General features: G+C 45.2%; 3 protein-coding genes, 2 long non-coding RNA genes and 1 other non-coding gene across 12 annotated transcripts; 2 read left to right on the forward strand and 4 right to left on the reverse strand.

The window, feature by feature from the left end:
• Positions 1-10,710: 10,710 nt before the first annotated feature.
• Positions 10,711-84,322, reverse strand: LOC133259836 (uncharacterized). 2 transcript variants are annotated; one of them, XR_009740529.1, is made up of 4 exons: positions 83,766-84,322; positions 81,064-81,150; positions 41,435-41,534; positions 10,711-11,701 (listed from the first exon to the last, which is right to left on the reverse strand). It is a non-coding gene; the product is annotated as an uncharacterized LOC133259836 (long non-coding RNA). The 2 variants fall into 2 exon arrangements; XR_009740528.1 differs by lacking the exon at positions 10,711-11,701 and adding an exon at positions 36,516-39,743.
• Positions 84,323-87,197: 2,875 nt separating this feature from the next.
• Positions 87,198-94,158, reverse strand: LOC133259840 (thyrotropin-releasing hormone receptor-like). The gene is made up of 2 exons (XM_061437827.1): positions 92,654-94,158; positions 87,198-89,457 (listed from the first exon to the last, which is right to left on the reverse strand). Exons 1-2 carry the CDS (start codon positions 93,437-93,439, stop codon positions 89,143-89,145), a joined length of 1,101 nt encoding a protein of 366 aa, XP_061293811.1. The 5' UTR covers positions 93,440-94,158; the 3' UTR covers positions 87,198-89,142.
• Positions 94,159-94,797: 639 nt separating this feature from the next.
• On the forward strand, positions 94,798-100,142 carry LOC133259841 (uncharacterized). 2 transcript variants are annotated; one of them, XR_009740532.1, is made up of 5 exons: positions 94,798-96,028; positions 96,778-96,895; positions 97,522-97,601; positions 97,843-97,958; positions 99,865-100,131. It is a non-coding gene; the product is annotated as an uncharacterized LOC133259841 (long non-coding RNA). The 2 variants fall into 2 exon arrangements; XR_009740531.1 differs by having other exon boundaries at positions 96,778-97,601; positions 99,865-100,142.
• Positions 100,143-105,029: 4,887 nt separating this feature from the next.
• OCSTAMP (osteoclast stimulatory transmembrane protein) lies at positions 105,030-111,250 on the reverse strand. 2 transcript variants are annotated; one of them, XM_061437826.1, is made up of 4 exons: positions 111,093-111,235; positions 109,123-109,226; positions 107,276-108,281; positions 105,030-105,480 (listed from the first exon to the last, which is right to left on the reverse strand). In XM_061437826.1, the coding sequence occupies exons 2-4, from the start codon at positions 109,125-109,127 to the stop codon at positions 105,115-105,117; spliced, it is 1,377 nt and encodes a 458-aa protein (XP_061293810.1). In that variant the 5' UTR covers positions 109,128-109,226; positions 111,093-111,235; the 3' UTR covers positions 105,030-105,114. The 2 variants fall into 2 exon arrangements, with proteins under 2 accessions (XP_061293810.1, XP_061293809.1); XM_061437825.1 differs by lacking the exon at positions 109,123-109,226 and having other exon boundaries at positions 111,093-111,250.
• Positions 111,251-117,244: 5,994 nt separating this feature from the next.
• On the reverse strand, positions 117,245-200,864 carry SLC13A3 (solute carrier family 13 member 3). Of its 4 annotated transcripts, none has more exons than XM_061437824.1 (13): positions 200,771-200,864; positions 172,234-172,499; positions 169,141-169,304; positions 151,333-151,399; positions 145,619-145,804; positions 142,251-142,376; positions 138,241-138,336; positions 137,187-137,291; positions 135,408-135,505; positions 131,268-131,380; positions 121,403-121,564; positions 120,136-120,273; positions 117,245-118,906 (listed from the first exon to the last, which is right to left on the reverse strand). In XM_061437824.1, the coding sequence occupies exons 2-13, from the start codon at positions 172,467-172,469 to the stop codon at positions 118,730-118,732; spliced, it is 1,668 nt and encodes a 555-aa protein (XP_061293808.1). In that variant the 5' UTR covers positions 172,470-172,499; positions 200,771-200,864; the 3' UTR covers positions 117,245-118,729. The 4 variants fall into 4 exon arrangements, with proteins under 4 accessions (XP_061293808.1, XP_061293805.1, XP_061293807.1 ...); XM_061437821.1 differs by lacking the exon at positions 200,771-200,864 and adding an exon at positions 200,311-200,746; XM_061437823.1 differs by lacking the exon at positions 200,771-200,864 and adding an exon at positions 200,311-200,392 and having other exon boundaries at positions 172,234-172,326.
• Positions 124,022-124,094, forward strand: TRNAR-CCU (transfer RNA arginine (anticodon CCU)). Its single transcript has one exon. It is a non-coding gene; the product is annotated as a tRNA-Arg (tRNA).
• Positions 200,865-213,699: the final 12,835 nt, after the last annotated feature.

The following is a 213,699-nucleotide window of genomic DNA, read 5'->3' on the forward strand; positions in this document are numbered from 1 at the left end:
CTCCAATCTCTTGTATAGCACTTGATGTCACATTGCTGTTTTGTTTATGACTTTCAGTTTGGTTGTAGACTCCATGATAGCAGGGATATTGACAAGCTTGTTCCTGGCCGTCTCCCCAGGACCTAGAGCGTGTGTGTGCATGCTAAGTCGCTCAGTCGTGTCTGACTCTTTGTGACCCTATGGACTGTAGCTGGCCAGCCTCTTCTGTTCACGGGATTCTCCAGGCAAGAATATTGGAGTGGTGTGCCGTGCCTTTCTCCAGGGAATCTTCCCGACCCAGGGGTTGAACCCATATCTCTTATGTCTCCTACGTTGGCAGACGAGTTCTTTATCACTAGCGCCACCTGAGAAGCCCACCTAGAGCATGTCTAGTACATAATACTCGGGCAATATCTTACGTATTGCATCATCGAATAAACAAAAAGAAATCATGGTTAACCGGTCTCTATGAACTTGACTCATGCTATGTTTGAATCTTCCCAAACACTCGAAAATTAAGCATGTTCCTTCCTTCTGACAACAATAATTGTTGAAATACGATTCCTGACACCATATCAGAAGGGTTTCTGACATGGCGGCTCATAATTGAAAACAATGTGTATCTGCTAGAAGAAATAGAATTCGTATTTATTATGGATCTACTATGTGCCAAGACTTATGTTGGGGGCTGTTATGCATACGATCTCATCTAAAATGGCTAACTTTCTATGAAGCACTGATGCTGCTGCTAAGTCTCTTCAGTCGTGTCCGACTCTGTGCAACCCCATAGATGGCGGCCCACCAGGCTCCCCGGTCCCTGGGATTCTCCAGGCAAGAACACTGGAGTGGGTTGCCATTTCCTTCTCCAATGCATGAAAGTGAAAAGTGAAAGTGAAGTCATTCAGTCATGTCCGACTCTCAGCGACCCCATGGACTGCAGCCTACCAGGCTCCTCCGTCCATGTGACTTTTCAGGCAAGAGTACTGGAGTGGGTTGCCATTGCCTTCGCCAATGAAGCACTAGGGTGCCCATTTTACAGATAAGGAAGACTGAGGTTTAGAGATGCAAAGAAACTTGCCATGCAGCTTGTTTGGTACCCAAGTCAGTCTGACATCAAAGTACATGACCTTCTCTTTATACTCATCACTGAAAACAGTACATCTGGGCATTTCACTCTTTGTCAAACACTTGTTAGGCTTGGATAGAAAAGAGATTTTGTGCCAAGGTCTTTACATGATTTATCTCACTTGATCCTCATGTTCCCATGAGGTGCAGACTCATTACCTTTATTAGACAAATGACGAAACTGAGGTACGAGAGGTTCAGACATTTGTCTGGGGTTAATTGGTGGAGTGGTGAAGCCAGTCTTCAAATACAGGTCGAATTTCAAGGCCTGGATCTCTTCTGCAATATTGTACCGTTTCCCTTAAGACATCTCTCTGCCTCAGAAAGAGGAGAAAAATGACTAAAACAGGCGAATAAAGCATCATTAAGAAAATTCATGGTGACTTGGTTTTTAAGTGGGAAGCAAAGGGCAGGAGGCAGACAGCCAGTCTAGCCTCAGCTCTTGCAGGTTAGGGGTTCACATAACTCACGATAACTTCATTTGCGAAGATCGCTCTTCCAGGAACTGGGGCTTATCTTGTATTTGTGTGAGTGGAAGCGGAGCCTGGGGTGGGAGGTGAAGACCCTGGTGAGCAGTCAGCGGTCAGCCCCGGCCAGGGACCGACTCCAGCCGGTTGTGTGAGACTAGCGCCCTCTGCTGGCCCAGGAAATCATCTACCAACATCTACAGCTCTGTGGGTGGGTGGGCGTGTGTGTGTGTGTGTGTGTGTGTGTGTGTGTGTGTGTTGGGGCAGGAGGACATCAGGGGAATGAGATAGTCAATGAGATTTGCAAAACGACTAGCACACCTACTAGATAAAAATAATAGTTACCACTTACAGTGTGACAGGGTAGGGACAGGGACTGTTTTAAGGATTTGGGGCTGTGCTTAGTCGTTCTGACTCTTTGCAACCTGTAGCCCTACAGGCTCCTCAGTCCATGGGGATTCTCCAGGCAAGGACACTGAAGTGGGTTGCCATGCCCTCCGCCAGGGGATCTTTACAACCCAGGGATCGAACCCAGATCTCCCGCATTGCAGGCGATTCTTTACCGTCTGAGCCACCAGGGAAGCTACATTAATTTTATTTGCTCCTAGGGACTTTCACATACTGTATCTAATTGAACCTTCACCCCGACCTGCTGAAGTCAGAATTCTGATTATTATTGCTCCCATTTTTCACAAGCGGAAACTGAAGCACAGAGAGGTTAAGTCATGCGCTGTATGGCTATTAAGTGGCGAATCTGGGGCTTGAACAAGCGGACTCTCAGCCTTGGCGTCCGTGCTCTGGGAACCACTACATGGCCGCCATTCTTTGTGCCCCGAGCGCCCCCTGGCAAATCCCCTGTAAACAGCTTCACCGAGGGCGGACACACAGTAATGGCTCAACAATTTCTTGGAAAATGGTGAGCCTGCTAGGATTTGCTGCTTTCTGGACCCGAGCGGGGGCAGGGGAGGTTGCAGGTTCTTTCTGAGGACTAGTCTTACAACCCACTGCATCCCTCTGAACCGGAGATAAGCCCCTGGCCAGCGCTAAGCTTGGCCCCATGGATCCACTTCTCCTTCAGGAAGATTTTACTTACAAGAGAAGCCGAGAATCCTAAATAATAATGTGAAATATTTAACAACCAGTGAGGCATGAAGACTGACAGATGAGAACCGACAGCTCCTGGAGAAGATTCCTAGGAGCTCTGTCCCTCCCCCTTCCCGTGTGGCCAGCGCTGCTTTAACCCTTTAGTTACTGGACTGTGAGGAGGTGGAGGGGTCAGAGGTGGAGCGAGAGCTCAGAAACGCTGGGGCTGTGGAGGAAACGCTGAGGGGTTTCAGACATCTACTATTTATCAGCTAATGTGGGGGAATTTTTCTACTTTAATGGTTGCTATGGCTATGCAGGCTGTGATGCCGTCTTTACTGTGGGTCCTCAGGCTGGTTGCTTGACCTCTCTGAAATGTATTATCCTCATCTTTAAAATAGGGATAGGAGTGGAAACTGACTCATGGGGCTGGTAAGGGAGTTATATGAAGTGAAACCAAGTAAAGGTCCTGCTTGTAGCTCTGAGTAGGTGTTCAGTCGATGGGGGTTGTTATTCATGGCTAAACAGATGAGTGTGTGTGTGTGTGGCTGTTAGGTGTGAGAGGAGAGTGAGGTAGCCTTGTTGACCCACGGCCCCTTTGTCTCACCATCTCTTGCCTTCATCACTTTAAGTGTAAGCCCAGCCCTGGAAATCAGAGCTTGGGTGTGAGGCGTGGGCTCCTTTATTGGCTGACGCTTCTTTTGCTCCTGGAGACACCTCCGTGAGTGTTCCTGAACTGGCTTGGTTTGTCTGGAGCAGCTCCTTGGTTGTTGAGAAGCTGGAGTGGCCATGATAGAAGTGAAGACCCACTCTCAGGACTTCCCTGGCAGTCCAGTGGTTAAGGCTCTGTGCTTCCACGGCAAGGGTCATGGGTTCAATCTCTGACCCCGGTCAGGGAGCGACAGCATCCAGTAGCCTGTATGCCTCCTGGCATGCCCAAAAGACTTAAAAAACAAAGCAAAACCCACCCTTGCCAGAGAACCTGGCCTTAGAGGTTTGGCTGGAGGAGGAGCCCAGCTGGAGGGGCTCTTGTTTATTGTAGAGTTTATCTGTTCCTTTCGCAAATATTTGTCAAGTGCTCAGTATATGCCATTCACGGGTTATATAGAGTGAGCAAGACTAACGTGGTCCCTGCCCTCAGAGCGTTCACAGCCTGCAGTGGAGATAGACAGCAACCAATAAGCAACTAACTTAATTAATTAATTAAAAACATTATTATAAACAGGGATAAATGTGCTAGGAGAATGATTAGGCTCAGTTCAGTTCAGTCGCTCAGTCGTGTCTGACTCTTTGCAACCCCATGGACTGCAGCATGCCAGGCCTCCCTGTCCATCACCAACTCCCGGAGCTTGCTGAAACTCATATCCATCGAGTCGGTGATGTCATCCAACTATCTTATCCTCTGTCGTCCCCTTCTCCTCCTGCCTTCTATTTTTTCTAGCATCAGGGTCTTTTCCAATGAGTCAGTTCTTTGCATCATTTGGCCAAAGTATTGGAGTTTAAGCTTCAGCATCAGTCCTTCTAATGACTATTTAGGACCGATTTCCTTTAGAATGGACTGGTTGGCTCTCCTTGCAGTCCAAGGGACTCTCAAGGGTCTTCTCCAATACCACAGTTCAAAAGCATCAATTCTTCAGCACTCAGCTTTCTTTGTAGTCCAACTCTCACATCCATACATGATGACTGGAAAAACCATAGCTTTACTAGATGGACCTTTGTTGGTAAAGTAATGTCTCTGCTTTTTAATATGCTGTCTATGTTGGTCATAGCTTTTCTTCCAAGGAGCAAGCGTCCTTTAATTTCACGGCTGTAGTCACCATCTGCAGTGAGTTTGGAGCCCAAGAAAATAAATCTCACTGTTTCCATTGTTTCTTCATCTATTTGCCATGAAGTGATGGGACTGGATGCCATGATCTTAGTTTTCTGAATGTTGAGCTTTAAGCCAACTTTTTCACTCTCCTCTTTCACTTTCATCAAGAGGCTCTTTAGTTCTTCTCTTTCTGCCATAAGGGTGGTGTCATCTACATGTCTGAGGTTATTGATATTTCTCCCGGCAATCTTGATTCCAGCTTGTGCTTCTTCCAGCCCAGCGTTTCTCATGATGTACTCTGCATATAAGTTAAATAAGCAGGCTGACAGTACACAGCCTTGACGTACTCCTTTCCCAATTTGGAACCAGTCTGTTGTTCCATGTCCAGTTTTAACTGTTGCTTCTTGACCCGCACACAGGTTTCTCAGGAGGCAGGTAAGGTGGTCTGGTATTCCCATCTCTTGAAGAATTTTCCACAGTTTGTTGTGATCCACACAGTCAAAGGCTTTGGTGTAGTCGATAAAGCAGAAGTAGATGTTTTTCTGGAACTCTCTTGCTTTTTTGATGATACAGCAGATGTTGACAATTTGATCTCTGGTTCCTCTGCCTTTTCTAAAACCAGTTTGAACATCTGGAAGTTCACAGATCACATACTGTTGAAGCCTGACTTGGAGAATTTTGAGCATTACTTTGCTAGTGTGTGAGATGAGTGCAATTGTGTGGTAGTTTGAGCATTCTTTGGCATTGCCTTTCTTTGGGATTGGAATGAAAACTGACCTTTTCCAGTCCTGTGGCCACTGCTGAGTTTTCCAAATTTGCTGGCATATTGAGTGTAACACTTTCACAGCATCATCTTTCAGGATTTGAGATAGCTCAACTGGAATTCCATCACCTCCACTAGCTTTGTTCATAGTGATGCTTCGTAAGGCCCACTTGACTTCACATTCCAGGATGTCTGGCTCTAGGTGAGTGATTACACCATCATGGTTATCTGGGTCATGAAGATCTTTTTTGTATAGTTTTTCTGTGTATTCTTGCCACCTCTTGTTAATATCTTCTGCTTCTGTTAGATCCATACCATTTCTGTCCTTTATTGAGCCCATCTTTGCATGAAATATTCCCTTGGTATCTCTAATTTTCTTGAAGCGATCTCTAGTCTTTCCCATTCTATTGTTTTTCTCTATTTCTTTGCATTGATCACTCATTTTCCCACATTTTAGCAATGGAAGGAGGAGGGTTGCACAGTCTTGGAGGTCCTCTCTGAGGAGGTGATGATTATACTGAGACTTGATGGCTGAATAGCAGTTTTCCAGGTGAAGGGGGAGGGTTCCTAGTAGAAGAGCCAGCAATGCGGGAAGACCTGGAGGCAGGAGAGATCTGACTTGAACTGGGTCATTAGACTGTAAAGGAAGGAGGAGAGGTGGGCAGGGAGAAGCCAGTTAATGCAGGTCTTGTCAGCTCTGAAGTAAATAGTTTCAGTTTTGCTCTATGTGCAATGGAAATCCACAAGAGGGTTGGAAGCAGGGGAATGACAAGATCTTTGACAATTTTGCAAAAAGATCTCTTGGGTGCTGTGATCCGATTGTGTTGAGAATGGCTGGTAGGGTTCAAAGATGGAAGCAGGAGGACTAAATGTGATGTGAATATTAAAAGCTTGCAGACTCCTAGGAAAAGACTGATTTTTCTATAGCCCTAGGGATAAATAACCACCAGAACTGGTCTTCAACCTGTCTAACAGGTCAAGGGCAACTCACCTCACTGATCCTGCCTCTGAAACCAGCCAATCAGTGACAGTCTGTGCTTTGAAAACCAGCCAACCTGCAGAGCTTCACTGAAATGAACATGCTTGTAAGGCTGGCATCACCCTACTCCCACTTTTGGAAACAATGCAATCCCAAAACAATCTTTTCCCAAAACCTATGTATGATTAACCATTTGCTTTGCTCATGAGACTATGCTGAGCAACCGAGTGCTCCTACATGCGAGGAAGCAATAAGTTCAGCTGGTTGCAATACAGAGAGGTGGTCTGATCCTCCATCAGAGCTCTTTACAGTCATCCTGGCTACAGATGACGATGGTGTGTCCTCTTGGGACTGCTGAGACTGTCCTCCTGGGCTTTTTGCTGCTGGCTCTCGCTGGTCCAGGCTTCAGTGGCTGACCAATCCTCTTTTGACGTTCACTCTCTCCCTTGGGAGGTTTTAGGCCTTCATCTTGGCATTCACCTCTTGGCCTTGGGGGATGCTACCCCCTCTTCGAGGGGGAGGTGTGGGTCATGGTCTAATCAGGAGTTGGAAACCACACCAGTTATTTAAGAGAGATATATTGATATAAAGAATTGTTAACGAGGTATCAAGTTATTAAGTAGGCATCTAAAAAAGGATCAAAAGAACTCTTAAGTTCTCATGGAGGCAGTGACCACAGGAAACGTCTATTACCTCTAAGGCTCAAGGAACAAAGGAAAGACACTGACATTATTAAAACCTAGAGGTGGTTTCAGCAGCCTATGAGGACAGTCCCTGGCCAGCTTGTGCTGGTGTCTGAGCTCAGAGGAGGGACCTTGAGGGTGGGATGCTGACCTTTGAGGGGGAGCCGCTCCCCCGGGGCTGGATGTCCCTTGTGGTTCAGTGGTTAAGATTTGTGCTCCCAATGCAGGGGGCCTAGGTTCCATCTCTCGTCAGGGAACTAGACCCTGTATGCTGCAAGTAAAGATCCTGCATGTTGCAACTAAGACCCAGCACAGCAAAAACAATAATAATAGGCTTCCCTGGTGGCTTAGACAGTAAGGAATCCACCTGCAATGCAGGAGACCCGGGTTCCATTCCTGAGTCAGGAAGATCCCCTGTAGAAGGGAATGGCTACCCTCTCCAGTATATCCTTGCCTGGAGAATCCCAGGGACAGAGGAGCCTGGTGGGCTACAGTCCATGGGATTGCAAAGAGTCGGACACAACTGAGCAACTAGCACTAACTAAAAATACGTTTTTTTTAAAAAAAAGTTTTCTGCAAGTGTTAAAAAAAAAAACACCTTGCAAACTGGAATCAACTGGTGTTACAGGAAGAAATGTAGGTGTGTGTGTTACTTAGTCTGACTCTTTGGACCCCATGGGCTGTAACCAGCAAGGCTCCTCTGTCCATGGAATTCTCCAGGCAAGAATACTGGAGTGGGTTGTCATTTCCTTCTGCAGAGGATCTTCCCAACCTAGGGACTGAACCCACGCCTTTTAAGTCTCCTGCATTGGTGGGCAGGTTTTTTTTTTACCACCAGCGTCACCTGGTAAGCCCCAGGTGATGAGAGGAAGAAACAGGCATGCCCAAGGTGAACACGGGATGCTGGGGTGATGCTCTCAGGAATCACACAAAAGGACACGGGAAGAGCAGTTCCTTTTCCTCTTCCAGGCTTGCAGCTCCCGCCAGGACACTCTCCCAACTTAGCAGAGACTAGAAGGGGGCTGCTGGCAAAGCTGCAGAGTGTTTCCAGAATCCCAGCGCCAGTATCACAGAGCAGAGCATGGAAAGGTGGGTCTGGAGCTGAGAGGCAGTAGCTTGATAGCTGAACAGGTGACATTCTGCATCTGTCTCTAGACCGTGTTTTGGCTTGTCTTATCATTTCCTTATCAGCGGGCAGCCTTGTTTCTAAGATTTTGGAAGTCACCTCAGATTTCTCTTGGTTGCCCCCTCTCCAGTGGTGGGCACAGTCGCACACACAGATTAGTTGATGCCCAGCAAAGAAGGGTGATGCCTCCAGTGAACAGAGGAACAGAGGAAGTGGGCAGTGGTGAGAGTTCAGCCCGAACGGTTCACATCCCTAGAAGTGGCTGCTGTGCCTTTGCATTCACGTTGAAGGATGGGTGATAGGTGGCATTCCAACAGCTTAGACACACGCCCTGTAAGGCCTGTGTTATAAACGAAGAAACCACCCACTTCTTGGTCAGAACAAACTTCATCTGTCTGACTGCTGACCCGAGATGCCTAACCTTCTGCCTGGCAACTAGAGCTTGTAATTTCTTCGGGTTTCTCATCCTATAAAATGGGGATAATGACATCTGCCTTTTGGGTGGTGATGAGGATTAACTGGCTTCATATATTAAATAAAAACATAAAGCCATTTTGGGAGACAGATGCTGGACAGATTCCCACTTTCCACTCACCAGCCTGCCAATTTGTAGTTCAAGTTCGTGCCTCGGCAAAGGGATAAAGCAGTCCCTGTCACGGATCTGGGGGTGGGAGGGGTGGTGGTGTTCTCACTTGGTTGAGAACAACCAAGAATGTAAAATCCTTGAATGTCTCTGTCTTAGCGAATACTAATAATAGGGGTAATAATAATAATGATAATATGCTCCCATTTAACGAGTACCTACTATATATGTGTCAGGCATTTGACATTATTATTCTGCTCTGTGTATTCATCCAACAGGTATTTAGCTCACTACGTGCCAGGCATCATGTTATATTAACTCTAATCATCACAGTGAAACCGAGTGGTAGGTATTATTATTCTTGTTTAATAAATGGTAAAACTGAGTTGACAGAGCACACAGAACCAGGCTGTGGAATAAGTATCACGAATATCTAGCATGAAAGAGCCTAGCACATTAAATTTTTTAAAAGCTCCCCAAAGCTTTGTAAATGAAAATGTTTCATTTTTTTAAAAAAAAATAATAACTCTTTAAAAAGTAAACATCTCAATAGATAGGTTGAAGAGCAAAATGGGTAGAAGAGTTAGTGAGCCAGAAGATCAAGCCAAGGAATTCTCCCAGAATGCAGTGCAAAAGAAGAAATGGATGAGAAGTGTGAACAAAGTGTTAAGAGACAGATACGCAAGTTCACTGTCTGCTTAATGTGAGCTACAGAATGAAAGCAGAAGACGAAGGAGAGAATCCCCAAGGCAAGGCAATAATTCAAGGCATTTTCTCAGGATTTAAATACATGTGCTCTTACATCGAGAAAACCTAGTTACAGGTCCTGTACAGCTCACAGGAATTACTTCCTGCAATTTACAAGAAGACTGTCAAAAGACCTACATCTAAGCATATCGCAGTGGAATTTCAGGACCCTGAGCATGAAAAGAAAGTGGAAAAAATTAGGCTGGAATGAGAATACAGTGGACATCAAGCTTCTCATTTGCAACTCTGTAAGCAAGAAAACACCAGAATGATGTCTTCAAAGTTCCCTGGTGAAAGACTTGTGAATTTAGGATTCTTTATCCAACAAAGCTACCAAGCGCATGTGAGGGCACCACAGACACTTTAAGACGCAGATGGACTAAAGCTGTTTGTAACTCCGAGTCCAGGCAGAACAGCACTTCTCACCAGGGTCCTGCTGGCATTTGGGTGGAGCCATTGATCACTGTGTGCACACACTTAGCGTTCTTCACTGCCACCCACTAACTGCCAGTGGCATTCCTCCTTAGTCGCTGTGACAGTACAAAACACCCCTACACTGGAAGAGGGTGCGTACAGCCTCTGGTTGAGAACCCACTGGTGTAGACGGTAAACTTCAACAAAGAGAAAATGAATCCAGGAAGAAACCACGTGACATAAGAAGCACAGGTAAGCAAGGAAACCCAAAGAATTTATGTTTAAGTCTAAATAAATTTATTTACGACAATTAATCAAAAGCTAAGATGATAACCCATGGGGTTGCAAAGAGTTGGACACGACTGAGCGACTTCACTAACCTAAGATGATAACATGGGGTGGAGATACATAAAATCTGGGAAAGAGGTAGGAGATTCTCATTTTATTTAGTTGGAAGACATAGATATTAATTAACTCTAGATGTTGATTAAGAATATGTTAAGCTATGGGACTTCCCTGGTGGTCCGGTGGCTAGGACACTGTGCTTCCAATGCAGGGGGCCTGAGTTCCATCCCTGGTCAGGGAACTAGATCCCACGTGCCACATGCCACAACTCAGACCCAGCATGGCCAAAAAATTAAACAAGGATGCGTTTAACGATGTGTGTCAAAGATATAAAGATAATAGGAACAGAATATATATTTTCCAAGCCACTAGAAGGAAAATTAATTGAGAGCAAATAAAATGTTATCAACTAACCAAAAAGCAGGGATGAAAGAGAAGCATGAAAACAGCATATGCAATAGAAAATCCATGGTAAACTGGTAGAACTTGTGCAAATATATCCGTAGCCAGAATAAATGCATTAAATTATATAAACTATATTAACACATTAAATCCAATATTAAAAGACAAAGACTCTTAAATTGAGTTTAAAGTCAAACTGCATGATGTTTTATAAGAGACAGCAAAAACAGGGTAATATAGAAAAGATGGAAAATACTGAGATGGGAAAAGTATTCCAGGAAAATGGCAGCAAAGGGAGAACATCAATGTTAGCATTAGGCAAAATGGATTCCAAGGCAAAAATAATCAGTATGATTGAAAAGGCAAAAATAGATATTGGGACTACCTGCCGGTTCAGGGGACACGGGTTCAATCTCTGGTCTGGGAAGATCCTGCATGCCACAGAGCATGCATCACAACTCCTGAGCCCGCACTCGTGCCCAGGAGCCACAGCTACAGAGGACTGCATGCCTGGCCTGTGCTCCGCAGCAAGGGATGCCATGCACTGCAACGCAGGCCAGCCGCTCTCGCTGCAAATAGAGAAAGCCCTCACAGAAGCTGCAGAGACCCAGGGCAGCCAAAACTAAATAAGTAAATAAAATTTAAAAATAGATATTGAGGAAATAGTCAATCTGCCAATAAGTTTAATCTTTGTGCCTATATGTACCTAGTAACATAGAGTTGAGATGTGTAATACTAAACCTGATAGAATTAAAAAGAAAAAACAAATCTACAGTTTTGTCAGAAACTTTAACTTACGCAGAAGAATTGATGCTTTTGAACTGTGGTGTTGGAGAAGACTCTTGAGAGTCCCTTGGACTGCAAGGAGATCCCACCAGTCCATTCTGAAGGAGATCAGCCCTGGGATTTCTTTGGAAGGAATGATGCTGAAGCTGAAACTTCAGTACTTTGGCCACCTCATGCAAAGAGTTGACTCGTTGGGAAAGACTCTGATGCTGGGAGGGATTGGGGGCAGGAGGAGAAGGGGACGACAGAGGATGAGATGGCTGGATGGCATCACTGACTCGATGGACGTGAGTCTGAGTGAACTCCGGGAGTTGGTGATGGACAGAGAGGCCTGGTGTGCTGCGATTCATGGGGTCGCAAAGAGTAGGACACGACCGAGTGACTGATCTGATCTGGTCTGATTAGAAATCTGTAGAAACAAGTAGTCAAGAAATCAAGAAAGGCATTAGCATGATTAATAAGCTTTACAGAATAAAGTTATAAATATAAGTCTGTTATATGGAAATATGTGTTTTCCCTTTGCAAACACATGTGATAACTCTGACAAACATTGTACCTGTTTGAAATAATAGTTCTTTCTTTTAACCCCTCTTCTCACTTTTCTTCTATATTTTTCTATATTTTTTCCAATTTCTGCTATATTTTCTTTCCTCCCTTCCCGTTTTTCTCTCTCTCTGTACCACCTGCTTTTCTTCCTCCCAGGTAACCTTGCTAGCAGATGGATTATATCCTCCTGTATTTTTTTTGTGTTCGTAAAGTCAGATGCAAATGTATATATCTATGTAGATTTCTCTCCCTATCTCTTACAAAAATAGAACCTCAGTTTATAATACATTTCTCTGGATCTTGTAGAGATGAAAGATGGAAATACCTTCAAGTCAGCAGACAGAGGCTTTAAGACATTCTTCTTTAGTGGCTGTGTGACGTCATGATAGAAACGTACCATGATGTATTCAACTATTTGAGCATACACTTTATTTTTAGAGTTTCATTGCAATCATGTTCATTGTTGATGTGAATAACCACAGCCACATATATTCTGATGCTTTTATTTCAATGGGATGGATTCCCAGGCATGAGATTGCTGGGTCAGAGAATGTGTGGAACTGTTTATACATTGCCAGATTGCTCTCCAACAAGGTCATCGCTACTGGAATGTGGTGAAGAGAGTCCCTTCCGAGCCTAGAGTAGGTGTTATCATGCTCTCAGTTTGCTAGTCTGATGTGAGTAAAGTGATATCTCACTGTTATTTAATTTGCATTTCCCTGATTCCTAGGGAAGATGAACATCTTTTTTGGTTTGTTCACCATTTGGATTTGTTCTTCTATACATAGTCTAGTGATAGCATCTGACCATTTAATTCTGGTACTAATTTGCAAATGCTCTGTGTATATATAGATATTAACCCTTTATCTGCCATCTGCATTGCAGATAGTCCCAAGATCTGATTGAGGGCTGAAAGGTAAAGTGTTATAGGTATTCTTCTAAGATTTCAATGGTTTGATTTTTTTTTTCAGACTTGTCTTTAATTCATTTGAATTTTTGTTTGTTTAAATGATGTGAGATAGGGTTATTATTTTATTTCTTCAATCTCTCCATTCTCTACTATAGTCCTCAGTAACCACATGTGGCAATGATTTTATTTGAAATGTGACTGGTCTGACTTGAAATGGGCTGTAAGTGTAAAATATATACCAGATTTCCAAGACTTGATACGAAGAAAAGAATGTACAATGTCTCATTAATAACTTTTATCTCGATTACATGTTTAAATAATAATATTTTGGATATATTGATTACATAAAATATTAAAATTACTTCATATATTTTCTTTTTATTCTTTTTAATGTGGCTCAGAGAAAAATTTTAATTACATACACAGCCTACATTATATTCCCATTGCACAGACTGTTCCTGATCATTGGTAGTGCCAGAACTATTTTTTAAACATTTTTATTCTCTTTCATTTATCTTTTATCTGCCTCTTGACAGGTGTATCTGTTTTATTGCTTATAAAAGACATCTGTCTGATTCATCACTTCCCATCGTCTTTTAAACAGTCTTTTTATATTTGGAGAAATAATTCATCAAATCTCAAATTCCCAGCCTCCCTCACCATTAGGCTGTGTGTACTTGACTTTCACAGGATGAATGGGAAGTGAGCTACATGGGGAACCAGGCTCTAGGAGTTTCCATTTCCATAGGTCCAGGTGACACAGGCAATGAGCTTTGAGGATAGCAGCCCCAAGAATGGTTTTAAGGTCAAGGTCGTGGCTTTGGGCAGGTAGTAACAGCACAGCCATTTCCTCATCGGGCAGGACTGGGTATGGTTTGGGGTCATTGCTTAACCTTGAATCTGACTTTTCAGCCCTCACAATGACTCTCTTTAAAAAAAAAACTTGCTTGCTCTTTAATCATCAGAATCAGCTTCCATTGCAACATAGGACTCACTATAGAGTGGGATGGGCTTCAAGAAGAGGATTTGGGACATTTTTCTTACTGTTTAAAAAATATCTTCCATCTTTTTTAATTTTTATTTTTTAAAGTTATGAAAATGATAACACATTTACAGGAGACTTGGAAACTACAGAACAAGGTTACATATAGTTCCACTATAATTACAATTATTTTTAACGTAGATAAAGTAAGATTTTTAGTTGGAGTTTCAACATCAAGCTCTCAAAAATTAATAGAATGAATATACAGAGACGTAGAAGGAGATAGTAAACCTGAAAAGCACTATGAACCAATTCAGTGTGATTAAGATTTATACAATTTTCACACAGCAGTAGGATACAAATTCTATCCAAGTTCCCATAGACTGTAAACTAGGAGACACTGGAGCTATCCAGGGACACAAAACAAGGTGCAAAAATTTCATGGCCTAAAGGCACTGAAATCGTACAGAGTCTGTTCCCTTATCACCGTGAAATAAAAAATGTCTTCCACCCTAATGAGTTCTCTCTTCTTACTTTTTATCCCCAGCTTATTTTCTTGTTCTTTTTCTACTTCTCAAGGAGACTATCGTCTTACCCTGGCTTCCCCAGAAAATAGAGGCCTGTGTCAAAAGTTTACCTGCTAACACTTCATTGGGTTTGTGCAACAGACCAGTTGCAGGAAACCTGGTTGAAGGAGAAAGTGAGGCAGGGAGGGAGCAGAGCCGACTAAGAGGCGGCATTTCTGAGAGGCTCACTGTTTAACCAGTGGAGCTAGCTGCTCGGGCTCACGGTACCTCTTCAGAGAGGCTGGATGAACTACTCTGGCTTGGAGCATCCTTTAGCAAGAGAAGGTGAGATGAATTTATCCACTGGGTCCTTCTTTGTCCCCCAACTCCTATGGCTCAAAGTCTGCCTCAGAGGGCACTAACTCAACATATCCAAGGCAGTGTTTTGTGGCCTCTGGAGAAGCCAGAACCTCCTGGACCAATCTGGCTGCTGCAGAGTGGGCTGTCTCTCCCTTTCTGTCTGTGCTACCATGGGACTCCTCAATCTGTAGTGCAGACGATGGCAGGGACCCTGACCTGGCTTAACGACCAGGGAATAGCTTGCCGTTCCCTGCAGAGCCTCTCCATCCAGGAATCGAGACAAATGATTTAGGGGTGAGGTGGGTGAGTCGTGGGCTTGAGGGGGGCACAGCACAGAGGCTGTGGAGGTGCATAACCTCAGTCTAACATCCTGCCCCTTGCACCCCTGGCTTTCGCCCTCTTGTAATATGTGGAGCACACACAAGGACAAGGTGTCCTCATTTCTTCCCTCAGAGGGGAGATATAAGTCAGTTTTTCAAGGCAGTAGCTGTTCAGTGAAGCAGAGAAATGCCTGGGGACTGAGGGACTAAAGGGGAGACAGGCAGGGAAAAAGAGTGGAGAGCAGGGTATGGTATGGATCTGAAGTAGTGCTTAAACTGAAGCATACACAAGCATTACACTCTTTCCATTTATAGATGAAGTTACTTAAGGTAAAAAACTTCCCTTGAGGGTAGCCTTTTCTACCTCCCATAAGCTTTCCAATAAAAAAAATCTCCATTTCTTTGTTTTCTGGATAATCTGTAATTTCATTTTTCACTTTCCTTCAATTCAGGTGTTCCCAAACAGACTTAATTTCCATGTAGTTCGCATATTCTGGTGACTTTAAAAATGATTTGCTTTTCATTTCTTGAATGATGAGCAGAGATGATAGCCCATGAAACATCAAATTTATTGAATTTTTCAAGATTTTCCTTCTAGCCCAGGGGATGATACATTTTAGTAAATGCTCGTGTATTGATGTATTGAATATGTATAAAAAGTACGTTCTGTATTTGAAGAAACATTTATTTGAATTTGTAGATTATATTTTTAATTCTTCCATATCTCTACTTTTCCCTATCAGATCTACTGATTTTGAAAGAAATATATTGAAGCCTCCTGCCGAAATTATGTTTTCATGAGACTCTCTTTGTATTTCTAATAAATTTTGCTTTCTAAATTTACCTGCTACAGTTTTAAGTCCATTGCATCCTCCTCACAAATTATGCAGTAGTAGTGTCCTTCTTTGCAAACACAAAATTAAAATACGCTTGCTCCTTGGAAGAAAAACTGTGACAAACCTAGACAGTGTATTAAAAAGCAGAGGCATCACTTTGCCGACAAAGACCTAGATAGTCAAAGCTATGGTTTTTCCAGTAGTCATGTATGGATGTGAGAGGTGAACCAGAAAGAAGGTTGCGCGCTGACGAATTGATGCTTTTGAAATGTGATGCTAGAGAAGACTCTTGAGAGTCCCTTGGACTGCAAAGAGATCAGTCAAACCAGTCAGTCTTAAAGGAAATCAACCCTGAATATTCATTGGAAGGACTGATGCTGAAGCTGAAGCTCTAATACTTTGGAGATGCTTTCACTGAATTGGTATCACAGCCTGCTGCTGCTGCTGCTAAGTCACTTCAGTCGTGTCCAACTCTGTGCGACCCCGTAGACGGCAGCCCACTAGGCTCCTCTGTCCCTGGGATTCTCCAGGCAAGAACACTGGAGTGGGTTGCCATGGAGTTCTGCCTAAACCTTCCTTCCTTTTGGAGATGTTGATCCCAAGAGCACTCCTTAATAAACCTTCTTCCTGGGCTTCCCTGGTGGCTCAGGGGTAAAGAATCTGCTTGCCAATGCAGGAGACACGGGTTAGATCCCTGACCTGGGAAGATGCCACGTGCTGCAGGGCAACTAAGCCTGTTCCTCACAACTATTGAGCTTGTGTTCTAGAACCCGGAACCCCCGACTACTGAGCCCATGTGCTGCAACCATGAAGGCCCTGCACCCTAGGGCCCGTGCTTCGCTCCAAGAGAAGCCACTACAATGAGAAGCCCTCGCACCACAACTAGAGAAAAGCCACGCAGCAGTGAAGGCCCAGCACAGCCAGGAACAATAAATAAAATTATTAAAAGAAACCTTCTTCCTTCCTCTTCACAAATGTTGATCCCAAGAGCACTTCACACGCAAATCTCTGTTGCAGTCTTTTTTCTAGGAAAGTCAGCTCTGACAATAGGAGATTGCCCTGATTCTTAAGGGACGCATGCTTCAGAGTGAAGTGTCATAATATTGGTAACTTATTTTCAAAGATTCAGACAAAATGCGTATGTATGTATAAAACAAAAGACACAGAGATAAAGCAAATAGGGCACAATAACAGCTGGTGAATCTAAATGGTTCATATGGAGATGTTTATTGTAGCGTTCGTCTGCCTTTTCTGGGGATTGGAGATTTTACAAAATACACCAGTGAAAATAAAATCCCTTTAAACTCTTTTTAATAGATGTCTCAGTGGGACCAAATTTACAGTTGAACATTCAATCCTCTATCTTTCCCTGGGACCTCTTCATTATTTTAAATCTTTTGTTTGCTTTTCTAATAAACTTATTTAAATCCGTAATTCTTCCTTTGAATTTTTCTTTAGTCACCCTTCAAAGATTTTTATATTTTGTGCTCTCATTGTCATTCAGCAAAATAATTGATCATTTCTATTCTAATTTTCTCTTTAATCCAACAGATAGCTAAAAAGTGAATTTTGGATGTTCATGTTTGGGGGGTTTTGGTGGTGGTGAAGTTTTTATTTTTGTTTGGCTGTCCTGGGCGGCGTTTTCTAGTTTTACTGCGTTGGAGTCTGTGAGAGAGCCTGTAGTAGTTCTGCTTTTGGGCTACAATAAGTCCCCTGCATACGAACCTTCACGTTGAGAACTTTCAAAGATGTGAACATGAGTTCCATCAGCATCAGGCCTGAGTGAAATTGCAGCTTGCCCTCATCTCCTACTGTTGACGATCCTTCAGCTCTGCCATCTCCCAACACCTCGCCCTTCTCCAGTTAGTAACCCTTCTTGCCCGTTTATTCAGTACCTGCCCCTGAGTGCCAGCTGTTGTACAATTCTACTATACTTTTCAAGGCACTGTACTGTAAGACTAAACACGTTTATTTTTTGTGTTTGTTTTTTACATATCATTTGTGTGAAAAGTATTATAAACCTATTACAGTACAGTCCTACCTAGCCAATTTGTTAGGTGGGTACCTAGGCTAATTTTGTTGAACTTATGAACAAATTGGACACAGAACCCACTCGCAGAACAGAACTCACTTGCATGCAGGGGACTTACTGTACAGGGAAACTTCCTCTGCGAATTCTGGGGAGATGGTTACTTGAATACATCCTTGCTACTCTAATCTTTCAAATTAAAACCAGCTACAGAATGCTTTTTGAGGACAGCAGCTTCTGAGGTCTAGAGTAGAGGTAAGATCAAGTGCATCTCTGGGGTCTAGTCTGGGTCCAGTGAGAGCGGGGCCCAGGGCCTGGGAGTGATGGTCAGAAGGAAAGAGGGAACAGCTGAGAACATCTGACTTATGCGAATCCAGGCTTCACCCATCCACAGGAGCGTTCTCAGCCTCACTGCTCCAGAGCTCAGAAGGCTGAGCAGGGAGAAAGTAAGTATGCTGGGCCCTTTCTTTCCTGGGGAAATGCCAGCTGAGGAGATGAGAGAGCAGAGGGGTCCTTCTGGGACCAGCACCCCACCAGCTGGAGCACTGCTGACCCAGGAGACCTAAGACTGCTGAGCCATCCTGGGCTCGAAGGCCTGACTGGCTGCAGGGCTCCAGCAGGGAGTCCTGAACACGCACCTCGGGGAGCCAGCAAAGGGAAACACCAGTACACCCGAGGGGTCCTTGAAACGAGAAAGGGGGAGAACTGGCATGTCACAGAGGACAGTTAGTACTAACCTGCTGGAGGAGAGAGAAGGTAATGTGGACAGAAATCTAGCATGAAAACAACCCCTGAGGCAGGAGCTAGATGGGCCCCAGGCTGAACAGTTCTCTCCCCTGTGGCCAGAAACTCCACGAAAGCGGAAGGACAGAGGAGGCTGGGCCCTGCCCAGATAGGAGCTAAAAGACCACATATTCCTCCTTCTCGAAGTCAAGGAGACCTCCCTGACTACACAGGCGCATAAAGGCTCCTTGCAGGTCAGAAAGGGAGGGGGTGTCCCCTTGTAGTAGGTGACGTCAACTACCCATAGGCCTCTTCACTAGAATCCATCTTGGCTGAGAGACGCCCACGTGCACAAGGGAGGATCCTGAAATACACCAAACACACTCAGAATCCAGCAAGTCAAAAGGACCGATCACAGGAGACTGAGAAGAAACGTCCCACAAAACTGATTCAAACCACCGTGAGGGCGTGACTCTGAGCCGGGCCATGTGTCTGTCCGCATATGCTGTTTTTTCCTCCTAATAAATACTTGTTTCACTACTTTTGGTCTCTGCAGGAATTCTTTTCCCGCAAATCCAGAGGACCAGGGCCTTGCCTGACCACTGGTCTAGTGTCTGGGATTCGGGGCTCTCGGCACCACGACCCGACCTCAGTCTCTGGCGAGGACCTGAAGCCCTGCTTCAAGTTGCTGCAGACTGAGGCCCCCTGAGATCAGATCCATAACACTGTGTGATGTGTGTGTGTTTACACACACACTCATGCTTTGCATCAAAGGAAAATCTTGTATTCAGACTAAAACATCTCAGGAGATGAATCCAAGGAGAGTGTGGTTGCTGTTGAAACCTAACGTGGATTAACAGAGAAATAAAAAAAAGTTCAAAGAGATGGTGATAATGAGGTGAAATCAAAGAGGTTGGGGGACTGATGGGATCAACCCAATGAATGCTTGTCTGTTTGAATTATTCAATATTGGGATTATGACTATTGGAAAAAACAGAAATTCATAAAATGGAGGTACTGGAAGGCAGGCAATAATGAAACAAAACAATGGAGGAAATTTTCCCTAAAATTTTCCCAACAAAGACCTGATTGGAAGACATGAAGCATTCACCGAATTCCAAACAGATCTTCCAAAAGAGAGTACTCACCTGTGTGCTGGGAAAATGAACTCCAAGAATGCATATAAAGCTTACCAGCCTCCAGAGAGGGGAAGTAAGTAACTTACCAAGAAAATCAATGAGGCTTGAATTGGACTTCTCATCTGCAATATAGGAAGCAAATGATGATGTAATACTGTCTAGGGACTCTTTTGGCAGAAAAAGGAATCCTAAAGGAAAGATTAATAATAATATGGGACTATAAATACTGAAGGATCTCAGTTTGGCTTTTGGGGAGGGGCAGGTGGAGATGAAAATAAAAGTTTTTGAATCTCTTTGAGAGTTACAGAGCACGGAGATGTAAAATATTACAAAGGATTGTCTTTTTTAAAAAATTTATTTATTTTTGATTGAAGCATAATTGTTTTACAGAATTTTGTTTTTTTCCTGTCAAATTTCAATATGAATCAGCCATAAGTTCAGTTCAGTTTAGTTCAGTCACTCAGTCGTGTCCGACTCTTCGTGACCCCATGAATCGCAGCACGCCAGGCCTCCCTGTCCATCACCAACTCCCGGAATTCACCCAAACACATGTCCATTGAGTTGGTGATGCCATCCAGCCATCTCATTCTCTGTTGTCCCCTTCTCCTCCTGCCCCCAATCCCTCCCAGCATCAGAGTCTTTTCCAATGAGTCAACTCTTCACATGAGGTGGCCAAAGTACTGGAGTTTCAGCTTTAGCATCATTCCTTCCAAAGAAATCCCAGGGCTGATCTCCTTTAGAATGAACTGGTTGGATCTCCTTGCAGTCCAAGGGATTCTCAAGAGTCTTCTCCAACACCATAGTTCAAAAGCATCAATTCTTTGGCACTCAGCTTTCTTCACAGTCCAACTCTCACATCCATACATGACTGCTGGAAAAACCATAGCCTTGACTAGACGGACCTTGGTTGGCAAAGTAATGTCTCTGCTTTTGAATATGCTATCTAGGTTGGTCATAACTTTCCTTTCAAGGATTAAGCGTCTTTTTATTTCATGGCTGCAAACACCATCTGCAGTGATTTTGGAGCCCCCCAAAATAAAGTCTGACATTGTTTCCACTGTTTCCCCATCTATTTCCCATGAAGTGATGGAACCAGATGCCATGATCTTTGTTTTCTGAATATTGAGCTTTAAGCCAACTTTTTCACTCTCCTCTTTCACTTTCATCAAGAGGCTTTTTAGTTCCTCTTCACTTTCTGCCATAAGGGTGGTGTCATCTGCATATCTGAGGTTATTGATATTTCTCCCGGCAATCTTGATGCCAGCTTGTGCTTCTTCCAGCCCAGCGTTACTCATGATGTACTCTGCATAGAAGTTAAATAAGCAGGGTGACAATATACAGCCTTGACGTACTCCTTTTCCTATTTGGAACCAGTCTGTTGTTCCACGTCCAGTTCTAACTGTTGCTTCCTGACCTGCATATAGATTTCTCAAGAGGCAGATCAGGTGGTCTGGTATTCCCATCTCTTTCAGAATTTTCCACAGTTTATTGTGATCCACACAGTCAAAGGCTTTGGCATAGTCAATAAAGCAGAAATAGATGTTTTTCTGGAACTTCTGCCATAGGTATACATATATCCCCTCCAAAGGGTTGTCTTAATGTGGAGAAATAGATGGTGTTTTTCATATAATGGAAGATTATATAATTGTGATCATATATTTTGTTTTTTGATAATTTATATTTATTAATTTTTTTTTTTTTTTGCTGCACTGCATGGCATGGAGCAATCTTAGTTTCCTGACCAGGGATTGAACCCATGTGCCCTATGTTGGAAGCTTGGAGTCTTATCCACTGGATGACCAGGGAAGTCCCCATGATCATGGTTTTTTTTTTTAATATAAAAAATAAAAGGTAACCATTAACTCTTACCGAACACCAAAACCAGATAATAAATGAGCGTGTGATCAAGCCAGTAAAAAACAAGAAAAAGGAAGAGAGAAATAACAAAGTAAAATAAGTAGTAAGCCTAATTGAAGTGGAAGGAATAAAATGAAGCATTTCCATTTTTACGGTAATCTCAAATGGGCTGAATTGTTCTATGAAAACTCCAAGAGTGCTAAATAGGATTAGTGAACAAGACCCAGGCATGGGCTATTGTTAGGAATACGGTATCGGCCAGAATTGTGTGTAACAGAAACCTGAATCACAGCGGTTTAGACACAGGAGAAACTTGGTTTTCCTCGTGTAACAAGAGGTAGGTAAGTGGGTGGTGCAGGGAACACCTCCCCTGTGAGTTCTGGATTTCCCTCCCTGTTGGCCCCTCTGCTGGATGAGTGGCTTACCTGGTGGCGTGGCCGTTCACCCTCACTCCTAAGGGACCTGGGCCCGTCCTAGTCACTATGCCGTTCTCAGGATGAGGCCACGACGGATGCACATGTCCATTTACCATCCAAAGTGGACCCCTCCTCCATACAGCAAGCTTAGGCTTCTTCCTTCTCTCTGCTGGTCATGAGGGACCCACCTCCCAATGCATTCAGCCATAGGTTGAAGCCAAGGGGCAGGCAACAGGTGGATGAAATGGGGGTCTGGGCTGCTTACTCATGCAGCTGGCTTCTGCCATCTGGCCCTCCTCTGCTCAATCTTGGCCACTCCCGAGGTGGGTGAGGGCATGTTGGCATGTTTGGAGCAGTCTTCCCAGGAAAGACTCCTTTTGAATCACTGAAGGTGGCCTCTCCCAGAGGAGTGGGAAAGGGGACCCATTGCCTGGGGAAAGAGACTTTAACCAGCTCCTTTGTTATAAAGGGGAACAGATACTTCCCATACAATACAGTGATTTTACTCCTATGTATTTAAGAAGAGAAATGAAAACCTAAGTCCATACAGAGACTTGTACACAAATCCTCACAGCAGCTTTATTCACTGTTGCCTCAAACTGGACAGAACCCAAATATCCATTAATGAGTGACTAAATCAACAAATTGTGTTATATCCTCACAATGGGATACTACTCAGCTCTAAAAAATAATGGACCATTAATACACCCAACAACATGGATGAATCTCAAAATGATGCTAAGTGAAAGAACTGAGAAAAGAGAGTAGTTCACAGTGTTTGACACCATTTATGTAATACTCTAAAAATGCAAACTAACCTATGGTGACATAGTCAATCGGAGATTGTTCAGGGACGGAGGGTGGGGGACAGTGGTGGGGAGGGAGCACAGAGGTGCACGGAAAGCTTGTGGAGATAATTTGAATGGAACTGAAGTTTCATAGGGCAGGGGGACATCCTGAGCCATGACAAGACCTTCAGTTAGGGACTGTTGAGGTTGGGCGGTGCTCAATTTGTGGCACTCCCCAAATTATGGGAGAAAGAATTATGCTACATTATATGTGGAATCTAGAAAAATGGTGCTGATGAACCAGTCTGTAGGGCAGGAACAGAGATTCAGACGTAGAGAACAAAACTATGGACACAGGGAGGGAAGGAGAGGAGAGGAGCGAATTGAAAGAGTAGCATTGACATATATATGTATATATTGTGTGTATGTATGTATGTATATATATGTATATTGACATATACAAACATATACATATATAATATCATGTGTAACCCAGGTGGTGCTAGTGGTAAAGAACCTGCCTGCCAATGCAGGAGATATAAGAGACGTGGGTTTGATCCCTGGGTCTGGAAGATCCCCAGGACATGGCAACTCACTGCAGTATTCTTGCCTGGAGAATCCCATGGACAGAGGAACCTGGTGGACTACAGTTCACAGGGTTGCAAAGAGTCGGACACGACTGAAGCTTCTTAGCATGCATGCATGTGTAAAATAGATAGCTAGCAGAAAGCTGCTGTATAGCTCAGGGATCTCAGCTTGGTGCTCTGTGATGACCTAGAGGGGTGGGAGGGAGGTTCAAGAGGGAAGGGATATATGTATGTGCTTAGTTGTTCAGTCGTGTCTGACTCGACCCCATGGACTGTAGCCCGCCAGGCTCCTCTGTCCAGGGGATTCTCCAGGCAAGAATACTGGCATGGGTTGCCATGCGTTCCTTCAGGGGATCTTCCTAACCCAGGGATTGAACCCAGGTCTCCCACACTGCAGGTGGATTCTTTACTGTCTGATCCACCAGGGAAGCCTGAATGTATGTATACATACGACTGATTCATGATGTTGTACAGCAGAAACCGATACAACATTGTAAGCAATTATATTCCAATTAAAAAAAGAAAGAACTGTGCTATGTATTCCTAACTTCATGTGTGGTACAAAGATGACATCTTTTGATTCATCTCCCGTTATTCCAGTGTTTCTCAACTTTTTTTTTAAGTTATAGCTCCTCCAAGGGGACTTTTTAGATATTTTTTTTCCCTGTAATAATTGTCCTCCCCATAAAAATTTAATACCACAGATATACTGCATATCTCTTTATGTACTATGGTCCTCTGAGGGCCACAAACCACTGTAATATCTAAAGATTTTTTAAGGCTCTAAGAACCAATTTTCACCCCCTTGGGGGCAATAGTGCCCCTGTTGAGAATGCATGTCTATTCTTTTAAGAAAAAAATTAAAGCAGGCAGGAAAAGGGCAGTCTTATAATTTAAATGATCTGATTTGTTTCTTTGACAGAAATGCGGTGACACACATAACTGTGAAAAATGCCTCCCCAGCACCGTGCATTAATGTGGGTTAATGAAAATGGGTGGCTGAAATGAGGAGAGGAGGGTTTGCAAAGTGGACGGCTTTCAGCCAGGGCAGAGACGTGCTGGAGCCATTCATGTGCGCATAGAGCCCTCTGCTGGCCATTTTGGGAACATGCTGCTGCTGCTGCTGCTGCTGCTAACTCGCTTCAGTCGTGTCGGACTCTGTGCGACCCCATAGACTGCAGCCCACCAGGCTCCCCCGTCCCTGGGATTCTCCAGGCAAGAATATTGGAGTGGGTTGCCATTTCCTTCTCCAATGCATGAAAGTGAAAAGTGAAAGTGAAGTCGCTCAGTCGTGTCCGACTCTTCACGACCCCATGGACTGCAGCACGCCAGGCCTCCCTGTTCATCACCAACTCCCGGAGTTCACTCAAACTCACGTCCATCGAGTCGGTGATGCCATCCAGCCATCTCATCCTCTGTCGTCCCCTTTTCCGCCTGCCCCCAATCCCTCCCAGCATCAGAGTCTTTTCCAATGAGTCAACTCTTCACATGAGGTGGCCAAAGTACTGGAGTTTCAGCTTTAGCATCATTCCTTCCAAAGAAAACCCAGGTCTGATCTCCTTTAGAATGGACTGGTTGGATCTCCTTGCAGTCCAAGGGACTCTCAAGAGTCTTCTCCAACACCACAGTTCAAAAGCATCAATTCTTCGGCGCTCAGCTTTCTTCACAGTCCAATTCTCACATCCATACATGACCATTGGAAAAACCATAGCCTTGACTAGACAGACCTTTGTTGGCAAAGTAATGTCTCTGATTTTGAATATGCTATCTAGGTTGGTCATAACTTTTCTTCCAAGGAGTAAGTGTCTTTTAATTTCATGGCTGCAAACACAATCTGCAGTGATTTTGGAGACCCCCAAAATAAAGTCTGACACTGTTTCCACTGTTTCCCCATCTATTTCTCATGAAGTGATGGGACCAGATACCATGATCTTTGTTTTCTGAATGTTGAGCTTTAAGCCAACTTTTTCACTCTCCTCGTTCATTTTCATCAAGAGGCTTTTTAATTCCTCTTCACTTTCTGCCATAAGGGTGGTGTCATCAGAGGAACCAGAGATCAAATTGCCAACATTCGCTGGATCATTGAAAAAGCAAGAGAGTTCCAGAAAAACATCTACTTCTGCTTTATTGACTATGCCAAAGCCTTTGACTGTGTGGATCACAATAAACTGTGGGAAATTCTGAAAGAAATGGGAATACCAGACCACCTGACCTGCCCCTTGAGAAACCTGTATGCAAGTTAGGAAGCAACAGTTAGAACTGGACATGGAACAACAGACTGGTTCCAAATAGGAAAAGGAGTACGTCAAGGTTGTACATTAGTCACCCTGTTTATTTAACTTATATGCAGAGTACATTATGAGAAACGCTGGGCTGGAAGAAGCACAAGCTGGAATCAAGATTTGGGAACATAACCCCCCAAATTAAATGCTGCTTATTTCTTGCCCCAGCATCCCTAACACGTCATTGATGAGCTCCAGGCTTGGGCCTGAGGCTCAGCAAAGTTTAATAATCAAATCAGAACCACAAAGTAGTAATTGGGAAAACTGGCAGCCAAAGCCAGTTCTGTCTGAATCCAAAGTCCACACTTTCCTCCTCAGGAGGCTGAGGTTCATTTATTCACCTACAGTTTGTCCAGCTGCTCCAGCATTGTTTGTTGAAAAGCCTATTCTTCCTCCATTGAATTGCTTCTGCACCTTTGTTAATAAAAAACCAGTGTGTATATTTGTGTGAGTCTGTTTCTGATTTCTCTGTTATATCCATTGATCTACATGTCTATCCATCCACCAAAGCCACAGTCTTGATTACTGTAGCTATATAATAAATCTAGTGAGTAGACTGATCTTTCCATTTATTCTTATTTTTCAAAATTGTTTTAGCTAGTGTAGTTTCTTTTTATTTCCACATACATAAACTTTAGAATAATCTTTCTTATATCTACAAAAAGATTCCTGCTGGGATTTTAATAGAAATTCCCTTAAACCTAAATATCAATACAGGGAGAACTGGAATCTTTACTGTGTTGAATTTTCCAATCCACGAATCAGGTACGTTTATCCACTTTTTAAGATGTTCTTAGACCAGCATTTTGTAGTTTTCAAAATGCAGGTTTGGACATGTTTGGTTAAGCTTACATCTAACTATATTTGAGCAATTAAAAGAGGATATCATATTTAAAACTTTGCTACCCATGTGTTCATTGCTGGCATAGAGAAATACAGTTGGGTTTTATGTGTTTCTCTTGCATCCTTTGACCTTGTTGAACGCATTTATTAGTTCTAGGAGGTTTTCCTGTTTTGTTGCTGTTGTTTGTAGCTGCTTTGGGATTTTCTACTTAGACAATCATTTATCTGTAAATAGAACAGTTTTATTCTCTCTTTTCTGATCAGTATGCTTTTGTTTCCTTTTCTTGTCTTGTTGCAGTGGCTAGAACTTCCAGCACAATGCTGAGTAAAACTTGTGAGAGCAGATAACCTTGCCTTGTTCCCAATCTTAGAGGGGAAGCATCCAGTCTTTCACCATTAAGGATATTGTTAGCTGTAGGTTTTTATAGATGCTCTTTATCAATTCCCCCCACTTGTATTTTTATGAGAGTTTTGTCATAAATTTCACGTACATTTTGTCAAATACTTTTTCTTCATTGGCGGAAATTGTGTGATATTTCTTCTTTGTTTGGTAATATGGTGAATTACATGTATTGATTTTGAATATTTAATCAGCCTTGCATCCTTACAATAAACCCCATGGTATAAAATTATTTTCATATACTCATGTCTTTGCATACAATTAATAAATAATTCTATTTGCTAATACTTTGCTAATGATTTGTGTGTCTAATTCATGAGGAATATTGGTTTTTATTTATCCTTTTTTGTACTGTATTTAACATTTTTTTCTTGGTTTTGGTATCAGTGAATCTAGCTTCATAAACTGAACAGGGAAGTGTTTTTTATTCTTGAATTTTTGGAACAAAGTGTGTAGAACTGGGGTTATTTCTGCTTTTAAACATTTGGTAGAATTCTCTAGTGAAACCATCTGGACCTAGAGATTTCCTTTTTGGGAGTTTTAAAATTACAAATTAAATTTCCTTAATTCTATTTCATATTCAGTGAGTTGTGATAGTTTATATTTCTGGAGGAATTGGTCTGTTTAATCTAAGTTGTCAAGTTTATGCATATAAAGTTGTTCGTAGATTGCCCTATTATCATTTTGACGTCTTCAGGGTCTGTCATGATATCCCATTTCATTACTGATATTGGTAATTTATGCCTTATCTTTTTGTCAGTCTTTCTAGAGGCTTCTGCAATATACCACGTCGCCTAAAACCCAGACATGTATTTTAATAACTATCTTTGAATTCTTCAGAGCACTCAGCCTGATGAAATGCCCTTCAGTGACCTCAGGAAATCAATGGTGAATTAAAATTGACTCCTGCCTTGTACTCCTGGGATATCTTGGTGTTTCTGTGGAGTCTGAAGCCAAACTGCATCCTGTAGCTTAAGGATAGCTCAGGGGCCCTCCAGCCTGTTTTGTTGTTGTTGTTGTTCAAGGTGGCTCTAGTTTGAGCCTGCCAGAAGCTAGATTTGAGATTCCAGAGGCCAGTGGGTGCCATTGGGGACCGACATTGGTTCCCAGGGCGGAGGTTCCATCTAAAGTGAATTTGTCGTTGGGGCTCTGATAGAGTCCACATGGATATATCATCTGTTGTGTGTTAGGAGTCTCCAGAAACAAAAATACAAGGGGACACACACAGAAGAAGTAAGACTTCTTACTGAGACTTCCCTGGTGGTCCAGTGGTTAAGAATCTGTCAATGCAGGGGACACAGGTGCGATCCCTGGTTTGGGAAGATCCCACATGCCATGGGGCAGCTAAGTCCGTGAGCTGCGTCTGCTGAAGCCCTCACGCCCTAGAGACCAGGGAGCGAGTTGCACCGCAACCAGAAGGTGCGCCTGCTCGCTGAAACTAGAGAAAGCCGGCGCAAGCGACCGAAGACCCATCACAGCCAAAAATAAAGACACAAAGACATCTTTAAAAAAAAAAAAAAGACTTCTTTACCAGTACTCTGGAAAGAGGTAGAAGGGCCTCAGTCAGGGAGTTGGGCCAGAAACAGGACAACTCTTGGTCCTTCTGTTCAGAGTGTGCAAAATTTGCATGGTGTTCTCCTTCGTGAGGGAGTATCAGGACTGGGTGATGAAGGTTTAGGACAGCTTTCAGAGGAGTCAGCTGAGCTCAGAGGATGGGCAGGAGACAGACTCCACAATACAGGCCCTATTTCGGGGTGTCTGTGAGAGGACAGTCTAGGCAGGAGGCTAGACCCAGCTAAGGAAATTTAATCTCCAGTCCTCTCCAAAGACACTGTGCTTGCTTTATTCTCTACTTCTCTCCAGGTTGTCACTCTTGGCCTCTAAAGATGTGCTGATTGCCCCATAAATCGACAATCACAGTTTAGAATGATAATACTGGTTAATAATAATATAGTTCTTATGGACTGTTTGTATTCCTCCAAAATTTCTATGTTGAAATTCAAACTCCCCAATATTATGATGGTATTAGAAGGTGGGGCCCTTGGGAGATGCGTAGGTCATAAGCGAGGAGCCCTCTAATAAAAGAGACCCCAGGGAGCCCCTCACCCTCTCTGCCATGTATGAACAGGGAGGAAATGGCCAACTCTACACCAGGAAGCAAGTCCTCACCAGACACTGAATCTGCTGGTGCTATGATCTTGGTCTTCCAGCCTCCATCACTGTGAGAAATAAATTTGTTGTTTATTAGCCCCCTGGGTCTATGGTATTGTTACAGCAGTCTGAAAAGATGAAGACAATAGTATGACCTGAATCTGCCTCTTCCTTTTAAAGATGAATAACGTTAGGCAAGGTCAAGATTAGAAGTCAAGTTGCCCACTCTCAGTGCCCTGTGGTCATTCCAAATAGTCAAAACAAGTTGCCTATTTAAAGTTTCTTCCTAGAAATGTCAACCAAGGGAATGCCATCAATCAAAAAGACACACATGCCTGAGAGCCTCTTCCCCCAACGGTGGATTTTCTGACCGCAAAGAGTTGAAAATATTAAGACAGAAGAGCAGCATAACCTAAACATATTTACCTGTTGATGGATTATTTCCCTATAAGGTCATTTTGACGAGAGGCTAAAGAATCAAACAGTTAAAAACACAGTTGGGTTAAATGATATAATCACAGGACTTGCAATTAAGTGCTTACATTTTAGTGGAATATATATATATATGTGTGTGTGTGTGTGTGTGTGTGTATACACATATACATGCTTCCCTGGTGGCTCAGATGGTAAAGAATCTGCCTGCAATGCAGGAGATTCAGGTTCGATCCCTGGATTGGGAAGATCCCCTGGAGAAGGGAATGGCAATCCACTCCAGTATTCTTGCCTGGAGAATTCCAAGGTCAGAGGAGCCTGGTGGGCTACAGTCCATGGGGTCACAAAAAGTCGGACACAACTGAGTGATTAAAACTTTCACACTTTCATATATCTACATACATACTTTTGCCCAATCCTTTAACTTTCAAATTTCCTCTGTCACCTGGTTTTACTATTTTTTGGTAAACTACACATACTTGGATTTAGTTTTTTAACTGAGCATTAATCTGCCTCTGCCTTTGATATATAAATTCAATGTGTTCACATTGTCTGCGATTACTTTTATTTTTCATTTGTATTTAGTTTACTGTACTTTTTGTTTCTTTTTCACTTTCTTTACTTTTATACTTTGTCAATGTTCATTTTATTATTTTTTTTAATTAGAATTTTTTTTTACTAGGAAATAAAGGAAAAATACAATCAAGAAACTCAGTCATACCAGGCCCAAATGAATAGTGGTACAAATACTTGAAAAAGTCATCATAGAGGTTCTGGATACAGAAAAATAGATGAAAGAGAAAAACCTTGATTTTTACACCAAACACACTTTTGCTAACATTATAATACAATTATTTCTATCTGTTTCTTGAAAATTAAATAGCAAATACACACAAACACACACAGAGACAAAATATAAAGAAATAAGAAATACTCATGACCCATTTAATAACACGAAGCTTCCTCTCTCTCTCCCTGAATGTAAGCCCCTCCTTCCCCCACAGATGTAACTGCTATACTAGATCTTGTGTTCACCATCCACGGGTTTTCCTTTGTAGTTTTACTGCTTATTATATATGTGTTCCTAAACAATATACTGCTGAATTCTTTTTGAACTTTATATAAATGCAATAACATGGTATTTATAGTTTCCTTTTTATTAAACATTACTGTTTTAAGATAACAATCTTGATATGTATAACTGAGGTTTATTTTTATTGGTGTATAGTATTTCCAGTGCTTTGACAAACCTAGATAGTGTGCTGAGAAGCAGAGACATTACTCTGCCAATAAAGCTCCGTATAGTCAAGGCTATGGTCTTCCCAGTGGTGACATATGGTTGTGAGAGCTGGACCAGAAAGAAGGAGGAGTGCCGAAGAATTGATGCTGGAAAAGACTCCCGAGAGCCCCTTGGACAGCAAGGAGGTCAAACCAGTCAATCTTAAGGGAAATCAACCCTAAATACTCATTGGAAGGGCTAATGCTGAAGTTGAAACTCCAGTATTTTGCTCATCTGATGCAAACAGCTGACTCATTGGAAAAGCCCTTGATGCTGGGAAAGATTGAGGGCAGGAGAAGAGGGTGTCAGAGGATGAGAAAAGCCCTTGATGCTGGGAAAGATTGAGGGCAGGAGAAGAGGGCGTCAGAGGATGAGATGGTTGGATGGCATCACTGATGCAACAGACATGAACTTGGGAAAACTTCGGGAGATGGTGAGGGACAGAGAGGCCTGGCATGCTACAGTCCAAGGGGTCACAAAGAGTTGGACATGACTGGGTGACTGAACAATAACAATTCCCGCTGTATAACCGTACCAACATTTATTTATCTAGTCTATTGTCAGTGGACATTACTACTTTCTTTTTTTCAACTGTCATTACAAAACTTGCAACATGGCAATACACCTTCTCTTACTTGTCTACGGGTGTAGATGTCCAAGAGTTTCTCAAGGGGAGGGTTTTCCTGTGATGGGGGTATTGGTATCCTGGCTGAGTCCTTTCCTCCTGTCCTCTCACTGACAGTGTGGGGTGTTGGGTATCTTTGGTCCTCTCACATACTAAATGCCTGTAGCACACTTAATTATTTTTGGCATTGCCTTTCTTTGGGATTGGAATGAAAACGGACCTTTTCCAGTCCTGTGGCCACTGTTGAGTTTTCCAAATTTGCTGGCGTATTGAGTACAGCACTTTCACAGCATCATCTTTTAGGATTTGAAATAGCTCAACTGGAATTCCATCACCTCCACTAGCTTTGTTCATAGTGATGCTTCCTAAGGCCCACTTGACATCGCATTTCAAGATGTCTGGCTCTAGGTGAGTGATCACACCACTATGATTATCTGGGTCTGGAAAAGGTCAGCTTTCATTCCAATCCCAAAGAAAGGCAATGCCGAAGAATGCTCAAACTACTGCACAGTTGCACTCATCTCACATGCTAGCAAAGTAATGCTCAAAATTCTCCAAGCCAGGTTTCAACAATACATGAATCGTGAGCTTCCAGATGTTCAAGCTGGATTTAGGAAAGCAGAGGAGTAATAAATGCTGGAGAGGGTGTGGAGAAAAGGGAACCCTCTTACACTGTTGGTGGGAATGCAAACTAGTACAGCCACTATGGAGAACAGTGTGGAGATTCCTTAAAAAACTGGAAATAGAACTGCCATATGACCCAGAAATCCCACTGCTGGGCATACACACGAAGGAAACCAGAATTGAAAGAGACACGTGTACCCCAATGTTCATCATCAGATCAGATCAGAGCAGTCGCTCAGCCGTGTCTGACTCTTTGCGACCCCATGAATCGCAGCACGCCAGGCTTCCCTGTCCATCACTAACTCCCAGAGTTCACTCAGACTCACGTCCATCGAGTCAGTGACGCTATCCAGCCATCTCATCCTCTGTCGTCCCCTTCTCCTCCTGCCCCCAATCCCTCCCAGCATCAGAGTCTTCCAATGAGTCAACTCTTCACATGAGGTGGCCAAAGTACTGGAGTTTCAGCTTTAGCATCATTCCTTCCAAAGAAATCCCAGGGCTGATCTCCTTCAGAATGGACTGGTTGGATCTCCTTGCAGTCCAAGACTCTCAAGAATCTTCTCCAGCACCACAGTTCAAAAGCATCAATTCTTCGGCGCTCAGCCTTCTTCACAGTCCAACTCTCACATCCATATATGACCACAGGAAAAACCATAGCCTTGACTAGATGAACCTTTGTTGGCAAAGTAATGTCTCTGCTTTTGAATATGCTACCTAGGTTGGTCATAACTTTCCTTCCAAGGAGTAAGCATCTTTTAATTTCATGGCTGCAGTCACCATCTGCAGTCATTTTGGAGCCCAGAAAAATAAAGTCGGACACTGTTTCCACTGTTTCCCCATCCATTTCCCATGAAGTGGTGGGACTGGATGCCATGATCTTTGTTTTCTGAATGTTGAGCTTTAAGCCAACTTTTTCACTCTCCACTTTCACTTTCATCAAGAGGCTTTTGAGTTCCTCTTCCCTTTCTGCCATAAGGGTGGTGTCATCTGCATTTCTGAGGTTATTGATATTTCTCCCAGCAATCTTGATTCCAGCTTGTGTTTCTTCCAGTCCAGCGTTTCTCATGATGTACTCTGTATAGAAGTTAAATAAGCAGGTTGACAATATACAGCCTTGACGTACTCCTTTTCCTATTTGGAACCAGTCTGTTGTTCCATGTCCAGTTCTAACTGTTGCTTCCTGACCTGCATACAAATTTCTCAAGAGGCAGGTCAGGTGGTCTGGTATTCCCATCTCTTTCAGAATTTTCCACAGTTTATTGTGATCCACACAGTCAAAGGCTTTGGCATAGTCAATAAAGCAGAAATAGATGTTTTTCTGGAACTCTCTTGCTTTTTCCATGATCCAGCAGATGTTGGCAATTTGATCTCTTGTTCCTCTGCCTTTTCTAAAACCAGCTTGAACGTCAGGAAGTTCACAGTTCACATACTGCTGAAGCTTGGCTTGGAGAATTTTGAGCATTACTTTACTATCATGTGAGATGAGTGCAATTGTGTGGTAGTTTGAGCATTCTTTGGCATTGCCTTTCTTTGGGATTGGAATGAAAACTGACCTTTTCCAGTCCTGTGGCCACTGCTGAGTTTTCCAAATTTGCTGGCATATTGAGTGTAACACTTTCACAGCATCATCTTTCAGGATTTGGAATAGCTCAACTGGAATTCCATCACCTCCACTAGCTTTGTTTGTAGTGATGCTTTCTAAGGCCCACTTGACTTCACATTCCAGGATGTCTGGCTCTAGGTCAGTGATCACACCATCGTGATTATCTGGGTCGTGAAGATCTTTTTTGTACAGTTCCTCTGTGTATTCTTGCCATCTCTTCTTAATATCTTCTGCTTCTGTTAGGTTCATACCATTTCTGTCCTTTATCGAGCCCATCTTTGCATGAAATGTTCCTTTGGTATCTCTGATTTTCTTGAAGAGATCCCTAGTCTTTCCCATTCTGTTGTTTTCCTCTATTTCTTTGCGTTGATCACTGACGAAGGCTTTCTTATCTCTTCTTGCTATTCTTTGGAACTCTGCATTCAGATGTTTATATCTTTCATTTTCTCCTTTGCTTTTCACTTCTCTTCTTTTCACAGCTATTTGTAAGGCCTCCCCAGAGAGCCATTTTGCTTTTTGCATTTCTTTTCTATGGGAATGGTCTTGATCCCTGTCTCCTGTACAATGTCACGAACCTCATTCCATAGTTCATCAGTCACTCTATCTATCAGATCTAGGCCCTTAAATCTATTTCTCACTTCCACTGTATAAGCATAAGGGATTTGATTTAGATCCCTACTTTCTTCAATTTAAGTCTGAATTTGGCAATAAGGAGTTCATGGTCTGAGCCACAGTCAGCTCCTGGTCTTGTTTTTGCTGACTGTATAGAGCTTCTCCATCTTTGGCTGCAAAGAATATAATCAATCTGATTTTGGTGTTGACCATCTGGTGATGTCCATGTATAGAGTCTTCTCTTGTGTTGTTGGAAGAGGGTGTTTGTTATGACCAGTGCATTTTCTTGGCAAAACTCTATTAGTCTTTGCCCTGCTTCATTCCATATTCCAAGGCCAAATTTGCCTGTTACTCCAGGTGTTTCTTGACTTCCTACTTTTGCATTCCAGTCCCCTATAATGAAAAGGACATCTGTTTTGGGTGTTAGTTCTAAAAGGTCTTGTAGGTCTTCATAGAACCGTTCAACTTCAGTTTCTTCAGCATTACTGGTTGGGGCATAGACTTGGATTACTGTGATATTGAATGGTTTGCCTTGGAAACAAACAGAGATCATTCTGTTGTTTTTGAGATTGCATCCAAGTACTGCATTTCGGACTCTTTTGTTGACCATGATGGCCACTCCATTTCTTCTGAGGGATTCCTGCCTGCAGTAGTAGATATAATGGTCATCTGAGTTAAATTCACCCATTCAGATGTTCATCATAGCACTGTTTATAATAGCCAGGACATGGAAGCAACCTAGATGTCCATCAGCAGATGAATGGATAAGAAAGCTGTGGTACATATACACAATGGAATATTACTCAGCCATTAAAATGAATACATCTGAATCAGCTCTAATGAGGTGGAGGAAACTGGAGCCTATTATACAGAGTGAAGTAAGCCGGAAAGAAAAACACCAATACAGTATACTAACACATATATATGGAATTTAGAGAGATGGTAATGATAACCCTGTATGTGAGACAGCAAGAGACACAGATGTATAGAACAGTCTTTTGGACTCTGTGGGAGAGGGCAAGGGTGGGATGATCTGGGAGAATGGCATTGAAACATGTATAATATCATATGTGAAACGAATCACCAGTCCAGGTTCGATGCATGATACAGGATGCTTGGGGCTGGTGTACTGGGATGACCCAGAGGGATGGTATGGGGAAGGAGGTGGGAGGGGGTTCAGAATGGGGAACATGTGTGCACCCGAGGCAGATTTATGTTGATGTATGGCAAAGCCAATACATTATTGTAAAGTAATTAGCCTCCAATTAAAATAAATAAATTTTATTAAAAAAAAAAAGAAAGAAAAGCAGAGGAACCAGAAATCAAATTGCCAACATCCACTGGATCATCGAAAAAGCAAGAGAGTTCCAGAAAAACATTTACTTCTGCTTTATCAGCTACACCAAAGCCTTGACTGTGTGGATCACAACAAACTGTGGGAAATTCTTCAAGAGATGGGAATACCAGACCACGTGACCTGCCTCCTGAGAAATCTATATGCAGGTCAGGAAGCAACAGTTAGAACTGGTTCCAAACCAGCAACAGACTGGTTCCAAATAGGGAAAGGTGTATGTCAGGGCTGTATAGTGTCACCCTGCTTATTTAAATTATATGCAGAGTACATTATGAGAAATGCTGAACTGGATGAAGCACAAGCTGGAATCAAGATTGCCAGGAGAAATATCAATAAATATCAATAACCTCAGATATGCAGATGACACCACCCTTATGGCAGAAAGTGAAGAAGAACTAAAGAGCCTCTTGACGAAAGTGAAAGAGGAGAGTGAAAAAGTTGGCTTAAAACTCAACATTCAGAAAGCTAAGATCACGGCATCCAGTCCCATTTGCTGCTGCTACATTTGCTAAGTCTCTTCAATCGTGTCCAACTCTGTGCAACCCCATAGATGGCAGCCCAGCAGGCTCCCCCATCCCTGGGACTCTCCAGGCAAGAACACTGGAGTGGGTTGCCATTTCCTTCTCCAATGCATGAAAGTGAAAAGTGAAAGTGAAGTCACTCATTTGTGTCTAACTCTTTGCGACTCCATGGACTGCAGCCTACCAGGCTCCTCCGTCCATGGGATTTTCCAGGCAAGAGTACTGGAGTGGGGTGCCATTGCCTTCTCATCACTTCATGAGAATAGATGGGAAACAATGGAAACAGTGACAGACTATTTTGGGGGACTCCAAAATCATGGCAGATGGTGACTACAGCCATGAAATTAAAGGACGCTTGCTCCTTGGAAGAAAAGTTATGACCAACCTAGACAGCATATTAAAAAGCAGAGCCAAAAAAATAAATAAATAAAAATAAATAAATAAATAAAAAGCAGAGCCATTATTTTACCAACAAAGGTCTGTCTAGTCAAAGCTATGGTTTTTCCAGTAGTCATGTATGGATGTGAGAGTTGGACTATAAAGAAAGCTGAGCACTGAAGGATTGATGCTTTTGAACTGCGGTGTTGGAGAAGACTTTTGAGAGTCCCTTGAACAGCAAGGAGATCCAACCAGTCCATCCTAAAGGAAATCAGTCCTGAATATTCATTGGAAGGACTGATGCTGAAGCAGAAACTCCAATACTTTGGCCAACTGATGTGAAGAACTGACTCATTTGAAAAGACCCTGATGCTGGGAAAGATTGAAGGCAGGAGGAGAAGGGGACGACAGAGGATGAGATGATTGAATGGCATCACCAGTTCAGTGGACATGAGTTTGAGTAAACTCTGGGAGTTGGTATCGGACAGGGGGGCCTGGTGTGCTTCAGTCCATGGGGTCATAAAGAGTCAGACACGACTGAGTGACTAAACTGACTGACCCTTAGTCATAGTGACAACAAATTATCCCAGCATTTCCAATCACCCCTCAGAATGCCCAGCAGTTTTAGGGTATGTGTCCAGAAATGCAACTGTTGAGGCATGGTTTGTGTGACTGCTCAGTTTTCACTTATTACAAATACTGGATTGTTGAGATTCAGAGACAGAAGTGGGTTCCCTATATAAATCCAACATACACACAATTCATGTTATACAGTACACTTATGTACTATATAACATATTCATATACTTCAGAAAGTCCTCCCATATATATTCTATGCTGTTGTGCCAATAACTTATTCCTGCTTTGACAAAAGCTGCACATTTCACATTCTATTAAGAACTGAATATTTTATCATCTTTTTTTGTAACAAGTTTGGCATCACATCTAAAATACAACTTCTATTTTCACAAGAACATTTTCCCACAAGAACATTTTTATCCACATTCTTAGAACAATACATATCTCCTCATATCTTTGAATACTTTTTGAAAGTTTTAACACAATCAAAGCCTTCCTGTGTGTGCTCAGTCGCTCAGTCATGTCCAACTCCATGTGGCCCCATGGACTGCAGTCCTCCCCAGGCCCCTCTGTCCATGGGATTTTCCAGGCAGAATACTGGAGTGGGTTGCCATTTCCTCCTCCAGGAGATCTTCTCGACTCGGGGATTAAACCTGTATCTCCTGCATCTCCTATATTGGCAGGTGGATTCTTTACCACTGAGCCACCTAGGAAGCCCCAAAGCATTCACAGAGCACTCCTATTTCATTCTTATATTACTTCTCTAATTACAATTAGCTATGACCTACTGAACTTCCCTGGTGCCTCAGATGGTAAAACCATCTGCCTACAATGCGGGAGACCCAGGTTTGATCCCTGGGTCGGGAAGATTCCCCCTGGAGAAGGAAATGGCAACCCACTCCAGTACTCTTGCCTGGAAAATCCCATGGACAGAGGAGCCTGGTAGGCTACAGTCCATGGGGTCACAAAGAGTCGGACACAAATGAGCAACTTCACTCTCACTTTTACTTTCATGACCCTTTGATAAAGACTTTCCTGCATGTTGACATCATTGCGGTTCTGCCCTGTGATTTTGCTGGTGTTCAGTGAGCATGACCTGCAGTGGAAAGTGTTTGTGGGAGTTTTCTCCTCGCCTGTTTTTCTTTGATGTTTGGTGAGTGCTGACCTCTGGCTGGAGCTTTTTCTACATTCATTACATTCATAGAGTTTTTTCCCCTGTGTGAATTTTCTGATGTTTTGTGAGGGGTGACTTTTCATAGAAGGTTTTCCCACATTCAGGACATTTGTAGGGTCTGTCTCCAGTATGAGTTCTCTGATGTACAACAAGGTTGGATTTCACGCAGAAAGATCTCCAGCATTCATTACATTTATAGGGTTTCTCTCCTATGTGCATCCTTTGATGCTGAGCAAGGTTTGACTTCACACGGGAGGTTTTCTCACCTTCATTACATATACGGGGTTTCTCTCCTGCGTGAATTCTCTGATGGATGATGAGGGCTGACTTCAGGCAGGATTTTCCACATTCATGACACACATAGAGTTTCCTTCGTTCTCTGATGCTCAGTAAGATTGAACTTCACAAAGAAGGACTTTCCACATTCACTACATTTGTAGGGCTTTTTCCCTGGGTACATGCTCTGATGGTGAGTAAAGTCTGTTTTCTTAGGGAAGCTGTTTCCACATCCACATTTATTACAGTCATAGGTTTTCTTCTCTCTGTGAGCCCTCTGATTTCGAGTGAGGTGTGACTTCTCATTTAAAACCCTCCTACTTTCACCACACTCATTTTTTGGTTCTCCCAAGCAAGCTTTCTGATGTTGACTTAGTTTCAACAGCTTATGGAAGGATTTCTCACACTTACTCCCTTTCAAGTTTTTTCACTTGTGTTAATTCTCTGATTTAGAGCAATGTAGGAATCCTTTTTTTATGGCTCTTTCACCGTCATTACACTCACTGGGTTTTTCTGTTGTGTGAGTTCTCTGATGTTGAGTCAGGCATGGCTTTTCATGGAAGGATTTCCCACACTGGTTACAGGCATCAATTTTCTCTCCTGTGTGAGTTCACTCATTTTGAGGGTGGATGACTTCTACAAGACTTCCTTATTTCTGTTACATTCACCAAGTTTTCCTCTTGTGTGTATTCTCTGATGTTGAATAAGGTTTGACTTCTCACAAAAGGATTTCCCCAACTTATTACATTTACAATGAGCTCTCCGAGGTGTATGTTTTGACCTCGCATATGAAAATTTCCAATTTTTACTGGACTCATGTAGATTCCTTTCCCCAGGGGTTCTTGGACAAGCACTGAGCTTTAACTTTTGGATAAAGGCTGTTTTTCTGTGAAAGGCTTTCTCATAATGATTATATTCAAGAAGATGCTCCAAAGCTGAAATCTTCTGATGTTCAATAAAGGCCTCAATTTGCCTGTGGGATTTCTTCTTTTGATCATTTTCACAGGATTTATTTTCTGTATGAGTTTTTTTCATGCACAGTATCAAAGAACATACATCCACTGAAATCATCAGATTTTTTCTCATATTACTTCTATTACTAATCATTAATTGAGAAACACTTTTCAAGTTTGTTACAAATGGGTCACCCTGCTGGGATATTTTTCTTGAGGGCACTGGATCTGTGGCCATATTAAGTGTTTCTTTGAAGGTCTTATTCCTCTCCTTAGTCAGCGTTCTGTTGTTGATGAATAAATCTTACCTCAAATATCTGTCATTTTCTTGGCTTATCTCTTTCATGTTATTGGTTCTTTGGACTTCTAGAAATATGAAAAATTAACATACATTATACATCTTAACACATTTCTTAAGGAACAGGTTTGTACATAAATGACCTAGGTTGAGGTGATTCTTAGATTTTAGACATAGACTCCTGGGGTGAAAGAACTCCTAAGCACATATTTATCTTACTCTTTTAGTTGGTACATGAAAACAAAAACATATATGGTAGTAGAAAAAGGGAGAGGAAGAGTAGCTTTGGCTTGTTACAAAAATGACCTCAAAATGGGTACAGAGTTTGAAATAAAACACAAGGAATGGTGGAATGAGTACACTTCTCTAATCAGAACCTGTACATCCTTCAGGGTAATGCTATGATCCCATTGTTTAAAAATGAATCTCCTCAATACTTTAAGTTCCATTTGTGGTTAAAGTTGGCAAGTTAATACTGTCTGTGTGATATATTCCAACACTATTTACACAGCTATGTCACTTTCTATTTCTACTTCCATGAACAAGCCTGATTTTCATTGCTTTTGGCAATTTTTCCACTGTTTTTTTAAGTTTGGGGTTTCAGTTGCCTCCAATCTGTAATAAAAATGGAATTGACATTAAATATTTTTCCTGTGGCCTTTGGATAATTTGGAAAGGAAAAAAGGAAATGGAAAGGAAAAAGGGAAATGTTGACCACATTTACATTTGCATCTTGGAATTCACTCCACCCTTCTAGAAAACACTTTGTTCACATGCTCCTGGGACACCACTGTATCCTGATTCTCCCTCTACCATGGTAGGTGCTCTCTCTTGGTCTCTCTTGTTAGAGCCCTACATCTCTCTGACTTCCAAATGCAGTGCTCAAGGATGTACCCCTTGATCTCTTCCCTCACTGAACCCTCTCTGGTCCCACCAACTTCCTTGCTGTTCCCTGATTACACCAGGCACGCTCCTGTCCAGAGGTTTGGCCCCTGATGTTCTCTCAATCTGGAATCTCTCAGATAACCCACGGCTCACTCCATTCCTTCATTTAAGACTCCATTCCTGAATAAAGTCCTCTTCAAACATCCACCTCCACTGAGAGGCCTTCTCTGACTTTCTTCTGAAACAAGATTCCCTGTCAGTCTCCCTCCCCTTCATCTGACTTTAATTTTTCAGAATTAAAGCAATCAGAATTCAGATTGCTACCAGAATCTTACATATGCATTTGCTATTTGGATCTATTGACAAGAGTAGAGATTTCACTTTTGTATCTCCTGTGACTTAAATAGAAAGTGACTGGTGTATAACAGGTCTTAGTAAGTACTTACTGAATAAAATGATGCATCAATAAATGCACAATTACAGGATGTTTGGCACGGGAGGGAAGGCAAAGGATCCAATCATTGAACAGAGAAAAACAGAGAAATAAGGGCCTAGGATGAGAAAGAAAGCAATTGGATTCTACAAAACCCAAGCAAATCTCTTTCTCCAAAGGACAGAAAACAAAGAACATTTATATATGAGAGTGACATTTGGTGGCTTGATATCTAAGAGGTGGTAGTCATCTACCTTTCAGTCAGTTCAGTCGCTCAGTTGTGTCCGACTCTTCGCAACCTCATTTGCCTTTAGTCACTTCTAAAAGGCTAGAGTCACTAAAAGAGATCCTTAAAACCCATTTCAAAGATACCACCCCCTGAACTGGCCAGTTTGGATCCAGTTTTCCCCAGTTGTCTTCTATCTGACTTCGTTAACTCACCCGGGTGGCTCTGACTTGGGAGTTGTCCCTTTAATATCCGCAGTTCTTCTTGCTCCAACTCCTTGCTCCAATATCAGCTCAGGTTAGATAACACAGTGACCTGTTATGGGAAAGGACACGGGACTTGGCAAAGTTGCTTAGGGGTCAAGCCCTTTGAAGAATCAGAAGGTAGAAACTTTAAGAGCCATACAATGCTGAGGATCCTTTCACTAGGGAGGTGAGAATACACTATCCTCTCAAGTTCCCTTAAAGGTCTTTGAATCCAAAATCTCAAGCCCAAAACTCATGACAGGCTATAGTGGTTTGGTCCCTAAGACAGAAAATGCATGCTGTCAGGAGTGGCATGGGGGGGGGGGACCAGGCTTAACCAGGGACACCATAGTTCTCCAGCATCACATCCTTGTGCAGGAGCCTCTGACCATGGTTCAGCAGCTGCCACTCATCCTGGGTGAAGTCCACCAATGCATCATTGAAAAACATGGATCCCTGTAATAGCCCAAGGCTGCTCAATCTGCAATGCTCAAGACCAGATGGCATGGAAAATACTTATGGATTCTGATCTTACTGTATTCACTGTGAAGAGTTTACCAGAAAATGTTATAAAGGCTGTCTACCACATACCTTCTGTCATGCTATACAGGTACCTTGGAGATATTGTGGGTTTGGTTCCATACTACTGCAGTTAAGCCACATGAACTTGGGAGGGAATTCCCAGTGCATATAAAAGTTCTGTTTATGCTATTTATTGGGTGTGCAATAGCATTACATCTAAGAGAACAATGCACATGCCTTAATTTATAAAACACATTATTGGTGAAAAAAAAGCCAACCATTTTGGTCTTCAATAAGTTGTGATCTTTTCACTGGTGGAGGGTCTAGCTCTGATGTTGATGGCTGATCAGGGTGATGGTTGCTGAAGATTGGGGTGGCACTGGCAATTTCTAAAAATAAGAAAACAACAAGTCTTGCAATATGATTGAGTCTTCCTTTCACTAATGATTTCTATATAACATGCAGTGCTATTTGATAGCAATTTATCCACAACAGAACTTCTTTCAAAATTTGAGTCAGTCCTCTCAGATCCTGCCACTGCTTTGTCACCTAAGTGTATGCATTCTGAATCTTTTGTCTTTTCAACAATCTTCACAGCATCTTCACCAAGAGTAGATTCCATTTCAAGGAACCACTTTCTTTGTTCATCCATAAAAAGCAACTCCTCGTCTGTTTAAGTTTTATTATGAGATTGCAGCAATTCAGCCATATCTTCAGTCTCCCCCTCTAATTTTAGATCTCTGGCTATTTCCACCATGTCTGAAGTTACTTCCTCCATGGAAGTCTTGAACCTCTCAAAGTCATTCATGAAGGTTGGGATCAATTTATTTCAAACTCCTGTTAATATCGATAGCTTGACTTCTCCCTATGAATCACAAATGTTCTTAAAGTCATCTAACATGGTGAATGCTTTCCAAGAAGTTTTCAGTTTGTTTTGGCCAGATCCATAAGAGGAATACTTGTCTATAGCAGCGACTGCCCTATAAAATGTATTTCTTAAAGAAATTACTCCTTGATCCATGGGCTGAACAATGCATGCTGTGTGAGCAGGCATCACAACAACATTAATCTCACTGTCCATCTCCATCATAGTTCCTGGATTAGCAGGTGCATTGCCAATGAGCAATAATATTTTGAAAGGAATCTTTTTTTCCCCCTGAGCAATGGGTCTCAATAGTGGACTTAAACTTTTCAGGAGACCATGTTGTAAACAGATGTTCTGTCATCCAGGCTTTGTTGTTCTGTTTATGGAGCATAGGTAGAGTACATTTAGTTTCATTCTTAAGGATCCTAAGATTTTCAGAACGGTAGATGAGCAGTGGCTTCAACTTCAAGTCATGAGCTGCATTAGCTCCTAACAAGAGAGTCAGCTTGTCCTTTGAAACTCTGAAGCTAGGCATTAACTTCTCCTCTCTAACTATGAAAGTCCTAGCTGGTAGCTTCCTGACCTCTTTCAACCTTCACAGAACTGAAGAGAGTTAGGGCCTTTCTCTATATTAGCTTTTGGTTTAAGGAAGTGTTGTGGCTGCCTTGCTCTTCTATCCAGGCCACTAAACTTTCTTCATATCAGCAATAAGGCTTTCTTATCATTTGTGTGTTCACTGAAACAGCACTTTTAATTTCCTTTAAGGACTTCTCCTTTGCATTTACAACTTGGCTAACTGTTTGGCACAAAAGGCCTAACTTTCAGCCTATCTCAGCTTTCAACATTTCTTCCTCACTAAGCTTATTCACGTCTAATTTTAGATTTAAAATGAGAAATGTGCAGCTCTTCTTTTCACTTGAACACTTACAAGTAACTGTTGATCATTAAGTAACCTCATTTCAATACTGCTGTGTCTCAGGGAATGGGGGAGAGGGTCCAAGGAGATGAAGAGAGATAGCACAACAGCTGGTCAGGGAGCAGTTGAAACACATACAACATGGACAGATTAAGCTTGCCATCTTATATGGGCAATGTTTGTGGCGCCCCAAAACAATTATAATAGGGACATCACTGATCACAGATCACTGCAACAAATACAACAATGAAAAAGTTTGAAAAATTGTGAGAATTGCCAAAATGTGACACAGAGACACAAAGTGAGCAAATGTCATTGGACAAAAGGCACCGACAGACTTGCTCCACACAGGGCTGCCACAAACCTTCAATTTGTTAAAAAAAAAAAAAAATGCAGTACCTGCACTTCAGTAAAGTGAAGCACAATAAAATGAGGTCTGTCTGTACTTTATTGGAGAAACAAAAACCAGACCAGAATACTCTGCCTCTGCCTTCAGCTGGTGATTCATAAAACAATTTGAGTTCCTCTACATGCTTATACCAGTACTCTTGCCTGGAAAATCCCATGGATGGAGGAGCCTGGTAGGCTGCAGTCCATGGGGTCGCTGAGAGTCAGACACAAATGAGCGACTTCACTTTCACTTTTCACTTTCACGCATTGGAGAAGGAAATGGCAACCCACTCCAGTGTTCTTGCCTGGAGAATCCCAGGGGCGGCGGAGCCTGGTGGGCTGCCGTCTAAGGGGTCGCACAGAGTCGGACACGACTGTAGCAACTTAGCAGCAGCAGCAGCAGCAGCACATGCTTATATTTCAAATCCTGGAAGATGCTGTGAAAGTGCTGCACTCAGTATGCCAGCAAATTTGGAAAACTCAATAGTGGCCACAGGACTAGAAAAGGTCAGTTTTCATTCCAATCCCAAAGAAAGGCAATGCCAAAGAATGCTCAAACTATCGCACAATTGCACTCATCTCACACGCTAGTTAAGTAATGCTCAAAATTCTCCAAGCCAGGCTTCAGCAATACATGAACCGTGAACTTCCAGATGTTTTAGAAAAGGCAGAGGAACCAGAGATCAAATTGCCAACATCTGCTGGATCATGGAAAAAGCAAGAGAGTTCCAGAAAAACATCTATTTCTGCTTTATTGACTATGCCAAAGCCTTTGACTGTGTGGATCACAATAAACTGTGGAAATTCTGAAAGAGATGGGAATACCAGACCACATGACCTGCCTCTTGAGAAATTTGTATGCAGGTCAGGAAGCAACAGTTAGAACTGGACATGGAACAACAGACTGGTTCCAAATAGGAAAAGGAGTACGTCCAGGCTGTATATTGTCACCCTGCTTATTTAACTTATATGCAGAGTACATCATGAGAAACACTGGGCTGGAAGAAGCACAAACTGGATCAAGAGTGCCAGGAGAAATATCAATAACCTCAGATATGCAGATGATATCACCCTTGTGGCAGAAAGTAAAGAGAAACTCAAAAGCCTCTTGATGAAAGTGAAAGAGGAGAGTGAAAAAGTTGGCTTAAAACTCAACATTCAGAAAACGAAGATTATGGCATCTGGTCCCATCACTTCATGGGAAATAGATGGGGAAACAGTGGAAACAGTGTCAGACTTAATTTTGGGGGGCTCCAAAATCATTGCAGATGGTGACGCAGCCATGAAATTAAAAGATGCTTACTCCTTAGAAAGAAAGTTATGACCAACCTAGATAGCATATTCAAAAGCAGAGTCATTACTTTGTCAACAAAGGTCCGTCTAGTCAAGGCTATGGTTTTTCCAGTGGTCATGTATGGATGTGAGAGTTGGACTTTGAAGAAAGCTGAGCACCGAAGAATTAATGCCTTTGAACTGTAGTGTTGGAGAAGTCTCTTGCGAGTCCCTTGGACTAGAAGGAGATCCAACCAGTCCATTCTAAAGGAGATCAGTCCTGGGTGTTCTTTGGAAGGAATGATGCTAATGCTGAAACTCCAGTACTTTGGCCACCTCATGCAAAGAGTTGACTCATTGGAAAAGACTCTGATGCTGGGAGGGATTGGGGTCAGGAGGAGAAGGGGACGACAGAGGATGAGATGGCTGGATGGCATCACCAACTCAATGAACATGAGTTTGAGTGAACTCCGGGAGTTGGTGATGGACAGGGAGGCCTCGAGTGCTGCAATTCATGGGGTCGAAAAGAGTCGGACATGACTGAGAGACTGAACTGAACTGAACTGACATGCTCATAACTTTCCTAGTCAGAACCTGGAAAGACCTCCCAGCGCAGCAGCAGCTGTGGCTAAAAGCCAAGGCCTTTGGGCTTGGGCTTAGGGAACATGAGTCATAGAAGGGCCACCACACTCCTGATCCCAAGGATTAACCCTGATCCTGAGGGTTAATGCTCAGGAGGACATTCCCTGTAAAAAGCTAGGAACTTCAACAAAGACCTACTGTAAAGCACAGGGAACCCTACTTAGTACTTTGTAATATCCTACATGGGAGAAGAATCTGGAAAAGAGTAGCTATGTGTATATATATATATAGATATAACTGAATCACTTTGCTGTATCCCTGAAACTAACACACTGTAAATCAACTATGTGTGTGTGTGTGTCCAGTTGCTCAGTCATATCTGACTCTTAGTGACCCCATATTCTAATATAAAATAAAAAATTTAAAAAAGCAAGGAACTGCCTCCAGATATCTGCATGGACCTTGAAACCAAAAGGGGAGCAAGGTACAGCGCTTAGTCCTCTGATTCGGGCACAGCGTTTGTTTCAAGGCAGCTCTGGGGAAACAGACTAGCATGCCATTAGGTAAGAGGCTGCCCCCTTTAGCAGGGGGAAGGGGGTCCCATCAAGTTTTGTTCCCCTCTGTAGAGCCTAAGAGAAGCCAGTCTGTACACATAACCCAGTAATCCATGTAAGAGGCCCCAAGTCAGTCCTTTCATTCAGGGGAAAATCTTGCCCAGGAAACAGACCTCTGCACTGCTGAGTATCACACATCAGCTGCCTCCGTTGATCTAACGAGGTCTTTACTTTTCTCTTCACCCAGAAAACAACAAAGGGCCCAGATGCTAGAGGGAAAACAATGATCTGAGAAAGAAGCATCAGGAAGAGCAGACTTGAAGACTGCCAAACAAATAGAATGCCAATAAAAAGCAGCAGCCTGAAAGATAAGTATCAAAACCAACAGATTGAAGACTATGAAAACAAATGTAAGTAAGATACTGCAGAGAATAAATTTTAAGTATTCCCACTGGTGTCTGCAAATCACTTAAGAGAGTCTTATTTACCTAAAAGGAGAAAGTTGGCTATGAAAACAGAAAAATGAAACACGAGTTTTGTTGCTGACTCAGCACACCAACAAAAAACCAAAACTCTTAAGGGAAGGCTTGAAAACAAAATGATTCCAATAGCAAAAATGTAGAGACCTCTTAATGCATAAAACATAAAAACACAGGAGAATAGAAATGATGAAAGAAACACAGAGGAGCACATTTGGAGAGAAGCACTGATTATCTCATGGGATTTGGGGGCTACAGAAACAAAGAGGATGGAGGGAAGGAAATAAACACAGAAAGATCCAAAAATGTCCCAGAGCAAGTGGGTTTTCATCTCCACAGGATGCATCCTATTACCAGGCAGGAATTCTGAAACAAGACAGGTAGCCAGACACACTGCCTAGGAAAATAGCTGAAACCCAAGGGTAAAGAAAAAACTTACAAGAAGAAAAAATAAAACCGGCTACAACAAAGGATTGAGAATCAAGCTGTCACATGACTTCTCTCTGTCTCCCCAAATGCTAGGAGATAATACAGATCATCTATGATCTTCTGAAGGAAAGGGATTTCAAACTAAAATTCTATAACCAGCCAGTCAGTCATGGAGTGGGGCAGAAAAAAGACCCTTTCAGATTCCCAGACTCAGAGGGCATGTAACCCATAGGGAGTCTGCAGAATACTCCAGAGGCCTCTATTAAAATTCACCAGAATCTGGGAAAGTAACACATCAAAAGCAATCAATAACACAATAAAAATAAGCTGTGGGCCTTCAAAACCAGAAGAAGAAAAAAAGAGGAAAGTAAAAGAATAACACAGGAAAACACTGGCAAATGAAAAAGATGAACAATTGACAAAAAACCATAGTTATTAAAAATGCAAAATAACTTTAAGATGTCACTGAAAAAACCTGAGTAATAAACAATTCACCTGGACTGTGTTCATTTTCTCCCACTCCTGGAAAAGTTTAGAGAACTGGGAAGGCAGAGCTGGAGGAAAGGGATAGAGCAAAGAAGTTGGGAGACTATGATCTACCCTGAAGGTCCCCACAGCCCTTGCCTAGAAATCCACACATATTAGCTAACAAACAGTAAAACGGAGGAAGACTGTCTCTGACCCTTTGGAGGGACAGGCAGGCCGAGGGGACTCTGGCAACCCTGGTGTAACAAGCAGAGCTAAGAGAAGCAGGCTTTTCACTGGTCAGAGTATTTTTTTTTTCCTTATTAGTTCTTACCAAAGAATCTGTGTGTAATGCAGGAGACCTGGGTTTGATCCCTGGGTTGGGAAGATCCCCTGGAGAAGGGAATGGCTACCCACTCCAGTGTTCTTGCCTGGAGAATCCTATGGACAAAGGAGCCTGGGAGAGCTATAGTCTATGGGGTCCCAAAGAGTCAGACACGACTGAGCAACCAACACTTTGATTTAATAGCGACAAGTATAAAACAAAAAGTCCAACGAAGAAAGACCTGGTTTAATGCTTCACAGCATCGCAAGGATGCCATGCCGTGCTTTTGACTGTTATTAAACCTGTTACATTCTGAAGGTTTAAAAATAATTTTTTTTTCTTTAATTTGGCTGCTGGGTGGCTTGCGGGATCTTAATTTCCCCGACCAGGGACTGAACCCACACCCTTGGCAGTAAAAGTGCAGAGTCCTAACCCTGGGACCACCTGGGAATTCCCACATTCTGAAGGTTTTGATGTCTGGGATCTATATTAAAATAATCCAGTAGAGGAAGGCAGAAGAGGAAGAGTGTACGTGCGTGTTGGTGGTGCGGCAGATGTATATGTTGATAACTGCGGAAGCTGTGATAAGTATACAGGATTTCTCTTCCCAGGAAGCCTGCCTCCTGCTACCACCCTCAGCCCAACTCCCTCTCTCTCTTGAAAGCTGGCCCACACCCCCACTGACCAACGGTTCTCCACAACCTCTGGTGTGATGTTACTCAGGTTGGAAGGATCAGGAATTGCTTGTTTCTGTGCTCTCTGTCCTGCAGCGACAGTGAGGTATGTCTGCGTAACGTGGAGATCTCCAGGAGAGAGTCCTACTCCTGGTGGCCTGCCTTTTTTCCTCACAAGAACTGTAAGAGCCAGGGAAAATTTGTTCCTGGATGGGGCAGATCAGATCAGATCAGATCAGTCACTCAGTCGTGTCCAACTCTTTGAGACCCCATGAATTGCAGCACACCAGGCCTCCCTGTCCATCACCAACTCCCGGAGTTCACTGAGACTCACGTCCATCGAGTCAGTGATGCCATCCAGCCATCTCATCCTCTGTCGTCCCCTTCTCCTCCTGACCCCAATCCCTCCCAGCATCAGAGTCTTTTCCAATGAGTCAGCTCTTTGCATGAGGTGGCCAAAGAACTGGAGTTTCAGCTTCAGCATCATTCCTTCCAAAGAAATTCCAGGGCTGATCTCCTTCAGAATGGACTGGTTGGATCTCCTTGCAGTCCATGGGACTCTCAAGAGTCTTCTCCAACACCACAGTTCAAAAGCATCAATTCTTCGGTGCTCAGCCTTCTTCACAGTCCAACTCTCACATCCATACATGACCACTGGAAAAACCATAGCCTTGACTAGACGAAACTTTGTTGGCAAAGTAATGTCTCTGCTTTAGAATATGCTATCTAGGTTGGTCATAACTTTCCTTCCAAGGAGTAAGCATCTTTTAATTTCATGGCTGCAGTCACCATCTGCAGTCATTTTGGAGCCCAGAAAAATAAAGTCGGACACTGTTTCCACTGTTTCCCCATCTATTTCCCATGAAGTGATGGGACCAGATGCCATGATCTTCATTTTCTGAATGTTGAGCTTTAAGCCAACTTTTTCACTCTCCTCTTTCACTTTCATCAAGAGGCTTTTGAGTTCCTCTTCACTTTCTGCCATAAGGGTGGTGTCATCTGCATATCTGAGGTTATTGATATTTCTCCCGGAAATCTTGATGCCAGCTTGTGCTTCTTCCAGCCCAGCGTTTCTCATGATGTACTCTGCATATAAGTTAAATAAACAGGGTGACAATATACAGCCTTGACGTACTCCTTTTCCTATTTGGAACCAGTCTGTTGTTCCATGTCCAGTTCTAACTGTGGCTTCCTGACCTGCATACAAATTTCTCAAGAGGCAGGTCAGGTGGTCTGGTATTCCCATTTCTTGAAGAATTTTCCACAGTTTATTGTGATCCACACAGTCAAAGGCTTTGGCATAGTCAATAAAACAGAAATAGATGTTTTTCTGGAACTCTCTTGCTTTTTCCATGATCCAGTGGATGTTGGCAATTTGATCTCTGGTTCCTCTGCCTTTTCTAAAACCAGCTTGAACATCAGGAAGTTCACGGTTCACATATTGCTGAAGCTTGGCTTGGAGAATTTTGAGCATTACTTTACTAGCATGTGAGATGAGTGCAATTGTGCGATAGTTTGAGCATTCTTTGGCATTGCCTTTCTTTGGGATTGGAATGAAAACTGGCTGGGGCAGGGAGGGGTAAATTCAAACAACCACAATCTTCAGCCCGGGTTCCAGCAACTCTACCTTGGAGTCAGTTCACCATCTTCTACAGTGGAGGTTCTCAATGAGTGGTCCCCAACCAGCAGCATCAGGGACATGTGGGAACTTGATAGAAAAGCAAATTCTTGGGCCCCTCCCCGGACTTCCTGAACCAGAGACTCTGGGGTGGAGCCCAGCAGAGTCACGGGTTTTAACAAGCCCTCCAGGTGTTTCTGATGCCAGCTCCTTTGAGAACCACGGCCAGAAAAATCTGACTTGGGAGTCTGTAAACTGCTGCAGGCACAGGACAGATGGGCAATGAAAGAAGAGTCTAGAAGCTTCAGTTATGCAGTAACCTGAGGACTCTGAACAGATATTAAGGGATCTCCAAGAGCTTCTGGAGAAGACCCAGTCCCCATATAGTCCAGGTCCTTCCCTGTGGCTCTTAGGGGCATGCCACTCTGCTTAGCACCCCATGGACTGTGGCCCACCAGGCTCCTTTGTCCATGGGATTCTCCAGGCAAGAATACTGGAGTGGGTAGCCGTTCCCTTCTCCAGGGGAATCTTCCCCACCCAGGGATCAAACCCAGGTCTCCCGCGTTGCAGGCAGATTCTTTACCGACTGAGCCACCAGGGAAGCCTGTGAAGGGTGTGCTACTGCATAAAGCCCAGTATGGGATCTGGAAATAAAACTGTGGTTTGTAATCCCAGCTTCTTCAATTACTGGCCTTGAGTATTCACCCCCAGAATCTTGGTTTTCTTGTCAGTTGGAATGGGTAATACCAGCTTGCCAGGGGGTCTTTGAGAACCAGTATCTTCGTGAAAAGAACAGTGATAAGGGCAATGAACACTTCCTGAGTGCTTAGTGAACACGGAGACCACAGCTGAGAATTTGCAGGTTATCTTAAGTCAATCCTCAAAGCAACTTTGAGACAGGCTTTTGGAATAACCTCCTTTGACAGATGGGGAAACAGACTCAGAGGTGCATCCTTTTGTCCAGGGACTCTCAGGGGCCAGGCTAGAATCTGAACTTGTCTTAGTTCAAATAGAGGCTCTTAAATCATCCTGTTATACTGCAGACCCTTCACCTGCCACTAGCCTGCAGGCATATAATAAATGTTATCAGAATTAATTCTTGTCCCGCTGGTGTCCTGCTGGATGTGGTTCGATAATGAATGATTGGCCAGGTCACTTGCAAACTCGAGGAGCTTCTGGAACAGCTTGTTAACCTTTGGATGCTTTCAGCGCATTTATTTTGACCTAGTAACCTGTGCTTCTCCCTTAGTCCCTTCATGGAAGCCGAGCTGCTCTATCACTTGGCTTTCTTTAGGCTCAAATGCAGACCAGACTCAGGAACAAGTGCTATACAGCGTCTCAGCCTACATGGGATTCGCGCAAGCTTTTGCTTTTACCAGGTGTGGGCACAGAACCTATCCTAAGCTCAGCAAAAACAAAACAAAACCCCTCCAAACTAGGTTCTTACCTGTAGCGCATACGGCTTGTGCAGGACCCAGTCACTGAACAATGCACGAATCTGGTGGCTCCAGGATTATCTGCAGCGCAAAGCTGGTGACTAGCGAGCGAACAAGAAGGACGAACTACGCATGCGCAGAGGGGGCTGTGCGGGACCAGTTCCCTGCCCTCTCCTCCTTGTAATCCATCTGTTTCCCATTAGTTTCCATGTCCCCTTCCTTACAGTATGTCAGAAGAGCTCCTGCCTTATTTGGTGAGTTGGATCATTTGTCCACCTATACTCAAAACGGATTTCGAAAGTAACGAACCACAACTGTGGATAAAATGGCAGATACACATAAATGAAGTGAAGTGAATGAAAGTCACTCAGTCGGGTCCGATTCTTTGCGACCCCATGGACTATACAGTCCATGAAATTCTTCAGGCCAGAATACTTCCTTTTTCCAGGGAATCTTCCCGACCCGGGGATCTTCCCGACCCAGGGATCAAACCCAGGTCTCCCGCATTGAGGGCGGATTCTTTACCAGCTGAGCCACCAGGGAAGCCCAAATCAAATGAAGATTTGACCAGAAGGGAGCCCTCATAACTTCCTCTCCCCGAAATGCCCATGTTAGATGATATCTTTATTAAAATAGGACCCTAAAAGTTCAGTGTGTTATTTTGATATTGTCATTAAACAATAGGTTAGTAATTTTCTTATTGTTTTTACCTTCTTCTTTTGAAAATTTTCAAACACACAGGAAAGTTGCAAGAATGATTCCTTATGAATGAACACCTGTAAAATGTTTACTGAGACTCTTCAAGTATTATTTTGCCACATTTGCATTCACTCAATTTCTCTCATCTTCCTCACCATTTGAGAGTAAGTTCAAACAGGAACTGTCACCCATAAAATTTGCATATATTTTAAGTAACAGGAACATCCTTTTACATAATCACCACTAATCAAATTCAAGAAAGTGAACATTGATATGTTATCATACAATATGCAGACCATATTCAAATTTCACTCATTGTCCCAATAAGGTCCTTTGTAACACTTTTTTTTCTGATCCAGCATCCGATTCAGCCAATTCCTTACATCCTGTTGTCATATAATTTAGACTTCTTTCATCTAGTTCCTCAGCCTTTTTTGTCTTTTATGACATTGGTAACTTGAAGAGGACAGACACTGTTTTGAAGAGTGTTCCTTCATCTGGGTTTGTCTGACTGTTTTGTCACAATTAAACTCAGGTTATACATTTCTTGGCATACATAATAGATATTAAATTCTTCTCAGTAAACTGTACCAGATCAATTTCATACACACGATGTCAGTTTGTCCCACTTTTGGTAATATTAACTGATTCCATAATTAAGATGATGTGCAGGTCAACGTACTTTTACATCAATTGTTTCTCATGCCAATAGTAGTTAACAGAAAATAAGTCCCAATTTCAGTAGCATTTGGTATCTAGAACTAGGTTAATAATAATTGGGCAGAATTTACACAAAAGACACTATTATACTCTACTGTGTGACATGAAAGATGTGAACAGAGACACACACTGTCTTTCTAGATAGGAAGACAACATTTTTTAACAAAATCCCAATTAAATCTCAGTAGGTTGAATGATGTGGTTTCTTTAATTTTTATTTTACTTTATAAAACACATCTAAATTTCATCTGGAAGAACAAAAAAGCCTAGGGAAATGGCCAGGACTTAAAAAAAGAAACAAACAAAGAGTTACCTGTATTTCCTATCAGACATGAATATGAATAACGTTAACATAATATTCAAGAAGTTTCCTCTGGCTCATTAAAGAACAGATACAAGAACAACAAGAGTTCATAAGAATTTACAGTATGATTAAGGTGGAATTTCGAAGTAGGCCATCGTGTGGGGAGGGGAGAAAATGAAGTAGTCAAGACAACATGTTAGAAGACTGGAGGCAGTGTGGGAAGATGACCTCTCTCACCCTTCCTAGACATAAATTTCACATGGATTCTTGATTTAACATTTTAATAGTTAAGCACCTGGAGAAAATAGAAAAGAATGTTCTCATTTAATCTCTGAGTAGGGATGGCAGGCTGTCAAGCCATAAACAAAATGACTACTGAATTTTACTCTAGAAAAATTTATAATTTTATTTTATTTAGTCATTATTTATTTTTTGCTGTGATGGGTGTTCATTGCTGCCTGGGCTTTTCTCTAGTTGTGGCAAGCGGGGGCTACTCTTCACTGCGGCGCGAGGGCTCCTCATTGCACCGGCTTCTCTTGTTTCGGGGCACGGGCTCTGGGGCACGCAGGCCTCAGTAGCTGCAGCACGCGGCAGTTTCGGCTTCCCAGCTCCAGGGCACAGGTTCAGTAGTTGTGGCACATGGGCTCAGCTGCTCCACAGCATGTGGGATCAAGAATCTGAGACCCGTGTCTCCTGCATTGGCAGGTGGCTTCTTTATCACTGAGCCACCAGGGAAGCCCTACTCTAGAAAAATTTAAAACCTTACTTTCAGAAAAAAAAAAAAAAAAAAAACCCAGGTGAAAATACATTTGTTAACTATATGAAAGAAATGGTTTACTGACTTTATTTCTTACACATTTATAAGAAGATCACCCTACCATAAAAATCATCTATGGATATGAAGGAAAAATAATAAAAGGGAAAATGCAAATGAGGGATAAATATGTGAAAGCAGCCTATGGACTGCAAATAAAAAATGCAACGGTTTGAATACATTTTTTTGCCTTTACAGTTGGCAAAGATGATAAAGAAAAATGATATCCAGGGGAGCATACATTTGGGGAAATGTTTATTCTCATAAATTTCTCTTTGGAATGTAATTTATAAAACCATTTGGAGGCTACTCTGTACCAAGATTTAAAAATAGCCTGCACTTTAATGGAACAATTCTATTATTAGAAATATGACCTAAGAAAATAATTGTCCAAAGATACACGTATAAATACATTTCTTAAAGTTCATGTTAACAAAAACACACTGTGAGAAGTCTAATGTAGGAAAAAAAAAAAAGAGAGAGAGAGAAAAGAAATGAGCTTGTAGGAACCTATAAGGTGGGGTATTAGGTAACCATTAAAAATCTTAACAATGAGATATATTAGTTGACATGGGGGAGTTTATATCTTTATTGTATTTTTAAATAAAATGCTCTTTACACAAGAATTTAAGGCATCGATCTTTTTTGTAAAAATCATCGATGTCTCCTAAGAGTATAAAAGCAAATGTAAAAATCAAATGCAGGAACAAAACTGAACCAAAAAAAAATTGGAAATTACCTATATACATGAGAATGGAGCAGTCTAATATCCCCATAGGAATAGATGGAAGATAGGAAGAATGCATTCTCAGGGAGCATAAATTTACATCCATTGTGGAGTGTTTCTGCTCTAATGCTGTCTTTTTTAATTCTCTCAGCATTAGCTCTGATGTTGTATTGACTGTTCACCACTGAATTAACTGCAGAGAGTGATACGGTGTTTGTTTAAGTGTCTTTGTAGTATAACATCTAATTTCCACTTCAAAGTAATTGGTCTTCATGAATTTTTAAGCCCCCTAAGGGCCCTACCATTTAATGAATATTCGGATGAGACTGGAGTAGTAGTTGAAAGATTTAAAAATTTTCATAACAATGAATGTCAAAATTATAAAATCATCAAAATATTCTACAGCATTAGTCAGTGTGCTCACTAGCCAGGACATCAGCAACTCTGACTTGATTATGAGACAGGTATGTTTCAGTTCATGTGCTAGAGTGATACAGCCAAATCTCAACAATTTAAACACAGCTCACAATTAGTGCTCTTTACTGTTTATAAATTTTGCGGTTCCTTACAGTCTGTGGAAACTTTGGAAGACTTGTATTATATTGAAATTTGTACCTAATTTGTACAAACTTTGAAAGTTATGTGGTTATACTGAAATTTGTACTTAATTTGTACAAACTTGGGCTTCCCTGGTGGCTCAGATGGTAAAGAATCTGCCTGCAATACAGGAGACCTGGGTTCGATCCCTGGGTTGGGAAGTTCCCCTGGAGAAGGGAATGGCTACCCACTCCAATATTCTTGCCTGGAGAATTCCATGGACAGAGGAGCCTGGCAGGCTACAGTCCATGGGGTCGCAAAGAGTCAGACACGACTGAGCAACTAACTTTGTATAATCTTATAAGTTATATGGTTTCTTAGAATCTGTGAAAACTTTGGAAGACTTATATTGAAATTTGTACCTATGAGATATTAGTATACTGGCTGTAGGTTTCTTATTATCAATCACAGGGAATTCTTTCTGTTCCTAGTTTGCTAAGGATTTTGAAAATCATATATTTAAAATAATGAGTAGATTTTGAGTTTTAACAGATGCATTTTCTATATTATTTTCTATATTATTGATAGAACTTTATCTTGCTAATATAACTCATCTCTTAACTCTTGTTTAAGAGTGAAACAAATATTGCATTCCTAGACTAAATCCAACTTGGTTAAGATATTTTACCTTGTAAAAATACTGCTTTTTTTGCTACTTATATGAGATGATGGATAAATTTGTGTGGTAATCGTTTCACGTTATATGTAAGTCAGGTCCTATGCTGTACACCTTAAGCTTACACAGTGCTGTGTCAGTTTCCATCTCAATAAAACTGGAAAACTATTGCCCAATTTTATTTGCTAATATTTTGTTTATAACTCTTATTCAAGAATGAGACTTATTTTTAATTTCATACTTTTTTTTTTTTTTTTAAGATTTATCTGTTTAGGGCTGTGCTGGGTCTTCATCGCTGCCCAGGCTTTTCTTGAGTTGTGGAGAGTGGGGGCTACTCTCTAGTTTTGGTGCACAGGCTTCTCATGACCATGGTTTCTGCTGTTGAGAAGCATGGCCTCTAGGTGCATGGGCTTCAGTAGTTGTGGTTCGTGGGTGCAGAAGTTGTGGGCTCTGGAGCACTGGCTCAGCAGTTGCGGTGCAGGGGTTTAGTTGTTCCAAGGTATGTGGGATCTTCCCAGACCAGGGATTGAACCCATGTCCCCTGCATTGGCAGGCAGATTCCTTACCACTGAGCCATCAGGGAAGCCCCTTCTTTGGTTTTGATATCAAGGTTATGCTAGCAAATAGAATAAGTTGGGGAATGTCTTCTCTTTTACTAGTCTCTAAAACAATTTCAGAAAGATTGGGTTACTTCTTCTTTATGTATTTGGTAGAATTAATCAGTGATGACATCTGGACCCCTAAATTTTCAATTATGGATTCAATCTCAAAAAATAATTTAATATAGTTCAAAATTACATAGATTTTCCATTTCTTCTGTTGTCAGTTTTGGTAACTGATGTTTGTCTACAAATTCATTTATTTCACCTAAAAGCACTGGCAGGGGCTTCCTCTCAATTTCTAGTTTTAATTCTGTCACTAACATTATGCATGGTCCTAGACCTACTGATTCGGAAAGTCTGGTGAGGGAACTAGCAATTGATGTTTTTTTAACAAGCCCTTCAAGGGAGGCTGGTGCAAGCTCAAGTTTGAGAATCACAGCTTTCATTCTCCTCTCCTCACCACACTCTAAGCCAGAAGGCTGGGAGCTATGCAGGCAGGTGACTGGCTCTGATTGAGGAACCAGAAGATCCCGGGTGGGTTTATCGGAGCTCCATATAAGCAGGTGGGGTGGGGTGCGTAGTTTGCCACAGAAGCTGGATTTCCAGTTCTAAGAAAGGGTGATCATTCCCTCCCTCTCTGTTGGGAATAGCAGCTTGGTTTTTTCAAGGCAGATTTGGTGAGGATGGTTCTAGACCTACCCTAACTCCTGGCTTCCAAGGCAGCCTTGTGGGGCATCCCTGAGGGCTGATGAAGAGGGGGTGAGGGTCAGAGCTGGGGAGGCTGTTGCAGTTTCCCCTCTGTGTGCTGTGCCGGGGAAAGGGTCGTGGACTCTCATGATTCTGTTTTTGGTTCCAAGGTGTGGTTTCTCAGAGTTCTGCTCTTTGCCAGTGAGAAAACTATAAGAGAAGGGGGAGGATAAAATGACGCTTTCATTTTTAAAAATCACGTCCCAAATGATGACTCAGGTGAGTTCACTTCCTGTCTCCTTTTCTGAAATGCTGATATTCAGCTCCTAACACATTAGCTTTACACATTAGGTTTTCTAGAATTTCATACTAAGAGGCCACATCTAGTGGTATGATTTCCACATCTGAAACTAGTCAGAAAGCAGAGGGTTTCTTCCCTTGCCTTCTCCTCTAGTCCAATATTCACATATTTATTCAACAAAGTACTCAAGGAGATACTAACCAAGGGGTCTCAGAAGACGTACTTTAACCATTTAAAAATTTTATAAATTATTTATTATCTCAAAATCTTAATTATGAATTCAGTTTCCTTGCTGTTGTTGTTCAGTCGCTCAGTCATGTCCGACTCTGCAAACCCATAGACTGCAGCACCCGGGCTTCCCTGTCCTTCACTATCTCCTGGAGTTTGCTCAAACTCATGTCCATTGAGTTGATGATGCCATCCAACCATCTCATCCTCTGTCACCCTCTTCTCCTCCTGCCCTGTTCAAATGATCTATTTCATATTGGGTGGGCTATAAAAGTTTGTGCTTTTTGAAGCACTGAACCATTAAAGTTGTCTAATGTATGTATGTAGAATTGTTCATACTATTCCCTTATGATTCCTTTGATCTCTGGAGGGTCTGCAGGGATGGCCACTCTTTTGTTCCTGATGTTGACAATATCCTTTACCCCCTGAATCCACCATGGTATCAAGTTTAGACTTACATACAACCTCCTACTTTTTATATCTCAAATATTAAGACTAGTATTTCTATAGGACTACTCAGCTATATGGGCAGTTGGAGAATCAAAGTACTTGTTTTTTTTATTTTATTTTATTTTTTAACTTTACAATATTATATTGGTTTTGCCATATATCAAAATGAATCCACCACAGGTATACATGTGTTCCCCATCCTGAACCCTCCTCCCTCCTCCCTCCCCATACCATCCCTCTGGGTCGTCCCAGTGCACCAGCCCCAAGCATCCAGTATCGTGCATTGAACCTGGACTGGTGACTCGTTTCATATATGATATTATACATGTTTCAAAAAGTACTTGGTTTTTCATAAGTCAGTAAAATTTAAAGATGTGTTTGTTGACTTCTCTTGGGAGCAGTGGGAATGCTTAAACGCTGATCAAAAAAAACCTGTACAAGAAGGTGATGTTGGACAACTATGAACATATGATGACTTTGAGTAAGAATACATTTTCTCAGTTGATATGCTGCCTATTTTGAGGCTTTTTCTTGCTATTTTACTGATATCTATGGAACTCGAAGTGCTGACCTAAGTTCCCTAAATTAAGAGCTTTCTGAAGGGAGAAATGAGCACATTCATGCTTCAAACACCCAAGCTTCGTGCACCCAATTTCCTCAAATCTTCATACATTTCTCAAAGACAACTGTCCTAAGGCTCTTGTGGACCCCAGGTCACCGGTAGAGCTACTTTTAAAACACAGGTAAAAAAAAAAAAAAAAAAACCACAGGTGGTTTATGGACTGAACTGTGAAAGAATGCTGCTTCCAGGCTTCCTTGGAGATCTCTTTCCTTACCAGGTATCAATATATAACTTCTCTTCCAACCTAAGTGGTGTTGCAAGTGAAAGAGAATGTTACAAATTATGCTGGGATAACTAAAGCAAACTGAGACCTGTAGACATCTCGCTTATGGCCAAAAGATTGGGTTTAAATTCTCTGACAGTTAAAGCACTGAAAAGATCATTTTGCTTCCCTATATGCAGGGCAATGGGCTTTTAAAGCAAGAGCAATGTCATCTTTGAAGCAAGAAAGTGATCCCTGTTTGCTGAAAAGAGAGGCAACAGATGATCCATGCTCAGGTAATTGACATGCAATGAGCAAGGTGAAAGTCATCACGATTCCCACCCCAACTGGTCAGAGTAACCTGGGTCCCTGAGGTGATGACAGATGAACTCTGTGCACGGGTTTCCATATAGGACAGAGAAGAATAATCTAGTGGATCTTTTTATCCCATCACTATTTTTCTAGAGCCCTTCTTGTCATCTCTCTCTTTTAAAGAGGCAGATACTCTTACCTGTCTATGTGTATATATATATATATTTAAAATTAATTTATTTTAATTGGAGGCTAATTACTTTACAATATGTAGTGGTTTTTGCCATACATTGACACGAATCAGCCATGGATGTACATGTGTTCCCCATCCTGAACCCCCTCCCTCCTCCCTCCCCATCCCATCCCTCAGACCTTTGACATAGGTCAGGATCTGGGAAAAATAGACTCTGATATCTGAGATTTGCATGCAGGAGGTTTTGGAGTTCTTTTGGGAACAACATCTGTGAAGAGGGGAAACTAGATTGAGCCAAGGGAGAAACTGAACTACTGAGCTATTGCAACTCAGGCTTCATATCCAATCCTACAGGGACTTTTGAACCTCAGATGGCCCTTCAGAGTGGTTCTGAATTGAGGCAGAGAAGGTGGACTTTTGCACCCCTGCCCTTTTGCACCCCTTACACTTACAGGAGGAGTGTAACTCCGGGTGAGGCAGCCATCTTCATTAAAGCACAGTGGCCCAAAAGTTTGCTCAGCTGTGAGCCACAGGCAGCCAATCTCTCAACAGGAGGAAGGAGCAGTGACTTAATCGTGAAAGAGCATTAGGACTCAGGACTAAGTGATGGGTGATGGACCATCATATCCATGACCTCCTTAGACATTGATTTTTTTTTTCATTTTTAACATTTTTATTTGACTGAAAGAACAGAGACATGAATTGCTCAACCAGATAACAGTTTCAGTGGGCAAAAATGAAGGAGAGAATGATAATCCAAAATCCACCAAATCACAAGTATCACAAATATTTTAACAAATGGTTGTGGAGGAGTTTTTAAAAAAAATGTTTGTGGTAAAGCAATAAGAAAACTGGAGACTAAAACTTCATAAATTAACAAGAAGTTTATGTCAAATGGAGGAGACAAGCTATGATCATAAATATCAATGTGGAGGACTTCCCTGGGAGTCCAGTGGTTAAGCATCCACCTGCCAATAAGGGGAACATGGGTTTGATCCCTGGTCCGGGAAGATCCCACAGGCATCGGGGTAATTAAGCTCCTGCACCACAGCTTCTGGAGCCATGGTCTGAAACAGGAGAAGCCACTCCAATGAGAAGCCCTTGCTCGCTGCAACTAGAGAGAGCCCATGTGCAGCAACAAAGATGCAGCACAGCCAAAATTAAAATAAAGAAAAAAAACAACGTAGAAACAAGCAGGATTTCTAATCAGATAGAATGTAGGTCCAATACAGAGTTCAGAGATAGTAAAATATAATTTCCTCTTAAAGTTTAAAGAATTTTGGAAGAAATAACTGTCCATTAATTCCAAAAAATTAAGGGGAAAATATGGCAGGGGGATATTTTTATTTTGTATCTTAACTAGGTTCAAAGAATAGGAAAGAAATGATCAAATGTAGATAAGCTGTGATCAGTCTGTAATGTGGGCTGGGAACCTAGAAGTAAGTTAAACATAAGAGAATCAGATATAGTAAAAATGTTGAAAAAAATTTTAATGATCTGAGAATCATTCATTGAATTCTAAATAATACCTAGGTATTTATTTCCTGGGTTAAAAACTGCTCCCTCAAGGTGACCTTAATAACCTTCCCATCAACAGTCAAAGTATAAACCTGATTGCAAGATAGCAAAATCTGAGTTGGGATCATTTATGTAAAATATGAGAAAATACTCTTTTCCTGAAATATATTTTCAAAAGGTTCAACCTACAAAGTTTCAAAAAAGAAAATGTAAGAAATGACTCTAATCTCACCACTCATTTGGAACTGAAGTATTGGGTTGGTCAAAACATTCTTTCATTTTTTAAGTACGAGTCTTGACTATACCATGTCCCTGCCCTTCCTACCCATTTAGTTGTGGCTCCTTCTTGAAATCTTTTAGAAGATCTTTTCTGCTAGTCTTCTGATCTTTCTCATCAATAGTTGCTCTTTAAACAATTGTAATTTTGGTGTGCTCATGGGAGGAAGTGAACTCAGGGTCCTCCTACTCTGCCATCTGGGCCATGCCTCGGTGGTAGAGAGTCTTATATTTACTTTATACTTTTGTAATTTGTTTTATCTCATAAAGCAAAACCCAGATATCTAAGGTTATCTAATAAATAATAACCTTCAAAATGAACCTTAGTTCAGTCACTAAGTCGTGTCCGACTCTTTGTGACCCCATGGACTGCAGCACACCAGGCTTCCCTGTCCTTCACTATCTCCTGGAAATAAAAAGATCAGTGATAAAACTAAGTATCTGATTAGCAAAAATATAAAATACCGGTAGAACCCAGGGCTATAGAAAGTGATAGCAATGATTCATACATGTACTAGAGTTCAGAATTCGAACTGGCAACTTACTTGAGTTTTATGCTTTAACATGTGGAACATACATAATTGAGATTCCTCTTTGAAAGAGTAATTCTGTGACTTTAAACATAGTATGCAGGAGACCTGGGCTTGATCCCTGCGTTGGCAAGATCCCCTAGATGAGGCCATCATAACCCACTCCAGTATTCTTGCCTGGAGAATCCCCATGGACAGAGGAGCCTGGAGGGCTACAGTCCATGGGGTTGCAAAGAGTTGGACATGACTGAGCAGCTAAGCACAGACACACGTACTGGTGATTAAATTCACAGAGGTCTAGACACAAGTTAATGGACCACTTTTTACATTATCAAATGGATACAATGCAAATTCCTTGTAATAAAATCGATGGATAAATCTAGTATGGCACTCTTAGTATTCAAGAAGCATTCAAATTAGTGTACTACTTATATTGAGCCACATATTAACTCGGGCTTTTCAGGTGGCTCAATGGTAAAGAATCTGCCTGCTAATGCAAGAGACTCAAGTTCAATCCCAGGGTCTGGATGATCCCCTGGAGGAGGAAGTGGCAACCCACTCTAGTATTCTTGCCTAGGAAATTCCATGGACAGAGGAGCCTGCTGGGCTACAGTCCATGGGGTCACAAAGAGTTGGACACGACTGAGTGGTGGAACATGTGCGCACATATTAACTCATCAAAATCTATGGCTAAAAGAAAAACGTAGGTGTAAAACCCTTTGTCTATTGAGTGTAACTTCTTAGTGTACCATTTAATAGGCAATTCTTAGAGAAATTATTCAGTTCAAACAATGTCAGTGCCTTATTTTTAAAAATACTGATGTTGCTTTTATTTTTTTAAACTTTATTCATTTGGCCACGCCAAATAAGAGATCTTAGTTCCCCGACTGGGGATTGAACCTGTACCCCCCCAGCATTGGAAGCGCAGAGTCTTAACCCACTGGACCATTAGGGAAGTCTCCCGGTACTGCTTTTAAATAATAACCTTCGAAATGCACAGCTGCACTTACTCTTCACCACTTCCCAATCTGCCACCTTCCAATCACATATTGCCACTGTATCTTCCTATTCCCTGACACATACACAAACAGCTTGTGATTTATATTGTGTTGTGAGAGTCTAATTTCATTTTCTTTTTGTCTTCCCATTAGCCTGCCAACCAACTTTTGCTCCTGAACTTCATAAATCCATGGGTGCCTTCCGACAGAGCTCACACTCGAGTGCACAGCAAAGATTTTACACACTAAGGCAAAGCCATGAGTGTGATAACTGGGGAACAGCATTCAGTCATCTCTGACTCTTAATTCAACATAAGAAAATTCATACAGTAGAGAAATCATACCAATATGACAGGTATGCAAAGACCTTTAGACAACCATTTACTATTCACCAAAGCATTCATGCTTTACAGCAACTCTTTGAATGTCATAACTGTGGCAATACTTCTACTAGAGCTTTAAGGTTTATGCAGCATCAGAAAAAGCATATGGGATCGAAACGATACAAATGTGATGCATGTTACAAGGCCTTTAATTTTTATTCACTCCTTATTCAGCATCAGAGTTCACACTGGAGAGAAACCCTTTCAGTGTGATACGTGTGGAAAGGCCTTTAGCCAAAAGTCAACCATGCAATGACATAAAGAAACTCATACTCTAGGGCAAAGCTTTGAATGTAGCAGATGTGAAGACATCTTTGACAGTCATTCAAAGCTTATGGAACACCGGGCAACTCCCCAGGCAACGAGTACTGATCAGGCTACGCATATTCAATCAACGGCATACAAATGTGACAACTGTGAAAAGTCCTTAAAGTTCTACTCATAGGAGACATCAGAGAACTCATAGTGGAGAGAAATCCTTCAAATGTGATGTATGTGAAAAGACCTTTAGCCAAGAAGAGGTCTTGAAACGGCATAAAAAAATTCACACTGGAGAGAAGCCTTTTCATTGTCAAGTGTGTGGATGGAATTTTATCAGTAACTTTGAGCTTATCCAGCATGCAAGAATTCATACTGGAAAAAAGCCACATAGATGTGACCAGCGTGGCAAGGCCTTCAGAGTTGCATCTGTTCTTAGAATTCATAAAGTAACTCACTTAGAAGTGAAACCTTTTGCTTGTGATCAGTGTGAAAAAACTTTTACAAGGAAAGTTTCAACATACCTTGTTCAACATCAGAAAATTCATAGGAAATAGAATTTCTAAAATCATGGGAATACCGAAAAGGCCTTTGGGTATCACATGGTCTTTATTAAATGTCTGAGAATTTATCCCGAGAAACCCTATTTATAGCTAAGTAACTTTCCATGTTGATTATAAGAGTCCATACTTGTTCCTCAGAATGCACACTGTGTGAAAAATCTTACAATAAAACTAGTATATGAAATTTAACATGTTTTTTTAACATGCAAGGAAACAGCATCATAGGATGACAGATTTAATATTTTCTCTTACTTTGACCATGATTCTTGGAAATATCCACTAGAAAAATGACTGAGAAGGTTCAGCCCAGGATTTGAAATAAGCCAAGGCATTGCTTTCATCATAGTCCCTACATTGAAAGTAGAAAGGGAAGAAGACTAATGTAATTAGAAAAAATAAATTTAGCTCATAATCTTATTTCAATGGATGAATAAATTAGGTCAGGAAAAAATCTTTAAAAATAGAGACAACATGGTCAATGATAAAAAGACTTGTGAGAGAAAACTGTATATAGGATCCAAGTGGGCATAAGTGACGTGAACTCTCTTCCTAGGATTAAAACCAAAGAAAATTCCTATCTACAGAGACTAACAGCCTTAACTGACTTGCTCCTTAATTCTGAAACTAAAGTAGGGGTTGGTGATGGGTGTTGACATCTGTAATAAAAATTAAAATACTGAAAGTGACAAAATGTTTCTGCTGTCTTGTCTGAATGGATGTAATGCCTGTGATATCTGGCCTTGTGCAGTTATTTAGAGAAAAATGAAGTATTGCAACAGAAGGCTGTTGGACTTCCATTATGAATGTGGAGAATCTATGGTCATATTTTACTTGGAAGGAACTATATTTCTTAATGGATTAATAAGTAAACACAAAGCTTTTGAGCATCTGCTGTGTAGTGGATTTCTGACACAAAGTCAGAATCCATCTCACATTTCTCGATGAATTCCTTCAACCATTAATGACAAAGTTCCCCTGTCCAGCTTAAGGCAGAGGGTATGGTTTAATAAGTTTCCCAGGCCTGTTTGTATTGCATAGACAACAGGGGAATATGAGCCTAAGTTATTGTTTCTTCCCTGTCACTCCTCTCTCTGATATTATGATGGCTTTTCCAAAGAAAGGGCTTGCCAGGTGGCACTAGTGGTAAAGAATCCGCCTGCCAGTGCAGGAGACACAAGAGATTTGAGTTCGATCCCTGGGTCAAGAAGAACCCCTGGAGAAAGAAACGGCAACCCACTCCAGTATTCTTGCCTGGAGAATCCCATGGACAGAGAAGCCTGGTGGGCTACAGTTGATGCAGCTGCAAAGAGTCGGACATGACTGAGTACCCAAACAAAACATAATCTCCAAAATTTGGCTTTGGGTTTCCAGATGAGCCTTGCATGCCCAATTCACTGATAGCCTAAAGAGTAACATGCATGATTCTCCAAGTCACAGTTGAAACAGATCCTCAATTCTCTTGCCTCTGCAGGACCCATTCCACTTTGAATTCAACTTAGAGGAGCTGAAACTAATTGCACTTGGCTAAAAAATATTTGAGAAATAGCTAAGAACGCAGAAATGAGATTATAAACATGGTCATGAAGATAGATACATTACTGGCCTAGGTAACTCATGACTTCCTGAGTTAACGAGACAAAGGAGAGACTTAAGACTAATGCGTATCACAACAGCTTCCCGTCTTTGTTTCCTTTGCTGTTGTTAGTCAGTTAGTCGTGTCTGACTCTTTGTGACCCCATGGACTGTATAGCCCGCCAGGCTCCTCTCCATGAGATTTCCCAGGCAAGACTACTGGAGTGGGTTACCATTTCCTTCTTCAGGGGATCTTCCCAACCCAGAGATCGAAGCTGTGTCTCCTGCATTGGCAGGTGGGTTCTTTTACTGCTGAGCCACCAGCGAAGCCCCATCTTTGATCCCTAAAATCCTGCAAATTAAATGGCATATGTATAGTGATGACCCAAGAAAACTCCCATTGGTCCACCACTCCAACACCTGAATCCAAATGACAGGAAAGAAAACAAAAGAAACTGAATATAACACTAAAGAAACTTGTTCTGAAAAGCTGGCATTCACAAGTAGGCTATCAGTACACGAGCAATAGGCCCATCATTTAAAAAAAGTCAAAACTCATATTTTCCTCCTGTCCCCACTTTGCCATGTTGGTTTGGGGTTTTTACTGACTGTAAGCCAGTCTCAGCCTCTGAATTAACTGTTTGAACTTAATTGTTTAAGAGGTAAAGAAAAAGGCACTCATGAAATTTTGGTCATCCAAAGACATCATGATTGAGAAAATCCAGGTAAAAATCACTTTATGCTTTTAACTTTTAACATACCCTTTATGTTAACTTATCCTTTATGTTTAACCTATGCTATTAATTTCATGTATGTAAACTTTTTAACATATCCATTTATAAATAATGGGTTTATTATTTATTATACATATGGATATGTTTGATACATTTAACACAATGTTTTAAATACAAAAATGATAGTCATGAATGACATATTTATCTTGGAATATCTGATTATAACAGTATTATACACACATCCACTTTTCTTTAATTTTGTCATTTAATCTTTTATATTGGACACTTATGGTCACCCTTTTGAGGAGCTATGAAACTCCAACAAAGTTGCTCTAGTCAGAGTGGCCCTGGCCTGTAGGAAGAATGGATTCAGATTCTAATTCCATCACAAAGAGTTGGGAGTCTTGATGGTACAGAGGTGAACACAGCTACCTTCTATCACAAAGAGTTGGGGACCTATACTATCTCGTCTAACCTATATGTTCTCAACATCTCATTTAAAAAGTTGACTAGTCTTGCTCTTGCTTCCAAGCAACAGGACCAAGATGATGAGATACAAAAGAACTACAGAGAGATATCTTTGCAGGATGGTGGGCAGAATTCTGAGAATCAACTTCAATTTTCCAGCATTCTCCTACTCTAGCATCTGGAATGTCTTTGCAACTCAAGTCTGATTTTACAGTATATGTTTGATTGTGTCTATTCCTGCGCCTCTGCCCTAGTCCCTGCTGCATTATCTGTGGCTTGGACATCTGTAAGAATCACAGACTTCAAACTTGATCTGAGCAGTCTCTTTACGCACTCTCTCTAGGAACGGCATAACCATCACCTAAACCGCAAACCCTTAGGCAACACTGAAGTCAAGTCAGAAAGAGAAAAACTAACATTAATGCACATATGTGGAATCTAGAAAAAATGGCAAAGATGAGCTTATTTGCAAAGTAAAAACAGAGATACAGATGTAGAGAACAAACATATGGACACCGAGGGGAGGGGGGATGGATTAGGAGATTGGGATTGACACATGCACACTACTATGTATAAAGTAGCTCGCTAAGCAGAACACCCTGCATCGCAGGGAACTCTACCTACCGATGCACTGCGGTGACCAAAATGGGAAGGAAGTCCAAAAGGGAAGGGACATAAGCATATGTGTGGCTGCTTCATTTCACTGTAGAAACACAGTCGAAACTAATATAACATTGTAAAGCAACTGCATTCCAATAAAAATTAATTAAAAAATAAAGAGAAAACAGAGGTGAAAGCACCTAAGCCCTTAAGGATTGTGAATATTAAGGAGATGATCATGATTTCTGCCTCTATAATTACAATGACAGAGTGTCTGGTGGCAACTGTCAAGATATCCAGCCCTGGGTTCAAAGAAATTTGGGACTAGACTGTCTGGCTGTGTGATAGAAAAATAACCAGCTTGGATTTCCTCTCACTAAAATGAGTTAACAACTGTATCTACACCAGTAGGATTTCAAGATGCTGAAATAATTCATGCTAGTACAATGGACAGGTGATAGGATACTCTCAAAATAATGTCCATTGAAGGCATATTAAGCACTGTTCACTGGAATGAAAGGTTTTGTATAGAAAGAGAAAAGGCACAGTCTCTAGTCCATAAATGAAGGCTTGGAAGAGAAAATAATATATTTTTAAAAAACTGTGCAGCACGAAGAATGAAAAATAAGTGGGTGTCTAGGATTGGTGGTTGATGAGCCAGGCTAAGGAACAAACGTGTCCAGGTGAGGAAGGCACAGGCTCAGAAAAGCGAACTTGGCCCAGGATTAGGCACTTAAGGGTGTGCCAAAGAGCCCAGTCTTCCAAAGTTGGCCAGATCGGGAAGCCCTGTGCTGCCCCCCAGCGCTGTGTGACCTTATAAGAAATAGCTTATTTCTTGAATCCTCCCATTTGTCTCCAAAATAAGAATAGTGATTTCTTTAGAAGGTGACTGTGTCAGGGAATGCGATCATGAGTATAGAGTGACTTAGCATGGGCTATGTTCTCAGTATCTTTCCGTAGCTGGCTAAAATGGCCACAGGCTACATAAAAGGTTCACCATCTTTACTTGCAAGCACAAGCTGGAATCAAGACTACCGGGAGAAATATCAATAACCCCACATATGCAGATGACACCATCCTTACAGCAGAAAGCAAAGAGGAACTGAAGAGTCTCTTGATAAAAGTGAAAGAGGAGAGTGAAAAAGCTGGCTTAAAACTCAACATTCAAAAAACTAAGATCATGGCATCTGGTCCCATCACTTCATGGCAAATAGATGGGGGGGAAAATGGAAACAGTGAGAGACTTTATTTTCATAGGCTCCAAAATCACTGCAGATGGTGACTGAAGCCATGAAAATAAAAGATGCTTGCTCCTTGGAAGAAAAGCTATGACCAACCTAGACAGCATATTAAAAAGCAGAGATGGTACTTTGCCAACAAAGATCTGTCTGGTCAAAGCTATGGTTTTTCCAGTAGTCATATATGGATGTGAGAGTCGGACTATAAAGAAAGCTGAATGCTGAAGAATTGATGGTTTTGAATTGTGTTGGAGAAGACTCTTGAGAGTCCCTTTGTCTGCAGAAGATCAAACCAGTCAATCCTAAGGGAAATCAGTCCTGAATATTCACTGGAAGGACTGATGCTGAAGCTGAAGCTCCAACACTTTGGCCACCTGATGTGAAGAACTGACTCATTGGAAAACACCCTGATGTTGGGAAAGATTGAAGGGAGGAGGAGAAGGGGACAACAGAAGATGAGATGGTTGGATGGCATCACCAACTCAATGGACATGAGTTTGAGTTGGCGATGGACAGGGAAGCCTGGTGTGCTGCAGTCCATGGGGTCACAAAGAGCTGGACATGACTAAGTGACTGAACTGAACTGATGAAAGTGTTAGTTGCTCAGTTGTGTGACTCTTTGTGACCCCATGGACTGTAGCCCATCAGGCTCTTTTGGAGTGGGCAGAATAACAGGCAAGAATATTGGAGTGGGCAGCCATTTCCCTTCTCCAGGGGATCTTCCCAACTCAGGGATCGAACCTGGGTCTCCTGCATTGCAGGCAGATTCTTTATTGTCTGAGTAAGAGAAGCCCTTACTTTCTGTCTAACCAACTGTATTTGCTCAGCCACAAATAACGGCAGGAAACATATTCATATCACTCCAAGGTAGTTTCACATTTTGGTTCTTTTTTTTTAATGAGCAAATTTTTATTGTACTTTTGTTTTCATTGTTAAGTCTTTTGGCCTTGCCTCGAAGCATGTGGGATCTTAGTTCCCCAGCCCGGGACAGAACCTGCACTCTCTGCATTGGCAGAGTGGAGTCTTAACCGCTGGACCATCAGGGAAGTCCCCACACTCATTCTTAAAACAGACTAGTCCCCACATCCTCATTCTTAAAACAGACTCTTGTGAGATTATCAGTTGATTGAGAAACAAGGTTCTGATCTCAAAGATGCTCTCAGACACATCCTCTCCCCATGTGTTCTTCCTCTTCCCTCCTCTTGTGCCTGTGAATCAAGCGTTCCCTGCATGAGGGCCAGATAAGAAGTGAAGGAGCAGGGAAGCACCTCAGGGCTGGGTGCAGTCCTTGTGCTTAATCACACCCGCAAAGTCCCTTTTGCCACATTAGGTAATATAGGTTCTGGGAATCAGGATGTGGTCCTCTTGCCACAGTGGTGGTGATGGTCATTATCCTGTGGACCACACCCTGCATCATTCCCAGCCCCTGTCTGGGGCAAGTGGCACATGGGATTCTCCCGTGCCTGCTACCGATGATGGGCCATGGGGAAGAAGAGGTGCTATCAGATACCTTCTTCCTACCGAAAGCAGGTAACTGTCTCTCCTCCTCCATGCAGCTACCTCATGTGGGGCAGGGGCACCAGGTGAGATGCCCCCCTCATCTCAGAGATTCAAGCAGAAAGAGAATCAACCAGAGGGTATGTTACATGACACAGTGGGGGAACATGGTAGGGGGGTGAATAAGACCAGTAGGGAATTTCCAGCCTAAATCTTGACCTACACACCACATCCCCTAATCCTTCCTGTGTCTAATATACTCAAGATCAGAAGGGCTGAGAGTCCTGCAGGCGATGACGGGCCTTGATTGGGAAATGAGAAGGTTCTGGGTGTGATGAGCTGGGCTCTATATAAGCAGGCCCTAGGTGCATGACGGGCTTGCTGGCTGTGCTGGAGCTGGTCTGTCTGGGATGGTGAGTTCGTGCTCTGTCCCACTGGGAAGCAGAGAACGTTTTGTGCACTGCACACCTGGGAAACAGCAGCATGCTCTGGCACATGGGCACAGACCCCATACAGCTGCAGTTCCAGCTGCCACAGGCTCACATGTGGGCTCCTTGTGGAGCCCAGGAGAGGAGGCGATGTGTCAGGCTGAGGCTGGGAGGCTGTCCTGCATTCCTGGCTTCCTCTGTGTATGTGGTTGAGGTGGTTGGGATTTGGGGTGGAGATGGGGGTTTGGACCTTCAGTCTCACGTACTTCTGCTCTCAGTTTTAAGGTGTGACCTCTCTGGAGTGTTTTGCCCTGAGAATGGAAGGAGGAGGAGGAGGAAACATGGTTCTTTCATTTCTAAAGGCGATATCACAGGTGAATCAATCGCTTACTTCTGAATTCCTTCCTAAATACCAATTTACCGGCCTAATAACCCTTGTTTGTTTGGAGCCATAATGGAGTCTGTTGCAGGTCTCTCCCCTGGCTTCTGGTGGATGCTGGCTGTCCTGGGCATTCCTTGGCTTGTGGGTGCCTCACTGCGGTCTCTGCCTTTATCCTCTAATTGTCTTCTCCCTGGGTCTCCTCACACAGTGGTCCCTCAGCACATGTCTGCCACTGTATCCAGATTTCCCCTTCCTAAACCATTGGATTAAGGCCCACCTGAAGCTCGTTTTAACCTGATGACTTCGGCAAAAACCCTATTTTCAAGTAAGGTCACATTCTGAGGTCTTGGGGGTCAGGACTTCCATGTATCGTTTTCGGTGGTGGTTTAGTCACTAAGTCGTGTCTGACTCTTCGTGACCCCATTGACTGTAGCCCGCCCAGCTCCTCTGTCCATAGGATTGTCCAGGCAAGAATACTGGAGTGGGTTGCCATTTCCTTCTCCAGGATCTTCCCGACCCAGAGATCAAACCCAGGTCTCCTGCAGTGCACAGATTCTTTACCATCTGAGATACGAGGGAAGCCTATCGTTTTGTGTGCACTATAAATGCACAAGTGGCTCAGTGGTAAAGAACCGCCTGTCAATGCAGAGCTGCAGGAGATGCGAGTTTGATTCCTGGGTCAGGAAGATCCCCTGGAGGAGGAAATGGCAACCCACTCCAGTATTCTTGCCTGCAGAATCCCATGGATGGAGAACCTGGCAGGTTATAGTCCATGGCGTCGCAAAAGAGTTGGACATGACTGGGAGACTGAGCATGCACACATGAATGCATAACAGCCCGACACAAAAAACTAACAAGGATTCTTCTGGGAGAGAATTTCTTTCTGTTATGGTCATTCATTGTTCAATTTCCTTTTTGCTTTTTAAAAAGCATTCATGTATTTGGCTGTGCTGGGTCTTAGTCGTGGCATGCAGGGTCTTTTTTAGCTGCAGCGTGTGAATTCTTAGTTGCAGCATACGGGGTCAAGTACCCTGACCAGGGATGGATCCCGGGCACCTTGCATTGGAACCTGGGAGTTTCAGCCACTGTACCACCAGGGAAGTCCCTGGTTATTCAATTTTCAAGTCCAAATTGATGTGTTTATATCTGCCTTCATTTTCAAAGGATATCTTCATTGGGTATAGAACACGGCCTCAACCAAATGCCCCGTTACTCCACTTTCCACTCTGGCTGGAATCCCACATTCTTACCAGCACCACGTGACCTTCAAAACTTCTGTTTGACTCAGTATCCCAGCAGCTGTTCTCACAAGTTTGGCTCTGTGGTCAGCTATGGACCCAAGGGAAATTTTCATATTAGTGTTTAAGGCTCCCTGTCTAGCACCCTGCCCTCCAAGCCCAGTTGTGTTGAAAGGTCCAAACTCTGGTATCCAATCCCTCCATCCAGCAAGGTCACTGCTCTCTACTTGGGTTCTATGTCCTTGCCCTGTGGCTCTAGAAACGCCATCAAAGAGAATGTCAGGATGATACGTGCTTTTCCTCTGTCAAGGATCACAGCCCTTGAATACGTTGCTTTCCAGTATGTAAAAGTAAGGTACGTTTATTTATCTAGCTTCTCCTGCTCTTTCACAGTAAGAGGGTAACTAAAGCAACTACTCTATCATTGTTGCTGTTGTCCAGTCACTAAAGTCTTGTCTGACTCTGCAACCCCGTGGACTACAGCACGCCAGGCTTCCCTGTCCTTCACCATCTCCTGGAGTTTGCTCAAACTCATGTCCATTGAATCAGTGATGCCATCCAACCATCTTGTCCCCTGTCATCCCCTTCTCCTCCTGCCTTCAATCTTTCCCAGCATCAGGGTCTTTTCTAATGAGCTGGTTCTTCACATCAGGTGGCCAAAGTATTGGAGCCTCAGCATTAGTCCTTCCAATGAAAATTCAGGATTGATTTCCTTTAGGATGGACTGGTTTGATCTTCTTGCTGTCCAAGGGACTCTCAAGAGTCTTCTAGTCTTCTCTAACACCACAATTTGAAAGCATCAATTCTTCAGTGCTCAGTCTTCTTTATGGTCCAACTCTCACATCTGTACTCTCACATCCAATTCTCACATCACTCCATCATGGGTATAACCAAAGGTGTCGGTTCTTTCATGTAAAGTACAGGTCAAGCTGACTTCCGGAGAAGGCAATGGCACCCCACTCCAGTACTCTTGCCTGGAGAATCCCATGGACGGAGGAGCCTGGTGGGCTGCTGTCCATGTGGTCACAAAGAGTCAGACACAACTGAGCGACTTCCCTTTCACTTTTCACTTTCATGCATTGGAGAAGGAAATGGCAACCCACTCCAGTGTTCTTACTTGGAGAATCCCAGGGACGGCAGAGCCTGGTAGGCTGCCGTCTATGGGGTCGCACAGAGTCAGACACAACTGACATGACTTAGCAGCAGGAGCAGCAAGCTGACTTCATTTTTGAAGGTCTGCCTTGATGCTTTGGCCCATATAATCTCAGTCCTTATCAGTCCACACTCTCTGACACTGATCAAGTGATTGTATTAATCAGGGTCCTCTGGAGAAACAGAACCATCAGGATCTCCAAATTGTCTATCTAAATAAATATAATGATTTATGATAAGGCTGAGAATAATGTGATTACAAAGGCAGAGGAGTCCCAAGATCTGCAGTCAACCGGAGATGGGGAAAGCTGATGGTGTAAGTTCCAGGTCTGAAGTCTGGCAGGCTTGAAACTCAAATAGAGTGGTGTTTCAGGAACAGACTGATGTCCTAGTCCAACAGTCAGGACATTGTCCTTATCATCCCACCTGCCTGGGACTCTGACTTGGAGGCCTGCAGTCATAATCCCACAGATGGTAGCTTCACACCACTGACTCCTCAGCCAAACACATACACCAAAGGCATGTTTCTTTAGCTGTTACTTTTCCACGAGGATAGATAATTTTGCCCTCCAAACTCTCTAAGGACAAAGTTTATTTCTTACAGTTTCTGTTGTGTGTGTTCATTCCTTGTTCTGCCTACCTCCCTGTTATGGAAAACTTGAAAGTTGTCTACCAAGGGCCACACAGAAGCATGTATACTTATATAGTATCAACTGTTATTTCAGGAGTCAGTGAAGTTTAGAGACGTGGCTGTGGTCTTTTCTCCGGACCAGTGGGCTCATCTGAGCCCTGAAAAGAGAGAACTGTATCGGGATGTGATGCTGGATACCTGTGATCACCTTGTGTCATTGGGTAAGAAGATCTTTCCTAGTTAGTTTACAATTGCCCAAGGTGGAATTTTTCCTTCCATGGGAATATCTGCAAAGGCCCTAGAAACACTTGGTTGAATTCAACTCGATGTTCCTCAGTAAAGTACTGGTGCTGTGTGACGATAGGAGAGGGCATTATCATTTGGTGATGATGGATTCTTCATATTCTCCATCGTCTTCCAAACCATCACACTTTTTAAAAAAACATCATGTCTCTTAGGCTAGTGTCTGCCTAAGAAATACCTAAAAAAAAAAAAAAAAGGAAAAAAGAAAAAACCTAAAAAAAAAAAAACCAGCTCCTGAAAGAGTTTTGAGGTGATAATGAATCTCATTAGAAGTCTAGGTCGGACTTCTGTAATTACTTCAGCATGGTGAAGATCATTTATTTTTCTTAGGACGCTGGGCTTACAAAGCAGAAGTGATGTCCTCTTTGAGGCAAGGGAAGGAGCCCCGGATGCTGGAGAAAGAGGTGACGAGTGCTCCATGCCCAGGTAATTGACAAGGAACAAACATGTGGAGGCTGTCCCCACTCATACCCCAACTGGTCAGAGTGATCTGGATCCCCAAGGTGACGAGAAGCGAGCTCCCCAAAGAAATCCTATTTTACCCCACATTCGTTCCTCTCCCTGTACCTGCCTTGTTGTATCTCTAGTCTTAGGATACTAAATGGTGTGCTGGTAAAATTTTGAAACTTAAATGACCCCACGAAGGGACAGAAGTATGAATAGCTGAACTGGTCAAATAATTTATCAGTGATTAGAATGGATGGGCTCAGAAGAGTGTCCTGAAAAGCTCCCCCACTTTTTTTCCTAAGAAAGAGTTAGGGAGATTGTCTTCTCTCTATATTCAGATAAAAAGTTAATTAGACACTGAATAACCCATGAAAAAAGTAATCAAGTTTACCATCTAATTGGAGAGAAATGACAAGCCCATCACAAATAGAAAGTAGAAATTGCCAGAATGCAAGATGACCCAGAAATTTCAGAGAAACTCTAAATTTCAGTGTATAATAGAGAGCATAGCTCACTAACAGACCTCTGAAAGTCAAGGGACAAAAAGTTAAGTTTGCCCAGATGGTGATCTGGGCTTTGGACATCCTTAGAGCTGAGTAAGTTACTGCTGCTGCTGCTGCTAAGTCACTTCAGTCATGTCCAACTCTGTGTGACCCCATAGATGGCAGCCCACTAGGCTCCTCTGTCCCTGGGATTCTCCAGGCAAGAATATTGGAGTGGGTTGCCATTTCCTTCTCCAATGCATGAAAGTGAAAAGTGAAGTCGCTCAGTCGTGCCCAACTCTTAGCGACCCCATGGACCGGAGTCTACCAGGCTCCTCCGTCCATGGGATTTTCCAGGCAAGAGTACTGGAGTGGGTGCCATTGCCTTCTCTGGAGTAAGTTACTAAATGCTTCAAAAAATACTAAATGCTTATAAGCTGTAGGCATTTTGGAAAGTGAGCCTGTAATCCAGGAAGAAATTAAAAGGTTTTTATAAGAACTGTTCACTAGAATTCCAAGTAATCCTGGGCTCTCTTTGTTTTTAAAAACTTAGTAGGCTGACCCCCAACTTCTCTCCTACCCCCAGATTATCTGTGCAGATGAGTCATCTTTTGAACTTTCACCTCCATTCCATTAACATGTTGGTCTTTATCCTTTGTCTGGCAAAGTGACAGGAGGGCTAGAAGTTTCAGGTACAGAGAACGGAGCCAATCATATTGTTCAGTTTATAGTCAATAATCACTGTTGATTACTGAGAATTATATTATATGAGAATCCATTCTTTTGTGTTCCCTTCATCTGTAGCCTATGATTTCATTAATCTTCCTGTCCCATGACAACCAGTTTAATATCTTTTCTATGTTGTTTTCTATGCATATTTTATAAAAAATATGCACACCTTTTTAATAAAATACACATCACTGTTTTATATATGGCATTTTAATTTAAATGGCATGCTGTAAAACTTATCATTCCAGTTATCTTTGAGATCTTTACATGTTCAATACACACGTTTAACAGTGTTAAGTTTTCCTTAACAGTGGCTAAATCTCTCCAACTCATTCTGATCAAAATCTCATATGTTCCTTTAAGAACCTGTGTAATAATTTCTCTGGGTCACAGGGCATCTCTAAACAATTTCACAAATATTCTCAGATTTTTTTCTGGACATCTGTTAATTGTACAAGCATTAACATCTGTTAATTGTACAAGGTCCTCTTCCTGCATCTTACCAATGCCTGGTAATAATCTGCATTTTAATTGTTCTATTTTGATAGTAAAGTTACCTCCTTTCTTTAATTCTACTTTCTCTAATAGTAAGATGAAACTCCCATGATATTCTTGCTATCCACTCAGTATTCAGCTTTTCTGAATTGCCTCTTTGCCCATTTCTAATGGTTTTCTCTTTTCTTTGTTGGAAATTGAATTTTCTTTTATGTTCTAGATAATTTTTGCTTGGTTTAAGACATATGAAAACTTCCACCAATCTGTCATTTGCCTCTTGATTCTGAAGCTTTTCTTGACCAGAAATCCTTCATTTTGATGTAATCGCATCTTTCACATTTTTGAGGTAGCTTTTACTTAATATCTTTTTGTCGTTGTTTAAGAAGCCCATTCCATCCTAGGTAACTCACATAGTTTCGTGTTAGCTTTGCGTGCGTGCTCAGTGGCTTCAGTCATGTCTGACTCTTTGTGACCCCGTGGACTATAGCCTGCCAGTCTCCTCTGTCCACAGGATTCTCCAGGCAAGAATACCGGAGTGGGTTGTCATGCCCTCCTCCAGGGGATCTTCCCAAACCAAGGATCGAACCTGCAACTCCTACATTGCAGGCAGATTCTTTTACCACTGAGCCACTGGAGAAGCCCCTTGTTAACTTTTGAGGCTTAAAATTCATACTTACATCTTTAACCTCTCTGGTTTTGAGAGAGAGATTTTTGTACACAGTGTAAGAAATCAATCAGCCCCATTTTTTTCCTGGATAGTGAGCCAGTTTTTATGACACTATCTACCAGGTCATCTATCCTGTCCTCACTGACTTGTGATGCCATCCTTATCACATATAAGGCTGCTGCTAACCTGCTCAGTCGTGTCCAACTCTTTGCAACTCCATGGACTGTTGTTCGCCAGGCACCTCTGTCCATGGGATTTTTCAGGCAGAAATACTGGAGTGGGCTGCCTTTTCCTTCTCCAGGGACATATAAGATATCTATACAGATAAGTCATCTTCTGAACTTGTTCTTTTATTCCATTAATGTATGTGTCTGTTCTGTGTTAGTACCATACTCTTCCTATTAGTTTCCTAGGGAGTATTCATTCATACTTAGGAGGTATTCCCATTGGTTCTTTTGTCTAAAATCAGTTACCTATCCATGGAATGGATTCTTCCACTGATATTTGTACTGTGTTTTAAGACTTTTACTTTTTACTTTAAAACTGAGCCTCCTCCTGCTTTGGTTCTTTTATTAAAACTATTCAACATAACACAGCAAAGGCCAATATTCAAAGTCTCATAAATAACAATTATGACCATAACAAATATACATGACCTAATAGATGTGCGCAAAAGTGAATTGTTTTATGAACTAAATTAAGTGGCTATAATAGTTTAAATTGTGTGCAGTGTTTTATAATGATTACTTATTTATGAATGATATGGGAAAAGACCATGTTTTTAAAAGAACTGCTTGAAACACAACTAAGTTTATACAAGTGTTATTAATTCAGTCAAATAAACTTTCTCAATAAGGAAAAAAACTCAATAGAATACAAATACCAAGTCTGTAAGTGCATAAACATTTAAGATTGCTATGCTTCAGATTAACTGACCTCTTTATCATTATTAAACAACCTTACATATTTAGCATATAGGTATGGTCTCTGATTTTTTTTCATTCCTTTGGTTAAATCCAAATTTCATATGAGAGAAAATGTCTTTTTTTTTTTTTTTTTGCTTTCATTTTTGAAAGGGTTTTGCTGGGCATGAACTCTGGTCAACAGATTTTTTTTTTCTTTTAATACATTAAAGATTCTCCTTTTTTTTTTTTTTTTGTTTGCAGTGTTCCAGTGAAGAATCTGATGTACATGTACAGCATCTTTTTCCCCCTCTGGCTGATTCTACAGTTTTCTCTGCATCACTGACTTTGAGCAGTTTGACAATGATGTCTTGGTGTGATTCTCCTTATGTTTGCTATGCTTGACTTCACTGGACTTCTTGGATCTGTGGGTTTATAAGTGTTCACTGGGCTTGGAAATTTTTTGGCCATTATTTCTTTAAGTATTTTTCTCTCTGGTCCTTCTTTCTCCATTTCTCATCTCTTTTCAGAGATTCTAGTTGCCCGTATATTAAGCCATTTGAAGTTGGCAAATCTTCTAACATTTTTATCCCTCTTTGGGGACTTATATTAATGGATGGTAATACTTTTCTTTGAATCCTGACTGTTCTAACTTTTGCGTTACATACTCTATTTCTTCAGTCCTTTTCCCTCCGGGTTCTCCAACAAGGTTTCCAACAATGTTGGAAGATGTTCTCACAGAGAGACCCTCCCCCAGTTTGTTGCTCAAAGGAAAGTATTTAAAGTCTAATTACTTTCACAAATTGCTGTATCTCTAGAGAGAAATTTTAAAGGACCTTAATGAAAGTAAAACTTTAATCCTTGCTTAGAATCTCCTGTGGCTGCTTTTAGAGTCTTTAAACGTTGCTGGTTTGGTGATTACAGTGGCAACAAATCATTTTTCAGTTACAAAAAGAAGTATTTCTTTTTTTTTTTTAAAGAAGTATTTAAAGTTTAAAGAAACTTTTCATTGGATATATGTTGATCACTTAAACTATCTTGTACTTGGAGAACACTTCTCTCTCATTCCTCTCCTGGTAAACTCCAGCCTCTCGTCCCTCTCCTCTCGAGTCCCCAGTTACTGAACCCTTCTGTCCCCGCTCCACCACTAGCAGTCTCGTTTGCTGTGATGCCTGGCTTTAATTTTATTTTTCTCCCGCTGTCTTCCCACTAGCATGTCAACCAGCATTGGTGGATTATCATGCCCTTTATGAATCTGTGAGTACCTTCAGGCAGAACCCTCACCAAGCAAAATATCGAGAACTTTCTGTTTTTGTCCAGTGTTATGAATGTGACGACTGCAGCATGGCGTTTAGTTGTAGCTCGCAACTTGCTGAACACCAGCGAATTCACCAGGTAGAGAAAGCCCCCGGAGATGATGAAGAGACAAAGGCCTTCAGGCATCGAGCATCGTTTCCAAGGTGCCAAAGAATCGATACTCTGGATACACACCTTGAATGTGACCAGTGTGGCAAAACCTTTAACAGAGCTTCAAAGTTCATTCAACATCAGAGCACACACAGCGGACTGAAACCACACAAGTGTGACGTGTGTCAGAGGGCCTTCCGGTTTCTTTCATCCCTGATTACTCATCAGAAATTTCATGCTGGCCAGAGACCACAGCTGACTCAGCATCAAAGAACTCCCACACAAAAGAAACTCTTTGTCTGTAGGTTTTGTGGAAGGGCCTTTCACAGTTTCTCAGAAAAAATTCAACACCAAAAAACTCATACTAGAAAGAAATATTACACATGTAATCACTGCAAAAAGGACTTCAACCCATATTCACAGTTTCTCTTACATCAAAGAGTTCACTCTGGAGAGAGACCCTACAAATGTAATGATTGTGAAAAATCCTTTAAAAGCCAATCGAATCTTAACAAACATCAGAAAATTCATACTGGAGAGAAGCCCTTTTCATGTAATGAATGTGAGAAGACCTTTACCCAGCTCGTAGATCTTAAGCGTCATAAACAAATCCACACTGGGGAGAAACTTTACAGCTGTGATAATTGTAAAAAGACCTTTGTCCGTTTTTCAGATCTAACGCGACATCTAAGAACCCATACTGGAGAGAGACCCTACAAGTGTAATGTTTGTGAAAAAACCTTTAAACATCAGTCAAATGTTATTAGACACCAGAAAAGTCATTCTGAAGAGAGGCCAGAGACGCCCTTTTCATGCGACGGATGTGAAAAGACCTTTCGCTATTACTCTGACCTTAACCGACATAAAAAAATTCATACTGAAGAGAAACCTTATAAATGTAGTGAATGTCAAAAGGCTTTTAACCATAGTTCAAATCTTAGTAAGCACATGAAAATCCATACTGGAGAGAAGCCCTTTGTATGTGATCAATGTGGAAAAGCGTTCAGTCTAAATTCGAAACTGTCTCGTCATCTGCAAACTCATGATAAAAAGAAACCCTGACTGTAGAAGAGGCAGGGAGGCATTTAGAAATCACTTACCTTTTACTAGAAATCGAAAATCTAAACCAAAGAGATCAACGTGGAAAGGGTGTTAGCCAAAGTCCAATTCTTCTGCATGAATTCATCCTGTGTGGAATATTTTAGAAATTTAAATACAAGTTGAAGAAACGGGGAGATGCGATCAGAGACATATTTTCTGTATTTCACTGACTCAGTTCTTTGAGCAAAAGCAGCTAAACGTGCCCAAGCAAAATTTGAACCTGAAAACGGCAGTTCCTATGATGGGAAGTAGACTCACAGGCAGCTTGAGGGTGGAGTAAAAAGAACAGACTCACTTTGCTGACTGTTCATTATGTATTTTCACTGGATGAGTAAAATCCTAGTTTTAACAGAGGTGGCTCTCTATTTTGTGTGGAGGGGATACAACTCTGATCTAGGCGTAAGTCAGGACCACAAAAGCCATTTCTTTGGAATTAAAACTTCAGAGAAGAAGAAACGTTGCCAGTGGACAATGAAAACAAAAGGTGGGTCAAGTTAAAAGGGAAGACACGAGAAATTTAAAGGTGGTGGGTCACTGGGCTACAAGACAATGTTTCTGCTCCTTGTCTAGACGGATAGAATTCATAGACATCCAGCTTCCTGGAGCAGTTGGCACCATTATTGAATGTATCCAGAGAACCAAGAGGAGACGGAGAGATGGCAACAATTCTATGACTTAGATTCAGGACTTAGAGAATCCATAGTAGTGTTATTCAAAATAAGTTGATTTCCTGTGTTCCCTGATAAATAAGTCACAAGTTTTCTAGGGCCTGCTAACACTGGTGGGAAATGTTGTATACATTCAAGTCTTGTGTCAGAAATCTACACTTTTCTGAATCAGTTCCCATAATCATTGGTGGCAGCTTAGCCCTGTTCAGTCAAGTGGGGTTGGGCGTAGTTGAACACGTCTCTTTAGGACTGGTCTCAAGCCATAGAAATTGATGGAAAACATTCAGTTTCTTCTTTGTGGGTCGTTCTCTCATCTTTCTGACCTCTGCTTTCCCAGATATTAGAGTATTATAGTGGCTGCCACATGGCTAAATTGTTGTGTAATCATTGGAGGCAGCTCCTCATCCCATGTTCATTCCTTATGTGCTTTTTTTTAAATCTCTAAGAAAGGTTATGGACATAAGCTCACTTTTTGCAAATAACCTATAAAATTATGTGTCTGTTGAGTTATATATACAATGAAAATGCAACTGAATAAGTTTAAAAGATGAGTATAAAATAAATGTGATCAATGCAATTATGAAAATGTAAAATGGTTACTGGGGTAAGGAGGGAAAAATGGGGCAGTTACTCCTTTGGTCTTTAAAATTCTGGTTTAGAGTCAAACTAAATGGAAACTATTCTATGTGTTTAAAATATATTAAGAATTTCCAACATGGCTCTTAACTCTGGAGTCTATATTATAAGGAAGAAAGAAAAAAGCTTAACAGAACAGCTTGTTCTAAAAAGTCTAGTATTCCAAATTTGCTAACAGACTCAATAGAAACCTAGATTCCAATAAATGTCTTTTTGTTGAGGGGGCAGGGCTTTCCTGGTGGCTCAGAGGTTAAAGCATCTGCCTGCAATGTGGGAGACCCTGGTTCGATCCCTGGAGAGGGAAATGGCAACTTTTTTTTTATATCTGTTGCCATGATTCCTGGGAATAACCACTATAAATCCTAAGTCTCTAATTACATGAAAAAGGAAAAAGTTAGAAAATAAAAACAGGAAATAGCCATTATGCAAAAGTTAGGCCATTCAAGACATTCCCATTGGAAAGTTTCAGCTGAAAAAATTTCCTATTGGATTTTAACATTAAAACCACATAAGATATTTCTGTTTAAGAAAATAATAAGAGTTGTTGGTATGATAAATGGAGAGAGAGCTAGAAATGCTTGTATGGAGATTTAAAATGTCATCTAAACACTAACTTAGTGTGTACAACTTTTTCTTTTTGCTTTTAATAGTGAATTCCTTATTTAAATTGAGTTTTCACGGTCACACATTTGAGGACAGAATCCAACAGGGTGTTGACGTGAGCTACCCCCTGGCCCCCGACGAAAGATACACTAAGTCTTAACCCCCGCGTGCAGGAAAAACTCAGTTCTCCTGTGTTCTCCTTTACTCTTACACTACCACCACACTGACACTCCTTGCACCAGATATGTGGGGGGGTTTCCCACACCAAGCCATTCTGTGATATTGCTTGGGGGTCATAATTCAACCCAATTCTGACTACCTGAGGATTGTGTCAGACTAAGGTTAAGGGCCCAAGTCCCAAAAGACTGCCCCTCATCCCTAACTTCAAATCCCAAGTTTAGGTGGTCACCTGCTTTGGTAGGTTGGCTCTAAATCAGAAGTTCCTCTGACCGTACCCCACTCCCTGCTAGAGTTTGAGCAATTCACAGAACTTGCTTGAGCAAGTTGCTAGAGCAACTCAGGTGAACAGCTTATTGTAAAAGGAAATTAGGGATACGGACAAACATTCAGATGGAAGAGATGTGTAGGGCAAGGTACGTGGGAAGGGGCCTGGGGTTTCTGGGCCTGTCATTCACCCAGCAACTCCACTTGGAAGCTCTCCAAACCCCATTCTGTTGGGATTTTTATGGAGGCAGCATCATCAAGCAGGCATGATCTATCCATGACCAACTCCATTCCTCAAACCTCTTGAGGTCCACTCCAAAATGTGGGAAGTAAATCCCTAAACAACTTACCTGGGATTTGTTCATCTTCGAAGAAGAGAACCAAGAATGATGACATCAAAGCTGATAAGAAAGAATGAAGAATGGAATCATGAGACAGCTAACACAGCAGCTCTTACTATTATTTACCAAGAAAATGGCCCTTTGATCCACCTGGTCCAAGAAGCACAGGAAATAACACAGTGAGGGAATATCCACTTGTCAGAATTCTGAAATGATCATGTAGAACTTTTTATACTGAGAAAATGTAAGTAGTGGGCTTGCTTCCCTGGTGGCTTGGCGGTAAAGAATCTGCCTGCCAATGCAGGAGACTCAAGTTTGATCCCTGGGTCAGGAAGATCCCCTGGAGAAGGAAATGGCAACCCACTCCAGTATTCTTGCCTGGGAAATCCCATGGACAGAGGAGTCTGGCGGGCTACAGTCCACGGGTAGAAAAAGAGTCAGAGGCGACTTAGCAACCAAAGAACAAATGTAAGCGATGGTTTTCTATGGAATGAATCCTCACGAAGTGTCTTTTTCTCTTTAACACATCTGCACCCTTCCTTTCCCCTACCATTGCAATGCACATTTTTTCTTCTGAAAGCTGAACTGAGGCTTTCATGAATCACAATGATCATTCAATGGTCTTCGAATATGGTGTGATCACCCAGGTTTTGCTCACCCTGGAGAGGAAAATTCTGGCCCCCAAACTCTTCTTTCAGGGATTCTTCTGTTTCTGCCTTAAAATCCTAGGGAGAGGTTTCAGTTTAGAAATATGCTTTTCCGGGTGTGATTTCTGTCCTTGGGGCCTCCTGCTTTTTCCTTCACTGGGATGGTTTTGTTTCTACGTGGGCATAGCAGCCGCATTTCTGTCAGCTGGACTCTGCATTTGGACTCCCAGTGTTGAAGTGCCTGGTGAGCTGGAACTTTTCTAAAGTCCAATTAAGACTGCAGAGTGAAAAAAGCTGCAGGAGGCAGAACGAGCCTATAAGCCTCAATTATACCTTGTTACCTAAGGAAAATAGGTCCAATGCTGTGATTATCAAAATACATAGTATAATTGCTTCCTAGGGCACACAGAAGGCAAGTCATCATGCCAGAAAAAAAAAACCAATGAGGGTAGGCAGGGGGGAATATATATTACAGAGATCATGCATGTGTGCTAGGTTGCTTCAGTCATGTCCGACTCTTTACCACCCCATGGACTCCTGCCAGGCTCCTCTGTCCACGGGATTCTCTAGGCAAGAATACTGGAGTGGGTTGCCATGCCCTCCTGCAGGGGATCTTCCTGACCCAGGGATTGAGCCTGCATCTCCTGCATTGGCAGGTGCGTTCTTTACCACCAGTGCCACCTGGAAAGCCCCACAAAGAAAGCCCCACAATGAGACTGGGAGTAAAACAGACTTCACTAAAACAGATTTTTAAACAGTTTTAAAATTTACTCATTTACCAGGGAATAAATCCCTTTAGCTCTCTGTAAACGAAGTTATAAAATGTGCTCCTAAAGGTGCGGTAATGCCAACTTCATAGCCTGGTTGGGTGGACTGAATGAGACATCTAAAAATCTTTGTAACGTTGATTGCAAGGGATACAAGTCCGGAGTGTATTGTATTCTGGCTTGCTCCCTGCAACGTACTTTTTTTTTTTTTACTGCACCAGGAGGCATGTGGGCTCTTAAGTTCCCTGACCACAGATCCAACTCAAGCCCCCTGTGGTGGAAGTGTGGAGTCTTAACTCCTGGACTGCCAGGGAAGTCCCATGGGCTTGCTTTTTACAAATGCTATCTCGTTTTACCTCAGAACAACCCAATGAGGCAAATATTATTCCTAGGCTCACTTTTCAGATGAGAAAACATGATGAATGTGAATAAGATGCCCTGGGAAGCAGTGCTGTACTGTGACAGGACCTGGTCTAAACACAAACACCGTGCTCTTAAAACCTCATGCGGCACAGCAGACATCAGCCCGGCCTCCCAGCCCCCTGAAATCTTTTCCGGTCAAATCTGCTCCCTGGCCATTCCCGCCAACTGAAGCTCACAATTTTTCTTCCAATATATGCACAGTATAAAATAACTAATACAATGATTCTAACATTTGTTTCTATAATAAATATTCCTTCCCTTCCCTGCTGTTCTCCACTACTCTTCAACCCAGCCCAACAGGCTGCAGATCTAAGTTGCATCAGTGGAACTTTGGGGACAAGATTTTAGCTATTTGTTGTTTAGTGGTTCAGTTGTGTCGGACTCCCTGCGACCCCATGGACTGCAGCACATAGGGCTTCCTTGTCCATCATCAGCTCCTGGAGTTTGCTCAAACGTATGTCCATTGAGTCGGTGATGCCATCCAACCATCTCATCCTCTGTCACTGCCCCCTTCTCCTCTTGCCCTCTTTAGCCATGTACAAACCTTGCACCTTCACAAAGCACCTTCTTTTTTAAAAGGGGGGCTGCAGGGAGCGCCCGTCATGAGGCCTGCAAGTCAGGAGCTCTGCCCTCTGTCGCCTTGCCCTCGACCATCCGGGAACCCACCTCAGGGAAGGGATGCGGGCAGAGAGTGCGTCCACTCTCCGCGGGCCAAGGCCAGCTCCGCCCAGCCCTTCGCCCCCGGCCCCGAGGGCTCGGAGCTCCCTGCCAACCCTTTAACTTGCGGGTGCACCCGCTTCGCCCAGGTGACCGCGGAAGGGAGGGTTCCGGACGCTGCAGGACTCTTTCCCCGGAACAGCCTACAGAATTGGAACGCGGACTCGGCAGAAAACTGGAAAGCACGGTAGATAGCGCACTGGCAATGGCACATGCGCAGAAGAGGCCGCCGGGCCGTCCTCCCCAGGGTTCCCCAAGGGACCATCCACGCTTTTCCGGACTACATTCTCCATAAGGCGCCGCGGCCGCCGCCCACAGCGGGGCTCCTTAGAGGAGCTTCTGCTGTCATTACCCGGCTTGGGTGATTGCCTGGAACCATTAATACAAAAAGAGTGCATATGAACTTCATCGAAGACTACAGATGAGAAGTGAAGATGACAGACTATGAAATGTCCCCCCAAATGCAAATGATTCCCCAGGCCTTATCTTTCTCTTAAACTTGTAGGAACACCAGAAGGGCTTCCCAGGTGGCGCTACTGGTAAAGAATGCGGGTTCAATTCCTCTATCCGGAAGATCCCCCGGAGGAGGGCATGGCAACGCACTCCTGTATTCTTTTCTGGAGAATCCAATGGACAGAGGAGCCTGGTGGGCTAGCTCAATAGGGTCGCACAGTCAGACACGGCTGAAACGACTTAGCATTAGCAGAATCACTAATCCGTTATTCTTCCTGCTGTTGTCCCCATTCAACATCAGAAAATGCACTGGGGAATATGCCCAGTGAGCATTTCACATGTGAGAAAGCCTTCTACCTTAGCCTGGATCTCAAAGGGGAGCAATCAGAAAAATGTGTGTTGCATGGTTGCCTGGCTTAGTGGTTTGGAAAGAGTAGGATTGAAGGAGTGAGTGCAGATAAGAATATTAGAGGAAAAAGAAGGAATTTATGGCGCTGGGCAGAAACTGTGAAGATCTTTGTGTTTGTATTAGTTTTCTATGACTATGTAACAAAGTGTTAACGACCAGGGTTCTTGGTCTCCTTAATCAATAGGAATTGATAAGAAGCCAGACAAGAAATTCAGGCAAGGCTTTATTGGGGCCTCTGCTGCAGCAGTGGGGAGTGAAGGCAGAGGGCACAGGTTAGATTCCTAGTTGGGGAGCTAGAAGTCCACATTCCTCTCAGCCAAAAAGCCAGACTGTAACAGCAAGAGAAATATTGTAACAAATTCAATAAAGACTTTTAAAATTGTCCACACATAATATTTTTTAAAGAAATAAAGCATAAGACAAATCTATTAAGCATAATTCTGGTTTTTTTTTACATATACACGTTTAGATAAAGTTATGTACATTAAATACATATGATTGTGTAAATTTAGATAAAATTTAGGAAGATATTGCAAGAATGAGGGGGAAACAGGGAAAGGGGCTGGGGTCTTGAGTTCTACAGCTTCCTAGGTCTCCAACTCCAAGCCTCAGTCCTGTCATCACAGAGCTCAGGGACTGGTCCTCGGAAGTGATGATTAGTCAGGGAGTCTAGCGGGAGGGGAGGGGAGAAGTAGGGGAAGCGTGGGAGAGGAGGGTAGATGGCCGGAGGGAAGACAGGAAAGAGAAGAAACCAATAAAAAGGCAGACGCGCAAGCAGATATTGGATAATGCAGTTTCCACTGTGGCCACTAGGTGGAGGTATCATCACAGATCAGTGGCCATTGAGGGCAGGTGAACTTCGTTGCCCGGGTAGGCTCCCGCTGCTGTTAATCTGCGTCGACTCCTCTGTGGTTGATATCCATTATTGTTAGTTGTTTCGCTTTTGTTTGGTCCTCCTGACATCTATACCACTTTTTCCTGATAACAAGCACTTCCATTTTTCTTTGGGGAACAACCCTATTCCCATTAAGGTCTACCATACACACTCACATAGGCTGTACACTGAACAACCTCATGGGATCTGTCCATTTTAGACTGCTGGGTGGTGCCCACTGGAACCGAGCAGTGCTCAGCCTGCACAACTGTCAGTGTCAGCCATTGAATGATGGTCCAGTAAGCTACCCATCCTACTTCTGGTCTAGGTGGAGTGGATTCATTCTGATATGGATGCCATGAAGTCACTGCCCAATTAATTCCTGCCATGTGGATCCCTGGAGTTATCCTGGTTACGATTCTTTCCAGCTCCAACCAATTCCTTTCTGATTTCATTAGGCAGAGATACTTTCTGTTGCCAACAAAGAACAACAAGTCACAATCTGGACCTCAAATCTTCCTCAAACTGGAAGCCAGATCTCAGCAATGGGTCTTGAGTATTAGGATTAAAACTTGTTTTTATTCATTACTATTCATTTTTTGCTCAGCTGGTAAAGAATCCACCCGCAATGGGGGAGACCTGGGTTCGATCCCTGGGTTGCAAGGATCCCCTGGAGAAAGGAAAAGGCTACCCACTCCAGTATTCTGGCCTGGAGAATTCCATGGACTGTATAGTCCATGGGGTCATAAAGAGTCAGACATGATTGAGCAACTTTCATTTTCATTCATTCATTTATTCATGTAATAAATATTTGGGAGCACCTCTTAGATTTGTATATTTATTGAACTGGGAAACTGTTTTACTAAATACACAAATCTAGGCTGTCTGTGATATAAATAGTGATCCCTAGGGTGGTGCAGTGCACAGCTTGTGCACCTCTCCCGAACAGCCCTGGACACCACTCTCTCCTCCAATACCCATGTCTCCTCAAATGCATGGAGACCCCTTCACCTCAATAGGGGTAAATGGGGGGGGGTTCTCGACGTGAAGTGGCAGGATCCCCTTCCTGTCTGGACATCACGTCCCCTGGTTTCTTCTAAGAGCCCAGTCTGCCCTGGGAACAGTCTCTGATGACCCTGTTGTAAACAGGGCTGGCCTCCTGGGGCGGGGGCTTGGGCCGGGCCATGTGGCACTGAAACAGTCCATGGAAGGCCTCCCGGAAACGCTGGGACATGAGGGCATAGACGATGGGGTTGATGGCGATGTTCACGTAGATGCAAAGGCGGCAGAAGAGAAGGAAGCCGAGGTTGAGGTAGGACGGGCTCAGGAAGGAATTCACCACCACCAGGGCGCGGTAGGGCAGCCACAGCAGAGCGAAAAGGACCACCAGCACAGCCAGCATCTTGGTGATCTGCCGAGTGAGACAGGAAAACAAGAAATTCAAGGGTGCCCAGGGAGAATCCTGGCTTCCAGGGTGCTCTGTAACACAAGAGTGTCCGTCCGGGCCTGGCCAATCTGTGATTGCACGCATGTCCTCACTTCAACTCCATCCTCACCGAGAAAACTGCTCTGCATCCTTCTCTGCTCTGCTCAAGGCTTCAGAAACCTCCCAGCTCCAATCCACCTCCAAAGCCTTTGAATGGGCGGCTCCCACATACTGGAAGCAAATTCACTCATCCACTGAGCTTCAGGACACGGTATTGCTGCCATCATAGGTGGACACCAGAACTGAAGGCGTTCATGCCAGTAAAGAATGTACAATAGTGCCAGGCACATGAGAGATGCTTTTGTGGGTTTATTGTGGGTTTACTGCTGCTGCTGCTGCTACTAACATAACCTCTATACCACTATTGCAACTGTGTGAGGTTCAGAGCGGGCACAGCTGGGTTAGAATCCTTGCTCCACCGCAAACCAGTTGTTTGGCCTCGGACTGTCCCTCTCTCCAGTGGCTTCTCCCCAACAGACCCAGCCACACGCTTCCTTCCGGCTCTTTCACTCACCCTGCCCCCTCCCTTCTGACTCTTCTTCCTGCCTTTGCTCTTGGCCACCTGTTTGCCTCTCCCTGCTCCCTCCTCTTCTCTTCCTGAATCTTCAGATCTCCGCAGCACTTCCCTCAAAGCACAGACTAAATGAAGCCTCCAAGAGGAGTGCACGCTGGAAGGTGTTTCAAAAGATGCAGTTTCTAAATTCTGGAATGAAATCGCCACAAGGGGGCGTCTGTCGAGAGAGCTAACACTTCGGAGGCTAACAGCGCACACGAGCCCCGGACCCTGGAGTCCTCAGTGATCTCTCCAGAGACCAAAACACGGCGGCAAACGTTATGAGCTTCAACCGCTCAAATTAGTCTTTAATGAGCTTAATGAGCTGCAACTGCTCAAATAGTCCTGTCACCGGTTCTGCGACCAGCAAACCCTGGACACATTCAATCAGCTCTGGGGAACAGGGGAGAGACAACTTTCTCATCAAGCTACCCTGGTTTTCCAGCGTAGGATTACTTCTTAGAGTCTGTGAGTTTAGTTCCTCTCCTAAGAGGCTTGGCTCTGGCTGAGTCAATAAATTCATGTTATATAATATTCTCCAGGAACCATGAAAAATCACACAAATTCCCTAGAAGGTCTTGACTTCTGACTGTACCAAATTCAGATCCTGTTCCATTCTATTTTATGTTCACTTGGGTGAGAAATACCAGCAGGGTGGTGGGCTCTGGAGCCAGGTTTCAAATCTTGGTTCTGTCATTTACCAACTCTGTGACCTTGGGCAACCCTTCTGTGACCCAGTTTCCTCTGAGATGATGACATATGATAGATACATCATGGAGTTGGTGTAAAAACTCAACATTATAAAAATAAAACATAAATGCCCCAACAAAACAATAGCAATAGGTACCATATATTGAACACTTTACTATATGTCAGATTTATATTTACTACCATCCATTGAGGTAGATAGACACTATAATTATTTTTTATTTTCCAGTGGAGGAAATCAAGTCTCAGCAAGGTGAAGTGACTTACCCAAAGCCACACAGCAAGACATTAGCAAAGCCAGGAGCCAGAACCTAGGTCTAGAATACTCTTTTCGCTTCTAGAAGTTTCACCTACAGCATAGATAAGGCAGGATTTTGATCCCAGTCCTTCCAGGTTGAGCCTGAGAGCAGTAACAGTAGTAAATAAGTGGGAGGGCAGGAGTTGCATTTGTCTGGAACCTAAACTTTCTATTTCAGACCTGCTCAGCCCGTGTCCTGCCACCTTCTCTCTAAAAACTACTTTGATCTAAGTTGTCTGCAAGCAGGATGGGTCAAAGGGGCTTTTGGAGGCAGCTGGAAGAGCCCCCCAACAGTGTGCCCATCCCAAGAGGCAGGGAGATGGCACAGATGGTTCTTGCCTGGCTCAGGAGTGATTCAGCCAGGACGAGGTGCCTCTGCCTCCCACATGAGCTGTGGGTCAGGGTGGAAGGCTGAAGATAAAGACCAGCTGGACCCAGAGAGCGCTCCTCCCACCTCCATTCCTGGAAACCCCGTGGTATGGTGAAACTGCTGGAACAGGGGTGAGGATACAGGGATGGGCAGTTGGGTTCCTGCTCCCAGGTCCCCTGCTGTGTCACCTTGGTCACTCCCTTGTCCCCTCTGCCTGTTGCCTTGTCTGTAAATTCAGGTAGTAAACCTCCCAAACAGGAGTGATTTCAGGAACCATCAGATAATCAGGCACACAGCAAGCGCTCAGTAAATGCTGGATTCCTCCCCAGGATCCTTTCTCCTCTTGTGCTTTCAGACTGTCCACTGAAGCAGCTTTAGCACCAGAGGGTGTGGAATTGCCTTGGAAAGTCACTTCACCTCTTTGAGCCTCACTTTCCTCATCAGTAGAAGAAGGGGAATAATGGGTATGGTGGAGGGACTCACTGAGGAAGTATAATAATAAACCAACGTGAATTTAGCCTTTAGTGTCCGACTCTTCATGACCCCATGGACTGTAGCCTGCCAGGCTCTCCTGTCCATGGGATTTTCCAGGCAAGAATACTGGACTGGGTTGCCATTTCCTTCTCTAGGGGATCTTCCCGACCCAGGGATTGAACCTGGGTCTCCTGCACTGCAGGCAGACTCTTTACCATCTGAGCCACGAGGAAAGCCCAAATTTGTGACATCAACTCTAAATGAATTATTCTATTTCTGTGGGCACTCCAAAGTGCTCCACATTGCCCTTATCTCATAGAACAGGAGAGGAAACAGGCTCAGAAAGGCAGAAGTGATCTCTCCCAAAACAAGCCCAATAAGTGTCACGACCTGGATTTGAGCTTGACTCCAGAGGGCTTCCCTGGTGGCTCAGACGGTAAAGAATCTGCCTGCAACGCAGGAAACCTGGATTCCATCCCTGGGCGGGAAAGACCCCCGCCCTGGAGAAGGGAGTGGCTACCCACTCCAGTCTTCTTGCCTAAAGAATTTGGACAGAGGCGCCTGGTGGGTTACAGTCCACGGGGTCGCAAAATCAGACACGACTGAGCCACTAATCCGTTCACTACATTTTTGACTCCAGAAGGGGCCAAGGTGCCATCCACCAATCTGCTGCAGGCTCATTACAGGGGTCTGAAAGAGCGGGGGAGGAGGGCCCTACCTGCTTCCGGGAATGGAAGGCACCCCTCCTGCCGTTGGAAGACAAGCGCCCTTGGCCAGCGGGGCCGCCCTGGTGCACAGAGCCCGACCGTCCGGGGTCTCCAGGAGGCAGCGGCCCCGCGAAGAGGACGCGCGCTATTAGCGCGTAGCACACGGTGGCCAAGCCGAGGGGCAGCGCGTAGAAGAGCGTGAAGTCCAGGAAGTAGACAGGCAGGTAAAGGGAGCGCGACACGCGGTAGCCGCACTGCACCTGCACACCGTCGGCGTACGCGGTCTCGCGCGTGTCCACCAGCAAGAGCCAGAGCACACAGTAGGCGCAGGTGCCCAGCCACACCAGCGCCGCGATGCGCTTGGCGCGCGCCGCCGTACACAGAGCCTGGGCGCTCAGAGGGCGGCAGATGGCGAGGTAGCGCTCCATTGTGAACGCGGTGATGGAGCCCGTGGACGCGTTGATGCCCACGTACTGCAGATAGGTGATGCCCAGGCAGCCGGCGTGGCCGAAGATCCAAACCCGGGCGGAGGCCGCCTCGGTCACAGCGGGCACTCCAGCCGCCAGGAGCACCAGCAGGTCCGCGGTGGCCAGGCTCACCAGGTAACAGTTGGTGGACGTGACCATGTGGCGGCTCCGGACCACCACCAGGACCACCATGGCGTTGCCCACCACACCCACGGCGCACACGAGGGGCACCAGGGTCAAGGTCACTGCCTGGACAGTCAGTGGGGGGCGGGGCATGAAGCCCGGTCCCGAGGAGTTAGCGCTCTCAGAGTGCTCGGCGGGCTTCTCCATGTGCCTCGGTCCGCGCTGCCCCGCGAAGGCAGCAGCGAGTTGGGAACGACTCCCAGGTGCAAAGGTGTCCTGGGAGAATCTCCCTGAAGGAAGCTGCGCGTCCCGGGGAGGAGGGGCGGGTCTCGGTGCTGTCTCCAGCTTAACAGGTTTTTCCAACTCCAGGCAGGGTCTCACTGCCACTGTGACGCTGGAAACTCGGAGGCATCAGGAATTAGGCTTGTGCTGCCCAGTTGGCGCGATCGCTCCCGGGGTGGGGTTGACTGCAGCAGAGCATTCTGGATTGTAGGGTCGCGCTCTAGCAGGGGACCGGGCACCCGAATGCCGCTTCCTTCAGGACCAGCTGCTGGAGCGCTCGGTTCCTACCTTTCCACTCCAGTTCTGGAGGCTCAGGACTCTAGACTCGGGGATCCAGTCGATGAAGCTCGGTGCGCGGACTGACCGACCCTTTGCCTTTCTAACCTCTTCTCTCGGCTCTGCACGACCCCCGCAGGCAGGCTCCTCTACTGTTCCCTTGTCCTCTCCACTGATGCCACTTGGCTCATTCCGGTTGCCCCAGCCCGGCACCAGTTCTTTCCTGGCACCGCACGAGGTCAGATGGAGGACGCAGGGTGCGGTGGGGAACGGAAGTTGAAAAAGGAGCGGTGCGCCCTGCTCGCGCGCCCCTACCCTGGGCTTTGCTTCCTCCCTTCTTTCTCTTCGGGAGCATCTCCTCTGGACCTGGAGGTGGGCGGCGGGGTAGGGGAGGAGTCGGAGACCCGCTGGCTTCCCAACACAGTTCCGGGATCCTATCCTGCTCTCCCTGGCAGAAACTTCAGCCCTAATCCTAACAAATGGGGATCAGAGACCCAGAGCTGCGGGAAAGGAAAGCTACTTGCTCCTCTGGGCTTGGGCTGCTCCTGTCTCCTCCTAAACGTCTCATCTCCTTGTCACCTTTTCACTTTCTCTTGCTTGTGAACCAGTGAAGTTGCTCAGTCGTGTCCAACTCTTTGCGATCCCATGGACTGTAGCCTACCAGGCTCCTGCATTCATGGAATTTTCCAGGCAAGAGTACTGGAGTAGGTTGCCATTTCATTCTCTTGCTTACTTTTCCCAATTTTCTTTCCTTCCTCCTGAAGCTGACCTGTACATTCTTGGAGGGTGCCCCGCCCCACAAGAATCTCTCCCATCTAGACTCTAGACGGTACCACTCACAGGGCACAAACCTGTTAGGAATCTTAAGCTCTGTTCCTGCTGCTGAAAAAATGCTTAAGGGTAGTTGAATGAATGAAAGGACTTGCCTCTTCATTAGAGGAAGCTCCTTGAAGGTGGGACCACACTAAGCTTCATAAGAGGCATAGAGGCTGCTTCCAGGGAACCTAGCTTCCTGCCTGCACCTCGAAGATGCTGAGAGTTGTTGCCCTGATGATCCGTAGATTATGGGCTCTAAAAAGTATTTGTTCATCTGTGAAATGGAACAATAATGATAGAACCCATTTTGGAGTGTCTTTGGGAAGCTCACATGATTGATGTGGGGAAAATCCATGTGAAACATTTAGCTGTGCTTGACTGTGGCAAGGGGCGAATATATGGGTAGTTACAGTTCTCTCTCTGTCTATCCATCTATCTATCATCCATCTATCTATCGCTCTATCCCTCTCCTCCCCCTTCTTCCTCCCCTTCTTCTCTGAAGAGCTTGCTCTGTCTACAAATCTGATAAATGGACAAAGAAAGAATGAGAGGGAACTTGCCAGGGGAGTATTCTGGGAGCACCAGCCAAGATTGCAGTGTCCCCATTTTCAGTCTTTATCACAAATGATGACTAATGTGTATGAAACACTGGGTATTGCCTGGCGATGCTCTGTGTGCTTTACAAATATGTAATTCTATACTCTCTGTGTCCTATGGGACAAGTATTATTAGATCTCCACTCTGCCCTGTTCAAATTTCTGACACAATCCATGAGCTTTATAACATGGGTGGTTGTTAGATAATGGTAACAGAACACAAGTGAATCAAACTGTCCTCAATTATCAGAAAGCAAAGACTATCAAAGTGGGAAGGGAAACCCATTCAGTAATTTTACACATGTGCACCGATGGTCTTCTGTTGTGTTAGGGATTAAGCTGGGTTCTTGTTATGAATAGTCAACTTAGAATTAGGCAAAGTGGCTTGATTGCTCCCATTTAACAGATGTGGAAACAGGGTTTTAGAGAGATAAAGTGGTCTACTTGGTGTTAATTGCCAGTAGAGATAAAGTAGGTGTTGGAACCAGATCTATCTGGTTCTAAACCTTCCATCAGACCCTGCCCTTTTGAAGGCATTTCAGTTAGGGGGCCACTGTGAACACAGAAGACTCAGTCCCTGGCTCCCTAGCGCTTATAGTGTAGTAAGGGAGGAAGACAGTAAGCAAACAGATAATTACACTTGTCAGAAGAGTTTTGAAGATACTACAGCAGTGTGAGTTGGAGAGCCATAGTTTTTTTCTTTTTATTTTAGGTTGTGACCACACCATGTACAAGTGGGATCTCAGTTCCACAACCAGTGACTGAACCCTCACCCCCTGCATTGGAAGCACAGAGTCCTGGTCACTAGACCATCAGGGAAGTCACGGTAATGCATGCCCAAGAAAGTGACATTTAAGCAGAGTTCCTGGTCATTCTATTTGTCCATCATCAATTCTATCCCAAACAATTCTAAGTTACTAGTTTTCTTTTCACTCAGTATCCACAGAAAATAAATTTTGTATAGTATCTCAGTATACCTTACACTCACACACACACGAGCTGAAACGATTTTTACAAAATTATGCTTGGGCTTACTATGAGTAACATGTGCTGGTATTTTCTATTCTATTTTATTTTTTAGAAAGACTGGTTGCCATCTGTTAATTTGGTTCCTGATCCACGTTTTGTGACTCATCTTTTTGAAAAACATTTCAGCCAGTTTTGCTAGTCCCATCTCCCTTCCCAGTGCTCAGGGTGGAAAGAAGCAAGAGACTAATTCTAGTTAATGAATCATGAAGAAATCTTGCTGGTGGGGGGAGCTCTGGGGAGGTTATATTCTTATATAACCAGCTCTAGTGGAAGGGAGGGGTCGGGCAGAGAAAGAGAGAGGGAGAGACAGGGAGAGAGTGGAGGGGAGAGAGACAGGGAAGGGGGGAGGGAAGACTCTAGGAGAGTCATGGGAGGGACACACCAGGGCATCTGCGGTCCGATGGTGGTGATGGTGTTACAAGAGGGAGCCTTCTTCCTCTCGCTCCTGTTTATTGCTGCATGAAGAACCTCTGATCTGAGACCTGAGCACAGGTAGGTGGTCTTGGTGTTTCACAGACTGCTCCCACCCTCCTTGGCTTCCTTCAGATCAACAGGGAAGAGACAAGAGCCCCTGAGAGCTGATGCTGCAGAGTCGCCCAGTCCTTGACCCGAGATTGGAACCCAGTACTTGAACTCATGTCTAGGATCACCTTGGCATTTCCAGGTGGGCACGGAGAAGGCAATGGCACCCCACTCCAGTACTCTTGCCTGGAAAATCCCATGGACGGAGGAGCCTGGTGGGCTGCAGCCCGTGGGGTCGCAAAGAGTCGGACACGACTGAGTGACTTCACTTTCACTTTTCACTTTCATGCATTGGAGAAGGAAATGGCAACCCACTCCAGTGTTCTTGCCTGGAGAATCCCAGGGATGGGGGAGCCTGGTGGGCTGCCGTCTATGGGGTCGCACAGAGTTGGACATGACTGAAGCGATTTAGCAGCAGCAGTAGTGAGGTAGGGCAGCAGAGTCGTTGGCCTTACCTGGTACCTTTTCCTCCTGGCGCTAATCCCGAGGATGGTCCTGGGGCAGCCAGCAGAGGGCGTCGGCTGCTGCCAGCTTTCCAAGTCCCTGGACCATTCAGCATCTCCGGCTGGAGACCCCAGGGCTCTCTCCACCACCTCAGTCAAGGGAAATTAGCACTGCCTCCCCCATCTGACTTGCTTTGAAGTCAGGGTAGGAGAAAGGTCAACATTCACATTTGTGACTCTGGGAAAAATCACATAATCCTCTCTGAACCTCAGGCTTCTCATCTGTAGACTGAGGATGACAATGGTCCCTTTGCTCATGTCACAGGGCTCTTGGGATAGAAGACAGAAAGAGGTTCCGTCCCTGTGTTTTCCAGTCTCTAGGCCAAAGAGGAAGGGGCTCCCGAGGTAAAGTGTGGGAGTGTCAGGAGGGCTGGAACTGGCCTTCACTCTGCTCCATCCTTTTGGGCTGGGCACCCAGCAGGGAGCCCGGTGGGTGTCCTGAAAGGAGCTGAGCCTCAGACAAGTGATCTGACAACCTCCTCCTCATCATTTCTGTCCTTCAGAAACATCAAACTTGTCCCCACTTCACGGCCTTTGCACTTGCAGCTTTTCCTGTCTGGAATGTCCTTTCCCTTTCTCTTTGCAGGTCTGGCTCCTGCTTATCCTTCAGGCCTCAACTCAAAAGCTATCTCCTTAGAGAGGCTCTCCCTGGCCACCCCATCTAAGATTGCTCACCACCGTCTTTGTGACCCGAGTCTCCAGGTGAAATTATCATGCTAATTTATTTCCTTGTTTGTTGCCAGTCTCTCATCTAGGATGTAAGTTCCATAAGGAGCTTCGTGCGTCCCTTTTACCACTGACCTCAGCACAGGGCTTAATGTACAGAGTTGTCCAATAAATATTTGTTGAGTAAATGGAAGAAATGTTGGGCATCTCAGGTGGTGCTAGTGGTAAAGAACTTGCTGGCCAGTGCAGGTGATGTAAATGATATGATTGTGATTTGATCCCTGGGTTGGGCAGATCCCCTGGAGGAGGGCAGGGCAACCCTCTCCAGTATTCTTGCCTGGAGGATCCCATGAACAGAGGAGCCTGGTGGGCTACAGTCCATAGGGTCACAAAGAGTCAGACAGGACAGAAGCAACTTATCACAGTACAGCACACAGCACATGAAATGTTGGTGAATTCCGTCTATTCAACTGGGCCAGACGCTTCTTTCCATGTGTGTCTCACATGGATAGGAGGAAAGTTCTGTTAGCCCCACTGAAAGAGAGGGAAAACGGCATACAGAGAGATAGTGATTTGTTCAGTGTCATGCAGCTACTAACTAAGTGGTTGAATCTGGACTCTGCTGTTTGTTAGATGTGTGACTTTGGGGAAAACAGTTAACCTCTCTGAATCTCAATTTCTTTGCCTCTAAAAAAAGTTAACAATACCATTGATCTCATACACTTCTGTGAGGTTTAATCCAGATGATGTACATGGGCGTTTTTATAGAGTTTGGGGCACATCTGATGGCGTGCTGGAGCCAGCTCATGAGAGCTAGTTGCAGTCATCTCTTCCTAAGTCCTCTTCGAGGAGGAGTATTTACACCATGGAAATCAGCAAACACTGTATATGAGGGCTTTTTTTTTTTTTTTCTTAAAGAACCAGTTGTTAAGCATTTACTAGCAAACTCCCCACACATTGCAAGCACCCAGCAAATGGAGCTATTATTATCTGTAATGCACTCATTTTTATAGGGGCAAAAGTTCATGTAACACTTGGGAAATTTTAAAAAAATGTGTGGGTGAGTCACTGCCCACGCAAATGACAAGGCAGCTTTGTGAGAACGGATGTGATGGGGGCTGGCTGTTGTGGGAGACCAGTGTGCTTCTCGGGGATGAGGACAAACACCTTTGGGGAGTGGGTGGAAGAGTGGCTGGAGCATGGCCAGCTCAGTGCAATTGCTGACTCACAGCCGAAAAATACCCCAGAGCTGAGGGCGTGGGGGTGGAAGGGGCGGATGGCAGGATTTCTGTTCTCCATCCTTGTGAAAACCCAACCACCGGGATGTGCTTTTGCATGTCAGTTCCGTTAAAGGACGGATCAGAGGCGCTGGCTTGTAGCTCCACCTGTGTGTCCTCCTCCTGTAATGACATGTGACTGCAGGGAACCCGGCTCACTGGGCTCGCCTTGAGTCCTGGCATTCAGATAAACACTTTGGTAGCAACGTAGAGTGAAAGGGAAAGTAAGTTTATTTTTAGTGGCATTTCTGGAGAAAACCCCAAGGCGGGTAATACACCACAAAACCCCCTTTTCTCATCTCTGTGTCTCAGTATTTCATCCTCCAGGCAGCAACGTTATTAATATTTTCTCTTTCCCTCTTATTTCTAACCTGCCTGCCTCCCATCTCAAAAGTATCCATCTCTAGGGCAAATATGATACCCAATCCACTCTTCTTCCTAATATCCAATCAACCCTCCTTTTCAACGGGTTTTCAATTGGGTAAAACCTTAACCCGTAGCATTCAGTGGAGTAGAGGAGACCAGAATGGAATAGATAGACTGCGCTAGAATAGAACAGAATCAGACATGATTACATGGACTGGGACAGACTAGGACAGGATAGAGAACATCAAAGTGCATTGCACAAACTAAGACTAAACGTGGGGTCTTCCCTGGGGGTCCAGGTTTGATCCCTGGTCAGGAAACTAAGATCCCACGTGCTGGGGAGCCACCATGCCTACGTGGGGTAAGTACTGAGGCTGCGCGCTCTGGAGCCTGTGAGAGATGAATGAGTCCACGTGCCACAACCAAAGACCCCGAATAACACAAGGAAGATCCCACACGCCGCAACTCAGGCCCGACACAGACAGACAAATGAATAAATAATTAAAAAACTGTTTTTCATTAAACTTTTATTTCAGTTTGTGTGTGTGTGTGTGCACATTGCACTCGTGCATGCTCAGTTGCTTCAGTCATGTTCAACCCTTTGTGACCCCATGGACTGTAGCCCGCCAGGCTCCTCTGTGCATGGGATTCTCCAGGCAAGAGTACTGGAGTGGGTTGCCATTCCCTTCTCCAGGGGATCTTCCCCATCCAGGGATCTGAACCCGGGTCTCCTGCATTGCAGGTGGTTTCTTTACCACTGAGCCACTGGGGAAGCCAGTGTGTGTGTGTGTGTGTGTGTGTGCGTGCATGCGTGTGTAGTTGCAAAGAAACAGGTATTTCCTGTGTGGGCTGAGGTCAAAAAAGTTTCAAAGTCATTATTTTGGCATGTCTTCTCGAAGTATAATTTTTCAGTCCTTGGAAAACTGAAATCTGTTCCCCAGCCTCCCTTGATTCAAGTGTGATTGGGGTTCTCTCGCTAGCGGTAAAGAACCCACCTGCCAATGCAGGAGATGTAAGAGACACGGGTTTGATCCTTGAGTCAGGAAGATCCTCTGGAGGAGGGCATGGCAACCCACTCCAGTATTCTTGCCTGGAGAATCCCATGGACAGAGGAGCCTGCTGGGTCAGAGTCCATGTGGTTGCACAGAATCAGACACCGCTCAGGCGATATAGCATACACGTGCAATTTGTGAAGTAAAAGTAGAGTTGCAGTTTCGTTGCTTCTATTTCTGTTGGTAAGCAGTGTCCTGAAAGCCCGATCACTGTGTACAGCCATGCAAGGTAGGGATGCTCAGCCCTTCACCTGGGGATGCATTATTCATGTGGCCCGTGCTATGGACAACTTGCCCTAGAGGTGCTCCTGTGGTAGCCCTGCTGGAGGTGCAGGGATCTCAGTATCAGGGGACTAGTATTTTGGGAGTTGAAAGGCCAAGCTTAGGCATCCATGTTTTTGAGGGGCAAGTCTCCCACATGCAGCCTGGCTCTGGTTACAGAGGCATCTTTCTCATCCGTGGACACAGCTAAGAGAGTGCATCCTGAGAGCCAGCAGTTTGAACTGTGCTTCCTGATTTCTTACCTTACTGATTATCCCAGAGCCAAGTTCCCTGATTAAGGCAGCCCTGGACCCTCATTCCTGGAAGTCCTTTCCTCTAGTACTTCCAACCTTTTGCAAGGACTCATTCCCTGTGTTAAATATCTCCTGGCTTAAAATATCTAAGGAATTTTCTTTAATCTGTAATCAAACCCTAACTGAGAGGGCACCCAGTTCAGGTCACATTAGTTCTTTTCAAATTAGATCAAATTAGTTTCGTATTTCTTCTTTTTTTTCCAAACTTCAAACTTTTAATTTTGTATTAGGGAATCAGTTCAATTCATGTCTGACTCTTTGCAACCCCACGGACTGCAGCACACCAGGCCTCCCTGTCCATCACCAACTCCCAGAGTACACTCAAACTCATGTCCATCAAGTTGGTGATGCCATCCAACCATCTCATCCTCTGTGGTCCCCTTCTCCTCCTGCCTTCACTCTTTCCTAGCATCAGGGTCTTTTCCAATGATTCAGTTCTTCACATCAGGTGGCCAAAGTATTGGAGTTTCAGCCTCAGCATCAGTCCTTCCGATGAATATTCAGGACTGATTTCCTTTACGACTGACTGGTTTGATCTCCTTGCAGTCCAAGAAACACTCAAGAGTCTTCTCCAACACCACAGTTCAAAAACATCAATTCTTCAGTGCTCAGCTTTGTTTATGGTCCAACTCTCACATCCATACATGACTACTGGAAAAACCATAGCTTTGATGAGACAGACCTTTGTTCACAAAGTAATGTCTCTGTTTTTTAATATGCTGTCTAGGTTGGTCATGGTTTTTCTTCGAAGGAGCAAGCATCTTTTAATTTCATGGCTGCAGTCATCATCTGCAGTGATTTGGAGCCCAAGAAAATAAAGTCTCTCACTGTTTCCATTGTTTTTCCATCTATTTGCTATGAGGGGATGCCATGATCTTAGTTTTTGGAATGTTGAGTTTTAAGCCAGCTTTGAAGTCAGACATATACATGTAACCACACCCAACTCCCATCCAGATTGGCACATAACACTGAATAGAGTTCCACGTGCTATACAATAGGTTCTGGTTGGTTATCCACTTTGAATACAGGAGTGTGTATGTGACCTTATCTACCCATTACTCAGATTGCACACAAAGGAAGACCTAGAAACTGACTCAGAAAACTTTTTTTCGATGTTTAGGAGTGATGATGAAAAGATTGCAAACTCCTATTTTGTTTTTTAAATTGCTATTGTTATAAACAACAACAAAAGACAACTCACGGCTTTATGATACTTAATCAGGATTTATGTGCCCCCCAGATCCACTCTAGCCAGAATTTGGAGGGGAGCAGAGGGCATCAGGGGAGAGAGGAGTGCTTGGCCCTGGGGACCCCACAGCCCTGCTTTCTCCTACTCTGCCAGCTTGGGACCAGAGGCTGCCCACACTCCTTGGTTCACGGCTCCTTCCTCACAACAAAATCACCCAAACCTCTGCTCTGGTCATCATGTCCCCTCTTTTCGACTCTCTCCTTCCTTCTCCCTCTTACGAGGACATTGTGATGACATTGCCTTCCCCCGCACACGATATTTCAGGATAATCTCCCCATTTCAAGACCCTTGACAGTCACATCTGCAAAACCCCTTTGGCCATGTCAGGTAACATACTCACAAGTTTTGAGGATTAGGGCATGGACCGCTTTGGGGGGCGTTATTCTGTCTACCACATGCTTGGTCCTGAGGGAGCTGGCCTTGGCATGCAAAGCTGATGGCTGGAGTCTGAGGTGATTCTCCCAAACATACTGGCTGTTCAAGTAGAAACACTTGGCTTGGGATGTGCTCTTACTGCTTAGCATCTTCCCCTTTGGCCACAAACTCAGCCTGCTTCCAGAGCCTGACCATCCCCTCCTGCAAGCCCCAGATCTTCAGGAAGGAGCTGAGACCAGAGAGAATGCAATTCTACCTCCTGGGACTTCCCTGGTGGTCCAGTGGCTAAGACTCCGAGCTCCCAAGGCGGGTGGCCCAGCTTCGATCGCTGCAGGGAACTAGCTCCCACATACCTCAACTAAAGATCCCGCATGCACCTAAGACCCAGTGCAGCCAAATAAGTGAATAAGCAAGTATTTTAAAACATTCTACCACCAGATATCTGGCTGTTTAGGTAATCATTACTGAGCCCTTGCTCAGCTTCTGCTTGAGATGCTAGGAAAACTGTGGAAGACCAGACAGATAGCATGGAGTTTGCATGCCTGTGCGCATGTCATGAAACACACCAGAAAGTAAACAAACAAAGGAGAGAGCTAAATATACAAATGCATATGTAAGACAATAAAGGATATTGGTAGAGTTATGTATAAAGATGATGGAACAATTTGATATGAAAGATTAGGGGTCAGCAACCATTTTATTTAAAGAGCCAGATGATAAATATTTCAGATTTCCTACACCATGTCTGAACTACTCATATTTCCCATCATAGCAAAGGAAGTCAGAGACTACTTAAATAAGTGTATCAAAAGTCCAAGAAAACCTATTCATGGAAACAAGCCTGATCTGGCCCACAGATTGGAGCTTGCTGACTCCTGTGATAGAGGAGAACTCCTGTGATAGGTGGGATGGGACAGTTTTAGGTAGAATAGTCAGGGAAGGCTTCTCTGAGGAGGTGATATTTGAGCTAATGTCCCAGTGATGCAAAGAAGCCGGCCGTGTTTGAAGGAAAAGTGTTCCAGGATGTGGGAATAGCAAGAGCATCACCCTGAGGTGCAAGCCAGCCTCTGGGGAGCTTAAGCCCATACAAGCGAGGGAGAGCCTGACTCGGTTAAGAATTTGTAACCCAGGCAGGAAAGAGATCTCAAAGGGATAACTTAGGAGAGTTTAATGAAGACACAGAGAGGCGGGGACTTGTTGAAGGGAAGGATGGGGACGCCCCCACAGACCTGTACCTGGTAGACTGGTACCTCTGGGAACACCACAGGAACTGCAGCCACGGGACAGGGGTCACCCAGAGTGGGAACATGGGCCTCTGCCAGGAGGTCTCCCGGACTAACATCCTGACCTCTCTCCCTGCTCCCACGTTAGACCTCCTGCCAGCACATGCTGTTGGCTGAGCCCAACCAGAGGTCAGAGGTCAAGGGAATGACAGAATCACTAAAGGTCAGATGCCTGGGAAAGAGAGCAGGTGAGAGAAGGGCAGAAAATAACCTAGAGGGAAAGACAGGGAGTACCAAGCCCACAGGGTAAGGAGTTGCGACGGTATTATAATTTCGATAGGGATGAAGTGGCCATGAACTACAATTACCCATCAATTTGAATTTCAGATAAACAACAAATATGGGTCTCATGTAAGTATCTTCAGGATGTACTTATACAAAACCTGTTTTGGTGTTTATCCAAAATTCAAATTGAACCAGGTATCCTGTACATTTATTTGCAAAACTTGGCAACCCTAGGTTGGAAACCCCTGAAGGAACTGGAAGGAAAGGAATAACAATCTAATTTAGAGTTTAATAAATACAATGTATTTATAAAACTGAGAAAATTTTAATGACTATAAATAAGTCCAGAGGATTCAGGAACATACAGATAAGTTTCAGGGGCATTTCAGACATAATCAGGGTGCAAAGTCTCCAACTACGGGGGACAGCAACCTGGACGGATGCCCCCTGACTTGCCCAGAGGAAGCTTGTCCACACTGTGCATTATCCTTTTCTGTTTATCCAGGCCTTTGCTGCCCACTGTCTCATTCCATCCTTACTACATTTCCATGTGCAAAGCAGGTCACATTAATTGTTGCTATGCAGTCCTTATTCAGTTTCAGAAACCAAGGCTCAGCGAGGGGAAGCAATCTACCCAAGGTTACACAGGGAGGCAGCAGAGGGACCAAGGTTACAACTCAGGTCTGGGTGACGCCAAAGCTCTTTCCCCTCAGTCTCACTGCTCCGTGTCCTTCCAGGCGTCCAGCAGGTCTGTCTACCTGTGCTGGGCTCTAGCTGCCCGGCCTGGGGGTCAGGAGCAGGAGGAAGCGTCTTGCGGCTGCGCCGGCTGGCCTCGGTGCCTGTCATATCTTCGCTGGAGGCGGGCATGAAGGTGGCAGACCCTCTTGGCCTCCTGGGTCCTGAAGAAGGAGGCGGCGATGCTGTGCCGCAAGCGGCGGGCGTAGGTCTCCAGGAGGACCGTGGAGCAAGCTGCGAGCTGCAAGGCGCCTGCAGCCAGGGGCGCAGCTGTGTGCGGGCGCCGGGCGGGCAGCAGCGGGCAGCCTGGGGCAGTGAAGCGCAGCTCCCACTGGAAGGAGTTGTGGGCAGAGAGGTAGGGGTTCTCCAGAGGTGGCCGGTTGAAGAGGAAGGGGAGGAAGCCCAGGATGGTGTACGCAGCCTTCAGAAAGGAGGGAAAGGTCAAGTCAGCAGACACCCCGGCCATCCCCTCCCCCACAAACAGATGCTTCTGGGCTGGACGGGTCCAACTTTGCCTGCCCGCATGTCTGCAAAGTGGGCGCGGAAGTAACCCCTACTTCCTGAGCTTGAGGAGGGCCGAATGAGATCAGGAATCAGAAACAGGCTTTTTGCTGAATGACAAGCACCGGCCAAATGCTATTTTTTATTATTATTACTCTGCAGAGAATGCTTTAGAGAAAGCCAATTCATGCCTACAGGCATTTTTCTCTCCTCTGAGCCTTTAGTGAATACTTCAGACGTTCTAATCCATCAAATAAACACAGTTGTATGAGGTTGATTCTATCAAGAGCCTCATTTAAAAGATGGAAACCTAAGGTCACATTGAGAGTTACATGCAGCCCATCGAGGGATCGGTCCCAGCTAGGGTGGGTCCCAATGTCCTGCTTCTATTAATACGTATGTGCATGCTCAGTCATGTCTGATTCTTTTGCGACCCTGTGGACTGTAGCCCACCAGAATCCTCTGTCCATGGAATTTTCCAGGCAAGAATACTGGAGTGGGTTGCTGTGCCCTCCTCCAGGGGATCTTCCCGACCCAGGGAACAAACTCACATCTCTTATGTTTCCTGCATTGGCAAGTGGGTTCTTTACCACGAGTGCCACCTGGGAAACCCATGCAGAATAAGTACTCAATAAATATTAACTATGAATATTCTTAGCTCAGAGTCTGATACTTTGGCATGTTTTACACAATGGACTTCTGTGTGAGATCTTACCATTAAAAAGAAAAGGATTGTGGCCAAAGAAGGTTAAAAATCACAAAACTAGATGAGATAGTAAATTTTTCCAATAGTAAATAGATGGTATTTTATATATCACTATTAAAATAGTAAATATTTCAGGCTTGGCAGGTCATACAATCCCTCTTGCAGATACTCAACTTCGTAGAGCAGGCATAGACAATACATGTACATGGCTAATTTGAGTCCAATAAAACTCAATTTACAAACACAGCAAGCTGGCAGAATTGGCCTGTGGCTATTGTTGGTGGACTCCTGATCTTGACCATTGGTAAGGTCACCTCTAGTCTATTATCTATAGATGTGAGCTATTAATAATAGCCACTATTTATTAAACATCTCCTATGTGGCATGGAGCCTACTAGATACTTGCAGAGACCACCACTTTTTAAGGCTCATGGTAATCTTGTAGGGTAAGGAGGACTGATCCAGTTTGTACACATGAGAAAAATGAGGCTGGGACATGCTGTCACATGTGAGGAGTGACTCTGGGGGGCAATGTGAATTGTGAATGTCTCTGGGTATCAGTATCCAGAGTGATAGGGGTAAAAACAGAACCCACTGCTTTAGTCTGTCCTGAGAATTAAACGCGTTCATCTGCCAAAGCCTCTGGATCTCATGCTTACCCAAGGACAAAGACCTGCGGGCAAGTAAAATTCCATTATGAGTCAAGGGTTTAACAAACCCTATCCTTTCCCTTAGGCTTCCCTGATGGCTCAGATGGTAAAGAGTCTGTCTGCAATGCAGGAGATGCAGGTTCAATCCCTGGGTCAGGAAGATCCCCTGGAGAAGGAAATGGCAACCCACTCCAGTATTCTTGCCTGGAGAATCCCATAGACAGAGGAGCCTGGGGGTGGGGGGTGCTACAATCCACAGGGTCGCAAACAGTCCGACACGACTGAACGACTAAACAACAGCAGCAATCGTTTCCCTCAAGGAAATGACTCTGTTCAAACCTTCCGGTCACAACACTTACATTGTATTTGATGGTGAGCGTGACGGGCACAGCGGGCAGCTCCCGAGCCCAGTCCACGGCTGCCTGCGCCAGGAGGAAGGCCACGTAATCCATGGCCACCGTCACCGCCATGGCCATCAGGAGCAGGGTGAACAGCCCCAGCCTCACCAGACAACTCAGCAGTTCCGCCTGGGACAGCCTCGGCTGGGCTGCCCAGAGCAGCCAGGCTGGAGGGAAGGCCGTCAGGTGGGTGGCCCCGACCTCTGCCAGCCGCTGAGTCAGCTGCCGGGTGGCATAGATGTTATCAAACCGCAGGTCGGTCAGGTAGCGGTAGAGGTACCAGGCCGAGTCCAGCAGGAGGCCCAGCATAAAGAGCCCAGTGACCACCCTCTGGGTCCCCAGTGCTACCACCCGGGCCGAGGACTCCAGGCCAGAGAAGTCCTCCAGGACCTGCTGGGTGACCCTGAGCACGTGGAGCCGGAAGGCAGCAGCACTGTCGCCCTGGGCCTGGAGCGTCAGGCCTTGGCTGCCCGCCTGGCCGTCAGGGTTCAGGGCCTGGGATGCTGTCTGCAGCCAGTGAGTGGTGTTGAGCAGACTCTCCAAGGAGCCCTCCGTGACGCACCTCAGCACCTGCCCAGTGGCACGCAGGTTGGCCAGGATGTTGGGCACCACGGCGATGGTCAGGGTGGCGGTGCTCCAGGACAGGAGAAGCCGGCGGCCCTGCTCTGTGCCCAGCGTGGGCACACTGAGCGCAAACAGGCAGCGGGCGGGGGGCACCAGGACCAGCCCCAGGAAGGCCAGGAGGCCGCAGACAGTGGCCACCACGGCCGAGGGCCCGAGAGGATAAAGCAGCGAGGACGCCAGCCAGCAGTAGGTCAGACTCGCGGCAGCAAGGGCCAGGGAACCACACAGGAGGATCTGGGTCAGCAGCTGGCCACAACTGGCTGGGACGGGCTGGGAGTAGGTAATCCAGGTGGCCTGCAGCAGGGCAAGGGCCTTGCGGAGCCCCAGGTACCAATATCTCCACCTGCATTAAGGTAAGTCGGGGGAACCTCTATCAGGAGGGTTGGAGGGTTGCCTGTTTCCCCAGGGGTCCTTGTCTTAAAAACTCTTCAACTGTTAACAGGCTCCACCCCCTTAGCTACAGAGGTGGGCACACCTCCCAACTGGTGGGCCAATCAGAGTAACCCACCCCAAACCCACATGACCCAAGCTGAGCCAATCAGAGCCTTCCCCAGGACTATTCTCACTGAGTTATCAGGAAAAGAACCCAGATTACTGAGGATGTGTATCTGGGCTGTTTATGTCTTGTGAGGGCAACTGGTGCAGGGGAATGAAAGAGTCATGGGGAGAGAAGCACAGATAAAAGAGAAAATGCACAAGAGAGAAATAGGGAGAGATGCTGGGTGTGTTAGTCACTCAGTCGTGTCCAGTTCTTTGCAACCCCATGGAGTATATAGCCCCACCAGGCTCCTCTGTCTATGGAATTCTCCAGGCAAGAATACTGAAGTGGGTAGCCATTCCCTTCTCCAGGGGATCTTCCTGACTCAGGGATCGAACCCAGGTCTCCCACATTGCAGGCAGATTCTTTACCATCTGAGCCATCAAGGGAGTCCCAGGGAGAGGTGCTATTTCACTTGATGTCATAGTTTTGGTCAGCTCACTGTGTGACCCCAGACATTCCTTCTTTATAGACTTCAGTGTCTCCTCTATAATTTAGAGGATGGGGAGAGTGGACCAGCTGATCTGAGGAAAATTTCTCCTTTATTATACTCTTATTTATTCATTTGACAAACATTTGTTAAGCAGTTACTATGTGCTACTCATTGGAGAAACAGGAATGAATAAAACAGAAGAGAATTTCTGACCTCATAGAGCTTCCTCTGAAGCGTGATAACAGAGGAATAGTAAGGAGAGCCGGGTTCTGGATACGTTTTGTTGGAAGAACCAACAGGACTGGCAGACTGATTGGCTGTGGGTGGGAGAGAAAGAACGGGGGAGTCAGCATGGCAGGGAGGTCTGTGTCTGATCAGCTGAAAGCCTTAACGTGATGTTTCCTGAGACAGGAAACCTGTGGTTGAAACAGGCTTGAGTGGAGGGAGCAGAGGGGAAACTGAGACACCGATTCAGCCATTTGGCGGAACTGCCGTGTGATTGAAAACACAGTCTGGAATTCAGAGGAGAGACCAGGCGGGAGATAGAAAGTTGGGAGTCATGGACTGATAGATGGTCTTTAAAGATGGGGAAGATGAAATTCTTTAAGACTGTGTGTAGCCAGGAAGGAGAGAGCGCCGAGGGAAGAGATGAGAGCAAAGAAGACTGAGAACCAGGCCAAGTGGGGCTTGGGAAGCCAAGTCAGTGAGTGTTTCAAGAAGGGGGTGATCCAATGTGCCAAGTGCTGCTGGTTGGTCAAGAAAGATGAGGACTGAGCAATGACCATTGGATTTAGCACCTGGAGGTCACTGGTGATGTGGACAAGGGCAGCTTGAAGACTGGACGGAGAAGAACATGAGACATAAGTGCAGACGGCGGTTTCAGGTCATTTGTGCAGTAAAGGTGCTGAGAAATGCTATAGTAGCTGATGTGGGACCAAGTTCATTTAAGTTAGAGAAAGTCTAGCATGTTGGCAGATGGAGGATCCAATCAAGAGTGGAGACAGTGATGAAGGGGCAGGTCCCTGGAGTAATATCCTTCAGTGGGTGGCAGGACATGGAAGCTAGGGCTGGTCTTAGAAAGGAGCAGGGGCCTTTCATCCTCAGTAGTAGGTAGGATGGCAGAGAACATGGGTACAGGTGATGACGAATGGACAGGCAAGGTGTAGGTGCGTATGTATCAGCATCATCCGATCCACACAGAACAGAGCAATAGTTAAGTGTGTGACCTCCAGACTGCTTGGGTTCAAATCCCCACTTCACCACTCACCGTCTGTGTGACCTTGGATAAGTTTCTTAACTTCTACATGCCTTAGTTTTCTCATCTGTAAAATGGTACAACCTAAGTGGTACCTCACAGGGTCATTTTGTGTCTGGCACATAGCAAGTACCATGTCAGCCATGATCTATCATGAGAGCATCAGTTTCACCAATATAGGGACTTGGTCTCTTTTGATCACTGATATACACCAAGTACCTAGAATAGTGTCTGGTGTATAGTGGGCGCTCCGTAAGTATTTGTAGACTGTTACATGTTTGTTTCTGTTTGTTCAGGATAGCAGGAAGCCAGATCAGCATTGAGGGTGAGAATGCTGGAAGAGATGATGGAAGTTGAAGATGGACAAGAAGGTGTAAAATATTTATCCAGGAGAGTCAGCGAGTAAATGAACTAGAGAAGTTATATACATGCTGGGCAGCGTTGAGGACCCACTTGAGGTTAGAGATGATGAATTACGGTCTTCCCAGCCCCCGATGGCATTTTAATTTGGGATTAAGCTTTCTATTGTATAATTCATATTCAGAACATGATAGCTGTTAAAATGATAGCTAATAATTTAAATGATATTGGAACGGAAAACCGGTTCTAAGTCATATTGTGTACTACGGTGTGCATTGACTGTTGTAAAGGATAAGGAATCAGCTGCCATTCACTGGGTGTTTACTCTGAGCCAAGCACGATGGCAAGCAGTAAGCATGCATTTTCTCATTCAGTTCTCATGACAGTCTCACAGACATTATTATTACTCCCATTTCACAGCTTAGAAAAGTGAGGCTTATGGAGGTGAAGATTTCCCGAGCTCACACTGCCAGGGAACGGCAGACCTTGAGACCTAGACTCATGCCCATCAGGCTCGTTGACTGTTTTCTTGGCTGTGGCCCCCAGTGTCCAAAGTCCCCAGACCTACCCGGTCCTGACGAGGTGTTCAAGCGTTCCCCCGGGGGGCCTCATGCTTCCTGAACAGCAGCAGATGTGGGCAGGCGGGCTCAGGCAGCGATGGCAGGTGGAGGGGAAGTGGGGGGGAATTGCGTCCTCCAGGACTTGGGAAACCCTGTCACTTCTGCTTTTCTGCCCTTAATCAAGTGCTCCTGAGGGCCTTGTCCCGCCCTGCCTGGGTCCACCTCCCAGGGGGTTGGGCAAGCTGCCTCATCCTCTTCTGGCCGGCAGGAGCTGGTGGAAGGTGTGGGAGGAGAGAAATGGTCTTTTACAAGCAACACTACTAAACCTGATATCAGGAAGGTAGAATTAGTCCCATTTCACAGAAGAGGAAACTGAGGCTCAGGGAAGCCATGCAGCTCTTTGATGGTGGTGCTGGGGATAGATCTCAGCTCAGCTGCTCCTTTCCCTCCCACTGAACAGTATGTGCCCCCAGAGGAGCCTGGTCCCTAACTCTTAGAGGGTGGAAACCCACAGGAGACCACTGGACCTCTGCTATGACTCTTTCAACATCAGTGGCTCTGGACCCTCTCTCAGCTCCCTTCCTATCTTTATTCCAACGTGGACCTGGCTTTGAATCACAGCTCTGTCCCGCTGCCACCACCCTCCCCCCCAGCTGTGTGGCCTTGGGCAAGTGACCTCACCTCTCTGTCTCAGTTTCCTCCTCTTAAAAGAGAGTGCTTATAAGAACAGTTAGCATTTATTGAGCACTTGCTAAGGGTGAGGCATACTCCTAAGTAGCTTCTATTCGTGCCCACAGAATTGCTTCTCCCAATAATGCTGTTATTTCCATTCTTCAGTTCAGAAAATTGATCCAGAGACTTAACTCTCTCAACCCAGCTGCTTAGCTAGTAATAGCTAGAGCCACAATTTATAGTCAGTAGTCTTGCTCCAGAATTTCCTGGTCAGCCCCTGGGCCCTACTGGTGGGGAGGGAAGAATTCACAAGATTCACATTGACCTTGGGATGCATCCGGCCCTGGCAAGAGCAGGCATTCAGCATGAATTCCCTGTGTGTGGGCTCTACTGCAGTCACTGCCCTGCAGGTACACTTCCAGGCCTTTCTGAAAGCCAATCTCTCTCTGGAAAGTAGACACCCTTCCCCTGCCCCTCACCCAACCCAGGGTCTCTGTGCCCATCACTGCCAGCAGGACCATCTGCCTCTGGAGGCCTCTCCTGAGCCCCCAGCGCCCCACCCTGCAGGACAGACTGGTGCAGGGGGCACACCTAGGCGACATTCCAAACTCCCTGTCATTTCCCTTCTAAGGACATCGGCTGGGTCACTGCTCAGGCCTGAGGGAGGGCGTCCCACGGCTCAGATGAGGGAAGTGACATTCTCATAGTCACACAATTGGGATGAGACACCTGCAGCCCTCAGAGGGCATAACACCCTTTCTGGATCACAACCTAGGAAGCTGGGCCACTGTCAAGTCTGCCAAGAACTGGGGACCCAGAGTAGATCAAGAGCAGGAAATGCAGGCACCTGCCAGGTAAGGAGCAGGGTGAGCCAGGTGGAACGAGTGGTGAGCTGCCACGTGGAGACCCTTCGAAAAGTGTAGCTTCTACTCTGCTCCCTGAACAGAGGGTTGAAGCCCCTTGAAAATGAGGCCCAACATTACCAGAGTGGCTAGTTTTTCCAAAGATGCCACTCATTCCCATTTTTATGTGACAGTCCCCCGACTTAAAAGCTAGCATTTTTTAAAAAATGAAAGACCATGTGCAGGCCAATCTTGGTAGGTCTGTGGGCCCGCATGAGGGCCACTGGATCACAGGCTCTGCAGGAAACCCCAGTGGACCGGTGCAGGGAGCTGTCTCTCTGTTTCTCTGCTGCAGGGGCCCTGGGCTGGAGGCCGTAGACCTGCCCTGAGATGCCAGCTGTGCCACTTAATGTGCTGTGTGACCTTGGGAAAGGCTCTGTCCCTCTCTGAACTCTAATATATTCTGCTATGAAGAGAATACTGGTTCCTACTTCTTAGGGTTGAGAATTCAATGTGATAATGTATGTACAGGGTCCAGTAAACAACATATAAACTTTCCAGGCCTGTTCCTTTCAACCTGGGCTAACAGCTTGGCCTGAGTGAGTCCCAGGCTTCTCATATCAGATTGTACAGGCCTCTGCGGTGCCCACTGGACCAGAGCCCTGGCCTGGGCCTCATCACAAAGGAAACTTCAGATCCTTGTGGTGGTTGGAAGGGAGAGTCTTGGGAAGACATCATCATTTGCTTAGTTCTCACACTGGTATCAAAGAGCTGATTGGTTAAAAACCATGTTGGTCATCTCTCCAGGGCCTCTAGTGGATGCATAAAATCTGGGAGGATGGGAGCAAAGGTAGGGAAGGGGCAGAAGATGTTTTTGGCTTTTTTTCAGCAAACATAGGCAGTCAATTCTGCCTATATAAGTGCTAGTCTGAGTTCGGAGAAGGCAATGGCACCCCACTCCAGTACTCTTGCCTGAAAAATCCCACGGACAGAGGAGCCTGGTAGGCTGCAGTCCACGGGGTCGAGAAGAGTCAGACACAACTGAGCGACTTCACTTTCACTTTTCACTTTCATGCATTGGAGAAGGAAATGGCAACCCACTCTAGTGTTCTTGCCTGGAGAATCACAGGGACGGGGGAATCTGGTGGGCTTCTGTCTGTGGGGTCGCACAGAGTCAGACACAACTGAAGCAATTTAGCAGCAGCAGCAGCAGCAGTCTGAGTTCAGGCCCACAATATCCGGAAGGAGTCTCTGAATCATCAAAAATAGAATGAACTTTGTTGAGGGGAATTTCTGGGTAGAGGATTCAGAGCCATAAGACAGAACAGAAAGAGGAAGTGGTAAGTCTTCAGGTCTAGAATCATAATCAGAAGTCCATAGAATATCAGAGTCATTGAGTTTTACAGCTTGCGGGTATAGTATGTTGCCACCATCCATCCCGTTGGCTTGAGAAGGTAGAGAGGTGGCTAGATTCTTATCAAGTCGGCCATGCTAGCCAAGAGAAATGATGTGAGTCACACACATAATTAAAAGATTTCTAATAGTCATACAAAACTGAAATTAATAAAATATTTTATTCAACCTATTACATCCAAAGTATTATCCTTTCAACATGCAGTCAATATAAAAATGTATGGAGGACCTGGATGAGATCCACCAAAGGATCCCCTTGCGTTCTGGCTTCTGTTGGTGTGATAGTAAATTTTATGTGTCAACTTGGTTGGGCCACAGTATCCAGATATTTGGTCAAATATTATTCCAGGTCTTTCTGTGAAAGTGTTTCCAGATGAGATTCTACATTTAAACCAATGGAGTTTGAATAGAGCAGATTGCTCTACCTTGTGTGGTGGGCCTCATCTAATCAGTTGAAGGCCTGCATAGAACAAAGGACTGACATCCCCTGACTCCCTTTAGACTCGAACTGCAACTCTTTCCATATATATGCATCTTGTTGGTTCTGGAGAACCCCCACCAATGTAGCTGGGTTGGGGAGCCCCAGGAGAGCTGGGAGAGAAAGGGGAGGAGGGAGATCCAGGGTGGCTACCTCCCTATGGGGTCACCAAGGACTGGATATGCCCCTGGACTAAAGTTTCCAGCTCCAGGTCAGCATCTGTCCTTGAGCCCCAGGGCTGGAAGGTGCTTCTCCATGGCTGGTCCTACCTCCCATCACCACCAGGGTCTGTGCTTTTTCTTGTGGTTTCCATAAGCAACCATCTGCTCATACCTTGCAACTAGACCTTCTACTAAAATCTCCTCATATGAGCTACTTTATGTGTTTACCATCTCTTTTTGAGACCCTGACTATGATGCCCATCTCTCAGATGGGGAAACCAAAGTCCAAACAGACAAGGATTTGCTTAAGGTCATACAGATGATATGGGTGGAGCCAGGTGTCCAGTGCAGTTCACTGAACTCCGACTCAATGATTTTTATTCCCCTCCCTTCCTTTTCCCATCAGGGTTTCCATTCCTCTGCCCACATGACTCTGCTCTTCCATTTGATGTACATGCTGAAATCTGTCCATTTCCTCTCTATCACTCCACATTTCCTCACTTCCACCTGTGGCCATGTTTCCCCAGCATGAAATAACCCCCCATTCTCCAGTGGTGGCCTCCAGCTCCTTGGTACCTCAAACAACACTGGCACAAATATCCTCCTATATTATCTCTTCAGGGATCCAGGGGTGATTTTGCTGGGATATAAGCCCAAGAATCGGATGGGCCACAGGCAATGCCGATGGTGGATCTTCCTGATTACTGCCAAGGTGCTTGCCAGGATGACAATGATAGTCCGCTGTCTTGCCAACAGAACATGAGGGTTTCTGTGTCTTCCCATTTCACCATCACTCACTGTCTACTTCTCTAGTTTTTGCTAGTCTGATGGATGCATTGTTGAGTCTTGGTTTAACTCGCACATATCTGATTACAAGCGATTTGAGCATCTCTTTAGAAACCTGCTGGCCACTTTCACATCCTTTTTCAGAACGGCCTATTTGTATCTTTCACTCAGTTTTCTCTTGAGTGCCGTGATGGAAGGCTTCCAAAGTTGGTGGCCAGCCATCTTCTCTCCTGTTTGTGGGTGACATGCCTCCCATCAAGGAGCGAAGTTATTTCCCTCCCATTGAACCAGGCTAACCCTGTGACCTGCTTTGACCAATGTTTGTGTATGTGTTAGTCGCTCAGTCGTGTCCGACTCTTTGCGACCCCATGGACTGCAGCCCACCAGGCTCCTTTGTCTGTGGGATTCTCCAAGCAAGAATACTGGAGTGGGTTGCCATTTCCTTCTCCAAAAAGGCTGATGGAAGTGTGTAAAATCAAGATGATAACTGTACTTAGCAGCACAGTCACAATACCCTGTGACCTGCTTTGGCCAGTAGAATGCATTAAAATTGATGTTTTGGACTCCCAAGCCCAGGCCTTAAGGGGCCCTGTGGCTTCTGCTTTTGCCTTCTGAGAAGTCCGCTGTCATGTACAGCAGCCCAGGCTGAGCTCCTGAGAAGCCACATGACCCTTGGGGTGTCCAAGCCACCATGGGCATTCCAGCTCCAGCAAAACCCCCAGATGAGCGGCCCCACCCTCACCGTGTACAGCAGAGATAAAACCATACCTGCTGAACTCTGACTAAATGCAGGAATGTGTTGCATTTTTCAGCCCTGAACTTTGGGCTGATTTGTTATGCAACCGCTGGTAAGCAATGTTTTTGTCTCTTTTGACTTCTGGGTATTTCTTGTGTGTTACAGATGAGTTACTGGTGTATTTCTAATTACTCTGTATCACCCCTGCCATCCCCCTTCCTCCAACAGTAGGGTGAGCATATGGCTGACTCCTGCTGGCCTTGGTCCAGTGCTGCCTCCTCCGAGAAGCCCTCCCTGACCACCCCAGCTAACAGAGCCTCAGAGTAGGTTTGTCACACCGGCCAGTTCATTTTCTTCTTAGCCCATGTTATGACCCAGAGTCGCCTTATTTGTTTACCTGTCTACAGCCTGTTTCCTGGGATAAGTTCTATGTGGCTAGGGACAGTGAACCAGCATAAAGTAGGTTCTAAATAAATACTGTTGGATGAATAAATGGAAGAATAAATGAATAAAGAAATAAGCCAAATAAACCCTGGGTCAAAGAGCAAGATGGTTTTGTCATAATTTCTAGCATAGATTTATTTATCAAATATTTACTGAGCACCTACTATGTGCCAGAAACTGCTCTAAGTATTGGACGTACAGCACCGAACAAAAGAAAGTTTGCATTCTCATAGGTTTATATTCTAGAGGGTGAGAAAATTAATAAAAAAGAAAATAATACAGCATCCTGACTAAATACTAAGAAAACTATAGCAGGGCAAGGGGTTAAAAAGTAACGGTGTGATATTTAGACCCAATGGTGAAGGAAGCCTCTCTGGGGAGGTGACATTTGAGCAGGGACCTGAATAAAATGAAGAAACAGGCATATATTTGGGAGCAAAGTGTTCTAGGCAACAGGGAGAGCATGCGCAAAGGCCCCGAGGCAGGAGAGCTGGAGTGTGTGGCTGGAGTGGAGTGGAGAAGGGAGAGCAGTAAGGACATGAGGTCAATTCTGTGACACCCCAAGTTCCAGAATGTGGGGTTTGCAGCTTTTTTATGGCTATCAAGGCAAATGATTTCCAGGCCCAGGGTTGATTAACATTCTTTATTTTACAGCATTTTTCAATCAGAAGTATTTGAAATCACTATTCATCTGGTGATAAGCCCCTTGGGTTTCTCTGTGAATGAACTTCTCCCCTACCCCTTCCTATGGGAGGGCACCCCCCAATCCCAGTGGGCTGTAACTGTGACTAAATCCTGAAGGACGCCCCTACAGGAAGGACGGGAGCCTCCTCTCCCTCCTCCCTGCCGCTCCCAGGGAAAGGTTCATGACTCACACGTACTGTTCCAAGAGCAAGTGCAGTCCCCAGGGTGCGGCTCCCCAGCCGGGCTGCTCGGGGGAACCGCATCCCCCAGAGGCGTAGGAAGGGGGGCCGTGAGCTTTCTGGGCTGACTGCATCCAAATTGTGCTGTTCCTAGGGGTGGGGGTACCTAGATGCTCCCGCTTGAAACATGGAAGGAGCACATCCCTCAGGATGGGCCCCACCAGCCCCCGGCTCAGGGGACATTATTCTTATTTGTAGAAGAGGATTACGGGGTTTCCCTGCCTAAGACACTGGATGTTTTACAAGGCCTTGATTTCTCTTTTGACTTTTCTCTCTCCCCTGGAAAACGTGGCCCTTGCTAATCACACATGCTTACCACCTGGGATGGGGGCAGGGAGGCAAAGAGCAGCTCTGGGAACAAGAAGAAGCCGGCAGCCAGGAAGGCCCGTGTGGGAGGCGCCTGGCTGGAGGAGCCATGGGCCACCTGTTAGTGGCACACGGCCCACACTTGGCCTGACCCTGGAACTGTAGCCACGCTGATTCAGACTAATCAGGAAAATCCGAAAAAGCTTGGGTAGAAAGGTCTAGAACTCGCCCTTGGGTGCTTGGGAGCCCAGAGAAACAGCAAAGAGGCTCTGCTCAGTCTCCATGTCCTCAGGATGTCATCTGTCTCTCCCTCGCTGTCTCCAGGGACTGAAAATAACCCTGGCTTCTAGGTATCAGCAGAGCCGATATTCAAACAACTGGTTCAGAAACGGCTCTCACCAAGCAGAGCACACACCAGCTGGGAACAGCTGGAACAGCTGGACGGGGACACGACAGCCCCAGCCTCTGGAAGGAAGGTGACCCCTAAAGGCAGGATGCTGTCTCTGGATGAACCTCGCGTCATCAATGAGGGATGCTAGTGGTGTCTCCTGCCCCAGCTGTTCAAGACAAACACCATTCCAGATTGGCTTACTGTTGCTGAAACTGGGCTTTCTTGCATCCTAACCACAGATCAACTCAGAGATAAAGGAGCTTGTTTCTCAGGCAGCAGAACTGGGAGGAAGTGGCTCCCTGAACTGTGTGGGAAACGAGAAGGTATCCTAGATAACGAGACTGTGGACCCGAGTGGACCACTGGAAGTCACCCTTGCTTGCTGTGTACTGGATCACAGAGAAGAATTGCTTGATCAGCCTGTGGGGTCCCAGCAGCAGAGGATGGTGAAACCCCTGGGAGGGCCCAGCCCAAAGAGAGTTCCTGAGAGGGGCTCAGAGGGTCCTATATGTGCCGTTAGCCAAGCTGGATGGCAGTGCTGTGACGTTGGCTAAGTGGAGGTCGGCCCACTCTGGGAAGGTGCCCAGCTGGAAGATGGTCTGTGCCCAAGTATTCATGGCCAAGCTGAGCAGCAGGACACCCATCAGGTTCATCAGGAGTCCCGTCCGCACCTGCAAGGGAGCCCAGAGTGAGGCAGGGTTCTACTCGAGGCCCATTATACAGGTGGGGAAACTTAGAGTCAGAAAGTCTTTCACGCCAGGTGGCACACCTGGGGAGAGGTGGAGGGGGAGCGCAAACCCAGGATGGTTGATACCCAAGACGCTTCCATCTTTACACACCTAGGCTGACCCTCGAGGAGCTGATAACGTCCCCTTTCGTTCAGTGGTTTCTAGGAGCCAGGCCTTGTGCCATGCAGTTGTCACAGAGCTATGTCATTTACCCTGAAAGCAACCCTTTTAGGGTTGTTCTTATTATTATTCCCATTTTATAGAAGGGGAAAATGAGGCTCAGAGCAGTTGGCTCACCCAGCATCACACAACTTGAAAACAACCTGCTTTGATCGTTAAACATCCCCCCTGCTTTGCATTTCCTGTCTCCTTGGAGGCAGGCGTGTGTCTCCCCTACCCGGCACTACCCCTGCGCCTGGAACACAGACGTGCTCAGCACACTTGTACAGTGAATGAACTGACGAATGAATGAATGTCTGTCTCCCCGGGTCCCTGCTGCCTCTCTGCTCTGTCTTCCTGCCGCTCACTCTTGTTTTCTCTCCCTTTGTCCTGCTGGGGTCTCCGTCCCTGGAGACCCTACATCAGCTAAGAACTAGTCGGGCAGATCCCTCTTCTCTATAGAACCAGTTTAGGGTCTGCAGCCCCTGAACTGCTCGGTGCGATCATCCGAGGCGGCCAGTGGAGGGGGAAGGGCAGTAGGAAGCAGGCGGAGGAAGAGGCTCAGCTTGGAGGAGAGCCTTGCTAAAAGCTGGGATCCCCCACCACCGTCCTCGGCTTCTGTCTCCTCTCCACGTGACCAGGCACTGACGTGCACCCCTATGTCCCTGGTGTGGTCTGCTGCTCCGTCTCCCCTAGAGATGCTGCCCGGCCCAGAGCGCTTGGCCAAACAAGTCAGAAGACAAGGTGGGGGGCAGAGAGAGGGGAAGGCCCTCATCTCCAAGGCAAACTTTGGAAAGCAGTGGCCAAGTCAGCGCTTCCTGAAATCACCTAAGCAATCATCCCAGAGTGTTTGCTAGTCAGGGGCTGGGCCCTCCCAGGGGTTTGCTGGTCCCACTCAGAATGACCTGTTCAGGAATTGGGGGGAGGGGAGAGTGGGAGTCCTGCCCCGGTTCCTTGCCCGCCCCTGGTCCGCCCACTCCTCGGGGCCTCTGCTGGAATACGCCTGCACTCACCATATCTTTGACCAGCAAGTGTCCAGAGGCGAAGGCGATTGAGTTGGGGGGCGTTGAGACTGGGAGCATGAAGGCGTAGGAGCAGCCGACGGTGCCAGGGATCATCAAGTACAGGGGGTGCACCCGCAGACGGATGGCCTGGGCCCGGCAGTCAGGGGCGAGACCGAAACAGAGAAAGAGAGAAACCACACGCGAGGTGGAGACAGGAGGAAAGCGAGGGACATGGCGACAGATGGAGAGACGGGAAAGAGCCAGAGATGTCCGGAGAGAGATGTGCAGAGTGACAGAGAACAAGAGAAACAAGCGAGAAGGTGAATTTAAAGACACACGGACAGAAATGCAGCCAGAAATACAGACACACAGGCCGAAGGAGAGACACACAGACAAGAAGAGAACCATAGAGAGGGAGACAAGAGAGAAGGTTCCTAGGTTAGCAATGTTCCTAGGTTAGCAACGTTCCAAGGTCACGTGTGGGTTTATCAGGGAGGGCGGGCAGGGAAAATTATTCTAGAACACTGCCTCTCCAACTTGAGTGCATATCAAAGTCACCTGGAGGTCTGGTGGCCCCATCTCTCTCAGAGTTGCTGAGTCAGCAGGTGTGGGGTTTGTTGCGGCGGGGGGCGGGTGGCGGGGGTGGTAGCGGCAAGAATTTGCATTTCTGACAAGATCCCAGATGATGCTGATGCTGCTGGTCCACATTTTGAGAATTTTGAAAATGTGCTGGGACCACATATTGAGAATCACATTTCTAAAACCTCATGCCCTCTGGTCCTTCTCAAACGGTCCAAACAAGTAGGTAGAGAGCAGGGATGCTGCTAAACATCCTACAATGCAGAGCTTCACATAACAGAATTCTCTGGCCCCAAATGTCCGTAGTGCTGAGAAACTCTGCTTTAAAGGGAAGCTAGAGCTTTGCCTACCGTTAGAATTCCTGGTATCCTTATCTGTCTACTCAGATTTTCTACTTCTTCTTAGTCCATATTTGGTCATTTCTGTTTTCCTAGAAAACTCTTATGTTACCACGGGTTGCTTTTCCCAAAGGAGGCCCTCTGGTGTGCTTTGAAAATATTTACTGTTTATGCATTTCTTAGAGAAAAAAAAAAGACAGTATTAAAAAAATCATGGTTCTGACACTTATATGCATTTTGGACAAGAATGATGACAATTCTGGCCCCCGTGGAGCTCCCGGGATCAAGGAAGAGACTGGTGAACCTGTATTGGGGAGGGATGTTGCTCTCCCATGCCAGGACCGTGTAAGAACCCTTACCAGCTCCGCCAGGACGGGCAGAAAGATGATGATGGTGGCCGTGTTGCTGGCGAACTCGGTGAAGAAGGCGACCACCACGGTGATGAGCAGTACGGCCAGCACCGGGGGCACGCTCTCCAGGGGGTGCAGCTGCCCGCCGATCCATGCCGACAGCCCCGACTCCTGCAGAGGGAGAAAGCAAGAGCACCTCTTCACACCAGCCCACCGCCGCCTGCCACCCCGAGCCTGGGCCAAGTGGGAGGGGTTTAGGATTGGCTACAGCGATGACAACTACACTCTTTCACATACAGCTTGACTGAGGTTCAGAGAGGGTAGGTGAGCTGCCCAAGGTCACATATTCATTCAGCCTCTCTGCTTCCCGAGCTGCTGTCTACTCCATACTCCACAGGCCCAGGGCCCAAACCCCTGGATCCTTCAAATAATCCATATGGTTCTCCCAATAGTTCATTTGGTTTGGGTAGCCCTAATTTGAGTGGGAGAGGGGCACTGGAACCTCCATGTTAAATCTTCTCATTCCTCCAATGATAGCTATCACTTCCAAAAATATTAACGTATTTATACAAAATATTCATTATTAATTTTTATAATTATGTATCAGTACATATTAAATATATAATATATATGATATATATATCATATATAATAGAAAACATGCATCAGCTAGAGGTCAAATACAACACAATGAATGTGTGAGCGCTCAGTTGCTAAGTCATGTCTGACTCTTTGCAACCCCAGACTGTAGCCCATCAGGCTCCTCTGTCCATGGGATTCTCCAGGCAAGAAAACCAGAGTGGATTGCCATTTCCTTCTCCAGGGGCTCTCCCCAACTCAGGGATTGAACCCATGTCTCCTGCACTGCAGGCACATTCTTTACCACCAAGCCACCAGGGAAGCCCAGCACAATGAATAAGATGACCACCAATAAAGATATTTATGATGATTATTACAATGATGGTACACAAACACTGCCATTATTATTTGTATCATTGTTCATTAGATAAGAATCACCAACCTTTCGGCAAAGTAAACACTTCCTTCGCGTGTTACAGAGAAGGAATCCTAACTTGGCGAAGTTTTTGTGACTTGCTCAGTGTCCCCCAAATACTGGCTAAGATGTGTTTTGCACTCAGGGCCACGGAGTCAGTATACTAACATTCTCCTGCAAAGCTCCCTGTCACCACGTACTCTCCAGTGGACACACCAGACTGTCACTGCACCTCTTAATGAAGGGCAGTGCCCAGAGCTGACCACAGCTCTCCAGGGCAGTAAAGACAAGGTCGATGTCCTCTCTCTGACTCCAGACTCCACCTGCCATCAGTGCCGCAGAATTATCTCCAAGCTCTCTCTCTTTGCTGACTTCCCCAGGAATTACTCTACTTGCGGGTATTTCATAATGACACTGTCCCGCTTCTGCCCTCCAGGCTTCAAATGTATCCTTAATAACCCAGAATCCAATGCACCTTCGTTAAGACCCCAAAGCGGGAAAACGGATGTAAAATTGTGCTCGATGCTGCCCCCTGGTGGTGCCACGCGGCAATATAGCAATAAGGCTACAGGGGCGCCATCTGTAGGTCGTTTTGTTGACAAAGATAAAGCAGTTGTAGGCTTAGGAGCGGATCAAGGCCGGGGTTGGGTTAGACCCCGAACGCTTAGCCAAGTGTGTGTCTACCACAGCCCGTTTATCAGTGCAGTATCTTTTGGTACTAACACACTTCGGCTTATCAGAGAACAGGTATGCATTTCTTCTCTGTTGAATAGAAAATTTGCTGTTTATCCAAAACTAAGGTTTCATCGTGGATTCTAGAATATAGTATACTGTTTTGATACAAATAAAATAAATTATTTTATTTGTCCCTACACCATGACTTAAAAGTTACCTTCAGGGAATGAATAATAAATGCTTAAAGATAATTCCCTAGAAGAGACCTTATAAAAAGTAAGGTTCTTCTTTCACATCCGCACTGTTTGATAACCTAGAAATTATAGTGTATGGCAGAGTCCAGACCCCGGCCCCTCTTCTGGCACAGGGAACCCTGCAGGGAAAAATGGGGCCACTAGTTTTTCTCAGAGGCCACAGCTCTGGCAAAGAGACCGACGGCAGTGTGTGTAATTAAATGGAGAAGGGCTGGAGAGAGGGAATATTAATGACTTAGATGAATGAGGAGCCAAGAGCTTCCCTGTAGCCGGGCCTCTGGGTGCCAGGCTTCCAGCCAGCCTCCCCACGGCCACTCAGGGCCTTGGCTCGGTTTCCATAGCCGAAGGGCGATCTGGCCGCTTCAAGAGAGAGGAGACCCCCCCGGCTCCTGACCAGGGGCTCTCGAGGGGACTCAAGGGGCTTCACCTGCTCTTTCCTGTTCCCTTAGGAATCAGAAGCTCTGTTTCCATGGAAACACATAGCCACAAGGTTTTCCCAGGGACTCCAGGACCAGCAACTTGCAAGGGCAGAGGCGGCATGCTCAGGAGGTGAGGAGAAAGGGCTCTGGAATCAGATTAGGCTTGTTCCCCCACCTTCATCCACTCTGCTGTGTCTTCCTTGACAAGTAACTAAACCTTTCTGTGCCTCAGGTCCTTATCTGTGAACTGAGATGCGATAGTGCTTATCCTCGGGGTTACAGACCCACCCAGCTAGTTCAGCTGGTAGAACGTGGGACTCCTGATCCCAGCATTGTGGGTTCGAGCCCCACGTTGGGCAGCTGTTCTTCAACATTAGGGCTTCCCTTGTGGCTCAGTTGGTAAAGAATCCACCTTCAATGCAGGAGACCTGGGTTTGATTCCTGGGTTGGGAAAGATCCCCTGGAGAAGGGAAAGGCTACCCACTCCGGTATTCTGGCCTGGAGAATTCCAGGAACTGTACAGTCCATGGGGTCACAAAGATTTGGACACGACTGGACAACTTTCACTTTAGGGGTTATGGTTGGGAGAAAAGGAACTAATCTCTAAAGCTCTTATAAAAATGCTTGGGTACCAGGTAAGTGCCCCAAACCTGCCATTGCCTATTAGTAGCATCAAGTCACGAGATATCAGCAGTGGTGGGACACTCAAGAAACTGCCTTGAGTAGTGGTTGTCAAACTGTTCCTTATAGCCCCCAGGGGTGCCAAGAGGTGCCTGAGGCCACTGGTGCAGCATGAGAGGGGAAGACACAGCTGGCAGGACGGTGACCCCTCTTTCTCCTCCTTTCTCGCTTCTATGAGGTCCTTTCTTCCTGATTTCGCTGATATACAGAAGGATCAGATCTTAAAGGAGGGTGTTATGGTAGAAATGAAATGTTTCAGGTTGAAGTCTCTATAGAAAACCCTTGAAAAATCTCTTTAAAGGCCTCATAATGTCAGACTTTATTTTTCTGGGCTCCAAAATCACTACAGATGGTGACTGCAGCCATGAAATTAAAAGATGCTTACTCCTTGGAAGGAAAGTTATGACCAACCTAGATAGCATATTCAAAAGCAGAGACATTACTTTGCCAACAAAGGTTCGTCTAGTCGAGGCTATGGTTTTTCCTGTGGTCATGTATGGATGTGAGAGTTGGACTGTGAAGAAGGCTGAGCACCGAAGAATTGATGCTTTTGAACTGTGGTGTTGGAGAAGACTCTTGAGAGTCCCTTGCACTGCAAGGAGATCCAACCAGTCCATTCTGAAGGAGATCAGCCCTGGGATTTCTTTGGAAGGACTGATGCTAAAGCTGAAACTCCAATACTTCGGCCACCTCATGCGAAGAGTTGACTCATTGGAAAAGACTCTGATGCTGGGAGGGACTGGGGGCAGGAGGAGAAGGGGACGACAGAGGATGAGATGGTTGGATGGCATCACCGACTTGATGGACGTGAGTCTGAGTGAACTCCGGGAGTTGGTGATGGACAGGGAGGCCTGGCGTGCTGCGATTCATGGGGTCGCAAAGAGTCAGACATGACTGAGCGACTGATCTGATCTGATCTGATCTGAAAGACAGTAGACTCAGCCGTGTGTGCACAACTCGACGTAAGAATTCTTAGGTAGGGACTTCCCTGCTGGTCCTGCGGTTAAGATGCAACTAAAGACCCTTTATGCCACAACCAAAATCCAGTGTGGCCAAATTAAATAAATAAGTAAAGTAATAAAATAAATATTTTACAAAAGACTGATACTAAAAAAATAGAATTCTTAAGTGGAGAGAGCCAGTGAACTTGATTAGAGGAAAAGAAGAAAAGACTGCATGCACATGCATGAGCATTCAAACCATTGTACTGCTTACAAGCTGTGTGGCACTGGGCAAGGAAATGGACATCTCTGCTCCTTGCTTTCTTCAAAGTACAGGTAAAAACAATTCCTGTATATAATAAGTACCAAACAGGGCTTACTATTACTTATTTAATTTAACAAACACTTAATACAGTGCTGATTCTATGCTGAGAAGTCGCCTCAGTACTTTGCTAACATTAACTTATTAATCCTCAGGACAATTCCACGAAGGAGTGGTGATGTGGGTGCATGTGCCCCCAATTGTTTGTGACCCCATGGACTGTAGCCCGCAAGCCTCTTCTGTCCATGGGATTCTCCAGGCAAGAATACTGGAGTGGGTTGCCATGCCCTTCTCCAGGAACAAACCTGTGTCTTCTGCATCTCCTACATTGGTAGGCAGAGTCTTTACCACTGTGCCACCTGGCAGGAATGAAGTGGTACAGTTATCCATATTTTATGGTTGATGAAACCGAGGCACAAAGAGGTTGTAATATGCTCAAATAAGTGAAATGAGTTTGGAATTTTGCGCTCAGAATCTGGCTCTTACTTCATAATGCTACCTCTCCAATAAAATGATAAGAACAGTAAGAACAGCAATAATAACAACTCTCCAGCAGAAAATGAGGGATTCAGGAGAATACACATGCTTCTACTTGCCTATAGGGTCTAACTCAGCAGTGGCCACAGGACTGGAAAAGGTCAGTTTTCATTCCAATCCCAAAGAAAGGCAATGCCAAAGAATGCTCAAACTACCACACAATTGCACTCATCTCACATGCTAGTAAAGTGATGCTTAAAATTTTCCAAGCCAGGCTTCAGCAATATGTGAACCGTGAACTTCCTGATGTTCAAGCTGGTTTTAGAAAAGGCAGAGGAACCAGAAATCAAATTGCCAACATCCGCTGGATCATGGAAAAAGCAAGAGAATTCCAGAAAAACATCTACTTCTGCTTTATTGACTGTGCCAAAGCCTTTGACTGTGTGGATCACAATAAACTGTGGAAAATTCTGAAAGAGATGGGGATACAAGACCACCTGACCTGCCTCTTGAGAAACCTATATGCAGGTCAGGAAGCAACAGTTAGAACTGGACATGGAACAACAGACTGGTTCCAAATAGGAAAAGGAGTACATCAAGGCTGTATATTGTCACCCTGCTTATTTAATTTATATGCAGAGTACATCATGAGAAACGCTGGGCTGGAGGAAGCACAAGCTGGAATCAAGATTGCCAGGAGAAATATCAGTAACCTCAGATATGCAGATGACACCACCCTTATGGCAGAAAGTGAAGAAGAACTAAAGAGCCTCTTGATGAAAGTGAAAGAGGAGAGTGAAAAAATTGGCTTAAAGCTCAACATTCAGAAAATGAAGATCATGGCATCTGGTCCCATCACTTCATGGGAAATAGATGGGGAAACAGTGGAAACAATGGCTGACTTTATTTTTCTGGGCTCCAAAATCACTACAGATGGTGACTGCAGCCATGAAATTAGAAGATGCTTACTCCTTGGAAGGAAAGTTATGACCAACCTAGACAGCATATTAAAAAGCAGAGACATTACTTTGCCAACAAAGGTCCATCTAGTCAAGGCTATGGTTTTTCCAGTGGTCATGTATGGATGTGAGAGTTGGACTATAAAGAAAGCTGAGCGCAGAAGAATTGATGCTTTTGAACTGTGGTGTTGGAGAAGACTCTTGAGAGTCCCTTGGACTTCAGGGAGATCCAACTAGTCCATCCTAAAGGAGATCAGTCCTGTGTGTTCATTGGAAGGACTGATGTTGAAGCTGAAACTCCAATACTTTGGCCACCTGATGAGAAGAGCTGACTCATTTGAAAAGACCCTGATGCTGGGAAAGATTGAGGGCAGGAGGAGAAGGGGACGACAGAGGATAAGATGGTTGGATGGCATCACCGACACAATGGACATGGGTTTGGGTGGACTCCGGGAGTTGGTGATGGACAGGAAGGCCTGGTATGTTGCGGTTCATGGGGTCGCAAAAAGTTGGACACGACTGAGCGACTGAACTGAACTGATAGGGTCCGTTCCACCCTGATTTAATATCAACTTGTATCACCTGAATATATGTGTAGATTGTTGTGGATAGAGATTAAATGAGATATGCATGAAGGTGCCAGAATTAGACCAATTTTTAATTCATGAGACAGTAAAACTATAACAACAATAAAAGTGGCGAGCCCTCTGCATTAGCCGCCATCCATCATGTCATCAGTCCTCAGAACATCCCATTTACAGGTCATGTCCAACAAATACTTACTGAGAGAGCATGTTAAGTACCAGGACTTTTCTAGACGCCTAGAAGAGCAATGAAGAAGACAGATATGGTCCTTGCCCTCATGGAGCTTACATTCTAGTAAGAGAGACACCAATAAACAAATGAACAGGGTTTCCTGCGGGGGGTGGGGGCGGGTTGTTGTTTGCTGTTTAGTTGCTAAGTCGTGTCCGACTCTTTTGTGACCCCCGTAAACTGTAGTTTGCCAGGCTCCACTGTCAGTGGGATTTCCCAGGCGAGAATCCTGGAGTAGGTTGCCATTTCCTTCTCCAGGGTGGGGGGTGGTCTTCCCAACCCAGGGATTGAACCTGCACCTCCTGCATTGGCAGCCAGATCGTTTACCACTGAGCCACCAGGGAAGTCCACAACCTGAGGAGTAGATATGGCTGCAGGAAGTAATGAGGGTGATAAGAGAGAGAGATGGGGGCTGTGTGTGGAGGGGAGGCTACCTTAGATATGGTGCCAGAGAGGGTTTCTCTGAGGATGTGACCTTGAAGCCGAGACCTGAGGGTAAGGACTCAGAGATCTCAGGGAGGAGCATTCGGCAGAGAGGAAGCAGGTGCAAAGGTCCTGGGGTGCAAATGAGTTTAGTGTGGCTGAGGAGCAGGCCAGTGGGGCTGGAGAGGAGCCCTGAGGGGACAGAGATAAGAGCTGATGTCGGGGTGATGGGTGGGGGCTGTTCTCTGGAGGTCCAGGCAAACCTTCAGACTAGAGTCTAACTACATGGGGGAGGCATGGACAGCTTTGAAGCAGGAGGAGACTGGTGAGAGCATCAGGCAGGTTTAAGCAAGTTACTCCAGCTCAGCGCAAGCACTGGGGTCTGCTTTCAGCCCCTCAGAACCAGCAGGTGGGCATCTACACATCCAGGCTCCCTGTGGGCCCAGCCCGAGGGCCTCCAAGCCCCGGGAGGCCTGGCAGCAACCTGGTGAGGGCATTAGGCCGGGGCTGGGAAATAGGACGTGCCATGAGCACTCTGGTCCCTCCTGGGACAGGCCGCCTGGGGAGGGGATGGTGTGAGCAGGGGTTGGGGGAGGGGGCCACTGTCACACAAAGTCTTTATTGCACAGAAACCCCAGCCGGCTGCCCAAGGCTGGGCCGGGAGCCAGACTGGCCTCCTCAGCATGCTCAGCGGTCCTGCAGCCCAGCCCCCACTGCGAGCCGGGCTTTGTCCACCACTCTGACCGCATAGAAGCCTCTGGGTGTAGGTCAGGCTCAGGGTGAGGCAAGGGCCTCTCATTAAATGGCACCATTTCCACCAAGTTGCTCAGGGCAAGAACCTCCACTTTTCCAACCCACTTAGTAACTGTAACAACTCTATGCGATGGGCACCATTACTGTGCCCATTTTACAGATTAGGAAATGGAGGCACACAGCTCAGAGGTGTAGGACTGACTCCAACCCAGATGGTCTGGGTCCACCGCCCATGCTTTCCACCTTTGCCCTGCACAGCCTCCTAATTTACCTGGCTAACATGCCACTTCCTACTGGAAGCCTTCCCTGATATGTCCCAAGCAAGAGGCAGTAGTGAGAGGAGTCCGACAAGTTCAAATCCCAGCTCTGCCCGCTGTGTTCCCTCATGCTCTGGAGCCCGTGTGCCACATTTAGAGAATTGGTGTGCTGCCACGGAAGATCCTGTGTGACACAGCTAAGACTGGTGGCTCAGATGGTAAAGCGTCTGCCTGCAATGCGGGAGACCTAAGTTTGATCCCTGGGTTGGGAATATCCCCTGGAGAAGGAAATAGCAACCCACTCCAGTACGCTCGCCTGGAAAATCCAATGGACAGAGGTGCCTGGTAGGCTACAGTCCATGTGGTCGCAAAGAGTCGGACACTACTCAATGGCTTAAAAAAGACCCAACACAGCCAAATAAAAATAAATAAATAATATTTTTAAAATCCTGAATTTTAAAAAGTAAGCAATCTGAGAAGTAATTTCAGCTTCTTTTACCTTAATTTCCGATTGACCCTTAACCAGCTGTGGTTTTGAAATCTGGGGGTAGGGTGGGGCCCAGCTTCATGAGCTATGGGTTCAAATACCACTCTGCCGGCTTTTGGCTGCACAAACATTGGCAACTTATTCAGCCTTGAGTTGCCTCTGTTTCATCTTTGAAAGGAAGATGACCACACATCTACTTCAGCGGTGCCTTTGAAGATAAGCAGAGTCAATATTTGCATAGCGCTTCCCGTGGTGCCTGGCACTTGGGAAGTTCTCAAGAATGAGTGTTAGGAGGCTGGACTCTGAAATCAGATGGACTGGAGTTCAAACCTCACCGCCTAAGCAGAGGGCAACTGCATGACATTAAGAGAGCTGCTTAATTTTTCCAGGCCTCAGTTTTCCTACCTGTAAAATGGGGATAAAAATATTCTCTAGCCCTGAGGGTCAGTGTGGAGATTTCATGAGCTAATAGGTTACTACATGTTGGACATTGAGGCTGCAGTTCCACTGAGCAAGTCTGGCTGTGCTGAGAACATGTGCCTCCCCAAATTCTTCTCTGTCAGTGCCTCGCTCACCTCAGTCTAGTCCTGGCTCTGCCTCTGTGCTCACAGAGCCCTTTCAGTTCAGTTCAGTTCAGTTCAGTCGCTCATTCGTGTCTGACTCTTTGCAACCCCATGAACCGCACACCAGGCACACCAGGCCTCCCTGTCCATCACCAACTCCTGGAGTTTACCCAAACTCATGTCCATCGAGTCGGTGATGCCATCCAGCCATCTCATCCTCTGTCGTCCCCTTCTCCTCCTGCCCCCAATCCCTCCCAGCATCAGGGTCTTTTCCAGTGAGTCAACTCTTCGCATGAGGGGGCCAAAGTATTGGAGTTTCACACAGCCCTTTAGAACCACATTAATAGTAACACCAAGTAGTTAATATTCATAATATCTGGGCCCTAGAGCCAAACTACCTGGCCTCTAATCCTGAGGACATAGCTGTGTGGCCTTAGGCAAATTACTTTACCTCTCTGTGCCTCAGTTTCCAAATCTACAGAACGGGGATAATGGGGGCATCTACCTCATAGGCTTGCTGGGAGGTTTAAACACACTAACATGCGTACAGCACGTTGAACAGTGCCTGTGGAGGGTCAGCCTGCTAGGGTGAGTCCTCTGTTCACACAGGCCCCTCGGGTCATGATATTAGTGTTAGCAGTTCTGGCACAACACTCACTGCCAGCTCCTCGAGGTCCCACACTGTACCATTTTCCTCTCTCTCTGGGCAGCACCAGGCACGGCACGGAGCTGTGATCACCCCCACATGGGAGATGGGGCGGCTGTGTGGCTGGTGGGGCTTGCTCAGCCCCACGCTTGCAGCTGCCCCAGGATGGGCACTCACCTCCCTGAGCTGCCTGCTGCCTGCCCCTCTTACCTCGCAGCCTTTGGCCATGGCAAAGCCCCCTCCCAGGAGAAGGATGATGTTCCAGGGCACTGTGTCCTGAGCCCTCTTCCACGTCAGCAAGGGCACTGTCTCTGTGTTGGGAGCTGGGCGGAGAGAAGACACTCAGCTTGGGAGGGGATACCCAGCTCCTCCCACTACCCCCTACCCTGGGCAGGGAAGGGACCCGACACATTCTCAGGACCCTCAACTGAAGGAGGGAACATCAGCCCCTGGAGCCCCATCTCCGTGGGGACACACAGGGGTCTCCCGGAAGCCACAATCTGGCTTCTGCATCCCATTTAGGAGTTTCAGGGAAAAAAGACACAAACATCATGACGGAGCATTTGCTGTACTCATAATCTTCTGAAATTGCACAATTACATGCAGAGCATCCTTTCAGTTCCTAAAAGCCCTTCTGGGTAAGTGTTACTTTCACCCTCGTTTACACGAGAAAAGGTCCTCTTTTGTAACTGAACGTGTTCAGAAAAAAAGAGGAAGCAAATTCAGGAAAGTAGAAACCGAGGGAATGTCTGGTCTGTGGAATCATGAGGCAAATTGTATTTCTTCAAAAGCAGGGATGTCTGCAGTGGATAGAACAAGGGGCTGGCTAACGTCTGCTGTAAAGGGCTGGAGAGGCACTAATTCAGGCTCTGCAGGTCTCTGTTGTGGTCAGGCTGCCATGGAAGCATGGAAGCAGCCACAGAGACGGCAGACACACGTGGACGGGGCAGCTCCACGAAATTCTATTTTCAAAGGGGGGGGGGGCAGCCGGATTTGGCCCACGGGTGGTAGTTTGTCATCCCTGCACTGAGAGCATCCTCCTGGACCTTGGTTTGCTGTGGGTCCCTGGAACATGACCTTGCCTCTCAGAGCCCCCATATCCTCAGCTGACCCCTGACACGATAATGGAAGCCGGTATGTCCTTGTGGGCACTGATGAGGCAGTGATGGAGCTGTGGACGGAGGGACATTTCGGTTCAGTTCACAGCTGCCTGGCACCTGGAAGTCACTCCATAAACACTTGTCAGATGATATATACAACACACGGAGCCCAGTGCCTGGCACCGAGTAAGCTCCCTGGAACCGGGCCTTCTCACTGCAGGCTGCCAGCAGCCTCCCTGGAGGAGGATGGGTCTGACCCATTCAAGGTTCCCCCGCTGCCAGGACAGTCCCTGGTTAAACACTCTTTGATATTTTTGTTTCCCCTTTTTGGTGTTTTTCAAAATTTTATAGCATGGTTATCTAAAACAAAAGTTTCTAACTGGATAATAAAGACAATCCAAAGCCCCTTACTTAATACTTAACAAAGCCCCTCTACTAAACAGTCCCTGGGGTCATAAAGAGTCGGCCATGACTGAAGCGACTTAGCACGCACAAGATGCACGCAGCCCATGGGTGTATACATGTGGTTCTGATGTCACACACCGCCAGCGGATTCGTGGGCCAAACCCAAGTGTGAGGAAGACATCAGGTAGCCCAGCCCTTGGCCTTTAGGTGATAAAATAGTATTTCACTAAAGAGGCACCCAAGGTCTGAAAAAGTGACCCACCGGTGAAGTCAGTTAATGTCAGCTGTTACTGCCTTTATTATCTTCCCACGCTTGGCACTATTTCTTATAAATGCAGCCTCTGACTGAATTTCTCACTTCTGGCTCTACATTATACTCTGCCATCTAGAGCAGGAGCTGAAGGCATAGACTTTGAGGTTGAACTAGAATTCAGTCCTGGTTCTGCCATTCAGCTGTGTGACTTGAGCCAAGTGCCCCTACCTCTCTGAGCTTCAAAGTTCTCATCTGCCAAAGGGAGCAATGGCACCCCCCTGAAGACCAGTTCCGACAGTGACCTGTGGGCTTTGAGGCTGCACAACTGCAGCGGTGTGTGCAACGGGCTCAGCACGGGGTGTGGCCCGGAGCGAGTCCTTGGTCATTTCATTAGCAAGTGTATACTGGGGACCTACCTTAGGCCCTGAGGATATGGAAGTGGCCAAAACAGGAAAAAAAAAAAAAAACCAACCCTCCTGTTGGAAAGCTTACATCCCAGTAAGTAAGGCAGGTGATAAATCAATAAATGTATCATGTTGGGAAATTTTATGTGCTATGGAAAAAAAAAAGAAAATATAGGAAAGAGACTGAGAGTGCAAAGGAGGAGCGCTTTTCTAGATGGTGTAGTCAGAGAAGGCTTCTCTGGAGAGGTGACCTCAGGACAGAGGCTGAAGAGAATGATGGAGTGAGCCATTCGGATGTCTGGGGGAAGAGCTTGTTGGGCAGAGAGGAAGTGGAAGCGATCATCATCATCCACATCACGGGCATCCTCTTTCTCCACGTCAACAGCGTCATCCACAGCAGCCTCCTCCTCGCCTTCCTCCCCCTCTTCATCATCACCCATGTCGCCATCACCAGCCACAAGCACAGCGCACAGCACCCAGGAGGCAGAGCCTCAGTGCTTGGGCAGCGATCATAAAGGGAGCTGCAAGTACCACTCAAGTACCACAGGGGAGTGGGAGACAGTGGGTAAGATGAGGAAAGTCAAGTTTGGCTCGGATGTCTGGGGTCTACCTCCCGTCTCTTTTTAACTGGCGGTGTGACCTTGATCAGGTCACTTTCTCTCCATGAGCACTGACGGACCACTCTCTAAGGCTGCGTGGAAGACATGGGTGTTGAGTACTGGAGTCAATGCTTTAGGAGAGTAGCGGAAAGTGTGTGGGACTTGATGCTTCGAGGGACAGAAACCGGGGTCAGGAAGTAGGAGGAGCAGTGGGAGTAGGTACTGTGCAGAAGTGGGTGTTCTGAGGGGGACCACTCTACCAGGGAACAGAAACTAGAATTAGGAAGGAATGCTAATGAAGAGGAAGTTACAGATGCCAAAGCTCAGAAACAGGAGAAACTCTGAAAAAAAAAAAAAAGTTTAAAAAAGTGTTAGACAATCAGTCGTGTCCAACTCTTTGGGACCCCATGGACTGTAGCCCGCCAGGCTCCTCTGTCCATGGAATTCTCCAGGCAAGAATACTGGAGTGGGTTGCCATCCCCTTTTCCAGGGGATCTTCCTAACCCAGGGATCGAATCTGGGTCTCCTGAACTGTAGGCGGATTCTTTACCATCTGAGCTACCAAGAAAGTCTGAACAGATCAACAAATGATAAAGGGAGTGGATGGTGAGGAAAGCCAGTTGGAAGTAAGACAGAGAAGCAGGGAGGAAGAGAACAACTGAATCCTGTTCAGTGGCAGAGCCTCAAAGCCCACAGTCTAAGCCGCCTGACCCCAGGCTTGGGGTCCACACATGCAAACCTTCACTCCTCCTGAAAACGGGAGCTGCCGCTGGAATACGCTTTTCTTCCCCCAGCAATAGAAGACGGTTAGATCACAACCCCTATGTCCTGACCTCTGGCCCAGAGCTCATCCCACAGCCTCAGAGGGTGACGGGCCAGCCATGGCCTCTGTCACCGGCAGCAGATGTTGGCACCTTCTTCTGCAGACACCAGCTGAAATCCCCGTGGGGTCATAATCTGGAGATCTGAAGGCCAGCCCACAGACACTTTGGTTTGGGTGCTCAGTGATTTCCTGAGGCTGAAATTGAATGCCTGGGTCTAGGTTTGCCGCAGTCCCCCTGCTTCCTATCCGTTTAGAACCCAGCAGGAGATTTCCATCTCTGGCTCCTTAGGCTCTTGCTTTGGGCCCAGAGTTTTTCTGGGCAGAGCCGAGGCTATTGTAGAGGCACTCACACGACTAAAGAAAATAAATGTCCACGAATTTCTTCTTCAAGAAATAAAGATTTTATTTGTGGACACTGAAATTTGAATTTCATGTCATGTTCACGAGTCAGAAATATATATATATATATATATTTATTCTTTTCAACCATTTAAAAAATGTGAAAGCCATTATTCTGAGTTCAGGGACTGTACAGAAATAGCCAGCCAGCTGGGTTTGACCCAGAGACTCTAATTGCTAACCTTTGCCCTGGACTGTCACTTCTGGCAGCTCTGTACCCAGACGTGGTAAAAGCTCAGACAGGGAGAGGGAAGCAGCAGGATGGTGTGGTTTGTACAATGGGGCTGTCAGTCTCAGGAGGGCCCCGCCTTCAGGCCACTGATCACCAGGCTCCAGACCACCGATGCCCCGGCCTTGCCCGCCTTACCTTTAAAGTCAAACCACCACTTGAGGGACGGCTTTTGTGACGGGAAGAAGAACAAGATGGTGACAACCGACACGCCGGTGACAGCATCAGAAATGAACCTACAAGGACAAGGCCCCAAAGCATGAGACCCCGGCATGTCAGCAGGCCAAGGTTTGGCAGCTTTGCAAATGAGGATTTGTGGAAGGGAATTAGGCCCTCTGGGAAGGGGACGTTGTTGGAGGCCAACGATTGTGTTCTGCACTGTGCTTGGCAGGGACGCGAACCGCCCGTGGATGCGAAAGCTCTTTATCCACAGCTCCCTGGGGTGTTTAGACTTTGCTGGAGCCAAACAATGTTTATCCTCCCACTTCAAGGACCCTAGGAAGAGGGATTTGACCAAGGAGAAATCAGAGAGCCTCAAAAGGCTGGAGTCTGTGGAACCCCTACGCATCACTATACCCGGGGCTCCTGTGAAGCCCTGAGTGTATTTGTTCAGCTCCTGTTTGCACTCCTCCTGGGGTGGGCAGCTTAGCACACAAAGATGCAACCCAGAGATGCAGCTCACACCAGCAGAGCCCAGATGGAGCCCACCTCACAGCCCCTTGAGACCTCCCTGCCACCTTCCAAGAATCCACAATGTGTCCTGTGGGGATATCAAGCCCACCAAAGTCTCAGAGACAGTCCTCAGGGGCAGGTATCTTCCCTTTCAGATAAGGAATCTGAGTCTCAGAGAACAGCAGCAACTTGCTCAGGGCCAGACCATGGTCTGTAGAAGAGATGATTTTGAACTCAGCTATTTCTGGCTCTGAGTTCAATAAAGCACAGAGCCAAATGCCAACAAAGACGCTTTCAGCCCACACATTTGGGAAGAAGAGTATTCAAATGGCCAAGAAACTGGGAAAGATGGTCAGTATCAATGTAATAGAGAAACACAGATGAAAACACGCACTAATAGACAAGTAAACCGTGAAAAGGGTGACAATATCTAATGGGGATGTTGAGAAACACAGGCTGTTGGTGGGAAAATAAACTTTCTGAAGGGGGAGCTGGCAGTACGTTTCAAAACTTTACATGTGAATACCCCTTGATCCAGTTGTTGTACGTCTAGGAATTTATCTTCAGGGAATAACTAGGCTCTTGTACACGGATTATGTACTGGGATGTTCATTACTGATAAGAACAAAAAAAAGAATGGGGGATTTTTAGTAGGGACATGTTTAAATAATTGTGTATTATCATATGTATAATGAAGTACCCCTTGCTTATTTAAAAAAAAGATAAAAAATAACATCAACTGTTATGTTTGATATGGAAATACAACTGAGATACCTTGTAAACTAAAAAAAAAAAGCAAGTTTTTGGGACTTCCCTGGTGGTCCAGTGGTTAAGAATCACCTGCAGGGGACATGTGTTCCATCCCAGTCCAGGAATATCCCACATGCCGCGGGGCAACTGAGCATCCAATAGGTACTCAATAAAAGTTGATTGATTGACTGAATAATAGAATGAATGAATGAACCACGTGCTCAGGGTTGCACACTTTGTAGTGGGGGGACTGGCATTCGAACCCAGTTTTGTCTGATTCCAAAGGCAGAGCTCTTACCACATGAGAACCCAGATATTTTATCACCCAAACCTAAGCTCTTTTGAGAGCAAAAGAAGGAACTGGTAACAACCACACAGGACGAGAGGCGGAAACCTAGCCCAGCTCTCCCCAGCGGCACTGCCTCCTTAGCTCCGGGCGGCCCAACCCCAAGGCTCCCCTGTTGGACTCCATCCCACAGGTCCCCAGAGTCTCACCCAGGGGTGAAGAGGCTGGCCCAGCCAGGGATGAACTTCGGGTCCCGGGAGAAGAGGAGGATGGCAAACACGCAGAAAAGGATGAATACGGCCTGTTCGGCAAACCTGCGACACAGAGATGAGAACACCAAGGTGACCCTGGGCTTTGGCCTGACAGCAGCAAGGGAAGGCCTGGGGCAGGGGCCCACTGGGTGTGGTGGGTGTGAGTGGGCCCAGGCCCTGCCTCTGAGAGCCAGAAGTAGTAGTTCGGTGCTTCGGCGGTCCCGAGAGTGAGGGCGGGGAGTGCCAGGTGTCACCGGTTCCTTTCCTGGGGCTTCCATGTTCCCCCAGCATCCTTCCTGAGCATCAGGCCTGCCTCCCTGCAAACACTTCGTATCATTCCCAGGGTCCTAGGGACAATCCAGAGGGAGAAAGAAAGCGAGACACAGACAGAGTCAGAAAAACAGAGAGAAAGGCAACTGACAGGAACAGAGAGGTAGGCGAAAGAGAGGAACAGTCAGATATCCAGAATGGGGCAGCTACGCAGAGTGACAAACATGGAGAGAGGGGCAGACAGAGGCAAAAGAGAAACCCCCCACATGTTGGGGTAAATATCTACCCAATGTGCCCATTTCACAGATCAGGAAGCAGGGCCCAGAGAGGGTTAATGCTTTGCCCAAGGCCACACGGGAAGTTAGTAGCAGAGTCAGACCTTGTGTGTGGGCCTGCTGACTCCTGGTTATTTTCACTTTAACATGCACTGAACGAGGTCCTGGGAGCCACTGAGGCAGGGCCAGGTATCCCATGAACAAGGAGGGAAAGTGGGCAATAGGCAGGAAGGTGACACGTCCCCACTCCAAGTGCAGCCTGAGGGGTTTGCTGGTCCTCAGGGTATCGACCCCAGTGCCAGGGCAAGAGGCTGACGGTGTTAGTCATCTCCCTACCTTCTGTCTCCAGGCTCCCAGGCTTTTGGTCCTGAAATTCCCTCTGGACTCAGTCCCCGAGAGGTAGCTCTCCTGAAAGTCTAGTGCCCCGTTCTCTTCCCACCCCAAGCAAGGATCCCTGCACCACGTACTTGATGGGCCCCAGGCTCTGGAATTCCTCCCGAATCGTGTCTCGAGCCCTCTTTTCTGCATCAGTTCTGAGCTCAGATTTCTTCTTCCTCCAGCCCCTGAAACAGAAAATGGGGAAGTTAGGAGTGGCCATTGCAGTCTAAAACACTTCAGCGACCCCCCTCCATCTAGTCAGGCCCCCTTGCCTCTGTTTTGGAGACTCTGTGACAGCCTGCTGGGTGGTCACCCTGCCTCCTTCTTCCCTTTCTAAAATCTGTTCTGCCCACCTATAGCCTGGATGGTCTTTAAAAAATGTGAATCTGATCATTTGGCTCCCAGGCTTAAAATCTTTTTTGGGGTCAAACAGACTCAGGAATAAACCATACACACCAAGGAAATAAAATACAAAGTCCAAAATAGACCCCACCATAAATGGGGATTTAGTCTATGATAAAGTTGATGCCCCAGCTTGTTGTAGGAAAGATGACATATTCAGTCAACGATGTGAGACATACAGATCAATGGAACCTAACAGAGTGTCCAGAAATAAACCCACACTTCTATGGTCAATTGATTTCTGATAAAGGTACCAACACCATTCAGCGGGGAAAGAACAGTCTTTCATCAAATGGTGTTAAGACGACTGGATGCATGTGTGCTTGCTCAGTCACTCAGTCATGTCTGACTCTTTTGAGACCCCATGGACTGTAGCCCATCAGGCTCCTCTGTCCAGGGGATTCACCAGGCAAGAATACTGGAGTGGGTTGCCATTTCCTCCTCCAGGGGATCTTCCTGACCCAGGGATCAAACCTTCATCTCCTGCCTTGGCAGGCAGATTCTTTACCACTGAGCCACCTGGGAAGCCCCAAGACAACTGGACAGCCACATGCAAAAGGATGAACGTGGAACCCCCTACCTCTTGGTACATACAAAACTTAACTCAAAATGGTTCAAAGACCTAAACATAAGAAGAGCTAGACCTATACAGTTTTTAGAAGAAAACATAGAGATAAATTCTCATGGCCTCAGATTAGGCACATATTTCTTAGCTATGACACAAAAAGCACAAGAAAACAAAAATAAATTGACTTCATTAAAATTAAAAACGTTTGTGTGTCAGGAAAATGTATCGAGATAACTTGATGGTTATCTGAAATGAAAAAAAAGCTGATTCCAAACCTGTACCCTGCAGTGTAAGTTGCATCCTTACACTGCACCCTAAAAGGCAAGCTCCAACTAGATGAAAGGATTTAAATGTAAAAAATACAAAAATACTAGAATAAAACATGAGACTGTTCTTTCATAACTCCTATAAAGGGAAGACCTGTCTAACTACAACTGAAAATTCAGAAGCCACATGAGAAAAAATTGATGATTTCATATCAGAAAATGTTTCTAAAAATTTCTGCACAGAAGAAAGCATGACATGCAAAGTGAAAAATCAGGAAAAAATAGTTGCAACTCATATTCAAAATAAACACTAATCTTTCAATATAGAGAGAATGCTGCTGCTGCTGCTGCTGCTGCAGCTGCTAAGTCGCTTCAGTCGTGTCCGACTCTGTGTGACCCCATAGCTGGCAGCCCACCAGGCTCCCCTGTTCCTGGGATTTTCCAGGCAAGAACACTGGAGTGGGTTGCCATTTCCTTCTCCAATGCATGAAAGTGAAAAGTGAAAGTGAAGTCACTCAGTCATCAATAAAACCAAGACCAGCAACATAAACACACAGTTTAACAATTCACAGGAGAGGAAATACCAGGGTGCCCCATGAATATCTGAAAAGATTTCATTTTACCCATTAGTATGAAAGGTTCTTCAAAATTACTCCTAAAGTAAATGCAAATTATTTTTATCTTATCAGATTGGCAAAAATCCACCTTGCTGCATGGAAACAGATGCTCTCATATATTGTATTTATTTTTTATTTTTTTGGCTGCACCATAGAGCATGCAGGATCATAGTTCCCTGATCTGGTATCGAACCCAGGCCTCCTGTATTGGGAGCACAGAGTCTTAACCACTGAACCACCAGAGAAGTCCCTTATATATTGTGAGTGGGGGAACGTGTGTGCTTAGTCGCTCAGTCGTGTCTGACTCTTTGCAACCCCATGGACTGCAGCCCACCAGGCTCCTCTGTCCATGGGGATTTCCCAGACGAGAATACTGGAGTGGGTTACCTCCAGTTGGTTGGTTCCTCCTCCAAGCAATCTTCCCAACCCAGGGATCAAACCCGTGTCTCCTACTTGGCAGGCAGATTCTTTTCCACTGAAAGTGAAAGTTGCTCAATCATGTCCAACTCTTGAGACCCCTCGCACTATACAGTACATGGAATTCTGCAGGCCAGAATACTGGAATGGGTAGCCTTTTCCTTCTCCAGGGTATCTTCCCAACCCTGAGATCAAACCCATGTCTCCCATATTGCGGGCAGATTCTTTACTAGCTGAGCCACAAGGGAAGCCCAGGAATACTGGAGTGGGTAGCCTATCCCTTCTCCAGCTGATCTTCCTGACCCAGGAATCGAACTGGGGTTTCCTGCATTGCAAGTGGATTCTTTACCAACTGAGTTATCAGGGAAGCTGTATTCCACTGAACCACTCAGGAAACCCAGACTTCGTTTTTATCCCCTATCTACAAGTGAAAATTGTAGAAATTAAAGAGGTAAAGCCTCAGGGAGGGGACAGAGTTGCTAAAAGTCATGCAGAACCATTATGTGAAATCTGGTTTATCTGAGTCCAATGTCTGGGCTTGCTTCTCTGGACTAATCCGGACTTTGAACCCCAAGTTTCTGCTCTGACAGGTCAAGAAACACCACAGTCAGAGCTTTTCTATTCTCAAGGGGTTTTCACATCTCTTTCATCTAGAATAGCTCTTACTGGTCCCATTTTACAGATGAGAAAAATTAAGGCCCAGAGGGGTGAGGAAACTGAGTCAGAGAATGACTTTATGACATGCCTGCTACTCCAGCCCTGAGCTGCAGCTCCTATGTTAGTATTTTCCCAAACCCACACATTCATAAAGGAAATCAGTCCTGAACATTCATTGGAAGGATTGATGCTGAAGTTGAAATTCCAATACTTTGGCCACCTGATGCGAAGAACTGACTCCTTGGGAAAGACCGTGATGCTGGGAAAGATTGAAGGCAGGAGGAGAAGGGGACGACAGAGAATGAGATGGTTGGATGGCATCACCGACTCAATGAACATGAGTTTGAGTAAACTCCAGGAGTTGGTGATGGACAGGGAGGCCTGGCGGGCTGCAGTCCTTGGGGTCACAAAGAGTCGGACACGACTGAGCAACTGAACTGAAGTGAACTGACACATTCATGACTCCCTTTACAAATGTTCCTATGTCCATGTGCCACGGGCTCCAACTAGATTTAGCATTTTAACTAAAAGCAGATCTTTAAATAGAAAGCTTTCTATCACTCCCATAAATAGCAAACAAGAGTCACTTGTCATACATAGAAAGTACCCATAAAAATAAAGATGTGAAAGCAAAGCAACATTATTACGTCTGGCTGGATACCACTGCTGGCTTGTCTCTGGGCCTGAGGCTTGCTCTTCCTTTTTTAAAAGGATGATTTGCAAATGTTAGAGAGGTGTTAAAGTTTTTCCCCACCTTACTGAGACTTTCTCCCCAGCATAAGCAGCGTTGATAAAGGAATATTTTTCTCACTATCGGAGTCAGTGTTGTTTGATACCTTGTCCTCAGGCTGCCCCAAATTGCCTCCTGTACTGAGGCCCCATGAAATAAGAAACACTGCACGTCATTTCCTGTGGGGCGAGTGTGGACCTGACTTAGGGAACAATACAATTAGTGATTATTGATGGTGGGTGGCATTCACCCAGGGCCTGGGCTCAGCAGGCAAGAACCCACACCACCTGTAACCCCCACTCCCTGGGAGGCCAGGATGACTACGGGTACTACATCCGACTGAAGCTGGAAGGACTTAGGAGGGTCACTCGCTAGGGAGCGGGAAGCTGGGACTCCATCCCAGTTCCATCTACCGCAAAGCTCAAGTTAAGTGCCCGGGTACCTCAGGGTTATCCCTCCATAGAGGAAGGAGATCCAGAGCCAGCCCACCAACAGGAACAGCAGCATGAGAGGAAAGGCGAAGATGAACCAGGAGCCGAAGTTCACCACGTCGCACTGCGGGAAGAAACTGGAGAAAAGAGGGAGGTGAGAGCCCGCCAGCGTCAGCCAGACGGATGGGTGCACACATCCCTACAGGGAAAACCAAAGGAAGTGTGCTCGGCATTCAGTGGCGCTGTAGGTCTTCACATTTTCCCCCCTGTATTTTCTGAGTAATATATTGGGTTGCCCAAAAAGTTCATTCCATTTTTTCATGGTCTGGAAAAAACAACCCCAAATGAACTTTTTGGCCAACCCAATATAAAGTTCCTATATCGGGTGTGATCAGAATAAAACAATACAATGTACTTGGGGAGCGAAGACCAAGGTGAACACTCAGGGCAGCCATTTCCCTGTCTCCCCAGGTGCCCTGCTGGAAAATCAGAATCTCATATAAACCCCATATTCCTTTCAAATACCTTCCTTCCCGATGAGAAGTTCCAGGCTTATGCAATTAAATGTTGTATACGTTTTGCATGTAATTTGCATGACCTTTACTCAAAATCCTTCATGTTGGATACTTTTACTTAAAGTTCCAGCATTTTCCCCCAATATCTTTTCAAGCCTTGCTCATATCAGAGCGAATAAGCAGCCTGAAAATCCTCTGACAGCAAATGCCCTCCCATGTCCCCCATCCCCCAACTCAGGACCAGCCCCTGAGGGCCTCAGAACCCCCATCTTTCCTGTCCTTCCCTGTGGACAGCCTCCAGCAAGAACTAACACCGAACACCCTGCTTTGTCCTCCCAGCCGACTGCCCCTTTGCTGGCACTTCCTGCTAACCGAGGAGACAAACGGGTCATCCCAGATGGTCCCCATATCTGAAGCAGAACCATCTTGGCTTCTGGTTTTCAGTCTCACAGCCAGGCCTTGCTCAAAGAATGGAGATGAAAAGACAGCAAAGAGGGGGCTGAAATCAACTGGGAAAAGATCAGTGCCTGGCCCCCATTCCCAGCCTCTGAAATCAGCATCTCTGCAGCTGAGATCCAAGCATATTTTTTTTCACCTTCCCTGGAGACTCTAAACGCACCCATGGCTGAGAATCACTGTTTTTTACAGACCTGCCTCTTGAGAAACCTATATGCAGGTCAGGAAGCAACAGTTAGAACTGGACATGGAACAACAGACTGGTTCCAAATAGGAAAAGGAGTATGTCAAGGCTATATGTTGTCACTCTGCTTATTTAACTTATATGCAGAATACATCATGAGAAACGCTGGGCTGGAAAAACACAAGTTGGAATCAAGATTGCTGGGAGAAATATCAATAACCTCAGATATGCAGATGACACCACACTTATGGCAGAAGGTGAAGAGGAACTAAAAAGCCTCTTGATGAAAGTGAAAGAAGAGAGTGGAAAAGTTGGCTTAAAGCTCAACATTCAGAAAACTAAGATCATGGCATCTGGTCCCATCACTTCATGGGAAATAGATGGGGAAACAGTGGAAACAGTGTCAGATTTAATTTTGGGGGGCTCCAAAATCACTGCAGATGGTGTTTGCAGCCATGAAATTAAAAGACACTTATTCCTTGGAAGGAAAGTTATGACCAATATAGATAGCATATTAAAAAGCAGAGATATTACTTTGCCAACAAAGGTCCGTCTAATCAAGGCTATGGTTTTTCCAGTAGTCATGTATGGATGTGAGAGTTGGACTGTGAAGAAAGCTGAGCACCGAAGTGTTGATGCTTTTGAACTATGGTGCTGGAGAAGACTCTTGAGAGTCCCTTGGACTGCAAGGAGATCCAACCAATCCATTCTAAAGGAGATCAGTCCTGGGTGTTCTTTGAAAGGACTGATACTGAGGCTGAAACTCCAATACTTTGGCCACCTCATGCGAAGAGTTGACTCATTGGAAAAGACCCTGATGCTGGGAGGGATTGGGGGGCAGGAGGAGAAGGGGACAACAGAGGATGAGATGGCTGGATGGCATCACCAACTCAATGCACATGAGTTTGGGTGAACTCTGGGAGTTGGTGATGGACAGGGAGGCCTGGCATGCTGCAATTCATGGGGTCACAAATAGTTGGACACAACTGAACAACTGAACTGAACTAAAAATCAAAGGATTTGAGAACCTTAGAATATGGTAGAGAGTTAAGGTTTTAAAATCAGCCTGTGAGGTAAGACACGGGTGTACTTAAGTTTTCTCATGAAAATAACTTCGACTACCCACAAGTATGGAACTGACTTACGAACACCTAACCCACTCTCAGGAAGACCAATGCAGTTAGCTTTTCCTCCATCATCCCTATAAATCCTTGATTCTTTGGCTGAATACCAGATAAAGACATCAGCCAGCACATGGAGCCATGTTGAATATCAGAAAATTTTGTTGCTGTTTGTTTGTTAAATGCTTACATTTGGATTCATGTGTATTAATTTAATATATGGCACATCTCCACGGTAACAAAATCTTAGAAACCCCACCTCTCAGAATCTTGGAATCTGAAAATACTTAGAATCTTGAAATATAAGGATTTTTAACATCTTCAGACTAAGAGGTTTTGAAAAATGGAATTGATGTCAAACCATTAGAGAATCCATCTCTTTGAGTCTCATGCCCTGACAAATGGCCACTCAACCTCTGTTTGAACAGTTTTGGTGACAGGGAGATTTTACTTGGCAGAGTCCCCTCCACTGCTAGTCCATGTGCCTGGCTGTAAGGCTTCTCACGGGACATCACAGCCACACAGCAGTACCTCCCACTGGGGCTGGTTTTAGAAGATGTCAGGTCATGTCACCCCTCTGCTCTCAGCTCTCCTCTGACTCCCCTGACAATGACTGCCCTGGTCTTCGTACCTTACCCCCTTCTGCACCCCAGCCTGGCCAGTCTTTGTGCTGCTTCCCACCTTTGTACAGGCTATCCCTTCTGTCTGGGCTGCTCTTCCCTCCTGCGTCCACAAAGTTCACCCCCTCGCTTCTAGGTCTCTGCTCAAGTGTCACCATATTAGAGGGATGGCACAATACCAACCAACCTAGATAAAACAGCACCCACTCCTGTTACCTCTGCCCCCTTCTTCTGCTCGATCTTATTTCATAACATATCACACCAACATACTATATATTCTCTTGCTTTTTCCTTTATTGTTTGTCTCTCCCACCAGAATGCAAGTTCCCCAGAGAAGGAATTTTGCTGAGCTTTGTGCATCGCTGGGTCCCCAGAGCCTGGACAACGGTGGACACCCAAGACACATCCCTGGATGTTGGGTGAAGGAGGAGGAGAGAAGAGGCAGAAGCCCCAGTGCCAGGGACAGGGAGCATTCGCTCTTACCTCTTGAGCTGGCCGAGCAGGATGAGGTTGGGGGCTGTGCCTGTGAGGGTGGCGGTGCCCCCGATGCTGGCCGAGTAGGGGATGGAGATGAGGAAGCCCTTCCAGATGTTCCTGCGATATTCCTCCTCCTTCTTGGAGGTAGGGTGGAGATCCGTTGGAGCCTCTGCCTCCTCAGGGCAGTCTTTGCTTTAAACAAACCCAAAGAGAAGCCATTCAGAATTCCTGGCCTTATGGAGAAACACACTGCCTGGGATGGGAGAGCTAAGTGAACTTTCTAGAAGGCAATTGGCATAGGAATCAAACACTTCTAAAAATGTGCAACCCTTCAGCTTAAGTGTTCTACTCTAACGAGTTGTCCTAAACTAATACTTGGTGTTAAATATAACTTAAATGGAAAACTTCATTTAAATATCCATCAAAAAAGGATTGGCTAGATTAAGACGATCCTGTTTCTGGATGGAATACCAAAGCAGTTATTAAAAATGGTGATTTAGATGGGTATTTATTCAGAGGAAAGATGCCCATTATATAAAGTGAAAAGGTAGGTGACAGCACTACTTACTTCTTTTATTTTAAAAATATGCACATATTTCATGAATATATGAGTATTAAGAAAAGTCTAGAATGATATACACAAAGTTGCTTTGGGGATTTTCGTGGGGATGGAATTATGGATTTTTTCTCCTCTTTTACTTTTTGTTTGTATTTTCTGGGTTATTTTCCTTGTACCTTTGGGGAGTTTGGGAAATAATAAAGTCAAAAATTGTTAATTATATAATCATATAATTATAATTATATGATTATATGAAAGATAATGATGCTGACACAAATTTATAAAAATATACAAATTTGGGAAATAATAAAGTCAAAAATTGTTAATCATATAATTATAATGATATAAAAGATAATGATGCTGACACAAATTTATTGAGGTGAAAAGACATCCACTACACTCAATTAGCTGAGATGATAGGTTATAAAATGGCATATGTAGCATGGTTAGTTATTTTGTTAGAAATACACACACACACACACATATATATAGATAAATGGTCTAGAATAGTATTCACTTAACTCTTCTAATCTATCTTTGGGAGTGAGGTGCTGAGTACATTTTTCTTTTTGTTTAAGAGTTCTTTTTCTTTTTACTTGTGAAATTATAAAATGTTTATTAGTGGATCAAATTAAGAATTGTTTTGTCTAACAAATCAATTTTTTTTAAAAGAATGTAAGACACTTCAACTATCTTGGGGCTTTAATTACTAACATGAGGGGCCGCTTCTCCAGTGGGTGGTGGGGATGTGATCTGGGGTCTAAAAAGAAGACAAGGGCTGGAAGCAGCTGGAGACAGATGCCATGCTTGATTATCCAGGGTGAGAGGCCCAGTCAGGGACCCGTGGGCTCCCTCGGACCTGGGGCTCCAACCAGACTGAGCCTCACAGGAGAATAAGAGCAGAAAGTGTTCTTCTTGTGTACCCCCTTCCTTGTTTGGATGGAAAACTGAGGCCCAGAGTGGGGCTTGAAGAAAGTAGGGAAAACCACTAGACCATTCAGGTATGACCTAAATCAAATCACTTCCGATTATACAGTGCAAGTGACAAATAGATTCAAGGGATTAGATCTGATAGACAGAGTGCCCAATGAACTATGGATGGAGATTCATGACCTTGTACAGGAGGCAGTGATCAAGACCATCCCCAAGAAAAAGAAATTCAAAAGGCAAAATCATTGTCTGAGGAGGCCTTACAAATAGCTGTGAAAAGAAGACAGTTCAGTTCAGTTGTTCAGTCGTATCCAACTCTTTGAGACCCCATGAATTGCAGCACGCCAGGCCTCCCTGTCCATCACCAACTCCCGGAGTTCACTCCAACTCACGTCCATCGAGTCAGTGATGCCATCCAGCCATCTCATCCTCTGTCGTCCCCTTCTCCTCCTGCCCCCAATCCCTCCCAGCATCAGAGTCTTTTCCAATGAGTCAACTCTTCGCATGAGGTGGCCAAAGTATTGCAGTTTCAGCTTTAGCATCAGTCCTTCCAAAGAACACCCAGGACTGATCTCCTTTAGAATGGACTGGTTGGATCTCCTTGCAGTCCAAGGGACTCTCAAGAGTCTTCTCCAACACCACAGTTCGGTTTGATCCCTGGTAGGGGCGGCGGCTGAGAGGAGCAACCCCACGTCCAAGGAGCAGTGGCTGCATGGGCACAGGAGGGCCTAGAGGAACTACTCCATGTTCAAGGTCAGGAGCGGCGGCCATGAGGAGATACCTCTCATCCAAGGTAAGGAGCAGCGGCTGTGCTTTGCTGGAGCAGCCATGAAGAGATACCCCACGTCCAAGGTAAGAGAAACCCAAGTAAGACGGTATGTGTTTCGAGAGGGCATCAGAGGGAAGACACTGAAACTGTAATCACAGAAAAGAAGACAAGCTAAAGGCAAATGAGAAAAGGAGAGGTATACCCATCTGAATGCAGAGTTCCAAAGAACAGCAAGGAGAGACAAGAAAGCCTTCCTCAGTGATCAGTGCAAAGAAATAGAGGAAAACAACAGAATGGGAAAGACTAGAGATCTCTTCAGGAAAACTAGAGATACCAAGGGAACATTTCATGCAAAGATGGGCACAATGAAGGACAGAAACATTATGGACCTAACAGAAGCAGAAGATATTAAGAAGAGGTGGCAATAATACACATAAGAACTAAACAAAAAAGATCTTCATGACCCAGATAACCATGATGGTGTGATCACTCACCTAGAGTAGGACATCCTAGAGTCCGAAGTCAAGTGGACCTTAGGAAGTATCACTACAAACCAAGCTAGTGGAGGTGATGGAACTCCAGCTGAGCTATTCCAAATTCTAAAAGATAATTCTGTGAAAGTGCTGTACTCAATATGCCAGCAAATTTGGAAAACTTAGCAGTGGGCACAGGACTGGAAAAGGTCAGTGTTCATTCCAATCCCAAAGAAAGGCAATGCCAAAGAATGTTCACACTACTGCACTATTGCACTCATCTCACATGCTAGTAAAGTAATGCTCAAAATTCTCCAAGACAGGCTTCAACAATACATGAACCAAGAACTTCCAGATGTTCAAGCTGGATTTAGAAAAGGCAGGGATACCAGAGATAAAATTGCCAACATCCATTGGATCATAGAAAAAGCAAGAGAGTTCCAGAAAAATATCTACTTCTGCTTTATTGACTATGCCAAAGCCTTTGATTGTGTGGATCACAACAAACTGAAGAAAATTCTTCAACAGATGGGAATACCAGACCACCTTACCTGCCTCCTGAGAAATCTGTATGCGGGTCAAGAAGCAACAGTTAAACTGCAACAACAGACTGGTTCCAAATTGGGAAAGGAGTACATCAAGGCTGTATGTTGTCACCCTGTTTATTTAACATCTATGCAGAGTACATCATGCAAAATGCAGGGCCGGGTGAAGCATAAGCTGGAATCAAGATTGCTGGGAGAAATATCAATAACCTCAGATATGCAGATGATACCACCCTTATGGCAGAAAGTGAAGAAGAACTAAAGAGCCTCTTGACGAAAGTGAAAGAGGAGAGTGAAAAAGTTGGCTTAAAGCTCAACATTCAGAAAACTAAGATCATGGCACCTGGTCCCATCACTTCATGGGAAATAGATGGGGAAGCAATGGAAACAGTGTCAGACTTTATTTTTTTTAGGCTCCAAAATCACTGCAGATGGTGATTGCAGCCATGAAATTAAAAGATGCTTACTCCTTGGAAGGAAAGCTATGACCAACCTAGACAGCATATTAAAAAGCAGAGACATTACTTTGCCAACAAAGGTCTGTCTGGTCAAGGCTATGGTTTTTCCAGTAGTCATGTATGAATGTGAGAGTTGGACTATAAAGAAAGCTGAGCACTGAAGGATTGATGCTTTTGAACTGTGGTGCTGGAGAAGACTCTTGAGAGTCCCTTGGACTGCAGGGAGATCCAATCAGTCCATCCTAAAGGAGATCAGTCCTGAATATTCTTTGGAAGGACTGATACTAAAGTTGAAACTCCAATACTTTGGCCACTTGATGCAAAAAACTAACCCATTTGAAAAGACCCTGATGCTGGGAAAGATTGAAGGCAGGAGGACAAGGGGACGACAGAGGATGAGATGGTTGGATGGCATCACCGACTCGACGGACATGAGTTTGAGCAAGCTCTGAGAGTTGGTGATAGACATGGAAGCCTGGTATGCTGCAGTCCATGGGGTCTCAAAGAGTCAGACACGATTGAGCAACTGAACTGAACTGAACTGCGAGTGGGGCTGGGGTCTGCAACCAATGGACATGGAGTTCCTGAGGGTAGGGATCAGTTCTTTTCCAACAGACTCAACACAAGCTTTGCCTGGGTAGATGGTTAAAACAGATTCCCAGGTTGCAAGGTGGTGAGTGGCAGGGCCAACTACAGAACCCGTATATCAAAGGTGGACTCAAAGCCCCCAAACACGGTGCCAGGGAGGAGCACAGGCCTCAGGATAAGACAAACTAATGTAAAATCATGTCCTTATCTGCTAGACCCTCCATCCATTCCCATCTCATTCAAAGTCAAAACTACATCAGTGGCCTGTGGGGTCCCACATGCTCTGTCCCCAACCAGTGCCCTCCTGCCATACAAGCAATCTCTGTGACCCCACCTCCAGCCACACTACCATCCTGGCTGCCTTGAACTCTCAGGGCTTTGTACCTGCTGTCCCCTCTGCTAAGAATATTCTTCCCACAGATTCCCTAGGACCCTTCACCTCCCCCAGGTGTTTGCCCAAGAATGACCTTCTTAGTGAGGTCTCCCCTGACACACATTTAAATACTGCCTTTTCCCTCTCCCAACCCCCTCCCTGGCCTGCTTTGCAATGCTTTGTTCTCCTGTTCGTTGCCATGTGCCTGACAGTACCTGGCTCATAGTAAGTTCTCTATAAATTTGCTGAATGAAAGAAACAGACCTGACTGATGCCCAGCAATGATGCCTTGAGCAAGTCACTTTACTCCCTGCTGTTTGCTTCATCATCATGAAATTGAGATAACGATACCATTAATAACAAGCATTACCATCTGTGCATGGAAGGCCTAACAACTGGCTTTATCTACATGATCTCATTTAATCTCAAAAACAACCCTCAAAAAGAACCCAGGTGGGTTTTGACATCATGTCCAGTTGGTAGGTGAAACTGAGTTTCAGAGAGGGGGAGTGATGTGTGCAAATCAACAGAGCCGGTAAGTGGCAAAGCCAGGGTTCAAAGTCAAGTCTGCTTGACCCCAAGCACCCAGGTCTTATATCCTTGCTGCTGCATACAAAAGACACCAAAGACTAGCTGTGCCATCAATGTCCACGTGCGTCCTGAGTCACACAGGTGTGAAGGGCTGCTACTGTCTCAGGATCTTTTGTCTGCAGACAAAGCTTTAGCTTGGCCCGGTACACCCTCTCCTCCTTGACGGTCGTGTGGTTTGCGCCTCCTGCTCTTCTGGCCCCTCCTTCCAGACCCTTCACCTCAGCAGACCTTTAGGGGTTTACTGTACTCCCCTGCCCATCCCACATATTCTTTTTTCAAGGAGGCTGGAGCTCAGGGAGAAGTAGTGGAAATTTGGGCATTGGGTCATCGGGAGAAGAATGGGGGGTGGGGATTGCCTGCAGCATGGAATTCTTGTTCATCCTCTCCTTGGATCAAGCACGGGCTCCTCTATGAATTTCACCAGGAGAACTCACTCTTCTGTGCCGGCAATGAATTGCATCTCCGTGGGCACAGTGTGCAGGCCGTTTTTCCGCACAGCAGCTAGGAGGAAAGAGCACGAGGTCTTTAGTGGGATGTAGCAGGTGGGACAGAAGCGTCCCCTTCTTGTGCAGTCAATTAAGAGTACTTCCTCAGGTCCCAGCCTATACTAGTCATTGGATTAAAAAAAAACAAAAAAAAAACACTCAAAATTCCATCCTTCTACCCAACCTGTTCCTATTAGGAGAGGGCTTCAGGCCTGGGGGCAGGAAGTTAGCTGCAAGGCAGCTGGACAAGCCATAACTCAAGCCTAGGCTAACCTCAACTGTTATTGTCAAGGGGATGTTTGGGAAAGACCAGCTATGAGTGTTAATGGATCAGCAATGGGATGGGTGACTCCAATCTACCACTCATTCCAAATGCATTTATTGAGCACCTACTGTGTACTATTGACCATCAGCTTGGGGTACACACTGAATAATATAGGACAATGTCCTTGCTCCCATGAAAGCACTATTCTAGAGACAATGACTGACAATAATCGAGAAATAAAACTTCGGGTGTCAGGGAACGTTTAATGTTAAGGAATCCTATATGTTTTCTGTTTCTCAAGCGCCTTTTGTTCCTTATCAGTTCCTGGAAAACAGGAAGCAGCAGAGCTGCACTCAGTTCTCAGGACTGAGGTCATGAGATGGAACATATACGTGGATTCCTTTCAGTAACCTTTTACTTTTCTATAGAACTACTTAGTCATGTTCCTATTTCCAATACGTGGGCTGTCTTCTGGCCCTGTGACGATTGTTATTCCCTTAGGTACTGTTGTTATGCTTTTGCTTTCGGTGTTTTTGCTCAACTTTATTTTTCTTCCGTGTATAACAATATATATGCACATGCTGCCATGATTAAAGCACCCTTGTTCCACTAGAGACTTGGGTCCCCCGCGTCCTTCTTTCCTTCGTCTTCTTTTCGTTGACTCCTTTCCCCAGGTTCTCATCTGTCAAGACCGAAACAAGTGGCGCCTGAACAGGGACCTGGAGTACACCCTTGGCAAGCTCACGGAGTGACTCTGGACCTACTGAGGTCGGTAAGTGCAGGGTAATGGGACAAACGGCTGGAAAGCCCCACCACTTTTCTACTTTGCGTCATCATTTATTTAAAGTTCAAGGACTCTTGGTTTCATGTCAGTGAATACAGGCTTGTCTCCAAACGGTAATTGAACATAACCCCTGGTTCCCTCATGAAGGTACTTTTGATTTAGAGATTTGGAATCAGGTTAAAGAGAATGTTGAATCAGCCACAAGATGGGGAAAAAATATTCCAATGGATTTCTGGCCCTTATGGGCCCTCATTAAAGCTGTAATTTTGCCATTTCAAGGAAATTCTAGCCCCCCTGATAATCGACAATAGGCAGAACACTTGTTACATGAATATGAATTAGATGATGAAACTTTACAAAAGGCCCAATTAGAACAACATAAAATATTTCAGAATTTTCCCACCAGCACTGCTCTGGTTGCCCCAAGTGCTCCTCCTTCTCTTGCAACGGGCACCAAACCAAAAGTCCTCTCAACTCAAGGACAAGATGACTCTGATAATGACTCTTCTGAGGCTGACAATACTTTCCTTGATGACAATGATACACCTTTAGCTTATACTCATATTTATGAGAAAACACTATCTACTCATTCTCCTTCACGATGACGGCTTTCTGCATTGCTGGCTTTACAATCTTGAATCTCTGAGGCTGATGACTTTTCCACATTTCCTGTTTTCAAAAATCCTAATGCTCAAGGGCAAATTATACCTCAATACAAAAACATTGATTTTTATCACATGCAACAAATGAAAAAAGCTGTAACTATGTATGGCCCTCATTCTCCCTTTACTAAGGAACTTTTAAACTCTATGGCATGTTCTATTGGAAATTTTGTTCCTTATGATTGGCGACTTTTGATAAAGGCTCTTCTTAAGCCAGGAGAATATCTTCAATGGACAATGTGGTTTCAGGATGTAGCCCAAGATCATGCCAATTCTAATGCTCGAGCTGGCGCTCCCCAAAATCAAATTACTTTTGAAATGTTAACCAGTACAGGGCAGTTTGATGCAGTGAAAGCCCAAATACAATGCCCTCCCTTATTACATGAGCAACTGAAATAAGTTGCCCTTGAAGCTTGGGATCGAATTACTCCTCAGGGGGAACCTAAAGGCAGTTACACAAAAGTATTTCAAGGACCTAATGAAGCTATGCTGATTTTTTAGCTAGATTGGATGTTTCTATTTCCCATAGTGTTATTGGAGAAGAAGCCAAAAGGCAACTAGGAAAACTGCTTGCTTATGAGAATGCAAATCAGAAATGTCAAAGAGCTATCGCTCCAATCCATGAGACTGGGGCTATTATCGACTATTTGAAGGCTTGTCGCAATTTAGGATCAGAAACTCAAAAAATGCAAATGCTAGTTGAAACAATTGCTGCTGCTTTTAAAAAGGGGAATGAAAGATGTTTTGCATGTGGAGATAAAACACATTGGGTCAGGGAATGTCGGTCTAAATATGATGTTGAAGGAAAGCCTATTTCAGGAAACTCCAAGCTGGGGACTCCCCAGGTCCCCATCCACAAAAACCAGGGGCAAACTTCATCTTTTCCCTCAAACCCTCAACATCCGGCAGTGCTGCCAGTGATATACCTAAACGATTTTCTCCTTTTTCCTCAAGCAGTCCCTTTTAGAATACCTACCAGACTTTTGGACCCCTACCCCCACAAACCTTCAGTCTTTTACTTGGCCAGTCTAGTCTGACTTCTAAAGATTTACTGTTCACCCTGGAGTAATTGATTCAGATTATAAGGGAGAAATTCAAATTATGTTATCTCAGATATTATGGTAATTTAAAAAAGGAGATAAAATTGCTCAATTACTTCTTTTACCTTACATTTCTATTAACTCCTCTGATGGTATGTGGACAGATGGATTCGGCAGTACAGATCAAAAACAATCCTTATAGACATCAATTATATCTGAATATACCTAACCAAATATAAATATCAAAATTAATGGCAAAAAATTTTCTGGTCTTCTTGATACTGGATCTGATATTACTATTATCTCCAAACATTTATGGCCCAAATCGTGGCCTATCCAGAGAATTTCTTGCCAGATTGCAGGAGTTTCTCAAACCAAAGTACAAGAGGTTTATCAAAGTGTCCAAATATATCCATGTGAGGGACCAGAAGGCCAGCCCACAGCATTATGATCTTATGTTATAGATGCACCCCTTAATTTAATAGGAAGATTATTTACTTATGCAATGACAAGCTCAAATATGTATTCTACGTTTTTCCTATGGGCCACTGCTCACTTAACAAACGATGCAATTATTAAAATAACTTGGAAAGTGACGAGCCTGTTTGGACAGAGCAGTGGCCCCTTACAAAAGAGAAACTAGAGACTGCTAAGGAACTTTATCTATATACAATTGAAATTGAAACATATTGAGGAATCTTGTTCTCCTTGGAATTCTCCCATTTTTGTAATAAAAAAGAAATCTAACAAATGGCATCTCTTAACAGACCTTAGACGGAGAAGGCAATGGCACCCCACTCCAGTACTCTTGCCTGGAAAATCCCATGGATGGAGGAGCCTGGTGGGCTGCAGTCCATGGGGTCACGAAGAGTCGGACATGACTGAGCGACTTCACTTTCACTTTTCACTTTCATGCATTGGACAAGGAAATGGCACCCCACTCCAGTGTTCTTGCCTGGAGAATCCCAGGGACGGGGGAGCCTGGTTGGCTGCCACCTATGGGGTTGCACAGAGTCGGACACGACTGAAGTGACTTAGCAGCAGCAGCAGCAGCAACAGACCTTAGAAAAGCTAATGCATCTATGAAACCTATGGGTGCATTACAACCAGGAATTCCATCACCTACCACTATTCCTCAAAACTGGCATATTATTATTATAGATTTACAGGATTGCTTTTTTACTATATCTTTACATCCTCTAGACTGAGAAAGATTTGCCTTCTCTCTTCCTTTTCCTAATCATATCAGGCTTCATAAATGATATCAATGGACTGTATTGACTCAAGAAATGATGAATTCTCCCACCATGTGTCAATATTATGTAGCCAAAGCCCTTGAACCTGTGAGAAAACAATTTCCTGACTTTCTTGTTATTCATTATATGGACGATATACTGTTTTTGGCCCCATCTGTTTTAGAGACTCAACATATGTTTACTATAGCTCAACGATGCTTAAAAGACTCTGGATTAATTATTGCCCCTGAAAAAATTCAAACCTCTACACCTTACCATTACTTAGGATCTATTGTTAATAGACAAAATGTCACTCCCCAACTAACACAAATTCGTATGGATAAATTATCAACCTTGAATGATTTTCAAAAACTTTTAGGTGATATAAACTGGATTAGACCCTCTTTGGGCATTGCAAATTATCAACTGACTAATTTATTTAATACTTTGAAAGGAGACCTTGATTTAAATAGCCCTCATTCACTTTCACAAGATACAAAAGAGGAACTGGTGTATTTTAGTAAACTCGTGAATTTAGTACAAAATAAATTACAAAAACAATTTCTTACTCATATTAGAGAGTTGTTTATACTCCCTTCTCTCCATTCTCCCACCAGACTTCTTGCCCAACAAGAACACCCGGTAGAATGGATCTATACACATTTTAGAGGGACAAAGTCACTTATGCCCTATCTTGATTTAATCGCTCTAATAATTATCAATGGGAGAAATAGAACTAAGACTTTGATTGGCTCCAATCCCCATAAAATTGTATTATCTATTAATGAAACTCAATTTGAAAATGCATTACAAACTTCTACCAATTTTCAAATAGCCTTCTTAGACTATTTTGGAAAAATTTCATTTCATTATCCTTCTAATAAACTTTGAAATTTCTTCAAAAATACTGAATTTATTATCTCTCACATTGTTACATCACAACCTATACGTCAAGCTGATGTTTTCTATATAGATGGGAGTAAAAACTCTAAAGCCTCATTTTGGTTTCTCAAAAAATATAAAGTCTTTTATACTAAATTTCATTCTGCTCAACAAAATGAATTATATGCTCTTATTCAGGTTATTCACCTACATCCTTACCCTATTAATATAGTTTCTGACTCCTCATATTCAGTTTTTGTATTAAAAAATATAGAAAATTCTACTATAAATTCTAATCAATCTATTATTCAACAACTTTTTCTTGAATTACAATCCATTATTATATATTACTCATATTCGAGCACATTCCGGCCTTCCCAGTCCAATGACTTATGGTAATGAACAAACTGATAAGCTTGTTTTTTTTGCTACTCCTAAAGAACAACATGCTCTATTACATAATAATGCTGGCTCCTTATACCAGATTTGGAAAATTCTATCCCGCCATGCTAAAGAAATCATTAGTAATTGCTCTACCTGTAGACCCCTACATCTTCGACCCATTTCACAAGGTATCAATCCTTGAGGATTACAACCCAAAGAAATATGGCAAATGGATGTGACTCATTGCCCTGAGCTTTCTCCATCTTCTTTTTTACATGTCTATATTGATACAAATTCTTCTTTTATATGGGCCACACCTCTTTTAGGTGAAGCTACACAACACGTTATAACCCACCTGTTAGCTTGCTTTGCAGTAATGGGAACACCTAGTTGCATAAAAACAAACAATGGCCCTCCTGCTTATATCTCTAAGCAATTCAAACAATTTTTACAATCTTTTTCTATCAAACATATTACAGGCATTCTTTTTAATCCACAAGCATAAGACATAGTTGAATGAGCACATCACACACTGAAACTACAAATAAAAAAATTAAAAAGGGGGAATACACAGGAACAATTCTATCTTTCCTATCCAGAGCAGACTTTACTAGATTCCCATGCAAGATATTCTTTAATCCTATAACTATTGTTAATACAGCTTTATTTGTTTTAAATTTTTTAAACTTACCACAAGGAGATATCTTGACAAGAGCAGAAAAACATCTTGAGGAATTGAAGGAAACTTCTCTTCCTCTGCTCATTTGGTATCAAGATGGGCTAACTAAACAATGGAATCTGGGAAATTAATCTTACAGGGAAAGGGGTATGCTTGTATTTCTCCAGATGGATCTAAAGAACTCACCTGGCTCCCTCTTCGGAAGATCTGCCCCAAGGGAGCCTCCGGTGTTCAAAATAAAGATGAAACCAAAAAACCCCTGGGAGGAAGAAATTCCAATACAGGCCATGGCAGCTCTGAAAATCTCCAAGAAGACCAAAACATTCAGGTTGTGATGAAAGTGGTGGAAGAAGTAAAACTGGACGAAGCGATGGAAAGTGACTGCAGAGTGGGGAGGAGGAGCAGGTAGACTCGTGATCAGGTCAACAGAGGAGACATATGAGCTGACGGCATTTGAGCTGAGACCTCCAGGATTAAAAGGAGTCAATCATTTGAAGAGCTGTGGGAAGAGGGACTGGGGCAACAGGAACAGCAAGTGCAAAGGCCCTGAGGTGAGAGTGTGTCTGGTATGTTGGGAAGCAGACGGAAGACCAGTGGGGCTGGAGGGGCCTGATGGAGAGGGAGACTAGGAGGAGGTGGGAGACGGGGCAGGGGCTGGGGTAGCAGAAAGTGGTCTGGATCACACAGAGGTCTTGGGGCTCACCATAAGAATTTTAGCTTCTCCTCTGAGCCAGCTGGGAGTGGAGCCAGGGGAGAGTTTGAGCAGAGGAGAGTCAGAAAAGGATATGATTTCGTTTCTAAAGAATCCCTTGCTTGACAGGTCAGCCTCCCCACAGGAGAAAACTGAAGAGATTAAAATTTCCTGCAGCTGAAACCATCACCAAGAGCAAAAGAATCCATCCCTGGGCATTGGAAGTGTGATTAATAACTGAACACATGGGTTCAGGGGTCAAGTCTCCATCTGTTGCTTTGTGACCTTAGATCAGTGTGGTTCTCAGCTAGGGTGGATTCTGCCTCCAAGGGACATTGGACAATGTCTGGAGAAATTTTTGGTTGTAGCAACTGATGAAGGTACTGGGGGTGTTACTGGTACCTAATGGTCAGAGGTCAGGGATGCTGCTAAACACCTTGTAGCACATGAGTCAGCCCCCACAAGAAAGAATTTTCCCATCTAAGATGTCAAATGGTGCCAAAGTTAAGAAACTGGTTTAGATAAATCCCTTAATCTCCTTGAATTTCTTTAATCCATAAAATGGAAGTAATAATTCCCCTGGGGTTATCAAGAGAATTAAAGAGTTGATTTATTTGCTATGACAGAATATTTCCATTTAAAGCAAGGACCGGCAAACTTCTTCTGCAGAAGGCCAGACAGTAAATATTTTCGGCTTTGGAGGCCATATGATGTCTGTTGTAACTACTCAAATCTGCCATGGTATCATGAAAGCAGCCCTAGATGATACAGAAATGAGTAAGTGTGACTAAACCTTTATTTTTGGACACCGAAGATTTCATATAATCTTCACATGTCATAAAATCTTCTGCTTGATTTTTACAACTATTTAAAAACATAAGAGCTATGCTTAGCTCACAGGCTAGATGAAAAACAGATGGCAGGCTAGATTTGGTGCACCCAAGTTTGCCAGCCCCTGAGTTTAAAAAATTAACAGGAATCTGAGCACTAGTGAGGATTCAGGAAATGTGGGTTACTATTAAGAAAGTACAAGAAAATGGCCCCTGGAGTCTGGAACGGGTCTGATCCAGCTACGACACATCATTGTCTTGTTGGACCTAGATACTCTTACACATCACTGACTCCAGTCACTCTGAGACTGATAAAGTGAGCCAGAGTGAGGACACTGTGACCTTGTTTAAGCGCAAAGCCACTTGCCACCCACAAAATACCAAGCATCCCCTTCTCTTGCTAAAGAAATGGCTACTTCTTACCTAATCACAGAATTGTCCCCAGGTTGTTTTTTTCTATTCACTTTATTTTTGGCTGAGCTGGGTCATCCTTGCAGTGCATGGGCTTAGTTGCCCTGCAGCATGGGGGATCTTAGTTCCCGACCAGGGATCGAACCCATATCTCCAGTATTGCAAGGTGGATTCTTAGCCACCGGACCGCCAGTTTCTGACAGCACCCAACCTAAAGCAAACCCTGCTTCCTTAGGTCCCCACCCCCACCCCAAATGCCCCAGCCAAAGTCCAAATAGTGAGAGGTTCTTTCTAATATCCCTGAGTTCTTTGTCATTGCCCACGGTGTGTGTTTTTCCTCGCTGCAGCAGTGATAACAAATTCACCCTGTTTAACTACAAATGCACTTTGGCCACTTTGGACAAAGGAGGAAGGGTCTAGGCTCCAGCTCTGGCCCTTTCCCTGTCTCACCCCAGGGGCTTGGGGAAGTCTCTTCCCTTCTCCACTCTGGGCTGTTCTTTTCCTGCTGGTACCACAAGGGAGCAGGGTTCCACCATGGCTGACTGTTGTTTTTACTGTGCCTAAGGCTGGGGTCTGAAGGCTAAATTCAGATCGTCTCCCCCTGGGCCATGGGGACAAGGGCCTCAGGGCTCCCGTGGTGGGAGCTCGCATTCAAATGCAATGCCTGAGGCTGGAGGCCAGGGCACTAAAGCAGGAAGTGAAGGGTTGTTCATAGGACACTGATGCTGGGGTGGGGGGGTGATGCAGAGTCACTCCCTGGGGGCTGACCAGACAGGGAGAACTCTGACCCAGTGACTCCCAGCTGCCACCCAGCTCTCACTCACTCTGTACTCTTCTTACTTGGTCAGGAAAGGCTGTCCCACAGCATCAGATACTTGCAAAACTCACCAGCATCTCAGGTATAACCACAGCCCGCCCTTCTCAGCCCAGGATGAACATTAGAATGTCCTGAGAAAGCCCAGGTCCCATTCCGGAGGTTCTGGTTTAGAGGCTCTGAGGCCTCAGTATTTTTCGAAAGCTCTACAGGTGGTTCTGTTGTGCAGCCAGGATTGAGAAAGCGTCCCTGAAGTTAGAGATGTGGAACTGATGTCTCCAGTGGCTGTCCATGACCCTACGGGGTGGGGGGTTGTGTGTGCTGACCAGTTTGCCACAGTCCCCACCTGGCCCCTTTCTCATCCCTGGAACCTGGTCGCTGCCAGCATCAGATCTGGAGAGCTGGATATAAAATCCTAGGGCTGCAAACAAGGCATGCATGCATGCTAAGTCGCTTCAGTCGTGCAAAGTCGACTCTTTGCAACACCATGGACTGTAGCCCACCAGGCTTCTCTGTCCATGGGATTCTCCAGGCAAGAACACTGGAGCAGGTTGCCATTCCCTCCTCCAGAGGATCTTCCCGACCCAGGGATGGAAACTGGGTCTCCTGCATTGTGGGCAGATTCTTTACCACCTGTGCCACCAGGGAAGCCCACGGACAAAGCAGAGGAGGATATTCACACACACACACGACTGTAAACAGTAGTTATTGGTAGCAATTAGTTCCATTCCATTAGTAATGTGAAACAGTTTGATACCAAGTATTATTTCCCTCTAATAATGATGCCTTTAACACAGCCTTTGACTGTGTGGATCACAATAAACTGTGGAAAATTCTGAAAGAGATGGGAATACCAGACCACCTGACCTGCCTCTTGAGAAACCTGTATGGAGGTCAGGAAGCAACAGTTAGAACTGGACATGGAACAACAGATTGGTTCCAAATAGGAAAAGGAGTACGTCAAAGCTGTATGTTGTCACTCTGCTTATTTAACTTATATGCAGAGTACATCATGAGAAACGCTGGGCTGGAGGAAGCACAAGCTGGAATCAAGATTGCCGGGAGAAATATCAATAACCTCAGATATGCAGATGACACTTATGGCAGAAAGTGAAGAAGAACTAAAGAGCCTTTTGATGAAAGTAAAAGAGGAGAGTGAAAAAGTTGGCTTAAAGCTCAACATTCAGAAAACTAAGATCATGGCACCTGGTCCCATCACTTCATGGGAAATAGATGGGGAAACAGTGGAAACAGTGGCTGACTTTATTTTGGGGGGCTCCAAAATCACTGCAGATGGTAATTACAGCCATGAAATTAAAAGACACTCCTTGGAAGGAAAGTTATGACCAACCTAGACAGCATATTAAAAAGCAGAGACATTACTTTGTCAACAAAGGTCCATCTTGTCAAGACTATGGTTTTTCTAGTGGTCACGTATGGATGTGAGAGTTGGACTGTGAAGAAAGCTGAGCGCCGAAGAATTGATGCTTTTGAACTGTGGTGTTGGAGAAGACTCTTGAGAGTCCCTTGGACTGCAAGGAGATCCAATCAGTCCATCCTAAAGGAGATCAGTCCTGGGTGTTCATTGGAAGGACTGATGTTGAAGCTGAAACTCCAATACTTTGGCCACCTGATGAGAAGAGCTGACTCATTAGAAAAGACCCTGATGCTGGGAAAAATTGAGGGCAGGAGGAGAAGGGGACGACAGAGGATGAGATGGCTGGATGGCATCACCGACTCAATGGACATGGGTTTGGGTGGACTCTGGGAGTTGGTGATGGACAGGGAGGCCTGGCGTGCTAAGGTTCATGGGGTCGAAAAGAGTCGGACACAATTGAATGACTGAACTGAACTGAATAACGATGATGATAAAGTCAGTGAAGATGAAGTAGAAAAAAACATTGGAAAACCAAGGTGCTACTCAGCCCCTCATCCCTTTGCTTCCTGTGACCACGGTGACCCACGTGACCACATGAAAACAGGCCAAAGTCTCCAAAGATTGTAACTTCCCTGGGTCCAGAAATCACTGGCTGGTTAGGAGCTTGGTGCTTATGTAAGGTCTTATTCAAATAATAACAATCCCGGAGCTGGTATCAGGCAGGGGGAGCTGAACGTTCACATTTGTAATCTTACAGCAGTCTGGGAACAACCTAGGAGAGCTGAGCAGGGTTATTACCTTCCTCTTTACACCTGGGGAAACAGGCCTGGACAGATAGGGCATAGTTGGGATTGAGATGACCCATTGGGTCATCATAATGACCCAGTTGAATTTTGGGGGCAGAGTTTTTAATGGCAGAGTTGGGCTTGTTCCCAGGACTGCTGATTTGCCACCCCTGAGTCTCGCCCCATCTCCAAAGGCACCTACCTGGCTCAAACCTAGAACAGCTAACTATAATGTAAGCTCCCCAGCATGACTGAAATGTTCTTGAAGTTTGGCACATGGAAGGCCCTTAGAAAAGAGTTCTTGTGTCGAATTTGGAAAAGAGCACCCCAGGGAGAACAAAGACCCCAGGTTAGGCAGGTGTATACTTGTTCCTTTATTTAACATTCACAACCACTCGGGCAGTAAGGACTTATCTCTCCATTTTATATATTAGGAAACTGAGGCTTAGAGCAATTCAGTAACTGGGTTGTTTATTAATTGATAGATTCCACACATTTATTGATCACCTACTACATGCCAAACAGTGTTCTAGATGAACAATACTATAGTTCACAGCAAGGAAAAGGATGGACATAAGCTCCCTTGGAAGTTGGAGTCCATGGAGATGGGTAATCAGCAAATAAATCCTTCTCAATTAGGAGTCATGGGAAACTTCAATATGAATCGAGATGTAGGGTCTTATTACCCACTCTTTCTGATTCTTGGAACCCTTATACTGGTTTCTATATAATGGCAACTGTATGCTGCTAAGTTGCTTCAGTCGTGTCCGACTCTGTGTGACCCCATAGGTGGCAGCCCACCAGGCTCTCCTGTCCCTGGGATTCTCCAGGCAAGAACACTGGGCATCTGTATAACTGCCACGTATTACCCACATCTGTGTGCCAGGATCTCATTTCTCCTGTACGCTTCACAATGATATACACAAGATGGGAGATTTTGTCCTCATTTAATAGATGAGAAAAGAGCCTCGGGAAGAGGCCCCTCTCCCAGCCTCATGAATGAAAAGGGAAGGAGAGGGCAGTGCTTAGTTGAGCCGACAAGACTGCTTTTGGAATGGTGGCATCTTCGGCATTCCTAAAGGAAAGACATGAGTGGCAAGCCAGCCTGTTTTTCTTTCTTTTTGGTTAATTTATTTGGCTGTGCTGGGTCTTAGTTGTGGCTAGAGGGATCTTTAATTGCAGCATGTGGGCTCTAGTTCCCTGACCAAGGAGCAAATCCAGGATCAAACTGCATTGGGAGCATGGTCTTAGCTACTGAACTCCCAGGGAGGTCCCAAGCCAGCCTTCTTTGGGCAGAAAAAATGAGGGGAAAGCATTGTAGAGTTTAGGTTCAAAAGCCTGGTGGTCCCCTTACTGGCTGAGGGGCTCTGGGCAAATACTTCACCATTTTGTGCACCAGTTTCACCCTCTGAAATGGACCACCCCTTCAGGGATGAAGTGCAGGATCTAATCAGAGCATGCGTTGTAGAAGGATGCTGGAGAAGCCACCACCCATGCAGCCCTGGTCCCCCAGGCAGTGCAAGGAGCCAAGTGTGTAGCAGAACTGCAGAGAAGCAGCAGGGCTGCCCTCCAAGACTGAGGACCCCCAGGGTCTTGTCCAGCGAGCCCTGCCCTGCCCCAGGCTCTATCTTGTCCTGGCACGTGCTTGTAAGCACAGATTCCAGATTCAGACAAAACTCAGCAACTAACACACCATGTTGCTTTGGGCAAATCATTTTGCCTCTCTGACCCTCAGTCTCTTCATCTTTAAAATGGGGATGATCTTCTTCATAGTACGGTTATGAAGATTAAATGAGGGAATGGGTCTGAAAAATTTAGTACAGGCACAGGGCGTCCTTAGACAATGGCAGCTCACATCACCCTCACTGTTGTTGCTCTGGGCTCCCCTCAGGGACCTCGAGCCTCCAGGAGCCTCCCCGCCCCTGTCCTGGCCCCTGACCAGAGTCTCCACTCCATCTACCCCTGCCCTCACCTCCTGCCACCGGGACAGAACACAGAAACTGGATGAAAGGCAACGTCTCTTTGCCCTGGAATTACCTGGTTTAGGTCTGAGGGCTGATCATTAACCAATCCCTGCTCTCTGATCCCACCGCCTATGAAAGCAGATGTCTGCCCCCGCCGCCCGCCCCAACAGGGTCTCCTGCCTCCTGACATCCTGCAGAGCAAGGGGAGAGACTCTGGATCTCACTTATGTACTGACGCTGTGTGTGACCTTGGGCAAGCCCCTTCCCCTTCCTGAGTCTCAGGTTTTACTTCTTCTTTCACATAATCAGCTTTCACACTTTTTCCCCCCCTTTGCCACTAAACTCTTGGTGGGGGGGAAACTTCTGTGGGAGGTAGATCAACAGAAGAGCACAGGCTGTAAAGTCGGCCAGACTGGATTCAAAATACCAGAGCTGCTGTTTTGAAACTATGTGACCTTGGGGACTACAATCAACCACTTCTTCAGTTTCTCCCTCCTTTTCTATTCCTCTAAATGAGGTCAATACTATTTCCATGTCAGTCAGAGGTAAGGTCCTAAGATGAGACCGACTTAGCACAAAGTAAGTGCTCAACAAACATCAGAGACAGTTACTTGGAAGCTCAGGGTATAAAGTATGATAAAGAGGGAGCAGCTGGGTTGCAATGAGAGAAGGAGCAGAGTTAACGACTTGCTGCCACCCCACAGTGACTATGAGGCAGTGTCTTGGAGCCCCAAGACTCAGGGGAAACAGTTTGGAAACTGACAAAGCCAATACTGAAGAGTGAAAGTGTTAGTTGCTCAGTTGTGTCTGACTCTTTATGACCCCACAGACTGTAACCTGTCAAGCTCCTCTGTCCATGGGATTCTCTGGACAATAATACTGGAGAGGGTAGCCACGCCCTTCTCCAGAGGATCTTCCCAACCCAGGGATCAAACCTGGTTTCCTGCATTGCAGGCAGATTCTTTACTGTCTGAGCCAATACTAGGCATCTGCTAGGGAATACTCGAGATCTGCATACTATGGTCCACAGGCTGAATCCTGCCTGCTGCCTGCCAGCTATGGTTTTAAGTGAATGGAAAAAAATCGGTAGAAGAATAATATTTTGTGATGTAAAAATTATACAAGGTTTTAATTTCAGCACCTACAAGCAAAATTTCATTGGCTCACAGCCACACCCACTCATTTACATATCATCTATGGATGGTTTCTCTGTGCAAGGGCAGAGTTGAGTGGTTGTGACAGAATGGCCAGCAAAGGGTTAAATATGTTACTGTCTTGTCATTTACAGAAAGAGTTTGCTGACCCCTGCTATAGAACAGCTCTTCCTGCACACATGGAAGACTTTGACCTTGTATAGATCATGGCGTTGCTACTTTATCAACAATGTGATTGATTCTGGACATAGCATGTCACCTCTCTGAACCTCACCTGTAAAGGACTTATAACTATTTCTAGCTTTCAGGGCTGTCATGAAAATAAAATAAGCAAGACCCTTGAGTGCATGATGGAGAAATACCCGTATCACAGTAAATGAGATTAACTTAGATGGTGTGTGCTTGTGTGCTCAGTCGCTCAGTCCTGTCCAACTCTGCAACCACAGGGACTGTAGCCCCCAGTCTCCTGGAATTTTCCAGGCAAGAATATTGGTGTGGGTTGTCATGCCCTCCAGGGACTGAATCTATGTCTCCTGTGGCTTCTGCATTGGCAGGCAGATTCTTTACCACTGAGCCTCCTGGGAAGCCAACTTAGATGGTACATGAATCAGAGTTTAGATTTTTAACAGGTAATTATTTTCACGTATATTTAAAAAAATAGCACACACAATGCTTGTGGTTTCATAGATAAGGCTTGTTGTGTTTGTTGGGGTAAATGATCGAAAGGTACTGGGGCAGACCTACCATCTCAGCTCTCAACACACACCTTCCATCTTTGGGTCCCAGGTAGCATCTCTCATCCGCAGCATCCTATTCACATCTCAGCCAGACCGAGTAGGAAGCAGGCAGGGAAGGACCAGAAGCTGCACACACCATTCCTAATCATACCCCATTGGCTAATTGTGATCACATGACCATATCTAATTGCGAAGGAAGCTGAGACATTCAGCCTTTTCTCTGCACAGTCATGTGCCAAGGTAGGGCTTCTATTATTAAAACTGCAAAGGAAGAATTAAGATTGCAATCTCTGCCCTCTTATATACCAATTTAAAAACCTCCTTTTGAAACACATCTGTGTAAACATCTGAGTTAAATCTGAGTTAAATTCACCCATTCCAGTCCATCTTAGTTCGCTGATTCCTAGAGTGTCGATGTTCACTCTTGTCATCTCCTGATAGATGGGGAAACAGTGAAAACAGTGGCTGACTTTATTTTTCTGGGCTCCAAAATCACTGCAGATAGTGATTGTAGCCATGAAATTAAAAGATGCTTACTCCTTGGAAGCAAAGTTATGACCAACCTAGACAGCATATTAAAAAGCAGAGACATTACTTTGTCAACAAAGGTCCATCTAGTCAAGGCTATGGTTTTTTCAGTAGTCATGTATGGATGTGAGAGTTGGACTATAAAGAAAGCTGAGGGCCGAAGAATTGATGCTTTTGAACTGTGGTGTTGAAGACTCTTGAGAGTCCCTTGGACTGCAAGGAGATCCAACCAGTCCATTCTAAAGGAGATCAGTCCTGGGTGTTCATTGGTGGACTGATGTTGAAGCTGAAACTCCAATACTTTGGCCACCTGATGCAAAGAGCTGACTCATTTGAAAAGACCCTGATGCTGGGAGGGATTGAGGGCAGGAGGAGAAGGGGACGACAGAGGATGAGATGGTTGGATGGCATCACCGACTCGATGGACATGGGTTTGGGTGAACTCTGGGACTTGGTGATGGACAGGGAGGCCTGGCATGCTGCAGTTCATGGGGTTGCAAAGAGTTGGACACGACTGAGCAACTGAACTGAACTGTGTAAACAAAAAGAAAGACGTTTTAAAGCAGACAGGATATGGCAGCCATTTTGAAATTAGGAAGGGAAGACCAAGGGAATCACAGAGAAGCCAGTGAACAGTCTTGACATCCCTGTGCCTGTGAAATGACCTGGCACTGCCCTTCTCTGACAAGGAAGATAACCCTTTGTTCTTTAAGTCACTTGCAGACAGACATCCTCTTATCTGCAGCCAAAAGAGTTCTCACTGATGCTGCTGATTCCACGGGGAAGGGAGTGGGCTCTGTAGCTAGGCTGCTTGGGTGCAAAGCTGGGCTCTGCCATTTGCATGCTGTGTGACTCGGGGAAGTCAGTTCTCCTCTCTGAGCCCTCATTTAGTCATTTCAAGATACAGCAGCCACTTGTGTTTTGTCACCTTTAGAAAACAATTTCTGAGATTTAACTGAATCTAATTCCTCAGCTCACAGTAGGTTCTCATTCTGTATTGCACGAGGCCACTCTTTTTATTTATTAATTTGGTCCCTTTTATCTCCATTTCCCAATTCCATCCTTTTCAGAGCAACCCCTCTGATGCATCGAATGTGTTGCTTTTCCTTTGTTTGTGTTCTTGCAAAATGTTCTGTCTTTTGTAAGTATTTTTAATTTACATAGTGGTATTGTGTTCTCTTGGGTCGGTCCAAACATTTGTTTGGGTTTTTCCACGAGGTGTTACAGGCTTCCCTGATAGCTCAGTTGGTAAAGAATCTGCCTGCAATGCAGGAGACCCAGATTCAATTCCTGTGTTGGGAAGATACCCTAGAGAAGGGATAGGCTACCCACTCCAGTATCCTTGAGTTTTGCTGTGGCTCAGCTGGTAAAGAATCCGCCTGCAATGTGGGAGAAATGGGTTCGATCCCTGGGTTGGAAAGATCCCCTGGAGAAGGGAAAGGCTACCCACTCCAGTATACTGGCATGGAGAATTCCATGGACTGTATAGCCATGGGGTCGCAAACAGTCGGACGCAACAGAGCGACTTTCACTTTCATAAGGTGTTACAGAAAGCCCAGTGAACTTTTGGGCCAAACCAAAATAACTCATTCTGGCTTTCCCAATAACAACTAGGTTTTACGAGATTTATATAAATATGCATGAATGCTAAGTTGCTTCTGTTGTGTCAGACTCTGTGACTCTATGGACTGTAGCCCACCAGGCTCCTCTGTCCATGGGATTCTCTAGGCAAGAGTACTGGAGTGGGTTGCCATGCCCTCTTCCAGGGGATCTTCTCGACCCAGAGATCAAACCCACATTCCCTGTGGCTTCTGCATTGCAAGCGTATTCTTGACTGTTGAGCCAATTGGGAAGCCTTATATAACTTTATGTCCCTCTGAATCTTTCCTCCAGAAAGCAGTTCAGTGCTCAGTGAGGGTGCCCTCCACAATCTACCTCCTCCATTACTGGCAGTGGTGGTCATATCTGAACCCTGGCCCTGACCCAGCATACCACAGAGACTGCTGCGCTAAAGACGGTCACATGACATGGGTCTCCTTCTGGACTTTTGGTACTTGCATTCAGGGCTAGATTTCTGCATTCCAGGGTATATGAACCCTTAATTTGATTAAATATTTGCAGAATGCCCTTAAGAAAGGGCGATCGTTCACACTCTGTAGCAGCAAAGAGAGTTCCAGTGGCCCCCATTCCTGCCAACATTGGGCACTCTCCAGCCTTCTTATTTTTGCCAATCTCACTGAAGTACATTTCATTGTTGTTTCAATTTACATAGTACCTACTTCATAAGGCTGTTTTGAGAGGCCAAGGAGGTAATGTACGTAAAGTGTTTAACTCATTGCTTAGTACATAGTAAATGCTAAAAAGGTACCGTGGTTTGATTTAGCTAATCCTCAGTTACTCTCATTATTGAACTTGGCACATGGTAGGTGCTCAATAAGTGCATCCCCTCTGCCTTCCCCGGCACCGCTTGATCATCCCCACTCCCACTCTCCCACCCTGGTGGAGTTGCTCCCAGTCCCTTCCCACAGACTCACCCGCAGTCTCTTCACTCTCCCAGCTGAGGTCCTTATGAGACTCCCTGTGGCCGAAGAGACTCTTCAAGATGGCATTGGCGATGGGCAGCATCATGGCGGTAGAGGCAGTGTTGCTCAGCCACATGGACAGAAATGAGGTGGTCGCCATCATCCCCAGGATGAGCCTGGGGACACAGGGAGTTAAGGGGTAGATCTAGAACCAGGGCCCCTGGTACCAGTTTGCATCCCACTTGTCTACAGATGGAAAGTCAGGGCCCAGCAAGGACGAGCCAGTGACCAATGGAAACCAAATCCACTCACCATGCTTATTCTAGCTCTTAAGGAAATTGACTAGCTGTATGTAAGTGAACTGACCTCAGGTACCCAGGGTAAAATAGTTCCGGAGGGGCACCAACCCTAAATTTTCTCTCCTTTGCCCCCAAATCCTTAATGGCTTCCATTGCAGAAAAAAAGATGCCTTGACACCAAGATTTTCCACTATTTTACCCTAAACAGTCTTTTCAGCCTCCTCTCCCTCATCCCTTCTTCCCAGGCACCCTTCTCAGGCTCTGCTGAATTTCTCATCAGCCCTCAAACATGCCCTGATGCCCAGACTGCCTGCCATCACTTGGTCCTTCCCACCAATAGGAATCTAAATTTAGTGTTTTTTTTTTCCCTTTACATTGAACTCTTAATCCACCCTAAATTTATTTAGATGTATAGACAGCATATTAAAAAGCAGAGACATTTGTCAACAAAGGTCCATCTAGTCAAGGCTATGGTTTTTCCAGTAGTTATGTATGGATGTGAGAGTTGGACTATAATGAAAGCTGAGCACCAAAGAATTGATGCTTTTAAACTGTGGTGTTAGAGAAGACTCTTGGGAGTCCCTTGGACTGCAAGGAGATCCAACCAGTCCATCCTAAAGAGGTCAGTCCTGGGTGTTCATTGGAAGGACTGATGTTGAAGCTGAAACTCCAATACTTTGGCCACCTGATGCAAAGAGATGGATGGCATCACTGACTCAATGGACATGAGTTTGGGTAAACTCTGGGGGTTGGTGATGGACAGGGAGGCCTGGTGTGCTGCGGTTCATGGGGTCGCAAAGAGTTGGACACGACTGAGTAACTAAACTGAACTGATAAAGCAGAGTCAGATCTAAGAAGATTTTTTTTTAATAAATCAATTATACCAACATCTACCATTTATTGAATCCTTCCCTTCCCCACAGATCTAGATTTCTTCCAGATTATTTATTATTTGTTTTAAAAATCTGTTTCTGAACTAGTGTCATACTGTTTTCATTGTTATAACTTTAAAACCCTGAATATTCATTGGAAGGACTGTAACTGAAGCTCCAATACTTTGGCCACCTGATATGAGGAGCCGACTCATTGGAAAAGACCCTGATGCTGGGAAAGATTGAGGGCAGGAGGAGAAGGAGACGATGGAGCTTGAGATGGTTGGATGGCATCATCAATTCAATGAACATGAGTTTGAGCAAACTGTAGGAGATAGTAAAGGACAGGAGAGCCTGGCATGCAGCAGTCCATGGGGTTGCAAAGAGTTCGGCCGAACTTAGTGACTGAACAGCAACAAACTTTAAAACGTGTTTGATAGTAGCCTCATCCTTTCTTCAGTGTCAAATACAACCTCCTCCAGAAGGAAGTCACCTGGGTGGCATCCAGCTTCTCATCCTCGTTTGCTCCCCACGTGGCAGCCAAGAGGAATTTTTAAAAAATGCCAATCCAGTCATGTCACTCCCCAGCTTAGAATTCTTTAAAGCAGAGATTCATAGACAGAGGGGCCATGGATATAATTCAGGATGGAAATGATGGGAGTAAATGAAACTCTACTTTACTAACATCTAATATTCCCTCATAGGTTAGTTGGTAAAGAGTCTGCCTGCAATGCAGGAGACCCTGGTTCGATTCCTGGGTCGGGAAGATCCACTGGAGAAGGGATAGGCTACCTACTCCAGTACTCTCGGGCTTCCCTCGTGACTCAGCTGGTAAACAATCTGCCTGCAATGCAGGAGACCTGGGTTCAATCCCTGGGTTGGGAAGATCCCCTGGAGAAGGGAAAGGCTACCCACTCCAGTATTCTGGCCTGGAGAATTCCATGGGCTGTATAGTCCATGGGGTCGAAAAGAGTCAGACACAACTGAGTGACTTTCACTTTCCCTTCACTTTCACTTCAATAGAAATTGAACATTTCCTTCAGTGATTAATGAAAACAATAAAGTTCAGTATTATTATAAGGGACTTGGTTACAGCCTCAAAACTACAATTACTAGGCTGTCGCTAGATCTCATCATTTATTGTGTTAATAAAGAAGTTCACATGGTATTCTATCAGAAATTTTTTTCTATCACAGATTTGTGTGGTTTTAAAACATTATTTGGATAAGTTCATTTTGCTGTGATTGTTGTTGTTTTAACTCCTACATGTGCTTTATGCATTTAAATAACATTACTGGGAAGGACGACTTAAGATGCAGCAAACTGCAAAAAAAAAACCCCAATAACTTCATTTTAAAGGCCATTCAGTTCTCTTAAAATGAAAGTCTGAATCCTATCCAGGAGGCCCGAGGCCCCATAGGAATGGACCCTATCTCCTGTCTCTCCAAGGCCATCTTTCCATCCACTCCCCACCCACTGGGTCACCTTGGCTGGTAAATAGAAAACCAGGATGACAGAGCCAGTACTTACTGTACAGACTCTCATATTGTCATTTTATAAGCAGAGAGAGGGTAAGTCACTCCCAGAGCAGGAAAGGTAGGATTCAGCCCCAAGTCACCTGAGTCGAACTACTAACACAGCCCCCCTCTAAAACTACTGGACACGAATCCCTGGGTGAGGTCTGGGAACCAGCATTTCAACTGACTCCCAAGTGATTCTTATGTAATTTTGAAAACCACCCAAGAGCCTAGCACTGTGTCTGGCACACAGAGTGGGGCTCACTAAATATTTGGGAAATGATTGAACAAGTGGATGGTGGGACATGATGAGTTTGTTGCATCAGATGACCAGAGCGGGAAGGGTGGGTTTGGGCTCCGAGAACGGGGCCCCTCTGCCTCTCCACCTCTGGGCTGGACCCCATTACCTGGCCTTACCTGGCTGGCTGGACCCCGGTGAGCATCAGGACCTTGAGGGCAATTCTCCGGTGCAGGTTCCACTCCTCAATGGCGCTGGCCATGATCAGACCGCTGAGGAAGAGGAAGTTGGTGTCCAGGAAGTACTGGGCGCAGACCTTGTTGGAGGGCAGGATGCCCAAGAAGGGGAAGAGGACGATGGGCAGCAGGGCTGTCACCGAGAGGGGCAGGGCCTCGGTGCACCAGTACACCGCCATGAGCAGGATGACGAACAGGCAACGGCCTTCCTGCAGCGGGGAGATGCAGGCTTAGGAGGGTCAGCAGAACTTGGGGTGGCAGGGACAGAAGAGATCCTGGAGCAGGGCCCATCCCCGAGGCACGTTCCTTGGGGAGGCAGTGGAGAGGGTACGTGCCCAAGGCTCAGACCTTGAGCAGGTGGTGTCACTGATCTGAGCCTCATTTTACTCAACTATAAAGTGGGGGAGCCATACCTGTCATTTTATAGGACTGTGTGAAGGTCACGTGAAATACCCCCATTGTCTTTGAAGTAGTCCCTGAGATGCGCACGAGAGTGAAAGCGGTTTGAGGGACTTCCCTGGTGGTCCAGTGGTTAAGACTCAGTGCTTCCACCACAGGGGGCACAGGTTCGATCCCTGGTGGGGGAGTTAAGGTCTCTCATGCCACATGGCACAGCCAAAAAGAGAGAGAGTGTGTGAAAGTGAAAGTAGTTTGCTTGATGGGCAAGCCTAGAAAGCTCTGAAAGGGCACTGAGGAAGTGAAATAGAGAAGGAAGCCAAGATGATTTATTAACGAGACGGTTACCGCTGTGGGCAGCTGGAGTGCGATCTTGATCAGGACCCCTGAAGAAAGGGTAGATCAGACCTCAGAGTAGTCCCGCTGGGAGGCAAGGAAGCAGCCAACCCTTGGTCATCATTGGTTGAGGGTTGCTCGTGGGAGCGTTAACTCCCCAGCACTTGGGCCTGCCCTGTGCAGCAGCCAGAGAACATGCTCCTGCCGAGCATCCTGGGTTCAGTAAGAAGCTACCAGCCTGTGCAGAATGGTGAGTGCCCAAGGGGATGCAGAAAGAGCACCAGTAGCTACTGCTGCACCCACACGCGGCATTTAGCACAATGTCCAATACCCGGTACACACTCTATAAAGAGTGACGATAGTTACTGATATTTATTGAGTTATTGGTCTTCCTAGGTGGCTCAGTGGTAAAGAATCCACCTGCCAATGTAGGAGATACAGGTTCGATCCCTGGGTGGGGAAGATCCGCTGGAGGAGGAAACAGCAACCCACTCCAGTGTTCTTGCCTGGAGAATCCCATGGACAGAGGAGCCTGGTGGACTATAGTCCATGGTATTGCAAAGCAGTCAGACACGATTTAGTGACTAAACAATAGCGACAACCTTGGGTGATTAAGTACCAGGTGTTGTTTATTCCTCACAAAATCCCAGTGAAGTAGGTGCAATTAATATGACCATTTGATGGATTGGCAATTTAAGATGCAAGGAGGTCACTAACGAGGCAATGACTGTGAACCAAAACAGTCTGCCTCCAGAGCCAACTCTCTTAACCAAGTTGTCAGCTGATTACTAGAATCTAGGACAGCTTGACAATGCAATTTCAAAGATCCAAAACAAAACAGATTGAGGCTGATTCAAGTGCAATCTATTCCAGAGACATCCTCACAGACACTTGGAAATAATGTTTCACCAACGAGTTAGGCATCTCTTAGCATGGTCAAGTTGACTGATGAAATTAACCTGAAAGCAGATTTTTATACCTTACTGGTTTTCTCCTCAACTAGAATGTAAACTCTAGGAGGGCTGGGATTGTATCCCTGAAGCCAAGAGCAGTGCCTGGAACTTTTAGTAGGAACCCAAAGTATTTGTTGACATGACTAATACTTGTAACTCAGAGACAGTGCTTACAACATGCTCCCTGTCTTCCATTCTGCAAACATTACTCCTGACCAGACTGGGAGTTGAGACTAGGAAAATGACTGGGACATTGTCATGCACTTTTACCAGCAAATCTGTGCCAATCATAGGACCATTTTCAATAGTTAGTTCTTCTCAAACTCAAGTGACCTTATCAGACTCTACCCACCTAGTATTCCTCAAGTGGTGTGCTGGGAAATGATTAACAACTGACTCTCTGAAAAACTGCAGGTATGTGTGTGTAAAAGTTCTTAATTACTACTCAATTCAGCTAAGAAGTCACTCAAGTCATCGATCAATGAGTTTAGTTCCCCTATGAATGTGTGTGTGCTAAGCTGTGTCCGACTGTTTGCGACACCATGGATTGTAGCCCACCAGGCTCCTCTGTCCAGGAATTTTCCAGGCAAGAAGACTGGAGAGGGTTGCCATTTCCTACCAGCGCATCTTCCAGACCCAGGGATTGAACCCATATCTCCTGCATTGGCAGGCGAATTCTTTACCCCTAGTGCCACCTGGAATGTTAGTTATATTTTCCTTTATATTAATTATTAAGACAAATGGACTCAATGAATAGTCCATTTATCAATGGTGTGTCTTCTTTACTGAATCAAATGATGGTTTTCAAATACTGGAGGAGGGGACTTCCCTGACGGTTCCGTGGTTACAACTTTGCCTTCCAATGCAGAGGGGTGTGGGTTTGTTCCCTGGTTGGAGAGCCAAGATCGCTCGTGCTTCATGGTCAAAAAACCAAATCATAAGGCAGAAGCAATATTGTAATAAACTCAATAAAGACTTAAAAAATGATCCGCATGAAAAGACGTTGGACAAAAAGTTCCTCATTTTTTGTGCTATTCACAATGTCCCAGCTATAGACAACACATTTTAAGTGTGATCTGCATTACTAAATTTTCCCATCACCTTAAGACTAGACAAGCGCCCAAACAATAAGCCAAGCCCTGGTTTGTAGTGTTTACTGATTTCTATGGTGTGAATACCTCCACATGGCTGATTTGAAGCCACCAAGTTACATCACTGGGCACAGAATGCTGGGAGATGGACAGTGTCACAACACTCTACAGTATTTCCACTGTACAGTTAGAGGTAAATAATAGTAGAGGTAGATAACCGTAGATGTAAATAACATCAAGACCTTACAAAATAGTAACACAATTAGCAAGTGTTGAGCTTTGACTATCTATTACCTTTGTTTTGATATATTTTATTTAACACCTGTTCATAAAATTTCACCTTAAATAGTGTCTACGTTCAACAACTAGCTAGCAAAGTTCATGAAAATCTAACCACCAGGTCTCATGAGCCAGAAGTACACGGCTCCAGTCACGGTTGTGGGCCTCCAGGCAGAAACACAAACATGGACTCCCCAAGGAGTCAAGGTCATTCTGGTGAAAACTTGACATTCTTCAACCCATGTGTGGTATCATGCTCCATCATGCACCCATCGTTTAAAAATAATACAACTGTTTGCTGTCAAAGCTTGCTGCTGGCTTTGGAAGACATGCCGCATCTATCCTGTTTTTTATACGACCTGACAGGCCAATAGGTATTTCAGTTTGAAAAAGATACGTGTGTCTAATCAAGCAAATACCATAGGCTGGGTGGCTTAAACAGCAGACAATTATTTTTCACAGTTCTGGAGACCAGAAGCTCTGGGGTCCAGGTGTCAGCAGACTTGGGTTGTGGGGAGAACTCCGTTTGTGACTCATAGATGACTGTCTTCTTCTTACGTCCTTACTTGGTCCTTCTTTGGTGCCAGGCATAGAGAAACATCTTTCTTCTAATAAGAGCTATAATTTCATTCCCAGGCTTCCCAGGTGGCGCTAGTGGATAAAGAACCCACTTGCCATGGTAGGAGACATAAGAGTTTGGGGTTTGATCCCTGGGTCAGGAAGATCCCCTGGAGGAGGAAATGGCAACCCACTCCAGTATTCTTGCCTGGGAAATCTCATGGACAGTGGAGCCTGGCAGGCTATGGCCCATAAGGTCACAAAGAGTCGGACTTAGCACATAGCACATAGCACAATTCCATCCCCACCCTCATGAACTGATCTAATCTTACAGCTTCAAAAGGATACTAAATAGATAGTATGAACTACTTGATACCAATAAATTTGATAACTTGGAGGAAATAGAAAAACTTCTTGAAAAACATAACTTATTCAATTATTAGAGAAAGAAATAGAAAAACTATTTCATTGACTTTGAAAGAAATGGAATTAATCATTAAAAATCCCCCTGCAAAAACACAAAAACAAAAAATACTTCTAAGCCCTGCTGGCTTCAATGGTAATTCTACCAAATGTTTAAGGACTAAATAATATCTATCTTACACAAATCCTTCCAGAGAATAGAAGGAAAAAAGGAGCACCTCTCAATCCATTTTGTGAGGCCAGCGTAACCCTCTTACCTGGGTTATCCTGATAAAGGTGTGAAGTGAAAAGAAAAGAATATTATAATAGTTGAGGTCACCTGGAAAATTCGAGCTCTGAGAAGCTCTATTTAGAACTGCCTTCTCAATCCTGCCTCCCATCACCATGCAGCAGAATAATTATGGTAATAATGACAACCACCAACATGTTTTGAGTATTTATTAAATTCCAGGCATTTGACATGTATTAATTCATTTAACGAGAGGCCTTATTATTTTTCAGAGGGGATTACAGAAGACATGGGTTTAGTCATGCGTGTGAAGCTGTGACCCAGATAATTAGGTTCCATGGTGGTGTTGCAATTCATGAACTGCACATCTAAACAGAAATTCTAATTTTTAAACTCGTTTCCCTTAAACATGTAAAGGACTCCGAGTATAATGAGAGCTAACAAGTGCTTACAACTGGCCGGGTACTTTTCCTAGTAATTTACATGCATTAACTCATTCCGTTCCTTAGCTCCTCTTGGAGGCAGGTATTATTAATATCCATTTTACTGATGGGACAACCGAGGCAAAGGGGATAAGCCAGGTGTCTTGCCCAAAGTTACTGAGGCAGAGCCAGGATTTGAACTCAAGGTGGCCTGACTCCAGAGTTTGCGCTCTGTACCACTCCACATCTCTGCATGATCCGCGGCTGCCCTTGCCAAATTCCTGCATCCTCTAGATCGCTAGCATCCCTGGAATCTCTCAAACTCCTAGATCAAAAGAACCCCTCTGAAGCTCACTGGCCTGGCCTGCCATCTATGTCCCTCCATCACTTCTCATCTGTGCCCCCACTGTCCCCAAAGAACACGCTCTTAATGACCATCATGTCCCCTCCCGATTTCCCCATTCCAGAAGGCTCACCCTTCCATTTTGTCTTTTCTTTTCCAGAGAATGATCTAACTGGAAGCTATCATCCTTGCTCTCATTCATATGAGAGCAACCACCACCAGCACCATAGTAAGACTACTAAGAACCAACCTTTACTGAGAACGTGCTACGGGCCAGACACCATTCCAAATACTGTCCCTGCATGATCTCAGTTTAGTTGTGACTGTCACAACCGCCTTAGGAAGTAGGTCCCATGCTTACCTCCCTTGTACAGATAAGGAAACTGAGGCACAGGGTGGTTAAGTAACCTGACCAACATTACAAAGGCTCCCAGGTGGCGCTAGTGGTAAAGAAACTGCCTGCCACTGTAGGAGACATAAGAGATGCAGGCTCAGTCCCTGGGTTGGGAAGATCCCCTGGAGAAGGGCATGGCAAAAACTGACCATTCTACTTTCTATGCAGAGATCATGTGTGTGCACTCAAGTAACTGGAGGATTTTAATTATTATCACTTCTCAAGAGTGATGGGGAAATCGTGGTCTTCAGGACTACATGGGTAATAGGGGAAGAACGTCCCCTCTACATTTTTAGAGCGACAACTGGAGAGAAAAACAAACATGATTTTTAAAATATTAGCTTTATGAGCTATAGTTTACACACAATAAAATGCATGTATTGTAAGTGTACAGTCTGTGTTTCGACAAATGTATGAACCCACACAATCACCATCCCAATCAAGATGCAGAACGTTTCCAGTAAAGAAATGTGGTGAATATGTACAGTGCAATACTACTCAGCAGGGATATGCACGGACCTAGAAATGACCATACTAAGTGAAATAAGTCAGAAAGGCAAATATCGTATGATAAAACTTATATGCGGAATCTAAAAATACGATACAAATGAACTTACAAAACAGAACCAGACTCACAGACATGGAGAACAAACTACTTATATATGAAAATAGAGGACCTACTATACAGCACATGGAATTATAGTCAGTATTTTATAATAAATTATAATGGAAAAGAACCTGAAAAAGAATATATATATATATATATAATTGAATCACTTTGATGTACACCAGAAACTTGCAAAACATTGTAAATCAACTATAGCTCAAACAAAAGAGACACAGAGCATTTCCATCCCCCGAGAGAGTACCCCTCAGCCCCTTTCAGGTCAGTCCTCAGGACCCCTTCAAAACATGGCCATGATTTCCATCACTATAGCTTTTTTCTCCTCTTCTGGGAATTTACTTGAATGGAATGATACAGAATGGACCTTTGTATTTTCTGCTCAGAGTAGTGCCTGTGGTTCATCCTGGAGGTTGTGTGTGTTTGAAGTTTTCTCTTGTTCATAGCTGCATAGCATTCAATTCTGTAAATATACCACTCTTTCTCTGTACATCTTCTTGCTTATGGAAACTGGAGTGCTTCCAGTTTGGCATTATTGTAAATAAACCTGTTGTAAATATTCGAGCACTTCTGCTTCAGGGGTGACATCTTGCCAGTCCTTTAGTGCAACGCTATAAATTCTGTGCATTATATGATGGGAGGGGCTGTTGGTAAATTCTGGGCTGCCTGGGTGGCCTTTCAAAGGCCTTTGAGTCCCAGGCCTGGATTCTCTCTCCCTTTCCCCTCTTTTCTCCCTCCCTCTGTTTGTCTCACTCTGTCCCACTTTCTCTTCCCTCTCTGGGTGCTCTTGCCAGGAGGTCAACATTCATCTTTTGTGGAGAAATGACTCCAGATCCAGCACATGTCAGCCAGTGGGGGTGACCCAAGGGAAATGGCAGGAACCGGGAAGTCGATCGTTGGCCCTCACGGGGCTTCGGCAGTAAGTGGGTCAACAGTGTTTCGTTGCCTCGCTGGTTAGGAATTGGAGCAGGGCCGGGGTGACCCAAAGTAGCTCCCCTGCCTGGGTTGAGCTTCCTGTGGGCAAACTGGATTCAGAATTGCCAGCTGAGCGCCAGGCATCTGGTGAGGAATTAATAAGTACTGCTGCCCCTCACCCCTACCCCTCCATCCCTGCAGTCCTCTAGGCCAGAGCTGAGTTCCAGAGAGCAAAAGTCTCCCAGGAGGCCTGGAGGCAAGACCAGAGAGCTGGCCTGCAGACACTAAGTGGGGGGCTCTCAGTGATTCAGCCGGCCAAGCTGGTTCCCACCTCCAGGGCTTTGCACCTGCTGCCTCCTCTGCCCGGCCTTCAGCCTTGATCTCTGCCTACCTCACTCCTCCTTGTTCAGCCTCATCTCAAAGGTCGCCTCTTCATGGACCACTCTACTGTCCACGATCTGATCCCCACAACCCAGCCTCGTTCTTGTCAAGCACTTTCCAATGACTGCAGAATTTATTCATTCACTTATCATTAGCTCTCTTCCCACCAGACCTCAAGCTCCAGGCAAACAGCGTTCTTGTCTGTTTTGCTCACCTCTCTCTTTAGGGCCTCAGTGGACATTTGTTAAATGAATGATTGTATGTGTGTGTGTGTGTGTTTAGTCAATCAGTTGTGTCCGACTCTTTGGACTGTAGCCTGCCAGGCTCCTTTGTCCATGGGATTTCCCAGGCAAGGATACTGGTGTGCGTTGCCATTTCCTCCTTCAGGGGATCTTCCCAATCCAGGGATCAAACCCATGTCTCCTGGTCTCCTGCACTGCAGGCAGATTTTTTACCCACTGAGCCATTGGGGAAGCCCAAATGAATGACTAAATGCTCTAAATCAGGCATCACAACCTCAAGTGCAAGGAACAATTTAATGAGTGAAGTGGGCTAGCCTAAGGAAAATCACTTCATTTTTCTGGAGTCTGATTTGCACTTCTGACAGTGCTGTGGGTACAGGGAACTGATCTTCCAACACAGGAAAAAAATGACCAAGTTTGATGATAAATTACAGCTGGCACTGGGCTTTCATGTCATGGGGGCAACAGGAAGAAGTGGGGACTCTGGTGAAGTGGGGAGTATAGGCCCCTTGAAAACAGCAACTGCTGCTCAGCTCCTGACTATTGCCATGGGGCCCAGGATGCCAGCTCTGGTTTTTCAAGAAAGGCTTGAAATTGTGCTTTTATGTGACATTTCACAGTTTTAAATTATTTGCTCATTAAAATGAAAGTATGGGCCAAAAAAAAAAAAAAAAAACAACCCATGTCCGCAAAAGGCATCAGACCCATGGTCACCAATGTATGACCTCTTGTCTAAATGGTCTTAATGGGTGGAAAGTCCCAGAAAAGAGCTCACACATACACAATTCTGATCTAATGTCAAGTTGTTCATGGATTACTAGGAATCACAGGATGCTCTGTGAGAAGTCCTTGTTCTGTTTAAAAACCCTCATTTTACAGGGACAGAAACTGAGGTCACGGAGAAGCCACATGGAGCACAAGAGCAGATCTCATGGTTCCTGGTCCAAATAGTGGATCAGGGAGCGGGGTCCAGTGGGGTCGGTTTTACTCTGGCACACAGCACGTCCGAGCCACCTCTGCCTCTGGGCCCCCTGTTCAGTGCACTCAGACCAGCCACCTGGCCACAGGGAGAGTCAGTCTGCGTGTCTGCCGAATGGAATCTTCCTTTGGTTCCCTCAAGGGCAGGTTTGGGTAAAGGCTAGCGTCACATGAACCCAAGGCCCTGTTCCTTTGAATTTTAACCTCTGGAGTCCAGAGGTAGGGGGAGGTGTCTGCTCTCGCAGGCTCACTTTCTGGGTCATCTCAAGAGTCATCAGTACGCCCCTTGGCCACTCCGTTCGGTCTAGATGTTCTGCTTCAGGAAGGGGAATTTGCTGAGATGGCACAGGATAGACGGAGTTGTGGCTCAAGGTGAAACACTGCTCACGGCCCCAGCCTGTGCCCTCTGCCAGTAGAAGCTGCCATGACTCAGCTAAAACCCTCAGGGGGGACTACCCGAAGGAGACTGCAGTCCGAGAAGATTGGGGTGAGAAGCCAGAAGGCTGGTCCTAACTGTGAAAACTGATTGACCTCAGAGGCCAGAATCTGGAAGGATTTGATGCGGATGTGGTTGGGGGATGGATGAAATGGAAAGTGGTCAGATTTCTTTTTCAGAAGGGAAAAGAATGCCAAGGAAATCTCTAGAACTAGGCTGTCCAAATATACCAGCTCTGGGCCACTGGTGGCTGTGTAAGTTTGAATTCATTAAAATTAAATGAAATTTAGAATTCCAGGTTCTCGGTCACACGAGCCACATGTCAAGTGCTCCACAGTTACATAAGATGAGTGTCTGTCATTCTGGACAGAGCAGATCTAGAACGTCCCCATCACTGCAGAAAGTTCTCTTGGACAGAGTCATTCTAGAGGATTCAGGTCCGAGGGCCAGGAAGCCTGGGCTTAGTGCTTTTGCCACTGATTCTTGTGTCAAGTCACTGAGTTCATCCATCTGCAACTTGGGAATAATAATGGTGCGATGCCTACATCCTAGAGGATCCCACGAGAAAGGATGCACATAAACGCATTCTGAAATGCGTACTTAACAGGCAGAGTAGGAGTGAGATTACAAATGAATTTCTTCATTTTTCCAAATTTCAACTATATATGTACATGTTTTTTTAAAATAGACATTCCCTGAATACATATGTAATGTATCTATAAAATTCTGAGGTTGCATTCTCTTTTCTGAGAATTAGGAAATACTTCATTGTGCAGAAATTTGAGGCCAGCCTGATTTCTTCCTTCTTAGAGCTCATCAAATTTTTTGCCTGGATATCCATAACATTATTTGGTTTAATCCTCAACTCATTCATGTTGCCATGACATAGCTCAGAGTTGATGAGTCTCTATACGTTATTTTTCCTTGGAGACAGAAAATTTGTATATGTTTTAAATTAATTTGACTTCAGAGTCATTTAATTAATTAATCCTCTAGAATTAGAGGTAAATTAATTTTCTACTATTAAAGATTCCAATATTGTTTTCTGTTTTATTTGTTTGATTTCTTTTTCTTTCTTCTTCAGCAACACCAATTACGCGGAAGTTGGATTTCCTTTGTCTTCCATATTGACCACTTTTCTTTCATCCTTTTTTACTCTTTCTTACTAATTTTGTTACATCTCTTTAGCCTGTGTAACAAGTTCTTGATTATGTTTTTAATAGTTTACATTTTGCTATTTCCAGTAGAGCTTTTAAAATAGTGTGGCTTCACTTTTCTCTGTCACCCACTTTCATTTCTCTTCTGACACTGCTTTTCTCAACTCCATCTACTTTTTATTCTCTTCTTTGAACTTTTTATTTCTTATCTTGAGACTTATTTTAGGAAGGTCATCATTTGTTTTTTTGTGTGTATTTTACAGAGAAATGTCAGTTCAGCAGTTTCTCCTACTTCATAACACAACTCTTCCAGTATTTTTCTTTGTTTATTTTTCATTTGATGTTCTCTTTCCTCTTATTTCTCACACAACCTTTTTGTAGGTCCCGTGCCGGCTACTTGTCACAGATATTTGTTAAAGGAAAGTGTGTGGACAGGAGCTGGAAGGAAGCTGAGGCAGGCAGGTAACCCTGTGGATTATCTTAGATCCTTTGTCACCAGCGCTGCCCTGAAATATATTAATATCTCTACTCTAAGCAATAGACTTGGAGTGGAGATTAAGTTTAAAGACCTAAGAATATCACAGTTCTTCAGTGTCTCCTTGAGTAAGTCTCTGACTCACTGAGAGAGAAAATTAGAACCCTTAGAACCAAACGGCTGATTGTTATCTATTCTTTCTCTCACCTGCCACTTTAACATCCTACTTCTTGCCAAGGGTCTTCAAGTCTCTTCATGCAGTTCATCTGAACTCTGAACTGTCACATACATCTCAGTGACTCTCCCTTCCCCTGCGCAGGCTTCAGGCTTTGCCAGGATTAGGAAGGGTTCATAGAGGTGAAAAATCCTTCTGGAGACTTCTACCTCCTGCTCAGGAGCTGCAGAAGCACATGCCACTCTTGGTTCCCTTCTGCACTTTGGTCCAAATCCCACAGTCATTGTCAGTCTTCACAAACAGGGTGGGATTGTGGTCTGCCCTTCTTTTATCAGATATGGCAATTTCTCCTCTTTTGTTGCTTTTTGTTACTTTTCCCAGACTGCTTCAGAAAGGTGAATGGAATAGAAAAGTCTGGACTCCACCAACGTAGTAATTTTGTCATCAGAAAGTACTACATCTCCTTTTGCTTATCTGTCTTTTCTAATCTTCCTATAATAAACATGCAGTAGAAATAGTGTTGGGCTTCTCGGGTGGTACTAGTGGTAAAGAAGCTGCCTGCCAATGCAGGAGACGTAGGAGACACGGGTTCAATCCCTGGGTTGGGAAGATCCCCTGGAGGAGGGCATGGCAACCCACTCTGGTATTCTTGCCTGGAGAATCCCCTGGACAGGGGAGCCTGGGGTCACAAAGAGTCGGACATGACTGAAGTGAGTTAGCACGCACGCACAGAAATAGTATTGGCTTTGGAATCAGACAAGCCTGAACACTAAATGCAATCCTTCCACACTCTAGCTGTGTGATCTAGTTATTTAACTGCCCTCACCATCAGTTTCCTTGTGTGCTATAGGCACGTAATAATAGTCTCTACCTTGGAGAGTGATTTATTTCATATGAAATGACCACGGACATGGGAATGCTCAATAAATTTGAGCTATTGTTACATTGCAATAACAATACAAGGGTAGGGTTTCCCTGGTGGCTCAGTGGTAAAGAATCCATCTACCAATACAGGAGACTCAGGTTCGATCCCTGATCTGGAAGATCCCACATGCCGTGGTGCACCACAATTATTGAGTCTGTGCTCTATAGCCTGGGAGCCACAGCTATGGTGCCCACGTGCCGCACCTACTTAAGCCTGGGTGTCCTGCAGCCCCTGTTCCATAACAAGAGAAGCCAGCACAACGAGAAGCCCATGCACTGCAGCTAGAGAGTAGCCCCTACTTGCCGGAACTAGATAAAAGCCCTCGCGGCAACGAAGACCCAGCAGAGCCAAAAATAAATAAAATTATTTAAAAAATAATAATACAAGTTTAATTTCTTAAAGTGAAAGTGAAAAATCGCTCAATTGTGTCCGACTCTTTGCGACCCCATGGACTAACAGTCCATGGAATTCTCCAGGCCAGAATACTGGAGTGGTTAGCCATTCCCTTCTCCTGGGAATCTTCCCAACACAGGGATCGAACCCAGGTCTCCCACACTGCAGGCAGATTCTTTACCAGCTGAGCCACAAGGGAAGCCCAAATTTCTTAAAGCTGAGCTTCAAATAAACTATTCTTAAATCTTTAAATAAATCCTAAAATATCCGAGCTAGAATTAACCTGAGATTACTTAATCCAGCGGTTCTCAATAGGGGATGACTCTGACCTCCAGGGGACAAAGGGAACATTTTTGGGTGATTGGAGGGGATGATGCCAGTGGCATCTAGTGGGCAGAGGCTGTTAAACATCCCGCAGTACCAAGGACAGCCCCCCCACAACAGAAAATGACTAGTTTCCAGTAGGAGCAAAGTCACCATTGCTGAGGCTGAGAAACCCTGGTCTAATTTAACCCCTAGTACAATGACTGCCCAGAGAAGGACAGTGTCTCGCCTGAGGTCACACAGCAAGGCAGATGTAAGGACTTGTTTTACCCCGTTTCGTGGAAAGATCATTGCACTCTGAGGTCTATCGGGTGGCAGAAGTTGGGGGCTGGGCTGGGATGAGGGTGAGGCGGGTACATGACCCTGACAGTGAGTCCCTCCGGAAACTTTGTTCCTGGGTCCTTCACCTGGCTGTCCCTAGTCCTGGCCCTGGCTGGGAGCAACAGTTGGGCCGGGGTGGCGGGGGTGGGGGGGTCCTCATAGTCCCTCAACCAGCCCAGTTCATGCCAGCCTGACCCAGACATTTCTGACAGAAAGCCTTGTAATCCGCCCACTGAAGAAATCCCAGCTTCTCAGGCTCAGCTGGTCCGTAAGTACGGGGATTAAAGTCTGCAGGCGAAACACGCGGAGGTGACAACGAGAAGGAAGAAAGTGCCAGGTCAGGCAGTTAATTTTTGAGCTGGGGGAATGATTTCCAGACAGACACAAGGCAACTTGTCCCCCACTGCCCCCAAGCCTGCCCCCCTCACCCAGGAAAAGAAAGAAAGAGCACTGGGGCGTTCTCTGAGTCCGGGGCGGGAGCTGTTCGGAAACCGTGTCCACCCCACCACCCCCTCCCCCGCCCCACATCCATCTTCCTGCTGGGTTGCCTTTTTGTCAAGGCGCTGGGCTGTGAGCGAGGCGCCATGCCAGGCCCTTCGGGAAGCAGGATCACGGCCAGGTGCTCACAGTGGTGCCCTCCTGCTGCCTACTAGAGGCCCGTTCCCCAGGAATGTCCAGGGCCAGCGCTGTGGGGAGCCCTGAACTCTGAACTCTAGAATGGCCAGAGCCAGGCCTTCAATCTCTCGGTATCCCCTTCATCCCAAGGCTGGGCCTCCACAGTGGTCAAAACCCCTGAGGCCACTCGGGGCTGGAAATAGCGGCTCAGGCACCCACAGCTGGTGTGAGGGACCTTGGGCAGGTTCGGACCTCAGCTTGCTCGTAGATAACATAGGAACTACAGCATCACGCTGCACCTAGAAATGAACAGCCCCTGAGAAGCAGGAGCCATCGGGATCAACAGAAAGAACAGTGGACAGGGAATTAGTTAGGAGATGGGGGCTGAAATCAGAGCCCGACGTCAAGAAGCAGAGGCGCTTGAGTTGCGAGGTTGGCATCTAGCGGTAGAGGGCCTGGGTTCGAATCCTGCCTCTACTGCTTCCTAGAACAAGTGACTCGTTGTGCCTCGGTTTCCTCATCTGGAAAATGGGGATGATGACAATGATGCTAAGAATTTCAGCCTCACAAAGTTACTGTTACAAGGATTAAATGCAGGGAATGTAGGTTGAGTGCTGGGAGCAGTGTGTGGCAGATTAAGTTATAAAACGTTAGCTCCTACTGACAGGATCTGTTACTTCTGCCCATTTCCTGCCTTCCTTACACTAGTGGCTTCATCTCGATGATCCCTAAGGCGCTCCCAGTCTGCGCTTCATGTGCAGATGAAGGCAATGGATGCTGGATAGATATTAACCCCAAAAGGAAGGGAGTTTGGAGCACACACAGCAGACCCAGGCAAAGGACCCAGCAAGACAAGAGGCAATACAAGAGAAACTCTCTCTGCTGAGGCCAAGAGTCACGAGCCTCCGCTTGAAAAGAGGGAGTTACGTAAGGCAGCTGGGGCTCAGGGTGACAAGGCCCAAAGGGGTCCCAGACTCACAGGTGCAAATCCTGGTTCACCACCTCCAAGCTTTGACCTTTGGGCTGATCGGTGGCCTTTCTGAGCCTCCATATCCCCATCCACAAATCAGGGTGCTTGTTCGCCATCCTGACAGAGCTGGGCAGGAAGTCAAAGGGAACATGGGTGGACGTGGCATCTTTGGAAGCCCTGCCAGGCTGGCAGCATCTCTCCCTGCGGTCTCCTGAGCAGCTGCCCCTGTGACCTCAGAGCACCAGCACTCTTATCTGAGACGGCTGCCCGCGCTGGGCACTTGAGACGTGCCAGGCATGGTGCCCATGGACTCCCTCATTCAGCCTACCCACAGCCCTAAGAGGCAGTAATGACCGCTGTCCCCGGGTTATGTGTGGCTCAGAGATCTTGAGCTACTGGCCCCAGTTCACACTGCCTCCGTTGTGAGTGGCAGGTGACAGCAATGAAACTACCGCTCACTGAGGGATCGCTGTGACCTGGGCCCGAGCCTCGCCCTGGACACGCTGAGCTCCCCTGCTCATCTCACGGCCCTGCTTAGAAAGCAGAAGTCGGAGGCTCAGGGAGGTTCGGCCACCTCTTCACCCAAGTCTCTAGCAAGGGGCGGAGCGTGATTTCAGCGTGGTGGTCTGAGCCCAGGGCTCTTCCCAGCCCAGGGCCCTGGGCTCAGGGAAGAGAATTACTGTAGTGACGGCAACAGTCAGCATTTACTGACTCACTGCATGCAGGTGCTGGGTTAAGCCCTTGAAACTTAGCGTGAATGTTGCTCCTCCCACATTCGGGTAGGTTCTATGAAGGAAAACGGAAGGATAGGTATTCAATAGAAAAGCACTTCAGAGGTCCTTTCACATCCTTTCTGGGTTTGTTCAGTCCTGAGGATAAGCCTGGCTGATCTTAGAGTTATCTACCTTCTGGAGGAGGAGACTGAGGCCTGGAAGGTGAAGCCTGAAACTGGCTCAGGGTAACTCAGCGGGAAATACGTAAGACAGCCCAGAAGTCTTGATCTCTGATTTCCAGCCAAGGCTCCTTCCTAACCTCTCCTCAGCCCCCAAACAATCCGAGACAGCAGTTAGAAGCCCCCTGTATCCATTTGGGCCTAAGACTCAACGGGGGAAAGAGGAGAAATGGGAGGGAGAGACTTGCCCAGGAAGACCTTCAAGGCTACCCACCCCCTCCTTCCACTCCTTCCACTTGAACGGACTGTGTTAGATCCCTGGACTTATTAGCAGATGTCACGAGTTCAGGTTCTTCAAACCATTCATGAAAAGTGTTCAAGGGGCAGCTCACACCCCACTACCCCCCAAGCTTCACTAATCATTCATGAGCCAGGCAGGCGGGTGGGGGTGGGGGGGTAGCTGCCCAGTGGCCCTCTGCTGCCCACGGTCCCTCACTTCTTAGGGCTCAGGGGCTATGGGCTTCGGGGTTAGAAGGAGAATGGCAAGGGAACTTTCACCGGGATTTTTCTTTGAATAAGCACTATCTCATTTAAAATCCCAGCAACTCCTAGGAGATCAGTTTTTCCCCATTTTATAGAGAGGAGCCCCCCCAAAAACTCCCCCAGCGGCCTGACTCAGCCAGAGGACTGAGAACTTTTGGAACAAGTTCTTCCCAAAAAGAGGCCAAGTGAGCGTGTGACCTCAGGCAGCGCCTTCCTCTCAGTGGGCCTCAGTCTCCCCATGTGTCCCAAGGGCCTTTCAGTCCCCAACACAGGTGGTGGGTGTGCCAAAGGCCCCCTCAGGGCTTCTCCACCTCCCCCTGCTCCTGGCAGCTGTCCCACACCTTCGGAGGCCTGTACTAACAGGAGGCCTCTCTTGGGCTGAAATGAAATCCAGCCTGAAGGCATTATGGTGGGGTCTGCCTTTAAATGCCGCCTATGCTCTTCACCTGAGTTTCTCTGTGATCAAGGGGTCCGTGGTCAGGCTCCTGGAAGGGCTGTCATGAGGACCCAGGAAGACCATTTTTTTATTTCTTGAACATCCCCCATGCCCCCACCTCAGGATCTTTGCACTTACTGTCTCCTCACCTGGAATCCTCTTCCTTTATATGCACTCAGGGCTTGTTCCTTCACCTCCGTCAACTCTTTGCTCCAGTGTCTTCTCCTTCAGGTGTTTGTTCTAATGTTCCCTTTTCTGAATCTTTCTGACTCTAAAATTACACTCACCCCATTCCTGGCTCCCTGCCTTCTGTGATTTTATTCTCCATAGTACTGATCATCATTTGACATACTATAGATCTTACCTTGGAGAAGGGAATGGCAACCCATTCCAGTATTCTTGCCTGGAGAATCCCATGGACAGAGGAGCCTGGTGAGCTCCTTTGAACTCCATGGGGTTGCAGAGTCAGATAAGACCAAGGGACTAACACATACACACAAGCACACATAGATCTTATCTATTAATGTGTTTGCTTTTCAAAAAAAATGTCTACCCCTCTAGAATGTCAGCTCCACAAGTAAAAGGATTTGTGACTATTTGGTTCATTGCCGTGTTCTCTTAGACTAGTAGCTGGTATATAGTAGGTGCTCAATTAATACTTTTAAATGTAAGGATCACTCGTGGACAGTGCCTGGCACACAGGAAACATAAAGAAATATTTGCATTGATTCCATATTCATTCTACACATATTTATTAAGCACCTTGTTTGCCAAGCACTGGGGATACACTGGTTAACCAGACGGGAAGGACCCTTATTTGTACCTTACTATTTGCAGGTACTTACTTCACTCTTTACAAAGTGCTTAGTTTCCCTGGCTCCTCAACATGGCCCCATGAGGCGAGTGGATGCATGAGACAGATGGGGAGACCCAGGATGGCAGGGGAAGTGCCTTGTTCCGCCCACCCCCCACCCCCACCCCCAGAGCAAGTCCTTGGCAGGGATCCATCCTGGATCAGCTGTGGGCCCACCACTTAGCCTAACTTCTCTTGGGCACTGAGGTCTTCCCTGCCCCTGACATTTTAAGTCTCTACCATTTACCATCATCCCACCTCCACTCTGGTCCAGCTCACTCTGCCCCAGGCCTCCTGGGAGTCAATGCAGGGGATGATGGGAAAGCTGACCCCTGCTACTGAGGCCTAAGCTATGACGTTCACAAGGCGTTCTTGACAATGACCCTCCGCTGCCCACAATCCTTCACTTCTTAGGTCTCTGGGGCCCTGAGCTTCAGAGTTAGAGTAAGAATGGCAAGGGAACTTTCACTGGGATTTTTTTTCTGAATAAGCACTATCTCATTTAAAATTCCAGAAGCTCCTAGGAGATCAGCTGTCCCCCATTTTATAGTGGAGGAATTGGAGGCTCAGAGAACACAAGAACCTACACAGAGAGGAAAGGGAAGAAGCCAAGAGGATGCAGAAGCAAGTCTCATCCCCTATAAAGTACCTCCAGACCCCTAGATCCACAGGCTTATTTGTAATGCAAATAACAATCCTACTACTATTACTATTATACCTGATGCAAATAGCCAACTCATTGGAAAAGACCCTGATGCTGGGAAAGATTGAAGGCAGGAGGAGAAGGGGATGACAGAGGACGAGATGGTTGGATGGCATCACCCATGCAATGGACATGAACTTGGGCAAACTCCGGGAGATGGTGAGGGACTGGGAAACCTGGCGTGCTGCAGTCCACGGGGTCACAAAAAAACTGGACACGACTTGGCGACTGAACAACAACAGTCGATCTTTAACTAGTACCTCTTATGATCAGGAGCAGCCCAGAGTATTTCAGGTATCAAAACCAATCTTCACAACCCCCTCTGAGGTAGATCCTATTGGTGTCCTCGCACAGAGGAGGAAACTGAGGCACAGAGAAGCTAATAACTTACCCAAGGTCACAAAGGAAGTGGGGGAGCCAGTGTGGAGTCCAGGAGATCTGATGCTAGAGTTCATACTCTCATGATGTTACCCCCGCCCCTTCAGAGAGTGATTCTGGAGGACAAACCAGCTCAGTGACTCTGGGCAGACCCTTTGTCCAGGGGAGGAAAGTCAAGGTCTGGAGGAGGTCCAGACCCCATAGAAGAAACAGATTAGCAGGAAAGGAAGCCAGGTATCCCGGATTGATAGGTAGTTTAGTGGGGATAGGAAGGGCCTCTCAGGACTGCCTCAGTTTCTCCAAGAAGAAGTGAGAGCTGGGCTGCAGGCAGGGCCGTGCATTAGGCCTCTGCTGGCTCCCCCAGGCCTGGACACCCCGCGTTCTGGTCCCAGATGTCAACACAGCAGAGCCCATTTCCAAGACTTGTGTCTCAGGAAACTGCTCACACTTCTGTTTCTCGGACTCCATGCTGTCAAACGCTCGGCTCAGGCACCAGGAGAAGTTTTGTCGAGTCCCAGCCCTTTTGAAAGGAATCCAAGGGGGCTCCAGACGGGGCAGAAAATGGCCTAAAGGAGCAGGGAGCTGTTTCCTCCCTTCTCCCGCACTCCTCCAGGCTGATGGGGGCCAGCCAGCAAAGCGGCTCGTCATGCGAGAAAGGTGGACTGTCATGTGGAATCGAGGGGACAATCGGGGCTGTGGGTGGCAGCGAACAAGGGCCGCTCTTGTTATTTCTCCCGATCACGGGAAAGGAGGCTGGTCCCGCCCGCTGGGAGCCAGGAGGGCAGAGGGGACCGTCAGCTCCACGCAGCAGCGCCTGGAGCAGGGCTCACAGGCCCTGGAAGGGCCTTCTTGTCTGGAAGGCCCTCCATTTCCAAATCCCCTCCACCCCGGGAGGCCTTCTGCAGTCAGGCTGTGAGTCCACAGGCAAGCCCTCCCCCTCTCTGGGCCTCAGTGTTCCTGACAGAAAATGGGACCTGATCACACCTGCCTCACGGGCCTGCTGGGAGAGGACGCCAAGCAAATGCACTGGGCAGGGGCTTCCAGCCTCGGCACCACTGACATTCGGGGCCTGAGAGCTCTTCGTTGTGGGGGCAATCCTGTGCACTGCAGGGTGTGTGGCAGCATCCCTAGATGCTGGCAGCATCTCCATCGAGCTGTGACAATCAAAAGTGTTTTCAGGCCTTGCTGAATGTCTCCTGGAGAGCAAAACACTTCGGAACTCTGTTTTAAAGGACTCCACAGAGCCCAGGACACAGGAGGTGCTTTAGCCATGAAGCCAGCCAGCATTTGTTGAGCCCTTTACATCATCACCTATTATCGTACCCATTTACGAATTAGGAACTTGAGCATAGAGAAGTTATGCAACTGGCCTGTTTACGGATTAGGAACTTGAGCATAGAGAAGTTATGCAACTGGCCCGAGGTCACACAGCATATTAAAAAACCAGAATTTGCACCCAAGCACCCAAACCCAAGCTCCTACATATCATATTTGACAATTCATGTTAGTTCCTATCTTCAGAGCCCCCAAGACCCAAAACCTCCAAACTCCCACTCCAGTGTCAGGATGACAGGTCTCTCCACTGGGAAGCCGTTCTTAATGTACTCCCTGCCCCTTTCCCCTGGCCTCCACTGAACCATGAAGGAATGTGGGCTTTCAATAAGGCAGACGTAGGCTTGAATGGCAGCCTGACTACTCGTTCAGTGACTGTGAGGTGCTAGGCAAGTGTCTTCATCTCTCTGAGCCTCAGGCTTCTCATCTGTAAAATGGGTCCATCCCCCTTGTGTCACATAGAGGCTAAAAGCAGAGACTCTGGAGCTAGAATGCCAGGTCAGAATCCCAGCTGTGCCACTTCCAAACCATGGGAGCTAGGGCAAGTGACTGAACAATTCTGTTGCTCAGTTTCCCCATCTGTGAATGTGGACAATAATAGCACCTGTGCCACAGAGCCGGGCCGAGCATATATGAGCTAGCCTATCTCAAGTGCGTTGAACCATGCCTGACACTTCATAAATGCTAGAGAGGTGTTGGCTATGGCTCTCAAGGGGCCTCCTGGGGGACAGAGGAGAGAGTATGAATAAGGCATGTGGCCTGGGACATCAGCAACCTTGAATTCACATCCTGAACCCCCAGGGACTGGCACATTCCTGCTGGAGAGCTTAACGTGGCTGAAATCAAATCCCTCTCTCCAGTCCAGGCCAAGAGAGGGCTTCGCAGGAGAGGAAAGGAAAAGGAACTGGGCAGGGCAGCCACTGGGCTGCCAGCAGGGGCACGCTGGCCTCGCCAGCCTTTTTCCAATGTCTTAATTGAGCTGGGCATCACGGTTCTGCCCTGTGTATCAGTCCTGCTGACTCCCCTCGCCCCCAGCACAGGCTCCTTCCCATTGGCTGCCCCTCCCCTTGTGAATTTCAGGAACAAGTAGATAGAGTCACATGCCTAGTACCCCTATTTTGCAGATAATAGCAATAGCCACAATTCTTTACCGAGTACCTATGTTGCATCAGGCACTTGCCAAGCCTTCTGAACAGGTGGGTGTCGTTATGCCCACTTATCAGATGAGGAAGCTGAGGCTTGCCAGGATGGCATGGCCTTGTGCATCTGTCTCGTCCCTGGTGCATCTCAGCTGGAGAGAGCCGTTGGGGTGCACCTGTGACATTTGTTTCAGGTCCGGTCTAGCTAGGGTGCTCACTTTGTGTCCTCAAGGTCTGGGGGGGGCGGCGGTGTCTCACAATCCCGCTCATCAGTCCAGAGGACACTGCCCAGCTGAGTCAGGTCAGGAAACACAATCTCGCTCCCCTTCGCCTCATCAGGAATTCTGTCGGTCTGTTTACACACCTGGCAGGATCTCCAGGAAAGTGGAAAGTTGGCTAGGCCTCAGAGGAGCGGTTCCAAGGCCGAGGGGTCTGTGTGGGCAATGGGTCAAACCTGGCGGGAGAGCATGGAGGGGACACAGATGAGGGTTCTGGGACCACCTGGCTGGGAGGGGTGGGAAGGTCCTTCCATGTGCCCTCTGGGCCTCAGTTTTCCCCGCTGAAAAAGGAAAGGGCTGCAAACACTGATTGCAGCTTAGATCTTCTACAAATTAGTAGCAGTCTAGGAGTTTAGCAAGTGCACGTGTTCAGAAATCAGAGCTACCTGGCTCAAATGCAAATTCATTCATTGGCTAGTTTACTGAGTACCTACTATGTGTCAGACTCTGTCCTAGGTGCTGGGGATGCTGAGGGAACGAGACAGACACAGGCCTTGCCCTTATATCACTCATAGTCTCGTGGAGGAGGCAGGCAGTGAACAAATAATGAACATTTTAGGTTGGAATGAATGCCATGAAGGAAATAAAACAGGACTCTGTTTTAGAGAGTGTTTTGTACAGTGAGGAGGGCAAGTGTTATTGAGAAGAGGTAATCAAGGAGGTCTTCTTGGAGGAGGTGCCTTTGGAGCTAAGACCTGAATGACCAGACAGATCCACGTGTGGAAGATCAGGGGCAAGAGCGTCCCAGGCAGCGAGAACAACAAGTGCAAAGGTCCTGAGGCAGGAACAAGTTTGGCAGGTTTAAAGAACCAAAGGAAGGCCTATAAGGCTGGACCACAAGTGAGAGAAGAGAAGAGTATGGGAGATTGTAACAACCATGTTTTCCAGTTTCTGAATGTGATGCTCTGGCATCTTGGGACCTTGCTAACACTGGAGGGTCTGCCCCTCCCAGGGCTAGCTCATTCCTAGAAATAGTAAACAACTCACCTGTGTGTCGGCTTTTCAAATGTAAACCAGACGATCCCAGACCCACACCCCCAACCATCTCCTTTCTTGGACTCTCTCACTCCAGGCCACTATCTGCCTGCCCTCATCACCCAGGGACAGGGACCAGACAACCAGGGACAGCCTCTCTGTCCCAGAGCCCACTGAAATCATTCGACTAACCAACTCTAAGCCTGCTTCCTCTGCCTTGCCCGTTCCTTAAATACAATACATTGCCAGATAGTGACAAAGACCATGAAGCAAAATAAGGCAGGGAAGAGAGTGTAAAGGAATTTTTATTTTCTATGTTAGAAAGGGTGGCCAGGGAAGGCCTTTGAGGAGGTTCATCTTTGAACTAAGATGAATGAAGTGTGGGAGCAAGGCTTGCAGACATCTGGGGGAAGAGCAGCTCATAACGGAAGGAACAGTAAGTGCAAAGGCCCCGCAGGCAGGTGTGCACGTGTTTAGCTGCTCAGTTGTGTCTGACTCTTAGTGACCCAGTGGACTGTAGCCTGCCAGGCGCCTCTGTCTATGGGATTTTCCAGGCAAGAGTACTGGGGTGGGTTGCCATGACCTCCTCCAGGGGATCTTCCTGACCAAGGGATCAAACCTGAGTCTCTTGGGTCTCCTGCATTGGCAGGTGGATTCTTTACCACCATGCCACCTGGGAAGCTGGTAAAGGCCCTGGGGTGAGAGCAATCTTGGGATATTTAAGGAACACCAAGAAGGCCAGGGTGGCTGTCACAGAGGGAGAGAGGGGGCCAGCTTCTAGTAAGTAATCAATAAGTATGAGGTGTTCTTATCCTTTCTTGAGGGCTTACTATAATCTGAATAGAAATATGGGAGCTTGACATCTACTTCCCTTCACCCGTTATCCAGAAGGTAGGCTTCAGAGATTAAATGAAATGTAATGAACTAAAATGTGGAAGGCATGTAAAACAGCATGGGGCAGATGAGGAAACACTTAGCAGTTATTACTGTTATCAATTCCCACCCTGTTTTGACCCAGCACGGGAAAATTTCTGTATTCTAACTGAATTAAATCTCATAGTAGCCCTTTGGGGACCCGTGAGTCTTCCCCACTTCACAAGTGAGGAAAGCGAGGCTCAGAAATGGGACATCTCCCGCCCAAGCCCCTTATCGTACAGTTTGAGAGCTAAGACCCAAACCCAAGTCTTCCCAACTCCAAGGCCCATGCTCTTTCCATCCTCTTACTTCTGAGTCTCAGCTTCCTCATCTGCAAGATGGGAGAGTGAAAACATACCTTGAGGGCTGAATGAAAAAGTACGAAGTTATGATGCCAGCATATCATATGATTTCACTAGGCCCAAAGAATAACCAGGGGAGAAGGTGATACTATGGGCGTGTTATCACTGAAGAGACCGAGGCCCAGAGAAGTCAAACGACTTGCCTAAGGTCACAGACCAGGGATGTGGAATGAGAATCCAGTTCTGATTCCAAAGCCTCAAAACTTGGAAGGAAAGGCCCATTTTCTTGGTCATCCACCTGAACATACCCCACTCATGGAGATTAGGTGAATGCAAAACAGTGGGCCTCTGACTTCACAGGTGTAACTGCCACCCCAGAGCAAGACTGCTGCAAGCCAGACAACACCTTCATGCAAACTGGGGAGAGGGGCTCTTCCTCAGTGGGCCCAGCACTGCACCGGGAGGCCAGGTTCGGCAGGTGGAGTGCGGGCGGGTTCGGTCTCATTTCGCCTCCTCACTTCTCTCTGTGTGCTGCACAGCCTTCACGATGCTCTGGAGCGTCCTGCCCAGAGGCTTTTATTCCCATTGTACATTACATAAAGAAACATGTTAGTCACGAACATCCAAGAACATGGCAATAATATAACATGATAAATACATGCATATAACAGGAGGGGGCTTTCAGTGTGCTGATATAAAGACTTGAGGGAGGCTAAAATTAGTGAAGTCAGATTATTTTGCCAACAAAGGTCTATCTAGTCAACGCTATGTTTTTTCCAGTAGTCATGTATGGATGTGAGAGTTGGACGGGAAAGAAGGTTGAGCACTGAAAAACTGATGCTTTTGAATTGTGGTGTTGGAGAAGACTCTTGAGAGTCCCTCAGACTGAAAGGAGATCCAACCAGTCCATCCTAAAGGAGATCAGTCCTGGGTGTTCATTGGAAGGACTGATGTTGAAGCTGAAACTCCAGTATTTTGGCCGCCTGATGCAAAGAGCCAACTCATTAGAAAAGACCCTGATGCTGGGAAAGATTGAGGGCAGGAGGAGAAGGAGACGACAGAGGCTGAGATGGTTGGATGGCATCACCAACTCGATGGACATGAGTTTGAGTAAACTCCAGGAGTTGGTGATGGACAGGGAAGCCTGGCGTGCTGCAGTCCATGGGGTCGCAAAGAGTCGATACGACTGAGCAACTGAACAACAACAAAAGATCTCCCGAGAAGCCAGACCTGCAGCCTGGGAGGAGGCCCTGCCCAGAGTCCCCCCACTCCTACATGCCTCCTCCCTCTCAAAGCATCCTTAGAAAGAGCCAGTGGAAGTACCCACTGGAAGCACTCTTGATGGCCAGATGGTCAGTCCAGCAAGATTTGCTTTTAGTAAGTTGGGAAAGAAGGTGAGATTCTCTGCAAATACATGGGGCTGGTGCTTATTTGCAAGCTTGATTTAATACTCTCCTCTGTCTCCCCTAGCCGCCCAAGGCCAGTCCTCTAACACCCAGCTCCCAGGATGGCCATTCTTAGAAAACTGTGAGGCAGTCCCTCTGGCAGGATCCTGACTTCCTCAGTCTCTGGCACTCTTTGGGGTAAGAGCCATGATCCCCGTGGCCCTGGAAATTGCAGCCACTGCATTCCAGAAGGGCATCCCACTCCTTTTCACCCCTGCTGACAGTGTTCCAAGCCAGGAGGACATAATGTAAGAATTGTTCCCATCCCCCGCCCCCAGCCCTGGCTCTACCCTTCAGATTAACCCCAGCCTCCCTGCAGCCTCCCTCACCAGTCGCCAGGGGACAGGTGCATGATAACCAACCGTTACAATCATACAGACTTCTGGAACATCAGAGCAGCGATGCTGGAGACCTTATCAAGCTGGAAAAGCAGGACCCAGTGAGGGGCAAATGACCAATGCCAAGGATCTCAAACTTCTTCCCTGATATCAACAATTTTGCAAAAGTTTTTGGGATATGAACCCTATAACAGGCATTGGTGGTTCCAGAATTTCTAGGTGAAAGAGGCTTAGAAGCAGCAGCCTAATGTTAGGGGTGAGGGTGGACACTGAGCACACTTGCCTTGAAGCTTCATTTGCACAGAAAGCACACTTTTATAGTGCCAGCCTTCATCTGGAGAGGTTATCACAGGATTAAACTGGTTAAGATTACAGGAATTGCTTTGAAACTGTGTGCATAGCACACCCACTCTGTTTGCTTTATGCGTATGTCATAGACCAACAAAAACCACAAATTTCTCTGCTCACTATTCTCTAAGAATGCTTTTATTCGCCTTCTACATTAGATTAAGAAACATGTCAGTTATTAACATCCAAGAATATGATAATAATACAATGTGATAAACATATACATATAACATGGAGGAAGAGGGGGCTTTGAGTGTGCTGATAGAGACTTGAGGGAGGCTAAGATCTCCCAAGAAGCCAGAGCTGCCTCCTGGGAGGAGGCCCTGATTTATTAGCGAGTTTAAAAGGCAGTGAGATCTAGAGCCACACAAAGAGTCCCCACTGGGGATCCGGAGGGAATCAGGAGACATTCTCACTCAATTAGAACTAAAGAAAGAGTATAAAGCGAAGTGGTCAGACACAGACAATGCCTTCTGGCTTTGTACAGGTTGTGTGACCTTGGACAAGTCACCTAACCTTGCTGAGCTTCCATTTCTTCACCTGTTCCATGCTAATAGCAGTTGACTCCCTGGTGATGTGGATATTACATAGGACAACACCTGAGAAACTCAGCACAGAAGAGTGAAGCACAGTGAAACACCTTATCAATCAGACATGCGCTGTTACCTACCACACTGGGGGTCATATGGAAGTGGGTTCACTGTGAAGCTAATGAAGCTTTTAAAGGTTCAGAGCCACTCCCAAGCCATGTACTAAATTGTGTACTTGTAAATCTGTATGCTTTTTCTTACAGAAAGCCCCTCAATTAGTACAAGTTTCTGGCCCCATAACACTTGGACCTGCCCCTGGGTTCACTGCAGAGCGGAGCTTTCAGAACCCTCTGCAGAGGAGAGAGACCCTGTGTGTTTCATCACTTCTTCCCCAGAACTCCGCCTGGGACCCCCCAGACCCATCCTGCCTTCCACCAGTGATGCTTCACAAAGTGAGGCAACGTCTTTGCTCAGACCCTCACATCAAATGTCGGAAGCTAGCATGGCAATCCTCCACCTTATAGACAAGGAAAAGGAGACCCAAAGAGGAAAGGAGATTGGTGCAAGGTCCTGAAGTTAGCAAGTGGCCAGGGATGGGATGGCTTTTAAATAAGCAACCTAATCCTTACACCAGCATTTATTGTTTTTCTCTTGCATGTCAAGAAAGTCTAATTGCTAGGATAATTCCACACCGAAGAATTTGTCCTGGATCTTTCGACACCATCTTCTTAGTATCACTTCCTCACCCCTTCCTCCAGGCAGCCCTCTCTGAACACTTCTCCCCACTCCCCTGGTCTCACTAAATTATACCCTCTCTTTACTTCTATTTTTATGAACATTAACGTTTCATTGATGGCAATTAATGAGTAATATCTTATTGTTGGATGGAGTTTGCTCAAATGCATCTCAATGGAGATGCGTTCGAGCAAACTCAGGGAGACAGTGAAGGACAAGGGGAGCTTGGTGGTCTGCAGTCCACGGGGTTGCAAAGAGTCGGACACGACTTAGCAACTGAAGAATATCTCATTGAGGGACAGTGAAACAACTTCTTGGAGGTAGAAGCCTTGTCTAACGAGCCTCACACCTAATCTTGGTGCCCCGAATGTGCTGGGCACAGGTGAGGGACCCACCGGGGGACCTGCGATACCATCTCCTTCTCCCACTGGTGATGAATTTTGTCATGACACTCCCGACCTCAATCAGCAGCCTTTGATCTTCTATGGATTACTTTCTTTGAGAGTCTAGAAACAACCTAGGTTCTGGATTCTGATAAGCCAGGGATTGATCCCACTCAGCTGCCTGTTGTGTGACTGTGAGCAAGACACTTCTCTCCCAGCCTCACTTTTCTCCTCTGGAAAATAAGGCAAATAACCCTCCCCACTCAGAGGGGCATTTTCAGTCTGGATTAAGTCAGATGCAGCACGTAGGCAAAGTTTAGCGCTGCACCTTGCCCCTGGTGGCTCAGATGGTAAAGAATCTGCCTGCACTGCAGGAAACGTGGGTTCGATCCCTGGGTCGGGAAGATCCCCTGGAGGAGGGCATGGCAACCCACTCCAGTATTCTTGCCTGGATAATTTCATGGACAGAGGAAGCTGGTGGGCTACAGTCCATGGAGTCGCAGAGTAGGACACGACTGTGCTCACACTTGCTCCCAGTAAGCACTTCTTAAATCTTGGCTGTCTCCATCATATATGGCACGTTGATAAAGACCAGCCAGTGCAGTCTTCTGCACTTACTGGGTACCAGGCTCAGTTCAAAGAGATTAACATATATTGCCTCTTTTTAATATTCACCACTGTCCAATGGATCCGTATGATCATTTCCCCAGTGTTTACAAATGAACAAGCTGAAGTTCAGAGAGGTTAAGCCCCAGATCACACAGCTTGCCATTCATTAAGCTTGAGCTTGCCAAGCATCAAGTTTCTTGTGATTATCAAGTGAAATGTTCAACACATCACCAAGCACACAGTCAGAGCTCGATAAAGAGGAATCATTCCTGCCGAAATGACAAGATCCAGAGGCTAGTGGGACCCAGGGCTCCCAGGAGCAACCGCAGCTGGGAAAGGGGAATTGTGTTCACAGCAGTGCAAGGCAGGGAAAGCGAGGGAACGCAGCGGGTGGGGAGGTGGGGTCTGGTGAAATCTAGACTGGGACCTCTGCGGTATTCCGCCTCCGAGGCTCGGGAGGACAGGGTCCTGACTGTGGCGCGGCCGCCCAGGGCGGGCGGAATGGGGGGACCGCCCAGGAGAGGCGGCGTTACCTTGGGCGGGAGGGCGAAGACCACCGGCAGCAGCACGAGCGGTGTGAACAGCAGCACCAGCAACCGCCGCGCGCTCCACACCTTCTTGGCCACTGTCGCCAGCGCCGCCATCTGTGCGATCGCCCCGCGGAGCGGGCCAGCCCGGGACTGCCCGCGCCGGCCCCCGGCTCCGGGTTTATAGCCTGGGGGCAGGGTCTGGGGAGGGGACTGCGGTCGGGGACCCGCCCTCCCCACTACGCGCGCCTCCCGGAGGAAAAGGGTGGTGCCTGCTCCCCTGGGACTGGGCGAAAGAGGCCCGGAAAAGTTAGGAAAAGTTGGACCCAAGAACCAGGGAAGCGCACTCTAGCCCAGAAGACCGAGTAGCCGCCTGACTTTCCAGCTATGCGGCCCGAGGCTTCACGGTTCCGTACTTGCCTGTGAAAAGGGCCACACCAGACAATCTGAGGATTGAATCACTTACTAGCCTTAACTGGATTCGTACACCGCCTCTGCCGCATACTAGTTGCGTGGCCTTGACGTTGGCCTCTGGGGTGATGATAATATCAGTCGGAACTACAAAAGAGGTCTGTTGGGAGTTCTGGCAGTTGGTATTTATTTTTCTTCCGGTGTGAGTCAGTCATCTGTAGGTCGGAGCCTGTGTGTGTTTGTATCACTTGTTGAGTCTGACTCTTTGGGACCCCACAGACTACAGTCCGACCGTCAGGCTCCTCTGTCCATAGAATTCTCCAGGCAAGAATACTGGAGTGGGTAGCCGTTCCCTCCTCCAGGGGGTCTTCCCGACCCAGGGATTGAACCAGTGTCTCCTACTTTACAGGTTGCCTGGAGGAGTCTTTTTGTTCCTTCTGGATAAGTGCACGGAAGACAGTCCTGGGTTGTAGGGCACTTGCGTCCTCGGTTTGTTTTTTTTTTTTTTAAGAAACTGCCAAACAATTTTCCAAACTGTTAGCACTATATTACATTTCTGTTGGCAATGGAGAAGTGAACCAGTTTCTCCACGTCCTTGCCAACATTGGACTTGTTTTTTTTTTTTTTTAACCACACTGATGGGAGTGTAGAGAAATCTTGTGGTTTTAATTTTCATTTTCTTAATGGCTAATGGCGCTTAACATCTTTTCATGTGCTTATTTGTCATTCATATATCTTCTTTGGGGAAAACTATCTCTTCCTGTTGTTTGCCATTTTCTCACTGGACTGTTTTTTCTGCTGTTGAGTTTTGAGAGTGCCTTATATAGCCTAAATACTGGTCTTATGATAGATATGTTGTTTGCAAAATTTTTCTCCCAGTCTATAGCCTGGCTTTTCATCTTGCTAACAGACCTTTCACAGAGTAAACACTTGTAATTTTGGTGGAGTCAAAATGATGAAATTTTCCTTTTTTTGTATCATGCTTTCAGTGTCAAACTCTTCGCATAGCCCTAGATCCTGTAGATTTTCTCAGATTTTTTTTGAGATGTTTGATAAGTTATAGTTTTATGTTTTATATGTTTTATAACCATGAGTTAATTTTTATATCAGGTACAAGGCTTAGGTTGAGGTTTTTATTTTTTTTTTGCCTATCATTGACCAATTGCTGCAGCGTCATTTGTTTAAAAAGTTATCTTTATTCCATTGAATTCCTTCTACACTTTTGTCAAAAATCAATCAGGCATACTTGGTGGATCTGTCTCTGGGTTCCCTATTCTGTTCCATTGATCTAATTGTCTATCCCTTTACCAATACAGGGTTTCCCCAATGGCTCAAGGGTAAAAGAATCCACCTGCAATGCAAGAGACACAGGAGACTCAGGTTTGATCCCTGGGTTGGGAAGATCCCCTGGAGGAGGAAATGGCAACCCACTCCAGTATTCTTGCCTGGGAAATTCCTTGGACAGAGGAGCCTGGACACGACTTAGTGACTAAGCAACAGCAACAACTGCAATTTTGAGCAAAGTAAATGGTATTCTATTTTTTTCAGGATCCATATGCTCACTGATAGTATATTGAAATAAAGTGGAATTTCAAATGTTTACCTTATACCCTAAATCTTGTTCAATTCATTTATTAGTTTTAGAAGTTTATTTTTTTTCCCCCCCCTTTGGTCACATCTTTGAGACTTTCTATATAGACAATCATGTTATCTACAAATAAGAACTGGTTTATTTTTTCCTTTCAAATCTGTACGAAATAGGGCTATTTCAATTATCTACTTTATACTGAGTGCACTGAGGTAGTTTATGAGTTGGCCAGAAAGTTCTTTAGGGTTTTTCTGTAAGACGTCATGGAATTTTCTGAGGAGGTGTTCTATTTCTTGCAAATTGTTAAATGTTTGCATGTGGAGTTTTGAGTACTCCCTTTTGATGTCTGCAGGTTCCATAGTGATATCCTTGATTCCTTCATCCATTCCTCATTCATTCATTTGGTAACTTGCATCTTTTCTCTCTCTTTTTATCAGGATTACTTGAGATTTTTAAATTTAATCCTCTTTTTAAAGAACTAATTCTGTGAGGTTGTTTTTTCTGTTTTCAGTTTCATTGATTTCAGGTCTTATCTTTCTATTTCCCATCCTTCTGCTCATTCTTCGTTTTCTAGGCCATTGAAGTGGGAGCTTAGATTATTGAGTTGAGATTTTTTTCCTCTTTTCAAAAGTATACATTTAATGATAAACATACCACCTCTCTATACTGGTTTAGCTGTATCCCACAAATTTTATGTGATGTATTTTCATTCAACTCAATGCATTTTTTATTTTCCATTGCAATATCTTTTTTGACCCATGGATTATTCAGAAGTGAGGAATTAGTTTCTAAGTGTTTGGAGATTTTCATATTATCTTTCTGTTCAGTTCAGTTCAGTCATTCAGTCGTGTCTGACTCTTCGTGACCCCATGGACCACAGCACACCAGGCCTTCCTATCTATCACCAACTCCCAGAGTCCGCTCAAACTCATATCCATTGAGTCGGTGATGCCATCCAACCATTTCATCCTTTCTTGTCCTCTTTTCCTCCTGACTTCAATCTTTCCCTGCATCAGGGTCTTTTCAAATGAATCAGCTCTTTGCATCAGGTGGCCAAAGTATTGGAGTTTCAGCTTCAACATCAGTCCTTCCAATGAACACACAGGACCGATCTCCCTGATGATGGACTGATTGGATCACCTTACAGTCCAAGAGACTCTCAAGAGTCTTCTCCCAACAACACAGTTCAAAAGCATCAATTCTTCAGTGCTCAGCTTTCTTTATAGTCCAATTCTCACATCCATACACAACTACTGGAAAAACCATAGTCTTGACAAGATGGACCTTTGTTGGCAAAGTAATGTCTCTGCTTTTTAATATGCTGTCTAGGTTGGTCATAACTTTCCTTCCAAAGAGTAAGTGTCTCTTAATTTCATGGCTGCAGTCACCATTGCAGTGATTTTGGAGCCACCAAAAATAAAGTCAGCCACTGTTTCCACATCTATTTGCCATGAAATGATGGGACTGGATGCCATGATCTTAGTTTTCTGACTGTTGAGTTTTAAATCAACTTTTTCACTCTCCTCTTTCACTTTCTTCAAGAGGCTCTTTAGTTCTTCTTCACTTTCTGCCATAAGGGTGGTGTCACCTGCATATCTGAGGTTATTGATATTTCTCCCGGCAATCTTGATTCCAGCTTGTGCTTCCTCCAGCCCAGCGTTTCTCATGATGTACTCTGCATATAAGTTAAATAAGCAGGGTGACAATATAGAGCCTTGACGTACTTCTTTTCCTATTTAGAACCAGTCTGTTGTTCCATGTCCAGTTCTAACTGTTGCTTCCTAACCTGCATACAGGTTTCTCAAGAGGCAGGTCAGGTGGTCTGGTATTCCCATCTCTTTCAGAATTTTCCACAGTTTATTGTGATCCACACAGTCAAAGGCTTTGGCATAGTCAATAAAGCAGAAATAGATGTTTTTCTGGAACTCTCTTGTTTTTTCCATGATCCAGTGGATGTTGGCAATTTAATCTCTGGTTCTCCTGCTTTTTCTAAAACCGGCTTGAACATCTGGAAGTTCACGGTTCACGTATTGCTGAAGCCCGGCTTGGAGAATTTTGAGCATTACTTTACTAGCATGAATGAGATGAGTGCAATTGTGCGGTAGTCTGAGCATTCTTTGGTGTTGCCTTTCTTTGGGATTGGAATGAAAACTGACCTTTTCCAGTCCTGTGGCCACTGCTGAGTCTTCCAAATTTTCTGGCATATTGAGTGCAGCACTTTCACAGCATCATCTTTTAGGAATTGAAATAGCTCAACTGGAATTCCATCACTTCTTTTAGCTTTGTTCGTAGTGATGCTTCCTAAGGTCCACTTGACTTCACATTCCAGGATGTCTGGCTCTAGGTCAGTGATCACACCATCGTGATTATCTGGGTCATGATGTGGTCCACTAGAGAAGGGAATGGCAAACCACTTCAGGATTCTTGCCTTGAGAACCCCATGAACAGTATGAAAAGGCAAAAAGATAAGACACTGAAAGATGAACTCCCCAGGTCAGTAGGTGCCCAATATGCTACTGGAGATCAGTGGAGAAATAACTCCAGAAAGAATGAAGACATGGAGCCAAAGCAAAAACAACACCCAGTTGTGGATGTGACTTGTGATAGAAGCAAGGTCCGACGGCTGTAAAGAGCAATATCGCATAGGAACCTGGAATGTTAGGTCCATGAATCAAGGCAAATTGGAAGTGGTCAAACAGGAGATGACAAGAGTGAACGTCAAATCAGCGAACTCAAATGGACTGGAATGGGTGAATTTAACTCAGATGACCATTATATCTACTACTGCGGGCAGGAATCCCTTAGAAAAAATGGAGTAGCCATCATGGTCAACAAAAGAGTCCAAAATGCAGTACTTGGATGCACTCTCAAAAATGACCGAATGATCTCTGATCATTTCCAAGGCAAACCATTCAATATCACGGTAATCCAAGTCTATGCTCTGACCAGTAATGCTGAAGAAGCTGAAGTTGAATGGTTCTATGAAGAGCTACAAGACCTTTTAGAACTAACACCCAAAAAAGATGTCCTTTTCATTATAGGGGATTGGAATGCAAAAGTAGGAAGTCAAGAAACACCTGGAGTAACAGGAAAATTTGGCTTTGGAGTACAGAATAAAGCAGGGCAAAGGCTAATAGAGTTTTGCCAGGAGAACACACTCGTCATAGCAAACACCCTCTTCCAACAACACAAGAGAAGACTCTATACATGGACATCACCAGATGGTCAACACCGAAATCAGATTGATTATATTCTTTGCAGCCAAAGATGGAGAAGCTCTATACAGTCAGCAAAAACAAGACTGGGAGCTGACTGTGGCTCAGATCATGAACTCCTTATTGCCAAATTCAGACTTAAGTTGAACAAAGTAGGGAAAACCACTAGACCATTCAGGTATGACCTAAATCAAATCCCTTATGATTATATAGTGGAAGTAGGAAATAGATTTAAGGGACTGGATCTGATAGACAGAGTGCTTGATGAACTATGGACGGAAGTTCATGACATTGATGCTTTTGAACTGTGGTGTTGAAGAAGACTCTTGAGAGTCCCTTGGACTTCAAGGAGATCCAACCAGTCCATCCTAAAGGAGATCAGTCCTGGGTGTTCATTGGAAGCACTGATGTTGAAGTGGAAACTCCAATTCTTTGGCCACATGATGCGAAGAGCTGACTCACTGGAAAAGACCCTGATGCTGGGAAAGATTGAGGGCAGGAGGAGAAGGGGACAGAGGATGAGATGGTTGGATGGCATCACCAACTCAATGGACATGGGTTTGGGTGGACTCTGGGAGTTGGTGATGGACAGGGAGGCCTGGCGTGCTGTGGTTCACAGGGTCGCAAAGAGTCGGACATGACTGAATGACTGAACTGAAGTGAACTTTCAATATGCATATATCATTATATTTGAAATGAACTTCTTATAGACAACATACAATTGGGTCAAGCTTTAAGAACACCTACTCTGCTTGGGTCTGTCTTTTAATTAGTGTTTTTAGGCCATTTACATTTAACATAATCATGATATATTAGGGCTTAAATCTGCCACTCTGTTTTCTATATGTTCTCTATTTCTCTATCTCTATCTTTCTTATTTCTCTATTTCTTATTTCCTTTGCCTTTCAGTGGATTATTTGAAAATTTTTTAGAATTCCATTTTGATTTTTAGTGCATTTATTAGTATAGGTTGTTTAGTGTTCATTCTAGGTATTACATTGTATATACATAACTTAGCACAGACTCAGTTCAGTTCAGTCACTCAGTCATGTCTGACTCTTTGTGACCCCACGGACCGCAGCACACCAGGCCTCCCTGTCCATAACCAACTCCCGGAGTTTACTCAAATCCATGTCCATTGAATCGGTGATGCCATCCAACCATCTCATCCTCTGTCGTCCCCTTCTCCTCCTGCCTCCAATCTTTCCCAGCATCAGGGTCTTTTCCAATAAGTCAGTTCTTTGCATCAGGCAGCCAAAGTTTTGGAGTTTCAGCTTCAGCATCAGTCTTTCCAATGAATATTCAGGACAAGAACAGTATGAAAAGGCAAAAAGAATCATATCAGGCAATGCCATAATTTTGGCTTCAACCATTAAACAGAACTTAGAAAAGCCAAGAAGAAAAAGAGCTTATTGCAGTTACCTATATTTTTTGTTTGCTGTGTACTTTCTTCCTTCCTGATATTCAAATATTCCTTTGTTTATAATTTCATTTTGGTTTTGAGAACTTTTAGTCATTCTTTTAGAGTAGGCAACAAACCCTCTTAGTTTTTCTTCATCTGAGAAGCTTGTGACTTCCCCCTTATTCCTAAAGAATATTTTCACTGGTTATAGGATTTTGAATTGACAGCTCTTTTCTTTCAGCACTTGAAAAATGTTATGCCCCTTTTTTCTGGACTTCATGAATGTTGGTAAGAAATTTGCTGTCATCTGAATTGTTTTTCCTCTAGAGGTAAGATGTCATTTCTCTCTCACTGCTTTCAAGATATGTCTTTAGTTTTCAGAAGTTTGATTTCTGAAGAGTCGAACTTTCATGCATTGGTGTAAGTTTCTTTTGGACTTCCCTGGTAGTTCAGACGGTAAAGAATCCACTTGGGATGTGGGAGACCTGGGTTCTATTCCTGGGTTGGGAAGATCCCCTGGAGGAGGGCCTAGCAGTCCAGTATTTTTGCCTAGCGAAAAGTTTCTCTCAGTTATCTTGTCTGGCGTTAACTCAGCCTCTGGACTCTGTAGGTTTATTCTTTTACCAAATTTGAGAAGTTTTCAGCTACTATCTCTTTGAATACTTTTATACTCCTTCCTGTTTTTTCTCTCTTTTCAAAACTCCAATGACACAGATGTTAGACTGTTTGTTACAATCCCACAGATTCTTGAGGCTCTGTTCATTTTCAGTCTATTTTCTCTCTGCTGTTCAGATAATGTAATTTCTATAGTTCTATCTATGAATTTTTTAAAAGCATGATTTTCTAAAAATATGAATAAGAATTAAAGTAAACTCCATGGGATAAGGACTTCTGTAACTGATCTTGGTGTAAAAGTATTCATAAGTTTCATCCACAATGAATTTGTATCTACTTTCTCTACTGTTTAATATGCTTGAACCATTCAAAAGAATCAGATTTACTGACATTTATAGTTGCAGTTTATTTTGTTCAAGAGAATTTAATAAAATTAGTGATCTATGTCAAATGTGCAAGGGATATTGACTTTCTTATTTATTAATGAATAACAGCCAGCATTCACTGATACTTACTCTGTGCCAGGCCCTATTCTAAAAGATTTATATGATTTAACTCATTAAACACAAAATGACTTTATGTGATAGATCCTAATATATTCCCATTTTGCAGAGGAGGAAACTGAGGTACAGAGAGCTTAAGCAACTTATCAAACAACACACGGCTATTAAGGGGGACTCAAATTCCAGTAGTCTCCATGCCTAACCACAACATAGTCATGACTCACAGTGTATGTTTTATTAGCTATGTTTCATCATATGTGTTCACTAGATATGAGATATGTGACTTTTACACCGAACACTAAAGTAAAATAGCACCCAATCCCCTCAAATATTGTCAGACCCGTCCACAATTTGGGTATATTTAGTCACGAAGTTGTTTCCCAGTACTCAGTACCATCAGGTAACAAGGACCACCGACACTCTTATAACCTAAAATCTAACACAGTGGTTCTCAACCCTGGCTGCAGCGTGAATCACCTGGGAAACTTAAAATGCTGATGCCAGGCCCTGCCCTTAGAGACTCTGACTTAATTGTCTGGGATGTGGCCCAAACATGGGAATTTTTAAGAGCTCCCAGCAGATTCTAATATGCAATTAGGGTTGAGAGTCACTTTTGGAACAACTCCACTGCTTTCCAACTCCCCACATCCCTAAAAGCTAGTCCATCTTTGGTCAGATTCTGGTAGAATCATTTCCCTGATGCAAAATCTCAGTTGGCATCTATCACTTCACATCTAGAGACTTCAATCCAGTTCTCATGGCCCTCCTAAAAGAAAGAAAGTCAGGTCACTCACTCGTGTCTGACTCTTTGTGATCCCATGGACTGTAGCTTGCCAGGCTCCTCCATACATGGCACTTTCCAGGCAAGAATACTGAAGTGGGTTGCCATTTCTTTCTCCAGGGGATCTTCCCGACCCAGGGATCGACCCCAGGTCTTCTTCATTGCAGGTAGACTCTTTACCATCTGAGCCACCAGGGAATCAGGTATGGCTCACCAAGGAATGGCCCTCTTGAGTTCTACCGAATTTTGCATCTTTACATCTCCAGGGCCCAGGCATGGTCTGTGGTAGACATTCTGGTAATGTTTACTAAATTAATATTTGGATACCAGACTTGGTTTTCCTCATCAGCAAACTTGGCATCCAAGCCTTTCATTATTCCTTTTATTCAAGAAATATTGACTACATGGCAATTATATACTAGGCTATGAATACAACAATGAATAAGACCAAAATTTTTAAATCTCTGCATACACGGAACTTATATTTGGTTGAGGGGAGGGGAGGTGGAGTTGGAGGGGACACTTAATAAACAAATGAGTACAACATATGATAGCAGAAAGAAGAGGAGACAACCAGGGCTACGGAGGAAAACGAAGCAGGAGACAGAGATGGAGAGTGATGGAGTGGGGTGCCATTTTGGATAAGGTGGTCAGGGAAGCCCTGGATGATTAGGTGACCAAGTGCCCTAAGTTAAGCAGAGACCCAAGGAAAGTGAGCAAGTGGGACCATCTGGGTATGTGAAGGAAGGATTCCAAGAGGAAGGAAAAACGGAGAGCAATGGCTCCAAGGCAGGAGCAAGCAAGACCTGGCTTAGAGCCATCAGGGAACTGGGGTGCAGAGCCAGTGACAAGACCACACAGCATCTTGAAAGGCTGAATGAGGACTTTGCATTCTACACTGAATGACAAGGGGAGCCATTGCAGGGACTTAAGCAGAGTAACAGATTCTGCTTTCATTATGTTAATAACAGATTTATTTGGATATAACTGACATAGCATACAATCCACCCATTTAAAGCCAACAGGTCAATAGGTTTTAATATACTCACAAAAGTGTGCAATCATTACTACAACCGATTTTAGAACTTTCTCATCATCCTAAAAAGAAACCCCATACCCATTAATACTCTCAATTGCCCCCCAACCTCCAAAGCCCTAGATAACCATAACCACTGATCTACTTACTTTCTGTCTCTCTAGATTTGCCTGTTCTGGACATTTTGCATAAATGGAATCATACAATATGAGGTTCTTTGTGTCTGACTTCTTTCACTTAGCATAATTTCATTCAAGGTTCTCCCACATTGTAGCATGCATCAGTACTTCTCTCCTTTTGCAACCAAATAATGTTGTTTAATGAATATACCACATTTTATTTATCCATGCATCACCTGATGGATACTTTGGGGCTATTATGAATAACACTGCTATGAACATTTGTGTACAGGTTTTTATGTGGATCTGTCTTCAGATCTCTGAAGATGAGACAGAAAGGAGCTGTTGTTGAGACCAAATGAGGTGGTAGAATATTTCTCAACATGACAGAGGCAGACCCATGAGGAAACACAGATCATTTTATGTTGCACTAGACAGCTCAGCTGGTAAAGAACCCGCCTGCCGATGCAGGAGATACAAGAGATGCAGGTTCCATCCCTGTGTGGGGAAGATCCCCTGGAGGAGAGCATGGCAACCCACTCCAGTATTCTTGGCTGGAAAATCCCACGGACAGAGGAGCCTGGTGGGCTACAGTCCATGGGGGTCAGACACGACTGAGCATGCACACACACAGACGGTATTTAAATAACATTTAATCCCACAGAGTGAAAGTCATTTCCTGTGTCAACTTTCTTTAACTCACTACCCCACGGAGAGGGTCTCTGCTGGGTGTCAGTCTCCCGTTAACTCCTCATCACTTGGTAACTCCCTTTCTAACGGCCTGAGAAGACTTCAGGACCAGAGACTTTGACATCTTGCTGCGATTTGACAACACTGGTTTCTTTTTATTTTGTTTATTCTTCTAATTACTTTTGACTTAGAGCAAGTGATTTTTTTTTTTAATTAAAGCCCATGATTTCTTTTTGATGAAGACCATTCTTAAAGTTTTATTGAATTTATTATTGCTTCTGTTTTATATTTTGTGTTTTTGGCCCCAAGGCCCACTGGACCACCAGGGAAGTCCCTAAAGCCCATGACTTTAAAATAATCCTCCTTTTAAGCTACATCTATTGAAATTTACAATGTGAAGCAATTCAAAGAAAAATACTAAGTAATTCTGGAGAGTGCATGGTTATGGCAAAATTCCAAAAATTAGATGCAAAGATCTGAAATTTTGGAAGCCAAGCCAAGACAGGAGAAAGGCCCAGACAGAGGTGCAGTATTCACTTCCTACCCAGGGCATGCTGCCGTGATTCCCATAAACCCTAGGCCAAGTTATTTCCCAATGGACCCTTGCAGTCTGTGATGAAACCTCCTCCCGTGTCCTTTCAGGTTGGAGACCTGACCTTGAGCCAGTCCAATAGTCGGCTTCATCAAAGGTGCTAGCCAGGTTAGCATCAGACGGTCTTGGATGGACTGCAAGGCCCTACAGGGAGCACTTTGGACATTTGAGGACTGGATGTGGGCGGATGGGGTGCTCCAAACAGGAAAAACTAGTCCTAGGGATTTGGACCAGCTGACTTCATAGAAACTCAGGTTCATTCCCCAAAGCCTGGGTGGAAGCTGTTGGGACAGGGTATACTGGACCCAGTGTCCCTGGACAGGCTCCCTTATTCTGAAACCAGCTAAGGGATTAAGAGTACAAATATTTTCTATTAGAGCAGATGTTTCAATCTGGTGGCTCAAATGTATTAATAATAATAGCATACAGTCCATGGAATTCTCCAGGTCAGAATACTGGAGTAGGTAGCCTTTCCCTTCTCCAGGGGATCTTCCTAACCCAGGGATCAAACCCAGGTCTCCCACATTGCAGGTGGATTCTTTACCAGCTGAGCCACAAGGGAAGCCCAATAATAGCATTGATAATACCAAATACATATCCTGCACTTACTATGTGCAGGGCACAGTTTGCAGCACTTTATATGTATTTACTTTTTCCACATCCTTACAATAATCTGCTTCCATTACCTTATTGAGTCTGTGGGCTTCCCTGGTGGCTCAGACAGTAAAGCATCTGCCTGCAGTGCGGGAAACCTGGGTTCAATCCCTGGGTTGGGAAGATCCCCTGGAGAAGGAAATGGCAACCCACCCCAGTACTCTTGCCTGGAAAATTCCATGGACTGAGGAGCCTGGTGGGCTACAGTCCATGGGGTCGCAAAGAGTGACTTCACTTTCTTTCTTTCTTTTCTTTATTGAGCCTATGACTTTGCATTAGATGAAGCTACATTCAAATTCTGGCTGTTCCACTTGCTGGTTGTACAACCCTGAGCAAGACGTTTAATTCCACGAGGCTTCGGTTTCCTCATCTAAAATGAGAACAAAAATTGTATATAACTCATAAAGATGTGGAGAGAATTATTAGGCGAGTGTATAGCACAGAAGTTGCACACAGGCAGACAACAACCTCTGTAACAAATACACATATATGTAAACACACTGTTTATAGTCATCAGGGGAGTTACTAAGGGGGCTGCTGTGTGCCAAGCACTGTGCTGGGCACTTACACGAATGACTGAGTCCTGCTGAGTACTTCAACCCCATGTCCTACCCACCTTCCCTTCAACCACCGGGTGCCACCCTCTTTGTGACCTTCTTCCTGCTCCTTGAACATGCCAAGTTCTTGCACTGACTGCTCCCTCTGACTGCATCTCTCTTCCCCTACTCCTTCCTGCCATCCCTCACAGTGGCCGCTTCCTTCTCCTCACTCAGGTCTCAATTCAGACATCACCTCCTCAGTGGGGCCTCCGTGACTACCTAATTTAGTGAAACACAGCGTTCCTCAACTTGACAACCCTCCCTCTGTATAAAATCCCCTGTGAAATCCTTCACAGCATGACTCACCATTTGAAATTCTTCCTAGATGAAGCCCCGTGAGAACAAGAAGTTCAGATCGCGCCCTGCCACAGTCCCAGTGCCTGGGACATAGCAGAGGCTCAGTCAACTGCTGAATAGTTGAACATGCTTTAAGTCACTGTATTGTATTACTGTGAACATCAACCAAAATCATGCCTATCATTCATGCAACAAATGTGAGTTGAGTGCGTCCTGTGTACCGGGCATCATTCTCAGTGCTGGGACAAGAGTGGGGATCAAATGAAACAAAAGTCTCTGCCCTCACAGAGCGTTTGTTTTGGCAGCTCTACAGCAAGATGCGTGCGTGAAATACGCAGCATTATATTCAGCATCACGTGGTGCTTAGCACCGTGAAGAAATATAAAGCAGGGGAGGGGAGAGTCTTCTGAGGGGTGTATGGGCACCAGCCTCCCCACTCTGCCCGCACAGAAGGTGTGCCCCCCATTCCCCTCCCTGAGCCCCGTGGTACCATGGTCAGCATCTCAGTGGGACACTTGGTCGAAGCCTCTGTAGCTCCAAGAGCAATATTGGCTTTGAAGCCAGGCCCAGCAGGTGGGGTCGAGGCTGGGGTTAGGATAAGTCAGCCCTTGAGATGCCCTGGAGGGAGGGGCTCACGCGGCTTGACCGCTCAGGGCCTTCCTCACTGTGAGGAAAGTGGCAGGCGATGGACTCCCCTGGCCCGGAGCTGCAAGCAACCCTGGATTCTGGGCCATCCCCTGACCCCCTCTATCTCAGGCAGAGAGCCAAGGTTTACAAACATCCGAAGGCCTTTGATCGACACCAAACCCCCCGAGGGTTCTGTTTTTTGTTCTAAGTCACAGGCCAGGACCCTACTCTGCTTTGCCTCCAGTAGGGAAGACTGTGGGTAGGTG

Source organism: Bos javanicus, chromosome 13, assembly GCF_032452875.1.
Source record: "Bos javanicus breed banteng chromosome 13, ARS-OSU_banteng_1.0, whole genome shotgun sequence".
NCBI classification, from domain to species: Eukaryota; Metazoa; Chordata; class Mammalia; order Artiodactyla; family Bovidae; genus Bos; species Bos javanicus.

What these genes read in the sequence shown, in the direction of transcription:
- SLC13A3 (XM_061437821.1), bottom strand. Translation starts at nt 200,421, where the DNA reads ATGGCGGCGCTGGCGACAGTGGCCAAGAAGGTGTGGAGCGCGCGGCGG. An exon ending in GGAGAGTGAAGAGACTGCGG is followed by an intron (nt 151,400 to 169,140) that starts GTGAGTCTGTGG and finishes CTTTCCTCCTAG; the next exon opens with CTGCTGTGCGGAAAAACGGC. An exon ending in GTGGTGGTTTGACTTTAAAG is followed by an intron (nt 131,381 to 135,407) that starts GTAAGGCGGGCA and finishes CTCTCCGCCCAG; the next exon opens with CTCCCAACACAGAGACAGTG.
- OCSTAMP (XM_061437825.1), bottom strand. Translation starts at nt 111,136, where the DNA reads ATGAGGCCCCCCGGGGGAACGCTTGAACACCTCGTCAGGACCGG. An exon ending in GAACACCTCGTCAGGACCGG is followed by an intron (nt 108,282 to 111,092) that starts GTAGGTCTGGGG and finishes ACCTTAATGCAG; the next exon opens with GTGGAGATATTGGTACCTGG. An exon ending in CGCTCACCATCAAATACAAT is followed by an intron (nt 105,481 to 107,275) that starts GTAAGTGTTGTG and finishes TCCTTTCTGAAG; the next exon opens with GCTGCGTACACCATCCTGGG.
- LOC133259840 (XM_061437827.1), bottom strand. Translation starts at nt 93,439, where the DNA reads ATGGAGAAGCCCGCCGAGCACTCTGAGAGCGCTAACTCCTCGGGACCG. An exon ending in CCTTCCATTCCCGGAAGCAG is followed by an intron (nt 89,458 to 92,653) that starts GTAGGGCCCTCC and finishes CTCACTCGGCAG; the next exon opens with ATCACCAAGATGCTGGCTGT.